The sequence below is a fragment of the Jaculus jaculus genome, chromosome 9 (assembly GCF_020740685.1).
Source record: "Jaculus jaculus isolate mJacJac1 chromosome 9, mJacJac1.mat.Y.cur, whole genome shotgun sequence".
NCBI lineage: Eukaryota > Metazoa > Chordata > Mammalia > Rodentia > Dipodidae > Jaculus > Jaculus jaculus.
Genome location: NC_059110.1, coordinates 31,130,071 through 31,418,428, shown reverse-complemented (window position 1 = coordinate 31,418,428; position 288,358 = coordinate 31,130,071). Strand labels below are relative to the sequence as shown.

General features: G+C 43.9%; 2 protein-coding genes, 1 long non-coding RNA gene and 1 pseudogene across 6 annotated transcripts; 3 read left to right on the top strand and 1 right to left on the bottom strand.

Moving 5' to 3' along the window:
* The first annotated feature begins 20,147 nt into the window (after nt 1–20,147).
* On the top strand, nt 20,148–38,904 carry LOC123463504 (39S ribosomal protein L32, mitochondrial-like). Its single transcript, XM_045159493.1, has 2 exons — nt 20,148–20,234; nt 38,305–38,904. The coding sequence occupies exons 1-2, from the start codon at nt 20,148–20,150 to the stop codon at nt 38,827–38,829; spliced, it is 612 nt and encodes a 203-aa protein (XP_045015428.1). The 3' UTR covers nt 38,830–38,904.
* Nucleotides 38,905–77,826: 38,922 nt separating this feature from the next.
* Sgk1 (serum/glucocorticoid regulated kinase 1) lies at nt 77,827–261,612 on the bottom strand. 4 transcript variants are annotated; one of them, XM_004651185.3, is made up of 14 exons: nt 261,237–261,612; nt 185,251–185,466; nt 123,132–123,207; nt 82,973–83,048; nt 82,425–82,500; nt 81,987–82,091; nt 81,796–81,879; nt 81,566–81,697; nt 81,200–81,312; nt 80,736–80,859; nt 80,202–80,297; nt 79,565–79,720; nt 79,380–79,469; nt 77,827–78,992 (listed from the first exon to the last, which is right to left on the bottom strand). In XM_004651185.3, the coding sequence occupies exons 1-14, from the start codon at nt 261,303–261,305 to the stop codon at nt 78,825–78,827; spliced, it is 1,581 nt and encodes a 526-aa protein (XP_004651242.1). In that variant the 5' UTR covers nt 261,306–261,612; the 3' UTR covers nt 77,827–78,824. The 4 variants fall into 4 exon arrangements, with proteins under 4 accessions (XP_004651242.1, XP_004651245.1, XP_004651243.1 ...); XM_004651188.3 differs by lacking the exons at nt 123,132–123,207; nt 185,251–185,466; nt 261,237–261,612 and adding an exon at nt 85,863–86,001; XM_004651186.3 differs by lacking the exons at nt 123,132–123,207; nt 185,251–185,466; nt 261,237–261,612 and adding an exon at nt 84,063–84,207.
* On the top strand, nt 158,835–158,933 carry LOC123463772 (annotated as a pseudogene).
* Nucleotides 261,613–261,691: 79 nt separating the features above from the next.
* Nucleotides 261,692–281,309, top strand: LOC123463410. The gene is made up of 3 exons (XR_006638916.1): nt 261,692–261,763; nt 262,094–262,262; nt 280,784–281,309. It is a non-coding gene; the product is annotated as an uncharacterized LOC123463410 (long non-coding RNA).
* Nucleotides 281,310–288,358: the final 7,049 nt, after the last annotated feature.

Below are 288,358 nucleotides of genomic sequence, written 5' to 3'. Positions count from 1 at the left end.
GCAGTTGAGCTGGCGCCGCGCCCTAGTAGGGTGGGCTCTTAACTCAACGGGCCGGGTGTCTCTGCACATCGAGGAAATCAGCACGCTGACACAGAACGCGGAGGAAGATGGGGGCCGCATGACCACAGCCACACAGCCCCCAAAGCTGCAAGAGAGGCCTGGGATGGACTCTTCCCCAGCATCTTCAGAGAAACCTAACTCTGCCCACACCCCAGTCACAATCCCCCAGCCTCTAGAACTGTGACACAATAGATTTCTGCTGTTTCAGCCAGGTTGTTCTACTGGACATTGGGTACTTACTAAAATACCAAGGATCAAATCCAGAGGAAAAGCACAGTTATTTCACTCTCCCTAAAATCACTGTATCAGATAATTTCTCATTGCTGTGAATAAATGCCTGACCAGAAGCAACTCCGAAGGAGGTGGTTTTTATTGCTGTTATTGTTTGTTTGTTGGTTTTCTTTTTGTCCCTGGGGTATGTTCTCACTCTATCCCAGGTTGACATGGAACTCACTATGTAGTCTCAGGGTGGCCTCGAACTCACAGAGATCCTCCTACCTGTGCCCCTCAAGTGCTGGGGTTGAAGGCGCATGCCACCAGCTAGGAAAACTTTTTTAGCTTGGCTGCTAGTGAGCCCGTCTTGGCAGAGCTGGAACAGAGCTGTCACACAGCCTCAGGAATCAGGAATCAGGAAGGTCCTCAAGAAATCTCACCCCCAGAAATCTACTTCCTCCAGCCAATCTCCACCTCCCAAAGGTTCCACAACCTTCCCGGACAGCATCTGATTTCCAGAGAGGAAGCAGTCCAACACAGGAGCCTGTGGAGGACATTTTATATTCAAGCCACAAACCCACATTGCTTTTTAAAACTCTCTCAAACCTTCTTTCTAACCTGGCCCACAGTTCTGCTGGGTGCTTGTTTTTCTTTGCAGCAACAAGTCAATAAAACCGATATGCTTTACACTATGTGCGCCACAGGTAACCTTTGGTACGAGTGTATGGGAATAATTTGAAACAATATCTTCCCCAATAATGTCTGTAGATATATTGGTGTCAACTGCCTGAGTTTTCCATAGGGAATCCTTGGACTCATATGTTGGATGTCTGTCTTGACGAAAGGGCTTCTGTCTCTTATTGACTGGATTAAATAAACCAGGTGTAGTGGCGCATGCCTTTAATCCCAGTACTTGGGAGGCAGAGGTAGGAGGATCGCTGTGAGTTTGAGGCCACTCTGAGGCTACATAGTGAATTCCAGTTCATTCTGGACTAGAGTGAGATTTTACCTCAAAAAACAAAAACAAACACACAAACAAAAAAACCCACATTTATTTACTTAGAGAGAGAGAATGGGCACGACAGGACCTCCAGCCACTGCAAACGAACTCTACATGCATGGACCACCTTGTGCATCTGGTTTATTTGAGTACTGGGCAGTCAAACCTGGTTCCTTGGCCTTCACAGGCAAACACCTTAATGGCTAAGCCAGCTCTCCAGCCCCTGACTGGATTTTTACCAATCCTAAGTAAGACTCCATTGCTCATGTGCGTGTTTTGTTTTGCTTTTTAACATGTATGAGACCAAGTGTCCCTGGCTGCTACATAGTCAAGAAGCAGTATTGTTTTGAGCAGGGGGAACGACAATATAGCTGACCTCAAACTCATGGCGACCGTCTTACCTTTGCCATCCAAGTACTGAGCTTAAAGGCATCCACCACCATGCCCAGTGGATATTTTTTCATCTTCCTTTTGTTTTTGTTTTTCTGTTGTTGTTGTTGAGGTAGGGCCTCTCTCTGGTCCAGGCTGACATGGAATTCACTATGAAGTTTCAGGGAGGCTTCGAACTCATGTTGATCCTTCCTCTGCCTTCATAGTGCTGGGATTAAAGGCACGGGTCACCATGCCTGATGTGTGGGTTTTAAATTCCATTTCTGCATTCTTTATATCATTTAAAATATTTATCTTCCCACTTTCATTGTCCTATTCTAATTTGAGGAGTAAGCTTCAGTCTTTGCTCTTATAACTTTCTAGTCTTATTTCACATAGGCAATAAATGCAATTTTGCTTCTTTAAAATATTTCAAGGGGGGTTCTCTATTTTCCTTTTTTTTTAAATAAGAATTTTTATTGGGCCAATTTTTCTTCTGAGGTCAGTAAGAACCCATTTTTAGAAGTTCCCTTTTTTTGCTTATTGGTCCAAGTTTTCATTATCATGAACCCTGGTTCTTGGCTCTGGTTCTTTTCAACGTTTTTATGACTTTTGCTGGTGTTTATAGTAGACCAACATTATTATTTGAAATACTTGTCTAATGTGTAATATCCTCAATTAAAGACCAGCTTGGATAAGCCAATCCCTAACTGAGCTTCAGGTGCTTGAGAGTAAATGTCACTGGGGTTTTGTGGCTGGTCATTGCGCATAACTGCTAATGAGCACACCACGTTTTCTAATTTGCTTAATCATATAATATGATATGATGGTCAACAATGACTTTTGGGCTGAAGAGATGGCTTAGCAGTTAAGGCAGTTGCCTGTGAAGCCTAAGGACCCAGGTGCAATTCTCCAGTACCTATGTAAACCAGATTCACAAGGTGGCGCATGCATTTGAAGTTCGTTTGCAATAGCTAGAGGCCCTGGCATGCCTATTCTCTCTGTACTCTATCTGCCTCTTTCTCTGTCTCTCTCAAATAAATAAATAAAAAGGTTTTAAAAGAGCTGGGCGTGGTGGCACACGCCTTTAGTCCCAGCACTCAGGAAGCAGAGGTAGGAGGATTGCCATGTGTTCGAGGCCACCCTAAGACTCCATAGTGAATTCCAGGTCAGCCTGGGGTAGAATGAGACCCTACTTCAAAAAAAAAAAAAAAAAAAAAAAACAGCAACAGAAAAAAAGCTTATAAAATGAAAGATTGTCAACTTGACAGGATCTAGAACCACCCAGGGGACAAATCTCTGGGCATGCATATGTCTCTGAGGGAGTTTCTAGATGAGGTTAACTGAGACGGAAAAACCCGCCCTAACTGTGGGAGACATGATTCCATGGGCAGGGGTCCTGGACTGGATAAAACAGGAGAAAGAGGGCTGTGCTGAACAGGAACATTCGTTTCTCTCTGCTTCCTGACTGCAGATTGAATGTGACCAGCTGCTATGCCTCCTTGCCAGGATAGACTGCGTCCTGTGACACTCTAAGCCACAATTAACCAATTAACCTTTCTCCCCTTAAGTTGTCTCTTGTCAGATATTTGGTCACTGTAAGGAGAACCAAAGAGAAAAGTAACTACAACAGGGTACTAACTACCCTGACCCCAATTTGCCTAAGAAGATGGGTAGACCTCCCTGACTCCTTGTCTGATCACTGAGGGCTGGTTAACTCTTCTTTTAGCTCTGTAGCTCTTTAGTAGCTTGGTATCTTTAGCTACCACACATTTTCATCCACCTCTGTTTTATGATATTGACGGGTGCTCATGCCATGCCTCCTGCTAGTTCTCTGATGTGAACACAAAGAGAAGACGAAAAAATGACTCCCTCCAGAGTTGCTAGTCTGTCAAGAACACTTACAGAAATTATATGGTTTCAGATTCAATGCATTCCTTTCTTGCTCAATTGTCTTCTGGGACCTACAGTTCCTAAATAGAAGGAACTAAGTGCCAAAAGCACATGGAAAAGGCTTTTTGAGCTGCAAATAGCAATTTGGCAATCTGGAAGATGAGCGCCACAGCAGAGAGGAATAGATACCTGGCTTTTTCTTATGGGTTTGTTGCTGTTGTGTTTCTGTCCAGGCCAGGAACAGAAGGTTCAGGCAGCTTACGAGCTGTCCCATTTCCTGTGTCAGGACGGGCTGGACTTTACTCCCCAGGCGACCCTCTGGGCTCAGGGAATTAGCACCTGGAATATTGCTAGTCTTCATTCGCAACTACAAGAGCTCATGCATTTCTATTTTTCTTGAAAATTTTGACATAAAGCGGGAAAAATGGGTCAGAGGCCCCTCACTACATGCTATTTTAGGGGAGGATGTGAAAATGAATAAATACAGTGGTATAGCTAGAGTGCTTTTATTATTTCTTAACTGATTGATAGTGTAGTACTAGGCACATCGTAATTGTTCAATAAATTTTTCTCTGATGGGTAAACCTATTGTAATCTAAAGTGTTGGTAACCCTTAATTATCCAAATGGTATTTCCTGGCAACCAAGAAAGAAATTGCATATTATTTTCAAGGTCACAATATCCTGCTGCTAAGATACTAAGCCAATTCACTAATCACTTGATTAAATTAGCACCAACCTCATAAGCTCATTGTGAAGATTGAATAAGTGTGGCCTGAAGCAGTCAGTAAGATGCCACGGGGCAGCATGCATTTCTTAACATTAACTTAAATATGTGCTTTTAATATAAGCTACTTGGAATGCGAGTTCCTTCATAGTCAGATTTAACAGTTTTCTTTCTTTTTTATTATTTTTTTATTTTTAATTTTTATTAGCATTTTCCATGATTATAAAAAAATATCTCATGGTAATTCCCCCCCCCCCCACTTTCCCCTTTGAAATTCCATTCTCCATCATATCCCCTCCCCATCACAGTTTTCTTTACTCCTGTCCCCTACTATCCAGGGGTTTAGCATATATTTATTAAATGAATACATGAATTAATGAATCAATGAAGTCACACTCAGAGCTAAATCCTCTTTGAAAGACCACTCACTGATTCTTATAACCTGTATTTAGAAATTAATAAATTCAAATTTGTCATTTGGTGGCACCAACACAGGTAATAAAAACTTTAAGAGTGATTAGTCTGAAATGAGGTATAATCAACTAAAATCATATGACTAAGTGAAAGGAGATATTCCCTGTCTAAACTTATACACTATTTAAAAGTTCATAGCAGGCATTGACAGCCAGGAATGCCACATAAATTAGAATTTAAGCCCCAAAATAAAATTGTATTGACAAGTTTCTTTTACTTTTTTAAAAAAATCATTTTTTAAATATTTACTTAATTTCTTTATTGGAGAGAAGGTGAGAGAAAGATAGATAAAGAGAGAGAGAGAGAATGGGCATGTCAGGGTCTCTAACCACAGCAAACAAACTCCAGATACATACACCACCTTGTGCATCTGGCTTTACATGGGTATTGGGGAATTGAACCTGGGTCCTTTGGCTTTGCCAGGAAGTACCTTAACTGCTAAGCCATCTCTCCAGCCCAAATTTCTTTTACTTTTTTGGTTTATTTTTATTTATTTGAGAGCAACAGACAGAGTGAGAAAGAGGCAGAGAGAGAGAGAGAATGGGCACACCAGGGCCTCCAGCCACTGCAAACAAACTCCAGATGCATGTGCCCCTTTGTGCATCTGTCTAACGTGGATCCTGGGGAATTGAACCTGGGTCCTTTGGCTTTGCAGGCAAATGCCTTAACCACTAAGCCATTCCTCCAGCCCCCAAGTTTCTTTTACTTTTGTTGCAGTGGTTCTCTGAAATAGTATTTAAGGCGACATTGACGTCTGTTTATTGGTAAAGTGATTCTAGCTACTGTGAGTGGAAAACCTAGGTTGAAGCACTAAATCAGATTTCTGTCTCACCCACCAAGGCTCAAGAAGCATGGAGGAAGAGGGGGCAGAAAGAGTGTAGGAACCTCAGGGTGGGTGGGAATACCCTGAGACATAGTATTTTCCCCACCCCCGCAAAGACTGACTGAGGCTTCTTGATTTCCCACAATAAATATCAGTAACTCATCAAAGACCCTTAGCAGATTGGGGCAGGGGAGAGGAGGGCTAGGGATGTGTGTAGAAAAACTAAGTTGAACAAGAAAATTAAGCACTTTAGGAAACAAGGCAAATAAATATCTTTAAACAATATTGGCATTACATAAAGCTGATTACTTTAGGGGGTTTTTTATTAAATGATCTTATTTATCTGATTTTATGATGTTTCTATACCCTCAGTGACTGAAAAATAATACAGAGATTTAAAAAATTTTAAATTGCCTTCAGTTCCTTATACAAACCCTCATTAGTATACTTGTATGTTATGGTTTTTTTAAATCGTTTTTTAGTCTGGAAAAATGTGCTTTTTTTCAAGTAAATAAGATTAAAGATGAATATTATTTTAAGTTTGGAAAATGATATATAAAGTTTCTGTTCGCATGTATACATTATCTCTGATAAAAGGAATTCAAGAAAAGTAATTTTCAGAACTCATATGAAATTCAGGTTTGTTTTACTTCAGTTTTAATTTTAATGTGTGAAGGCTGAAGAGAAACTATAAGACAATAAACCAATAATGAAATTAAAAGGGAACAATGTCTTTTAAAAGTTGCTGGTCTGGCACGGTGGTGCACGCCTTTAATCCCAGAATTTGGGGGGCAGAGGTAGGATTGCTATGAGTTTGAGGCCACCCTGAGACTACATAGTAAGTTCCAGGTCAGCCTCAGCTAGAGGGAGACCCTACCTTGGAAAAACAAAACAAAACAAAACAAAACAAAACAAAACAAAACAAAACAGTTGCTGGCTACTTAGCTGCAGGACGAGAATTCAGAATTCTTAGGATCCGGAGCATTGTTGTGGTCAGACTTTTTTGAGCCAACACTGCCACCCATGGGTGAGATCAGTACAGTGTCTTGGAAAACGAATTTAAGACTAGTGAATGAGTATCCCTTTGTCTCAGTCTTGTCTTGGTTTGTTTTGTGAAAGCTTTGCTTTTGAGCACCATTTCAGGTTACAACTTATTTTTTGACGCAATATATTTATTTTGAATTTTAACATTTTGCAGTAGACCTAAGTTATTATAGTGATAAGATATGAGAAGTCTCCCTGTAAGTAAATAAAAATAAATCACGCTTTTGAAAGCACCACATATACTTGCTAAGAGCAGTTTCTAGAATATGGACATTATGCAAGAAGAGCCCAGCTGAGCATGGGTGTGATCTCAGGACTGAAATTCAGTGTGACATCCCCATTCCTCTCCCTCCACCAGCTTGTCTCCTTCCGTACTTCACAGCTTTGTCTGTACGTCCATGCCCCTTCCAGTGAACTTTTTTCTGTCTTTTCTAAGCTTCTGCCATATCTCTTCTTGACTGATTACCTCAGTCAGTATCGAAAGGTCTCAAGAGTCTAATGAGGAACCATGGCTCATGTTAGAAATCCCAGCACCAGGACATGGTGGGGCATGTTAGAAATCCCAGCTCTAGACAGGCTATGGCAGGAAGATGGCTGCAAGTTAGACATCAGCCTGGAGGCCACAATAAGACCCCTCAAAAAAAAAATAAAAAAAGCAAGAAAGAAAGAAAAGAAAAAGGGCTGGAGAGACGGCTTAGCGGTTAAGGCACTTGCCTGCAAAGCCAAAGGGCCTTGATTGGATTCCCCAGGACCCATGTAAGCCAGATGCACAAGGTGGTGCACGCATCTGGAGTTTGTTTGCAGTGGCTGGAGGCCCTGGTGTGCCCATTCTCTCTCTCTCTCTCTCTCTCTCTCTCTCTCTCTCTCTCTCTCTCTCTCTCTCTGTATCTCTCTTACTTTCTCTCTGCCTCTTTTCCTTTCTCAAATAAATAAATAAAAATAATTTTTTTTAAAAAAAAGACCAAGAGTGAAGCAGTGCCCTGTGCAGTCCTCAGAATGTCACTGGGGTGGTTGTGTTTTCTGTGTCCTGGTTGCATACATGCTGTAGAAATCACATAGCAAAGAACAGGTCAGATATGCCCTATACCTTCACCCCAGAGACGGTGAAACCATGGCCACTGCTTCTACATTAGCCCATGTAGGATCCAGGTCTCCAGTCATTTTGCTTTGGCATTATCTTCTCTGAATGCCCCTCTCATCATCTGGCAGCAGATCTGAAGCTGGCATTTAGACCCTCGCACACCCTCGTGCCCTCCCCCAGCCTGCCCTTCCTTGGCCCCTTCCTGTTAAGGACAAGCCGACTTCCCATCTCCTCACGATGGTCCTTGATCGATGATGTAGCCTTTCATGTCACCGCTCCGGGTCAAACCTAAGAGACAGCCTTCATTTCTGTTTCTGTCTCACATCTCAAATTCAGTCCACAGTCGACTAATCAGCTCTCCCTTTAAAGTACAACCCTCATGGGACCTTTGTAACCAGCCTCCTAACTCTCTTCCTGCCGTCTTCTCTTCCGGAACCACTGAAATGTCTTCTGATTGATCCTTTAAAAATGGAGGCCAGATCATGACCCTTCTCCATCATCAAACCCCCACCCTGCCCCCAGCTCTCCCAGAGCCTGGCCATAAGGAACCCATTTTTCTCCTGGACCCCTTCTCCCATGCTGTGCATGGCCTCTGTAGCCTCCTGACCCTTCCTGAACGTGGTCACCTTCAGTCCTTCTCACCTGCTATTATATACACCCGGATTATTGTACCCAGCCGAAGCAAGGAGCTGAGTCTGTCATCCTTCAGACTGCTGCTCACATGTGGCTGCCACAGAGAGGCCTCCTCTTACCCCTGACATAGTCCTCTCCTCTGAACTGGCCTCAAGCTGCGTAGCATGGTTGCTCTGCAGTACTGCGTATGTATTCGTTGGTGCCATGACTTCACTCTAAGCTGTTCACTTCATCCAGGCAGGGGCGTCTTTGTTTCTTCAACTCTACTCTACTCTCAATACTGGAGAAAATATTGTCTTTTGCTGTATGATCTCACTCTAGCTCAGGCTGGTCTGGAACTCACAGCGATCCTCCTATCTTTGCCTCCCCAGTGCTGAGATTGTAGCCGGGCATGGTGGATTAAAGGCATGTGCCGCCACACCCAACAGAGAAATTTATCTGTAAACAACAAAATTTGTACAATAGTTAATGACTAAATGGAACATTGGGGTCTCTACTGAGATTGTATTAGACTTTACACTGAATCATTAAAAGTAATAAGGGCTGGGCGTGGGGATATACGCCTTGAATCCCAGCTCTCTGGAAGTAAAGGTAGGAGGATCACCATGAATTTGAGGCCATCCTGAGACTACAGAGTGAATTCCAGGTCAGCCTGAACTAGAGTGAAACCTTACCTTGAAAAGCCAATAAATAAATAAGTAAAAATAAAAAGTACTAAGGGCTAAGGATCTATCTTGATCTGCAAAGTGTAAGCATGAGGATTGGAGAGGTTCAATCCCCAGAACCCTCTTAAAAGAAAAAAGAGGCTGGGTGTGGTGGCACACGCACTCAGGAGACAGAAGTAGGAGGATCACCATGAGTTCAAGGCCACCCTGAGACTACATAGTGAATTCCAGGTCAGCCTGGGCTAGAGTTAGAGCCTACCTCGAAAAAAAAAAAAAGAAAGTTGGCAGGGTGGTACAGGTTTATAATCCCAGAGCTGGAGAGGTGAATCCACATGGATCCCATCCCTGGGGCTAGCCTACTTGGTGAGTTCCAGGCCTGTGAGAGGCTCTGCTTCACAAAGAACAGGTGAAAGGAGCCCAAGGAAAAACACTGGAGGGTCCCCCCCCCCACACACACACACGGTAATAATTGGCATTGAAAGGCGTACTGACAAGTATGGGAAGATGGCTCAGTAGCTAAAGGCATTTGCTTCCCTAGCCACAAACTGGACACAAAAGTGGTGCATGCATCTGGCATTTATTTGCAGTTGCAAAAGACCCTGGTGCACTTGTGTGTGCTTACACACACACACACACACACACACACACGTGCACACAAATAAATATCCTTTACCAAATGACAAATCCTTCACAGAATACTTTGATTACTCATCTTTCTATTACTGTGACAAATGCTTGACCCAGATTCCTGCTTTCAAAGGAAACCCAAAAGCCCCTGGTCTTCTGGCCCTGTGCTTTGCACCATGGGTGCACAGAGGGAGGAGTCTTGACCTCATGGCAGCGAGAAAGCAGCGAAAGAAGAAGGCGGGTCCTCCCATTCCGGTCCAGGGCGCTCCGCCAGCAGCCAGCCTTCCGCCCACCAGCTTACAGCTTCTACCGTTTCCGCATAGCGGTCCCCTCTGGGGACTAGTCCTTTACCTCATGGCTCTTGAAAACTGTTTTTTTTTTTTTTTTTTCTTGTTATTTTCTTTCAAGGAAGGGTCTTCCTGTAGCCCAGGCTGACCTGGAATTCACTATGTTGTCTCAGGCTGGCCTTGAACTCTTATGGCAAGTCTCCTATCTCTGCCTCCCGCGTGCTGGAATTAAAGGTGTGCGCCATGCCCAGCTTGAAAACTTTTAATATCCAAACACAGCATACTTGATACTCACAGTAACACTAAAAAAAAAAAATCCTGTGCATGGTTTTCAACAATCTGGTGACTGAGGTTCTCTATTAATTTTCAGAAATTAACAAATTGAGCTGGAGGGATGGTGCAGCGATTAAAGGCATTTGCTCCCAAATATTACTTTGAAGAGCTCTTCTGGTGAGGAGCAATCCTTATACCATAGGTGGAAATGACTGAAGGTGTGGTCATGCTCTCTGAAGTAAGGATGCTTGGTTAGATTGTTTTTAATGCAGCTAACAACTTCTGGGGTGGTATTCTCGGCTAGGGACAACGCCCTTCGAATGTCAAGTAGCCTATTCAGGGTATTCATACTTTACACATATATTATGGTGTCTGAGATGAAATATTAGAGCATAATTGTGAACCATGGAAATGACTCTTTATTTATTTATTTATTTATTTGAGAGCGACAGACACAGAGAGAAAGACAGATAGAGGGAGAGAGAGAGAAGGGGCGCGCCAGGGCTTCCAGCCTCTGCAAACGAACTCCAGACACGTGCGCCCCCTTGTGCATCTGGCTAATGTGGGACCTGAGCCTCGAACCGGGATCCTTAGGCTTCACAGGCAAGCACTTAACCGCTATGCCATCTCTCCAGCCCGGAAATGACTCTTAAGATGGCCAACCTAAGGGCGAGGAGGCAGGCAGGCAGCCAGAAGCATGCCTGTGAGACTTGCACGGGTACTAAGCGGCTGCGCAGAGCCCTAAGTTGCAGTCTACTGAGCCCTGTGGTTACGTGACAAGCTTCCTGCTGTGCTTTTACCTGCATTCATTGGCCTCCATGCGGCTCAATAGAGGAGACATCTGTGCAGCTTGCAGATCAGCTCTTCAGTTCTTAAAGGAAAATCACTTGTGGTGGTGTGAATGTAAAATGTTCCCATGGAGGAGAACAGCAAAGGGTATTTATTCAGAGCTTGCTGTAGCAGAGGAGTGTGCCACCCACAGACTAAGACTCAAAGGCAGGCAGAGAAGTGGGGAGCTTTATACTAGGGAAGCGGGAAGGATTCCTGTGAGCCTTGATGAGGCTGGTGACCTGGGGAGACGGAAGCAGGCCAAAGGCAAGTGTGGGTCCTCTCGAACATGTTGCTGCCCCTTGGGTGGTCAGCGGTCTACCTTTACCACCGCTGGTCCACTGTGGGTGGATAAAGTCTGCGTGGTGGGGTGCTGCAGAGCAGCCCTGGAGCCCCTGTGCGCAGCTTCCCTTGTCGGCGAGTGACTGGCTCACCTGAGGCTCCTTCGGAGGCTAAAGCGGGGCCTCCAGGCACTGCCAGCGAAGCAGCCCAGGCTCTGTGCCTGCGCTCTCTCTAAGCCATGTCCAGTTCGGTTTCTGACTTTTCTTCGTGGCACATTTGATCAATATATGCTCATCTCATGTTCATTTTTTTTTCCCCAAGAATTCCTTGAAATTTGAGCCGGATGTGGTGGCGCACGCATTTAATCCCAGCATTTGGGAGGCAGAGGTGGTTGGATTGCCATGAGTTCGAGGCCATCCTGAGAATACAGAGTGAATTATATAGGTCAGCCTGGGCTAGAGTGAGACCCCACCTCAAAACAACAACAACAACAAAAATTCCTTGAAATTTCTGTTAAATGGAAGATGCTTTTCTTTGCCTACCATATATATATTTTTTGAAGTCTCACTCTAGCTCAGACTGACCTGGAATTCCCTCGGTAGTCTCAGGGTGGCCTCGAACTCATGGCAATCCTCCTACCTCTGCCTCCCGAGTGCTGGGATTAAAAGCGTGCGCCACCACACCTGGCTTAGAACTAAATAATTTTGGTACCAAGATTGACCTTGGCAACACTTCTTTCTTTTTTAAATTTTTTTTTTTTGTTCATTTTTATTTACTTATTTGAGAATGACAGAGAGAGAGAGAGGCAGATAGAGAGAGAGAGAGAAAATGGGCATGCCAGGGCCTCTAGCCACTGCAAACGAACTCCAGAGGCATGCGCCCCCTTGTGAATCTTGCTAACGTGGGTCCTGGGGAATCGAGCCTCGAACCGGGGTCCTTAGGCTTCACAGGCAAGCACTTAACCGCTAAGCCATCTCTCCAGCCCAACACTTCTTTTTTCATTGCTGAAACAAAACACCCAGAGGCAGCCCAGGGAAGGAAAGGGTTTATTTCTGGCATACAGGGTCAAGAGGAAGTTTCCTCATAACAAAGAAAGCATGGCAGGAAGAGACAGCCTGGTGTCACATCTTCACATCCTTAGGAAGGAAGTAGAAAAGCCCGCTGAGGGCAGCAAGTGGGGCTGGCCTCCAAAACCTCAAGGCCCTTGGTCAGTGGCTCACTTTATTCAGCAAGGCTCCACTGCCCAAAGGCTCCACACCATTTCCAAACAGTGCCATTAACTGGAAATTCAGTAATCAAACACATAGAGTTATGGGGAACATACTTTATCCTATTTTATTAATGACCGACATAAACATTTTATTTTTTAATATTTTATTTATTTTTATTTATTTATTTGACAGAGAAAGAGGGAGAGAGAGAGAAAGAGAGAATATGGGTGTGTCAGGGCCTCTAGCCACTGTAAACGAACTCCACATGCATGTGCCCCCTTGTGCATCTGGCTAATGTGGGTCCTGGGGAATTGCACCTGGGTTCTTTGGTTTTGCAGGCAAATGCCTTAATTGCTAAGCTATCCCTCCTGCCCAACATTTCATTTTTAAACTCCTGCAACCCTGAACTCCTGATCCTCCAACCTCTACCTCCCATGTGCTAGGATTACAGACACATGCTTCCACACTCTATTTCATTCTGGATAATTTTGTACAGATCAAGTGAATTCATATAAACTTCTAAATTCTGTTTGCCATGATTAGGCACTCAAAGTCACTAGACCATAACAATTTGTTATAAAATATTATGCATGTCTCTCTCAGAGAAGGGAAATTCATTTTGATAGCTTTGTTTACTTGTTCCACTATCTTTTCTCTGACAGAAAGGATTTATTAGATTAGACATTCCTCTGACATTGTAGACATGATGTCATTTTTGATAAATTTTAATTTTGAGTAGCCACATTCTCCACTAGTGACCAATTTTGGCATAGTTTCACATATTTTCCAATATTAACAGGAAATTTCCAGAGATGATCCAGGAAACAATCCTTCAGGATTTGACTGCAGTGCAGTGGACTTAGATTTTGGGAGAAGATTACACATTGCTCTCCATACAGTTTAAATCCCTCACTTTGGCCAGTGCTCTGTATAAATGGTACGGTTTAGAGCTACTACGGCTTTAAGGATCACAGTGGTCATTTTGCTCATAAAAGACCATGATGATTCTTTGACATGGTAATTATTTAAAAAATCATTGTCACATCAGGCGTGGTGTCCCACGCCTTTAATCCTAGCCCTCAGGAAGCAGAGGTAGGAGGATCACTGTGAATTCAAGACCAGCTTTAGACTACATGGTGAATTCCAAGTCAGCCTGAGCTAGAGACAGAGAGAGATAGAGACACTACCTCCAAAAGCAAAACACAAAACAAACAAAAAATATGGGTTCTGGAAAATCAAACTTGGCTAGTCTTAGGCTCCCTCAGGCCCTCATACATGCCCAAGGAACGCATTTGACAGCTGAGCCATCTCTCCAGTCCTTTAAAATGAACTTCACATTTATTTTTTCAAAATTATACTTGTGATTATATTATAAATATTTCAACTCAAACTGGTGTATCATTTTATTTTATTTTTTTTACTTAGTCATGTGTGTTATGAGCCATCTCCCCAACCCACTTCATCTGTCTATTAAGATAGCTATTTGAGTTTGTATGTTGACTTTCCAATGGTGTTCCTCCATAAGCTCTATCATTTCATTGTAGTCTAAAATAAATATTTCTTTGGATTTCTAATGAAATCCATTCACATTTCTGGCCTTGTAATATGTTTGTAGTATATCTCATATGTAAAGTATGTTTCACACACTTATAAAACACACACATATATGGGCTGGAGAGATGGCTTAGCGGTTAAGCGCTCGCCTGTGAAGCCTAAGGACCCCGGTTGGAGGCTCGGTTCCCCAGGTCCCACATTAGCCAGATGCACAAGGGGGCGCACGCGTCTAGAGTTCGTTTGCAGAGGCTGGAAGCCCTGGCGCGCCCATTCTCTCTCTCTCTCCCTCTATCTAGCTTTCTCTCTGTCTCTGTCGCTCTCAAATAAATAAATAAAATATTAAAAAAAAAAACACACACACACATATAATTAAAACAGGAACACCGGTCTGGCGGCTTACTTTTTGCATGATTTCATGGATACCTGGAACTGAGACCGGCCTGTGGCCAATCCTCAGAATGTTCTGCATGTAAGCATCTGACAATCTGGGGGCTAACACCCTGGAGCAGTAGACGACATGTTTAACTTGACAGGCTGCTTTGTACACACAGTGGGAAGAGTGATAGAGTGAGCCTCTTTTCATGGTTGGGATTCTGAGTTTTGGTAATGACCATGACTGGTTAAATAGCAAAACATGTACACATGGTCACCACCCCAGTAATGCCTCTGAGCCAGGCTTTTTTGGGTAAAGACACTCAAGACATGCCACTATAGTTCCCTGTGACATGGAATGCACATCCTGTGGGCTCAGGTGAGGATGGAGTTCTGATGGAGCCCATTTTCCTGCTCTTCTTGCTGGGCGTTCACTGTAGTGAAGCTTGCCGTGAAGATTACTTGCTGTTGAGTCTTGTGAGTACTTCCAGAGAACCTCACACTTAAAGCGTTCTTGAAGGCTGAAGCCCTACTAGTGTCTGGACGAAATTCCCAAAATGTTCAAGGGTAGAAACCTTTGCCACTTGGAAATCTGCAAATCTAGGTATGTAGACATATGGCTTACTTACATTGGGGTTTTGACTTAAAATAATTAAGAAATTTTAGTTATTTATTACTTGTTCAAATTTATCTTACTGATCGCATCTACTACAATTTAATCAGATGAATACTTTATCATCTAAATGATGTGTAGCAATATCTGTTTATTTAATGCATAATATTCTGCTATTGTGTTGTTGATTTTGTTATGCTTTTTGAAGAATGAATAAAATTTCCATGATCATGCCCAAAGTTCGTTGGGTTATTTTCTTGTGCTAGACATCATTTAGCCAAAATATGCATCATTAGCCAGGCGTGGTGGCATACACCTTTAGTCCCAGTACTCAGGAGGCTAAAGTGGAAGGACTGCTCTGAGTTCAAGGCCAGCCTGGGGCTACAGAGTGAGTCCCAAGTGAGCCTGGGGAGAGTAAATGAGTAAAGTATATGGCATTAGCAATAACCAATAGCTTTTCTCATAATATCTCTGTATCATCCATATTTTCATAAATCATATTTTAATTTTAAATACACACCAATGTTATTGAAGTCTTATAAAACCTATTATAGATTGAACCAGGCATGATGGCACATACCTTTAATCTCAGCACTTGGGAGGCAGAGGTAGAAGGATTGCCGTGAGTTCAAGGCCATCCTAAAACTACAGAGTGAATTCCAGGTCGCCTTAGGCTTTGAAGTCTGGAGAGATGGTTTAGCAGTTAAGGCAGTTGCCTGCAATGCCTAATAACCCAGGTTCGATTCTTCAGAATCCATATAGGCCAGATGCACAAGGTGGTACATGCTTCTAGAGTTTGTTTAAACTGGCTACAGGCTCTGGTGCACCCGTATCCCGCCCCCCCATCTCTAATAAATAAAAATAAAATATAAAAATCTTATTTTTATTTTTTTAAATAAACCTAACCAAGGAAGTAAAGAATCTATACAATGAGAACTTTAAAACACTCAAGCGAGAAATTGCAGAAGACACTAGAAAGTGGAGAAACATCCCTTGTTCCTGGATTGGAAGAATCAATATCGTGAAAATGGCAATCTTACCTAAAGCAATCTACACATTTAATGCAATCCCTATCAAAATTCCAAAGGCTTTCTTCATGGAAATAGAAAAAACAATCCAAAAATTCATTTGGAATCACAAAAAACCTCGAATATCTAAAATAATACTGAGCAACAAAAAAGAGGCTGGTGGTATCACCATACCTGATTTTACCCTATACTACAGAGCCATAGTAACAAAAACAGCATGGTACTGGCACAAAAACAGACATGTAGATCAGTGGAACAGAATAGAGGACCCAGATGTAAGCCCAAGTAGCTATAGCCACCTGATATTCGATAAAAATGCCAAAAATACTCATTGGAGAAGAGACAGCTTCTTCAGCAAATGGTGTTTTGAAAACTGGATATGTATCTGCAGAAGGATGAAAATAGATTCTTCTTTCTCGCCATGCACAAGAATTAAGTCCAAATGGATTAAAGACCTTAACATCAGACCGGAAACTTTGAAACTGCTAGAGGAAAAAGTAGGGGAAACCCTTCAACATATTGGTCTTGGCAAAGACTTTCTGAATACAACCCCAATTGCTCAGGCAATAAAACCACAGATTAACCACTGGGACCTAATGAAATTACAAAGGTTTTGCACCACAAAGGACACAGTGAAAAAAGCAAAGAGGCAACCTACAGAATGGGAAAAAAATCTTCGCCAGCTATATATCTGATAGAGGATTAATATCTAAGATATACAAAGAACTCAAAAAGTTAAATAATAAGGAATCAAACAAGCCAATCGAAAAATGGGCTATGGAGCTAAATAGAGAGTTCTCAAAGGAAGAAATACGAAGGGCATATAAGCATCTAAAAAAATGTTCTACGTCACTAGTCATCAGGGAAATGCACATTAAAACTACATTGAGATTCCATCTCACTCCTGTCAGATTGGCCACCATCATGAAAACAAATGATCATAAATGTTGGCGGGGATGTGGAAAAAAAGGAACCCTTCTGCACTGCTGGTGGGAATGCAATCTGGTCCAGCCATTGTGGAAAACAGTGTGGAGGTTCCTAAAACAGCTAGAGATTGATCTACCATATGACCCAGCTATAGCACTCCTAGGCATATATCCAAAGGACTCATCTCATTTCCTTAGAAGTACGTGCTCAACCATGTTTATTGCTGCTCAATTTATAATAGCTGGGAAATGGAACCAGCCTAGATGTCCCTCAACAGACGAGTGGATAATGAAGATGTGGCACATTTATATAATGGAGTTCTACTCAGCAGTAAAGAAAAATGAAGTTATGAAATTTGCAGAAAAATGAATGGACCTGGAAAGTATTATACTAAGTGAGGTAACCCAGGCCCAGAAAGCCAAGCACCACATGTTCTCTCTCATATGTGGATCCTAGCTACAGATGACTGGGCTTCTGCGTGAGAATGAAAATACTTAGTAGCAGAGGCCAGTAAGTTGAAAAGGAGACATAAAGGGTGGAGAAAGGAAGGGAGGAGGATACTTAATAGGTTGATATTGTATATATGTAATTACAATGATTGTAATGGGGAGGTAATATGATGGAGAATGGAATTTCAAATGGGAAAGTGTGGGGGTGGGCAGGGAGGGAATTACCATGGGATATATTTTATAATCATGGAAAATGTTAATAAAAATTAAAAAAATAAATAAATATTTTATATATTTACTTGAGAGACCATGAGAGAGAAAGAGCCAGACACCAGAGTGAAAGTGAGAATGAAAGAGAGAATGGGCACACCAAGGCCCCTGGCCACTGTAAACGAACTCCAGAAGCGTGTACCCCTTTATGCATCTGGCTTACGTGGGTCCTGGGGAATCAAACCGAGGTCCTTTAGTTTTGCAGGCAAATGCCTTCAACACTAAGCCATCTCTCCAACCCTAAAAAATCTTATTATTTAAATTCATTTTCTATTGCTGTAAAACAAATTACAGCAAGCTTGTTAGCATATAGCTCACATTCTGTAGGTCACATGGCCAAGCATAATATAGTTGATCCTTCATATCTGGAGATTCTACAGTCACAGATCCAACCCATTAGATTAAAAATAAAAGGATACGGGCTGGAGAGATGGCTTAGCGGTTAAGCGCTTGCCTGTGAAGCCCAAGGACCCCGGTTCGAGGCTCGGTTCCTCAGGTCCCACGTTAGCCAGATGCACAAGGGGCGTACGCGTCTGGAGTTCGTTTGCAGAGGCTGGAAGCCCTGGCGCGCCCATTCTCTCTCTCTCCCTCTATCTGTCTTTCTCTCTGTGTCTGTCGCTCTCAAATAAATAAATAAATAAAATTAAAAAAAAAAGTTTTAAAAAAAATAAAAGGATAGGGCTGGGTGTGGTGGTGCATGCCTTTAATCCCAGCACTTGGGAGGCAGAGGTAGGAGGATTGCCATGAGTTCGAGGCCACCCTGAGACTACATAGTAAATTCCAGGTCAGCCTGGGCTAGAGTGAGACCCTAACTCAAAAAAACAAAACTAAATAAATAAATAAAAGGATAGGGCTGGAGTAGCTTAGTGGTTAAGGTGTCTGCCTGCAAAGCCCAGGTTCGATTCCCTAGGACCCACATTAGCACAAGGGGGCACATGCATCTGGAGTTCATTTACAGTGGCTAGAAGCCCTGGCATGCCCATTCTCTCTCTCTCTTTCTCTATCAAATATATAAATAAAAGTAAAATATTAAAAAATAAAAGAATATGTAAGTACAATGATTGTGATGGAGAGGTAATATGATAGAGAAAGGAATTTCAAAGGGGAAAGTGTTGGAGGGGAAGGAGGGAATTAACATGGAATTTTTTTTATAATCATGGAAAATGCTAATAAAAAATATTAAAAAAAATAAAAATAAAAGAATAACAAAATTGTGAGTGTACTAGCCACATACAGATTTTTGTTGTTAATATTCCATACATAATCCAGCATGACAGACCTTAATGTTGTATTACATTACATTATACAAGCACCCCAGAGATAATTTAAAGTATGTGGGGAACCATCATAGAATTGTGCTTTCAGTCATTTTATTTTCTCTATGATTACTGATGTTATCTTCTTTTTATATACCCTCATTCCTTGTGTGTGTGTGTATTGAGTGTGTATACACTATGCATGTACGCATGCAGAGACTATGTCGGCATTTTATGCCTTCCTGTATTGCTCTTCACCTTATTGTTTGAGAATTGGGGCCACTAACTAAACCCAGAGCTCACCAATTTGTGACTTTCCTAGCCAGCAAGTGCTGGGGAGCTTCCTGTCTCTGCTTCTTGAGCACTGGGATTACAAGTGTGTGCCACCAAGCCTGGCTTTTTAAAAAAAAATATTTTATTTATTTATTTATTTGAGAAAGAGAAAGAGGGTATGCCAGGGCATCCAGCCACTGCAAACAAACTCCAGACACATGCGCCCCCTTGTGCATCTGTCTTACATGGGTCCTAGAGATTCAAACCAGTATTCTTTGGCTTTGTAGGCAAATGCCTTAACCACTAAGCCATCTCTTTAGCACACACCTGGCGTTTTTATGGGGGTGGTGTGTATCCAAACAAAGTTCCTTATGCTTGTGCTGCAAGCGCTTTACCCACTAAGCCATCTCTCCAGCCCTCTATTTTTTTAGTTATTTTTTTCTATCTTCTGAGAATTTGAAATTTGGAAAAATATGAAATCTTTTGAGGAAGAATAAATAGATCAAGATCTAAATATGAAGAATTTATATGTAATAAGCTTCTCAAATATTAGATCTGTATTGTAGAAAGGTAAAATTCCTTAGTTGACAGGGCTAGTTTTCAACAGTCTTATCTTTTTCTCATGACTTAAATCAAGGTCATGTACCTGACTCAGGGCAAAGCTCATTCAGTTTAGAAGACCATTCAGAGTTGGTCTCTGAGATTTGTGTCATTCATATCTTGTATACAAGAATGTAAAGGTAGATTTCTATGCTCAGTCACATAAAAGTATGTCCTGTTTTGCTGAAACTAGCAGTTTAAACCTTTTCAATTTTGTTGGTCTCAAAAAATGCCACCCATGAATTTCATCACCTGGGCTCCATCTTTGTGTTGATTCCACGGTGAATCTGAGGGAGTTTAAAGTCAACTTCAATCGATGCACTGTACCAGGACTTACGGGAGCATTGTTCTGGAACCGAGCTTCAAGAAGGCATGGCAACCTCAACTCTACTTCTGCCAACAGGTAAGCATATAAACTGACAAGATTGCAGGACAGGGCAGAAGCCATATGCAAAAGCCCTGAGGACAGGGTGTCACCTGGAGACAGGTGCATGGTAGAACAGCTCCAAGTACACATGACTCCAGAGGACATCTTGGATGTCGCAGCCCAGCTGAGTCTCCAGAGGACTGAAGCCCCTGCCACCACCTGACGTGTGGGATCCCAGGTGAGACTGACACCTGGTTTTTGGGGCGTTTAGCAAAGGCTAGAAAAGCGTAGGGGTCAAGGAAAGGGAGACATGAGTTAAGCGCAGGTAGAATTATTGGCAAAACTACCTGGTCTTAGCTGGGGGGGGGGGTGGTGCACACCTTTAATCCCAGCACTTGGGTGGCAGAGGTAGGAGGATCACCGTGAGCTCGAGACCACACTGAGACTACATAGTGAATTCCAGGTCAGCCTGAGCTAGAGTGGGACCCTACCTCAAAATAAATAAATAAATAAATAAAAGCTACCTGGTCTTGTGGATGTACCTCAAAAGAATGCTGGATGTGCCAACAGGCATATTTTGTCTGTCTATAATATAGCACAGAGGATGGGCTGAGCTAATAAAGAATATATTCCATTTTCAAAAAGGACTAGAACAAGCTTGGTATGGTAGCACATGCCTTTAATCCCAGCACTCAGGAGGCAGAGTTGGGAGGATCGCCTTGAGTCTGAGGCCATCCTGACACCATAGTGAACTCCAGGTCAGGCTGGACTAGAGTGAGACCCCCTTGAAACTCTCCCCCCCAAAAGAATTGGAACTATCTTTTTTTATATCTGAGGATCTGTTTAGTTATAAATGAAACTGTGCTCATTGTTAGGCTACCTAGATTGCAAATGACTCTTGAAGCAAGAAATTGCTGCAAGGGAAAATTCCAATTCATAAATCACTCTGTAAATCACATTGTTAAAATAAAAATTATAGTCATATCAAGAGTGGATCATCTCAGTACTTGAGAAACCCCATTCAATAATAGTGCTTGCAAGAACCTTAAGGATAAGCTGACATGGTGGTGCACACCTTTAATCTCAGCACTTGGGAGGCAGAGGTAGCAGGATTTCTGTGAGTTCGAGGCCACCCTGAGAATACATAGTGAATTCCAGGTCAGCCTAAGATAGAGTGAGACCCTACCTTGAAACCCCCCCTCAAAAAAAAAGAACCTTAGGGATGGATATGTTAAATACAGCTTCACTCTGACCCAAAGAAGAGAGGAGCTATAGGAAGGAGACCTGTGCACATGGCTTTTTTTTTTTTTTAATTTTTATTTATTTATTTGAGAGCAACAGACACAGAGAGAAAGACAGATAGAGGGAGAGAGAGAGAATGGGCGCACCAGGGCTTCCAGCCTTTGCAAACGAACTCCAGACGCGTGCGTCCCCTTGTGCATCTGGCTAACGTGGGACCTGGGGAACTGAGCCTCGACCCAGAGTCCTTAGGCTTCACAGGCAAGCGCTTAACCGCTAAGCCATCTCTCCAGCCCGCACATGGCTTTTGTCTTTCTCCTTTGTACTCAGGAAATGCATGGAGATGCCAAACTACACTGGAAACGTACAGAATCTGTCTTCCTTTCTTCCTCCCTTCCTTCCCTTCTTCCTCAGCCCTTTCTTTCTCTCTCTCATCTGCATATGGTGTGTGCATGTGTGTATACACATGTGCATGCTCCATGTGCACACATGTGGACACCTCAGGACCGTCAGGTCACCTCCTCTATTGTTCTTTCGACATAGCTTCTTAAGGTGGAATCTCTCATGGAACCTAGAGCTGCTGTTTGATGGGTCAGGTTGCTCCAGAGCTTCTCCTGCCACATCAGACATTCCCGGCCAGACTGCTGCCCAGTGCCTCTGAGAGTCTCCACCCGCCTTATCATTGCTGTTACAGGCATGCGTGGCCACACACACGTGTGATGGCACACACAACGCACACATGGGTGCCGTGTGTTCAGAATCAAGGCTTCAGTGAAGTTTGTTGATGCAACACAATGCACATTGCCAGAAATGCCTTAGATTTACTTGACTTTTTAATTACTTTTCACTGTTTGTGCATTTTCTGTTTTGTTTTGTTTTGTTTTTCAAGGTAGTGTCTCACTCTAGCTCAGGCTGACCTGAAATTCACTATGGAGTCTCAGGGTGGCCTCAAACTCACGACAATCCTCCTACCTCTGCCTCCTGAGTGCTGGGATTAAAGACATGCATCACCACGCCCGGCTTGTTTGTGCATTTTCTTCAGTGGTATAGCCACTGGTAAATTGCTTGTGCTCTGATAAATGACCCTTCTACCATGCTCAATCAAGTAATTCTAATTAAGCTGAATGGGTCTCTCTCTTCCCTCCCTCTCATATAAACACACATAAACATAAGAATAATGTAAAAAAAAGAAAAGTAGAAAAGAGTCTAATTGGGAAGAAGAAGAAATGGGAGGGATATATGGAAGGGGGCAAGAGAAGGGAATGGGAGGGGATTATGATCAAAATACATTTTTACATGTAAAAAAAATGTCAATAAGAGAAAAAATGGTCTGTGTGTAATCAGAAACCTTTCACTGTTATCAATTCTTTCAGGACTCCTGCATTCAATTATGAGCCCCCTTAGGGGGTCATGATCCACAGTTTGAGAAGCTGTGGCAGAGGCTGTCCCCTTCTCTGTGGGGAAAAGATAAGGCCCTGCAGAGCTCCCAGCCAAAGGCAGCACCAATAGCCAATGTGTGAAAACTTAAGCACTCTAGTCCGAAGCTTTCCTGAGGGCAATTTTATAAGCTTCCCTAGGCATGACCAGTAAACGCTCCATCCACTAAAGCCATGCCATCATGAGAAATAATCATTCCCTCTTCTAAGGTGCTAAATTTGGGAATAGCACACAAATTATTTCAATAGCCTATTTCTGTGTAACTGCTCATATCCAAATTTAATGGCTTAACATAAAGACTAAGTTAATTCTCGCTATTCTGTGAGAGCTGGATGGTCCTTTTTCACATTGTAGCAGGTGAAATGCTGAGATTATAAAGTCCAAAGCCATCTAATTCACTGCTGGTTCTTGGTGCTAGCTCTGGTGGAGGCTTTGCTGGGTCATCAACTGGGGTCTCTGTTCTCCAACTGCTCTTTGAGCTTCCTTGTAGCATAAACAGGAGGCTCCTGGAAGAAGTAGTCCAAAGAGAAAATGCAGAAGAAGCCAGGCGTGGTGGCGCACGCCTTTAATCCCAGCACTCAGGAGGCAGAGGTAGGAGGATCACTGTGAGTCTGAGGCCACCCTATGACTACAGAGTGAATTCTACTCTAGCCTGGGCTAGAGTGAGACCCTACCTTGAACTACCCCTCCCTGAAAATACACACACACACACACGAAGAAAACACAGAAGCAATAGGCCATTTAATGTCCAGATTTAGAATTTTTACAGCATCACATGCTATTGGTCAAAGCAAGTTCTGGGCGGTCCAGATTGAATACACAAGAGAAGCTGGACTAGAGTGTGGACTTCAGGAGGTGCTCACTTTTGCAGGTCATCTTCAGAGATTGACGCCATTGCAATTCTATATTTTTTTTTCAAAAACTTATTCAATAATAAAATGTTTCCTTGGATTTGAGACCTGATCCATAGTAGGGAAATTAAGCCTGGTACTTAAAACCTAGTCAAAAGCCTATGACTGGAGAGATCATGGTAGGGGAAGCTACTACTGTCGTTTGGTTAAATGGACATATTATGTTCACCCAATTGCCCCCTAGATATTTGTGTCTATGTCCATATGGTAATGCTACTCTTACTTTAGGTTAGAGAACTTTCTCTTTTCTAATGGCTGTGACTATTGAGGGACTCAAAACTCAAGACTCCGTAGTAAATTTCAGGCCATCCTGGGCTAGAGTGAAACCCAAAGTGCTGAGAAGAAGTGGCAGTGGAGTGTTCAGTACCTCCAAGGCGCAGAGACCATTGCAGAAGATGTGTTAGAAAGAATGTAATAACTAAAAGACAGGGAAGAGTGCTATGGAATGTTGTCTTCCAGACACATCATGACCATTACATTCACAGCCTCACAGTGGCTGGTAATACCTACTTAAGATCTGCTTAATATGAGGACAAAAAAAGGATGACATCAAAATAAGGTCCAGTGGAAGGGAGAATATACAGTGAATTCCAGGTCAGCCTGGCTAGAATGAGAGCCTACATCAAAAACAAAACATATATATATATAAATTAATTTTTTAAAAAGGCCATGCACATGAGGCTAGGCGTGGTGGTGCATGCCTTTAATCCCAGCACTCGGGAGGTAGAGGTAGGAGGAATGCAGTGAGTTTGAGGCCACCCTGAGACTCCGTAGTAAATTTCAGGCCATCCTGGGCTAGAGTGAAACCCTACCTTGAAAAACAAAAGCAAAAACAAACAAACAAACAAAGGCCATGAGGAGGGCTGGAGAGATGGATTACAGGTTAAATCATTTGCCTGAGAAGCCTAAGGACCCATGTTTGACCCATTAGATCCCATGTAAGCCAGATGCACAATGTGAGGCACGTGTCTGGAGTTTGATTGCAGTGGCTGGAGGCCTTGGTGCCCCAGTTCTCTCTCTCTTTCATGTGCACACCCTCTCTCTCTCATAAAAAATAATAATAATAAAGGACCATGGGTTGAGAAATACTAGTCATAAACAAAAAGATTTAATGGAGGAGGGGATTTGGAGAGGGAGAAGTTGCATTGTAGGAGGGGATTATGATCAGGTTATATTGTCTATATTTGTGGAAGTTGTCAATAAATGTTTTCAAAAAGAAAGCCAGGCATGGTGGTGCACGCCTTCAATCCTACCACTAAGGAGGCAGAGGTAAGAGGATCATCATGAGTTTGGGGCCACCCTGAGAATACAGAGTGAATTCCAGGTCAGCCTGGGCTGACCCTACCTTGAGTTCATTTGAAGCAGCTGAAGTCCCTGGAATGCCCATTTTCTCCCCCCCCCCTCTCTCACACACACACACAAATCAATAGTTTAATGAGGCTGAAGTGAGGCTCAGAGATTAAAGGCACTTGCTTGCAAAGCCTATTGCCAGTGTTCAATTCCCCAGTAGCCACATAAAGCCAGAGGCAGAAGGTGGTGGCCCATTCTCTCCCTCTCCCTCCTTACAACTAAGTAAAATATTTAAAATAGTATTTAATGAATAAAGATATGTAATTTTCTAACTAGTGATTTGAGGTCACATAATCTTTTATCACCACCTCCCCTCTTCTCTGCTGTGAAAGAAGTCATCCATCTTTCATACACTAGGTGGCGCTGGTCACTCGTCAGTACCATCCATTCTCTTGCTGCCCCTGAGGTCACAGCTCCTGACAGCATCAGACCTTTATGACTGGTGATGCTGACTAAGTGTCTCTCAAAGGTCGCAGTTGTCCCCTAACCTTGGTTTTGCTAGAGAAGCCTTAGCAAAGTACAACAGACAGTGTGGCTTGGAAAACAGAATTTTATTCTCCAAGCTCTAAAGAGGTCAGACTTCTGAAGTCAAGGCCATACTCCCTCTAAATGCTGTGATAGCGGAGCTTCTGTCCACATGGCAGACTTCCTGGGTGTATCTGCATTTCCACATGTCCCCCTTTATCAGGACGGATCAGGCTCTACTCCAGCATGATCTCAACTCATTACAACAGCAACTGCCGTATTTCTAAGGCCACATTTTGTGGGTACTTAGTGTTGGACTTTCATTCATGTCTGAGTGGTTTGAATAAAAAATTGGCTGGGGCTTGCAGGATGGCTTAGTGGTTAAGGCGTTTGCCTGCAAAGCCAAAGAGAAAATGCAGAAGAAGCCAGGCGTGGTGGACCATGCCTTTAATCCCAGCACTCAGGAGGCAGAGTAGGAGGATCACTGTGAGTCTGAGGCCACCCTATAACTACAGAGTGAATTCTACTCTAGCCTGGGCTAGAGTGAGACCCTACCTTGAACTACCCCTCCCTGAAAATACACACACACACACAAAGAAAACACAGAAGAAGCAATAGGCCATTTAATGTCCAGATTTAGAATTTTTACAGCATCACATTCTACTGGTCAAAGCAAGTTCTGGGCGGTCCAGATTGAATACACAAGAGAAACTGGACTAGAGTGTGGACTTCAGGAGGTGCTCACTTTTGCAGGTCATCTTCAGAGATTGACGCCAGATTCAATTCCCCAGAACCCATGTTAGCCAGATGCACAAGGGGGCACACACGTTTGAAATTCATTTGCAGTGGCTGAAGGCCCTGATGCACCCATTCTCTCTCTCTCTCTCTCTCCCCCCCTTTCTCTATCAAATAAATAAATAAAAATATTAAAAATCATTTAAAAAAGAAAGTTTTCTAAAATAGCCCCATAGCCTCATATGAATGTGATTAAGTGTCCTACTTAATCCCCATCTTGTGGAACCTTTGAGACTCAGAGTCCTGCTGGAGGAGGTGCGTTGCTGGGGGTGGTGGGGGTGCTTGGGGCATTATAGTCCGACTCGGCTTGCACTAGCTAGTGAGCCCACTCTCTCTCCTTCTTCCCTGCTGATGAAAAAGATGTGAGGCCAGCTGTCTGCTTCTGTCATGCTCCTTCTGCCTCTCCCCCAATAATGAGACTTCCCCCTTGATACCACAAGCTGGAAATAAACCCTTTTCCTTCCATGAGCTGCTTCTGGGTGGGTGTTTTGTTCTAGCAAAGAGATGGTAACTGCTACAATACAACTCTGGAGAGCTACAGTTCCACCCACTGCAGGCTGACATCTATCTAAACCATAACTCCACCATTCAACCTCTGACCCCTCTGAAGACCCAAGATGTTGCCAAAGCTTAGCCACAGCTCTCCAGGTCCCACAGTTGAGCCCTGGTCAAATTTTTCTCCAAAGATTTGCTCCCATCTTAGACCCTTGGTATCTCTTCTATGCACGTGCAATGCGTCCACTCGAGAGATAACTTTAATTTCCAAAGAGAGGAGCTGCAGTATTCCTTTCATCCTCTTGTAGAGTCCTTGGGTTCCTGTTGCTTCTCTTGAACAAGCCACAAATCAAGTACCTGCGTCAGCTCAATATGACATCATGACCTTGGAACTGCAGACATTTCCTCACTGACCAGCAAAGAATGCAAACCAATCAGAGCCTGACTTTTGTTTGAATTGGGAGGAATTGGTTTCCCCTTTCTCTGAACCCAGGGCTCAGGGCATTCAAGCCTGCCTCTCCACCATATGTGGAAATACTCTGCTTAAGATCAATGCCCACCAAGCTGGAAGCAGAGCTCAGGGTTAGAGAGAAACTGGGACTTAAAACATTCTTTAATAAAATCTCTCTAAACCAAAATACAAACACTCTTCTAATCTCTAGTTCAAAGTCATCTGATTTTTCTGAGTTACATAAGCTAATAACTCTGGTTTTTATTAAACAATTTTATTTATTTATTTGAGACAAAGAGAGGGAAAGATATATATGTGTATACACACACACACACACACACACACACACACACACACACACACACATATGTAGAGAGAGAAAGAGAGCACACTAGGGCCTCTAGCCACTGCAAACAAACTCCACATGCATGTACCACCTTGTGCATCTGGCTTATGTGGGACCTGGAGAATCAAACCTGGATCCTTAGACTTTGCAGGCAAATCCCTTAACCATTAAGTCATCTCTCCAGCCCAATTGCTCTGGTTTTTAATCCTCATACCCACTTAAACTAACTTAAGTGAGATTTCTGAAGATATTTGAAAGACTGACAACCACTGACCAGGGACACCTCCTCTTACCTTCCACTCTCCCTTATTCACTTCTCCTGCAAGGAGATATATTTAGTATTGGGTTGACCTATTTGGAGAAATGGACTCTACCATCTCTGGTAGTGTAGGCATCATAAACAAGATATCTACAACTTGGGTAATATGCAAAACTTCTTTTTTTTTTTTTTTTTTTTTTGGTTTTTCGAGGTAGGGTCTCACTCTAGCCAAGGCTGACTTGGAATTCACTATGGAGTCTCAGGGTGGCCTCGAACTCATGGCAATCTTCCTACCTCTGCCTCCAAAACTTCTGAAGATTTAGAATCGTGTGGGCACTGAGAGTGGAAGGAAAGACTGAGCAGCATTTGGAGCTGACAGTGATTGCTTACAAACCACACTTTTTCCTGGAAACATTCATTTCTCTCTAAGGGTTAAAGGATTGAGACAGAGAAGGAGATAAAATCAATAATGAATTGATACTTTGGCACTATTGTTGGGGGGGGTGTGTTTCATATAGTCCAGGTTGGCCTTGAACTCTTGATCCTCTTGCCTATACCTCCAAACTGCTGGGATTACAAGCATTTGCCACCATACTCAGCAAAAATCTTGAGAACTAAAAATGGCACACTACAAACACATGTATCAAGCCATTCTTAAATAGGCAAGATCTCAGAAACTCTTTCCAGAATTATGGCATTGCGTATATTTTGACACAGTGATACAAAAAAATCCATTCATATCTCAGAAGAAACTAGACAAAAATGGAAAGATAAACAAGAGAGGCTTCCAATATAAAACTTCAAAGTTGCTGTAATCAAGAAATTGTATGAGCTTTGGTATTAAAATGAGTTGGAATCCTAGTTTTATAACCAGCCATTTAACCTGCCTGAGATTTGCTTTCTCCCTTGGCAAAATGAGGTTAATCATAGCACACCATTAGTTGGTGACTGAGAAAGATGAATATGTGTGCTGTGTCCATCAAGTTGTCCTCTAAATATTTATCTTTATGCCCGTAGATTAGTTCTGCTCTCCCCTTTGGTCAGAGGAGCTCCTTTTTGAAGGTGATAGTGATGGCTGGGGAGACTCAAAGGGCTGAGGAGAGACTGTTGGGCACTCAACACTAAATGAGACATCTCTGTCATGTGCTCCAAAGCTTGGGAACACTGTGGTAGAGAGGGAAGAAGGAATGGAAGAGCCAGAGGCTGTGAATAACCGTGCTGTGGACATGGAGTAGCCGCTGCTATCCTGATCTCACAGCAACTACTATTGCCTGCCCGATGCTGAGCCCATCAACATATCATCATGGACGTGACTGAGGGCCAAAGGCATCAAAACAGAAGAACCAGTTGGAAAGAAGGAGTTCAGTGGGAGGAGAAAGGGGGGGATAAGGGAGGGGCAAATGCAGATAAATGGGAGGCAATTATCATCAAAATATAGTGTGTACATGTGTGAAAATTGTCATTTAAAAGTTTTAAAAGGTTGGGCTGGAGAGATGGCTTAGCGGTTAAGCGCTTGCCTGTGAAGCCTAAGTACCCTGGTTCAAGGCTCGGTTCCCCAGGTCCCACGTTAGCCAGATGCACAAGGGGGCGCACGCGTCTGGAGTTCGTTTGCAGAGGCTGGAAGCTCTGGCGTGCCCATTCTCTCTCTCTCCCTCTATCTGTCTTTCTCTCTGTCTGTCACTCTCAAATAAATAAATAAATAATTAAAAAAAAAGTTTTAAAAGGTGAACACATGTTAACTGTGTGGTGGAGCAGGAACTCATTTAAAATCATCAATATGCCAGCTGTGGTGGCGCATGCCTTTAATCCCAGCACTTGGGAGGCAGAGGTAGAGGATGGTCATGAGTTCAAGGTCACTCCCAGACTACATAGTGAATTCTAGGTCAGCCTGGGCTAGAGTGAGACTCCTGTCTTGAAAAACCAAATATATATATATATATATATATATATATATATATATATACATATATATATATATATATATATCATCAATATTATTGTTCTATAAAGAAAGGATGCTCATATACAGTGATGACACATTTTAGATGCTAAGACTTAGGCCGAGATTATGAGATTACTAAGACCTTAAAGACTTAAAAGCCTTACATGTATAGAATAAATTAGATAAAATAATACAGCACAAAATGATACAGTACATAGTTCCATTGTATATAACTATTGCTACCCTTAAAGCAGCTAAAAATTCCTAACACACAAGTCATTTCTTTGTAAGATTCCCAATGCCTGGATTCAGCATCTGACATAAAGCAACTACTTTCTCTCTGGCCAATGCTCTCTAAAGTTGCCCAGTAGCAGAGCCCTGAAGTGGCAGGAGGACCCTACAATAGATGGTGAGGTATTTAGCCAGTCAGAACCTTCCTTTGGGATACCCGAAGGGAGACACTCAGAAGTATACACTGTAATGGCACAGAAGTTACAAAGCACAGAGGACGGCGGTCAGCAAAAACCAAGAGACCCAGAGGCCGTGAGTGAAAAGGCTTTGCAGGCAGGTCATTAACTAAGAGAGCAGGAGACGCTGAAGCCAAACGCTGGGCTGTTAACGATGCCAGGCGTGGTGGCGCAAGCCTTTAATCCCAGCATACGGGAGGCAGAGGCAGGAGGATCGCAGTGAGTTTGAGGCCTCCCTGAGACTCCATAGTGAGTTCCAGGTCAGCCTGGGCCAGAGTGAAACCCTATCTCAAACAACAACAACAACAAAAAAAAGTTAACGAGTGTCACACTCATGCCTATAATCCAAGCCTGCTGAAGGCAGAGACAGAAGGATTGCTACAAGGTCAAAGCTGGCCTGATCTACGTCGTGAGCTCCAGGTCAAGCCAGAATTGTGTAATGAGGCCTTGTCACAACAAAGGGAAAATAAACAAGCAAACAAAAAATTGGGGGAGCAAAGCAACAAGCAGGTTCCACCTCCAAATTATGGTGTATTTGAGGCCAAGTTTATGACTTCTAAATATAAGAAATTGTACATCATAGCAACCCTTAAAGATGGAGGAAAATGGAAATACTCGGCAAGAGAAATTGGAGGACAGACCAGTCAACTGAAGATGGTTGCACCTATGGTCTTTCTGATAAATGTAATCAGAGGAAGGCCAGGGGAACGCCAGTCGTTACCATGATGAGCACACATCCACTGTCCTCAGTCAGAAGACACTTGCTGTCCATCCATCCTAATATCGAGCCTGCCTTCTTTCACTCTCGAAGTTGTTCTAATTTCTTGTTTTCCACTCTGAAATAGTGTTATCTAATAAATCAAGAAAGCATGTGGTCTTTGAAGCCAGTACACAAAAGCATATGTAGGAAAAAAAACAATCTCTTTGGGAAGATTGTCTATAAATTTAGAATTGGCACGCCAGGGCCTCAGCCACTGCAATCAAACTCCAGGTGCTTGCACCGCCTGGTGGATATGTCCAGCCTTGAGCTTGCCCCTCCTTTGTGCATCTGACTTAGGTAGGACCTGAAAAGTTGAACATGGGTTCTTAGGCTTTGCAGGCAAGTGCCTTAACCACTAAGCCATCTCGCCAGCCTTGGAAGCTGGAGTTCTCTAGACTTGTGCATCCTCATAAAGGGGAAGAAAGTGAGCCAGCTCCTTTCCTATAAAGGCACTGATCCCATTCATGAGTGCTCTCTCTCCAGGTCCCAATTACCTCCCAAAGGCCCCACCACCACCAAATGTCATCACACTAAGTGAAGAAAACAAAGAGGTAATGGTATTTAGTGACACTCTCACGGCTACCAGTGAAAGAACCAGAATTCAAACCCTGGACATTTTGACAATCGTATCATTAACCATTTTTTTGCATCGTCATATCATTTTGTGAACATCAACTCACCACATTTAACTTTTTTAAACATTTTATTGACAACTTCCATAAATATAAAAATATCCCGTGGTCATAATCCCCTCCCACCATCCTATCTTTTCCCCCTCCAAAATTCCACTTCCACTGAATCCCTTTTTCTTCCCAACTAGTCTCTCTTCTATTTGGATGCCATCATTTTCCCCCTCAGTGCCTTTAACCACTGATCCACCTCCCGCTCCCAGTGCACGAGACTTACAGGTCTGATGAAACAGAGAAGTGTTCCCATCTTCTGAGGAAAAAGATGCAAAATGAAATTAAACAAATTGTTTAAACCAGACTTATTTTTTTTTAAATTTATTTATTTATTTATTTATTTGAGAGTGACAGAGGGAGAAAGAGGCACACCAGGGCCTCCAGCCACTGCAAAGGACCTCCAGACGCATACACGCCCTTGTGCATCTGGCTAACGTGGGTCCTGGGGAATCAAGCCTTGAACCGGGGTCCTTAGGCTTGACAGGCAAGCACTTAACCGCCAAGCCATCTCTCCAGCCCTAAACCAGACTTATTTTAATCCAGTTGGAAAACACATAGATTCCTATTGTAGTCACCTTCTCATTGCTGGGACAAACACCCAACCAGCAGCAGCTTGTAGGAGGAAAGAGCTTACTTCAGGCTTACAGTTTCCAGGGCAAGCTTCATCACAGGGTGGGCGGGGGAGAAGCTGCCTCACTTCATGATACGTCCACAGCAGCAAGACAACAGCCTGGAGCCGGGCGTGGTGGCGCACGCCTTTAATCCCAGCACTCGGGAGGCAGAGGTAGGAGGATCGCCGAGAGTTCGAGGCCACCCTGAGACTCCATAGTGAATTACAGGTCAGCCTGAGCCAGAGTGAGACCCTACCTCGAAAAACCAAAAAAGAAAAAAAAAAAAAAAAGATAACAGCCTGCACCAGCAAGTGCAAGCTGCCCCCAACCGCACAGGACTGGACGGCACCCAAGGTTCACCCCTGGTGACACGCTTCCTCCAGTGGTGCTCTGCCTCAGCTGGGAACTAAGTAGCAAAGCTCAGCACAGGCACTTAAGGCTATATCACAAAAGCAGTCACAAAATCCCCAAATGAATCAAAGCTTAACAAAATACAAGTGTCCAAAGAAAAGGTGATAATAGTCAATGAAATGCCTTGTTAAACATACGATAGGAAGTCTATAAATGCCTAACAGTACCCACACAAGACCCTCATAATAGGAGAAAAAGATGATGGCATCAAAATAAAAGAGAGACTAATGGAGAGAGGGAGGGGATATGATGGAGAGCAGAGTTGTGAAGGGGAAAGTGGGGGAAGGGAGGGAAATACCATGGTTTGTTGTCTATAAGTATAGAAGTTGTCACTAAAAACACACACACATATACATATTTAAAAATGATAGATAGGGCTGGAGAGATGGCTTAGCGGTTAAGCGCTCGCCTGTGAAGCCTATGGACCCCGGTTCGAGGCTCGGTTCCCCAGGTCCCACATTAGCCAGATGCACAAGGGGGCACACGCATCTGGAGTTCGTTTGCAGTGGCTGGAAGCCCTGGCGTTCCCATTCTCTCTCTCTCTCTCTCTCTCTCTATCTGTCTTTCTCTGTGTCTGTCGCTCTCAAATAATAAATAAATTTAAAAAAAAATGATAGATAAATTCAAAAATTTCAACTTCTTGGAGCTGAAGAGATGGCTCAGTGGATAAAGTGCTGCCTGTGTACAGAGGACAGCCTGAGTTTGGTTCCCCAGTACCCACATAAAAAGCCAGATGTCATAGTGTGAGCATCTGTTATTCTGGAAGGCGGGTGGACAGAGGAGAATTGCCCAGAAGTTTACAGACCAGCAAACCAGTGAAGGCGGCAGTCAGCAATGGCAGACTCGGCCTCCGACAGCTGGGTGATGAGGAGGGACTCCATGCTGTTCTCTGGTCTCCACACGCATGCCATAATATGTGCACGCACGCATACCTGACCTGCAAACACACGATTTAAATTTCTATTTGAACAGGCATCGTTCAGGAAGCAATATCTGCAACATACATAGCAGTGAATGGATCAACGGCCATGTTCACAGAGACTTCGTAGTATATGTGCAAGAGGAAAGCAGCAATTATGATCGGTTCATGCAGCCAGTACAAACGATCAGTAAATTCATCCAAAGATGTTCATTATTGTCTCTTACCTTTTCCCATCCATCATGTTGAAAAAATACTATGACTTGCTATCATTAGGTGAGCACTCATGTGCTGTCGGTCGTAGTGACACACAGCTCTAAATGTTAGTGCTCAGACCTTAAGAGTCATCAGTTTCAATTATTGGTTTTTATTATAGAGAAGTATTTGTGTATATATACATATATACATACACAAATACTTCTCTATAACATATATATATATATTCTCTATAATATATATATAAATGTATGTACCATAGGCCTGCTCAGTGCTGTTGATTGCAGCATTGTTTGTAATAAGGCAAAAGTGGAAGGGGGTGCTGGAGAGATGGCTCAGTGATTAAGGGTGCTTGCTTGCAAAGCCTGACAACCTGGGTGTGATTCCCCAGTACCCGTTGTAAAGCCAATGCATAAAGCAGCACATTTGTCTGGAGTTTGTTTGCAGTGGCAGCAGGCCTCATCACATGCTCATATTCTCTCTCTCTCTCTCTCTCTCTCTCTCTCTCTCTCTCTCTCTCTCACACACACACACACACACACACACACACACACAATAAATAAATGGATGAGCTGGGCATGGTGGCGCATGCCTTTAATCCCAGCACTTGGGACACCATGCTGACTTCATAGTGAATTCCAGGTCAGCCTGAGCTGGACCCTACCTCCCTACCTCAAAATACACACACACACACACACACAAACAAAAAAAAAAAAAAAAAAAAAAAGGGAATGATTTTTTTTTAAGTGGAAGTGGTAGAAATATAGCTCTGTGCCAGAGCGCTTGCTCAGCTCTCATGCAGAGGCCCTGGGTTTGAATTCCAGCACCAAAACAAAGCAAACAAGACAGGAATAGTTACACAAACCTGTAATCCCAGCACTAGGGAGGCAGAAGCAGAAGTTCAAGGCCAGCCTGGGCTATGTAGCACGAGCCAAACTAGCCTGGGTCACAGCGTGAACTCTTGTCTCAAAAGCCTCTACACACAGACAAAGGAAAACTTTAAATCAAAAGTCTTTAAAAATGAAAGCAGGGTTGGAGGGATGGCTTAGTGGTTAAGGCATTTGCCTGCAAAGCCAAAGGACCCAGGTTCAATTCCCCAGGACCCATGTTAGCCAGATGCACAAGGGGGCACACGCATTTGGAGTTCGTTTGCAGTGGCTGGAGACCCTGGCATGCCCATTCTCTCTCTCCCTCTATCTCTAGTAAATAAATAAATAAATAATAAAATAAATAAAATTGAAAAAAAAAATTAAACGAAAGCAGTCTACCTGGCCGTGGTGGCACATGCCTTTAATCCCAGAACTCGGGAGGCAGAGGTCGGAGGATCACCGTGAGTTCAAGGCCACCCTGAGAGTACATAGTGAATCCAGGTCAGCCTGAACTGGAGTGAGACCCAACCTCAAAAAAAATCAAAAAACCAAAAAAAAAAAAAAAAGTCAAAAAAACAAAAGAAAGAAAGAAAAGAAAATGAAAGTAGTCTAATTGCCAAATACCAAAGCTTAAAACTATATGAAAGACCATCTCCACACACCATGGCTATGAAACAGTTCTAAAAGGGATAAGTCTATGAAAGTATCTGAGGGCTCACTGGGAGACATTGGTCATTGAATAAACTAAAACCCCACATCTCCACACATGCATATAACTATTGATGAAACAAATATAAACATAACCTAATGTACTTGAAGTGATCAATAACAAATCAATAGCCATAATTACCTCTGGGAAGGGATGAGAATGGTAGACAATGATGGAGAATGATCTCCGATTCATCTGAACTGTTTGAATTTTCACAGTAAGAATAGATCCATCAAGTGCTGGTTTCCACACCTCTCCCGACCCCACTTAGACCAGCCCAGATAGCCTTTAAATGTTTATTTATTTATTATTTGAGGGAGAGAGATACAGAAGGAAACGGGCAGACAGAAAGAGAGTATGGGAATGCCAAGGGCCTCCTGCCACCGCAAATGAACTCCAGATATATGTGCTACCATTTGGCTTTACGTGGGTACTGGGGGATTGAACCTGGACCGCTAAGCTTTGCAAGCAAGTGCCTTTAACGCTGAGTCATCTCTCCAGCCCCTGATATTCTTGAAAACTAAATACAAAGCTGAACATGATGGTGCATGCTTGTAATCTCAATACTCAGAAGACTAAAATGAGAGGATCGTTGTGGGCACAAGGCCAGCCAGGTCTGCACTATGAGACTTTATTTATTTATTTTTTTACAAAACCAAAACAAACAAACAATGTTTTAGGAGACAGATATACTTACCCATAATGTAGATGTGTGCTTAAATATCACAAAGTACCCCATAATATGTTCACTTTTTATGCGAAAGTTTTAAAAAAGGAAAATAAATAAAAGCAACGAGGAGCTGGCCATTGTCACACATGCCTGTAATCCTGTCACTCAAGATGCCTAAGCAGGGATGTTGCCAAGTGTTTGAGGACAACCTCGGCTCCACCATGATTTCTAGGTCAGCCTGGGCTACAGTGTGAGACCCTGCTTCAAAAAAAAGGAAAGAAAGAAAGAAAAGCAGTGAAGGATGGAAAGAAAAAGAAAAAGGAGAATGGAAGAATAGGAAAGAAAAGAAAACCAAAATGAAAATAAAGAACAGACTTAATTAATTCCATTTCCAGCGAGAATGAGTTTATTCATGAGACCAGCTCCATTCCCATGGGAGTTCCACAAGCCTCCTCCATTCGCTTCCTCGTTACACTCCATCCCTTCCTGCATTGCCTCGGGCCTTCCTGGTAATGTCTGGTTTTCCCAGGCTCTTCGCTGTGAACTCTCCATTTCTAAGCTTCATCAAAGTTTACTCATCCTCTGACCCATTTCTCCAAGCTATCATCTAGGTAATATGATAGATTAGTTCCCAGAATCTATGATAACAGCTTTGCGTATTATCTTTCACTGATGAATTGTGTATTTTAACAGAGGTCTTTTTGTACATTATCTTAAAGGAAAGATTAATGGCTGTCATTTTAGGAAGGTCACTGTGAAAGATAACGGGGAAAGGAGGTCTTAGAAACCCATCTATCAACTTCTAGACGATGAATTTTCTATCCTTTTATTGGCCATCATTTAATTGACTATGGAGGGTGTTTAAAACTGATTTGTATGTAATTTCCAGAGCTATTCTTGCATTATTTATGACCACCATAAACAGTAAATAAAATTTACTTTCCATGTTATATTACTTCCTCCATTCTTCCAGTTTAAGATTGGGAGAGTTTGAATAAAGTACGTAATTTATATTTATTCATGCAGTGTGCATAAGCATGCCCTAGAGATACTTTGAAGAGATTTAAAGCAGTGCCAGTTCATAACAAATAGGACAGATACCGATTTTTTTTTCCCCCAAATGCCTTCTAAGTGCCTTTTTACATTCTAACACAGTGGCATATCCTGAAGGTTGAGTTGAAAAGCTTTGGTATAAGGGTCACAGTTTGAAGAAATGGATTCTGGCACTATTTAATTCAGCTGTGTCTAATATAACTATACTAGTACCATTTAATTAATTTTCCAAAAATAAGTACTTTTGCAGATAGGGTCTCATGTAGCTCTGGCTATCCTTGAACTTCCAGAATCTAATAATTCAGAACCTATTGTTTTTTCTTCTAAAATATTTTATTTATTTATTTGAAAGAGAGAGATGTAGATGATTGACAGATAGATAGATAGATAGATAGATAGATAGATAGATAGATAGATAGAATGAGAAGGCATGCTAGGGCTTCCAGCCACTGCAAGTGAACTCCAGACGCATGTGCCACCATGTGCATCTGGCTTTATGTGGGTCCTGGGGAACTGAACCTGGGTCCTGTGGCTTTGCTAGCAAGTGCTTTAACCACTGAGAAATCTCTCCATGCCTGTAGCTTTTTAAAAAATATTTTTTTTTAATTTTTTGAAAGTAAGATAGAGAATAAGGCAGAGAGATTGAGAGAGAGAGAGAGAGAGACTGAAAAAATGGGCATGCCAGGGCCCCTGACAGCTGCAAATAAATTTCAGATGTAGGCACCATTTGTATGTCTGTCTTTACGTGGATCCTGGGGAATCGAACCTGGGTCCTTTGGCTTTGCAGGCAAGTGCATTAAAAGCTAAGACATCAGAGGTTAAGGCACATGCCTGCAAAGGCTAAGGACCCGGGTTTGATTCTCCAGGTCCACGTAAGCCAGATGCATATGGTGGCATATGCTTCTGGAGATCGTTTGCAGTGGCTGGAGGCCCTGGCATGCCCATTCTCACTCTCTATCTTTCTCTCTCTCTCTCTCTCCCTCTCTCTGTCTCAAATAAATAAGATAGATAAACAAAAGTTTGTTTTAAAAAAGCTGCCTGGGGGCAGCCTGCGGGCCCGGGCCTGCTCTGGGGCTGTTGGGAGCTGCTGCGGCGGAAACTGCAGCAGAGCTGGGCAGGCTTCTCCAGTCCTCCATGCGGACCAGCATTAGCAATCCAGGGCACACCCATATTCACAGAGCTAGCAAATGACACCACTGGAGATGACAGTTCCAGCCTTTTGGATAATGTCTTTTGGATGGCAGCTCCCAAAAACAGACGCACCATTGAAGTCAACCGGTGTAGGAGAAGAAACTCCCAGAAGCTTGTTAAAGTTAAGAACAATATAGATGTTTGCCCCCAGTGTGGTCACCTGAAGCAGAAGCATGTCCTTTGTGGCTATTGCTATGAGAAAGTGCAGCAGGAGACCAAAGAAGTCAGAAAACAAATATGGAAGCAAGAAGGGGGACCTTTTAAGGCTCCTCTCTTAGAGACTGTGGTGCTGTATACCGGAGAGACGCCCTCCGAACAAGATCAGGGCAAGAGGATTGTTGAACGAGACAGGAAAAGGCCGTCCTGGTTCACCCAGAATTGACACCAAAGAGGCTGGAAAGATAACTCCATAGCAAGACATCTGTCTAGGAATTGGAAGTCTTTGTGGTTATATGGTGTGCCCGTTTAAAATATAAAAATATTTTATAAGTAGTTTTAATTGAGGTACTTGTAAGAATGTATCATGAATAAACAAAATGTTTTGTGGTTTAAAAAAAAAAAAAAGCTGCCTGGTGTGGTGGCACACGCCTTTAATCCCAGCACTTGGGAGGCAGAGGTAGAAGGATCATCATGAGTTCAAGGCCACCCTGAGACGACTCCATAGTGAATTCCAGGCCAGCCTGAGCTAGAGTAAGACCCTGACTCAAAAAAAAAAAAAAAAAAAAAAAAAAAAAAAAAGCTAAGCCATCTCTATAGCCCTAGAACATGTTGTATCTTAAAAGAAAAGGAATTATTTATTTTTTTATTCTGATCAGTAACAAGTAAATCTCTTATTGTAGTATTAATTTCAAATTAATTACATGCAATTAGATATTAACTCTCTCTCTCTCTCCATATATATATATCAGAAATTTTGAGCTAATTTAAAAAAAAATAACTGTGATACTGAGTACCTCTGGAAGCCAGGACTTAGAACTTCAAGGCTAAGAAAAGGATGGGATTCTTTTTTTTTTTTTTTTTTTTTGGTTTTTCGAGGTAGGGTCTCACTCTGGTCCAGGCTGACCTGGAATTAACTCTGTAGTCTCAGGGTGGCCTTGAACTCATGGCGATCCTCCTACCTCTGCCTCCCGAGTGCTGGGATTAAAGGCATGCGCCACCACGCCCAGCCAGGATGGGATTCTTTATCAGGACAATTGGTCATTAGAGATGCAAGATGAAACTATGATTCTCTACTTCATACCTACTATGGTGACTGAAGTAAAAGGATAGACAATTACTGAAATTGTGGAAAACTCGGAAACATTGTTGATGGAAATGTAAGCGATGTAGGGGCTGGGGGATGGTTCAGAGGTTAAAGGCACTTGCTTGCAAAGCCTGGCAGCCTGGGTTCAATTAGCCAGTACCTACATAAAGCCAGATGCACAAAATCTCAACCAAGGCACTATGCATTATCAGGTAACTCATGAGTCTGAGAGCGCAGCTCCGAGGTCTGGTGACTCACCCAAGGTGCCAATCCTGAGCTCCCCAGCCCACTGCGAAAGAGCACCAGACACCAGATACGCCGAAAGGGCCCCGCGCGCTCTGTTTAGAGCCGGTTCTTGTCACAAGACGCAGGAACCATATCAGAAGAGCTGCGTCTCGTTGACACAAGGGAAAGGTCAGAAATCGTGCACGATTTGAACTACACTGGAATGTATAACACTTCTCTTCTTTTTTTTTTAAATTTTTTTAAAATATTTTTTATTATTATTTATTTATTTGAGAGCGACACAGAGAGAAAGACAGAGGGAGAGAGAGAGAATGGGCGCGCCAGGGCTTCCAGCCTCTGCAAACGAACTCCAGACGCGTGCGCCCCCTTGTGCATCTGGCTAACGTGGGACCTGGGGAACCGAGCCTCGAACCGGGGTCCTTAGGCTTCACAGGCAAGCGCTTAACCGCTAAGCCATCTCTCCAGCCCAACACTTCTCTTCTAAATTTATATTTTATTATAAGGTTTGCTGGAAGCAGTGAAGTCAATTAGTGCTGAAGCAGTGAAGGATGGAAGAATGAAGTAACGAGGGGCTGTGAGATGCAGCTGTGGCTCACGTGGACTGAAGCGGAGACACAGTGGCTCTGTGTCGGACAGTACAAGGGCCGTAGGTAGAGGAAGCACAGGGTCTGAGCTGACTCACTAGCTCGGGTTTCTAGTGCAGTGGGACATTTTGCCCAGGGGGTTTTGCAAGCAGAGTCATGAGCCACTCGAAATCCTTATCAGAGAATTTCCCAGCTATCGCCAGGTTTCTCTACTGTTCACGCTGCAGAAGTCAACGCTGCAGTCTGAGTGACAGCGGGAAACTCACTTTCCGAGTGTCCCTCTACAAGTCACCTCACTGGGCGCCACAGATACGTCAGTATTGGCCCATCTGCCCCCAGCTGTGGCTGTCACTCTCCAGCATGTGCACACCTTGCTTTTTCACAATGTGTGTGTGTGATGTGGGTGGTGCGGGTGGGTTATGTGAGTATGTATGTGGTGTCCATGTGTGTGTTGTGTATGGGTGTGTTTCATATATGTGTGTGTAGTATGTGTGTATGGGTGTTTTGAGTGGTGTGTGTGTGTGTGTGCTGTGTATGTGTGTGCATATGGTGTGCATGGTATAAGTGTGTATGGTTTGTGTGTGTGGTGAGTATGTGTGTGTGTGGTGTGTATGTGATGTTGTGGTGTGTGTATGTATGGGTATGCACTGGTTATTTCGTGTATTTGGAGGTCAGAGGGTTAACCTTGAAGTGTCTCTCCTCTCCTTTCATTTTTATTTTTTACTTTATTTTTATTTTTATTTTATTTTTTTTTGAGGTAGGTTCTTACTCCAGCCCAGGCTGACCTGGAATTCACTATGTAGTCTCAGGGTGGCCTTGAACTCATGGTGATCCTCCTACCTCTGCCTCCTGAGTGCTGGGATTAAAGGTGTGCACCACCACACCTGGCTGTCTCTCCTCTCCTTTACATTCTTTGAGACATGTTCTCTCTTATTTTTGCCACAAATACCTCCCATTGCTATAGGCACACTGGAATCTCAGGAGCATGAACCATTCTGCATCTGGCTCTGTACAGATGCTCAGGAATCAAACTCAAGTTAGCAGGCTTTGCAAGCAAGTTCCTTTAACCACTGAGCCATCTCTGCAGCCCCACTCCACAGTTTAACAAGTATGGATACAAGCCCAGCCTTGATTCCCAAGGGTACAGTTAAAACAAAACCACTCCAATATTTCACAGAACAGTTCCTGGGGCCTGGAAATAACTGGAGAGATTTACAGTTGAGAAAACACACACACACACACACACACACAAATGAAGGATAGCTGAGTCTACTCCCTGCATCAGCCCACCATGGAAGGGTCTTCCACCCTCTGGCTTCCTTTACTTTCTACCCAGCCTGTCTATTGTAGCTACTTTCCCACCTCCTTGAGACATACTGAATGAGTCTTTCCACCAAAAAACAAACGAACAAAAAAACCCAAAGCACACAGTCACCCAAGCTGGGGATGTGGGGATGTTGGTAGAGAGTTTACCTATAAGCATGAGGCCCTGGGTTCAACCCCCCGTACCATATAAATCTGCATGTGGTTGTGCCTGCCTATAACCACAGCATTCAGGAGGTGGACAGAGGCAGGAGTAGGAGTTCAAAGTCATCCTCAGCTGAATTTTCTTTTTATTTTATTTATTTATTGGTTTTCTAATATATATATTTTTATTGACAACTTCTATACTTACAGACAACAAACCATAGTATTTCCTTCCCTCCCCCTGCTTCGTTTTCCCCTTCATATCTCTGCTCTCCATCATATCCCCCCTCTCTCTCTCCTTTAGTCTCTCTTTTAATTGGATGTCATCATCTTTTTCTCCTATTATGAGGGTCTTGTGTAGGTATTGCTAGGTACTGCGAGGTCTTGGATAAATATTGTCTAAACAGTTGTAGGTAAGAAGTGGTACCCTTCCTTTGGCTTTTACATTCTTCCCGCCACCTCTTCCACAATGGAACCCTGAGCCTTGGAGGGTGTGAGATGTTTCAGTTCTGGACACTTCTCCGTCCCTTCTTCTCAGCACTATGTTGCCTTTTGGGTCATCTCAGTGGTCATCACCATCTGAAAAGAGAAGTTTCTCCAACCAGAAGTGAGAGTAGCATTAATATATAAGAATAAACATTAACTGTAGTGCTTTCAGGGCAATGTGGTGAGAGTAATTTATGCATTTATCCAGACAAGAGTAGGCTTTATACCCTTAAGGTTCTTCACCTCCCCTGCCATAGGCTTTTGATTAGATTTTCAGTACCAGGCATGTATTCCCTCCCATACAGCAGGCCTTCAGTCTAATGAGAGAGCAGTTGGTTTCCCCCAGAGCAGACATGCCACTATTGCACTCACTCAGGCATTTGGCCTGTCTGGCCAAACTTGAGGCTTCCAGTGCCCACTGTTTTCACTGCTGATGACTCTGTCTCCCATAAGGCTGCATACAGTGCAACTTTTTCCAGCTTTCAGTTGGCTGGGCTACAGGAAAAAGGTTTTCTGCTCAGCACCAGCTTGATTTCTCAGTGACTTTGCCATTCAGGCATGTGAAGTCTTCAGCAATAGGGTCTTACCATCTCTTTCTCATGGGAAGCAAAGGGCTGCATTTTCTTACCATTAACATTTTCATATCTAGGTACTAATGCTACTCTCACTTTTGGTTAGAGAAGTAGTGACCTCTGGGATGATTAAGAAGACACCATAGTGCTGAGAAGAAGTGAGAGAGGAGTGCTCAGCACTGAAACATCTCTATCACACCTTCCAAGGCTCAGAATCCATTGTGGAAGAGGTGGCAGAAAGAATATAAGAGCCAAAGGAAGGGCAGGACTGCTTACAATGCAATCATCCAGGGAGAAATTGGCCTTGATATCCATGACCTCACTGTACCTGGCACTACCTACACAAGACCCTCATGATGGGAGGAAAAGATGATGACATCAAACGAAAAAATAGACTAATGGAGAGGAGGAGGGGATATGATGGAGAGAAGATTTGTGAAGAGGAATGTGGGGTGAGGAGGGAATTATCAGTTTTTTTTCTATAATTATGAAAGTGGTCAATGAAAAGTTAAAAAAAAAAAAGTGACTTGGTTGATTTGTGTTCCCAACTTATCTTTTTTTCAAAGTGCCTTTCCTGTCAAATATTTTACCTCTGTCTGATTTTTTTTTTAATCTCATGTTGCTATAGCATCTAAAACTTTATCAAAGGACAACAGATTTGAAGCCAGTGGGCTCAATTAAAAAGCTATCATAGACTAGGTGTGGTGGCGCACGCCTTTAATTCCAGCACTCGGGAGGCAGAGGGAGGAGGATTGCCATGAGTTCAAGGCCACCCTGAGACTCCATAGTGAATTCCAGGTCAGCTTGGGCTAGAGTGAAACCCTACCTTGAAAAAACAAAATAAATAAATAAATTTCTAACATGAGGAACTAGCTATCATTACCTCATCATTGTGGAGTAAAGGTTTCCTCAACTTGACCTTGAGTGCAATGTAAAGATAGGATCCTGAGCTGGGTGTGGTGGCCCACGCCTTTAATCCCAGCACTGGGGAGGCAGAGGTAGGAGGGTCACCGTGAGTTCGAGGCCACTCTGAAACTCCATAGTGAATTTCAAGTCAGCCTGGGCTCGAATGAAACCCTACCTTGAAAAAAAAGAAAGATAGGATTCCCTGTCTAAGCGAACTAAATAAAAATCACGACTGAGGCCTGGCTCTGCACCCAGCAATATTCCACTAAAGGAGGCCAGTATCATTTGAGGAGCCCACTCTTACACAAGTTTTGACTTCAGACTCTTGCTATTCACCCCCCCCCCCTTGCAAAGAAAGGTCACATTCTTTCTGGCTGGTAGAACAGCCTCAGAAGCCTAAAAGGGAAATCTAAGAGGATTTAGACTAATCATGTGGACTTCTCAGAGTGCAAGAGCTAAATCCTCTTACAACAGTGGAATCATCTCATGGGAAAGTTATTGCCTCCTTTGTTACTGTAGGGATCCAAGAAACCCTGTCCCCTGGGAAGAGCAGTCCTCAGGCCCTGCAAGTGGAGGCAGGAGCTCCTGAACGCTGCGTGTTTCAGACTTTCTCCTGGGAATGCTACAGGGTCCACTAAGCCATCCAGCAGGGGACAGGTCACTGGGAGGATTGAATTCAATGGATCTTTCATGGAGGTGAATTCCAGATCAGCTGGGCTAGATCGGAGACCTTACCTCAAAACAAACAAACAAAACACAAAAGTGATAGTTTTAGGACAAGGCCTCATGGCTGTTGCTGCGAGGTAGCACCAAGCTCCCCGCCACCTCCCCTGAGGTCAGCCATCTTCCTCACCTGGGAGGCCCCTTTCCTCCATCCTGCCTGGGCCTCAGCCTCCCCTCTTTCCAGTCTTCCTTCGGTGGCCCTCTTCAATACAAAAGTGCTCACCCCGCTCCCACCTCTTCACAGAAAAAGTAATTGCTGAGATACACAGGTCCTTCTAAAGTACAGTACTTTGGAGAGATGGCTTAGCGGTTAAGCACTTGCCTGTGAAGCCTAAGGACCCCGGTTCGAGGCTCCGTTCCCCAGGTCCCACGTTAGCCAGATGCACAACGGGGCGCACGCATCTGGAGTTCGTTTGCAGAGGCTGGAAGCCCTGGCGTGCCCATTCTCTTTCTCTCTTCCTCTATCTGTCTTTCTCTCTGTATCTGTCGAACTCAAATAAATAAATTAAAAATTTAAAAATATATTTTAAAAAAATGTTTTTTTTTTTTTTTTTAATTTATTTATAGCTGGGCGTGATGGCACATGCCTTTAATCCCAGCACTTGGGAGGCAGAGGTAGGAGGATCACCATGAGTTCAAGGCTGCCCGGAGGCTACATAGTGAGTTCCAGGTCAGCCTGGGCTAGGGTGAGACCCTACCTCAAAAACAACAACAACAACAAATTTATTTATGTAGTTGCAAGTAGAGAGAGAGGTGGAGGAGAATGAGTATGGGCACTCCAGGGCCTACTATCACTGCAAATAAACTCCAGGCACATGTGCCATTTGTGCATCTGGCTTTACATGGATACTGGGGACTTGAACCCAGGCCTTCCTGCTTTGCAAGCAAGTGCCTTTCACCTCTGAGCTATCTCTCTAGTCCTGAATTATTCTTCTTCTAAGCACTTGGCATTTGATGAAAACTTTGTAGAAGTGACTTTAAGAGAACTGCGGGGAGCCAGGCGCGGTGGCGCCTGCCTTTAATCCCAGCACTCGGGAGGCAGAGGTAGGAGGATGGCTGAGAGTTCGAGGCCACCCTGAGACTCCATAGTGAATTCCACGTCAGCCTGAGCTAGAGTGAGACCTTACCTCAAAACAAAACAAAAAAACAAACAACAACAACAAAAAAAATTGTGGGGAGAAAAGAAAATTACATGGAGCTGGGGAGATGGCTCAGCAGGCAAGAACGCTGGCTGTACAAGCCTGAGGACCTGAGTTGATTGCTAGCACCCACTGAAAAGAGCCAAGCATGAATGTGCTGGGTGGCCCAGGTGTGGGAGAGGGGCGGGAGGCAGGAGGATGACTGGGGCTCCTTGGTTAGCTCCACACACGCGAAGACGCCATGCGTGCACGCACAAACCAATGGAAAACTACTGGGATTCTGTCCTGTTCAGTGTTCTTCTGCAGAGAAAAATGTGTCTACTGCGGAAGAAAGGCCTGTTGTTAATGCTCCTTTTATATCAGAAACTGACCCTCAGAGACATAAATCTTCACAAGTTCACAATGAGCACCGTGACCTGATATCTTTCTGAACTAAACATTGTGTTATGGTAGCAACCACTCCATTCTAACTTCCTTTCTTTCTTCCTTATTTCCTTCCTTCCACTCTCCTTCCCTCCCTCCCTCCCTTTCTCTTTCTTTTCTTACCTCCTTTCCTCTCCTCCTTTCTGTTGGGGAGCATTGGACCACTGTAGGACATTATGTAAGGAATGATTGTGCAGGAGTACTGAGTGAGTTTATCTGGAGAGGTCACAAGTTTTTGCCTGGTGCATCCTGGGAGATACTGATCTGAGCTGATTAAATGATTTCTCCATAAGGGGGAAAAGCACTTTCTCCAGCTTATAATCAGTGCATTAAAGGTCTCTCTCCCTGTGAATCATGTTCCTTTGACTCCATAAACCAATGCAACTGTACTTTGTGAAATCTGTGGCTTCACAGGAATGTCTGCACAATGGGAAAATCAGTCAGGGAGTCGTACAAGCGCTTGGGCAGAAGTGTGGCCCAAGAAATGCTAGAAGCCAAATGCAAGGGAGAAATTAAGGTTCCTTTATGGGAAAACTAAACTGTTAGGGAAGCAAGATTTTGAGAAGCCCACAGTGGGACAAACAGACTGAATGCAGGATGGTGTGGGTGCCTGCCCTGTGAACTTAAAATCATATGGTCATTTTGAGTAATGATCATTTGCACTTATGGCAAATTGAAATGCAGCCTTCATACAACCAAAACAACAAGGAAACAAAAGAAAGAGTAAGATGGAATAAGTCAAAATAGGTAAAACAAATTTTTTTTCTTAAAACTATACACCCACCTGAGTGTAACCCTAGCATTTGTGGGGCTGAGGTGGGAGATCAAGAGTTCAAGGCCAGCGTAGGGCTATGTAATGAGTTCAAGGCTAACTTTGCCTATACAACGAGACCATTTGAAACAAAAGTAAAAAGCAGTGCGCTCACTCTCCCTGTACTCTATCTGACAGTCAGGTCCCAAACTCCATAATGAGATTAAAAAGCTAGGTCAATACAGGTCACGGAGACTCTCACTGTAATCCTAGCACTGGGGGAGGGTCACGGTGAGCTTCAGGTCAGCCTGTGTTACATAGTGAGTTCTAGGCCAGCTTGGGATACAGAATAAGAATCTGTCTAAGAAAGCAGGAGGGAGAGCTGGGTGTGGTGGCTCACACCTTTAATCCTGGCACTTGGAAGGCAGAGGTAGGAGGATTGCTGAGAGTTCGAGGCCACCTTGAGACTATATAGTGAATTCCTGGACTACAGCGAGATTCTACCTTGAAAACAAACAAACAAACAAAACAAAAAGCAGGAGGGCTGGAACGATGGCTCCATAGTTAAAGGCATGCACTTGCGAAGCCTGAGGGCCTGGGTTTAATTCTACTGTGCCCACATAAAGCCAGATGTGCAAAGTGGCACATACATCTGGAGTTCATTTGTAGTAGCTGGAGACCCTGCTATGCTCTCTCTCTCTCTCTCTCTCTCCTTGAAAGTAAATAATGAAATAAAATTAAAAACATTGAATTGATTGAAGGGGCTTATATAAGCCAAACTTGGGCATATTAATAGGTAATAATAACAACAGAATATAGCCTGTCAAATAAAACAGAACCATGACTAAATTCTTTCTTTTAGTTTTTCAAGCATTCTGCCTGGTGATAAGCCTGAAGTTTGATGAAAGTTGATCTGTACAGATATTATTACTAAGCCTCCCAGGGGGAAAGGAGCTTGCTTAGGGTCTGGCTTATCTTGAGTTCCCTTCTCTGAAAAGTTTTTCAAGTTTTCATCTCTTCACTCATTGGTGGACCATGCAATGACATCTCTTGCTTTTATTTTGCTATGCTATGAGGCCTGCTTTGCAAAGGCCAGGCTATGCTCAACAATTAGTATGAAAATAATATAAATAATATGAAAGTGAATGACTGAATGAACATGGGAAAGTTGGAGGGGGACCTGGGACATGCATGTAGTTTCATTCTTCCCTCCCAAACCAGTAGGATTTATAATTATAAGGAATAAAGGAGAATGATTTTATAGTGCAGAACTCAAGGGAGCAAAGTCAGGGTAGCTCAGTGGCAGAACACTTGCCTAGAATGCACAAGGCCGCTACTCCCCAGCATCAACAAAACAAGACAAAGTGAAAAGATTACTAGTTATAGGATAGCCTGAAATTGTGTGTTGTCTAATGGAATGTAGCAAGACATAGCACTGTTTCTGTGATATGTCTGCCAAAGTGGTGTAATCTAAATTGATTCAAGAAGATACACCGAAGGACATTTGACATAATACATGGCTTGAAACCTAACATATCAAAGTCATGAAAGGCAATAAAGGGTCCAAGAAACCATTCCAGACTAAAATGCACTAAGAAGACATGACAAATAAACTCAGGGTTCACTTCTAACTCTTGCTACGAGACTTTAAGGCAAATGTCAAAGCTTGATTGAGATCTGAGGACTGGGTGACAGTGATGTGTCCATGTTAAATTCTTAGGTCTTTTAAAAAGATTTTATTTGGCTGGAGAGATGGCTTAGTAGTTAAGGCACATGCCTGCGAAGTTTAAGGACCCAGGTTCCATTCTCCAGGTCCCACGTAAGCCAGATGCACATGGTGGCACATGTGTCTGGAGTTCATTTGCAGTGGCTAGAGGCCCTGGTGGGCTGATTCTCTCTCTCTCTAAAAATAAATCAATAAGGGCTGGAGAGATGGCTTAGCAGTTAAGCGCTTGCCTGTGAAGCCTAAGGACCCCGGTTCGAGGCTCGGTTCCCCAGGTCCCACGTTAGCCAGATGCACAAGGGGGCGCATGAGTCTGGAGTTCGTTTACAGAGGCTAGAGGCCCTGGCTCGCCCATTCTCTCTCTCTCCCTCTATCTGTCTTTCTCTCTGTGTCTGTCGCTCTCAAATAAAAAAAAAAATTAAAAAAATAAATCAATAAAAGATGTGCGCTAAAAAATATTTTATTTATTTATACAGGGAGAAAAAGAGAGAAAGAAACAGAGAGAATGGGTGTTCCAGGGCCTCCTGCCACTGCAAATGAACTCCACATGCATGTGCCATTTGGTGTCTCTGGCTTTTTGTGGGAACTGAGGAATCAAACCTGAGTCATTCATCATTGCAGGCAAGTGCTTTAACTGTTGAGCCGCTGCTCCAGCCCCGCTTCCTGGTTTTCAAGGTTGATTGCCATTATGTAGGAGAATGGCTTTGCTCCTACTAAGTACACATGAATGCATTGAGGCGTGATGGAATCACATGACAGTTACTCTCCAGTAATTTAGGAAAATGATTTTTATTGTTGTTGTTTGTTGTTTTGTTTTTCGAGGTAGGGTCTCACTCTATTCCAGGCTGACCTGGAATTCGCTATGTAGTCTCAGGGTAGCCTCGAACTCATGGCAATCCTCTTACCTCTGCCTCCTGAGTGCTGGAATTAAAGGCGTGTGCCACCAACTCCCGGCAGGAAAATGATCTTTATAACTTCTTTTTGAGGTTGACTAACAAATATCAAATAAAATAAAGCAGAGTGCTTTATGCAATGACTCTACAAACGCAGTTCTTTCTTTTAGTTTTTCAAGCATTCTGCCCAGGGATAAGCCTGAAGTTTGATTAAAGTGGATCTATACAGATATTATCACTAAACCTTCCAGGGGGAAAGGAGCTTGCTTAGGGTCTGGCTTATCTTGAGTTCCCTTCTCTGCAAAGTTTTTCAAGTTTTCATCTTTTCACTCATTGGTGGACAATGCAATGACATCTCTTGCTTTTATTTTGCTATTCTATTTTTATTAGGTTTTTTTAGCCTCCTTAAAAGTAGATTTCAAGCCAGGCATGGTAGTGTATCCCTTTAATTCCAGCACTTGGGAGGCAGAGGTAGGAGGATCGCCATGAGGTCGAGGCCACCCTGAGACTACATAGTGAATTCCAGGTCAGCCTGGGCTAGAGCAAGACCCTACCTTGAAATCCCCAAAAAAAAAAAGAAAAAAAAAAGGAAGTAGATTTCCTTTTGTAGGTAACAAATACAGACGAATGCAAAGAAGTAAGTCTACAAGACAGGCACTGGGTTGTCAAGGTTAAGAAAGAGCCCTGTGGTGGCCACTGGGATGACTCATGTAACTCAGCAAGGCGATGAGAAGTGACAGAGGAGTGTTTAGCATTAAGTGAGACATCTCGATCACATCTTCCAAGGCTCAGGGACCTTCTGGAAGAGGGGGAAGAATTCAAGAGACAAAGAAAGAGAGCCACTGCTTACTGCTGTCTTCCAGACCCAAAATGACCTTGATATTCATGACCTCACAGTGGCTGACAAGAACTGCATAATAAGAGGGGAAAATGACATCAAAACAGAAGAGTGATTAGTTGAAAAGAAGAAGGGATTTATTCAGTGGAGGGGGGCATTTAGGAGGAAAAAAATGGGGTGGTGGGTGGGGATTATGATCATAGTATATTGTCTATATTTATGGAAGTTTTCAATTAAAAAAAGAAAAGAAAATAAACCATATGTGGTGGCGCACACCTTTAAACCCAGTATTAGGAGGCAGAGGTAGGTGGATTACTGTGAATTTGAGGCCATCGCCCTGAGACTCCATAGTGAATTCCAGGTCAGCCTGGGCTACGGCAAGAGCGAGAGCCTACCTCAAAAAAAAAAAAAAAGAAAAAGATAGAAAGAAAAAAGAAAGAAAGAAAGAAAGAAAGAAAGAAAGAAAGAAAGAAAGAAAAAGAGATGTAACGTGGACTATAGAGATTGCTCAGTGGTTAAAGGCATTTACATGTAAAACCTGATGGCCTGGGTTTGATCCCCCAGTACCCACATAAAGCCAGATGCACAGTATCCCCTGTGTCTGGGGTTTTCTGTAGTGGCAACTCTCTCTGTCTGCTTCTTTACCTCTATTTCTCTCTCTCTCTCTCTCTCTCTCTCTCTCAAATAAATAAATAAAAAACAAAACAAAATAAAATAAAAAACCAGGCTTGGGGGCTGGAGAGATGGCTTAGTGATTAACGCATTTGCCTGCAAAGCCAAAGGACCCACCCAGGTTCGACTTCCCAGGACCCACATCAGCCAGATGCACACGGGGGCACACGCATCTGGAGTTTGTTTGCCATGGCATTCCCATTCTCACCCTCCCTCTCTCCCTCTTTCTCTCTGTCTCTGTCTTAAACTCATAAATAAATAAAGTATTTTGAAAAAAAAAAAAAACACAGTCTGGGCCTAATAGTTTAGGCAAATATCTCTGGATACTTGTGAGACTGAGGCAAGAAGATCACAAGTTGAAGGCCAGTCTAAGCAACTTAGCGAGACAGTGTCTCAAAATAAAAAGTGAAAGAAGGGCTGAGGTCTTAGGTCATAGCACCTACTTCACAGGCACAAGGCCCTGGGTTCAATTCCTAATACCATAAAGATAAAACAGACTAAAACAAAATCAGTGAGTGATTTGACAGAGGCTAAGAGAAAAATATCTTCCTGATACAGTTTGTAAATATCAAGGAATTTGAATAACTGGAGGAGTGTTATTCATCAACAAATACTAACTACTATTATCACATATTAGAGATTTCGTCACCATTCAGAGTTCAGCTATTCCCTTTCTCCTCTTCACCTCGGAAACATAGAGGAACAGCTTTGTGTGGGGATGTTTGTGATGGAGGAAAGTATAATGACTTAAATGTCCTTAAAAATGTTATGATGGGGGCTGGAGAGATGGCTTAGCAGTTAAGCGCTTGCCTGTGAAGCCTAAGGACCCCGGTTCGAGGCTCGGTTCCCCAGGTCCCACGTTAGCCAGATGCACAAGGGGGCGCACGCGTCTGGAGTTCGTTTGCAGAGGCTGGAAGCCCTGGCGCGCCCATTCTCTCTCTCTCCCTCTATCTGTCTTTCTCTCTGTGTCTGTCGCTCTCAAATAAATAAAATAAAATAAAATAATTTAAAAAAAAATGTTATGATGGGGGCTGGAGAGATGGCTTAGCGGGTTAAGCATTTGCCTGTGAAGTCTAAGGACCCCAGTTCGAGGCTCGATTCTCCAGGACCCACGTTAGCCAGATGCACAAGGGGGCGCACGCGTCTGGAGTTCCTTTGCAGTGGCTGGAAGCCCTGGCGCGCCCATCCTGTCTCTTTCTCTCTCTCTCTCTCTCTCTCTGCCTCTTTCTCTCTCAAGTAAATAAATAAAAATGAACAAATTTTTTTTAAAAAAATGTTATGATGGGCCTGGTGTGGTGCGGCATGCCTTTAATCCTATCATTTAGGAGGCAGGGGTAGGAGGATTGCCTTGAGTTTGAGGCCACCCTGAGGCTACATAGTGAATTCCAGGTCTGCCTGAACTAGAGTGAGACCCTACCTCTAAACAAAAAGTTACGATGGGCTGGGCATGATGGCACATGCCTGGTCCCAGCACTTGGGAGGCACAGGTAAGAGGATCACCATAAATTCAAGGCCAGCCTGAGACTACATAGTGAATTCCAGGTCGGCCTGGACTAGAGTTAAGCCCTACATCAAAAAACTAAAAACTAAATAAATAAATAAAAATAAGTTATGCAATTGCTTGCAAAGTCTAATGACCCTGGTGTGGTTTCCCAGTACCCATGTAAGGCTAGGTACATAAGGGTGCACACATGTTTGGAGTTCATTTGCAGTGGTTAGAAGCCCTGAATGCCCAATCTCTCTCCCCCCTCCATCTTTCTTAGCTTGCAAATAAATAAATAAAATATTTAAAAATAATAATGGTTTTTTTTTTTTTTTTTTGAGGTAGTGTCTCATTCTAATCCAGGCTGACCTAGAATTTACTATGTAGTCTCAGGGTGGCCTTGAACTCAAGGTGATCCTCCTACTTCTGCCTTCTGTGTGCTGGGATTAAAGGCGTGCGCCACCATGCCTGGCGTGGTTTTATTTATTTATTTTGAAGCATGCCCGCAGACTGGCCCCTTATTTTTCACGCGAGAGAGTGAGAGTGAGAGAGACAGCATGAAAGAGAGCGAATAGGCGCGTCAGGGCCTCCTGCCACTGCTGATCTCTGTGTGCCACCCTGTGCGCCTGCTTGGGTCACCTTGTGTGTCTGGCTTACATGGGATCTGGAGAGTCGGACATGAGTCCTTAGGCTTTGCAGGCAAGCACCTAGACCACTAAGCCATCTCTCCAGTGCCTGGCCTTTTTTTTTTTTTTTTTTTTTTTTTTTGGTTTTTCGAAGTAGAGTCTCACTCTAGCCCAGGCTAACCTAGAATTCACTATGGAGTCTCAGGGTAGCCTTGAACTCATGGTGATCCTCCTACCTCTGCCTCCCGAGTGCTGGGATTAAAGGTATGTGATGGACCCTACCTCAAGAAAACAAACGAACAAAAAAGTTGTGATGATTTTCTACCATGTTTTTCATACTGGAATAAAAAAAGAATAATCCTTTTGTTTTAATTTTGAAGTGGGGAAAAAGTTGGTATACATACTAAATAACACTGCATATATTTTTATGGCTTTATACAAACACATGTAATGTTTACAAAAATATCTGGTAGCATAAGGAAAAGAACTGGTAACCATTGGTTACCTTTGGGAGAAAAGAGCTGGATTTAAGGTAGGATCAAAAATTTAGCTTTGCTGGGCATGGTGGCACATGCCTTTAATCCCAGCACTATAGAGGCAGAGGCAGGAGGATCACTGTGAGTTTGAGGTCACATAGTGAATTCTGACTCAGCCTGGACTAGAGTGAGATCCAACCTCAAAAAAAAATCATTGTTTATTTTCAACAACTATTGAAATTCTCAATAAAAGAGTTATTTTTTAAAAAGAGTAAACTTTAACAAGCTGGGTGTTTACGTGCTGGGTGCCTTTAATCCCAGCACTTGGGAGGCAGAGGTAAGAGGATTACTGTGAGTTCAAGCCCACCCTGAAGCCACAGAGTGAATTTCAGGTAAGCCTGGGCTAGAGTGAGACCCTACCTGGAAAAAGGTAGAGAGAGAGAGAGAGGGAATTTAGCTGTACCTGCTCTCACTCTTGATTGGAGAATCCGTTTTATTTTACAGATGACAGAGAAAACAGAGGAGAATCAAGATTCATTGATAAGAAGATAGCTGACTATCCACCATGAAATGTACCACATCTGCCAGGCCCCAGGAGAAATTGCAGAGGAAGTGGCAACATGAAAACTACTCTTATTCTAAACCTGACAACCAGCTCCAGGGAAAGGGTGACAGATCCTGTGATCAATCAAAACCTATCAAAGCAGAAATCCAGAGGCTACAAAGAACTCAACACTAAATCAACAGGCCTGCCATGGCTCAGAGAACATTGCAGAAGAGGGGGCAGAAAGATTCTGAGAGTCACAGTGTGAGTAAGAATATTTTGAGGCATGGTACCCCTCCCCTACCCCACAGGGACTGAATGAGGTCTTCATGACCTTCATAACTCCACTGAGGAGGGTCTCCAGGGTACATTACCCTGGAGCAGGAACAAAGGAATGAGAGTATAACTTATCACATATATATATATATTTATATATATATATATGTATGTATATATATATACATATATATGTATATATATGCATATATAAATACATATGTATATATATTTAAAATTAGCTTTATCATCCTAACTTTGTAAAAGAAGAATATGTTTGTGTATTATCTATGTAGTTAAAGATTTGTAGTGAAAATCTGTTAAAGCATTTGTATACTATAAATAAAAAAAAAAAATTAAGGGCTAGAGGAATGGCTTAGTGGCTAAAGCACTTGCCTGCAAAGCCAAAGGACTTAGGTTCGATTCTCCATGTAAGCCAGATGCACAAGATGGCACATGTGTCTGGAGTTTGTTTGCAGTGGCTGGAGGCCCTGGCATGCCCATTCTCTCCCTCCCTCTCTCTCTCTCTCTCTCCTTCCTCTCTCTCTGCCTCTGTCTCTTTCAAATAAATAAATACTACTAGTAATGATAATACAAAAAATTAAGTAGTAAATTCTTTTTTAAACTTTCTACTGACATTTTTCATACATGTACAGAATTATTCTGATCATAATCCCCTCCTATTTCCTTCTTTGTCCCCTTCCCTATCCTCCTTCCCCTGGACCTCATCTTCTTTTCAACTTAGTCCCTCTCCTGGCTTTTTTATTTGGTCCTTGTTCATCATACAAGACGACACAGAGTCAGTTATTGATGTGTGTCGTAAGGGGCAGAGAAGAAAACACTTCAAATTACTTACCTGACGAAAAAACTCAACATATTTTCCTATGGGAGATAGTAAATATTATTTTGGGGCTAGGGAGATGGCTCAACAGTTAAGGCACTGTCTGCAAAATCAAAGGACCCAGGTTCAATTCCCTAGGACCCACGTAAGCCAGATGCATAGGGTGGCGCATGCATCTGCAATTTGATTACAGAAGCTGAAAGCCCTGGTGCGCCCATTCTCTCTCTCTCTCTCTCTCTTTCCTTTCTCTTTCTCTCAAATGAAATCATTTTTTTAAAAAAAGAGAAAAATAATGTTGTTTTTCTTCTGTTTGTGACCTACTCTTTGTTTATAGAGACTAAGGATGAATCCATGACCTGAACTTGTCTGGTCTTGGAACCTGAGCAGGACAGGGCCTGGGCAGTACTTGGCTGGGAGACCAACGATGCAATTTTTTTTTTTTTTCTCTTTTTCCAGCTGCAAGCCAACAGATTACTTATAGCCCAGCTGGGAACTGATACCAACCTGGGAGACGTAAGCTTTCAATCATTCCTAAAGTGTAGCTGAAAGGTGACAAATTAGTCTTTGGTGGTGGTGTTGGTGTCAGGACCCAAACCACTGGAATCAGAAACATTTCCTTGCTGATCTTAGAAGTTAATAGTGGGGCCTTCCCACCCCTTTGTTCCTTGTCACTGTGAGTATGTGTTTTTAAAAATATTTATTTATTACTTGAGGAGAGAATGAGAATATGGGTGGACCGTGGCCTCCTGCCACTGCAAACAAGCTCCACACACATGCACCTGCCTTTATGTGGGTGCTAAGGAATCAAAAGCAGGCAGGCAGGCTAAGCAATAACCACCTTTAACCACTAAGCTATCTCCCAAGCCCATCAGTACATATTTTAGAGTTGGAGCAGGCTTGTGACCATGAGGATGAAAGCTCAGGCTCTGTTTTGTCTATAGAGCTGCTCCCCCAGCCCCCTCCCCTGCTTTCAAATGCGCCAAAGAACCTAGGGTAGCTAGGGAAAGGAGAAGGCACCCTAGATGTAAAACAGAGCAGAGTGGCCAACAGGAAGGGCCTCAGATCCTGGCTCAGAAGAGCCAGGTATGGTGGTGCATGCCTATAATCCCAGCATTCAGAAGGCTGAGGCAGGAGGATTACCATGAACTCCAGGCCACCCTCAGGGTGCAGAGAATCCTGCCTTGGGAGAGGTCTTGCTCATTTCTCTAGGACATATAACCTCTGTCTTTCCTCAGTTGTATGACAGGAACAGTAACAGCACAGTGAATGCCACCCTGTGCCACCCCGACACGTCACTGAGGACTCTCAGGTGCAAAGCAATGCAGACACTGCTTCTGCCTTGCTTATCAAGGTAATGGGCCAGGAACAGGATTCCTCGGCAAAACTCAGTAGTGAGTTTAGGGGTTACCTGACCTTAAATTTGTGCCAAATACAATAGCAATAATACATTTCATATGCTGCTTGCATTTTGATTTCTATTTTTGTTTTTCAAAGTAGGGTCTTGCTTCAGCCCAGGCTGACCTGGAATTAGTCTCACGCTGGCTCAAACTCATGGCAACCCTCCTACCTCTGCCTCCCGAGTGCTGGGATTAAAGGCATGTGCCACCACGCCCGGCTTGGTTCTGAATTTTTTTTTTTCAGGGTGGCTAAGTGTTTATTTATTTATTTATTACTTTTTTTTTATTATTTATTGCTTTTGAGAGAGAGTGAGTGAGAGAGAAAAAGGCAGAGAGAGAGAGAATGGATGCACCAGAGCCTCTAGCCACTGTAAACGAACTCCAGACCTCCAAACATGTGCACCACCATGTGCATCTGGCTTACATTGTACAGATTACAGAGTGGCACATGTGTCTGGAGTTGGTTTGCATTGGCAGAAGGAGCTGGTATGTTCATTCTTTCTTTTTTTTTTTAATTTTTATTAGCATTTTCCATGATTATAAAAAAAATATCCCATGGTAATTCCCTCCCTCCCCCCACCACACTTTCCCCTTTGAAATTCCATTCTCTATTGATTCTGAATTTTAAAAAATGAAAAATACAAGCCGGGTGTGGTGGCACAGGCCTTTAATCCCAGCACTCGGGAGGCAGAGGTAGGAGGATCATTGTGAGTTCGAGGCCACTCTGAGGCTACATAGTGAATTTCAGGTCAGCCTGGACTAGAGTGAAACCCTACCTCGAAAAACCAAAAAAGTTCAGAATCAAAAGCCTATTTTGGATTAGCCGGGCGTGGTGGTGCACACTTTAATCCCAGCACTCAGGAGGCAGAGGTAGGAGGATTGTTATGAGTTCAAGGCCAGCCTGAGACTACACAGTGAATTCCAGGTCAGCCTGGGTTTGAGTGAGACCCTACCTCAAAAAACAGAAACAAAAACCTATTTTGGAGATGGAGGGAAACAATAGAAAAGAGTCAGTGATGTTCCAATCTTTAAGGAAGATAGAATGCTCATGCCCATCTACTCAAATGCCCAGAAAGAAAAAAAACAAAAACCTGATTTAAAGGGCACGAAGTCAAGGAGTTGACAAAATTATAGACAAGTAGCTGGGGATCCCAGAATGTCTGATGGGCTCCATGGAGAGAACAGAAGCTGGAAATAGGAAAAAGCCATGACCCAGCCATAGACCAAAACAATGCGCTGGAACCTATAATCTATATTGGAACTGCCGTGTGCCTTTCCCTGAGCAAGAGGCTTTATTCTAGACTCCTGGGAATTTCCTCTGACAATCCAGCTCCAGGTTTAGGGTTGGAAGTGGGCTTTCATCAGCTAAGGGCTCGTTTTCTTTTTCTTATCTAGAGTCGGGGCACACCTTAGTACAACCGGTCTGTAATTTGGACAAGCGCCAGGGCTGGCATGAGCTGCTTCCAGAAAGAATACGATGTACTTGGCACGTAGTCCTCTGTCATGACTTGACCTCCACCCACAGCTAGGAACTACCTCGCCTTGGCGTCAGCACAGGTTTGCATCCATGGTGATTTCTCTTGGCATGACAGTAAGATCCTAGGCTGCGCTAACTTTGACCTCATCTACGCCAATGTGGGGGCTAGCCCTAGGTGGTACATCCTGGGTGCTCTGCACAGCACACAAATGGTCCAGCCCTTAATACCTCCTGGGTTCCAGTCCCACAGAGGAAACCCCAGCCTGCTTGCTAACTCTTCTCTTTTGGATTTTTTGACACAGGGTCTTGTGTAATCCAGGCTGACCTTGAATTCACTGTGTAGCTAAGGATGACCTTTAATTCTTAGTCCTCCTACTCCTGAAGGCTAGGATGTCAGGCATATACCACAACACCCAGCAGTGCACTGTTTTCATTTACTTTTTTTTTGAGGTAGGGTCTCCCTCTAGGCCAGGCTGACCTGGAATTCACTCTGTAGCCTCAGTCTGCCCTCATAATTACACTGACCCTTCTAAGTGCTGGGATTAAAGGCGTGTGCCACCATGCCATGCTCATTTACTGTTTAATTTCTTCTTTCTTTTGTTAATTTTTGCCATGTGCTCATATGTCTGTGCAGACTATGTGTGTGATGTGATGTGTGTAGTGTAGTGTGTGCACATGTGTGTGCCTGGTGCACACACGTGTGGAAACCAAAGAAGAATGTTGTGTGTCTCCCTCATTTTGATCATCCGCCTATTTCCATGAGACAGGGCTTCTCACTCAACTCAGAACTGCCATTTTCACTGATATTTTTTTTCCTTTTTTAGTTGGCAAGCTCCAGTGATTCTCCTGTCTGTGCCCACTGCAGGATGCTCATGTCTCATACAAAATGGCATGACATTTGAATTTAACCTATGCATAGCTCCCATGTATTTTAAAAATATTTATTTATTTATTTATTTATTTATTTGAGAGAGAAAAAGAGGCAGAGAGAGAGAGAGAGTGAATGGGCACACCGGGGTCTCTAGCCACTGTAAACAAACTCAGATGCATGGACCCCCTTGTACATTTGGCTTTACATGGGTACTGGGGAATCAAACCTGGGCTGTTAGGCTTTGTAGGCAATTACCTTAACCACTGAGCCATCTCTCCAGCCCAGCTCCCATGCATTTTAATCATCTCTGCATAATTTATCGTGCAATAGTTGTTATGCAACCAGTAGTCATTCAAATAGTTGTTATGCTATGTGATTTGAAGAACAATAATAGGAAAACTCTATTCAAGTTCAGTAGGGCTGCAAGTCCCCCCCCCCAAATTGCCTTGGTGTTCCCCATGTAACCCCAGGATTTCAGTGCCTACCTGAGCCAATAAAGTGCCCTCAGAACCCAAGACATCTGTACAGTTCAACCAATGCTAGCTCTTCAATCGCCCTTCCTTCCGGGACAACCTGGGTGTGTGGCAGCTCGTGTGTACTCGATGGCAAGCTCGGGCACCTCTGCTCCTCCTACATGGCAAGGACGCGACGTGCGTGGTTGTCGGCGTGGCAGACTTCTGACAACAGGGAGGGCTTGCCCTATCAATACTGTCTAGGTGTTCACACGTCGTAGCTGTTTTTTAATTTAAAAGAAATATTTTTTTTTGTTTGTTTGAGAGAGAGGAAGAAAGGAAGGAAGAAAGGACAAAAAGAAAGAAAGAAAGAAAGAAAGAAAGAAAGAAAGAAAGAAAGAAAGGGAGGGAGGGAGGGAGGGAGGGAGGGAGGGAGGGAGGGAGGGAGGGAGGGAGGAAGGAAGGAAGGAAGGAAGGAAGGAGAAGACAAAGAAAGAAGGAAGGAAGGAAGGGAGGGAGGGAGGGAGGGAGGGAGGGAGGGAGGGAGGGGAGGGAGGGAGGGAGGGAGGGAGGGAGGGAGGGAAGGAAGGAAGGAAGGAAGGAAGGAAGGAAGGAAGGAAGGAAGGAAGGAAGGAAGGAAGGAAGGAAGGAAGGAAGGAAGGGAAGGAAGGAAGGAAGGGAGAGAGAGAGAGAGAGAGAGAGAGAGAAAGAAAGAAAGAAAGAAAGAAAAAAAGAAAGAAAGAAAGAGGTAAAAGGGCCTCTGACTGCTGCAAACAAACTCTAGATACCTGTGCCACTTCGTGAATCTGGCATGGTGGCACAATGTCTTTAATCCCAGCACTTGGGAGGCAGAGGTAGGAGGATCACTGTGAGTTCAAGGCCAGCCTGAGACTGCACAGTGAATTTCAGGTCAGCCTGGGCTAGAGCGAGTCCCTACCTCAAAAAACAAAACAAAATAAAAAGACATAATCTAGACAATTAAGTGTCTTCGGTTGAGAGCCATTTCCCTACTGGTCATGAGACCCAAAGCAGCAATAACCTGTGCCTCTTCCTCTAGCTGGACCATTTGGTTTATGGCATCTGCCTTAGCCCAACTCTTGGGGTTATTAAGTGAGAATTTATATATAGTTATGAACTGTCTTTGAAATGTGAATAGCTTGTGTTTGCATTTAAAGAATATCATACAATTTTATATGCTGTTATATCGAGATTTTATGCTCTATTAATTACTATTTTTAATATATATATATTAAATATATATATATATATATATATATATATATATATATATATATATATACCATGTTTTGCATTTGGCTTACATGGTTACTGAGGTATTGAACTGCAGGCTTTGCAAACAAGTGCCTTTAACTGCTGAGCCATCTTCCTAGCCCTATTTTTTTTTTAATTTTGATCTGACTCTATTTTTTTTTTCAAGATAAGGTTTTACTTTAGTCTCAGGGTGGCCTCGAACTCATAGCAATCCTCCTACCTCTGCCTCCCAAGCGCTGGGATTAAAGGTGTGAGTTACCATGCTAGTGTGCCTTAATGCTTTATCATCATGTTAAACTTCTAACTACATTATGACTGAAAAGCTAAAAACCACAGCATTCTTGAATGGTTTAGACAAACTACTCATCAGTTAATATATATTATGTGCTGTAATAGCTATGGCCCTCTTTAAAATATTATTTACACTTTACAGAAAATAGTGGCAAAGAGATAATATTTCCTGATGGCCATAAGATAGTAAGGGACCAGATAATTCAAGCCCTGGTGCTTCTGAGTCTAAATCTACTATTTTACATGGAAAACTAATGCGGAAAAAAAATTGTGTTTTCATTTTCAGGTTGAAACAACAGAGCTTCAAGTTGTTTTTAGATGGTAAACCATCCTGACACTCAGATGTACTAGTAGAAAGTGAGACTTGATGTGTCGCAATGCAGAATATCTTCTCATTTCCTGAGCTAAGAGAGCCCAGGACATCTGTGTGGGCAGTAACCATCATGCCTCATGCCTCTCTGACTGCTCCATGAAGGGGAGACCACATTCCTTTGTGCTCCAAATCATTTTCAGAGCAGTAAGTAGAGTGCCTAATGTGAAAAAGAATACTCCTTGATTTAAAAAAAAAAATTATTTATTCATTTGAGATTGAGGAAGAGGGAGGGGAGGAAAAAGGAAGGAAGGAAGGAAGAGAGAGAGAGAATGGACTTGCCAGGGCCTCCAGCCACTGCAAACGAACTCCAGACATATGTGCCACCATGTGCATCTGACCTATGTGGATACTAGGGAATCAAGCCTGGGTCCTTTGGCTTTGCAGGCAAGCACCTTAACCAGTAAGCCATCTCTCCAGCCCTCACTCAATTTCTTTGATTGAAGGAATGGTGTGTTTGAATGACTGAACCATGACAAGGAAAGTTTCAAGTGTGGGTATCATAATTTTAAGTGTGGTTTGCAGGAAAATCAAGAAGGAAATAGAATTCTCCAATCATGTCCCCCAAGTCTCTCTGATGTATCACGTATCAAATAAATTACAAGATTAAACAACCAAATTGCAGTTCTGGCAAGGATGACTACCTATGAAGGAGCATTTCAGACAAAATACATATTCTTGCTTGGTATGGTGTTGCATGCCTTGAGTCCCAGCACTGGGGAAGCTGAGGCAGGAGGATCACTGTGAGCTCAGTTCTAGGCTATCTTGACATGTAGAGAATGATTGGGACAGCCTGAGCTAGAGTGAGATCCTGCCTCAAAAAAGAAAGAAAGAAAGAAAGAAAGAAAGAAAGAAAGAAAGAAAGAAAGAAAGAAAGAAAGAGAGAGAGAGAGAGAGAGAGAGAGAGAGAGAGAAAGAAAGAAAGAAAGAAAGAAAAGAGATTCTTATTCTGAAATTGCCTTTTTTCTTTATCATTACTTATAAAAATAAGAATTAGCAATATTTTGTACAAATGATTTTGTAAGCAAAAACGATAAGGGAAATATATTGAATGTGCTTAGCAAAAATAATGATATTGGTAATACACCTGCAAGCCAGAAAACTTAAGGTCAGTTTGGAGAGATGGCTCAGTAGTTAAGGCACTTCCCTGCAGAGCCTAACGACCTGAGTTCTATTCCCCGGTAGCCATGTGAAGCCAGGGAACATGCATCTGGGGTTCTTCACAGCGGTTGGAGGCCCTGGTGCACTCATTCTCTCTGCCTCTGTCTCTCTCTGTCCTTGCAAATAAATAAAAATATTTTTAAAAAACTTAATGCCATGTCTTCTTGTTTCCAGTAGGTGGCGATACAGACTAATGCTGATGTTAATTCACACATGACGGGGGTTAGACAAAAAAAATTAAAACTACAATAATTTATATATGTTGAATAAACTTGTATTTCACTTATTTTTGTTTTGCAGGGGTTTGGGGCTTTTTTTTGCTTGTTTTGGTTTTTCAAGGTAGGCTAGCCCAGGCTGACCTGGAATTCACTATGGAGTCTCAGGGTGGCCTTGAACTCATGGTGATCCTCCTTCCTATCTCCGACTCCTGAGTGCTGGGATTAAACGCATGCGCCATGAAGCCCAGCCATTTTGTGTGTGTTTTTTTTAAATTAATTAATTAATTTATTTATCTATTTGAGAGCGACAGACACAGAGAGAAAGACAGATAGAGGGAGAGAGAGAGAATGGGCACGCCAGGGCTTCCAGCCTCTGCAAACGAACTCCAGACGCGTGCGCCCCCTTGTGCATCTGGCTAACGTGGGACCTGGGGAACCGAGCCTCGAACCGGGGTTCTTAGGCTTCACAGGCAAGCGCTTAACCGCTAAGCCATCTCTCCAGCCCTGTTTTTTGTTTTTTTAAGGATGTGGTCTTTCTATGAAACCCTGACTGGCCTGGAACACACTATTTAGGACAGTCTGGCCTGTACTTGGGCGATCCTTCTCTCTTGTCTGCACCAGACTTACAGCCATGCGCCACTTCTGGCTTCACTTGATTCTCCAGCAGCTCTGCGGGAAGTTTAGAGAGTGTATTACTGTCCCTTAAACACTGACCTTAGACATCTTTAAACATAAGAGATTGCGATTAGGGAGATTTGCAACAAATTTTAATGGAGCTATTCCCTTTTAAATAGTCCATTTATATCTGAGCTACATGTTCTAAAGCTATTGACTGGTGACCTTTGGTCCGTCTCAAGATTCTGCCTCATAAAAAGGCAATTTCTATGCAGGAGGATTAAGACAGCTGGTCTGTCACTTTCCCACAGCGGCTCTGACGCTCACTGCTCACCAGATGCTGAAAGGAGGCCTGGCCGAGAGGCAAAGCTATGGAACAGTGGCTCCAAATCTGGCCGCTGTGTCTTGTCACCTGTGCTTTTCAGAACCTCCACGTTATCATATTGTAAAAAGAGAAAAGAAGCCACGAGTGGCGGCCCACACCTTTCATCCCAGCAATTGGGAGGCAGAGGTAGGAGAATTACCGTGAGTTCAAGGCCAGCCTGGAACTACATAGTGAATTCTAGGTCAGCCTCAAAAAACCATAACAAAACAAACAAAAAAAAAAAAAGAGAGAGAGAGAGAGAGAGAGAGAGAAAAGAAAAAATTCGGGCTGGAGAGATGGCTTAGCGGTTAAGCGCTTGCCTGTGAAGCCTAAGGACCCTGGTTCGAGGCTCCGTTCCCCAGGTCCCACGTTAGCCAGATGCACAAAGGGGCGCACGCGTCTGGAGTTCGTTTGCAGAGGCTGGAAGCCCTGGCACGCCCATTCTCTCTCTCCCTCTATCTGTCTTTCTCTCTGTGTCTGTCGCTCTCAAATAAATAAAAATTAAAAAAAAAATTAAAAAAAAAAAAAAGAAAAAATTCACCTAATGTTGCAGTCAGGTTTGCATTGCTAGCAGAAAGCACACCCAACCAAAAGCAGCTTTTTGGGGAAAAAAAGAGTGTTTATTTTGGCTTACAATGGGAAGCTCCATGTTGTCAGGGGAAAACGATGGCATGAGCAGAGGTGGACATCACCCCCTGGCCAACACCAGATGGACAACGGGAACAGGAGAGTGTGCCAAACACTGGCAAGGGGAGACTGGCTATAATACCCATAAGCCCGCCCCCAACAATACACTCCCTCCAGGTGGCTTTAATTCCCAAATCTCCACCAGCTGGGAACCTAGCATTCAGAATAACCAAATTTATGGGGGACATTTGAATCAAACCACCACATTCTGCCCCTGACCCCCATAAACTGATAACCACCCATGATGTAAGATGTAGTGCATTCAGTCCATCTTTAAAAATCCCCATATTTTTATTGATCCTAATGATGCTCAAACATACCCATAATCCAAGGTCTTTTAACTGAGCCATAATACCAAAAAAAATCCCCCCCACAAATCCATAATGGCACAGAACAAATATTCACACTGCAAAAGATAACATTGGGCCTAACAAAGAAATATTCAACCATGGGCTGGGGAAATGGCTTAGCGGTTAAGGCATTTGCCTGCGGAAGCCTAGGGACCCCGGTTCTATTCCCCAGGACCCACATAAACCAGATGCACAAGGGGGCACATGTATCTGGAGTTTGTTTGCAGCAGCTTGAGGCCCTGTCATGCCCATTCTCTTTCTCTCTATCTGCCTTACTCCCCTCCGCCAAATAAATAAATAAGTAAAATATTTGTTAAAAAGAAGAAATATTCAACCAGGGGCTGGAGAGATGGCTTAGCGGTTAAGTGCTTGCCTGTGAAGCCTAAGGACCCCAGTTCAAGGCTTGATTCCCCAGGACCCACATAAGCCAGACGCACAAGGTGGCACATGCATCTGGAGTTCATTTACAGTAGCTAGAAGCCCTGGCATGCCCATTCTCTTTCTCTCTCTCCTTCTTTCTCTGTCTGTCTGTTGCTCTCAAGTAAATAAATACAAATAAACAAAAAAATAAGAAAAGAAATATTCAACCAATATAAGATTTAAAACAACCAGGGCAAATATCAAACTCTGAAGCTCCAAGTCCAACAACTCTAGTCAGTGACAGGTCTCCAAGTCTGATAATTCTAACCAGCAACAAGTCTCTGGAGTTCCAATTCCACCCCTCCAGCTAGGCTACTCACAGTCCTGGAAAACTTCATCTGGGGCAGCAGCTCGCTTTGTCAGCCGTCTCTGGGTCTCCACTGCAATCCACGGTTCATCTTCATGGCTCCATTGGGTCTCCATGCAAGCATCCAGCAACCTGCTTCACACTGTCCATGGCCATTTCCAAAACACAAGACCATGTTGCAAACTCAATGACCCTCTCTTTCCTGCATTTCTTATAATCCACAATACCAGGTAGAGTGCCAATTTATTAATTCGGGGGGGGGGGGAAATAAAGCAGACTTTGAAGAACAGGACACTCCTTGAGCACTCAGGTCCCTTCAAAAGAGTCTACATTCTTCCAGTTGCCCCAATGCAGGTCAGCTGGCCTAATCTCAAAGGTTTCAATCTCTCAATTGTAGCTGAACAAGCAGCAGTTTGCCCCAAAATTTCATTTTTTTCTGTGTCATATCCCTCTGCTCACACCAGTCCATTTCTATGCCTTGCAACCCTCCACAAGTTCTCAGGACACTGGTATAACAGCAAGCCTTTCACACAAACTGCTTCTAGCCCAATCCAAGCAAAGCTCTTTCTCACCCTCATAAGCCAAACCTCACAGTCCATAGTTCTTACTGCTTTCAGGTCTTTCAACTCTGACAGAATAGTCCACCTAGCTATACTTGTAGCACTGCAAGGCTTTTTTTTTTTTTTTTTTTTTTTTTTTTTCGATTTTTCAAGGTAGGGTCTCACTCTAGCCCAGGCTGACCTGGAATTCACTATGGAGTCTCAGGGTGGCCTCGAACTCAAGGCGACCCTCCTACCTCTGCCTCCCGAGTGCTGGGATTAAAGGCGTGCTCCAGCACGCCCAGCTCAAACTATAAGGCATTTTTTAGGCTAATATTTTAAATCCTTCCACATTCCTCTTGAAAATCAGCTCCAGAAGGCCAAAGCCACACAGTCAGGTGTCTAGCAGCAACCCCACTTCTGGTACCACTTTACTGTTGCAGTCAGATTCACATTGCTGGCATAAATCACCAGACCAAGTGTAGCTTTTGGGAAAAATAAAAAAGAGGAGTTATTCTGGCTTCCAGATTCTAGGGGAGGCTCCATGATGGCAGGGAAAAATGATGGCATGAGCAGAGGATAGACACCAACCCCTGGCAAACATCAGGTGGACAATAGGAAGAGGAGAGTGTGCCAAGCACTGGCAAGGGGAGACTGGCTATAACACCCATAAGCCCACCCCCCAACAATACACTGCCCCCAGGAGGCATTAATTCCCAAATCTCCATCAGCTGGGAACCTAGCAGACAGCGCACCTAAGTTTATGGGGGACACCTGGATCAAACCACCATACCTGTTAACACTCTAGGCCAATAAGATGATGAGTTAACAAGTGATAGTACAAAGCCTTCTGGGAATGCAGCCGACCTTCCTCCTTACAAGCCTACACAGGGCTCCCAAAAGCCTTTCCTATCATTCAATACTCCAATCACAAGATCCTCAGGGGATACTCTTGGCCTCTCATATAGGCAAGTGTGCATGAATGCCTCTCAGCTTGATCTGCCCAGTGTAGAATTAAAAGCTGTGTCTTTGGAGCAGGCATGGTGGCACATGCCTTTAATCCCAGCACTTGGGAGACAGAGTTAGGAGGATCACCGTGAGTTGGAGGCCACCCTGAGAGTACATAGTGAATCCCAGGTCAGCCTGAACTAGAGTGAGACCCTGCCTCTAAAAAGAAAAACCAAAAAATTTTTTTAAAAGGTGTATCTTGGGCTGGAGAGATGACTTAGCAGTTAAGGCACTTGCCTGCAAAGCCAAATGACTCAGGTTTGATTCCCCAGTACCCACATAAGCCAGGTGCACAAGGTGGCACATGTGTCTGGAGTTTGTTTGCAGTGACTAGAGGCCTTGGTAGCCTATTCTCTCATTCTCTCTCTCTCTCTCTGTGTCTCTGTCCCTCCCTCTCTCTCCATCCCTCTCTCAAATTAATAAATAACTTTAAAAAGAGCTGTGTCTTATCCTTCATGATCCGCTTTCTCAAGCACAGGGCTCAAAGAGCACACGCCTTTTCCGAATGCCTGTATGCTGCACACCTGGAAGTGTCCTTTCTTTGGAAGCTATGTTCTAGATTATACTCCACATGGAGGTCTGAGTGGTCCTAGCCCAGCGCCATAGCTAAGGGACAGCAGCAAAATTCTTTACTTACTTGTTAAATGTTACATTTTCCTTCATCCTGACCCAAGTTACCTAAGATCCCCTTATAGTGCAAGAGATGCTTTTCGTTTTGACTGGGGGGAAAAAAAAAAGAGTCCAAAGTCTAGTAGGGTTCAAAAGTTGGAGAGTTTGTCTAAGTAGGCTACCTTCCTCAATTTACTTTGACCTGACTTCCTGGTCATTGTAAACTCAGGACACTTTGTCCAGACTGATTCTTTACTCTTTTCTAAACAGCTTGAGAATTCTTCAGATTATTATAAACACATATCCTTCTGATTTTTATAGCCTCATTCATAGGATGACCCATTTTTTTCTGTGAGTACGTGGATGGTCTGCTATTAAAGGGGCCTTTGATGATACACTAAGAGCCTACTGACTTCCTTTCTAAAACTGGTTATAGAAACCTGATGCAAGCCGGGCGTGGTGGCGCACGCCTTTAATCCCAGCACTCGGGAGGCAGAGGTAGGAGGATCGCCGTGAGTTCAAGGCCACCCTGAGATGACAGAGTTAATTCCAGGTCAGCCTGGACCAGAGTGAGACCCCACCTCGAAAAACCAAAAAAAAAAAAAAAAAAAAAAGAAAGAAACCTGATGCAAGTTGGGGTCACACATATGAGCATGGTTAGAAGCCAGAGAGAGTCTTAACTTGGGGAGATGAACTAGGTGTCATTCAATCTCTTATCAGTTTTCTTCTTAGAAGCACATTCCTTCTCGCTACTGCAAAGTTACAAGATGAGTTGTCAATCTTCAATGTTTGGAAATTTTTAAGGTTTCTAAAAATTTTTATTTGCTAGAGAGTCGGGGAGAGGGAGGGAGGAAGACACACACACACACACACACACACACACACACACACACACACACACACACAGAATAGGAGCACCAGGGCCTCTAACCACTGCAAATGAACTAAAATCAAACCTGGGTCCTTAGGCTTCACAGGCAAGTGCCTTAACAGCTAAGCCATCTCTCCAGCCCTGCAGTTTTTTTAAAAAATATTTTATTTATTTATTTGAGAGAGAGGGGAGGGAAAGAAAGAAGCAGATAGTGAGAATGGGCACACCAGGGCTTCCTGCCACTGCCAACTAATTCCAGATGCATTTGCCACCTTGTCCATTTGGTTTACGTGGGTACAAGGGAGTTGAACCAGCGTCCTTAGGCTTTGAAGGCAAGAGCCTTAACTGCTAAGCCATCTCTCCAACCTATAGAGGTTTATTTTGTCGTTGTTGTTATATTTCGTGTAGATAAGACCTGGACAAGAATAACAAAGAGGAGACAGCCCATTGAATTTTACATAATTGCTATATGAAATTAGACTAAAGAAATTGCAGGTGTTTCTGGCCACAGACTCCTTTTACTTGGCTAAATAGTGATTTATCTCCTTTTGACTTTGATTATTTTAATTCAGTGCCTCTATGAGAAAATACATTGCCCTTGAGTCTGATTGTCTTATTCCAAGGTAATTTACAACTGTGGCTCCTGAAGGTGTTGAGTTTATAATCCCTGGACCTTGTGATCTGTCCTACTCTGACATTTTTATAGTTCTGTGTCACTGACAAGGACAGGACGGTTCATAGAAAGAATGACTCACCAGGATGTAGGAATGGTTGGGAGGGAAACCATTCCTTAATCAGAACACTGTTGGGACAGAATGTGGTTATTTCCCTAATATAGAAGATTTAATGATGGGAAAAATTATGAGTATTCAGATGTCTATGTTGGTTTAGAAAGCTTGTTGCTAGGATAGAGCTGTATTTTGAAGGGTGAGCTGTTACCTACCACAAACTATAAAAAGTAACACCCTAAGGGAGCTGAAGAGATGGCTGAGCAGTTAATGTGCTTGCCTGCAAAGCCTAATGAGTAAGGTTTGATTCCCCAGTACCCACATACAGCCAGATGCACAAAGTGGTGCATGCATCTGGAGTCCATTTGCAGTGGCTGGTACACACATTCCCTCTCTTTCTCTCTCCTTGCAAATAAATAAATATTGAGAAAGTATTTTGTGGTTTTTTTTTGTTTTTTTTTTTGTGGTAGGGTCTCACTCTAGCCTAGATTGGCCTGAAATTCAGTATGTAATTTCAGGGTGTCCTTAAACTCACGGCGCTTCTCCTATCTCTACCTTGTGAGTGCCAGAATTAAAGGTGTGTGCCACCACTCCCGGCTGAAAACAAGTCAGCCCCATGGCCAAGGACAACCTTGGAAGCCAACACTCATGTCTCGGGACACCTACCACTTCTCCTTACAGTCTTTCCTGTACCAGATGGCCAGATCAGCGTGTCCATACCCAGCAGTGGGTGACAAAGTCAGTGTGCACTCAGAATCGCTCTGCACAGGAATCAGAGAAGTGTGAACTTCCACAAATAAAACAATTTGGATAACTTCTTTGCAAACGCTCTGGTGTCTGGTGACTCTTCCACTCACTGCTTGAAAATTCTAGACTCCACTGTAGCCAAAAGACTTGGAATCATTTCCTTTGGCATGTCACTTAGGAGCACGGGTTACTGGAAGCATTTATGCTTGTGCATGCTTACCAAACTTCTGAAAGGATCCACCAGGAAAGCTAACACTGGCATCTCCAGCCGGGAGGCATTGGCATGAAGATGGCTAAGAAAGAGAGATTTATGAAACCAATACACATTTTGCACCCACTATATTCTTTGTTTCTTTAACCATGGACATGTTGTTGATTATATAGAAATTTAAATATTAAGGAAATATTTAATTCCCATTCTTTGCTCCCTGTTTCAACTTTTGTTTACTCTATTTAAAAAAAATCTTCATGTTTTTAACTTGAAGGAAAACATTTTCTTTAAATTTCCCCAAAGTGTTTATTATGAGGTAGTTTATGATTTCATTCAAGCATGAGATCATTTCTGTATGTCTCTTTTTTTGTGACCTTTTGGAAGAAAATATAATCATTGTTTCCAATTTGGATCCCAAAGGACTTGAACATAATTTTAGTTGATCCAATTAAATAAACCTTAACTTGATTATTGCCAAAATGATAGATCAGTGCTGAGGTTTGCAAGCAACACTGTAACACACTTGGAACTCAATAGTTCTGTTCAGGTTAAGGAGGGCAATGATTTTGGCCTCCAAAATACTATAGTCAGAATCAAAGATGATTTCAAAAAGAGAGGGGTCTAGAGAGATGGCTTAGTGGTTAAGGTGCTTGCCTGCAAAGCCTAAAGGTTCAGTTCTCCAGTGGCCACATAAAGCCAGATGCACAAAGTGGCTTATGCATTTGGAGTTCATTTGCAGTGGCTAGAGGCCCTGACATGCCCATTCTCTCTCTCTCTCTCTCTCTGTTTGAAAATAAATAAATAAAACACTTTTAAAAAATCAAATGAATGACCCAGTTTTAAAAAAGAGACCAAGAAAGCATTCTTTTTTGTTGTTATTTCTTTTGTTTTTGTTATTTTGTTGCTATTTCTTTTTTTAAAATATTTTAAAGAAAATTTTTTTATTTTATTTTTTAAATATTTTTGTTTATATTTTACTTGAGAGTGACAGAGAGCAAAAGAGATAGAGAGAGAATGCACATGCTAGGACCTTCAGCCACTGTAAACGAACTCCAGACACATGTGTCACTTTGTGCATCTGGCTTACGTGGGTCCTCGGGAGTTGAACCTGGCTCCTTAGGCTTCATATGCAAAAACCTTAGCAAGTAAGCCATCTCTCCAGCCCAAGAAAACATCCTTGAGCAGAAAGCAGAATTCATGTGAACATCCAGATATGATGGGTAAGTTGACTCATCTGTTCTATGTGTGTGTATAGAGGTGGCCTGCCTTTATGCTGGTGACCCTTGCCCTATTACTCACAGAATGTGCCTGTCTGCATTTATTCCTTCTTGTGAACAGTCTGTACCTTGTATATTAGCATTACACCAGCCTCATCATGCCTGCTAGAACACACCAGGTGGAGCTCAGGCAGAAAAGGCAGAGAAAAAGGAAACCAAGAACCCTGCCCAGCCAGGTCTGAGGTTTCCAGGGTATCCAAGCACACAGAGATCTATCTGAACGCAATGGAACAGGTAAGCCCAAAGTCAGCACCAACAGCACTCAGGTCTTACTGTTCTACTCCTTCCCAGAAAACGAAGTGGAAAGGAAAGAAAACATTTAAGTCACACACGTTGCCATCTAAGGAGTGGGTCATAACCAAATTAGCCAAGGATAGCTCACACTTGAGCCACAGGGCAATCTGAACAATTATCATTCAGTATTTGGTTTAGGTAATTAGCTTACAATTTTCTTGCAGTGAGAAAAACATTAAAGTAATTTCTCAAGTTGGGCTTAAAAAATTAGGATAAGCATGTTTCTCTGACTAGAATTTTCCTCGGGCTGGAGAAATGGCTTAGCAGTTAAGGCTCTTGCCTCAGATGCCTAAGGACCCAGGTTCGATTCCCCAGGACACATGTTAAAGCCAGATGCAGAAGGTGGTACATGTGTCTGGAGTTCGTTTGCAGTGGCTAGAAGCTCTGCTGTGTCCATTCTCACTCACTCTCTCTCTCTCTCTCTCTCTCTCTCTCTCTGTGTGTGTGTGTGTGTGTGTGTGTGATAAATAAATAAAAATAAAGGGGCTGGAGAAACGGCTTAGCAGTTAAGGCACTTGCCTATAAAGCCTGAGGACCCAGGTTTGATTCCCCAGAACCCATGTAAGCCAGATGCACAACATGGCACATGCATCTGGAGCTCGTTTACAGTGGCGAAAGGCCCTGGCACACCTATTCTCTCTATATATCTGCCTCTCTATTTCTCTCTCTAATAAATAAATAAAAATAAATTACTTTTTAACAAAATGTTGTTCTGAAGCAGGGCTTCCGTGGTGACACATGCCTTAAATCCAAGCACTTGGGAGGTGGAGGTAGGAGGATCACCGTGAGTTCGAGGCCACCCTGAGACTAGTGAATTCCAGTCAGCCTGAGCTACAGTGATACCCTACCTTGAAAAACCAAAAACTAACTAACTAAATAAATAAAAATGTTGTTCTGGAAATGTGTTTCTAGCACGGAGTAGCCAGCAAAAGGCTCAAGGCACATGGAACAGGATTTCAGGAACCTTGGATGGATGAGGAGAGAAATTCCTTAACTGGGTGAGGCAGAGATAGATTATAGTCCAACATTTTGCCTTGCCAATTAACCTGATTGGCTATTGATTGGCTGGTGGAATAGCCTGTGTTCTAGAAGCTAATGCAGCCATGGCAAACACTTTAATTAGTGAAGTCAGTTTCATTAAGAAGTAAATGACTGGGCTGGAGAGATGGCTTAGCGGTTAAGCACTTGCCTGGGAAGCCTAAGAACCCTGGTTTGAGGCTCGGTTCCCCAGGTCCCACGTTAGCCAGATGCACAAGGGGGCGCATGCGTCTGGAGTTCGTTTGCAGAGGCTGGAAGCCCTGGAGCGCCCAATCTCTCTCTGTCCCTCTATCTGTCCTTCTCTCTGTGTCTGTCGCTCTCAAATAAATAAATAAATAAATTTAAAAAAAAAAAGAAGTAAATGACTGATGGAGAATGGAATTTCAAAGGAGAAAGTGGGGGGGGAATTAACATGGGATTTTTTTATAATCATGGAAAATGCTAATAAAAATTAAAAAAAAAAAAAGGAAATGACATGACATGTGCCTTGCTTTGGAGTCATCCTTTTTCCAGTCCCAGTAACTCACTGAGTCTCCTTGATTCAGGGTCCTTCAAGGTATCTATCTGTCCTTTACTCGCCACCATCCCTGGCCTGGCTGTCACAAGTCTCCCAAGGGCTCCTTTTGAAACATTATTATTTCAATGCTCTCTTTACTCTCTCACCTCTAAGGAAGAACCACTTGGCTCTTCCTTGTGATCACTCCTCTTTCCTCACGAAAAAAAATCTTCACTTTCCGTTACCTCTCATGCATCTAAAATTCTCCAAGTGATTTCCAAACACATGCAGACTATGGTCCATATCCCAATTCAAAATTATCTCCCGTAGCTTATAGCTCTTCGTCTTCTCAGATGTAGTAAAGAGGAGGCAAAATTTTAAAAGGCCATTCTTGGGCTGGAGAGATGGCTTAGTGGTTAAGTGCTTGCCTGTAAAGCCTAAGGACCAGGGTTCCAGGCTCGATTCCCCAGGACCCACATAAGACAGATGCACAAGGGGGCACAAACGTGTGGAGTTTGTTTACAGTGGCTGGAAGCCCTGGCGCGCCCATTCTCTCTTCTCTATCTGCCTCTTTCTCTCTCAAATAAATAAATAAAAATAAACAAAAAGACCATTCTTTGAATTCGGAATCCTTTTGGCCTGGCCTCCCTGAGACTAACCCTGTACTGTAAAGAGCACTGGCTGCTTTTCTCCTCCCATGTTTCATGTTAGGAGAAGTTTGTCCTCTCTCTGTCTCTCTCTTCAGAGTACATATAATGTAGCCTAGACCGAAATGAACACATTGTAATCCTTTCTCAGTACTGGGATTACAAGGCCTGGCTCCTGCTTGTCCCAAGCTAGAAAGCTGGTTGGTAGAACTGGATTCTGATCCAGGTCTCTTGAGTTCTTTCCTGCGGCACCCAACACCATCACAGCGCCTTGTAACTTAAACACCTTTCTTTCTGCCTTACTTTCTGAAGCCGCTGTTTCCTAGGCAACCTACCTGAACCTCCAAATCTCCCTAAACCTGTCACAGGGTTGTTTTGAATGAATCAAGCAGGAAATACTCGCAACAATATCCAAAAGTACTAAGAACTGAGTGAACCAGCTATAACTGGTCATCTAGTCCTCAGGGCTGTATCCCAAGTCCAGAAAATGTTCCTAGAACTAGACATGGTTCCTGAGAACCATTACCTGCCCCTGAGCCTCCAGGCCGTCTTTGGACTTCTAGTCTTCTTTATCCCATATTCATTAGGGGCTCTATATCATGAATAGGTGCTACACCTCCCCAAGGAGGTGGCATATTCTTTAAGGACAATGACTGACTCGATTCTTGGCAGCAGTGGTTAGAACTCACATTTTAACTTGTAGGAACCTTTCTTTTTTTTCTTTTGGTCTTTTGAGGTAGGGTTTCACTCTAGCCCAGGCTTACCTGGAGTTCACTCTGTAGTCTCAGGGTGGCCTTGAACTCACAGCGATCCTCCTACTTCTGACTCCCGAGTACTGGGATTAAAGGCGTGCGCCACCACCACCCAGCTAGGTACTTAAATAATTGTACCAAACTCATATCTGACCAGACCCATAACTAGGGAGATATGGAGATATGGAGAAGTGAGTCAGTCCCTCTCTCCTCTTTCTCCAGAGTATCTGTATGTAGCCTAGACTGAAGTGAGCACATTGTAATCCTTCTGGCTCAGTGCTGGGATTACAGTACCTGGCTGTAGGTGTCTAGGTGTCCTTTTTTTACCCATCAGCTGGCTGGGCCCCTGGGAACATGCTGGAGAGGACATGCTCCACTCCCTGCGATAAGAGATACCTCTGCACACATGTTGTTTGACATCACAGTACTCGGTAAATATTTGTCATTGGCCCTATTGCTCTTTTGTTCTTTCTTGACTTCCCTGTTCTTGCCTTGTTCCCATCCTACACAGCTGTGCTTGATCTAATCTCCGGTTTGTTTGATCACGCTTGGGACTCCTCTGACCCCTGTCAGTTTTGGAGAAATTCATACCAGATCTATAACCTTATAAGCCAGATTTCTACCTTAAGGTGGAGGTGGGGATTTCGAGCCAGGCAGGGTGGTACAGGCCTGTAGTTCCAACACATGGGAAGTGGAGGCAGGAGGACCAGGAGTTCAAAGTCATCCTCAGCTACACAGCAAATCTGAGCTCATCCTCGGTGACGTGGAACCCTATCTCACAACTCAAAACAGAGCTCAGTGTGGTGGCGCACGCCTTTAATCCCAGCACTCTGGAGGCAGAGGTAGGATTGCCATGAGTTCAAGGTCAGCCTGAGACTACATAGTTAACTCCAAGTCAGGGTGGGCTACAGCAAGATGCGACCTTGAAACCCCCCCCAAAAAAGTGTTCAGAAATGAATATGATTTAATCATATTTGTTCAAGGAGCAATTTGTAACTGCTACTGCCAAAGAGAATGAAGGGAAGATAGGAAAATCATCTGCACATCAAGGCCGGCATCCTTCACTCTGGAAAGTAATGGTTTGGAGTTCTTTTCGTTGTTTGAGTTTGGTGGGGAAGTGAACACACAGCTGAGGCCAGACAGCAGACCCTCAGGTGCAGAGCCTGACCTGCGGTCACTTTGAGCAGGAAGCCGCCACTCACGCCACTGGATTGATGATGAAAAGCATCACATGATGCCAAACGCTATTCAGGCCTTAGAAACCTTGGGGAAAGTAGTTGAGGGGGCTAAGTGGAGATATGGCTCCCTTTGGGGAATCCCTCTGCACACTGAAGGTCAGGGTCCAGGTGTGGAGGGGTGGGCAGTCGGTCTATATACTGTTGGAGTTAAGGTGTCAGGCATGGTGATACATCCCAGCACTCGGGAGGCAAAGGTAGGAGGATGGCCATGAGTTCAAGGCCTCCCTGAGAATACAGAGTGAATTCCAAGTCAGCCTGGGCTAGAGTGAAACCCTACCTGGAATAAATGAAAAAGATCTACTGTTTAGGGACTCAGCAGGATTTGTGTGAAGGTAAGCAGGTAAGCACAGACCACCGATTTGGGCTTGAGATGGACCCTCAATACTGTGTGCCCCCTTCCTTTCTCCCACAGTATGAATCCCAGTGGGACCAGCTCTCAGGGAGGGCTCTGCAGGCCAGACCCAGAACCTGGCAGGCCCTTGCAGTGCTGGTTGACTCTGGTTCAAGCAGCTGTGGGTCAAGCCAGGAATGTGCTCCCTCGGGGTGCCTTTCCAGGGCCTGCTCTGGCAAACTCTGGAGAAAGCACAGGTCTGGCCAGTGCAGCTTGCTGGAACACGGGCTGCTTATATGAGACGCATCCTAACCTCTTTGGTGGCCTTCCCCTGCTGCAGACGACTATCATCTTGGTTTCCCTTTCCAAATACAGCTTCCAAAGCCTGACTCTCTCATCAGGCTGTCTTTCAGGATAGTGATCTGTCTGCCTTGTGTATTGCCATGTCCCCAGCACTCAGAATAGAGCCTGGCCCTGAGGAGACTCACGAATACTTGTTGAAGGAATCACTTGTTACTTAAGACAAGCCAAGTGTTGGGACAAGCAGTCCAACTTCACAAGGCAGTCGGTACATGCAGGAACCGTTACAGGACAGCTGTCCTTGCAAGATGGGTAAATTGGAAAGGATTTGTATGATTAATGACTGACACCATAAAAATACTTTTCAAAAAGACCTAGAGTGATACCGATTTGCAGTGCTGCAGAGCAAACCCAGGGTTTTCACAGCGCTCTGCCGCCCAACTCCAGTCCCAACCTAGGTGGGCCTTAAACCTACTACTCCTTGAGACAAGGCTGATGCTCTTGGAAGCAAGCCACTCATTTGGAGATTACATAACAGGCTTTTTTTTTTTTTTTTGGTTATCGAGGGAGGGTCTCACTCTAGCCCAGGCTGACCTGGAATTCACTATGTAATCTCAAGGTGGCCTCAAACTCACGATGATCCTCCTACCTCTGCCTCCCGAGTGCTGGGATTAAAGGCGTGTGCCACCATGCCCGACATAACAGGGGATTTGTTGTTGTTTCTCGGTTCACTGTTCTAGAGTTCACTCTGTAGTCCAGACCAGCTTCAAACTCACAGTGATCTTCCTGCTTCAGCCTCCCAAGTGTTGGAATTACAGGTGGGAATTACCATGTGCAGACTTAAAAATAAAAGACTATCTAAAACTTTGCATATTTATTTATTTGAGAGTAAGAGAATGGCTGCACCAGGGCCTCCTGCCACTGCAAAGAAACTCCAGACGCATGTGCCACTTTGTGCACCTGGCTTTACGTGGGCACTGGGGAAATCAAACTCAGGCCATTAGGATTTTCCAAGAAAGCTTCTTTAACCACTGAGCAAGTTTTACATTTTAAATGGATACGTTATTCCCATTCTCATCTCAACCCAGCCATTGAAATACACAGGGCAACACAGGACAATTTATGCAAATATTTTTCAAGGTTTTATTGCAAACCAAAATTGGTTTATCACACAAAAGTTGTGTGGTGGGCGAAGGGATGTACATATTATAACCATGTTAATATTACAGTACATTACATGGTAGTATACATTACAGATAAGCCTGTAAGTTTAAATATACTAGTGTTATAACCCAATGTACAGACTTCTCTTTACAATACATACAATTATCAGGAATGCAAAAAAAAAAAAACAACATAAATAATGCCCATTTTACAGGTGACATTTTAAACAATGAAAACACCAACCAACGGCTTTGACCGACAACTGGGGCATTGGTCCATAAAAACCCTTTCTGAAAATAGAAATATATGTAGCAGCAATGCTTTCTGTGAGCATCTAGATGCAAGTCATCGCAAGACCGTTTCAATAAACTTTAGTTATTAACTATATCTTACAAAAGAAAACAATCTACACATTAATTTATCTTCCAAATATGGAAGAAACAAACAATGTCCCACATTGTAGTGTCCTGCAAGTGTCACATTGATGCTTATGACAGCCGTCTGTGATCAGGCATACTGCACTCACACGACTGTTCACACAGTAAACCTACAAGGGAAAGAGAACTGAAACACTGCGATAGGAAAAGCTTTGGAGCTAACACGATCTCATGGGAAAAGGCACATTTCAGAATATTCGTGATCACGGCCCAGACAGACCTTCGGAAGTTCCCTCGTAGACCTGCGTCTTCCTTCTTAGGCCATGGCGTCTGCCTGGGGCGGCATGCTGAGGCTCATTTCAGAGCTAGCACCAAGTTGGAAGGAAGGAGAAAAATGAAAACCTCAGAGCTCCCCGACAGGAGGATGTGCTCTTTTGAAAAGCTTCCAGCCATCAGTGTGCGACAGGACTGCCAAGCTTCCAGAGATGTGCAAATTCTCTCAGATGTCCTGTCAGCTGGCCGCTCCACCGAAAGGCTAACTACAACATGAGAAAACAGAGAATCCTTCGAAGCCACCCAAGACTGTTCAGAGAAAAGAGTCCATGGGAGGCGCGTAGGAGAAGCCAAGGAAGGCCTCGGCTGCTTCCTTCACGCTGGCTGTGATGAGGATGCTGTCCGGGGACCGGCCGATGGAGTTGGGGACTGGCTCTTCGGTAAACTCAGGGTCGAAGTGCCGCAGGTCACTGGGTCCACTCTGTCACGGGGAGAGAAAAATGCTCAGGGTCAAGATGTGCCCAGGGTACAGGAAGTAGTCCTTTGGGCTTTAAGGACTACAGCTAAACTCTAGATGCAGCCTCCCAGTGCAAAATCCCAAAGGCTCCTCAAGGTTCAAGTAACAAGGATAATGGTCACTGTCTCTTGGTGCTTTTTTTTCAGTACAGGGTCCCACTTTGGAGCCTAGGCTGGCCTCAAATTCGTGAGGTTTGTTAGGATAAAAATTTTCCCCCTCTGGGAAAATAATGGGCCTATGGATAAAACACCTGCTATTTACTTCTTAAAATCCCCCCAATTCAACAACTTTAACCTAAAAGAAACCTTTGAGTCTCACTGTGCTTAGCTTCAGAATCAGACAGATACTCACCACATTTGGGTTAAAAGGGGGAGTAATCTTCTTATTAATGAGATCATCCCAGTTAATTACAGAGAAGAAGACATGATTCTTAATGTCCATCTGTTGAGAAGAAACAGAGATTCATTTAGATGGGCACAACTCAATAAAGGTCTGGGTACGGCCCCCAGGGCCCGGGAGCACAGGAGACTACTTACAAAATCATCCTTGGCGCCCAGTCTCTTTGTCCTGTCCTTCTGCAGGAGCCCTTCCAGGAGGTGTCTTGCAGAGTTTGTGATGTTTGGCTTCAACTGCAGGGGTTTGTTCAGAATGTTGTCATACATCTCAGCTGTGTTTCGGCTATAAAAAGGAGGCTGAAAAGGGAAGTTTTGTGTAAGCAGATATTACCAACAGAGAAAGAGCTAAGCTTGATAAGTTAAACTGGACTTGAGCTAGTCCCTTCTCTGGATGTTTCCATGTTGATTTTGCAATTGTTATGGGGATGGGAGGAGGCCCAAGCTACTCAGTCATGGGTCATTGTTTTCAGTACCACACAGGGTAAAAGTGGGTCTTCTGTAGTAACATGTGAAATGTAGAGAAGAAAAAAATATCCACTAAAGGACAGGAGATGTATACCTCAGTGGTAGAGGGCTTGCCTTGCCTGCACAAGGCCTTGGGCTCAGTCCTTACTACCAAAAACTACACTTGCAAAAGACCCAAACTACACTTGTAAAAGACCCAGTGTCTCCCTGGACCTGCACCCAGGTAAGCACACATGATATGAAGACAATGCTCTCGAGTGCCTGTCAATGGAACAGGAGCGGCACCCCGCCCATCTCCCCGGGCGCTACTCACCAGGCCATAGAGCATCTCGTACAAGACGGCTCCCAGACACCACCAGTCGACGGTCCTGTCATACGGCTGCTTGTGAAGTACCTCGGGCGCGAGATACTGAAAAGACACACCAGGCAAAGCCATCAGAACCAGCGAGAACAGGCAGGCAGTCCCGCAGCAGGCAAACGCTCTGAAAAGGCTGGGAGACCCTGAGTCAACTTGCTCTCTTGACACATTACTTCCTCATAAAACCTCTGCCTTTTCAAAGCAAACTGCTCCCTGTGTATGCTGATATAGTTAGGAAGCAATGGCTTACCCAGGGGAACCTTTATTCAGAGCTTTCTAAAGACATGGACTTTGCAAACAGCTACTTTCAATGAACGCGGTCAAGGCCTTGGAATTCCTCATGTTGCATCAAATTGTGTGGACTTCACTTGCACTGAACTGCACATACTAAGACATCTCTTACGGGTTGACCGTCTTTGGACTTAAGAGCATTACCGCTTACACTTGCCCTAGGGTAGACCAGGTGCCCAGGCAACAGCTCCTTCCTACCTCAGGGGTGCCGCAGAAGGTGGACGTTGTGCCGTTGTGTTCAATGTTCTCCTTGCAGAGTCCGAAGTCAGTAAGGACAATGTGCCCCTGTGAATCCAGCAAAATGTTCTCTGGTTTTAAGTCTCTGTTTAAAAAAAAAAAACAAACAAAAAACTGCATAGGTTAATTTTCATGTCATAAGAAATCCTGTCAAGATAATGGCTATTAGAAGCATTTTCTATTCATCCTGGTTTTATAGGCAGCATGAAGGGAGCCCTTGTTCTACCAATCTCTTCTGGATTAGTCACCACTCTAGTTGGCTGGTTCCTTCAGTGACATGGAATCAATACAGCTCTCAGGCTGGAAGCAGCCTTTAGGTGACCAAGGTGCATATAAACACAAACTATCTTAAGGCACCAGGAAGGCTCAAAGCCAGACCTCCCTCCTCCACGCTTCCCCGGCGGGCAGTGGTGACTCTCACTCACCTATACACGATGTTCAGAGAGTGAAGGTAACCCAAGGCACTGGCGATTTCGGCCGCATAGAAGCGGGCCCGCGGTTCCAGGAAGCAGCGCTCCCTCTGCAGGTGGTAGAACAGCTGCAAGAGACAGAACAAAGCCAGTCAGCTCATCCCCACATACAGCTCCCCAGAACAGTGGCAGGAAGTGGCCCTAAGTAAATAATCGGTAGCTACCCCAAGCCAGCAAGTTAAAGGAAATGCTAATTCTGGCAATATTCCCCCCTCGCAGTATCTTTGGAAGTGTTCTTTTCAAACTAAAAACCAGGCAAACTTTGCAGACCCCCTCCACGTAAACTTCCCTCCTCTCCTTCCAACCCGCTCCTCCGCTCACCTCTCCACCGTTAATGTAGTCTAAGACGAAGTACAGCTTGTCGGCGGTCTGGAAAGAGAAGTGAAGACCCACCAGGAAAGGGTGCTTCACGTTCTTCAGCAGAACGTTCCGCTCTGACATAATGTGCTTCTCCTAGGCAAAAGACAAGTAAGAGTTAAGTGGCAAATCTTTCCTACCAAAACCCAAAGCTGAAGACTTTTCTCACTCTACCTCTGGCCCATCCCACATACCTCCTTCTTCTTCAGGATCGCTTTCTTCTGTAAAACTTTGACTGCATAGAACACTTCTTCTGCCTTGTGTCTTGCCAGAAGAACCTGAAATTTCAACCCAACAATCAACTTTCTGTCCTTATCCTGCAAGAATATGAAATGCTTCCATAATAGAGTATATTTAAAAAACAGGGATTTGCACTGAAAGTTACCTTTCCAAAACTGCCTTTCCCAATCACTTTTAAGAAGTGGAAGTCGGATGGTTTAGCGTGAGGATTGGATGAAGGACCAAGGTTGATTTGTTGAGAGGGACTTGGCTGGAAAGCAAGACATCACTCTTTAATATCAGGTCAAAGGAAAACAAGTAGGTAAACACATTTAACCTGACTTTTTTTCCCCAACATCCCATTATTTCAAATGAGCAGAAATGGCAAACAGCACTGCTAACAGATAAAGCTTTTATGAAATGCGCCTTTAAAAATACTGAGTCAATACTTAAAGACTTCTGTCTATCATATATCATGTTGTGAACAGAAGCATTCCTGCCTTGATGTTAATCTCTAGAAGTGCGCTTTTAATTGACCACTGTAGAAATACTGACTCATCTACACTGTTCCCATACATATGCATTACAAGTAGAGAATACTTACCGGAGGAGAAGGGTTGGCATTCATAAACTCAGGCTCCTGAGGTTGCGAGATTTTCAAAATCGACTGGACTTCAGGGCTGCAAAAAATTAGAAGCAATTTAAGAAACTCCTAGTCCGCCACTAGAGGGCACACTGACACAAACGCAATTTCTGGCTGAGCCTTCACTGGAGAATTCAGTATGTAAAACGAAAACATCCAAATGACTTAAAAGAAAACAACAGGTAAAGAAGACGATGCATTTAAAAAGTCACTTAAATAGAGAAATTAGGGTAGTCCTCAGAGGGAGAGCCTAAATTAAGTAATTCAAGTATCTATAAAAATTTATTCATTCCACATCTCCAGGGTAAGCTAAACTCAAATTAATTTTAATGTTTAAAATATTTCAAGTAAATTAAAATTTAAGGAGGAAAAATACTGGTATCCTCTGGGGAAGGACTTCGGCTTTCCCCGATGCATAGAGCGAAGAGAATGAGCCTCTGCTGGAGGCGAGTTCAAAACAATAACATCCTATTTACTTATATTTTCTCCGATTTTCCCCACAAACTTACTGTTTGCACGCATAGGAGTTGTTGGCAATCTTCTGAATAAAGTCGTTCAGACCCATCCTTCTCTGTTTCATGAAAGCTGTGAGTTAAAGAAAGAGAGAAGAAAAGAAAAGAAAAAAGAAAGCAACGTTTAGCCGGCTTCTTTACGTTAATGAGCGCACTAATCCGATGATCTGATCGGCGACCTTGCCCGGCGCACATCCTGGAGAAGACGTCCAGTGTCCTCCCCGCGACCGCGCACTCACCGATGAGGATCGCTACCATTCCCCTCATTTTGGAGTAAGTGAGGGTGCCTCGAGCAGCCTCGGTTTTCACCGTCATCGCCCCCAAGAGAAAACTGAGAGAGATACAGCGGAAGGGAGAGCGGCTCAGCCAACTGAGCTCCGGCAGCGCGGCGGGCCTTATAAACCCTGCGCGCGCGGGGGGCGGGGCCGCGCCACAGTGAGACCACGCCCCCGGCCCGCGAGGCCACGCCCCCTAATCCCGCCGAGGCCACGCCCCCAGCCGCGCTCTCTGCGGGCCGAGGCGCCCGCGGAGGGCAGTGGTGTCGCGCGTGAGCTAGCCAGCCCCGGGGTAGGGACGTGGGCGAGGTGGGTGTGTGTGGGGGGGGTCCCGGGTGCTCGCGTGGAGTCTAGGGCTCAGGATGACTTTCCGCCCGCGAGCGAGAGAGGGAAAGAAAGCACCGGCGGAGGGGGAGTGAGGAGGGATGGAAAAGTCCAGGGTAATTTTCCATTTTTTTTTTTCTCTCTTCCCATTTACTATGCGGGGCCACAAGTTGGGAGCGAGCGGCGGCCGGGATGGCTTGGATCTGGTCCCGGGGAGGGGGTGGCCACCGCCCCGGGCCGGTCGCCGATCTCTCCACGCTCCCCCTTCCCTGGTCTCCCGAGCCCCCGGGCGCCGCCTGGAGTCGGTTATCTCCGGCATAGGCGGCGCGCAGCTAGCCGGGGCTGGAGACCCGGTGACCTGGCGCCATTCTCCCCGCACCCGGACATCCATCGGTCCATCCATCCATCCACCCATCCCCGCCACTAAGCCCCGGAGCCGGAGCCCCACGGGACGGACAGACGGCCGGCCGGCCGGCGGCGGCGCTTACCCAGTCCGCTCAGCAGCACGGACTCGCTCCTTTTCTGGGCCTCGGCCCGCTTTTTGTGGCGCGGCCGGAGCAGCGACTCGAGCCGGGCCCTGGCCAGCGCGCCCTGCATCTCCCCCATGGGCAGTGGACAGCGGGCGACGGCGACCGGCGAGCACTGACGTTTCCTTGAAGGAGCCGCCGTGACTCAAGCCGGCAAGATTTCCTGCCCCGAGTCCCAAAACAAACAAATGGCCCTTGTGCACGGCCGAGTCGCTTCCGAAAACGCCTTTTTTGTGCTTTTGGCCAAAACCAAGCAAGGCTGAAAAAAAAAAAAAAAAATCCCAGAACTTTGGAAGAAGAGGAAGGAAGGAAAGAGAGAGGGAAAAGGGGGGTGGTGGTGGAGTGTAGAGGTCAGGAATGTGTAGGGGAGGGGGCGGAAATAAGTCTCTGCACCAAAAGAAAAAAAAAAGTACAATCTGCATTTCACTTTTTTTCTCCTCAAGTAATCGCCGAGAACATTCTGTTCGTTCCGCCTGCAATTTTTGTGCCTTGCAAATTTTAATTCCTGCCATGCCAAGAACACGTGAGGAGATGGCCAGTCTGAGAGAGCAGTGGCTTCGCGACCTAAGCTTGACTTTTTTTTCATGGCCGATTTTCCTGCCTTTTCTGGGGGCTTGATCATCTCCCGCTCTCGCGCCCGAAAATTCTTGCAAAGTCACATTGCGCGGCCTTAAAAACCCCTTTGTTTTTCCGCATCTTCCCTGCCCTTTGGGTTATCCCACAACCAACCCCAGTCGTCTTAGTTTTGCCACCTCGCTTTTTTTTTTTTTTTCTTGCAAGTTCACATAAAACTGACACCCGTTAACTCCTCAAAGATCAGCCAGGGGACTTGGCTCTGGAAAGCGAGAGAAGCTGCAGAGCTGCCGGGGCCGGGTGGAGGAGCGAGGCCCGTGCCTTGCAGTAACCCCGCCGCTGGCAGCTGCCAGGCGCGGCGGCCTGACCGCGGGCGCGAGGATGCGCGCCAGCGCGGGCTGGGGAGCCTCCATCCATCCAGCACCGCGTCCTGGCCAGGGGCGGGGAGACCGCTACAAGTTAGCAATATTCGCCCGGGGCCGGTACCTGGCGCTGGCTGGTGCTGTCTGCCCTGCCATGACCCTGTGCTGCCAAGGGGCCAACCTTTTCGAACTGACACACTCCCAAATACCAGTTGTCAAGCCAGGAATAGCGTGCGAGCCGCTTTCCCCTGTCCTGGGCTGGGGTTTGTTTTGCACCGCCACCTCGCACGCCCTAGTACACGGTCTCTAGTCTCAGCTGCTTCTTGATTTCCTCAATTCTGACAGCCACAAACCCAGAGAGGGGGACGCGCAGCCTGTCTCCTGGAGACTGGGGAATTTTGTTTAGTAGCAGCTCTTTAAAGAAGCGCCCAACCGGGCGTGGTGGCTGCACGCCTTTAATCCCAGCACTTGGGAGGCAAAGGTAGGAGGATCGCTGTGAGTTCGAGGCCACCTGTGGCGACCAAAGCCCCCACATTCCATGCCCCAGCAATTCAAGAAGTCTACTCTAGCCCTACCCTGCCCCCCACCCACCTGGGTCTTTCCCCCCTAGAGAGAGCAGCGTGCTCAGACTGTTCAAAAACAAGAACCTCCACAGAGTTCCTTGCTTGTCAACAACAGTAAATCAAGATACCTTCTCAGAGACCGCCCCCCTACGAACAACCGCCTGTGGCTTCTCCCATGGCCAATCCGCCCCCCCCCAAATATTCTTTGGCTTTTTGTTTTGTTTTATCCACCTCCTCCAAATCAATGCACTCAAAACACAAACCTTTCCAAGGGGATTTTAAAACCTCCTCTTTCATTCTCCACAATGCTCAGGATGTCTGGAGTGAGAGCCAGTCACCTGGCGAAGCCTCCGATAAGACTGGAAGCTCCAGATGACGAAAAAGCACCAGCTAGCAGCTGACCGCTGTGTTCCGTGCTGAACACTACTTTATATATAAGGGAAATTTACATACAGGAAGGGAGCAAGCTGCAAAGTTCAACACCGGGCCATTTATTCCCTCGTTGCAACATCATCCAGAAAATTACAGTCATCAGCGTCCTAGGTTTATTTCACCCCCAGCAAGACACACGTGAAATGTAACTGTAACTGATTGATCATCACAAATCAGTCCAGAAAAAAAAAAATTCAAAACGCATGCAACAGGGTTCATTTTCTCAAAGAAGCTCTGTGGCATGCATTCTAGAAGGAATGTGGAATTCAACTTGGAGGGCTCCAAGTGCAACAGAGATGAGGCACAACCATGTATTTGTGGTTGGAACAGCAACAACAAAAAAGGACCGGTCTGACGGGCTCCTTCCTCCCCTTACCCGAATGTTCGTCCCTTGGAGACGGATGGTCTGCTAAACTTATCATTTGACAGAGAGAATCAAGTTGTTGAGACTGGCTTTGCTTCCAACCGGATTCCTGATGGGTGGAGCAGGCGCCCCCTGTTCTGTCCCAGCAACCTACTAAGACTTCCGAACAGGAAGGTGACACACGGCACTGGGGGAGGAGGGAGGCCGGGGGACCGTGTGTGATGCGACGGTAAACAGTGAACACAGGCGGCTGCCTGGTGGCCGCTATTCAAACTCCTGATCTATTCTTCCCCTTCCTCCCTTGGTCCAGAGAGTCCTCCTGCCGGACGCATCCGACCCCTTCCCTCAGCCTCCCCAGTGGCGCAATGGCCAGATTTGCATAGCGAAGTGCAGCCTAGAGGGCGACCGAGCTCTCTGAGAGAGCTGCTCCCGAATGTCTGCCTCCCCCACTTCTTCGCTTTGCAACCACTTCTCACAGAAAATAAAGCCACTGCTCACGTGTGTGCCTTGGTAGGAGTACAACGGTAATCCAAATACAAGTGTTTATTTATTTGACGGAGAAAGAGAGAGAGAGAGAGACAGAGAGGATGGGCTCACCATGGCCTCCAGCCACTGCAAACGAACTCCAGATGTGTGCGTCCCCTTGTGCATCTGGCTAATGTGGGTCCTGGGGAATCGAACCTGTGTCCTTCGGCTTTGCAGGCAAATGCCTTACTGGCTAAGCCATCCCTCTGGCCCGAAATAAAACATATTTTAATTTTTTTATTTATTTGAGAGAGCGAGAGAGAGAGCATAGGTATGCCAGGGCCTCTAGCCACTGCAAATGAACTCCAGATGTATGTGCCACCATGTGCATCTGGCTTATGTGGGTACTGGGGAATGGAACCGGGGTCTGTCAGCTTCCCAGGTAAGCGCCTTAACTGCTAAGCCATCTCTCCAGCCCAAATACAACATCATCTAATGCATACATACTTTAGTACTTCAGATAATTGGGCTTTAACCCTTTCCTTTATTTCTTTCAAGGATGGACTATATACCAACTGAAATGTGAAAGCTTTGCTAAAATTATGTTTGTTTGTTTGTTTGTTTGTTTGTTTTAAACCAGGCTTGGTGGTACACGCCTTTAATCCCAGCACTCAGGAGGAGGCAGAGATAGGATGATCTCGGTAAATTCGAGGCCACCCTGAGACTACATAGTTAATTACAGATTAGCCTGAGCCAGAGTGAGACCCTACCTCGAAAAAAAAATCACTTTTTTTCTATCTAACTTTTGAATCAAATTGTGAGACTTTGGTCCCACAAATGACTATTTCTCAACACACTCGAGGAAACACCTTGAGAAACATTGTGTAAGCACTTGGCGACACACACTTTTGTACTACTACGTACATGGGATAGCTGTGTGTGAGTCTTGATGACCAAGACATATCTTCCTTTGGTGACAAGGCAATGTCATTTTGTATTGCTCAAAATGATACATTCTAAAACAATCCTGTGCATGGTTAAAGTACATATGTCATATAGATATATATGTGTATAAAGTACATATACATGGTATGTGTATCTTTGTGTGGCATCATCACATGTATAGATGGGTATTCATATATGTGTGGCATGTGGAAGTCAGAGGTCAACATAGGTGTCTTCCTCAATCATTCTCAATCTTTTTTTTTTTTTTTTTTGGTTTTTCAAGGTAGGGTCTTACTCTAGCCCAGGCTGACCTGAAATTCGCTATATAGTCTCAGGGTGGCCTTGAACTCATAGCGATCCTTCTACCTCTGCCTCCTGAGTGCTGGGATTAAAGGGATACACCACCATGATGCCTGGCTTCAACTTTATATTTCTTAAAATATTTTATTTATTTGACAGAGAGTGAGAGACAGAAAGAGGCAGGCATATAGAGAGAGAATGGGCACACCAGGGCCTCCATCCACTGCAAACAAACTCCAGATGCCACTTTGCACCTGGCTCTGTGAGGGTACTGGGGAATCAAACCCTGGGTCTGTGAGGTGTCATCAGGAGCGCCTGAACCACTGAACCATCTCTATAGCCCCCAACCTTGTATTGTGAGACAGGGTCGTGCATTGAGCTCACTGATAAGGCTAAACTAGCTAGCTAGCAAGCTCTGGAGACTCCTGTCTCCACCTCGGAGTTGGAATTACAGTGCGTTATCACCACAGCCAGCTTGAGTGTGGGGGTGTAGGATCTGAACTCAGGCCCTCACTCTTGTGTGGTAAACACTTTACCCCCTGAGCCATCTCCCTTTTCCCTGGTCCCACATTGTATATGTGTGTGTGATTGTGTGTATTTGTGTGTGCATGCACGCATGCGTGCATAGTGTCACATGTTCCCATCTCTGTGATTCTTTGCTGATGCACATAGAAACCTTTCCTGGGGGCATCATCAAAGTACACAAATACCACAAAACATAATTGTTACTCTAGAGGGCAACTAAGTGGATCAGTTTTTGTCAGAGGCTGTCACTAGGAGCGTGTATTCGCCTAGCAGCAAATGATGATGACAAATAAGTTGATTCATGATGGCCGTTAAGCACCAGAAACTAGCAGTGGTAATGAGGGAAATGTCCACCTGTAGGACACAAGTTCTATCCTAATTACCGATGACCATATTTGGAACTGTCCAAACTGACATTCAGAGAGAAGAGAGCAGTGCAGTACAGAGCTTAGAGAGCACGTGTTCCCTAACAGCACGAGAATGACTAAAACCCATATCCACGTGGGGCTTATTTCCTTCAGCCCAAGCAATGATGTTAACACCAATGTTGCACACCCATGCTTTCTAGAAAGGAAGGCTGTGGGAAAGTTGTGAGGAGGGTAAGGACATAGTTTTGTGGTAGGTCTTGTTTTTGTGTCAGTCATGGGGGACAGCTGAGGAAGCTTCCAGAGCCCCGAACTTGAAGCAATGAGAGTCTAGCCTGCAACACATAAGCTGCTTTAGGACAGGCTGAGAATCGCTTTCCCTCATCTTTTCAGTGCTACCACGGTCTGACCTAGCAGGGTACAACGGACAGCAAATAAACAGGTTTTTAAACACCTACAAAAGGAAATATAATATGAGATGCGAGACACATGATATTTTTGAAAACGTCATCTTTGGCTTTCAGGATTTTATCTGGAACAAAGAAGTACAGGGATGTTTCTATAAGATCTGAAAAATGATATAATTGTCTGGCTAGAAACAGAAATTGGGAAACTAAGTTAAAATTCAACACTAGCCGGGGCACACCTTTAATCCCAGCCCTCCAGAGGCAGAGGTAGGAGGATCACCATGAATTAGAGGCCACCCTGAGGCTATAAATAGTGAATTCCAGGTGAGCCTGAGCTAGAATGAGACCCTACCTCAAAAACAAACAAACAAACAAACAAAAAAAAAACCCTTCAATACCATCAGGTTAGAAAATGGCTCAATGGCTAAGTTGCTTGCCTGTAAAGCCTAAAGGAGCTGGGTTTGATTCCCCAGTACCCATGTAAAGCCAGATGCAGAAATGACACATGTATCTGGACTTTGTTTAAAGTGGCTAGAGACCCTGGTGTGCCCATTCTCTCTGCCCCTCTCTCTCATTGCAAAAAAAGAAAAATAAATAAATTTAAAACTATGACCTTGTGACCTCAAGCAGACTATGGTCTTACTTGAAAGCCCTACATTTTATTGATATAGTTTTATGGCTGGCATTTGCATTTTAAAAAGCCATTTGTCAACTCACAGAAATGAAGTTATAGTGATGAAATGTCAAGCACTGCGACAAGGCACAGGTCAAAGAGTGCTGGGATGAGGCACCTCGTCACCTTTCACCTTACTCTGGGGTGAGCCTGCCTGTGAGTCCCCTTCCTCTCCAAGTCCCAAAGCCCGGCCCCAGGGACCAAGCTACAAAGAACCTGGAATTTCTTAGCAGGCTGATTCCTTCACCCAGGGAAGTTGGAGACAATATAAAGGGCTCTGTTCATTCCCCACTTTATCTACAAAAAAAAAAAAATGCCAATAGTAAATAACAGCCCTGGATTTCTAGCAGACATCCTTTGTCAAACTGAAGTGAACCCCGAAGGCTTTAATTGGCTCACTGTTAAGCCTCACCCCAACTCTCCCGCCAGAATCCAGGAAGAAGCCATTGACTTAGATGCCCCCTCTAAGAACAGCTTCCTGCTAACCCTGCATACAACTTGTAGCAAGAGGGCTGGATGGCTTAGAGGCAAAGCCAAAGGATCCAGGTTCAATTCCCCAGGACCTACGTTAGGCATATGCACAAGGGGGCACATGTGTCTGGAGTTCATTTTCATTTCTGGAGGCCCTGGTGTGCCCATTCTCTCTCTCTCTCTCTCTCTCCCTCTTTCTCTCTGTCAAATAAAATAAATAAATAAAGAATTAGGCCGGGCATGGTGGAGCCCACCTTCAATCCCAGCACTCCCTGGGAGGCAGAGGTAGGAGGATCACGTGAGTTTGGGGCCACCCTGAGACTACATAGTGTATTCCAGGTCAGCTTGTGCTAGAGTGAGACCCTATCTTGAAAAACCAAAACTAAATAAATAAAAATAAAAATTGTAGCAAGAAGCTAAGCATACTAAACCAGCAGCGAGAAAACCAGGCATGGCTAGCAATATGATTTGCCTGAATTCCTTTTTTTTTTTTTTTTTTCTTCCCAGGTAGTGTCAAGCTCTAGGGCTGACCTGGCTGGCCTCTAACCAAATTGTTAGCGATCCTCCTACTTCTGCCTCTGGAGTGCTGGGATTAAAGATGCGCTCCACCATGCCCGGCTCTGAACTTTGTGGTTTTTTTTTTTTTGGTTTTTCGAGATAGGGTCTCACTCTAGCCCAGGCTGACCTGGAGTTCACTATGGAGTCTCAGGGTGGCCTTGAACTCACAGCGATCCTCCTACCTCTGCCTCCCGAGTGCTGGGATTAAAGGCATGTGCCACCATGCCCAGCTGAACTTTCTTTTGACTTCACCAGAATATTAGTGATTGCTGCATCATTCTACCTGTCAGGACACTGCGAGCTCAGGAGTGACAGTGGCCTGCTGAGGGAAGAGCTTTTGTCATACACTTTACTTGGGCTCTACTCAAGACCTGCTGGCTGCAGGAATTTAGGGAGGTATTCTCTGTACCTTAATCTTGTCATTTGTATAGTGAGGGTACTGATACTGCACTAAATTATGAAAACTGGTGGAAATTAATAATTTAGTGTACGCAGAAGAAAATGAAAACCGAAAATGTAAAAAAAAAAAAAAAAGTTTCGTGTAGGGGATGGAGAGATTGCTCAGTGGTTAAAGGCACTTGCTTGCAAAGCCTGATGGTTTGATTCCCAGTATCCACATAAAGCCAGATGCACAAAGTGGCACGTGTGTCTGGAGTTCATTTGCAGTGACAAGAGGCCCTGGCATGACCCACCCCCCTCAAATAAAAAACGAAGTAACAATTTATAAAAGTAATTTAGTGTTGGTCAATCCCCTCCTATGCACATCACCGACACAGAGGCTCCTGCCAATACAAGTAACACCTAAGTGTTCTGTCGGAAAAGCAACTGCACACTCCATTTAATCTGGGCCACAGAGACCTGGGTGACAGGAATTCTATGAAAAAGGCCTGAAAGATGGTCCACTAGGTTCTCCAGCTCCCCCTTCTCCTGGTCTCGCCCCCACACACTGTCCCCAAAGGTGCCATATCAAAGAACAGAATCCCATGGCAACTGAATAAACACTGATTACCAAGTGTTTGAAGTAAAGGCTGCTAGAGAGTGTGGAAAGAGCAGGGAGTCAGTGTAAAGCTAAGAAGTTTGGAATTGCTCAAGGTGGATGGGATCCTATGACATGCAAACGTGGGCCTCTTGAATGGGTGGAGCGCGAAAGGTCAGAGAAGGTCAGCCAGTGCCTAAGAAGCTTTTCCAGGTCCCTCAGCTAAGCCTCCAGCAGAGGAGGGGAGCTAGCTCCAACTGCTCCTGCTTTCTGATACTTTTTTCCCCCCTTTTTATGGTTTTTCGAGGTAGGGTCTCCCTCTAGCTCAGGCTGACCTGGAATTCACTATGTAGTCTCAGGATGACCTCGAACTCACGGCAATCCTCCTACCTCTGCCTCCCGAGTGCTGGGATTAAAAGCGTGCGCCACCACGCCTGGTTCTACTTATTTTTATTATATATTTTTAAAGTATTTTATTTATTTGGAAGCAGAGAGAGAAAGAGAGAGACAGAATGGGTGTGCCAGGGCCTCTAGCTGCTGCAAACAAACTCCAGCTGCATGCACCACTTTGTGCATCTGGCTTTATGTGGGTACTGGAGAATCGAACCAGAGTCGTCAGGCTTTGCAGGCAAGTGCCTTAACCGCTGAGCCGTCTCTCCAGCCCTCTCTGATATTTTTCAGATCTCACTGGAGCACGTGTTTGAAGGAACCAGAAACTGAATGACGCCATGACAGGCTTCAGTAGAGCGTGTCCCTGGTGAGGCCTAAGCTACAAGTTTCAGCTTCGACAAAGGAACAAAGGGGCAGCTGCCCTGCCCCTGCCCAGGACACCTGAGACTTGCCAAAGATTTGTCCCTCCTACCTCCCTGCTCCAGCCAATTAAGAGATTTTGTCTCGGCCAATCGAAATACATACAAATTATTATTGCTGCTTGTTGCTTAATTATCTAGCTCCTGCCCACCAACCTTGCCGCCAATGTCCTAAGAAATCAACCAGTCATGTACCCATTCCCTACTTCTTTGTTCAAATCCCTATAAAAAACCTGCACCCCCCCCAATGCTCTGGGCTCTTGTATGGACCCCCTGCATTGGTGAAGTCAAGAGACCCAGCTTCAGCCCGAAATAAAGCTCCCTGCCCTTGCATACGTATTTGGTTCTCCTTGGCGGTCACTGGGGGCACCGAGAACTGGTCATAACAGTGTTCTTTGGCAGATACTAAACCCTGGGTTTATTCCAAAGATGTCCACGATGTGCAACATGGCTGTATACCAAGGAGAGCACATTCTGTGTTTTGTTAAACTGAACAACACTTTTCCCAAAGCAAAGGAAAAGTTACGGATGCGGCAGTTTTTGAGGCCTAGGTAGGCCCTAGTGTCATTGAAAAATTACCTTGAGTATGTCTGATACTTTTTTTTTTTGTGACAGATTCTCACTATCCCAGGCTAGTCTCCAGCTCACTATATAGCTGAGGATGACTTTGAACCTGATTCATCTGCCTCCATCTCCCATGGGCTAATTACAGGCACGTGCCATCATACCCAGTTTATGCAATGCTGGGGATTGAACCCAGCGCTTTGAGGTGCATAGTAGGCAAGCACATCCCCCGTTCAGGAAGTCGTATTTTTTTTTCCACTGAAGAATGGTCTAGAAATTCTGTAGCTCAGATAAAGCACAGCTCCCTGATAAATGTGTATGAGGGGAAGCATTTGTAAGGACAGGTAGCTAACACCTTTATTCTCAGCACTCAGTTGGTTGAGATAGGAGTTCAAGGCCAGTCTGAACTAGAGTGAGTTCCAGGTCATCCTGGGCTAGGGTGAGCCCCTGCCTTGAAAAACAAACAAACAAACTCAGGGGTAATTTAGATTTAGTTTGGATGAGAGCTTGCCCAGTAAGTGTAAGGCCCTAGGTTCCATCTTCAGCAAGGGGGAGGGGAGGAAAACAAAAACAAAAAAGACCAAACAAACAAACAAAAGCTATGTAAGAGGAACTTCTGGAGGCCTAGAACCTCCTCCCAAGACCGTCTATAGTTATGCTGTTTCTCACCAGCCTCCCCTAACAATGGGCCCCAGCTGCCTCTCCAGCCATCTCCTTTTATGGCCCCCACCACAGTCCTTTGGGCTTCTCCACCAGGCCCTTTGGTTTCTTTTACAAACCTAGCTGGATGCTGCCTGAGAGACTGGTCTTAGCTACGCTCTCCACCTAGAAAGCCCTTCTTCTCTCCCTCTTTGCTATTGAGATCTAAGTGTACACGTCACTTACACAGCTGGCCCTCCTTTGTTGCTTACCATTGCCAACGGCCTGCATACTAATATATCAAATGTTTTCCTTGGGTTTATTCTTAGTCTCTTCCCACTAGAAAGCAAAGCCTGTAAGGCAGGGCTTGTATCTGGCTTAATTTTCTACATTATCACTGGTGCCTTGAAAACAGCCTGGCACATTGGAAAGGCTTGACAAATAAAATGGTTTAATAATATGCCCCTTAGAGATTGCAGGCACATAGTTGGTTTTTCATCAAATAACCTCGAGTTCTGGTACCCAAAGATAGGAAAGGAGGGCTGGGGAGGAATGGCTTAGTGGTTAAGGCACATGCCTGCAAAACCAATGGACCCAGGTCCAATTCCGCAGGACCCATGTAAGCCAACTGCATCTGTAGTTCATTTGCAGCAGTTGAAGGCCCTGGAGCACCCATTCTTTCTCTGCTCTCTCTCTCTCTCTCTCTCTATCTACTTCTCTCTCTCTCAAATAAACAAATAAAATTTAAAGAAAAGGTAGGAAAGGAATTGAATGTATGTTCCAGCACCCCCCCCCCCGGGGGAAGGGGTGTGGAGAGAAAGTATGCAAACTGGGTAGTGATTGTCCACATTGAGGTGATAATCCCAGATCAACCCACCTACCCTTTCCTCTGAAAACTGTCACAGATACACCCACAAGTCATGCTTTACCAGGTCTTTAGTTTTTTCCTTAATGCTATCAAGATTATACCCCAAATTAACCATCAGAACACTATCTGTTATTAACCTGACACCTATACTCAGCTTTTCAAATCATGCTTAGTCTGTCAAGAAAAATAAAAGCTGGGTGTGGTGGCACATGCCTTTAATCCCAGCACTCGGGAGGCAGAGATAGGAGGATCTCCGTGAGTTCAAGGCCACCCTGAGGGTAAACTCCAGGTCAGCCTGGGCTAGAGCAAGACCCAACCTTGAAAATCCAAAACAAATAAATAAATAAGATAAAAGCAAAGGAATAACTCCAGCTAACATGATATATCCATCCTGCATACAACTGAAAATGCAGCGATCCGCCCCTTCCCTAGAAGAGGCAGCGAAGTGCTTGGGTAATGTGTTCTCTGTGCGTGATATCCTGTAATATATATGCAATCATGTAAAATGAACACTACTTAAATACCAAGCACCACATCTTAGGCTACATGATAAGGGAGGAATGAAGATAAAGATGATTGCTTAATGTATGTACATATTCACACAGATATATTTTTTCTTTTGGTTTGTTGAGGTAGGGTCTCACTCTAGCCCAGGCTGACCTGGAATTCACTATGTAGACACAGAGATTTTTTTTTTTTTAATGAATATGTGCATATGTGTGAGCCAGTGTGGGTATTTGTGTTCATGTGGGGGTACACATGCATATTTGTGTGTGCTTGTGGAAGTCAAAGGACATCTATTTTTTTTTTTTTTTTTGGCATTTCAAGGTAAGTTCTCACTCTGGTCCAGGCTGATCTGGAATTCACTATGTAGTCTCAGGGTGGCCTCGAACCCACAGCAATCTTCCTACCTCTGCTTCTGGAGTGCTGGGATTAAAGGCATGAGCCACCACACCTGGCTAAAGGACATCTTAAAAGAAAAATTATTGGGCTGGAGAGATGGCTTAGTGGTTAAGCGCTTGCCTGTGAAGTCTAAGGACCCCTGTTCGAGGCTCAATTCCCCAAGACCCACTTCAGCCAGATGTACAGGGGGCACACATGTCTGGAGTTTGTTTGCAGTGGCTGGAGGCCCTGGCATGCCCATTCTCTCTCTCTCTCTCTCTCTCTCTCTCTCTCTCTCTCTCTCTATATATATATATATATATATATATATATATATATGTCACTGAGGCCGAGGCTGACCTGGGATTCACTATGTAGTCTCAGGGTGGCCTCGAACTCATGGAGCTCCACCTACCTCTGCCTCCTGAGTGCTGGGATTAAAAGCGTGTGCCACCATACCATGACCAGCTGTCTTCTTTGTTTGTTTGTTTGTATTTTGTTTTGTTTTTACCTGGAAAGATAACACAACCTTCATCCTGAAGGGTCTGGGCCTTTCAGATTCCTTCTTGGCTTGGGTTGTTGTCATTTCCCAGTGACTTTAATAACAAGGCACGGTGAGATGCAGGGGCTCCCTAGGGGATCACCTGCGCTCCTCACATAGTCCCCGCTACTTCCATCGCGGAGTGCTTGTCCCATGGCTCCTTCGAGGTGCCGATCCGTCACCCCACCACGACTGCCACTCCGACACGTGAGCAGTCCAGGTGGCGGGCGGCCCTCTTGACTCCCAGCTCACTGCCATGATTGTTGCGTCTCGTGGTGGAAACATTCTTCCCTGCGGAACACCCGGGCCTGCAGAGCGTCAAGGTGACGAAACAGAACATACATCTTCACTGGTGAGTCACTCAGGGTGGAATAACTGATGCTGGTTCCATTTCCACACCTTGAGCCGTTAGGTTGATTACCATGAAGCCCATGACTCAGGCTACAGGGCAAGTAGTACCGTGAATTGGCTGTGTATACACACAATACGTAGTCTTCTGAAGAGCTTTGTGCCAAATAATGTCACTGTAACCAAGATTTCAGAAGGATACCCCACTATTCCACTATCAGGCCCGCGGCTTCAGGACAATGGGAAGCACGGTGCTAAGCCCAAAGGGTTCCATCAGCACCAGCTCGCTGCTCCTTCAGTTGTGATGTGACGTGTCCTTGGGCAGGAGCAATTTTATATGGAAAAGCACAAGAAGACATAAGGCACTCTGTGAGACCAAGAGAGCTTTCCAGAAACACTGTGTGTGGGCAAGGCAAATCTACGTCCAGAGTGCCCCTGCCCGTTAGAACCTACCAGTACCTCTTCCATGATGGGAGCCACCCAACGTACATGACTTGTTCAGAGGTAACTGGGTTAGTTCCCCGGGGAAAGGTGCCATGCCAGGGACTCAGAGTTGGTCTCTTCTGATGACAGATTGGTCCAAAGCCAGAATGGCCTTGGTGAGTGGAAAGCCACGGTGGTTAGCCCGTGAATGACCTCTAGATCCTGCTACTGTAGCGTACCACTCACAACTGCACCGGGATGGAGCAAGGGAAGCTAGGGAAAGCGGCTGATTGGTGTGCACCACGCGATGGGCCTGCTTGGCTTCTTGTTAATTATATTCTGTTTTGACTTTTTTTTTTTTTTTTTTTTTTTGTTTTTTTGAGACAGTCCAGGCTTATCCTGAACTTCTTATCCCCCCGTCTGAACCACCTACGTGCTGGGGTCATACGAGTACACTACTATACTTGGCCCCACTCAATGTGTGTGTGTGTGTGTGTGTGTGTGTGTGTACCGGCATGTGTGCAGAGTGGGAGAACAAGCTTCAGGGGATGGTCCTTGCCTTCCACCTTGTGTGAGACAGGTCTCTCTTGTGATTTGCTGCTGTAAACAGAATTCTCTTGGCTCCATCTCTCATTGCCATGGGTGCATCAGCATTCCAGATGCACACACTACTTGCATCAATCCTTATGTGCAGTCTAGGGATCCAGACTCCAGTCTTCAGCTTGCACAAACATTTAAAAACGTGTGTGTGTGTGTGTACACCAGGGGCTAGATTTACATGGTGGCTAGGCTGTCAGACTTTGCACATAAGCACCTATAAGCCCCAGCCATCTCTCCAGAGCCTACCCCCATCACTTCTTAATTTTTTCATTTTTTTTTAAGTGACATGCAAGCATTTTAAACCACTGAGCCATCTCTGTAGTATCTACACACAATCTTTAAAAGTCTCCTTTGCTAAGATCCCCTGGGGTGAGCACACATGTGGGACATGTCTAAATCTTCCCATCCTCTATCTGTTCAGAAAGGCTTATCTACGTACATCTTCCCCAGATGTCTTCCTCACCAACTTTCTGGTGATGTTTATACCAAGTCTATCATGTACCAAGACAGTGGTCACAAGCCTTTCATTTGCAAGCAGAGCATCCAGCTATACTGACTAAAATTCTGCTCACTGAGATTTCTCTTCACTTGTCCTATAGGGATTAGAGAGAGAAAGTAGTGCTTTAGAGATCTATCCACTTCTGTGACCATATGTGTGTGTGTATGTATATATATATACCTGCCTCTTTCTATCTCTCTCAAATAAATAAATAAAAAGTTAAAAAATATTTAAAAAATTTTTTTGGTTTATTTTTATATATGTTATATATATTTTTATATATTTTATATATGTATATATATATATACATATATATATACATACACACACACACACACACACACAATAGGGTTAGCAGCGTCAGGATTTTATTGCATGAGAATTCTACATTTTAGGTTTCAGAGTATATTTCACTCTTTTTAGGACTTTCCTGGCTAGCTTTTGGCATGTGGGCTTGGCAGTTTGTGAAATCCACCCACTCTTTGTCGCTAATAATTTGCAGCATTCTTCGTGACTCCGTGAAAGCTGGGTCCTACCTCAGTTTCCCCAGCACGCATTCAAAGAAAGAGCATTGCTCTCGTGCTGCAGCCTGTGCTTTCCCTGGGCACATTTGCACGTTAACTGAGGGAGGTACGAAAGCGCCGCCTTAGCACCAGGGCTCTGCGCCTCCCGCAGCACCACTGCGGTGTGGAAACGAAGTGACGTTGGCGTCCCACGATGCCAGGATGTGGCACCTTAGTCCCTGTGATGACAGGGAGCCCTGAAAAGCAGTGGCCTCTTGATTCTTGTCCTTCCAGCGAGTGTCCACGGGCTTCCATAACTGGCTAGTCCTAGAGCCACAGGGGACACATGAAGCACCCTAGTTCCCACGCAGCTTATTTGATGCTTTGAAAGTTATCCCCATCTCTGAAGAGCACCGCCAACCTCTCCTGTTCTCTCTGCCTCTAGCAACTTGCACCCCAAGAATCAGGGATTTTAGAGTATGTGTTGGCATTTTCCCAGTAACTTGAGACATCAAAAATTAATAGGAATATTGGACTGCAGAGATGGCTCAGCAGTTAAGGCATTTGCCTGTGAAGTCAAAGGACCCAGGTTTGATTCCCCAGGACCCACGTTAGCCAGATGCACGGGGGCGCATGTGTCTGGAGTTCGTTTGCCAAAGCTGGAGGCCCTGGCGCGCCCATTCTCTCACTATGTTTCTCTCCCTACCTATTTCTGTCTCACTCAAATAAAGAAAAATAAAAGTAATATATATATATTTTTTAAAAGTAATAGGACTATTTTGTCAATTGTCTTTTCCACTTCCTAACCCATGCCCGGCACATAGCGGATGTTCAGTCAGTCCCGGAAGTATTTGATGAAAAACAAGTTTTCTAAATCCACGGTAATGTTCCCTAAGCTGTCTTTAGTTCTCAGCCTTAAAAATAAAAAGAAAAAGAAGAAAGGTGCACTGCAGTGGATGCCATTTATCTCGCAAGTATTGTCCAAGCTTTTATATACGTCAGGACTTCCATGATTAACCTTTGTAGCCTAATTTTCTGAAAGAACATCAACATAAAATCAGACAATTTGGGGCTGGAGAGATGGCTTAGTGGTTAAGACATTTGCCTGCAAAGCCTACAGACCCAGCTTCAGTTTCCATGTAAGCCAAATGCACAGGGGATGCGTGTGTCTGGGGTTTATTTGTAGTAGCTGGAGGCCTGGGCGTGCCCATTTTTTTCCTGTCTCTCTCTCTCTCAAATAAGTAAATTTTAAAAACTCAGACAATTGGGCTGGAGAGATGGCTTAGCGGTTCAGCGCTTGCCTATGAAGCCTAAGGACCCCGGTTCGAGGCTTGGCTCCCCAGGTCCCACGTTAGCCAGATGCACAAGGGGGCGTACGCGTCTGGAGTTCGTTTGCAGAGGCTGGAAGCCCTGGCGCGCCCATTCTCTCTCTCTCCCTCTATCTGTCTTTCTCTCTGTGTCTGTCGCTCTCAAAAAAAAAAAAAACTCAGACAATTTATTTTATTATTTATTTATTTGAAAGCAGAAAGAGGCAGAGAGAGAGAGGGCCTCCAGCCATTTCAAACAAACTCCAGATGCATGCACCACCTTGCACATCTGGCTAATGTGGGTCCTGGGGAATTGAACCAAGGACCTTTTCTTGGCTTTGCAGACAAGTGCCTTAACTGCTAATCTGTCTCTCCAGCCCTAAAACACAGACAATTTTTAAATATCTGTGACTTCTTTTTGATACAACCTGCTGGCCTTGAACTCTTGATTATTCTGCCTCTACTGCCCAAGTGCTGGGATCCAAGGAAGGTATCACCACATCCAGTTGTTTTTGTGCATCTTTATATGGTTGCTGGGAAATTGAACCTGGGCCAACAGACTTTACAAAAGGGCACCTTTAACTGCTCCCCAGCCCCAAGCAGCAACTGTTATTGCACTGTGATTATTTAATTCTTTTGTAAAACAAAATGGTATCTTAAAAGAACTGTTTGGCAGGCTTACATCAAGGACTTTGGATATATTAACCACTCTTGTTACAACAAAAATCCAAGTGACAAGTTCTGTTAAATAATCCTTTCAAAAGCAAACATATGTTCTTTTCTCTTGACTAAATGTAGTCATGTAGTAAGTATGGTATTTTTACAACTATGGGTGGTTACATATATATCAGTACACCAACTTTATTTTAGTTGCTGCAAAAGATACAAGTGAAATCTAAAATAATGAAAATAAGTGTTTGCATAAGAGCACAAGAGAATTGCAGAAAAGAAATTAGAACAGGGCATGGTGGTACACAACTGTAATCCCCGCACTTGGGAAATGGAAATCTTTGCTGTGAACAAAGTGAGTTCACAATGGCTGGACCGTTCTCACCTGTACAAGACCTGCACAGTATTGGGCCCATCAGCATTCTATAATGTGTTATGGAGAGGGAAAAAAGACTTCAAAATAGAAGAGGGAGCCGGGCGTGGTGGCGCACGCCTTTAATCCCAGCCCTTGGGAGGCAGAGGTAGGAGGATCACCGTGAGTTCGAGGCCACCCTGAGACACCATAGTGAATTCCAGGTCAGCCTGGGCTAGAGTGAGACCCTACCTCGAAAAACCAAAAGCAAACAAACAAACAAACAAAACAGAAGGGGACTGGAAGGAGTGTGGGGGAAGGGCCAAAAGAAGGGAGGGAGATTATGATCAAATTACGTACATGTAGGAAAATTGTCAAAAATATTTTAGGGCTGGAGGGATGCTTAGCGGTTAAAATGCTTGCCTGTAAAGCCTAAGGACTCAGGTTCAGTTCCCCAGGACCCACATAAGCCAGATGCACAAGGTGGCGCATGCTTCTAGAGTTCATTTGCAGTGGCTGGAGGCCTTGATGTGCCCATTCTCTCTCTACCTGCCTCTTTCTATCTCTCTCAAATAAATAAATAAAAAGTTAAAAAATATTTAAAAAATTTTTTTGGTTTATTTTTATTTATTTGAGAGCGATAGACAGAAAGAGGCAGAGAGGGAGAGAGAGAATGGACGCACCAGGACTTCCAGCCACTGCAGACAAATTCCAGATGCATGCGCCCCCTTGTGCATCTGGCTAACGTGGGTCCTGGGGAATCGAGCCTTGAACTGGGGTCCTTAGGCTTCAACAAGCTCAAGGTCAGCTTCAGTTACAGTGAGTTGAAGTCAGCCTAGGCTACAAATGGGACCCTGGCTTTATAAAATAAAAAGAAGGAAGGAAGGAAGGAAGGAAGGAAGGAAGGAAGGAAGGAAGGAAGGAAGGAAGGAAAGAAAGAAAGAAAGAGAAACATAGAGAGAAGAGAAGAGAAAGAGAAAGAAATTCAACAGATGTAATCCAGAGACAGAAACCATGAGTAACAACATTTAACCTTCTAAATTAAACAAATATAACCACCTAAAGAGGTTGGATGTGGCGGTACAGGCCTGTGAGGCTAGTACTTTTTAGGAGATGGAGGCAGAAGTGGAAGTTCAAGGCTCTTCTCATCTTCAAAGTGAGTTTGAAACCAGCCTGGGCTACAGAAAACCTGTTTCAAGTGCTATAATGTTATCTGTTCAAACTTTTGTTAAGATGATAGAACTCATTTAGAGCACGTGGCTAGTCCAGAGAGGCAGGACTCTTTTGACCCATTATTATTTTCAGTATCCTACTTCACGAATCATACTTAAAAATCCAAAGCCTATGTAAGTATACACTATGCTCACCAAACTGCCTGTTTATACCCATATATTAATGCTACTCTCACTTTTGGTTAGAGAAGTTTCTCTTTTCAGCTGGCAGTGACCTTGGGATGACTCAGAAGGCACCATGGTGCTGAGAAGTGACAGAGGAGTGCTCAGCACTGAAACATCTCAATCACACCTTCTTCCATGGCTCAGGGTCCATTCCGGAAGAGGTGGCGGAAAGGATGTAAGAGCCAAAGGAAGGGTAGGACTCCTTACAACGTGCTCCCTCCAGACACAAAATGGCCTGGATATCCATGGCCTCACAGCATCTGACACTACCTACACAAGACCATCATAATAAGAGGAAAAGATGATGACATCAAAATAAAAGAGAGACTGATTGAGAAGGGGAAAGTGAAGCTGGGCATGGTGGTGCACGCCTTTAATCCCAGCACTCGGGAGGCAGACGTAGTGGATTGCCGTGAGTTCGAGGACATCCTGAGACTACATAGTGAATTTCAGGTCAGCCTGGGCTAAAGTGAGACCCTACCTCAAAAAAAAAAGGAGGGGGAAGTGGGGTGAGGGAGAGCATTACCATGGGATATTGTTTACAATTATGGAAGTTGTCAATAAAAGAGAATATAGTTTTTTTTAACTTTTTTAATTTATTTATTTGAGAGCGACAGACACAGAGAGAAAGACAGATAGAGGGGGAGAGAGAGAATGGGCGCGCCAGGGCTTCCAGCCTCTGCAAACGAACTCCAGACGCGTGCGCCCCCTTGTGCATCTGGCTAACGTGGGACCTGGGGAACCGAGCCTCGAACCGGGGTCCTTAGGCTTCACAGGCAAGCGCTTAACCACTAAGCCATCTCTCCAGCCCGAGAATATATTTTTTTAAAAAATCTAAAGCCTAGAGCTGGGCACGGTGGCACACGCAACAACAAAAGAACTCCAAAGCCTTAAAACACAAAGTAGATCATTGAAATAGATCTCCAAGTTATCTCCTAAATCACCTTGTTGCTACCTTAAGCTATACCAACATGAATAAAAGTGGTAAGTGCTATTTAATAAGCCTTGATTTTACCTTTTTAAAGCATACATATTTTCTTTCTTTCTTGGCCAGGTTACAAACCCAGTACTGTACGTTTGTGAGCCATCGCTGCTGCCCACTGACGGCCAGCTGCCTGCTCGTGGTTATTTCTTGTTCCTCTTTTTGTTTTCGGTGAGTCAAGATCTCATGCAGCCAAGGCTGGCCTTGAACTCCTGATCCTCCTACTCCACCTCCCACGGGCTGGGATTACAGGCTGTGGCAAGACACCACACCCAGTACTGTTTTTATCACGAGACTAAATGGCCAAAGGGCAGAAATGGCCCCACAGACACTGCTTCAGAGTCCCTCCCACTACCTTGGCTTGTTGCTCCTTGCTTGCCCAACTCCCATTTTCTTTTCTGAGAACTTTTATTTTCTTGAAGATTGCAGGTTTTAGAAAGTTCAAGAGGGGCCTTGTAAATTTCTCTAGAAGGCAATTCCTTTATCATCTCTTTTTTAAAACAGTCTCAGAGCAGCTGGGGAGGTGGCTCAGCAATTGAAGGTGCTTGCTTGCAAAGCCTGATGGCCTAAGTTTGTTTCCCCAGTACCCGTGTAAAGCCAGTTACACAAACTGGCACATTCATGTGGAGTTCGTTTGCAGAGACAGGAGGCACTGGCATGCCAATACTTTCTCTCTTTCAAATAAATAAATATTTTTTAAAAAAACAGTAATAGCAAGCACAATAGACATAGCTAGATTATTTCTAGAATAATACTGGCTTTGTACAAAGGGCATGGTAGCATTCGTTCCTTTTGTAGTTTATGGAATGGTTTGAGAAACACTGATATTAGTTCTCCTTTTTTTGTTTATCTTTTTTTTTTTAGTTTTTTTGTTTATTTTTATTTATTTATTTGAGAGTGACGAGAGAGAGAGGCAAATAGAGAGAGTGAGAGAAAGGGCACGCCAGGGCCTCCAGCCACTGCAAACGAACTCCAGATGCGTGCATCTGGCTAACGTGGGTCCTGGGGAATTGAGCCTCGAACCGGGGTCCTTAGGCTTCACAGGCAAGCGCTTAACCGCTAAGCCATCTCTCCAGCCCTATCTTTATTTATTTGAAAGTGACAGAGAAAGAGGCAGAGAGAGAGAGAGAGAGAGAGAGAATTAGTGGGCCAGGGCCTCCAGCCACTGCAAACGAACTCCAGATGCATGTAACACCTTGTGCATCTGGCTTACATGGGTCCTGGGGAATACAAGCCATCTCTAGCCCTTAGTTCTCCTTTTAAAGTCCTATATAGGTAAATCCATCTGAGCCTCAACTTTTTTCTTTTCTTTTTCTTTTTGGTGGGGGTTGTTCAAGATAGGCTCACACTCTAGGTCAGGCTGACCTGGAATTCACTATGTAGTCTAAAGGTGGCCTTGAACTCACTCCTCCTACCTCTACCTCCCAAGTGCAGGGATTAAAGGCGTGCGCCACCACACCTGGCTTCCTTTTTTTTTTTTTTTTTTAAGCAGTGGACAAGAGAATTGGGGGGATTTCCAAGAATTTGTGTAAAAAAAAAAAAAAAAAGTCAGAGACAAAGTGTCAATGTACCCGTCTCTGACCTAAGGGACAGTCCCTCAGCTATCTGTGTACAGCTGCCACCATTTTAACTTGCATGAGGACTCTCCTTCACGTTCTCCCAAGTTGTCCATTGTGCCTACCTAGCTCTCCAGGGTGGAATCCGGTGCCTGTGTAAAGGGTGATGGTAGGTTTCGCGTCTGTCCTTGCCTCCACGTTCACCCTCCCAGCGGTCTGGGTGCGCGGGTGAGATCACATCCATCTCAGGTGGAGTTGCCTTTTCCCTAAACACTAGTGGCCACATCCAGGCTATTATCGTGGCATTGGGTCCCTCTTAACTTCTTTTTTTTTTTTTTAATTTTTTTTTATTTGAGAGCGACAGACACAGAGAGAAAGACAGATAGAGGGAGAGAGAGAGAATGGGCACGCCAGGGCTTCCAGCCTCTGCAAACGAACTCCAGATGCGTGCGCCCCCTTGTGCATCTGGCTAACGTGAGACCTGGGGAACCGAGCCTCGAACCGGGGTCCTTAGGCTTCACAGGCAAGCGCTTAACCGCTAAGCCATTTCTCCAGGCCCCTCTTAACTTCTTGAAGGAGTGGAGTGGAAGAGAACCGGGGGCATGTCTAGGGAGCGGGGCATTTCAGTTCTGTTTCAGTGTGTGGGGTTGTTCATCATTTAGTTTTGGGCAAAGCACTTCACTTCAAGTATCCTCAAGGGTTAACAATCCCTTTTGCTAATCCCACGGCATTGGAAAGATTAAATGAGATTAGGTGTGGGTAACAATTTGAAAACTCAAGTAGGTTATGTAATTGGATACCCACAAGAACGGGGACAAACTAACTGTTAGTATAAAATTTTCCCCTCAGAAGCAAAATTGCAATCAGTGGAAAGCGCTGATTGCTGTGCATTTCTGAAAAGGGAGGGTCAAGGTGGCGAGAGAAGCATTTTATAGCGCAAGGATGTCTAGTCCTTTGACCTGGTCCAGTCTGACAAAAATGCTTCCTAAATCCTTCTACATTCTCTATTTATTGTCAATGTACTCCTTAACTAACAAAAATGAGTGTCATAAAAAACGTGGGGTTTTTTTGATGGGGGGCGGTGTTCAGGTTGCACTGTGTTTCAGCAGTAATTGTTGGAGGGATTACCACCATTGAGATTAGGCCAGCTGTGTGGTTCCTTGGAACAGTGGGACAAATTCTGAAGAGTGTTCTGCTGGTCAGAATCAGCTTTATTCCCACATGCCCCTCCCCCCATTAACAATTTAATGGTGAAATCTACCTGGGAACCATTTTGGAAATATAATAAATACAAGAAAGAAAGGATGAGTGGATTTATAACTTGGATTTTTTTTCAAATTTTTATTAACAACTTCCATGATTATAAAAAAAATCCCATGGTAATACCCTCCCTGCCACAACTTGGATTTTTTTTTTTTAAAGTATATTTTGATTTATTTATTTGAGAGAGAGAGAGGGAGAGAGAGAATGGGCACACCAGGGCCTCCAACCACTGTAAAGGAATGTCAGACACATGCGCCCTCTTGTGCATCTGGCTTTCGTGGGTCCTAGAGAGTCGAACCGAGATCCTTTGGCTTTACAGGCAAATTCCTTAACCGTTAAGCCATCTCTCCAGCCCAACTTGGATTTTTAATAATGTTTTCTTTATTTATTTGTGTGAGAGAGATACAGACAGAGAAAGAAAAAGACAGAGAAAGGGCATCCTACCATTGCAAATGGACTTCAAACACATGTACCCCTTTATGTATCTGGCTTTACGTGAGTACTGGGGAGTCGAACCCAGGCCATCAGGCTTTGCAAGCAAGTGCCTTTAACTGCTGAGCCATTTCTCCTACCCATAACTTGTTTTTTTGAGATGGCACCTAGGAGATGGAGAGGAGGGTCACAGTCCCTGAATAGAGGTCACAGCATTGAGTTGGGATTGCTTGATTGTAGTGGAGAGTTTAGGATTTTTTTTTTTTTTTGGTTTTTCGAGATAGAGTCTCACACTAGCCTGGGCTGACCTAGAATTCACTCTGTATTCTCAGGGTGGCTTCAAACTCAAAATAATCCTTCTACCTCTGTCTCCCAAAGTTGGGATTAAAGGTGTACACCACCACACCCAGATGAGTTTAGGATTTTGGCAATGCTGGAAGTATAGAGTAGCTACCAAGGAGACATGCTGTCTCAGGATGGATTTTTCCCCCAGGCTATAAGCAACCCAGCTGAAAGAGTGGAACTACCCAAGCCTTTTACTTCCTTCCTCCCTTCCTCCCTCCCTCCCTGACTCCCTCCCTCCCTCCCTTCTCTCTCTCTTTCTTTCTCCTTGTTTTGGTTTTACAATGTAGGCTCTTGCTCTAGCCCAGGCATGAGTGAAATTCACTATGTAGTCTCAGGCTGGCCTCGAACTCACAGAGCACTGGGATTAAAGGCATGCACCACCATGCCTGCCTACTTTTGTAGCATTTTCATTACAAGTCCCAGATGGTGGACATGGAGCTACAGGATTTGATGATTTGCCCTGCTGAGTTTTGATCTCACATTGGTCAATCTCTCCTTGCTATGCCTTCTTTTGCAGTAGAAATGTTGACTTTGCCATTATGTGTGACTTGTGTTTTGATTTTACAGGCTCAGAGCTAAGACATTGTTTCACGTGAGACTTTGGACCTTGGGCTTTTGAAGAGTGTTGGAATTGATGCAAGACCATGGGGACCTGAACGCATTTTACATTGGGAGATGGTCATGAGTCTATAGGGGCCAGAGGTAAAATGTGGTGTTTAGATCAGATGTCCCCCACAAATTCATATGTTTTGAGTGCTTGGTCCCTAGCTGGTAGCAATTTGGGAGATGAAGCCTTGCTGGAGAAGGTGTGTTGCTGGGGGGCAGGCTTTGGGGTGTGATAACCCAGTTTCAGCTGCTTTCTGCCAGCTGTTGAGGCAACATGTGATATTCAGCTTCTACTCTGCCATCCTTTCCTTGTCACTGTGAGGGGTCCTCTCAAGACTGTAAACTGAAGTAAACGTTTTCCTCCCATCATCTGCTTTTGGTCAGGTGTTTTATCCCAGCAACGAGAAAGGATGTACAACATATCCCAAACTATTTTACTTGACCACATATAATAATATTCCTGTTATTAAAGGCAAATTTAAAAAAAAAATTGTAGTTCCTATTATATATACAAACATACATTTTTATTGAAATAAAAATTTTATTAAGTATTTAGAATGGAATTTGTCAATAAAAAGTTAAAAAACAAAAAATTTACATAATCCCCTTACACCACCTTCCTTTGTCCCCTCTCCCCACACCCTTCCACTGAACACCCACTTCTTTTCTGCTACTTCCTCTTCTGTGAATCATGTGTATTTTTAAACAATTAAACTAAATTTGGTCTAAGGTTAATTTAGTTAATTAAACTAAATTGGGTTTTAGGTGGCCTTTATATCTTGAATCTTAACCCGATGAACTGTAACTCAACTTAGTATGTAAACAAACTGAAAGTCTAACTTAGGGGTACTGTATACATTTATTGTAGCATGTAGTATTTATTATAGTTGAGACTCAGCCAATCATAGCAGCTACACTGTAGTCAATTACAGGTGGTTAAACCATACCAAAATAAGGAAGACCTGGAGAATTAACCAATCAAGCTATTTTAGATATGTCTATTCCAGTTTCTTTTCTTTCTTTCTTTCTTTTTTTTTTTTTTTGCTGAGGTAGGGTCTCACTCTAGCCCAGGCTGACCTGGAATTCACTATAGAGTCTCAGGGTGGCCTCAAACTCACAGCAATCCTCCTACCTCTGCCTCCTAAGTTGGGATTAAAGGCATGTACCACCACGCCTGGCCTGATTTATTTGTTAGAGACAGAGAGAGAGAGAGAGAGAGAGAGAGAGAGAGAGAGAGAGAGAGAGAGAGAGAATGGGTGCACCAAGTCCTCCAGCCACTGCAAATGAATTCCAGATGCATGCACCACCATGTGCATCTGGCTTATGTGGGACCTGGAGAATCAAACCTGGATCCTTAGGCTTCTCAGGCAAGTGCCTTAACCGCTAAGCTATCTGTCCAGCCCTCTTTTCCAGTTTTTGTCCATTAATACTCCTTGCCCATCTGCTAACTATTGCCCAATGGAACTTTTGCCTGGCTAGCCTTGAACTCTTTTTTTTTTTTTTAATTATTTATTTATTTATTGGAGAGCAACAGACACAGAGAGAAAGACAGATAGAGGGAGAGAGAGAATGGGTGCGCCAGGGCTTCCAGCCTCTGCAAACGAACTCCAGACGCGTGCGCCCCCTTGTGCATCTGGCTAACGTGGGACCTGGGGAATCGAGCCTCAAACTGGGGTCCTTAGGCTTCACAGGCAAGCGCTTAACCGCTAAGCCATCTCTCCAGCCCTAGCCTTGAACTCTTGATGCTACCTCAGCCTCTCCCATGCTGGCATTACAAGTGTTCCCACCACTACGCCTGGCCCTGGACCTCTGCCTGGAGCCTGCCAGATTAGAGAACTTTTTTTTTTTTTTTTTTGTTATGTAACTCCAAATTTAATTTGTTGGGAGTTTCTCTTTCAACACCATTTTGTATCACATACTAAAAGATATCTCCTCTTGGGCAAAAAGCAAGCTATGAAAGGCTGGATATTTCATCCTATTTAAAATACATTAGAACTCCTGTTTTTATGGAAACAGGGTCACATATCCCAGGATGACTTCAAACTCATTGTGTAGCCAAGGAGGATGACCTTGAATCCTTGATCCTTGATCCTCCTGCCTCCACTTCTTGAATGCCAGTTTATGTAGTGCCAGTGATGGAACTCAGGTCTTCATGCATGGTAGGCAAGTACTGTATCAACTGAGTGGCATCCCAGCACATAAGAACATTTTAACTTTAGCTACAGTTAGCATCCATTGAATCTTTTTTTTTTTTTTTTTTTCGAGGTAGGGTCTCACTCTAGCTCAGGCTGACTTGGAATTCACTCTGTAGTCTTAGGGTGGCCTCGAATTCACAGTGCTCCTCCAACCTCTGCCTCCTGAGTGCTGGGATTAAAGGAACGCACCACCACGCCCAGCCCCATTGCATCTTTTTGATCCCAAGTTCTAAACCTATAAGGCAAAATAGTTTTTTTTTTAATTTTTAATTTTTAATTTTTAATTTTTTTTTTTTTTAAGCAGGGTTTACCTGGTACTTACTCTATAGCCTAGGTTGTCCTTGAACTCACAGCAATACTCTGACCTCAGCTTCCCAAACATTGGAATTAAAAAGGTGTGCGCCACCATCCCTGGCCAAAATAGTTTTAGATGTTTAAAATGATTCTGTGTAAGAGTCAAATGAAGGGGAGGACTGCTTGCAGTGAAATCTTCTAGACACAACTAGCTTCAACATCCATGACCTCACAGTGCCTAGTACTACCTACACAAGACCCTCATAACAGGGGGAAAAGAAGATGACATCAAAATAAAAGAGAGACTAATTGAGAGGGGAAGAGGATATGATGGAGAGTGGATTTGTGAAGGCGAAAATGGGGGTGAAGAGGGAATTATCATGGTTTATTGTCTGTAATTATGGAAGTTGTCAATAAAAAAGTTTAAAAAGGGCTGGAGAGATGGCTTAGTGGTTAAGGTGTTTGCCTGTGAAGCCTAAGGACCCAGGTTTGATTCCCCAGTACCCATATAAGCCAGCTGCACAAGGTAGCACATGCATCTGCAGCTTGTTTACAGTGGCTGGAAGCCCTAGCACACCCATTTTGTCTCTCTCTCTTACAAATAAATAAATGAAATATTAGAAAAAAGTTTTTAAAAATAAAATAAAATTGATTCTATAACTTTAAAATTATACACAGTTTTTTTAAAAAGCCGGGCTGGAGAGATGGCTTAGTGGTTAAGATGCTTGCCTGCTAAGCCTAAGGGCCCAGGTTTGATTCCCCAGGACCTACATAAGCCAGATGCACAAGGTGGCACATGCATCTGGAGTTTGTTTGTAGTGGCTAGAGGCCCTGGAGCACCCATTCTCTCTATCTGCCTCTTTGTCTTGCTCTCTTAAATAAATAAATAAATTAAAAAAAAAATTTTAAGTCAATAGCAATGAAAACAGATTGTCCCAAGAACTGTTTTTTGTTCTTATTGTTTTTTGTTTTTTCAAGGTAGGGTTTTGCTGGAGCCCAGGCTGACCTGGAATTCACTATGTAGTGTCAGGCTGGCCTTACACTCATGGCAATCCTCTTACCTCTGCCTCCTGAGTGCTGGGATTAAAGGCACACACCACCACACTGGGCCTTATCTTGCATTTTTTTTTTTTTCAGTGAAGAAATTTGCTGTTATCTTATTAGCAGTGAGAAAGCCACTTTTTTTTTTTAAATTTTTTATTTATTTATTTGAAAGCGATAGACACAGAGAGACAGATAGCAGGAGAGAGACAGAATGGGCGCGCCAGGGCTTCCAGCCTCTGCAAACGAACTCCAGATGCGTGCGCCCCCTTGTGCATCTGGCTAACGTGGGACCTGGGGAACCGAGCCTCGAACCGGGGTCCTTAGGCTTCACAGGCAAATGCTTAACCGCTAAGCCATCTCTCCAGCCTGAGAAAGCCACTTTTAAGACCATGGAAATGAAGTGGCTGGTCACGGTGACATACACCTGTGATCCTAGCACTCAGGAAGCAGGAGCAGGAAGATCAGACAAGTTCAGGGACAGTTTTCACAGAGAGTATCAGGCCAGCCATAGCTACCCTGTCTAGAGAGACAAGACAGGTGGGCCCACAGGCAAGCCGACAAAGACTATGAAAATCAAAGCTCCACGGGCATGGAATGCATGGTTTGAATAAAATAAGCACAAGAACATAGACAGTCAGTGACTGACAGTGGTTGTGACTATGCAAAAGTGACATGCATTTGGTTGAAACCACACTCTCACTATGTAGTCTCAGGGTGGCTTCGAACTCATGGTGATCCTCCTACCTCTCCCTCCTGAGTGCTGGGATTAAAGGTGTGCGCCACCACGCCTGGCTTAAAACCCCACTTTTATTAGATAGATAGATAGATAGATAGATAGATAGATAGATAGATAGATATTTTTTTTTTTTTTGGTTTTTCGAGGTAGGGTCTCACTGTAGCCCAGGCTGACCTGGAATTCACTATACAGTCTCAGGGTGGCCTCGAACTCACGGCGATCCTCCCACCTTTGCCTCCTGAGTGCTGGGATTAAAGGCGTGTGCCACCACGCCCGGCAAAACCCCACTTTTAAAGATGTTCACACAGGCTGGAGAAATGACTCAGTGGCTAAGGTGCTTGCCCGAAAAGCCTAATGACCCGGGTTCAACTCCCCAGTACCCACATAAAGCCAGATGTATAAAGTGACACGTGCATCTGGAGTTTGTTTGCAGTGGCCAGACACCCTGGCGTGCCCATTTTCTCTGTGTATCTCTTGTCTGTCTCTCTCTGCTTGCAAGTAAATAAATAAATAAAATCTTAAAATTTAAAGATGCTAACTCTCCCTGGACTAGTTATACATGGAAGGCTACTTTCTCATGATATCCTGCTGAAGGCTAATACTGTGTTCTGAGCACAGGCAGGGTAGAGCAGGCTGACCGGTGATGTTATTTGTAGTATATGTTGATGGCATGTTTTCAATTTCAGATAGTTTTATTGGGATGTAACTTCATTGTGAGTGGAAGCGCATCTGTATTATGTGAAAACATCTTCAGAGAATCAGAAAAGTGGGCCGCTGTGAGGCATGAGTAGTTTACCCTTTAGGAAGGCAGCAGCCATAGCAATAGCACGAATATTTGGTCAAAGCAGAAGAGACATTCCCCAGCTCCACAAAGACGCGAACAGATTTCGCTCCATTTGCAGAGCCGCAGGAGGCTGAACCCTCAGATTCTTCAATCTGAGGGAGCGTGAGGGGCTTCTCTGCACCGAGCTGAGCTGGGTCTATAGTCGCGTATGTACGCCCTTGGCAGTGGGCCTGTCACGAGGATCAGCTTTGACAAACCTCACTGCCAAACGTCAGTGGAGTGCTAGATGAGCTCGACTGTCCTCGTGCTCCAGCAGGGGACTCTGGAAGTGACATCCGCTGTTCACCGGAGCAGACGACCCTCCTTCAACGTGGTGCCTCAGCTAGTGCAGAGAGTTCGATCATAAAACTAGCGTTCCTCGCTTCACGGAGCCTGCCCTAAATAATTTACACATATTCTTCATTCTTCTCTTCTTATCTGTTTTGTTTTCTTTTGGTTTCTTAGCTTTTGAGCAAGGGTCTCATGTATTCCTGCCCCAAACTCACTACGTATAGCCAAGGACAACCTTGAACCCAAGATTCTCCTATCTCTCTCTACCTCTTGAGTATTGAGATTACAACTTGTGCTACCACGCCTGACTTAAAATTCCATATTTTCTGGGACTGGAGATAACGGTTAAGTTCAGCTCAGGTTCAATTCCCCAGTAGCCATGTAAAACCAGATGAGAAAAGTGACATAAGCATCTGGAGTTTGTTTCCAGTGGCAGAAGGCCTTAGTGTGCTCTGTCACTCTTTCTTCCTCTCCCTAGTTCTCTATCTCAATTAATTACAAATTCCATATTTTCTGCTAATGTTTCTACTACAGATGCAAGAAAGAAGTGTTCTCGTGCTTCTGTCTGTCAAGACTGTATAAAGGAGTAGAGGGTGAAACGTGAGAGAAAGGGCTAGAGGAATGGCTTAGCAGTTAAAACCCTTGCCTGCAAAGCCAAAGGACCTAGGTTCAATTCCCCAGGACCCACAGTAAGCCAGATGCACGAGATGGCTCATGTGTCTGGAGTTTGGTTGCAGTGGCTGGAGGACCTGGTGTACCCATTCTCTGTCTATCTGCCTCTCTCTCTCAAATAAGTAAATAATATATTTGAAAAAAATGGAGAGAAAATTGTTGCAACACAGGGATTACACTGTAAATGGATAACTATTTTACTCCAAAGTAGAACCTAAAATTTGATTTACATCCTTGCCATATTGACATCATTAAACATTTAAAGGTTAAAGGTAGTTAAAAGAAAAAAGTGAGACATTTTATCTAAATGACTAGGCAATGTCTAGCATTATTGGCAGCTGAGGATTTTAGGGCAAGTAAATGTCTATTTGCAGATTTCCAGGAAGCTTATCAATCTTGTGTCTGGGCCTCTGATAAGAGGACACACTAAATGATGAGCTTCAAGCTTCAGGGAGGGGAAGCAAAACAGAACAAAAAACTAAAGGTCCAGTAAGAGACAAAGTTGTAACAGAAATGATGCAGTGTGGCAACTGTAAGGGTGTAAATGTAATCTTGGACAAGGGGCACAATTCTCTCTCCAATAAGAAGTAACACACAACTGACCCCTAACGTTACATATCACACACACGCCATCAATTCCAAACAACTATCCTACACTCTGTCCTTCAATCATCTCAAAGATTCCATGGTCTATCACTGTTCTTTTTTTTTTTTTCCCCCCCTTGGCAGGTGAAAGAATTGAAAGTACTGAGGGGTTAAATCACTTGCCGAAAGAAATCACAGAGGTAAAAGTCATGAAAGTTTGTGGCCGACTCAGGAGCCCTTACTCACAGGTGAGCCCCAGTAACCACAGCAGACGCAGTAGGCGACAGCTTCCCGCTGCCCCGCCCATGCCCGCGGGTCCACTCACGCCCAGCGTCAGCGGACTGAAAGAGATGAGTTTTTCAAGAAAACTGACAATGAGGGCTGGAGAGATGGCTTAGTGGTTAAGCGCTTGCCTGTGAAGTCTAAGGACCCCGGTTCGAGGCTCGGTTCCCCAGGTCCCACGTTAGCCAGATGCACAAGGGGGCGCATGCGTCTGGAGTTCGTTTGCAGTGGCTGGAGGCCTTGGCGCACCCATTCTCTCTCTCTCTCTGCCTCTCTCTCCCTCCCTCCCTCCCCCCCCTCTCTGTGTCTGTCTCTCTCAAATAAATAAGTAAAAATTAAAAAAAAAAAGAAATAAAAAGACACTGAAAATGATTGTGGCTGCTGGTTCTAAAATGGAGGTCATATCCCGTATGGTGGCTCATTCCTGTAATCCCAGCACTGGGGAGGCTGAGGCAGGAGGATTGCCATTGATCAAGGTAAGGCTGGACTATATAATTAAATCCTGTCTCTAAATAAGCAAATAAACAAACAAATAAGCAAGGTATGGTGGTGCATGCCTTTAATCCCAGCACTCAGTAGGCAGAGGTAGGAGGATTGCCATGAGTTCGAGGCCACCCTGAGACTACAGAGTGAATTCCAGCTCAGCATGAGCTAGAGTGAGACCCTGCCTTGACAAACCAAAAAATATATATAAATAAATAAATAAAACAAAACATCACACCACCACCACCAACAACAAAAAATGGAAGAAAAAAAAAAACTGGAGGCAGATAATGCCAAGTTCTATTTTGAAAACCTTGAGCTAGAGAAATTCATAACATAGGAAATAAATAAGTGGCAGAATGGAACCTCTGTCTTCGTAATGGATGTTCCTTAATCTTTCAAGATAGAACCACCTTCTACCTTTTCCTCCTTTTTTTCAAGATAGGCTCTTACTAAAGCCCAGGCTGACTTGGAATCCTGTAGTCCCAGGATGATCAGGCATACTAGCTCTACCCAGCTATGGCCTCAGCCCTCCTTTTACTTTTTTTTTTTTTTTTTTTAAGTTTTTTGAGGTAGAGTCTTGCTCTGGCCCAAGCTGACCTGGAGTTCACTATGTAGTCTCAGGGTGGCCCTGAACTCATAGTGATCCTCCTACCTCTGCCTCCCTAGTGCTGGGATTAAAGGCATGCGCCACCACACCTGGCTTCCTCTTTTTATTTATTTATTTATTTATTTTTATGTTGAGGCATGTCCTCAATAAGTTGCCTAAACTTGCCTTGAACTCACTCTGTGCCTGACTTTACCTACACAGGACCATCATAATAATAGGAGGAAGAGAGGATGACATCAACACAAAAGAGAGACTGATTAAGAAGGGGGGGGCTGGAGAGATGGCTTAGCAATTAAGCACTTGCCTATGAAGCCTAAGGACCCCGGTTTGAAGCTCGATTCCCCAGGACCCATGTTAGCCAGATGCACAGGGGGCGCACGCATCTGGAGTTTGTTTTATGGAGAGTGGAGTTACAAAGGCAAAGCTGGGGGAGGAATTACCATGGTTTATTGTCTTTAATTATGTAAGCTGTGAATAAAAATAAAAAGAAAACCAATAGTGGGGGAAACTCACCCTACCTTAAAGCACAGCCTACTGTAGGAGCTGGACCGACAACTGCAAAACAAAGGTATACAAGGCCAAAGAACTCAGGTTTCAAAGTCTGAAAACAAAGTGGGCAGAAAAGAGCCTAAACTCGTGTAGCCTGTTTGTTTAATGTGGGAACAAATGCTGGGAGCAGTTCAGAGGCTGTCAGCCCAGTGAACGAATGGGAGGATGGCAAAAACAAGCTCATGAATCTCCCCCGCCCGTCCCGCTCCCTCCCCAACACTCGCCCATTTCCAGAGCCTCACTGTGCACCTCAGACTGGCTCAGACTCCTGCCCATCCTCCACTCTCAGCCTCCCGAGTGTGACTCTGGAATTACAGGGGTGAGCTACCGCATCTGGCACCCTCTCTTCCTCCCTCCTTGTCTTCATTCCTTTTTTCCATTTTGCCTCTCTCCCTCTCTCTCTTTTGTGTGCGAGTGAAGTAACCTTCGGGCTGGAGCTGCTGTTGTTTACAATTATATTCTTTCCTTGTGCACTTTATTTTACTTGTTTATGGTACTGGGGAATGAACTCAAGGCCGTTCACATGCTCTACCACTGAGCTGCATTCCCAGACCAACACTATTAAATTGTAAAAGTGAAAAAGAATGACTTTGAAAAATAATACTTTTGGGCCAGGTGTGGTGGCACATGCCTTTAATCTCAGCATGCAGGAGGCAGAGGTAGGAGGATTATCACGTGAGTTCCAAGGCCACCCTGAGAATGCATAGTGAATTTCATTCAGGTCAGCCTGTACTAGACAGAGGCCCTACCTCAAAAAAACCCCCCAAATTTCCCTATCTGTTCGTATCTGTCTTTATACAAAAGAACACTGAATATGAAAATCTGTGTGATACTACCAGATTACAGGGTGAGCTAGTCCCCAGAATTTGTGTGTTTGTATGTATATGTGTGAGAAGAGAGAGAAAGAGAAAGGGAGAGAGAGAGAGAATGGGCATACCAGGGCCACATGCCACTAAAAACAACGTCCAGAGACATACCCCCCCTTGTGCATTTGGCTTTGATTATAAATATTCCAGTCCTTAAAAATACCTTCCATAGGAAATGATAGAACCATTTCATTGAAATTACTTCAGGAATTTGTAAAAGTTACAATAAAATTCATTTTATGACAATGACTAGAACATTGTTCCCATGAAGAATCCACCCACAAGCTGGGCGTGGTTGCCTGCGCCTTTAATCCCAGCACGCGGGAGGCAGAGGTTAGGAGGATCATAGTGAGTTTGAGGAGGCCACCCTGAGACTACAGAGTGAATTCCAGGTCAGCTTTGGCTAGAATAACATACCCGACCTCGAAAAACCAAAAAAAAAAAAGAAAAAGAAAAAAAAAAAGAATCCATTCACAAGCTCATGGTGGCCATGGAGAGGCTCCAGCTTGTACTTGTGCCCAGCAGAAGTGAAGACAGGAAAAATTCAGTTAAAAATGCAGTTAAGAAAAGCTGGGGCTGGGGAGATGACTTAGCGAGTGAGGCATTTGCCTGCAAAGCCAAAGGACCCAGGTTCGATTCTCCAGGACCCACGTGAGACAGATGCACAAGCGGCACACGCGTCTGAAGCTTGTTTGCAGTGGCTGGAAAGCCCTGGCATGCCCATTCTCTCTGTGTCTGGCTCTCTTCTCTCTGCTTGCAAATAAATTTAAAAAAGAAAAGAAAAAGAGTGCTGGAAGGCTGAGGAGATGGCTTAGCAGTTAAAGGTACTCGCTTGCAAAGTTTGTATGCCCAGGTTTGATTCCCCAGTACCCATGTAAAGTCAGACACGTGCATCTAGAGTTTGTGCTTGCAATCGCAAGAGGCCGTAGCACACTTATACTCTTTCTCTCTTTGTCATAAACAAATAAATTAAAATCTTTTAAAAAGCAGAAAGAGTGCTAGAATGCTGAAGAAAGTAAGTGTGGGAATCACATCCTTCAGACTTAACTTGTAAGGAAACAGCTAACAAACTTGAAGAATATTTAACTCCAGTATTTAAACAGCAACACCAACAGCAAGAAAAAATTCGAGCCCCCAGGAAATGGCATGTAGGCCATGTAGGGAGATCATTTCATCAGCACAACAGGCCAAGAGGCAGCGCTGACATCTTTAAAGCAGAGAGAAAAACATCATCCACTCAGAACTGCATATTGACAAAAACGTACGCCCAGATGTTTAGGTTCTTTTGCGCTCGGGCCTATAACCCCAACACCTGCAAGAGACAGGAGCTCACCGCAAGTTGGAGGCCAGCCTGGGATATGTCGTGAGCTCAAGGCCCACTTAGACCATAGAATGCGACCTTGCATCAAAACAGAAAATAGAAATTCCCACAGTCCTATAGATGTACATAATAACAAACCTTCAAAATATTTGTAAAAAATTGACAAAAGAGCCGGGCGTGGTGGCGCACGCCTTTAATCCCAGCACTCGGGAGGCAGAGGTAGGAGGATTGCTGTGAGTTTGAGGCCACCCTGAGATTTTATAGTGAATTCCAGGTCAGCCTAGGCTAGAGTGAGACCCTGCCTGCCTCGAAAAAAAAAAAAAAAAGTTCACAAAAGGCAGCCAGGTGTGGTGGCACACACCTTTAATCCCAGCACTTGGAGAGGCAGAGGTAGGAGGATCATTGTGAGTTCAAGGCCACCTTTGAGACTACATAGTGAATTCCAGGTCAACCTGGGCTAGAGTGAAACCCTACCTAAAAAAAAAAAAAAAATGACAAAAAGCGGAGGTAGGAGAGTTTGAGGCCACACTGAGACTGCATAGTGAATTCCAGGTCAGCCTGGGCTACAGCAAGATCCTTCCTCGAAAATAAAAAAGTGATGGGCTGGAGAGATGGCTCAGCGGTTAAGTGCTTGCCTGTGAAGCCTAAGGACCCCGGTTCGAGGCTTGATTCCCCAGGACCCACGTTAGCCTGATGCACAAGGGGGCGCATGTGTCTGGAGTTCCTTTGCAGTGGCTGGAAGCCCTGGCGCGCCCATTCTCTCTCTCTGTCTCTCTGTCTCTCTCTCTCTCTCTGCCTCTTTCTCCCTCTGTCTGTTGCTCCCAAATAAATAAATAAATAAGTTTAAAAAAAAGAAAATAAAAAAGTGAAAAAATAAAAAGTTGACAAGCATGCATAGAGCAATTCAACCACCATAGGCAATTTAAAAAAAAAATTTGTTGATGACCTCCATATATACCATATATATATAAAGTACCTCAGTCATAATCCTCTCCCACTGCTCTCCTTTGTCCCCTTCCCCTATGCCCTCTGCAGAGCCCTTCTTCCCTACTAGTTTCTCTTCTATTTTGCTGTCATTATATATATATATATATATATCTCCTTCATAATGTGCAGGGTGTTGGGTTTTGTGTAGGTATTGACAGACTTTGTGCCTCAAAAACAGTGTTCCACAGCACTTCTTCCCATACTTTGATTCTTACTTTTTTTTTTTTCCACCAGTAGATGAGATTTTAACACCCTTATCTCAAAAGCTGAGTGAACAAATAGGCAAAAAGATTTAAAAAAAAAAAGCCCTCTAGAGGGTTGGAGAGAAGGCTCAGGGGTGGTTAAAGGCACTGCTTGCAAAGTGTGACTATCCTGGTTCAATTCCCCACACGAGGCCAGACACACAAAGTGACACATACATCTGGAATTGGTTTGCCGAGAGAAGTGGTCTGGTCATTCCCATTCTCTTTCTCTCTGCTTGAAGATAAATAAATAAATAAACATAAAATAAGTTGGGCGTGGTGGCACATGCCTTTAATTCCAGTACTTGAGAGGCAGAGGTAGGAGGATCGCCATGAGTTCAAGGCCACCCTGAGACTACATAGTGAATTCCAGGTCAGCCTGGGCTAGACTGAGACCCTACCTCGAGAACACCCCCCAAATAATAATAATAATAAACATAAATAAAAAAATAAAATAAAAATAAAAACACCTCTAGACATGGATCCTATTGTGATCAGGGAGGAGGAAGTCCTGTAGGAAAGACAGCATATCTTTGTAACTCCATTAGTAATTAACTCCCAAATCACATAACGTGTTCATATGCTTATCTCTACATTCTTGCAATTTAATGTCAATAGCTCCTATACGTATCCACGATCCGTTCTGAACGAGTCTCCACCCAGTTCTATTTCCTTTACATACTATCAGGAATCATTTAGGTTTTCACTGCAATACTTTGCTTGCTCCCCACACATGCAGTAGACTGAATGTTACAGCCACAGGCAGCAGATGGCTTGTTGATTGTAACATTTTTCTGCTAATGGACTAAAAGGACGGCATAAATAGGCCAAGACGCTTTCACGTTGTTTCATCTTTCTTCAAGAGACATACATAATACAAAACAGGAAAAAAAAAAAAAACTGACAGATAAAATTAATAATAAGTTTTAGACCTTAAAACTGGTCTTTGAAAGACAGTCTTTCCTTTCCCTCCGCGAGACCTCCTGCATCTGTTAATAGACATAGTCTTTGACTCTCTTTTATGAAGGAAAGATTAAAGCGCACTTTTAGCCCCAGCTGCTCCTCGCAGGAAGCCCCCCCTGCCCCCCACGCACACCCAGGATGTGGGGTGTGGACAGGAACACAGCGCTGCGCAGCTCCCCGCAGCCTTGATGCTCGGGAGGTCGGCTTTTGTGTCGGACAGGCACCCTAGCTTGGGAGCGCGCCTTCCTCATAGTGCTCTGAGGTAGATGGCCCTCCTATTGCACAGGCTTGCCCGAAACTCAAAATCAGATCTTCGAGCATTCACTTCATAAGACTGTGTGTGAGGCGTCATACAAATATCAGGGACCGGCACATTTTCTGTTTCATTATTCTTCATTGAACGAGGCGAAGCTCTATGGTCAGCTGCATTTGTTTTAGCTCCTTTCTGTTTCATCTCCAGAGCCTACTTAATGCAGTTAGGCAGCATGGCTCAAATGTGTTCCAGACTTTCCTAGAACAGATCTCTCTCTAATTTTTTTAAAATTGTTTTTGGTTTTTCAAGGTAGGGTCTCACTGTAGCCCAGGCTGACCTGAAATTCACTATGTAGTCTTAGGGTGGCCTTGAACTCACAGTGATCCTTCTACCTTTGCCTCCCCACCAGGGATTAAAGGCATGTGCCATCACGTCAGGCTTGTTGTTTTTTTTTTTTACAATATTTTTAGTTTATTTATTTATTTGGCAGAAAGAGGGAGAGAGAGTGAGAGAGAATTGGTGCATCAGGGCCTCCAGCCACTGCAAACGAACTCCAGACGCACACACCACCTTGTTTATCTGGCTAACATGGGCCCTGGGGGAATTGAACCTGGGTCCTTTAGCTTTGTAGGCAAACGCCTTAACCACTAAGCCATCCCTCCAGCCCTGGGTTTTGTTTTTTGACACACAATCTCACTCTGCAGCCCATGTTTGTCTGAAACTCCTCTTGCCTCAACCTCCAAAGGGTGGAGGGAGGAGCATTTTTTGGCTGGGGTTCAGACTTAGGGCCTCAAGCACACTAGGCCAATGCTCTACCTCTGAGTGACATTCTCAGTGCTGAACCAAACTCACTGATCTCATAAAGTGGCATTCTTCCTGTTCTGATTAAATTTACACTGCTTCCCATAAGGATTTTGATGTGTGATTCACTTTAGGTTCCTTAAATCCCTTCTTAAGGCTTCGTTGGATGGTTCTAGCTGGGGAGCAAAGCTACTCATCTGCCCTTGACTGAACATCAGTTCTCCTCTTTTTGGACAAGGTCATCTTCTTTGACCCAGCCTGTGGCTGTGGGAGGGACACACGTGTGCTGAGAGGGAGGAAGGGGACACTGGCCTAGCCAGCCAGATCAACCCTGGTGATCAGTGGGGAGACAGATGTCACAGCAGCCAGATCTCACTTCAGTCTAGTCCAGGCTGATCTGGAATTCACTATGTAGTCTCAGCGTGGCCTCCAACACACGGTGATTTTCCTACCTAAGCCTCTCAGTGCTGGGATTAAAGGTGTGTGCCACCACACCCGGCCTGTGAAGAGAAACTTTTTTGCATGTGTGTGAGTGTGTGTATGCGCATGTTTGAATGGATGCACATGTGTGTGCACATGAATGCCAGAGATTAAGGCTGGGTGTCCTCCTCAGGTGTTCTCCGATTTTTGTTTGTTTGAGTTCAAGCCACATGAGACTACATAGTGAATTCCAGGTCAGCCTGGGCTACAGTGAGACACTTCCTTAAAAAGAAAAAGAAAAAAACAAAACAAAAAACATTGGGTCTGGAGAGATGGCTTAGTGGTTAAGCGCTTGCCTGTGAAGCCTAAGGACCCCATTCTAGGCTCGATCCCCCAGGACCCACCTTAGCCAGATGCACAAGGGGACGCATGCATCTGGAGTCCGTTTGCAGTGGCTGGAGGCCCTGGCGCGCCCATTCTCTCTCTCTCTCTGCCTCTTTCTCTGTCGCTCTCAAATAAATAAATAAAAATAAACAATTTTTTTGTGGGAAAAAGAGGTTTATTTTGGCTTATAGGCTCGAGGGGAAGCTCCACGATGGCAGGGGAGAATGATGGCATGAGCAGACGGTGGACATCACCCCCTGGACAACATAAGGTGGACAATAGCAACAGAAGAGTGTGCCAAACACTGGCAAGGGGAAACTGGCTATAACACCCATAAATCTGCCAACACTACACTCCCTCCAGGAGGCATTAATTCTCAAATCTCTATCAGCTGGGAACCTAGCATTCAGAACACCTAAGTTTATGGGGGAGGGGCACCTGAATCAAACCACCACCTGTGGGTACTGGGGAACCAAACCCAGGCTGTCAGCCTTTATGCAAACAAATACCTTTAACTGCTGAGCCATATCTAAACAAAAAATTTTAAAAAAGAAAAAACAATTAATGAATCTGCTGATGAAGCAGATTTAAGCGTTGGGCTAGGGACAAGTGAGCAAACCTTTCCTAGTGCCCCCCGGGGCCACAGTCGGCTTTTCTAACAATACCTGCATCGTCAGTAGTCCAGAAGGTTCTTGGGTCAGCCTTGGTCAGGATGTTGGTGTGATTTCCTGGCTCTTTCACCTTGAAAGCAAAAGGAGAGAAGAAATGATGTGAACATGGCGTCTGGCTTGAGGGGTTTCAGGCCAGTGAGAACACTGGCACGTGCTGCACCCGCGTCCTGAGGATGCCTCGTTGGAACTGCGTGGACAGTAACACGGAAACGCTTTGATCCTAAGCACATCAGGGTGACTCGTCACCCCACGACTTGTGTACTTTCAGCTGATGGCTCAACAGAGACTTGGTGGGGGGCGGGGTTAGAGCTTAGACCCTGTTCACGTCCTCTCTGAGAGTTGTGTGCAGTGCACACTCTACACACCTGTACACGGAGGGCCTCAGTGATGAGCAAACTGTGTGAAGACACTCACTACATACAAAGGACTTTGGATCATGCCGGGTGTGGTGGCGCACGCCTTTAATCCCAGCACTCGGGAGGCAGAGGTAGGAGGACCGCCATGAGTTCAAGGCCACCCTGAGACTCCATAGTGAATTCCAGGTCAGCCTGGGCTGGAGTGAAACCCTACCTCAATAAATAAATAAATAAATAAAATAAAATAAAATAAAAGGATTTTGGATCTCTAATGAATAGAAATGGTAGTTTTAATGAAACTGTGAAAATGCATGTTAATGAAGAGCATTTAAAAATTATTTCTTATTTTGTTTTACTATAGAATATTTTCTTTGTGCATACATATATATATATTTGAGAGGGAGAGAAAGAAAAAGGCAGGCAGAGAAAGAGAAAAAGAGAGAGAGAATGGGAGCACCAGGGCCTCCAGCCACTGCAAATGAACTCCTGATGCATGCACCACCTTGTGCATTTGGTTTACATGGATCTTGGGGAATTGAACCTAGGTCCTTTGGCTTTGCAGGCAAACACCTTAACCACTAAGCCATCTTTCCACCCCTAGAATCTTTATTTTCTTAAGTAATACATATACTTATGCAGTGTGTGCAATTTGTTTAATTTAGAGACAGCCTAACGCAGGTGGAATGATAGACCACTGTTTCTTTTCCTTCCCTTCCTTCTTTCTTTCCTTCCCTTCCTTCTTTCTTTCCTTCCTTTCATCATTCTTCCTTTTTCTTCCTCTCTTTTTTATCTATACAGTTTGGGTGATTTCTTCCAGCAATGCGAACTGGACTGCAACAACTATGTAAACAAGGAAGTTCTGGAATTTACTATGATGTAGACCAAGTTTTTTTAGTATTTGAAATGATCCTTCTGCCTCTGCCTTAGATTTCTCAAAATACGTTCCAGGAGTAACAGCAATGCAATTTGGAGGAGCAAGTTTCTACCTTTTTTTTTTTGTTTTGTTTTTTGGTTTTTCGAGGTAGGGTCTCACTCTAGCCCAGGCTGACCTGGAATTCACTATGGATTCTCAGGGTGGCCTAGAACTCACGGCAATCCTCCTACCTCTGCCTCCCGAGTGCTGGGATTAAAGGCGTGCGCCACCAAAGCCCAGCTTCCACCATTTTTTTTTTTTTTTTTTTTTGAGAGAGTGGGAGAAAGAATAAGAGAGAGAGGGAAGGAGAGAATGGCCACACCTGGGGCCTTCAGTCACTGTAAACAAACGCTGGACACATGTGCCACCTTGTACATCTGGCTTACGTGGGTCCTGGGGAATTGAACCTGGGTCCTTTGGCTTCATAGACAAACACCTTAATGGCTAAGCCATTGCCCCAGCCCAAGTTTATACCATTTTAATTGTAGCTTTCAAATATATCCTCAGCCAGTGAAATAGACATCTTCATGTTAACAAGCACTTTCCACTTCTGTATAGTTTGCAGTGTGATCATGTGATTGAGGTGAAAGGTCTCTGGTTTCATTAACCACCAGTGAATAAACTGCTTCCAGAGCAGTAGCAGAGTTCTCAACAGTATCACTGAGGACTTTGTTTAGTTTTACTGACTTTTTTTTTTTTTTTCTATAACACGACTTTATTGACAAAGGAAGCATTTCTTCAGGTTGCAGTCTGGTAGAAGTTCTTTCTCTTGGGGATTGGCATTGAAGAGCACATGGAAATCAGAATCCAGAGGCGTCTATGCCCGCCTGCTCACTGCAGCATTATTCCAGCAGCCAAGCAAACTAGATGTCTCATGAATGGGTAACGAACATACAGAGCATACATACAATGGAATATTATTTGGCTTTTGAAAAGAAGGAAATCCTGTCACACGGGATGACCCAAGTGACCCTTGAGGACATTATGCTAAGTGAAACAAGAAACAGAAGGACAAACACTGTTTGTAATCTCATTTGTACATGATGATACAGCAAACAGTAACACACACACACACACACACACACACACAGACGTCAATCAGCCAGGCATGGTGGCGTGTGCCTTTAGTCCCAGCGCTCAGTAGTAGGCAGAGGTTGGGGGAGCACCTTGAGTTGGAGGCCAGCCTGGGCTACACAGTGAGTTTCAGGTCAGCCTGGAGTACATGGAGACCCTGCTTCAAAAAAAAAAAGTCAATCGTGCAAGGTGATTGGGTTGTAGAGACCCTCTGTACAATACTATGCCTATTTTTAACATTGCTATCATATATACTTAGATATTTGTAAAGAAAATGGATCTCATAGTAAGTGTACGTATCACAATTTAAAATGACCTCGGAGAGATTATTGCCCTGTGTCTGTTAGTGTATCAATTAAGCATGTATACACTTGATTTTATAAATGTGTAAGTATTCTAAATGCAGGAATGGAATTTTCTATTAACTGTAATTGTGCTTTCATTTTTAGGAAAGGTGATCTGAGAAGTGAAAATGTCATTAAAATTTAAACCTCAGAATCTAGGGTGTACCTTAGCAATAAAATGCTTGACTAGAGTTCATGAGACCCTGGGATCAATCTCTGGCCCTGAAAAACAAAACTTCAATCTCAAGGAGAATCTTTAAAAAGTTTTTTTTAAAACAATTTATTACATTAAGAGAGAGGGAGAGAGAGAGGCTGAAAGAGAGAATGGGCACACCAGGGCCTCTAGCCACTGCAAACGAACTCCAGAAACATGTGCTACCTTGTGCATCTGTCTTATAAGGGTACTGAGGAATTGAACCTGGGTCCTTAGGCATCACAGGCAAATGCCTTAACTGCTGAGCCATCTCTCCAGCCCTCAAGGAGAATCTTAAAAAGGGAATGCATGGTACTAGAGCCATTCCATAGCTGCATTTGAGCCGCCCTGTAAAATACCCCTTATGTATCTGAATACTTTTGCTGTGAATGCCTAGCAAGGACTTTCTGATTGCACAGAGTTTTTGCTAAAATCATGAGAAAGCTCTTTACAGGGTGCATTGAAGTCTAGATCTTTGAACTTTGGTCACTGGTTTGAATTCACTCTGCTTGGCTGGTTGGTTTGTTATGGGCTCTTGCTATGTAGTTTAGACTGGCCCTGAGAACCTCTGCCTCTCTCAGGTGGCAAGATTACTAGGGCATGCTACCATGCCTGATGGTTTTGCCCTTCAACTGCACAGAACCCTTCTTACAGTCTTTCTTATAGGTAATAAATTGCCTTAAATATCTGAAAGCAGCTATTATGTCTTGCTTTAGTCTTCTATTTCCAGGTTAACTGGCCCTCTTCCCTTCAATGGTTCCTGGTAAATGGTTTGAAGTCTCTTTACTGAACTCACTGCCTTAGAAGACACTCTCTTGGGGCTGGAGAAGATGGCTTAGTCGTTAAGGCACTTGCCTGTGAAGCCTAAGGACCCAGGTACAATTCCCCAGGACCCAAATAAGCCAGATACCCAAGGTGCCACATGCAGTGGCTAAAGGCCCTGGTGGGTTCATATTCTCTCTCTCTCAAATAAATAACATATTTTTTAAAAATAACATTAAAAAAAGACAAAAATAGAAAATTTCAAAAAATAAAAGACTTTCTCTCTGCCATGTGAGCTTAGCCAGCACAAGATAATGGTCACTGAAATTAGGTGATGGTTTTGAGGGACTTCTTCCCAGGGAGAGCCACTAGCATTCTATTTGGTTATAGTTAAAATATTCCCGAGTACCTACATGTAACAAACCGTATGATAAAGAATGTTCTCTGGCCGGGTTCAGTGACTCACGCCTTAAATCCTACTCAGCAGGCTGAGGAAGAAGGATTGCTGTGAGTTCTAGGCCAGTTTGAGACTAATTTCAGGTCAGCCTGGGCTATAGCAAGACTTTTCCTTGAAAAACAAAACAAAGCCCAGCATGGTAGTGCACGCCTTTAGTCCCAGCACTTGGGAGGCAGAGGTAGGAGGATCACCATGAGTTTGGGGCTACCCTGAGACTGCATAGTGAATTCCAGGTCAGCCTGAGCTAGAGCAAGACCCTACCTCAAAAAAACAAAAAAAACAACAACAACAACAAAAAAGATTTTGTCATTTTTAATTGCAAAAAGTTCTAATTGATTTAAAAACTATGTCCACATTTTGGAAAGTTGTCATTTATGAGCTTCATTAAGCTCTGGGGATTGCTTTGTCTCCTTTGTGCAAAACAAATGTTACCTTTCTGGGTCTCCTTAACCCCTGAAAAGCTTTTCCTGTGAAAAAATATATATATATATATTCCTGTGGGGGAAAAAATATATATATAATTCCTGTGGAAAAAAATATATATATTCCTGTGGGGAGAGAAAAAAAAAATATATATATATATTCCTTCGTGTACTTTGGGTGATTCACATGTGAGTATCACAGGCCACTTTTCATCATTCCCAAGAACCAAAATACCCGTAGCAAACTATCTGCTAGGTGCGGAACCACCAATAACTGCCTAACCTGCTAGGCCATGCTCGGTAATTAAATCCTGTGAGAAAGTTCAACATTGACAGTGACCCTGTTGAGTCTTCAGGGGAGGCCTAGGATGTCTTGGCAGAAAGGTGAGGGTTGAAGAAATGGCCAGCTCCCGGGGCTTGGCTCCCAAAATGGGCTCTTGAGTTTCTGATTTGGGGTAAGGATTCAAGAGGATTGCCACCTTAATGGGGTGATAGGGAGAGATGAAAAGCTGAATTATGGCAAGAATAGAATGATGGTTGAGAACTCATGTTTTATTATGAAAAGTTTCAAACACGTCCCCAAGTCCATTTTCTTTCGTTTTTTTCTTTTTCTTTTTCTTTTTTGTTTTTTTGAGGTAGGGTCTCACTCTGGTCTAGGATGACCTGGAATTAACTATGTAGTCTCAGGGTACCCTTGAATTCATGGCGATCCTCCTACCTTTGCCTCCCGAGTGCTGGGATTAAAGTTGTGGCTTATTGTCTTTTCTTTCTTCTCTCTCTCTTTTTTTATTTTTGGTTTTTCAAGGTAGGGTCTGACTCTAGCCCAGGCTGACCTGGAATTCACTATGGAGTCTCAGGCTGGCCTTGAATTTATAGTGATCCTCCTACCTCTGCCTCCCCAGTGCTGGTATTAAAGGTGTGCACCACCATGCCCAGCTTTCATTTTCTTTTCTTTTCTTTTAAATAGTTTTATTTATTTATTTGCAAGGAGAGAGAAAGAGGAAGAAAGAAAGAAAGAAAGAGAGAGAGAGAGAGAGAGAGAGAGAGAGAGAGGAAGGAAGGAAGGAAGGAAGGAAGGGAGGGAGGGAGGGAGAGAGAGTATGAGCACACCATGACCTCTTGCTGCTGCAAATGAACTACAGATGCATGTGTCACTTTATGCATCAGGCTTTATGTGGGTACTAGGTAATAAAACCCAGGGTGGCAGTATTTGCAAGCAAATGCCATTACTGTTGAGTCATCTTCCCAGAGCCCCCAAATCCATTTTCTAAGCTTGTATTTACCTATAATATAATTTAAACAGTTATTAATATCTAGTCAATCTTTTTTACAATAAACATTTATTAAGCTGTAATTTTCATAAGGTTTTAATTCAGTTCTGAGAATCGATCTACAAATATTTCTAACACCAAAGCCAGTGGTTAGTAAATAAGAAAAATATAGTTGTTACTGCCAGAAAAATTAAGCCCTAAGCAGTTTTTTTTTTTACATTAGATATTTGTAGAATGAACCTCCCCAGACTCATGGAACTAATATGCACATGTGTGTACACCCTCCCCACCCCATGTTCACACCAAATGGCTCTATAGTCAAACTCAATGCTAGATAACATTTATAATCAGGCCGGGCATGGTGACACATGCTTTTAATCCCAGCACTTGGGGGGCAGAGGTAAGAGGATTGCCATGAGTCCAAGGCTACCCTGAGACTACAGAGTGAATTCCAGAAAGAGATCCTACCTCAGAAAAAAAAAAAAAGTTATAATTAGATACACAAAATTTGCATGCCATGAAAAGTACACCATTGATAATAGATGCTGTAGCTCACAAATATGATTTCCAGTTAAGAACAGGACAGTAACTGGGCTCAAAGGGTTTTGTGTACTAATTACCATCACAAGGATTCACTGTATTCACACGATATCCAGAGATTTACCACACATGCAGACATGAATCTGGCACAACAGAGAAAACTTTGAATTTGCAAAGAGACGCTGGGCGGAGGATCAATCACATCACACTGTTAGCTGCCCCAGGTTTCCAGGAGACGATGGGAATGACTTCTTGTGCCACCAGGAGAGAAAAACTGGTTCTTACGACCGGACCGCCCTACCTAACAAGGATCATCAGAGAGCAAAGAAACACAAAGAAAGCACCAGGCTGAAGCTGGGGACGACAGATCACACTGACAGCTGGCCAACTCTAAAGATCCAACACACAAAAAAATTATATATGCTGGGCATGGTGGGGCACACCTTTAATCCCAGCACTCAGGAGGTGGAGGTGGGAGGATTGAAGTACATAGTAAATTCTAGGACAGCCTGAGCTAGACTGAAACCCTACCTTGAAAATATATATATATATATATATATATATATATATATTTCTATGACTCACAAGAAGTTAACTATTCAAATGGTCATACACAAAAAGAGATGGAGAATTATGGCAGTGTTTTAGACAGCAGACTGTGTGCTTAGGGGCAGCCCCGGGTTCCAAGCCTGGGAAGGGTGGCTGACCCCTCAAGAGCATGGAAATTCCTGCAGTTACACATGGCTTGGCAAGAGAAGGCTTTGCAGTTACGTGAACCAGTTCAAAACCCCATGGCAGCCAGGCGTGGTGGTGCACGCCTTTAATTCCAGCACTCGGGAGGCAGAGGTAGGAGGATCACCATGATTTCGAGGCCACCGTGAGACTACCTTGAAATAAACAAACAAACAAAAAACCATGGCAAAGCAAACAGGTGTCATCCCATCAGGTGTCTTAAGAAATTGCAAGGATCCAGACATGGTGGCACATGTCTGTAATCCCAGATCTCAGGAAGCTGAGGGAGAAGGACTAAGAGTTGGAGGCCAAGGGAGGTCCCTGGTGCCCCCCAAACACAATAGGTCACTGCTGAGGTTCTTGGTTTCCTACCAGGAATAGATCCTATTGCTGAAGAATCCACATACTTGGGCTGCAAGGTCACTGAGAAATCCTGCTAGAGTTGAGCTGAAAATCTCCTCGAGGTAGACCAGCTGACAGAAAGCTGGAAAAGCTATGCTGCATGCAGTTCTATGGGAGAGAGAAAGTCACCAGTGGAGATAAACAACAGTGGATATTGCAAGCCTTAAATTTGGCCAGCCAGGCCAAATGAGCCAACAGGTAAGATAGTGGCATGTTTGTTATGGGGGAAACCAACAGCTCTCTAGTTGGATTGAGGGAAGTCATTAGTCCTAGGGGTGTGACACCTGCTGCTGTCTGGTTAAGTGTATATACTATGCTCACCAAATTGCCCAGTAAGTACTTCTCTTAATGTTCATACCCATATACTAATGCTACTCTCACTTTTGGTTAGAGAAGCTTCTCTTTTCAGATGGTGGTGACGTCTAGGATAACTCAGAAGGCATCACAGTGCTGAGAAGAAGTGACAGAGGAGTGCTCAGCATTGAAACATCTCTATCACACCTTCCAAGGCTCGGGGTCCATTGTGGAAGCAGGGGCAGAAAGGATTAAGAGCCAAAGGAAGGGTAGAACTCCTTATAATGCACTCCTCCAGACACACAATGTCCTGGATATCCATGACCTCACAGTGCTTGGCTCTACCTACACAAGACCAGCATAACGGGAGGAAAATGATGACATCAAAATAAGAGACTGATTGAGAGGGGGAGGGGATATGATAGAGTGGAGTCGTGAAGTGGAAAGTAGGGGGGGACTTATCAGGGTTTATTGTCTATAATTATGGAAGGTGTCAATAAAAAATTTTTTTGGTCTTTTGAGGTAGGGTCTTACTGTAGCCCAGGCTGAGATGAAATTCACTATGTAGTCTCAGAGTGGCCTCAAACTGACAGCAACCCCTCCCCACCTCTGTCTCCCAAGTGCTGGGATCAAAAGCCACCATGCCTGGCCAGCCTGGGCTACAGAGCAAGACCTAGTCTCAAGATCAAAGTAACAAGGACATAGGCATGAACCAATTCAGGCTGCCCATCAGCCACAAGATCTAGTACCTGTCTTTAGATCATATACTGACTCGACAGTTTGTGTTTATTGGTATGTATGCATGTGTGGCCCAGGCTGGACTTGAAGGCTGGACCCTCCTTTCTTAGTCTCTCTAGTTTTGGTACTGCAGGCATCTGCCACCGTGCCTGGCTTCTTGGACATTATTCTCAACCCCGCTGTGTATGCTGAGTCAAAGGAGTGGGGGAGCGAGTAGAGCTCTTCACAACAACCCTGAAGCCAAGCCCTCCTGAGAGCTTTCTTTTTTTTTTTTTAATACTTTTTTTTTAAAAATTATTTATTTATTTATTTGAGAGCGACAGACACAGAGAGAAAGACAGATAGAGGGAGAGAGAGAATGGGCGCGCCAGGGCTTCCAGCCACTGCAAACGAACTCCAGACGCGTGCGCCCCCTTGTGCATCTGGCTAACGTGGGACCTGGGGAACCGAACCTCTAACCGGGGTCTTTAGGCTTCACAGGCAAGCGCTTAACCGCTAAGCCATCTCTCCAGCCCCTCCTGAGAGCTTTCTTGCAACTGTCCTAACCACGGGCCTCACCTTCATGTTCGCATTCAGTACGCAGCAAGGATGTCCCCTCCCGATCGCTTCCCTGCCAGTCACAAAGGCCCACCCTAAGAGCCCAGCTCTGCTCGTACCCCATGTGCCCTGCTGTGCCTCTTGTCTCTGGAGACACGTATTTATGTTCCAATGCCATTCACTTCCCAGGGTTGTTTTTTGGTCACTTTTATGAATGGGGGACTGGAGTACAGTTCACAAGGCCGGCTTTGAAGGCACTCTGTTCCACAAAGAGCAGAGGGCCAAAGCCTGACAAGGAAGCATACAAAGGGCAACACGCTGGCCCATGCTAGAAGGTCTTTAGGAAAGGGTTGCGCTCCCCAAGAGCAGCCTTACCAGCACTGCAAGGATTTCACTGTATAAACACCATAACAGAAAGCCAGCCACTCCCAGACAGCTGCTCTCAATCTTCTTTTTAACCTATCCTACCTTTGTTGTAGTTGGGATTTGTGTGTGTGTGTGTGTGTGTGTGTGTGTGTGTGTGTTTGAGGGTAGGTGCCCATGTGTACAGCTAAGTGTGGAGACCAGAGTATAACCTCTGGGATCATTCCTCAGGGATGCTGTTTGTGTGTGTGTATGTGTGTACATGAGAGATCAACATCAGGGGTTATTCTCAATTACTCTCTGCCTTATTTTTTTTCAGCTTGACATGTAATCTTTATGATAAAAATGCTGTTCTATAAGTTTCATCTGAAACTGCTTTTAGAACGAACCTTTTAAAGGCAAAACCAGTGTGCACTTTCCTTACTATATGTAGTCAGGAATATATAGTCATGTTACTGGTTACTGAGTTTCTCATACAGATATAATATCTGTCTTATTTTTTGAGACGGGATCTCTCACTGAGTCTGGAGTTCCACCAGTGTGGCTAGACTAGCTGCTCAGCAGGCCCCAGGGGTCCTCTGCCTTCTCCCCAGTGCTAGGATGACAGATGCACCTTGTTGTACCTGGCTCTTAAAAACTATTTCTAGGGCTGGAGAGATGGCTTAGCGGTTAAGCGCTTGCCTGTGAAACCTAAGGACCCCGGTTCGAGGCTCGATTCCCCAGGACCCACGTTAGCCAGATGCACAAGGGGGTGCACGCGTCTGGAGTTCGTTTGCAGTGGCTGGAGGCCCTGGCATGCCCATTCTCTCTCTCTCTCTCTGTCTGTTGCTCTCAAATAAATAAACCAAAAAAAAAAATTAATAAAAAAAACTATTTCTATTTATGGGCTAGAGCAATGGCTTTGTGGTTAAGGTGCTTGCCTACAAAGCCAAAGGACCCAGGTTCAATTTCCCAGGACCCATATAAGCCAGCTGCATAAGGAGGTGCATGCATCTGGAATTCGTTTGCAGTGACTGGAGGCCCTACCTCTCTATATCTTAAACAAATAAAGATAAATAAATAAAATACCTTTAAAAATTCTATTCACTTATTGGCAAGGAAAGAAAGAGAGAGGAGGCCAGAGAATGGGCATATCAGGACTTCATGCCACTGCAAATGAACTCCAGATGCATGCACCTCTTTGTAAAGTAAATGCCAAGCATAGCAACTCATCTCTCTCTCCTTTTTCTTTCTTTTTTTTGAGATACCGGGGATTGAATCTAGGGCTTCACACATGTTAAAGAAGTGCTCTGCCACTAAGCTCTATTCCCCACTTTTTAAATATTTTGCTTTGAGGCAGGACCTTTCTAAGTTAGCCAGACTAGCCTTGAACTGGCTTGGTAGCTCAGACAGGCGAAATCACTAAAGTTTTGAAACTTTAGTGTCATTTTGGTTACGACTTAAACATTAGAAGATGAAGCCCACCTGAATGTCACATTGAGGTAGATGCCAGGTACCCAGAATTTTTCAGCAGACTACAGAGTGGAGCATTAACAGATCTACAGTTGCAAGAAATGAAGCAAAGTCTTCAATCTGCCAAGTGCCTCTAGTTAATGGAAAGTTGAATAGTGGAGGGAACGCTGGAAAGAGAGCAATTACCGTCTTTCTCCATTTCACCTCATCTTAAGTGAGGAACATTGCTATAACAAGACACATCAACGTAAATAGGCTACAAATCACTTGTGAGGTAAGATTATATGGATTTCCCCTAATGTACCTTTGACTTATTTATAATTATTTGCACATAACTTCCCATAATCACTATTTCCTAAGATACACCAGAAATTCTCATTAGCTAGAGAGGCTGTTTTTTCTTCCATCCTAGATTGCATGATCAGGAGGTACAGACTAGGGGGCTAGAAAGATGCTCAGCAGTTAAAGGTGCTTGCTTACAAGGTATGATGTCCTGGATTTGAATGGCCAGGACCCACATAAAACCAGATGCACAAACTGGCACATGTATCTGAAGTTTGTAGTAGCAAGAAGCCCTGAATTTCTCTCTCTCTCTCTCCTTGTGAATAAATAAATAAGTTAAAAAAACAGATGTACAAAGTAGGGAAAAGAAATCTTTTTAAAACTATATTTTTACTTATTTATTTGAGAGAGAAAGAGAGAAGAAAATGGGCATGCCAGGGCCTCCAGCCGCTGCAAACGAACTGTGTGCCACCTCATGCAGCTGGCTTACGTGGATCCTGGGGAATCGCACCTGAGTCCTTTGGTTTTGCAGGTAAGTGACTTAACCACTAAGCCATCTCTCCAGACCAGATAAAGAAATCTTGCATCTTAAATGCTATGACAAGACTGTCAGAACTATCCCCTAGCTGGTATGTAATGCTGCCTGAAAAGACTTTGAATCCAGTTGCTTGTGTCAAGGAGGAAAAGTCACCTCTTCCATCAACTCCTTTTCGTGTGCTTAGAGCATCGAGAAAGTCTCTAAGTCCAAGATGCCACTACTCTGCTTTTTAAAAAGGCACAAAGAAAACTCAGTGACTGCCAGGCATGGGGACACATGCCTTTAATCCCAGCACTAGATAGGAGGATTGCTGTGAGTTCGAGGCCATCCTGAGACTACATAGTAAGTTCCAGGTCAGCCTGGGTTAGAGTGAAACCCTACCTGGAAAAAACCCAAATAGAAAACTCACTGACCTAGGACTTTATGACCTGACTGTGGAGCAGGATTCGTCATCCTCCGTTCCTCTGCATGGGGAGTATGTGGCAGAGTTCTTGAGTGTTATTAGAATTTGAAGGTGGAAGTGACAATGTGGACTAAGTTGTTGAGCAAGCCTTCAAGGGGCACTTGAACGGGCTTTCCAAATACTGGCAACACTTGGAATGGAGAGGAGGTGGCAGTCAGGTGCCCGAGTGCCCGGGTGGGGCTTAGCTCAAAAGGTGTGCGAGCAGAAGCCACGAGGCATGTTCGGGCAGCAGCTGGGCGAACAACTTCATGGGAACAGAAAACTCATGGGAAAACCGGCTGGAAACTAGGTTGCAGGTTTTAAATGTCAGTGTGTTCTTGGCGCCGTGGGAATCCCGGATACTTGGCAGTCTGTGTTGACGAGTAATAGGGAGCCTCTTGTAGCCTCAGAGGACAGCTCATGGGATCGTGAGCGGCGGGGGCTCTGACATGGGAGGGACAGGAGGAGAGCAAAGCACAGCTGGAAAACGGGTTTGTCAAGATCTAAGGAATGACAGAAAACAAGGGAAGATGGGGGTCGCGAGGTTGCATATATTCCAGGATGAGCATGATGACACAGTATGAAAGCAGTCCCCAGTCTCCTGCTGCTGGAGGAAGCCAGCCATTCTGAGCTCAGTTCCTGCAGTATACATGGTGTGGGGGTCTGACTCAGGTGTCCCCCATAAACATAGGTGTTCTGAATGCTAGGTTACCAGTTGATGGAGATTTGGGAATTAACGCCTCCTGGAGGGAGTGTATCAGTGGGGGCGGGCTTATGGGTGTTATAGCCAGTTTCCCCTTGCCAGTGTTTGGCACACTCTCCTGTTGCTGTTGTCCACCTTATGTTGGCCAGAGGGTGATGTCCACCCTCTACTCATGCCATTGTTTTCCCCTGTCATCGTGGAGCTTCCCCTTGAGCCTATAAGCCAAAATGAACCTCTTTTTCCCAGAAGCTGCTCTTGAGTGGGTGATTTCTACAAGAAATGTGAACCTGACTGCAACAGTAAAGTGGTACCAAGAGTGGGGTTGCTGCTAGATGCCTGACTGTGTGGGTTTGGCCTTCTGGAGCTGATTTTCAAAAAAAATGTGGGAGGATTTCAAACCTTGGCCTAAGAGATGCCTTGCAGTGCTGTAAGTACAGCTTGATGGACTGTTCTGGTCGGAGTTGAAAGACCTGAAAAGAACTATGGACTGTGAGGTTTGGCTTATGAGGGTGGAGAAAGAGCTTTGTTTGGACTGAGCTAGCAGTTTGTGTAAAAAGCTTGCTGTTATGCCCGTGTCCTGAGAAGTTGTTCAGGGTTGCTCTGCGTAGAAATGGACTGGTGTGAGCAGATGGATATGGCACAGAAAGAAATCTTTAGGTCGAAACTGCTGCAATTGAGAGATTACAACCTTTGAGATTGGGCCAGCTGACCTGCACTGGGGCAACAGGAAGAACATAGACTCTTTTGAAGGGTCCTGAGGGCTCAAGGAGTGTCCTGATCTTCAAAATCTACTTTATTCCCCCCTGGATTAACAAATTGACACTCTACCTGGTATTGTGGAGTATAAGAAATACAGGAAAGAGAGGGTCATCAAGTTTGCAATATGGTCTTGACTTTTGGAAATGGTCATGGGCAGTGTGATGCAGGTTTGCTGCATGCCTGCATGGAGACCCCATGGGACCATGAGGATGAACCGTGGATTGCAGTGGAGACCCAGTGGAGATGCTGGGACCATGAGATGGCTGCTAAGGAGCTGCTGGCCCAGGATGAAGTTTAACCCAGACTGTGAGTAGCCTAGCTGGAGGGGCGCAATTGGAAGCCCAGAGACTTGTTGCTGGTTAGAGTTATTGACTTGGAGATTTGTTACTGGCTAGAGTTGTTGGACTTGAAGCTACAGAGTTTGATGTTTGCTCTGGTTGTTTAAAATCTTGTATTTACTGAATATTCTTTGCTATGTCCGATGCCATCTTTTGCAGTGTGAATGTTTATTTTGTGTCATTATGAGGTTTTTTTTGAGGTTATGTTTTGGTATTATGGCTCAGTTAAAAGATCTTGGACTATGGAGATGTTTGAATATCATTAGGATTGATTAAAAACTACAGGGACTTTTAAAGTCATACTGAATGCACTGTATTTTATATCATGTATGGATATCAGTTTATGGGGGCCAGGGATGGAATGTGGTGGTTCAATTCAGGTGTCCCCCATAAACTTAGATGTTCTGAATGATAGGTTCCCAGATGATAGAGGTCTGGGAATTAATGCCTCCTTGATGGAGTGTATTGTTGGGGGCAGGCTTATGGGTGTCATAGCCAGTTTCCCCTTGCCAGTGTGTGGCACACTCTCTGGTTGCTATTGTCCACCTGATGTTGGCCAGGGGGTGATGTCCACCCTCTGCTCATGGCATTGTTTTCCCTGCCATTGTGGAGCTTTCCCTCGAGCCTGTAAGCCAAAATAAACCTCTTTTTCTAGAAGCTGCTCTTGGTTGGGTGATTTCTACCAGCAATGCGAACCGGACTGCAACAGCTGGGGAACACATACGGGCCTTAGTCTTATGCCTGGCTGTGGTCCTCTTGGGAGCATTTGCTCCATTTCTGATATGGGTTCACATCACTTTTGGGTGCTTATTGCTAGGTAGTCACTCACACAGCTGAGTGAGTCTCACCTCTACCCTGGGCACCGCGTCTTCATCTTACACAAAGCAGGGGCTGAGTGCCTGTTCTGGCTTACCACAGCAAACATAACCTTAGTGGGTCCACCTGTCGCCACCAACCTCTAGCCTCACAAAGGTGGCACTTGGACAGAGACAGCAGGAGTCTGGTCAAGGGACTAGTGTAGGGCCACCAATCAGTAGTCTTGTTTTGATCTCTCTGAGCTAACGGATCGATCCTCATCCAGTTGCTTAACATTAATTAATAGCCATATAACACCGAGTGGCCTATTCGTGACCCCAAAGAGATTGCTATGCCAAGCAACTAGGCAAATGTTCCCCTTTATGTGGTTTTATTTCATTTGCCTTCTTGTTGGTTTCCATATTTTTTCAATCTGGCCATTGTGATTGTGAATAGTTTGAGGCAATTCACTACCTGGTCCACTTCTCTAATTCATATTTCCTGCTTGGCCCAGCAAACATTTCTTTCCATTCTGGTCTACATACAGTCAAAACACCCAGGTCAAACTTCCACTGGATTAGCGTTAGTATTTTTTGGCAGTGCTAAGAATTCAGTCCAGGGCTTCACACATGCTCTGCCTCTGAAACTCTTAACTCCTCTCCCCCCTAGCCCAAAGCAACTCTTTTCTATATTGAACATCAGAGTAATGTTCTAAAGAACAGAGTTCTGGGGAGCCAGAAGGTCATCTCCTTGCTACCCATTTACTTTATGATTAAAGAAACTAAGAGCCAGAGAAGAGCATAGCTTATGCTATCAACCAATTGAGGGCAAGAGTTCTAGTCAACGTCATCATTATTATTATCTGTTAAGCCTCAAAATACATTATTTGTTTCTTGCCAAACCCATGGCCTCCGACATGTTAGGCAATTAACTGTACTGACACTGAGCTATATCTCCAGCCCCTAGAGTCCAAGTCTTCAAGATGTCAACTGAGATCAGAAATTAGTGTCTTAAAACTCAGATTTATGCTCAGTTATATATATATATATATATATATATATATATATATATATATATATATGTATGTATATAAAATATATATAATATATAAAATATATATATAATATATAAATAATATATAATATATATTATATATAATATAATAATATATAAATAATATATAATATATTATATATATATTATTTATATAATATATAATATGATAATAATATACATAAATATATATATATTTACTTATTTGAGAGAGAAAGAGAGTATGAGCATTCCAGCCCTGCAAATAAACTCCAGACACATGTGCCAATTTGTACATCTGGCTTTACATGGGTACTGGGGAATTGAGCCCAGGCCATCAGGCTTTTATTTATTTATATTTATTTATATTTATTTGTTTATTTATTTAGATTTTTGAGGGAGAGTCACTGTCTAGCCCAGGCTGACCTGGACTTCACTATGGAGTCTCAGGCTGGCCTCAAACTCACAGCAATCCTTCTACCTCCACCTCCCAAATGCTGGGATTAAAGGCATGTGCCACCATGCCTGGCACCATCAGCCATCAGTCTTTGTTAAAAAAAAAAAAAAAAGTCTCTAACCACTGAGCGATCTCTCCAGATCCTATGCTCAATTTTGAAATTAATTCAGTTATTTAGTCCATCCATCTTTGTGGAGAACACATGGTCCTGTGCATAGTGCTAGGAACCACAGCATCGGTGTGAGTAGATGGGTGTGAACAGATGAACGGTGTCAAACGACGGTCATCAACTTAATCCCTGATGACACTGATTGACACGGTGCTGAGCAAGCGTCACGGGGTGACAGTTAGGGAGTAGGTGATGCCTGCTCATTTTTGATTTGTTAAGAGAGTTCATTTTCTTACATATTGTTATTCAAATCAATAACTGCATGTCTGGATTTGTAAGTTAAAATGCATAGTGAGGTAGACACAGAGAATCTGACCAAACCATGGCTTTTTAAGAGATCTAAAAGGGCAGCCTGGCACCGAGCCAAATCCATACATCCATTCTGTTTCACCTACTTAAATTTCCTGCCCAGACCAGCAGGCATTTGATTTTCCACCTGGGAGTCGACACAAGGCCAAGTTACCCAGACCAAACCTTTATGTATTCTACTCCAAAGCAGGAGATTCAATTCTTAAGTAAGATTTACTTACGGCATGGTGTTTATAGATTGTGCCTGATTCAGAGAGGAGGCAATCAATACATGTTTATTGATTGCATCATTGATTTGGGAGGACTCAAAGTATATTAAAGTAGCTAAAGTTAATGTTATCACAGAATGCAGCATTTGTGTCTAAAAAGTATTTGACTTAATGGCTAAGGAAACAGATTCTGAAAGAAGCAATTTGTAGAGGACAACGTGGGGGCTGGGGAGATGGCTCGGTAGTTAAAGGCACTTGCTGGGCGTGGAGGCATAACCCTTTAATCCCAGTACTCGTGAGGCAGAGGTAGGAGGATCTCTATGAGTTCGAGGCCACCCTGAGATTACATAGTGAATTCTAGGTCAACCTGGGCTAGAGCGAGAACCTTCCCCAACCCCTCCCCCAAGTAAAAATAAATAAATAAATATAAATAAATAAATAAATAAAAATTAAAAATTAAAAAAAAGTTAAAGGTGTTTGCTTGCGAAGCCTGATGGCCATACTTGACTATGAAGGTGTCCAGGGGAGGGTGTTAAATCTTTTTCAGCGTTAGTCTCCTTCTTGGAAACAGTTCAGAATCAGGGTTAAGAGGCAGAGAGAGAAAGAGAGAGGGAGAGCGAATGAGAATGGACACACCAGGGCCTCCAGCCACTGCAAATGAACTCCAGATGCATGCGCTACCTTGTGCATCTGGCTTATATGGGACCTGTAGAATCGAACTTGGGTCCTTAGGCTTCTCAGGCATGTGACCTAACCACTAAGCCATCTCTCCAGCCCTAGAATATATTTTTAAACAGATGTCTCCTTCTTCTTTTTCTTCGTGTGTGTGTGTGTGTGTGTGTGTGTGTGTGTGTGTGTGTGTGTAGACCAAAGGACAACCTTGGGTATCACCCTTTGGTTGGTCATCGGCCTCTTTGGAGACAGGGTCTCTAGGTTAGACCAGTTGGCCAGTGGTCTCCAAGATTCTCCTGTCTCCACCCCCGCAGCACGGGGGTTACAAATAAGACCCATGGGCTCAGCATTTTTCTGTGGCTACTGGGGAATGAAACTCAGGTCCTTATGATTGCATAGCTGGCGCTTTACTGGCCGAGCTGTCATCCAAGCCCGAGGTAAAGTATTTTGATAGAAGAACTTTGCTACTAAAAGCCAGGTGTGATGGCTCATAGATATAATCTCAGTGCTTGCGAGGCTGAGGCAAGAGGATTGCCGTGAACTTTAAGTCAGCCTAGGCTACACAGGGAATCCCAGGCCAGCCTAGACTATGAGACCCTATTTCAAAAAAACTAAAATCAAAATATAATAAAAATCATAAATCCTACTCAAGTTGAACAACTAGAATTATGGACATAGTCTTATGCAAAAATATGGATTAGCATGTGTTTTCATCTCTTCTGGTAGTCTAATCCTCTGGAATTTCTTGAAATAAAATGTTACAGAGTAGGATAAACTGGGAATGGTTAATGCCTCCATAAGTGACTGGAAGTAACAGCCAATCCCCAGCCTCACTACCACGCTGTGACGTGATCTGCCTGACACTGCAATCTGGGACCATTGATTTTTGTTAGTTTGTATGTTTAATTTCTTTGAAGAAAGATGGTAGGTGTTAGTCTACTACCAAATATACTCTAGTACCAAATATAAGAAAAATGTACTAGCCAGACATGGTGGCTCACGCCTTTCATCCCAGCACTTAGAAGGCAGAGGTAGGAGGATCGCCATGAGTTCAAGGCCACCCTGAGACTACCGAGTGAATTCCAGGTCAGCTTGGGCTAGGGCGAGACTCTGCCTCAAAAAACTAAAAAGAAATAAATAAAAGGAATGATTAACTATTTCACCTTTCAGATTCTTTTCTGTGACCACAATATATAGTGTGTGGCCAGGGGAAAAGAAAACAAAGGAACAGCTTCAGAACCCTGGCCATAGATTTAAGTGCAATTGAATATGTTACTTGGATTTACCCCAAAACAGGATTTCCTTTGCCCCAGGCACAGTGCTGTCCAATGAATTCGTTTCTGCCTTTGTATTCTAGCCAGGAGCTTAAAATATCAGTGCTAGGTTCCATCCAGGGGAAGTTGTAGGTTTGGGGTATCTTCCAGGCTCCCCACCTGGCTTTAGTTAACTTCTGCAAAAAAAGAATTAACACGGACCAAGTGGTGTTTATCCACTGGTACAGGCAAGAAGTTAACTATGGTGATTTGGGGGTCACTGTATTGTGTAAAAGAACAATATTAGGAATGACTTTCAGTCTTAGGTTAAACAGTGAGCAAACATCCACCTCTCAGATTTATGGGATAAAGAGAAATGTTTTAAACATCTCTCACTGCAAATGACACTATATTTCTTATTCTTTTTATCCTTAGCTTATATCTAAAAAGATTCTGGAGGCCTGGGGAGATGGCTCTTGCTTGCAAAGTCTGCTGGCCTAGGTTTGATTCCCCAATACCCAAGTAAAGCTAGATGCACAAAGTGGCACATGCAACTGGAATTTATTCACAGCAGCAAGAAGTCCTGGCTTGCCCACTCTCTTATTCTCTCGCTCTCTCTCTCCCTCTTTTTCTTTGCTTACAAATAAGTAAATGCATACACATATATATACATAAAGTGGAAAGATGCTTGATAAGAGTGGGGTAAGTAGAAATAGGATCTGGGTTGGATGTGAAGTTGTGGGAGAAATATTACTACTGCTTTCCTACACTGAAGCAATGCCTGGTTCAAAGTCAATGTAATATCATCATTTGCTTTATGCATACTCATAATGTTTAGTTTTATTTTAGGAGAGAAAAATCTGATAGTCAATCTTCCATTGACATTTTAGCCACAGAGTCTAGCCTCAATGCAATTATCACTAAATACATGGTTTCTTTTTCCCAGTGTGAATGGAACTAGACATCCCATTAAAATGTTTGCTGTTTTACTCATGCAGTGGACTGACTATAATTTGATGGTCTGCAGATCTAAAATATTTCTTATATGCCTTGGCTTGCACAAGGAATGCTTCTGCAAAACCAGTTAATAGTTGGGCCATCCTGAGAGTTGGGAATGTTGAGTTAATTTTTCACAGAGGTTCTCAAATATTCAGGGAAAGTCACTCTTAGAGGATCCTGCCAACATATATATTTTTAAAGATTTCATTTGACCTGTCTTGTATTTGATATGAAACACATGATAAAAACAATACCTGGCAACTGTGAAGTGAACTTTCCTGCATAAGCAAAAAATACCTCAAATATATCTTTTACAGAGTTTTGAATGACAGCAATAAGTTTTCATGCAAAACTGGGTTAGCATTTAGCCAACTTGGTCCTGTATCTCCACAGTGATTCTTTATCCAACATCTCCCTGATATTCTGTGGGTAGGTGATTAGGTTTATGAAGAAATGAGTGGAGAATGTCCAGGAATGGAAAACATCTACATAATGTGGAGAAGTGGGATAGTTTAATAAGTACTCAATTTCACTTTAAGAGGTGTCTGAACTAATCCCAGCCAGATCATTTGAGCTCCTTACTTCTGGGAAGTTAAGAGTAACAATGCGAATCTATGAGCCACCGAAAAGAATTCTGTCTAGCTTCCTTGCAGATATTTTCCAGGACATTTCTGTGTGTTCGCTGGGTCTTCTGGCAAGACATCACCTGTAGCTTTATTTTCACTTTTTGCCTATATTAGATTTTCTTTTTTGTTTACTTTTAGAGGGCTCTGGAGAATAGTACAATATGCCATATGTGTCCTTTGTCCTTTTGTGAATGTAGCTCATATTTGATCATCCCTATTGCCCAGATTTAGGGTTTTAAAATATTTTATCTATTTATTTGAAAGATAGAGAGAACAAGAGGCAGATAGATAGATAGAGAGAGAGAGAGAGAGAGAGAGAGAGAGAGAGAGAGAATGGGCACTCTAGGGCCCACAACTATTGCAAATGAGCTCGAAATGCATGTGCCAACTTGTACATTTGGCTTAAGTTGGTACTGGGGAATCAAAACCAGGGCCCTTAGGCTTCGCAGGCAAGTGCCTTAATTGCTAAGCCATCTCTCCAGACACCCCCCTTTAAAATATTTTATTTATTAATTTATTGAGAGAGAGAAAGAGAATGGACAGATTAGTTTTTAAATTTCCACCCTGTGAAGTGTAACCGTGGATCTAGATGCCGGTCAAGGGTGAGGTCAGCACTCCAGATACCTGAGGTCAGGAGGCCGCCACGGAGGAATGAATCAATCTATTTTTCACCATCTCAAAACGGAAAGTTAGACCCTCACTGCAGCATACAAGAGGAGGTTTTCTGGAACTGAATGGAAACTCTCAGCATTTCAAGTCATGCTGCACTTCAGAATAATTAACTACAATTATTTATTTCTGACATATTTACAATGAATCTGGCAGACATATTGATTATTTCATTTCTTATACCTATCCTCAGAACAAATGGGCATGTTCAGGGTTTTTTGTTTTTTGGGTTTTTTTTTTTTTTTTTTTTTTTTGGTCTTTTTGAGACAAGGTCTAACTCTAGCCCAGGCTGACCTGGAATTCACTATGCAGTCTCAGGGAGGCTTTGAACTCGTGGCGATCCTCCTACCTCTGCCTCCTGAATGCTGGGATTAAAGGTGTGTTTTCGAGGTAGGGTCTTACTCTAGCTCAGGCTGACCTGGAATTCACTCTGTAGTCCCAGGGTGGCCTTGAACTCATGGCGATCCTCCTACCTCTGCTTCCCAAGTGCTGGGATTAAAGGCGTGCGCCACCACGCCCGGCTTTTTTTTTTTTTTTTTAAGCAAAGTCTATTCGAATTCTTCAAAATAGTCAAAGCTTAATTGCAACCGAGTGAATGCTGATACACTCCCAACCCCAAATCAGATTTCCTAGACGCGAGAGGAATGCTTTTATGGTGCTTTGACTTGTTTTATTTTGAGCTGCGCCACCCAGTTTCATGGCACTCTTGGGAATTAGTTCTCATTCGTGTTCCTCTGTCCTGCAGGTTTGTCTTTCCTAACCTGTCTGGAAATTACTTGACACGTAGGTACAAGGCACTTGTCACACAGACTAGGAAAGTGGAAGGCTTGCTGGAAAACCTTGGAAAGCAACCTGTAGTGGCAAAAGGGTTGTGCCTCAAGCCGCGAAGGGAGGCACATTGTCCTGTGTGAGCTCACTTCGCGCTCTTAAGACCTCGCACACAAGGTCAGGGTGACCTTGCTTCACAGATCTGGGAGAAATAACCGCAAACCCACTTTCTGTTTTCTTTTCTTTCTCTCTCTCGTTTTCACTCTCTCTGTGTGTGTCCGAGTCTCACATAGCCCACACTGGCCTCAAACTTGCTCTGTAGCTGAGGCTGGCTGCGAACTCCTGATTCTCCTGCCTTCACTTCACGAGGGATAAGGGTGCAGGCATGAGCCACAGCTCCTGGCAAGCCTGGGTTTTCAATCACTTTACCATTCTTTCTGACTCCAAATCTGTAAGACTTGAAGTCCAGTGACTTAAGTTGTCACGATTACTTATTTAAATTCATTTCCTTTAACTTTAGGGCTTGTTTCTGCCTTGTTAACTTGCTTGAGAAACAAGAATATTTTTAATTCTTTTCATCTTCTTTCCTTCCAACCCCCCCCCCACCCCCATCCTTTTTAAAAATTTGTGAGGCAGGATCTCATATAGTCCAGTCTGGCCTAGAGCTTGGTAGTTAGGTCATTATGGTGAGCATCTGGCCCTCCTGCCTCCGCCCATGGAGGGCTTACCATGCCAGAATAGAGTTCATGCTATAGTTTTGGAGTTTTTGTTAGTTAGCTAGCTTGTTTTTCAAGGTAGGATCTCATTCTGGCTCAGGCTGCCCTGGAATTCACTAAGTAGTCTCAGGGTAGCTTCCAACTCATGACAATCCCACCTGTCTCCTGAGTCCTGGGATCAAAGGTATGCACCATCACATCTAGCTACAATACATTCATTTTGGTTTTTTTGAGGTAGGGTCTCGTGCTAGCCCAGGCTGACCTGGAATTCACTATGGAGTCTCAGGGTGGCCTTGAACTCACGGTGATCCTCCTACCTCTGCCTCCCGAGTGCTGGGATTAAAGGCGTTCTTGATAGAATAAGTATTCAGTTTCTTCCCCAATGGTACAAAATAGATTGCTTTAGTGACAATAATGGGACAATAAACATGATGAAATAGAAGATATTTCCCCAAAGCTGTGGTCAAAATTTAATTAGGGGCCGGGTGTGGTGGCTCACGCCTTTAATCCCAGCACTCAGGAGGCAGAGGTAGGAGGATCACCGTGAGTCTGAGAACACCCGGAGAATGCAGAGTGAATTCCAGGTCAGCCTGGGCTAGAGCGAGACCCTACCTCAAAAAATAAAAAATTAATTAGGGGCAGATCGTCATTTCTAGTTTTTTTTTTCTTTTTCTTTTTGAGGTAGGGTCTTGCTGCCGAGGCCAGTGAGCCAGCAGCAAATGTAGCTGCGCGTCTTCCACTCAAACGTTGGCTGAAGTCATTCCGTCCTCTTCCCTGTACTGTGTGAGCGCACAAAAGTATCCAGTCTGGGCTGGAGAGATGGCTTAGCGGTTAAGCGCTTGCCTGTGAAGCCTAAGGACCCCGGTTCGAGGCTCGGTTCCCCAGGTCCCACGTTAGCCAGATGCACAAGGGGGCGCACGCGTCTGGAGTTCCTTTGCAGAGGCTGGAAGCCCTGGCGCGCCCATTCTCTCTCTCTCCCTCTATCTGTCTTTCTCTCTGTGTCTGTTGCTCTCAAATAAATAAATAAAAAATTAAAAAAAAAAAACAAAAAACCAAAAGTATCCAGTCTGTTCTTACTGCTCACAAATGCTTGGTTTCTTAAAAGAAATGGATGAATCTCTTCTCTGAACATGCATGCTTGTACTAAAAGCATTATCAAGGGGAAAGGCACTGCCTATCAGATGACGTGGACGGGAAAGAGAAGATCTGTTCCTGCGTTCACTGACTATTACCAACAGCTTGTAGAGCGTTCTTTCAGAAAAGGTTCATGTGCTTAAACTGAGACTTCCTCTTGGCTTGTGTGTGTGCATGTGTGCACGTGTGCACATGTGTGCATGTGCTTGTGCAGGCATTCTCCATCTCTGTGGAGAAGAGCAAGAAGGAGGCCTCCCAGGCAGGAATAGAAAATCAGGTAACAAAAAAAAAGGGGCTTTATTTTTTAAAAATGTATTTACTTATATACTTGAAAGAGGGAAAATGGACACACCAGAGCCTCCAGCAACTACAAACTGCAGATGCATGCGCCCATTTGTGCATCTCGCTTACATGGGTCCTGGAGAGTGGAACCGGGAGTCTTTGGCTTTGCAGGCAAACACCTTAACTGCTAAGCCATCTCTCCAGCCCGGGCTTTATGTTTTTAAAAATATTTTGGTTGCTTATTTGAGAAAAAGAGGTAGACAGAGAGAGAGAGAGAGAGAGAGAGAGAGAGCGAGAATGGGTGCACCAGGGCCTCCAGCCACTACAAAGAAACTCCAGATGCATGCACCCCCTTGTGCATCTGGCTTATGTGGGTATTGGGTAATAGAACCTGGGTCCTTAGGCTTTGCAAGCAAGTACCTTAACCACTAAGCCATCTCTTCAGCACTTTTTTTTTTCTAGGTAGGATCTCACTCTAGCTCAGGCTGACCTGGAATCAACTCTGTAATCTCAGGGTGGCCTCAAACTCACAGCAATCCTCCTACTTCTGCCTTCCAAGTGCTGGGATTAAAAGTGTATGCCACCATGCCCGGCTTACCAGCCCTTAAAAATAATTTATATATATATATATATATAATTTATATATTATAAATATATATTATAATATATATTTAAATATATATAAAATATATAAAATGTATATATTATATATATATATGGAAAGGGGGAGAGAGAGAGAGAGAGAGCGAGCACGCAGAAAAGCACTTTATTAAAATCTTTCATGAGCTCACATTTCATTTATCAATGCTTTGTTCTCCATCTAAAAACATTAAAATGTCTATTATGCCAAAGCATTTCAGTTCAGGACATGAGTGTGATGCACATCTGGGTGATAATTAGCAGGATTTGGCTTGGCAATAATTAGATGCTGAGAAAGACGGAGGCCAGCAGCTTGGAGCATGATTTATGTAATTCTCCCTGTTGATGAGTCACACTTAGTTTTGATGTGATGGAAAACCTGCCTCAGAGATGCCTGGTAGAATCAAAACTTAGTGTTATCCCCACACTCCTCAAAGCCAGGCCTTACATAGAAAAGCTAAGTGGAAAATACTTTATCCACATACTTTAAATGATACACATTTCTCTCCCCTCTAGTAAGGAAGTGAGTTAGCAATAATATTACACTATTCATAGTTGAAGAGAAAATGATATATATGATAATATATAGGACTAATTTTTTTTTCACATGGCACAATCCAATACTGGCAAAGGCTTAATAAAACCAGCATTCCCATAGGTGGTTGGACTTTAATTTTTATAAAAAATATTTTTATTCATTTGAGATATGTAGAGACAGAAAGAGAGAGAGAGAGAGAGAGAGAGAGAGAGAGAGAGAGAATGGGTATGCTAGGGCCTCTATCTGTTGCAAACAAACTCCAGATGCATGAGCCACCTTGTACATCTGGCTTGCTTGGGTCCTGGAGAATTGAACTTGGGTCCTTTGGCTTTGCAAGCAGACTCCTTAACTGCTAAGCCATCTCTCCAGCCCTGGACTTTAATTTTAAAAACACTTTTTGGATGGGTGTGGTGGGACATGCATTTAATCCTAGCCCTTGGAAGGCAGAGGTAGGAGAATCTCTGTGAGTTGGAGGTCAGCCTGAGACTATGTAGTGAATTCCAGATCAGCCTTAGCTAGAGTGACCCTACCTCAAAAACAAATAAATAGAAATAAATAAATAGAAACATTTTCTGAAAGTCATTCTATTTTAAGGAATTTAAGGTACTCAATAATTTTATCCCATTTATTTTCACTTACCTAAATTATTCTAGGTAAGTAGTTGATAAACATAGTCAGGCTAGATGGCAGGTACCTATAATTCCACTATAAGGGAGGCTGAAGCAGGATGATCCAAGGGGTCAGGCCAACAAGGGCTATGAAGTGAGATTCTATCTAAGCATAATAGGAAGCAACTTAACCTAATTTATTATTATTTTTGTGGTAGGGTCTCACTGTAGGCCAGACTGACCTAAATTCACGATGTAGTCTCAGGGTGGCCTTGAACTCATGGTGATCCTCCTACCTCTGCCTCCTGAATGCTGGGATTAAAGGCATGTACCACCACACCCAGCTTAACCTAACATTTAATGGTGACATGGTTCAGTAAAGTATGGCACACCCACTGTTCATATTGTATCTATGAAGTATTTTTGCCTGTTTTGAGATAGCATCACTCTATGTGGCCCAGGCTGCCCTTCCAGTCTTTATCCTCCTGTCTCAGCCTCGCAAAGGCTGGGATTACAGCTATGGGCCACCACACCTAGATCTAAAGAGGTTTTTAGTAGTGTGGAGAAGTGTTACCTATAACATGTTATATAAAAGGAACCACAATATAAGGTTATGTTGTTCAATTGTGTTGTTAGTTTGTTTGGTTTGGTTTTTCAAGGAAAGGCCCCACTCTAACTCAGGCTGACCTGGATTCCACTATGCAGTCTCAGGGTGGCCTTGAACTCATGGTGATCCTCCTACCTCTGCCTCCTGAGTGCTGGGATTCAAGGCATGCGAAACCACACACGGCTTGTGTGGATTTTTTTTTTTAAAAAAATATTTCTGTTTATTTGTGAGCAGAGAGAGAGAACGAAAGGAGAGAGAGAATAGGTGTACCAGAGTTTCTTGCCACTCAAATGAACTCCAGGTGCATGTGCTACTTTGTGCATCTGGCTTTATGTGGATGCTGGGGAACCCAGGCCTGCAGGCTTTGCAACCAAGTACCTTTATCCATGGAGCCATGTCCCCAGGCCGAGACAAAGTTTTATGTAGCCCAAGATGGCCTCAGGCTTGCTATGTAGCTGAGGCTGGCTTTAAACGCATGATCCTTCAGTCTCTGCTACCCAAGTGCTACGATTATAGGCATGTACCATCATGCCTGACACCTCAATACTTTTAATTCTTTCTTTCTTTCTCTCTTTCTTTCTTTCTTTCTCTCTTTCTTTCTTTCTTCCTTCCTTCCTTCCTTCCTTCCTTCCTTCCTTCCTTCCTTCCTTCCTTCCTTCCTTCCTTCCTTCCTTTCCTCTCTCTCTCCCTCCCTCCCTCTCTCTCTCTCTCTCTTTCTTTCTTTCTTTCTTTCTCTCATTTTTCAGTCTGAAGATGGCTTCGAACTCACAGTAATCCTCCTACCTCTGTTGGGATTAAAGGTACATGTCACCATGCCTGGCCCACCCAATATTTTTTTAAATGTGTACTGTCTTTATAACTTAAAAATTGGAATGTAAGAGCCAAAGGAAAGGTATGAATCCTTACAACATGCTCCTCCAGACACAAAATGGCCTGGATATCCATGACCTCACAGTGCCTGACACTACCTACACAAGACCCTCATAATAGGAAGAAAAGATCATGACATCAAAATAAAAGAGAGACCGATTGAGAGGGGGAAGGGATATGATGGAGAGTGGAGTTGTGAAGGGGAAAAGTGTTGGTGGAGGCAGAGAATTACCATGGGATATTGTTTACAATAATGGATGTTGTCAATAAAAAAATAAAATTAATAAAAAAAATTATCAGCCAAACATGATGACTCACTCCTACAACCCAGAGCTAGAGCTGCTGAGGTACGATGATCACTGGATCATTATGGATTTGAGGCCAGCCTAAGCTATAGAACGGGTTCCAGGTCAGCCTGGGCTAGAGTGAGACACTGCCTCAAAAACAAGGGGGTGGGGGGAGCTAGAGTGGTGGTTCAGTGGTTAAGGCACTTGCCTACAAAGCCTAATGACCTGGGTTCAATTCCCCAGTGCCCACCTAAAGCCAAATGTACAAAGTGGTGCATGCGTATGGAATCATGCACTTCTGTAGCTCTGTCTCCCTGTGTTCAAAAATAAAAAAACGATGTTTTTAAAAATCTATTATCTATATTTGTAGACCAATCTGAGGGGAGGGACTAGTTAGTAAGTAGAAAGGGTTCAATGGGAATGGAAGGGGGTAAGAGGGTAATGGGGGTATGCATGACCAAATATATAATTTTTAAGATTAATTAACTTATTTATTTGAGACAGAGATTGGGAGAGAGAGAGGATGGGTGTGCCAGGGCCTCTAGCCATTGTAAATGTGCATCTGGCTTACGTAGGGACCTAGAGAATCAAACCTGAGTCCTTAGGCTTCACAGGCAAGTGCCTTAATGGCTGAGCCATCTCTCCAGCCCTATTTTTAAAATGAAAAAAATAGGTGCTGGAGAGATGGCTCAGGTGTTAAAGTATTTGCCTGTAAAGCCTAAGTATCTGGGTTTCACTCCCCATTACCCACATAAAGCCAGATGCACAAGGTAGCACATGTATCAGGAGTTCTCCACCCCATCTCTCTCAAATAAATAAATAAAAAAATTTTTTTTAAATGAAAACAACACCTGTCATGGTGGAAACCAACTGCCCTCTGCTTGGACTGGAGGCCCGCTCCATGGGAGGGACTACATCCCTGATACTGAAAACTTAAAACAGGGGTAGTCATGAACCCTAGGAGTATAATGTCTGCTGCTTTCTGGCTAAATGTATGTACTATGCTCATCAAACTGCCCAGTAAGCACTTCTCTTAATGTTCATACCCATATATTAATGCTACTCTCACTTTTTCATTAGAGACCTTTCTCTTTTCAGATGGCAGTGAGCTTGGGATGACTCAGAAGGCATCATGGTGCTGAGGAGAACTAACATCTCTATCACACCTTCCAAGGCTTAGGGTCTAATGCAGAAGAGGTGGCGGAAAGAATGTAAGAGCCAAAAGAAGGGTAGGACTCCTTACAACGTGCTCCTCCAGACACAAAATGACCTGGATATCCATGACCTCCCATGCCTGACACCATCTACACAAGACCACCATAAGAGGAGGATAAGATCATGACTGAGATGGGGAGGGGATGTGATGGAGAATGGAGTTTCAAAGGGGAAAGTGGGGGGAGGAAGGGTATTACCATGGGATATTTTTTATAATCATGGAAGTTGTTAATAAAAGTTTGAAAAAAAATGAAAACATAGCCAGGTGCGGTGGCACATGCCTTTAATCCTAGCACTTAGGGGAGGCAGAAGTAGGAGGATCACTGTGAGTTCAAGGACACTTTGAGTTTACATAGTGAATTCCAGTTTGGCCTGGATTAGAGGGAAATTTTACCTTGAAAAGCCAAAAAAAAAAAAAAAGAAAGAAAACATAAAAAAGGGAAATCTGTCTCTTTCCCCTTTACTGACCTGTGTTTCACACTTCATTACAGTGTGGTGGTGCACGCCTTTAATCCCAGCATTTGGGAGGCAGAGGAAGGAGGATCGCCTAGAGTTTGAGGCAATGTTGAAACTACACAGTGAATTCCAGGTCAGCCTGGGCTAGAGACCTTATCTTGACAAACAAAAACCAAAACAACAACAAAAAGAGTTACCAGACAAAACAATATCCCAGCACATGGGAGACAGAGCCCGAGGCCCGTCCAGGACTACAAAGTGGATTCCAAGTCAGCCTGGGCTAGAGTGAGACCTACTTTGAAAAAACACCAACAATAAATGATGTATGTTTTTATTTTATTTATTCATTTGAATGGGAGAGGGGGAGAGAAGAGGAGGAAGAGGAAGAGGAGGAGGCAGATAGAGAGAATGGGTGTGCCTAGGCCTCCAGCCACTGCAAATGAACTCCAGATGCAAAGTGCCACCTTGTTTATCTGGCTTATGTGGGTACTGGGGAATTGAACCTGGGTCTTTAGGCTTTGTAGACAAACACCTTAACCACTAAGCCATCTCTCCAGCCCCCATGATGTGTGTTTTGGAAGTGATCAGCTCATTCTTCTTTCACCATCAGTTACAGGTGAATTTGAATGTGTGCGTCCAAGCTGAAGTCTTCAGCTAGAGTGTGGGCTCTCTGTACCTGTGTGACAATAAGGCTGGCAGTCATCTATCAGAAGTTCCTTCTATGTCATGGAGAAAAGGGGGCAGGGAGTGAGAGTTAAATTCCACTGGGAGGATGTCCTTTAAGTCCCAAGGGTTGCAGTCATTACTTGGCCAATTCCCCCAGGCACCTGTTTTTCTCCCAATGTAAATCCTCTTGCCCCAGGAAGCTCTGTGCTGAACTTCCCAAAGGCAAAAAGGTTACCTTTGGCTATCAAGATGAAGACCTTAACCTCAGGGGGAATAATGAACTTCCAATGAACACTTGCCTATGTTGTAATTGTTTTAAGCCAGCTTCCTGGAAATTAAAAGAAGAAGGAAAGAAGACAACAAACATTGGATTTAAAAATAACTCATGCAGAAACAGCCTAAGACATTCCCAAAGACTCTAAATTTGTTATAATCACACTATGCCAAGCTGAATTGGCATAGTTAGTTGACAAGTATTATGCATCTAGTTTCTGATGTTGAAAAAAAAAATTGGCCAGAAATTTGCTGGAAAAAAAATATGCACAGAACTGGAAAATTCATCCAAGAACCAATAAAAGAAAAATTTTAGCAAAAAAAATTTAAAGGAACAAAATTTATGGATTTTTAGATATTGCTAAAATTTCTACAATCAGTACTATATTGACATAATCTTTGTTTTTTTTTTGTTTTTGTTTTTGTTTTCGTTTTTCGAGGTAGGGTCTCACTGTAGCCCAGGCTGACCTGAAATTTGCTATGTAGTCTCAGGGTGGCCTTGAACTCACAATGATCCTCCTTCCTCTGTGTGGGATTAAAGGTATGTGCCACCACGCCAGGCATAATCTTTCGTTTTTTATAAATATTCTTTAAAAAAATTTTTTAATTCATTTTTTATTTATTTATTTGAGAGTGATAGACACAGAGAGAAAAGACAGATAGAGGGAGAGAGAGAATGGGCGCGCCAGGGCTTCCAGCCACTGCAAAGAAACTCCAGACATGTGTGCCCCCTTGTGCATCTGGCTTTCATGGGTCCTGGGGAATTGAGCCATTCGGGCTGGAGAGATGGCTTAGTGGTTAAGCACTTGCCTGTAAAGCCTAAGGACCCCGGTTCAAGGCTCAATTCCCCAGAACCCACAAAAGCCAGATGCACAAGGTGGTACATGCATCTGGAGTTCATTTGCAGTGGCTGGAGGCCCTGTGTGCCTATTCTCTATTCTTTCTCTCTTTCTCAAATAAATAAACATAAATTAAAAAAAAATTAAACACAAACATAAACCAATCTATTCAGTTGATCAGTTGCATTAATGCAAATTCAAATGTAAGCAAAAATCATTTCAACAATAAGGCACTTAAAAAGAACAGCCTAACAATTAATAAATGAAAAACATTAGTAAATGTAGGACTGAGGACAGAACACTTGCCTAGCATATCCAAGACCCGGGTTCAAACCCCAGCACTGCAAAACTGAAATAGGACGAGAAGGAAGTAGTAGGTGACCCTCAATTAGTGGACTTCAGAAATGTGAACTTGTGCAATCCAAGTTTAAAGACAAATTGGCGAACTTGTAAATCACTTGTAAATGACCACAAAGGTGGCAAAATGCTTCAAGTGACTAAAGACATGAGCAGTGAGGACAGGTGAATGGGGCACTTACTCATTTTCTTGGAGAGAAATCCATACGGACAACTGAATGCATTATCTGAGTTTACGAAGGACTTTTTAGCAAGTGATGGTCTTTCTCACAGAGTAGGATGGAACACATTGGATTTGAAGCACTGGGCCTCTGGGTAGACAGAGTAAGGCTAACTACATAGTAAAGAAATACAGCTCGAGGTTCTGGAATGTTCTCCACAGCCCTGAAAAACAAGATAACATCTTCCCTGTGTGGCTTTGCAGAGGTTAAGGGATGCATGAAGTAAATTTATCACATGGCCTTCGGGACAAAGGTTCAGGTCCTTGGAGAACTTCTTGAGGTCAAGGAGTCCCATGACAACTCTGAGGCAAACTAGCTCAGCCTCCTAAAGGAGAGAGGGACGAGCGAGAACAATCAACATGAAAGGGTAGCCCCCAAACACGTTTGAGAAAAATAAAAAGGGCTGGAGAGATGGCTTAGCTGTTAAGGTGCTTGCCTGCAAAGCTAAAGGACCTCAGTTCACTTCTTGAAGACCCACATAAGCCAGATGCACAAGGTGGCGCATGCATCTGGAGTTCCTTTGCACTGGCTGGAGGCCCTGGTGCATCCATTCTCTCTCTTTCCCTCTCTCAAGTAAATAAAAATAAAATATTTTTTTAAAAAAGATTGCTTAAGCCAGGCGTGGTGGCGCATGCCTTTAATCCCAGCACTTGGGAGGCAGAGGTAGGAGGATCGCCATGAGTTCGAGGCCACCCTGAGACTCCATAGTGAATTCCAGGTCAGCCTGGGCTAGAGTGAGACCCTACCTCAAAAAACCAAAAAAAAAAAAAAAAAGATTGCTTAAAAATAATAGAATTCATTATAAAAATTTGCACAATTTTTGACAGGGAGAAAGTAGAACAAAATAGATATTTATACTTAGCATTTCTTCCCCTCCTCCCCAAGGTAGGGTCTCGCTGTAGCCCAGGCTGACCTAGAATTCACCATGTAGTCTCAGGGTGGCCTTGAACTCACAGCTATCCTCCTACCTCTGCCTCTTGAGTGCTGGGATTAAAGGCATGCGCCACCACACCCAGCTATTTAGCATTTCTTGTAAACTCATTTCTCCACCCTGCCACCCCCAAACACAAAAACAAGGCAGGTTTGGGGATCCTTGACCTGAGGCCACATGCCCAAGGCCACATAAGAGAGGTTCCTTCACATTTGCTAAGTATTTTATTAGGCCATCACTTTTCTGTGTAAGTGTTAATATACAGCAGCATTGTAGTACCAACAAGTTTGTCTCAAAACAGACTGCAAATCAGTTGTGAAAGGAGAAATTCCAGGAACTAGAATTCAACACTGAAAAAAAAAAAATACCAGGCTGGAGAGATGGCTTAGTCGTTAAGGTGTTTGCCTGAGAAGACTAAGGACCTGGGTTTGATTCCCAAGAACCCACGTAAACTAGCTGCACAAGGTAGTGCGTGTGTCTGCAGTTCTTTTGCAGTGGCTAGAGATTCTTGCATGTCCATTTTCTCCTGCCATCTCTACTTTCCCCCTCAAAAAAAACAAATAAATAAAAAAGACTTACAGATGGGTGTGGTGGCACATTCCTATAATCCCAGCAGTACTGAGGCAGATTCTGGGCCATCCAGGACTACATAGTGAGTGTCTCAAAAATAAACCAAGAGGGCTGGAGAGATGGCTTAGCGGTTAAGCGCTTGCCTGTGAAGCCTAAGGACCCCGGTTCGAGGCTCGGTTCCCCAGGTCCCACGTTAGCCAGATGCACAAGGGGGCGCACGCGTCTGGAGTTCGTTTGCAGAGGCTGGAAGCCCTGGCGTGCCCATTCTCTCTCTCTCTCTATCTGTCTTTCTCTCTGTGTCTGTCACTCTCAAATAAATAAATAAATAATAATTAAAATAAATAAATAAATAAATAAACCAAGAAAGGTGGGAGATGTCCACCCTCTGCTCATGATCAAGGTATATTGTCTATGCGTAGGAAGGTTGTCTATAAATTAAAAAGACAAATAAACAAAAATTTACATATGACTTAGTTCCAACAGTTTATATAATATTGAATGTTTCCACCTTCCATAAAGATTCCTACCCTTCATATGTCCTTTCAACAATACTCCTAGATAACCAATTTGAAAAATTCATTAAAGGATGACTTGTTGGGGTGTCTTGCCAATAACTGCAAATATCGAAAATAGCTTTATTCTAAGTATTAAATGCTAAAGGGTTTTTGTGAGGTAATTATGCTAATTACGGAACAGAATGGTCTGCTACAAATTGAGCTCCAATTCAGTCCTCAAATGCAGGAGGTGCTAATGGGATTCAGGTGGAAGCCATCAAATGGTATTTTCATTTCTCTCCGCCTCCCACCAACGTTACATTTGGGTAACAGACTCCACAGTCATCATCCCTCAACAACCCTGTGTTGCTTGTAAATTAATTCATTACTGAGTGAATACTCTCCAGTTTGGGAATTCTATTTCATTGGCCTTATCTCCATAAGATAAACTAAACTTTACTGATATCAAGGTTTTTGGGGTGGATTTTCAGGGTAGCTTTGTTTGCTGAGTGCCAACACATAGTCTTACCCCTCTGAAATACCTTTCGACCAGAATAGTTTCTTTTCTCAAGCAGGGGCTATTAGAGGAAGTCAAAGGTTATGTTTTGCAATCTCAGATAATTTAAGTGAGAATAATATACTGTAAATAACTCATATATCTCACAAAAGTTTGCACCAGTAAAAAGTGTGAATAAAAATAAAATAAAAATATTATTTCCCAGGGCTGGAGAGATGGTTTAGCGGTCAAGGTGCATGTTTGTGAAGCCAAAGGACCCAGGTTCAATTCTCCAGGTCCCATATAAGCCAGATGCACATGGTGGTGCATGCATCTGGAGTTCATTTGCAGTGGTTAGAGGCCCTGGTGTGTCCATTCTTTCTCTTTCTCTCTTTCTGTCTCCAAATAAATAAATAAGTAAATAAAAACAAATCTTAAAAAATTATTTCCCAACATAATAAATGACTCCTTTAGTTTTTGTGACTTAACAAATCTTAAAAATTTTTTAGCCGGGCGTGGTGGCGCACGCCTTTAATCCCAGCACTTGGGAGGCAGAGGTAGGAGGATCTCTGTGAGTTCAAGGCCACCCTGAGACTACAGAGTTAATTCCAGGTCAGCCTGGACCAGAGTGAGACCCTACCTCGAAAAACCAAAAAAAAAAAAAAAAAAAAAAAAAAATTTTTTTAAAAATTTGGGCTGGAGAGATGGCTTAGCGGTTAAGCGCTTGCCTGTGAAGCCTAAGGACCCCGGTTCGAGGCTCGGTTCCCCAGGTCCCACGTTAGCCAGATGCACAAGGGGGCGCACGCGTCTGGAGTTCGTTTGCAGAGGCTGGAAGCACTGGCGCGCCCATTCTCTCTCTCCCTCTGTCTTTCTCTCTGTGTCTGTCACTCTCAAATAAAAAATAAATTAAAATATTTAAAAAAAATTTTTTTTAATTTATTTATTTTGGGTTCTGTGTGCTTGTGTGTGCTTGCACAGGCATGCACACACCTGCTCAAGTGAGCACGGGCCATGGCATGTGTGTGGAGGTCAAGGGATAACTTGGTTTGGCCCTCATCTTCCTCCTTATTTGAAGCAGGGCCACTGTTACATAGTGCCAGTGTTTGGGGAGGGGGTGATGTCCACCCTCTGCTCATGCCATCGTTTTCCCCTGCCATCGTGGAGCTTCCCCCTCGAGCCTGTAAGCCAAAATAAACCTCATTTTTCTCACAAGCTGCTCTTGGTTGGGTGATTTCTACCAGCAATGTGAACCTGACTGCAACACTACCACAGTCTCCAGAGTTTTCAAAAAGTGAGGTCTTGGGCTGGGGAGATGGCTCAGAAGTTAAAGATCCTTGTTTACAAAGCCTGATGGCCCAGGTTTGATTCCCCAGTACCCATGTAAAGCCACACGCATCAGGGGGGACATGAGTCTAGAGGTGGTTTGCAGCAGCAGTAGGCTCTGACATGTCTATACTCCCTCTGTTTTTTTCTCTCTCTCTCTCATTGTAAATAAATAAAAATTAGCCTTTAATCCCAGCACTCAGGAGCCTCAGGTAGGAGGATCACTGGGACTTCGAGGTCAGCTACAGACTGAATTCTAGGCCAGCCTGGGCTAAAGTGAGACCCTACTTCAAAAACCTAAACCAGTGCTCATTTCAGCAGCAGCACAAATGCTAAAATTGGAACAATACAGAGAAGATGAGCATGGCCCCTGTGCAAGGATGACATGGAAATTCCATATTTTACTGTCAAAAATAAATAAATGAGCAAAAAAAAAAAAAAAAAGTGTGGTCTGGGGATCCAAACTCAGATGCTCAGTTGTGTGGCAACTGCTTTACCCATTGAGCCATATCTCCCCAGCCTGTAAATCATTTTTACAGTATAATTATTCCAGAGTTCAGAATAAATTCAAGCAATCTTTAACCACTGAGCCATCTCCCCAGCCCAAGGTCAGACATTTTTAACAAAAACTTTAAGCTGCGTCTCTGGGGAAAGATGGCTTTCCATCTGGAAAAATCATTTTATTTTTATTCCCTCACCTTTTGCATCAGGAAACCAAATAGCTCACTTCCTGCCTGAACAACCCTGGATTATTTCTCCTGAAAGCAAGAAATGGGTTGATTTACGACTATTAGGTCATAGAGAAACAGATCTTGAAAAATAGGTTTAACTCTCTTGTAAATGATAAGAATTAAATATGAGGAGCTGGGGAGATTGCTCAGCAGTTAGGGTGCTTGCCTGTAAACCCTAATCACCTGAGTTCCATTCCCCAGTACCCACATAAAGCCATACACACAAAGTGGCACATGCATGTGTCTGGAATTCATTTGCAGTGACTAGAGGCCGTGGTATGCTCATTCTCTCTCCCTTTCTCTCTCTCTCCCTTCTGTCTCTCTGCTTGCAAATAAAATAAAATGAAAAAAAAAATTTAAAAATTAGATATGAAATCTGCCTCAGAAGCCTAGCAACACAGGAAAGTAGGTAGTCCCTTTTCAGCATTAATCCCACTCACTGCTCTGTGCAGAAAGCTGATTCCCATAAGCCCTTCCCACATGGCAGAAATCCAGAACAGACCCAAAACCAGAGAAACAGCAGCAACTCTTTAATGAACTTACGTAAACCTCTCTTTAAAATGGAGACTAAAAGAACATTAATTCTCTCACATGATCCCTCAAGTTAGTTCTTTTTCATTTTAATTCCCTCAAAAACTTTCCTGCATGGAAAGATGGTCCTGAGACACTAGCATGGAAATAATTAGTACTTTTAATTAGTACAACTGGGAAATAAGGCAGACGGGCCTTAATAATAAGGCTCTCCAATCTGGAGCACATTAAAGTAAAAACATCTCCTCCTAACCCCCTAATATCAAAGTGCATTCTACTTACTAACAGACAAAATGAATTATTTGCCAAGTGGAAAGCATATATTTGGTTCAGAACAAGTTTGATGAATTAAGAAAGGAGAAACCATGCACCCTGGGAATTAAATATTTTAAGTTACTATCCAGTGCTTATTTTCCAGATCAAAATTTTAAATAAGCCAGTCTTGGTGGGGCACACCAGCTGTGGTGGCACACGTCTTTAATCCCAGCACTTCGGAGGCAGAGATAGGAGGATTGCTGAGTTTGAGACCAGTTTGAGACTACATAGAGAATTCCAGGTCAGTTTGGGCTAGATTGAAACCCTACCTCAAAACAAACAAACAAACAAAAAATTGTGGTAGCATATGCCTTTAATCCCAGCACTCAGGAGGCTGAGGTAGGAGGATTGCTGTGAGTTCGAGGCCAGCCTGAGACTAATTCCAGATCAGCCAGGGCTAAATAGCAAGACTCTACCTTGAAAAAAAAAAAAGGGGGGTGGGATGAAAATGATCGGATATAGAAGAAGATGCATGCCCAGCCACATCTCAAAGAGAGCCTAACTAACAAGGCTAACTTGGCAGGAAGAGAGCTGCCTTACATCACTGCTGAGCCACGGGAGCAAACACATCTGGAATCCTAATGATCCCTCCCAGGAGCTTTGGGCCGCGGGGGACAGCCATCTGTCGCAACGGAAATCTGGACCAAGTGTCCCACCCAGCAGAGAGAACCTCATTGTGCTGCTGTGAAAAGCGACCGGCCGCACTTCCCTCTGATAATACGCAGCTTCTCCACTGGTGAGAGACTAAGAGAAAGAATACATGTGCCAACCATGTTCACCAGCTGACCTGGCTCCAGCATCCCACCCCCCCAAGCCAGAAGATAGGAAATATTCATGCTATCAATTGTTTTTGGAAAAGGCCTGGGAAAAATTTGGCTACTTTTACAGAATCTGTCTCTGATCTCTGTTGCCTTTCCCTCCTTCAGGACTCAGATATTTGTTGCTTTGTTTCTGAACTAAAAGAAGAAAACAGGCTACTTAAAAAAAAAATCTGCCCATCCTGGTGGCGCACACCTTTAATCCCAGCACTCACGAGGCAGAGGTAGGAGGATCGTTGTGCGTTGAAGGCTGGCCTGAAACTACATAATGAACTCCGGGTCAGGCTTGGCTAGAGTGAGACCCTACCTCAAAGAAATAAATAAATAATTAAAAAAAAAATCCGGGCGGGGTGTGGTGGCGCACGCCTTTAATCCCAGCACTCAGGAGGCAGAGGTAGGGGGATCGCCGTGAGTTCAAGGCCACCCTGAGACTACAGAGTTAATTCCAGGTCAGCCTGGACCAGAGAGAGACCCTACCTCAAAAAACAAAACAAAACAAAACAAAAAAAATCCAGGGCCGGTTTTTGGTCCTAATATCCCATCAATTTGGGATTTGATAGAAAATGTTCTGGACTAGACAGCCAAGGACAGCAGCAGATATAGAAGCCAGGGCCAGGACATCACATTGCTTAACAGCGTCAGACCCCTGTGTGTGATCAGAACTGGGCAGTGGCATCCCACGAGCCAGTCATGAGGGTGCCTTTCCTGCTTCAAGTTACTTGCAGGTGTTGGGTCTGCCCCTTCCCCGCCCCCTCACCCAATTAAACATGCTGCAGGAAACTTGGGCAGATGAACAGAGGCTGTGTAGCATCCTGGGTCACGGAAGCCCAGGATGGACAGCAGGATACGGGGGCCATCGGGAGGACACTGTGAAGGGGGACAGGCAGGGTGGAGACTGCAAGTGGAGTCCAGTTTGCTCTATAGGCTCAATAGGCTCTATTGGACTAGGGGCCAGTCAGGCTATTCCTAGACCTTCCAAATGGTTGTGCAAGTAGGTTTGTGGAGTTACGTTAAACAAATCTGAGGGCTGGAGAGATGCCTTGGCAGTTAAGACATTTGCCTGCGAAGCCTAAGGACCCAGGTTTGAGTCCCCAGGATCCACATGCACAAAGTGGCGCATGCTTCTGGAGTTTGTTTGCAGTGGTAGGAGGTCCTGGTGTACCCATTCCCTTTCTCTTGCTACCTCTTCCTCTGTCTCTCTTTCTCTCAAATAAATAAATACATAAACAAAATATTTTAGGAGAAACCCTTTGAAAAATCTGAGTAACTATAACATAGGGAAAGACATTTGTGTCAGCTCCACACGGCTCTGCTTCCTGATTCTGCCCCTTACTATGCTGTTAGTGCTTGGACTTGCTTAATAAATTTTCCTCATCACCACGTTGAAACTCTCTTCCACAGTGCTTGCAGAGATTATGTGAGATGGTGCATGCGTTGTACTTACCTTTCGTTGCTGGACAAAAGCAGCTATTAACTGAAAGGTTTAATTAATCAAAAGGGTTGATTTTTGGCTTCCAGTCATAAGGGGAAGTTGAGTGATGGCAGGGAAAAGAGGATAGAACAGTGGGTGGACATGACAATCTTCCCACCAGAGGCAGAAAGTTGTAGCAAGAGAGTTGGCTGAGCCCTGGCAAGGGGAAGCTGGCTATAACACCCCAAAGTCCATCCCCAATAACGCACTTTCTCCAGCAAGACTCCGACTCCATCACCCAAATTGTCACCAGCTGGGGGCCAAGCATTCAAAACACATGAGTTTGGGGCTGGAGAGATGGCTTAGCGGTTAAGGCGTTTGCCTACAAAGCTAAAGGACCTCTGTTTGATTCCCCAGAACCCACATAAGCCAGATGCACAAGATAGTGCATGTATCTGGAGTTTGTTTGCAGTGGCTGGAAGCCCTGGTGAGCCCATGCTCTCTCTCACTCTACCTCTTTCTCTCTCTCAAATATATATATATATGTATATATATTTTTTAAACCACACGAGTTTATGGAAGATAGCATATCCAAACCACCACAACATGTCAAGTGTTAAAGATCTTTTCTGATGCACAGTAAATAGTAAAAAAAAAAAAAAAGATTCATCATTATGATTGCTATTATTATTGTTGTCAGCTAAATCATGAACGTGAACATTGAATTTGCTCAGAAAGGGTAAAAGAAGAAAACAACACGAGGTACCGACTTGGTTGAAGCAGATGAAGTATCTTGGAGGTGAGCAGGAAAAGATGTGAAAGGCAACAAAAAGGTACTTATAGGCGGGGCGAGGCAGGAATGCTCTGGAAGGTCAAGTTAGGAAGTGTCTTCCAGGCTCTTGGCCTTGAGGCAGAGGATACTGGAGAAGAAGCATTTCTGCTTGGGGGGGTCAGGGGGAAATGTCACTTTCCGTAGGAAGTCAAGTGTCCATTGAAGCAGCCCTTCCCTGAAGATGCTTCTGTGGAGCCAAGGCTTAGACTCCTTTCCTTGGAACAGTCTTAGCCCAGTGCCCAAATGACGACCTTCAGCTTCAGAAATCCAACCAGGCTTTTCCAAAGCACAGTTGGTCAACAAACCACCTTAATATGCCACTCACCATTGTGCTCAATAGAGGAGAGAGCAGTGGGAGGGTTTTGAGGAAATGTTTGATGATTGAATGGAGTTTACTGCCAAAAGTTCAGAGGAAAGGGAAAATGAGATTAAGGGTGGAGCTGGAGTGAGACCAATGGGATTAAAACAATGGGAAGGGCCAAGGGCAGTGGCGCACGCCTTTGATCCCAGCGCTGAGGAGGCAGAGGTAGGAGGATCTCAGTGAGTTTGAGGCCAGCCTCCAGGTCAGTGTGGACTAGCGTGAGACCCTACCTCAAAATAAATAAATAAATAAATAAATAAATGGCTGGAGAGATGGCTTAGCGCTTAAGGCATTTGCCTGCAAAGCCAAATGGACCCTGGTTCCATTCCCCAGGGCCCACTTCTGGAGTTCATTTGCAGTGGCTGGAGGCATCCTTACCGGTTCTATATTTCTTGCATCAGAAGGTAAATGCTAAGTATTTCTATGTAAGATACATGAGAATCAAGGCAAGAGTGGTGGAACACACTTGTGATCTGGCGCTTGGGAGGCACAGGCGGTCGCATTGAGAATGTGAGACTGGTTTGAGCTATGTAGTGAGACCTTGTCTCAAAAAACCTAAATAAATGTAAATGAAAAATGAAAACAGAGGGCAAAAATTAAAAAAAAAAAAAAAAAAAGAGGGCAGGAGGGATGGCTTGGTAGTTAAGATGCTTGCCTGCAAAGCCAAAGGATCCAGGTTTGGTTCCCCAGGACCCATGTAAGCCAGATGCACAAGGTGGTGGTGCATGCATCTGGAGTTCGTTTGTAGTGGCTAGAGGCCTTGGAGTGCCCATTCTCAAGCCTCAAACCGGGGTCTTTAGGCTTCACAGGCAAGTGCTTAATAGCTAAGCCATCTCTCCAGCCCCATCAAAATAAAATATTTTTCAAAAGAGACCCTACCTCAAAAAAGAGAGAGAGAGAGAATAATAAAGCCAAAAAATCTAGGGGTTGGAGAGATGGCTTAGTGGTTAAGGTGTTTGCCTGTAAAGCCAAAAGATCCCAGTTCAGTTCTCCAGGACCCACATCAGCCAGATGCACAAGGGGGTGCATGTGTCTGGAGTTCATTTGCAGTGGCTAATGGCCCTGGAGTGTCCATTCTCTCCCTCTGTCTTTCTGTCTCTCAAATAAATAAAAAGTATTAAAAAAAAATCTAGGAACTGTTTCTATGTTTTTATTTTTCCTTTTTTGTTTGCTTGTGTTATTTTTTAATTTTTTGGTTTTTTGAGGTAGAGTTTCACTCTAGCCCTGGCTAACCTGGAATTCACTATGTAGTCTCAGGGTGGCCTTGAACTCACAGTGATCCTCCTACCTCTGCTTCTCAAGTGCTGGGTTTAAAGTGTGCACCACCACACCCAACTGTTTTGTTTTATTGAAAGACAAGGTCTCCAGTGCAGCCCCAGCTATGATATATTAGCCTAGGCTGGCCTGGAGCTCATGCCATCCTTTCTGCTTCAGCCTCCTAAGTGCCAGGGTTATAGGTGTAAGGCCCCATGTCTGGTTTAGGAGGAATTACATATAAACACATACCTGCTTGAGATAGATTCTCCTGAAATTGCAAAAATTGCCCCACCAAGGGGGTTTGAACTTTGATGGGGCAGATTACCAGGTGATTAGTCTCCTGTGCGGGCATTTCAAGTTACCATGTGGATTCAACAGTAGATGTTTGGGGGGAAGGGAGAAAGGGAAGGGGCAAGGGAGAGGGAGAATTATTCCCTTCAGGATTGGGGTGGCCATCCGTAACATTTTCCCCAGAGAGAAGAAACTGGGGAAGCCTTTACTGTGGTCCATTTTGAATTATTCTTTTTTTTTTTTTTTTTTTCCCTGAGGCTGGGGAAGCTGGAGATACATGGGGGATGAACATGGGAAAAATTTAAGTAATTATCCAGCTATCCTCTCATTTAAACCTTCATAACAGGGGCTGGAAAGATGGCTCAGTGGTTGAAGGAACTTGCTAGCAAAGCCCTATGGCCTGGGTTTAATTCCCCAATACCCATATAAAGCCAGATGCAAGGTGACCCATCTGTCTGTAGGTTGTTTGCAGTGGCCTCAGGAGGCCCTGGCATGCCCATTCTTCCTCTCTCTCTCTCACAAATAAATAAATAAATAAAAAGTATAAGCTGGGCGGGGGGTGGCTGGAGAGATGACTTAGCGGTTAAGGCGTTTGCCTGCAAACCCAAAAGGATCCTGGTTCCATTCTCCAGGACCCACATAAGCCAGATGCACAAGGGAGTGCATGCATGTGAAGTTTGTTTGCCATGGCTAGAGGCCCTGGTGTGCTCTCTCTCTCTCTCTCTCTCTCTGTCTCTCTCTTTCTCTGTCAAATAAATAATTTAAATTAAATAGTTTTTTAAAGAAAAGTATAAACTGGGCATGGTGGCCACACCTTTAATCCCAGCACTTGGGAGGCAGAGGTAGGAGGATCACTGTGAGTTCATGGCCACCCTGAGACTACATAATGAATTCCAGGTCAGACTGCACTAAAGTAAGACTCTATGTCCAAAAGAAAAAAAAAAAGTATTATATATATAAAAGTCAAGTGTGGTGGTTTCACACCTTTAATCCCGGCACTCAGGAGGCAGAGGTAGGAGATCACTGTGAGTTCAAGGCTAGCCTGGGACTACAGAGTGAGTTTCATGTCAGCCTGTACTAGAGACCCTACCTCAAAAGTAGAAAACAACCAACACCCCAACACCCCCCCCCCACAGAAAACCTTACAGCAATCCTGTTAAGTTTGTACTATTAATTTTCTAAATAGGAAAACTCAGGAATTCAGCTGGTAAGTGTCAAGGGTACGTTTGATATATACAAGGACCAGTAATTGCTTTATTCTTGAGACAGGGTTTCGTGTTCTCCAGGTTGGCTCTGAGCTTGCTTTATAACTGGGGATAACTGTGATCTTCTGACCCTCCCGCCTCCGCCTCCCAAGGGCTCGGATGAGCACGCTCACTATCACACCCAGCCTGTGCTGTGCTGGAGACTGCATCCTGGGCCTCGTGCCTGCCAGGCAAGCATTCTACCAACCGAGATGAGACATATTTAGAAAAAATGTTGAGTAATAGCAAGTAACGTGTCCAAAGACATGGCAGGCTGACCAAGTGTTCTGTCAGTCTTATTCCTATGACCTCTCCCATGGTCCAGGGTTCAAGTCTCCCTACTCCCTACTTAGTACCTCCCAGCCTCACCTCCCCTACCCCACAAGTCACTTGGGATAAGGCAGCTGTTTTGAGAATGCTTTGGTACTGTAAGGTATGAAAAATAAGGAAGCAAAGTCTTCCAAACTGGCTGGGAAGCCCCTGACTTGACCAAACTTCCTGTGTGGCAACTGTGAGGTTTGGATTCCCCCACAAGCTCCTGCTTGTCATATGGCCTCCACTGAAAGTCACACCTTCGGTAAAATTTGTTTCTGGCCCACACAAACAGAAACTCGGGACTCAAAATGGTATTACTTCTGGGTGTGGTGGCGCACGCCTTTAATCCCAGCACTCGGGAGGCAGAGGTGGGAGGATTGCCATGAGTTCAAGGCCACCCTGAGACTCTATAGTGAATTCCAGGTCAGCCTGGGCTAGAGTGAGACACTACCTCAAAAAAAAAAAAAAAATGGTATTACCATTTTTGAGATGTGGATCTGAGGGGAAAAAAAAAGAAAAGCACAGTTTATTTATTTGTTTTTCTAGGGTAGAGTTTTGCTCTAGCCCAGACTGACCTGGAATTTGCTGTGTAAGGAATTCACTGTGTAATCTCAGGGTGGCCTCGAACTCACAGCGGTCCTCCTACCTCTGCCTCCCTAGTGCTGGGATTAAAGGCATGCGCCACTATGCCTGGCTTCCTTATTATGTCTTTGATAAATGACTGAGTTCTCACAGCAGCTATGATTTCAAGTACAAAGAAAATTAGAAGGGACACATTCTTTAGTGGCTAAAAGTTGCTCAGAAGTAAAAAAAAAAAAATAACACTTCTTCAAGCATTGTTGGTAGGCTGGGGAGGTAGATCTGTGGTCAAAGGATTGCAAAACCTTCTGGTCAAAGTTCAGTTCCCTAGCTCCCACATAAAGCCAGACACACAAACACTGCTTGGATTTTTTCCTCCACATGTATCAGTGAGGAGCCTGGGTCTGGTTAGTTGAGCAGAGCACCGTGCTAAAAGACAAAGGCTTATTCAAGCCTAAGGAAGATGAGTCAGTTTAATTCTCCTGGTCTATTGGGAAATTTTCCCAATTCTCTTTAATGAGATTAGCTAAGGGGATATTAAACAGATCCTTCTAAAGCCAGTCTTTTTTTTTTTTTTTTTTAATTTTATTTATTTGAGGGAGAGAGAGAGAGGCCACTGCAAATGAACTCCAGATACATGTGCCATCTTGTTCATCTGCTTACATAGGTCCTGGGTAATCAAACCTGGTTCCTTAGCCTTTGCAGGCAAGTCAACTCTCAAGCCCTAAAGCCAGTCTTTAATGCTAGCAAGTTACTGTTTGGATATTCGAGACAGGTCCTCTCTATACAACCTAGGCTAATCACAGGCATGATACACAAACACAGTCAATGTGGCTAGAGTCAATACCACACTCTGCCCCTGCGATGACGCAAAAGCTGCTTGGGAACATCTGCTTTCTTCTTGTTCACTCACAAGTAACTAACTTGAGTGAAAAACACACCCCCTCTGATCAAGTCGGCTATCTCTTTCTCTCTCTCGCTCGTCCTCAAGCTTTCATGGCAAGTGCTCTTATCCACGGAACCATTTTCCCAGCCCGAGTTCTGCATTTTGAAGGGATTAAGGGGAACTGTAGAGTCACACAAAGTGGATTGAAGCTTATGATCTGACTTCCTCTCTGTCTGTATTCCTCTCTCCCTTCACCCACTACTGTCTTCAGGGTTTTTCGACTCTGCCTTCAGTCACTATGTAGTGACAAGCTTGGGAAATAAAGTTTGCTCCTGTTTCAGACTGGCCCTTTTAATCGCATTTTCCGTTTTAGAACTGAAAACTCTTGAGTTAATAATGACCTCTCACAAAGGTGGGATCTTTGTCTTTCCTTGCAGAACAAGAATTCAGATTATTGTACCAAATCTCAAGTGTATTTATCCTTAGCAGGGTCAGAGCCATAAATTTTAATCCAAAGCCATAAATCTCCGGTGGAAGAATTTCGGGAATTCAATTCTCCTTCATCCATCCTTTATTCCTATGGCCGTGTTATTGCTGTGATGGAAACACTGAATGGATCCTCATTTCCTGAGGGTGGTAGCAGGCTTATTTAAAAGGCCTTTTTGGGCTTGTCTTCCTTGGCCTTCCCTAACTCACTCTTCCTTCACTTTTTAGCCTAGAGTTCTTCTTCTGAGAAGATTTCATGGTGTTGAGATGACACACTCTTCTGTGAGGTCTATACTGCCCCTACGATTTTATCATGTCCTATCTCACTATATGTGTCCACGTGGTGATGTGTCAATATTTTCTTGCTCTCTGGGAAGCAGCAAAACCACAATAGAAACCCTGAAACTGTATTTGAGAGAACAACCAAGGCTCTCTCTAGGGCTGGGAGGGGTCTCAGCACCCCCATATCCCTGGTGTGTGTGTGTGTGTGTGTGTGTACACATGGTTACTACCTATAAGGTTTATCTTCATGCTGGGATCAAATTCCCTTGCTTTAAAAATAACTCCGGGCTATGGATTCATGCAGTTCTAAGCCAAGAAAGGAACTGTGGCTGTCATTAATTTCTTTCTTTTAATTTCCTCCTTGATACTCCCAAAACATTTAGCACTTTCTAATCTGCATGGCCTCTGACCTCTGCCCCTGCATTACTGAAGTAGGGGTACCTGTCTGCTCCTTATCTAGCTCTGCCAGAGGTGCTGAGTTTTTGCATTCTTCTTTACACAGGAATCCAAGTGAACCTCCTCAAATAGTCATTTCAAAATCAACCCCTGAGGAAAACAACCGGAAGGAAACACTCACTGGAAGAAAAGACAAAGTTTTACTGAGATTAGAATTGCCTATTTATAGCTATTAGGGCTGATGGACATTGGAAAAGTAAACGAAAATTACAGATAGCAGGCGGTGGAATTTGGCTGGGCTTCAAAGAGAGGTTTGCTTAGGTTCTTTTCATTCTTTTTTTTTTTTTAACTTTAAAAAAATTTATTTATTAGAGATAGAGAAAGAGGCAGATAGAGAGAATGGGTGCTCCAGGGCCTCTAGCCACTGCAAATGAATTCCAGAGCATGTGCCACCTTGTGCATCTGGCTTATGTGGGTACTAGGGAATCAAACCTGGGTCCTTAGGCTTTGCAGGCAAGTGCCTTAACCACTAAGCCATTTCTCCAGCCCTCAATTTATTCTTACCAGCTCACACAAATGAGGAGATCTAACATCAGCAATAACTGAAAGTGAGACGATTTATTTGGCCTGGACACAATGGGCAAATGTGTGTTTCAGCAAGGTTCTCCATAGAAGTAGAATGAATAGGAAGCAATTTATTGTATGTGAATTAGAAGTGATACCAATAATTTTTACTTCATGTTCCTTTGGGAGAGTCAAAAGAAAATTCCTGTCAGGTTTCTCAAAGGTACATTTTAGAATTACGTTTTATTATTTTAATAAATGTTTGCAGCTAAGTATGGGAGTTCATGCCTAAATTGTAGTGCTCAGGAGACTTTCTGTGAGTCAAAGGCCAGCCAGGGCTGCATAGTGAAAGACTGTCTAAATAAATAAATAAATAAATAATGCTACATCTTTCCCCAAACTCTTCACTTTTGTTGTTGTTTTGTTGTATTTTACAAGGTAGGGTTTTGCTCTAGCTCAGGGTGATCTGGAATTCACTATGTAGTCTCAGGCTGGCTTTGAACTCACGACAATTCTCCTACCTCTGCCTTCCCAGTGCTCAGATTAAAGGCATGCGCCACCATGCCTGGCATGCTTCATATTTTTGTTTAATTTTTTTCCATAGACTTTTCTTTTTTTTTTAATTTTTTTTAAATTAATTAATTATTTATTTATTTTAGAGTGACAGACACAGAGAGAAAGACACAAAGAGGGAGAGAGAGAATGGGCGCGCCAGGGCTTCCAGCATTGCAAACGAACTCCAGACGCATGCGCCCCCTTGTGCATCTGGCTAACGTGGGACCTGGGGAACCGAGCCTCGAACCGGGGTCCTTAGGCTTCACAGGCAAGCGCTTAACCACTAAGCCATCTCTCCAGCCCTCCATAGACTTTTCTATCTCTTCAGTAGATAGCCCAGCAAAAAATATTAACTTTGATTAAAAAGGAGAAATAATTTAAAAAAATCAGGGCCTGGAGAAATGGCTCAGTGGTTAAGACACTTGCCTGAAAAGCCTAAGGACCCAAGCTTGATTCCCCAGTACCCACATAAAGCCAAATGCACAAAATGGCACATGAGTTTGGAGTTCATTTGCAGTGGCTAGAGGCCATGGTATGCCCATTCTCTCTCTCTGTTGCTCAATTAGCTTCTTTTTCTCTCAAATAAATAAATAAAATATTTAAAAAATCAATTGGCATAAAATTACACTTAGATTTAATCCCTTAAATTCTATTCTTGCTTATAGATTTTTCATACTTTATAGAACATCTTTTAAAATTTTAGAAGTCTCACAATTACTAAGAAGGGATATTATTTTAATGGAACGTAGCCATATGGTTTCTGGGAAGGACTATACTAAAATGAATAAATTTAATTAGAAGCAGGAAAGATTGGGTTTCATACAACAAAAGCCAACAAAATCTGGAGGATTCCAAAAGAGGGGAGGGAATGGTTTTCCTAGAATATATTATGTCTTAAGCAGCCTAGACAGAATCCCTTATCCATTTCCAAACTTATTGCTGAGAACTGGCACGTTGGTGGACTGTAACTCGTAGGAAAATTATATAATAAAAAGGAAGAGAACCATGCGACTATTGTAACTTGTTTTACCCCCAAGTCCTAATCCTCACCTTTATTTTTCTGACTAAAGTCATGACTAAATTCAGCACAGTGTTGCTGCTTGATTGGTAAAGCAATTGTTTGTTTTATGCCTAGAGAGACGAGAGGGGTCTGGAGTTCCCACTCTTGGTTCACAATGGGAGAACTCTCTACATTCCCAGTTCTGACCTCCAGAAGAAAAAGGCAACGTGGAATCTACTGGAAGCAACCTTCAGGCTCTGGTAGCTCAAGGACACAGGAGGAAAACAGGAAATATTCCTGAGAGAAGAAGACCCAGTGTCCTGGTTATTGATCTATCTGGCAGGTCACAAAATGTGTCAGCAGGACAGACAGAAAGCCAGTTAGAGTCAACTTCTTTCACGTGCAGTCCGGGTGTTAGAAACAAGAGCTCGCTCAGTTTCTTTCCCAGAGACAGTAGGTTTGATGTGGCTTTCAACCTACATAGATGTTTCTCCTGATAGGAGAAAAGAACTAGAAGGGCTTCATTTTGTGACTTTAGGAACTAAGATTCAGAATAAGACATTTTCAGCCGGGCGTGGTGGCGCACACCTTTAATCCCAGCACTTGGGAGGCAGAGGTAGGAGGATCGCCGAGAGTTCGAGGCCACCCTGAGACTCCATAGTGAATTCCAGGTCAGCCTGGGCTAGAGCGAGACCCTACCTCAAAAAAATTCAAAAAATCAAAAAAAAAAAAAAAAAAAAAGAAAGAAAACAGAATAAGACATTTTCTGCCTTAGAGTTTTTACAGCTATGTAGAAACAATTCATTTTAAATTGCTGAAGACAAGTCTAAAATTCTAACAGATAAAGAGACAAAGACAGAGACAATTGTCATGAGGAATTAATAAAACAAGTTGACAATGAAAATATTCCTTAACATTGGTCTTTTTATTGATTTATTTATCTTTGGTGGGGGACAGGGTATCATCACTCTGTAGCCTTGTGAGGGTGTTCCTGAATCGGCCTCCCCAGTGCTGGAATTAAAGATGTGTACCTCCACACCCACTCTTAACATTTTGGGTAATCAAAAACTGCGAAGTAAGGTGTAGGGGCTCACCCCTCTAATACTAGGATTTGTAAATCTGAGGCAGAAGGATTGCTATGAGTTTGAAGTTAGCCTAGGCTACAAAGTGAGTTCCAAGGTGGTCTGAGGTACAGAACAAAAGCAGAAGATAAAGACAAAACAAAGAAAATGCCTACAAGTCAATGATGCATCATTTAATTAAATTAACAAAAATTGAGGGCTGAAGAGATGCCTTAGTGGTTAAGGTAGATACCTGCGAAGCCTAAGGTTAGGTTTGATTTTTCAGGTCCCACATAAGTCAGATGCATATGGTGGCACATGCATCTGGAGTTCATTTGCAGTGGCTGGAGGCCCTGGCGCACCCATTCTCTCTCTCTGTCTATAGTAAATAAATAAACAAAAATAAAATCTAAAAAAAAAAAAAAGTTTTTTTTTTTTTTTAAAGAAAGAAATTATTTAAAAAGTTGAAATGCAGCCAGGCACAGTGGCACATGACTTTATTCCTAGCACTTGGGAGGCAGAGGTAGAAGATTTGCAGTGAGTTCTAGGCCACTCTGAGACTACATAGTGAATTCCAGATCAGCCTGGGCTAGAGTGGGACCCTACATTGTAAAAACCAGGACTGGGCATGGTGGTGCACACCTTTAATCCCAGCACTTGGGAGGCAGAGGTAGGAGGATCACTGTGAGTTTGAGGCCACCCTAAGAATATAGAGTGAATTCCAGGTCAGCCTGAGCTAGAGTAAGACCCAATCTCAAAAAACAAAGACAAAAAAACCAAAAACAAACAAACAAACAAAGAAATTGAAACATGTCTCGTCCTTCAAGGGGTGAAGCAAATGGAATAGGTTTATTTCTATAATGCTGGTAGTTTCTTTATTTTCTTTTTTCTTTTGAGAAGATTTTTATCGATTCAAGTCTTTCTAAATGGGTCTGGAAGCATTGTGACACCACTATTATTATCTTCAAACCACTAGATTCCTGGGAATTTATACAAAGGTTCAATTTATCCTAAGATTACTCAAAGTAAGAAAACACCCATAATTTGAAGTCTTATCCAGAAAAGAAGTCAGTAAAATGAAAGGACTAATTCTAGGCCTATGATTATAAAACAATTTAGAATGGTACAATACCCATCATAATGATAATTATTATTCATGTGACATCATATAAATGTGTCAAGTGTTAGGTTAAAGAAAGGACAGCTTTACCTTTCATATAAACATAGTGGCAACATCCATGCAAAAAAAAAATGCAAATACACATGAGAAAAATGAAGAGAAAACACATACACATTCAATAAAAACTTACATACAAAGAAAATGAGTATTTTATTTTATTTTTTTAATTTAATTTTTTAATTTTTTATTTTTTTGGTTTTTCGAGGTAGGGCTCACTCTAGCCCAGGCTGACCTGGAATTCACTATAGAGTCTCAGGGTGGCCTTGAACTCACAGCGATCCTCCTACCTCTGCCTCCCAAGTGCTGGGATTAAAGGCATGCGCCACCACGCCCAGCTAGAAAATGAGTATTTTAAAAGCCAGGCATGGTGGTGCATGACTTTAATCCCAGCACTCAGGGGAGGCAGAGGTAGGAAGGTTGCCATGAGTTCGAGGCCACCCTGAGACAGGTCACCCTACCTTGAAAAAACAAAAATGTAAATGAGTATTTTTAGATGTCTCAATAATGCAGTTATAAAAATTCTTACATAATTAAAAATACTTTTATTTATTTATTTGTAAGCTGAGAGAGATAATGAGAATGGAAGTGAGTATGGGCGTGCCGGGGCCTCTTGCCATTGCAAACAAATTCCAAATGCATGTGCCACCTTGTGCATCTGGCTTTACATAGGTACTGAGGAGTCAAACCTGAGCCATCAGGCTTTGCAAACAAGTACCTCTTCCACTTGACCACTGAGCCATCTCTCCAGCCCCTAATTTTTTTCGTTTTTAAGTCATGAAGAAAACCATGAAAGTTTTCATAAATGAATCAGGTGGGTTTATATTGAAAGACATATGAGAGGCTGGAGAGATGGCTTAGCAGTTAAACGGGCTTGCTTGCAAAGTCTGATAGGCTGAGTACAACTCCACAGTACCCATTTAAGCCAGGTACGCAGGTACGCAAAGTGGTGCATGCATCTGCGATTTGTTTGCAGTGACGAGAGGGCCTGGCGCACCAAGTGGCTCTCTCTTTTCTTTATCTCTCTCTCTCTGCTTACAAATAAGCATGTATATATTTGGTTTTTCAAGGCTAAGGTCTCGCTCTAGCCTTGGAATGACCTGGAATTCACTATGTAGTTTCAGGGTGGCCTTGAACTCATGGCGATGCTCCTACCTCTGCCTCCCAAGTGCTGGGATTAAAGGGATACACCACCATGCCCTGCTCAAAAATATTTTCTAAAATAGACGTATGAAACCCAAAAATAGAAATTCCATCTTGACACAGCTCTCAGCAGGAGCTGTAGGGTAACAAGGTAATCTTTTGCTGGTTCTTATCCAAAAAGAATTGCCTGACTTAAAGATTATTTGAAAAAAAAAAAAAAAAGATTATTTGTGACATTAAAATAACTGTAGACCAAAGGAAAAAATATCAAAAGTCTCAAAGGGAAAACAGTAGAATTTCTTGTATTTTACATACCCCTGGTTGGAAATTTTTTTTTTTTAATAATGATATCTCCTTTTTAATTTTTGTTTTTTTGAGGTACGGTCTCACTGTAGCTCAAGCTCACATGGAATTCACTCTGTATCCCCAGGGTGGCCTTGAACACATGGCACTCCTCCTACCTTTGCCTCCTGAATGCCAGGATAATAAACATGTTTTGAATGCTATCTTCCTACAGCAAAGAATTCCAAGTCTTTGAGGGTAATTTTTTCCCTCAATTCTGTTTACAATGTCCTGATAAATAATGAAAAGAGTAGTTATAGTGATTTTCGTGACCTCAGAAGGAAAGTTACTGAACCATTTTTGATATTTCTCATGAGATTACTTTTTGTATCAAATTATATTGCTGTTTTTATTTATTTATTTATTTATTTATTTTGGTTTTAAAAAATATTTTTATTATTTATAGCCGGGCATGGTGGCGCAAGCCTTTAATCCCAATACTTGAAAGACAGAGAGGATGAGGCAGATAGGGAGAAAGAGAGAATGGGCACACCAGGGCCTCTAACCACTGCGAAGGAACTCCAGGTGCATTGCCCCCTTTTGCATCTGGCTTATGTGGGTCCTGGGGAATCAAACCAGGGTCCTTAGGCTTCGCAGTCAAACACCTTAACAACTAAGCCATTTCCTCAGCCCTTATTTTGGTTTCTGAATTAGAGTCTTACTCTTCCCCAGGTTGACATGGAATTCACTCTGTCTCAAGGTGGCCTTAAACTCTTGGAGAGACTCTTACCTCTGCCTACCAAGGGCTGGGATTAAGGACAAGTGCCACCACACTTATTTGTTCTTTTTATTTTGATTAAGAAAGCTTGTGCTAGGTGTAGGAAGAATCAATATTGTGAAAATGTCAATCTTACCAAAACAATCTACACATCTAATGCAATCCCCATTAAAATACCAATGGCATTCTTCACAGAAATAGAAATAACAATCCCAAAATTCATTTGGAAACAGAAAAACCTAGAATAGCCTAAACAATTTTGAGCAACAAAAATAAGATTGGCAGTATCACCAAACCCAATTTTAAGCTATATTAGAAAATCATAGTAACAAAAACAGCATGGTACTCGCACAAAAATAGACAGGTAGATGAATGGAAAAGAATAGAGGACCCAGATGTTAATCCAGGAAGCTACAACCATCTGATTTTTGACAAAAATGCCAAAAAAAAAAAAAAATCATTGGATAAAAGATAGTCTCTTCGGGCTGGAGAGATGGCTTAGCGGTTGAACGCTTGCCTGTGAAGCCTAAGGACCCTGGTTCGAGGCTCGGTTCCCCAGGTCCCACGTTAGCCAGATGCACAAGGGGGCGCACGCATCTGGAGTTCGTTTGCAGAGGCCGGAAGCCCTGGCGCGCCCATTCTCTCTCTCTCCCTCTATCTGTCTTTCTCTCTGTGTCTGTCGCTCTCAAATAAATTTAAAAAAAAATTAAAAAAAAAAATAAAAAGATAGTCTCTTCAACAAGTGGTGCTGGGAAAACTGGATATCTATATGTTGGAGGATTAAAATAGATCTCTTTCTCCGTCCATGTGCAAGAATCAAATCCAAATGGATCAGGGACCTTAATATCAGACCTGAAACTCTGAAACTGCTAGAGGAAAAAGTAGGGGAAACCCTTCAGCATATTGGCATAGGCGATGGCTTTCTGAATATAATGCCAGTTGCTCAGGTAATGAAACCACTAATCAACCACTGGGACTTCATGAAATTACAAAGCTTTTGTACAACAAAGGACACTGTGAACAGAGCAAAGAGACAACCTACAGAAAGGGAGAAAATCTTTGCCAGCTACACATCTGACAGAGGACTAATATCCAGAATATACAGAGAACTCAAAAACCTGAACAATAAGAAATCAAACAACCCAATTAAAAAATGGGCCATGGAAATGGATAGAGAGTTCTCAAAAGAAGAAATACAGATGGCATATAAACATTTAAAAAAGTGTTCTACATCCTTAACCATCAGGGAAATGCAAATTAAAACTACTTTGAGATCCTTTCAGAATGGCTATCATCAAGAAAACAAATGACAGTAAGTGTTGGCGAGGATGCAGAAAAAGGGGAACCCCTCTACCCTGTTGTTGGAAATGTAATCTGGTACAGCTATTGAGGAAATCAATGTGGAGGTTCTTGAGACAGCTAGAAATAGATTTACCAGATGACCCAGCTATAGCACTCCTAGGCATAACATCCTAATGACTATTCTCACTACCTTAGAGATTCTTGCACAACTTCATTTATTGCCACTATAATCACAATAGCTAGGAAATGGAACCAGCCTAGATATCTCTCAACTGATGAGTGGATAATGAAGATGTGGCACATTTACACAATGGAGTTCTACTCAGCAGTAAAGAAAAATGAAACCATGAAATTTGCAGGAAATGGATGGATCTGGAAAGGATTATATTACGTGAGGTAACCCAGGCCCAGAAAGCCAAATGTCGCATGTTCTCTCTCATATAGGGATCCTAGATAGAAATTATTGGACTTCTGTGTGAATAGGAAGAAAACTCAGTAGCAGAGGCCAGTAAGCTAGGAAAGAGACATAAAGGGACTAGAAAGGAAGGGTGCGGGGGGGGGGGACTTAATAGGATGGTATTATATATATGTAAGTAGAAGGACAGATTAATGGGGGTGAAAAGGCCTAAGTGAGGTCAGGGGAAGGGATTGAATAAAGGAAAGGAGGAGGGAAGGCTAATCAAAATATAAGAGGATATAAATAATTCATATGGAAACCTACTTTTCTTGGACAATGGAACACTCAGGAGCCATAGATTGTTACTAGAAAATTTTCGGTTCCAGGGATGGGATACCTTCCAGTGAGTTGTTGGCCAGGGAGGTCCTTGATGCCCCCAAAATATTACAGGCCATTGTCGAGGCCCTTGGTTTCCCACCAGGAATAGATGGTAAGACCCTATTGCTGAAGACTCCACATACTTGGGTTGCAGGTCACTGAGAAATCCTGCTGGAGCTGAACTGAAAACCCCTTCCATGTAAACCAGCTGACAGAAAGCTGGAAAAAGCCATACTGTATGCAGCTCAATGGGAGAGAGAGAAATCACCAGTGACAATACTCTACAGTGGACACTGCAAGCCTTATATTTGGCCAACCAGGTGCAATAGTGGCATATCTGTTATGGTGGAAGCCAACTTCTCTCTACTTGGACTGGAGGCCTGCTCCATGGGACGGAATACATCCCTGATACTGAAAACTTAAAACAGGGGTAGTCATGAGCCCTAGGAGTATAACATCTGTTGCTGTCTGACTAAATGTATATACTATGTTCATCAAACTGCCCAGTACGCGCTTCTCTTAATGTCCATATCCATATATTAATGCTACTCTCACTTTTTCACTAGAGACCTTTCTCTTTTCAGATGGCAGTGAGCTTGGGATGACTCAGAAAGCATCATGGTGCTGAGAAGTGACAGGAGTGCTCAGCACTGCAATATCTCCATCACACCTTCCAAGGCTCAGGGTCCATTGCAGAAGAGGTGGTGGAAAGAATGTAAGAACCAAAGGAAAGGTAGGACTCCTTACAATATGCTCCTCCAGACACAAAATGGCCTGGATATCCATGACCTCACAGTGCCTGACACTACCTACACAAGACCATCATAAGAGGAGGAAAAGATCATGACATTAAAATAAAAGAGAGACTGATTGAGAGGGGGAGGGGATATGATGGAGAGTGGAGTTTCAAAGGGAAAAGTAGGGAGAGGGAGGGAATTACCCTGAGATATTGTTTACAATCACGGAAGTTGTTAATTATAAAAAAAAAATCAAGGGCTGGAGAAATGGCTTAGCGGTTAAGCGCTTGCCTGTGAAGCCTAAGGACCCCGGTTCGAGGCTCGGTTCCCCAGGTCCCACGTTAGCCAGATGCACAAGGGGGCGCACGCGTCTGGAGTTCGTTTGCAGAGGCTGGAAGCCCTGGCGCGCCCATTCTCTCTCTCTCCCTCTATGTGTCTTTCTCTCTGTGTCTGTAGCTCTCAAATAAATAAATAAAAAATGAACAAAAAATATTTTTAAAAAAATCAAAATAAAATTATTTCTGGGGCAGTGGAGGTCTATATGTGCCATGGTGCCTCAGAAGAGAAACTTGGTGTGTTAACTTGAGACAGGGTCTCTTTGCTTGTTTGCCTCGGGAAAGGCCAGACTAGCTGGCACAGGGGATTTTCCCAGCTCCATCTCCCATGTTGATGTGCTTTTTCAGATTACAGATGTGTGTATCAGTTTGCATCTGGCTTGATGTACTCTGCTGGCTTGTGGAGCAAGGTCTTTAATGGCGTAGCCATTTCCCCAGCCATTTCCTGTTCGTTTGTTTTTAACTTTCAGATGAATGCTTTCTCAAGGATATAACATGGTTGGAAATCGAGTGAAGAAGGGCAATTGTTAGGTGACAAGCTCAGAACCCTCCAGGCAGCCATTCCCGGGAAACCATACTATGTCGTGTTAAAAGTAGAAAACTGGGCAGAGGGCAGTTTGTAGCAGTTTATTTCCATCCCTATAAGCCTTCATTAAAAAAAAATAATAATAAAGTATGATGCAATTAAAGGAAATCAGAAATCTTTACAGTTGTCTGGCTTTTTTTTAAGTCTAGTTTTTCTGGTATCTTTTTAAGAAAGATCAGGAAAACCTCAAGACAACATGAGAGTCAGGATGGAACTTATTCATTCCCCAGGTGATCATTTCCCTTTGAACCTTCTCGCCCTTTCAAAGCTGACAACTTGACCATGAAATCTAAGGATCGCTTGCGCACTGCTTGAGCGCTGCTGGCCTGGCGGCTGGAGATGCAAACCCTGAAGAGAGAGCGCTCAGGCCCTTGCCCAGAGCTGTGCGGGCTGCTTCCTTAAGAAGGTCTTCTATTACTGTCTTTGGTGAACTGCCAAGGATAAAGAGGCTGGCACCTCACACTTCGCCATACCCAAGGCTCGCTAATAATTCTTCGGAGTAGCACGGGCCACAGCTGCTCCAGGTTGCAGGGCTCCTTCCCGATAGTTTTGACCTCACTGGGCCTTAAAAACAGCGCACCACTCACTCACCGCCCTGGCTGCAGTCCCTGCCTGCTGACTCAGCGCCTTCCAAGCTGTCTTCGATTCAAAGACAGGGGAGTCGGAGGAAATCCTCTCTCAGCCAAATCTACCCCATACGAGAGGGCAGACTTAATGAGAATCAGCCGAGAGCCCTTGGCAGGCCGGCAGCCGCTGGAATGCACGTGATTTACAGCCAAGCCGGGCTGCAGATCCTTCTTACTCTTTCTTTTTTTGTGCTATGAAATTTTACATGAAGACAATTTCAAACTTCACTAATGAGGGCAAAAAGGGAAAAAAAGGGGGGCGGGAAGGGAGCACACTAATTTATAGCATGTAGGGACGGTCCTGGGAGGAGATGAGAAAACAAGCCCCTAACATCTCAGGACTGCAGGACTTGCTATATGGATTCCCAAGCAAGCATTCCCCTGTGGCCAGAGCAGGCTCCTTGACAGACTGAAGCTAATGAGGGTGCTGAGGGGAGATCAAGGATTGTGGAGATTTTTGTTTGTTTGTTTGTTTTCCACCAGAGCCTTTCTTTGTAGTGATGGAATGTTCTCTGGATAGAAGACCTTCTTTGTGATGGTGTGTGACTTTGTACCAATAGGCTTGTAAATATTTCCTTTCCGCCAGTGGGTTTTTTTGGTAGGCATGGTGTTGACCTCAAAGCCATAAGTAATATAGGAATATTGTCTTAAAAGTCAAGACAAAACACTAATGTCCTTCTCGACTAATCTCCCTGACCTCATTACCACCAAGTCTAATCTTTGGGAGGTGGTTTTTCACAACGGAAATTTCACGTATATACTTCCAGATCTTTTTATTTATTTTAAACACATGCATAACTGAACACGGTGGCACATGCTTATCATCTCAGCACTTACAGGGCAAAGCAGAAGGACCAGGCGTTAAGAACAGCCTTGGCTGCATGACCAGCTGGAAGCCAGCCTGGGCCATATGAGATGCTGGCTCAAAATACCAAACTAAATGAACAGATAAACAAACATATGCATACAAAAACATATATGTGAGACCTGCAGAAAGAAATTCAAAAAATAAATAAGTGCAGGCTGGAGAGATAGCTCAGTGGCGAGGGCATTTGCCTGCATAGCCTAATGACCTGGGTTCGAATTCCCAGTACCAATGTAAAGCCAGTTGCAGAAAGTGGTGCCTGCGTCTGGAGTTCATTTGCAGTGACTAGAAGGTCTGGCGCACTCATTCTCTCTCTCTCTCTCTACCCTCTCTCTGTCTTTGTCTCTCTTCTGTCTCTCCATGCTTGCACATAAAATAAAATAAATAAGCCAGGCTTGGTAGCCCACGCCTTTAATCCCAGCCCTCAGGAAGCTGAGGTAGGAGGAGCACTGTGAGTTCAAGGCCACCCTGAGACTACACAGTGAATTCCAGGTCAGCCTGAGCTAGAGTGAGATCCTTCCTTCCTTCCTTCCTTCCTTCCTTCCTTCCTTCCTTCCTTCCTTCCTTTCTTTCTTTCTTTCTTTCTCTTCTTTTTCTTTTTTTCCTTCTTTCTTTCCTTTTTCTTTTCTTTCTTTCTTTTTCTTTTTTTTCTTTTTTTTGAGATTTGGTTTCTTATATCCCAGACTGGCCTCCATCTTGCTATATAAATATGAGTGAACTTGATAACCTTGCACTCTTGACCCTCCTGCCTGTAACTCCCAAGTGCAGGGATTACGGGTATGTGCCACTGCACCCTACTTTGCCCAGTCTTTTTAACTGATGTATAGCAGTCTACAGCAGGAACGTATCATAATTAATTTCCTGTGGTTTTACAATCCTGTTATGCAGTGATATTTCCATTTTTATCACAATTTCCAACATTTCTGATATCACTATTAAATAAGCAACTACTTCTTTAGTGTAGATGTGGAGATATGGGCTTGTTCAATCAAAGGGGCGGGGCTCTTGGACTGAGAGATGTCCCGGTTGGTCAATGCTTGGCACACAGCATGAGGACCTGAGTTGGGATTGCAGGCATCCATATAAACGCCGGTCATGGCAGTGCGTACCCATAATCCCAGTTCTGGGGAGAAGGAAACAGGAGAATACCTAGGGTTTCATGGATAGCTAGTCTAGCCTAATCAGTGAACTCTAGGTTCAGAGGGACAGAGAGAGAAAGAGAGAGGCCTTGTCTCAAACAGTAAGGTAGCGAGCGATGGGTGGCATAACTGATGTCCACCTTTGGCCTCCGCACACCCATACGTATATGAGCATGCATACACACACACTCCACACACACATCCACAAACATTTTGAAATCTTAACGTTTTTCAAAGAGGAACACTGAAACACCCCCTTCCACTATGGATGACGATTCCTCCAGTGTTTTCCACCAACCTAATATTATCATTGAATTTTTGACAATATGCCACGTGAAAGAACAAAAGCGGGGGTTTCCTTGTTTCGATTTGTATTTCCTTGATAATGTTACAAGCTCCTAAGTAGTTTTCAAGTTCTTTTACTTCCTATGAGCTCAGAGCTAGAAGAACGCATGACTGTGAACCCCAGGTGGGTGAATTGGCTAGACATGATGTTGGCCTTCAGACTGTGGGCGTTTTTCCTTTTCTTTTTTCTTTTGTCGAGGTAGGGTCTCACTCTAGCCCAGGCTGACCTGGAATTCACTATGTAGTCTCAGGCTGGCCTTGAACTCTTGATGGTCCTCCTACTTCTGCCTCCCGATTAGAAGTAAGGATTAAAAGTATGAGCCCGGCTCAGACTATTTTCAGTTTCTAATTTCAGCAAGCTGTGGTCAGCTAGTGTGCCTTGCATGATCTTTGCCCTTTGGAATTTGATGAGATATGTGTCATGGTTTAATTATTGGTCTGTTTTTATAATGGTTCCATGTATGCTTTATGTGATTTATATCCTTTGTTTATTACATGTAAATATCTACATGAATTAAATTTGTTTGTTTTACTATTACTTTATTTAATTTTGAGACAGGGTCTTATTCATGCTGACCTTGAAGTCATACCCCCCCTACCTCAGTCTCCCAAGCACTGGGGTTATAGGTATATCACACAACTCTCAGCTTGATTGTTCTATTAATATTCTCTATGCCTATTTTCATTGTTTTTATTTAAAGCCTTACACATGCTAGGCAGGTGCTCTATCCCTGAGTTGCACTCTCCATCTTTTTTTTTTTAATATTTTATTATTATTTATTTATTTGAAAGACAGAGACACAGAGAGAGAATGGGTGTGCCAGGACCTCCAGTCACTGTAAGTGAACTCCAGATGCATATGCCACTGTGTGCATCTGGCTTACTTGGGCCCTGGGGAATAGAAACTTGGTCCTTTAGCTTGGCAGACAAGCACCTTAACTGCTAAGCCATGTCTCCAGCACACCCCCCCCCCCAAGCTCCATCTTCTCGATTTAGGAAATTCCAGGAGCAGTGTGATTAAAAAGTCTTTCATGGGCTGGAGAGATGGCTTAGTGGTTAAGCTCTTGCCTGTGAAGCCTAAGGACCCCGGTTTGAGGCTCGGTTCCCCAGGTCCCACGTTAACCAGATGCACAAGGGGGCGCACGCGTCTGGAGTTCGTTTGCAGAGGCTGGAAGCCCTGGCGCGCCCATTCTCTCTCTCTCCCTCTATCTGTCATACTCTCTGTGTCTGTTGCTCTCAAATAAATAAATAATTAATTAAAAAAAAAAAAAGAAAAAAGTCTTTCATAAAACTTGAAATTGGCCAAGTTTGTATTTCTACCAGTTGCTGCCTTAAATATTTCCCATGTTATATTCAGTGCATACCATTTTGCAAATGTTTTATCTTCTTGGTAAATATCTTTCATCAGTGTGAAATATTCCTTTTGTTCCTATCCCTTTTTTGTCTTACATTGTACTTTGTTTGGTATTTAGATCATATCATTAAAACGACTTGCCATGGGTTAGGCTTTGCCAGGAGCCTCTTGGTTTTTTGCCTTCCTGGTTATCCTGCTTATTGGCTGTGAAACTCTTTTGGACTCCGCTTTTCTGCCTGCCTGCTGTTTTTCAGAGATTTCATACCATATTTATCCCTACAATGGCACACCTTATTTCAGAGCACTATCACAGGCTGAAATCTGTGTTTTTTGTCATTTTAGACAGGAGGGGCAGACAACATGATTCCTTCAGGCTGGCTTCTTGATCCAATCCTATACTTTCCTTAATACCAGATTTTTGTTGTTTTTGTTTTTGTTTCTCAAGGTAGGGTCTTGCTCTAGGCCAGGCTGACCTGGAATTCACTATGTAGTCTCAAGGTGGCCACAAACGCATGATAATCCTCCTACCTCTGCTTCTTAGAGTGCTGGAATAAAAGGCATCAAAACCAAGCCAGGCTAAAAACCTTTTTTTTTTTTTCAAAGTAGGGTCTCACTCTAGCCCAGGTTGACCTGGAATTCACTCTGTAGTCTCAGGGTGGCCTCGAACTCATGGTGATCCTCTTACCGCTGCCTCCCGAGTGCTGGGATTAAAGGCGTGAGCCACCACGCCCGGCTAAAACTTTGTTTTTTTAAGGTCCAGTTTCACCCTGGTCCAGACTGACCTGGAATTCACTATGTAGTCTCAGGGTGGCCTTGAACTCACAGCGATTCTCTTACCTCTGCCTCCCAAGTGCTGAGATTAAAGGTGTGCGCCACCACACAGCTTCTCCATGAAGAAATCTGCTCAGAAACATTGTATTGATGTCCTAGTATTAAAAGGAACTCTGATTCCAAGTCTTAAAACGTTTCTTTTAACATCTAAAATGATCCCTTTATCTCTGGAAAATACTCATCTTGAAACAAGTGGTGGTGGAGGTTACTGACATAGACCAGCTTATAACGTACTTATTTGAAATAACATATTAGAAGGTCATCTGCAGTTTATAGTAGGCAACCACTTGCTCTGTCTTCTAGAAACTATATTTTAATGTAAATATAAATAGCCAGGCGAGGAAGACCCCATTTCATATTAACAAAAAAGGAGAAAATACGGTTTAACAAAAACCACCATTGCATATTCTCCTCAGAACCTTTATGAATATGCATTTTAATTTTTTTGTTGTTGGTGCATTCTCTGGCACAAAGGCAAGGGGGTTTTATAAACCTTCCAGACGAATGGGCCCATAGCAAAACGGAACTTACTTCACACCCAGACTGGATTTCCCAGGAACCGGGCTCCTTCTCTGGAGGAGGCATTCCTCGCTGGAAAGGGTGCTCGCTCAGGCAGGACTGGCACAAGGCGGGCTCAAAGTCTGGCTCACCAGGAGGGAGGTGAACCCCCGAGGGACCAGTGTACTTCAGGCCGGAGCTCTGATGCTTATCCATACTGACCATCGGGCTCTTGATCCATCTTCGTACCTACAGAGTATGAAAGAAAAGAAAAGGAACCAATGCCTTTGCTACCCTCAGTGAAGTTCTGCGGGGAAAGTTGGTGAGACGGCCACTCATCAGGGGAAAACTGCGTCTCGCAGCTCCTGTGCCCTTGCTGAGCCGATGCTGGCCATTCACTTCCCGTCACCATTTACTACGTGGCTGTCCATTTCATCGCACCGAGTCTAGCTCATTTGTAAGGCAGGGGCAATAATATTTCCTCTCTGGTTATTGATAACTTTTTACAATGTTTTCATTTTACTTCATTGTTATTATTTTGCAGGGCTGGGAATCGAACACACTCTATCACTGAGCTAGCTCCACAGCCCTACGACAAGTGTTCTTATTTTTATGTTTCTAAGGGCAGAAGGGTTTATTTGCACTCATACTTTTAGGGGATATGGTGAGGCCTGGTGGAAGGGCATGGTGGCAGGCAGCTTCGTGTGTCGGCAGCGTACAGCTGGGATGCTCCACTCTTCATGTCTTGCTGGAACCGTAAGTGGAGCCAGGCTATAAACTCTCAAGGCTTCCTCTCAGACAGCTGAGCATTTTTCTGAGGCAGACTCTGGATTGGTTAATTTCAGTTGTCAGCTTGATTGGATTAATAAACAAAGGATGAATGAAGCATGCTTTTGTATGACTATGAGAGTATTTCTTTTCTGGTTCTGGGAAGATGGGTCAGTAGTTAATGGTGCTTGCTTGCAAAGCCTGCCAGCCAGGGCTCAATTCTCAAGCCATCAGAGTAAGCCAGAAGCAAAAAGTTGCATGAGCATCTGGCATTCATTTGCAGTAGCAAGAAACCCTGGCACACTATGCACATACATGTGCGAATAAATAGGTTTTTTTTTTGTTATTGTTGTTTTTGTTTGTTTGTTTTGTTTTGTTTTGTTTTCGAGGTAGGGTCTCACTCTGGCTCAGGCTGACCTGGAATTCACTATGTAGTCTCAGGGTGGTTTCAAATTCTTGGCAATCCTCCTACCTCTGCCTCCTGAGGGCTGGGATTAAAGGTGTGCGCCACCACGCCTGGCTGCCAATGATAACCTTAAACTACTGATACGCCCACCTCTAAAGCTCTGGGAGTATAGGTAGGTGCCACCATACCTAGTTTGTGAGGCTGTCTCTAGAGACAATTAGATCCTGAGTGCTCTGATCTAAACCTTGATGATAATATGATGTCATTCTTAGTATGTAGTAGAAGGCAGGGGAGGCCCAGTTAGAGAAAAGTGGTCACTGGGGTTGCATCCTTAGAGCTAAACCTTTCCTTGGAGCTCTGTTTCATAGTCACCATTAAGAAAGTCTCAGGCCACAGGTTCCTACCAACATAATGTTTTGCCCATGAGTTCGAATCTGAGATTACAGAGTGAGTGCCAGGTCAGCCTGGGCTAAAGTGAGACCCTACCTGGAAAAAACAACAGCAACAACAAATTTGTTTATAAAAGAAATTGAAGGGGTGGGGAGATGCTTAGTAGTTAAAAATACTTGCTCCACAGGCTGGAGGGATGGCTTAGCAGTTACAGCGTTTGCCCACAAAGCCACAGGTCCCATGCTCGATTCCCCAGGACGCACGTTAGCCAGATGCACAAGGGGGCACACTCATCTGGAGTTCATTTGCAGTGGCTGGAGGCCCTGGCATACCTATTCTCTCTCTCTCTTCCTCCTCTTTCTCTGTCAAATAAATAAACAAATAAATAAACTTTTAAAAATGCTTGCTCGACAAGCCTGCCAACCACATAGTGAATTCCAGGTCAGCCTGAGCCGGAGTGAGAACCTACCTCGAAAAAACAAGCCACAGTACCCATTCCAAAAGCCAGATGCACAATGGTGCATGTATCTGGGATTCTAACACACCTATAGTCATGGGGCTGGAGGCAGGGGCGCAGGGTCAGGAGAATGCTGAAGCTCAGGGCCAGCTGGGGTTCCCAGTGGCAAACAGGAAGAGAGACCCTCTCTCAAACAAGATTGAAGGTGAGTACGGATACCCTGAGCTTGTCCTCTGACCTGCGCACACGTGCTCTTGCAAGTGTGCCTCCCCAACCCCCCAACACACACATGAAATCATGGCCTGGACGGAGGGGCAGCCTAGAATCTCCAACTCCTCCACTCCTTGGAAGGCCAAGGCAGGGGAACCACTCGCATTTAAGGCCAGCCTGACCAGCCTAATGAGAACTCGTCTCAAAATAAACATTTTAGTGAGGATGACAGTGACCTTAGGATGACTCGGAAGGCATCATGGTGCTGAGAAGAAGTGACAGAGGAGTGCCCAGCACTGCAACATCTCCCTAGTTCTCCGTGAGTGTTTTCATTGTCTTCCTTTTACAACATTCTATCCTTGTATTTTTTTTTCTTATAGATGTCACGTTGATTTATAAACACTTTTCTGAGCTATCATTTCATTTCTTAAGGAATAATTTTTTTGCCTTTTTGAAGTTTTACCTTTATACATTTTTTTTGGCATTAAAAAGAAAAGCAGGGGAGCCGGGTGTGGTGGTGCATACCTTTAGTCCCAGCACTTGGGAGGCAGAGGTAGGAGTTCGAGGCCACCCTGAGACTCCATAGTGAATTCCAGGAGAGCCTGAGCTAGAGTGAAACCCTACCTCAAAAAACCAAAAAAAAAAAAAAAAGAAAAAAGAAAAGAAAAGAAAGCTGTGGAGATGCCTTTGCAGTTAAGGTACTTGCCTGCAAAGCCAAAGGACCCAGGTTCGATTCCCCAGGACCCACATAAGCCAGATGCACAAGGTGGCACATGTATCTGGAATTCATTTGCAGTGGCTGGAGGCCCTAGTGTGCCCAGCCCCTCTCTGTCTATCTCTGCTTTTCTCTCTCTCTCAAATAAATAAATAAATATTAAAAGAAGAAGAAGAAGAACCAGGTGTAGTGGCACACGCCTTTAATCCCAGCACTCAGGAGGCAGAAGTAGGAGGATCACTGTGAGTTCAAGGCCACCTGAGACTCCATAGTGAATTCCAGGTCAGCCTGGGCTAGAGTGAGACCCTGCCTCTGAAAAAAAAAAAAAGAAAAAGACTTTTTTTTGTGTGTAACTTTGTGCACCAGGCTTTATGAGTACTGGGGAACTGAACCTAGGCCACCAGGGTTTGTAAGCAAGCAATTTTAACCACTGAACCATCTCCCCAGCCCTAGGAATAATTTTATTTAAGGTTTACAATTAAAATCACATTTCTTACCGGAATGGTAGCGCACACCTTTAATCCCAGCACTTGGGAGACCAATATAAGAGGATGGCTCTGAGTTCAAGGCCAGCCTAAAACTACATAGTGAATTTCAGGTCAGCCTGGCCTACAGCAAAACCCTACCTTGAAAAACCAAAATAAAAAATAAAAATATAAATAAAATGATATTTCTTTCTTTGGTTACAAAAATACTTTTAATTTTATTATTTGTTTTATTCGTGTGTCCTCCCTACCTTCCTTTCTTATTCCTTCCCTTCCCTCCCTTCCTCCCTCCCTTCCTTCCTTCCTTCCCTTCTGTCTTTCATTCTTCCCCCTTTTCTCCCTTCCTTCTCTGTCTTTCCTTTCTTAGCTTTTGTTTATTTATTTGCAAGAAAGGGAGAGATATGGGTGTGTCAGGGCCTCTTGCCACTGCAAATGAACTCCAGATACATGTGCCACTTTGTATATTTGGCTTTGTATGGGCACTGTGGGGAATCAAACTTGGGCCAACCAAGTTTTGTAAGCAAGTGCCTATAACCGCTAGCCATCTCCCCAGCCAGCCTTCCTTTTCCCTTTCCTCTCTCTTTCTCTTTCTCTCTTTCTTTCTCTCTCTCTCTCCCTCTTTCTTTCTTTCTTTCTCTCTTTCTTTCTCTCTCTCTCTCTCTCTCTCTCTCTCTCTCTTTCTTTCTTTCGGAAAGACATCTTGATGAATAACACAGACTGGCCTTAAATTGCTGATGTTCCTATCTCAGCTTCCCAAGTACTGGCGAACACATATTTACGTGCCATCATGTAGTACTGAATGAAAAATCATCTCTTTCTCCTGGGGATGAAAAACAGGATCTTGCTTGTACTAAGCAAGTGCTCTACCACTAAGCTACATTTCCAGCCCTTGTATTCTCTTCAATAGCAGTTTAAAGTATATTTTACAATTTTTATTTATTAATTTTGTTTTTGTTTTTTGAGGTAGGATTTTACTCTAGCCCAGGCTGACCTGGAATTCACTATGTAGTCTCACGGTGGCCTCGAACTCTTGGTTAACCTTATGCCCGGTTAAAATTTATTTTTTATTTTTGTTTTGACACTCTCGTACATGTATCTAGTATTTTGATCTTATTTTCCCTCAATTTATTATTTGCTTCTCTCTGCCACTTAACTTTTCTTCCCAATTTATCCTCATCCTACTTTCATGACTTTTTTTTTGGGGGGGGGGCGTTTCGAGGTGGTGTCTCACTGTAGCTCAGGCTGACCTGGAATTCACTATGTAGTCTCAGGGTGGCCTCGAACTCACAGCAATCCTCCTACCTCTGCTTCCCAAGTGCTTGGATTAAAGGTGTGCGCCACCATGCCTGGCTCAACTTATTTTTTTATTTGCATTATTTATTTGTATTATTTTGTCCAGCTAAATTGTGGATTTGTTTTTATTTATTTATTTATTTATTTGAGAGCGACAGACACAGAGAGAAAGACAGATAGAGGGAGAGAGAGAGAATGGGCGCGCCAGGGCTTCCAGCCTCTGCAAACGAACTCCAGACGCGTGTGCCCCCTTGTGCATCTGGCTAACGTGGGTCCTGGGGAACCGAGCCTCGAACCGGGGTCCTTAGGCTTCACAGGCAAGCGCTTAACCGCTAAGCCAGCTCTCCAGCCCGGATTTGTTGTTTTTTGAGATAGGGTAGGTACCACTCTAGCCCAGGTTGACCTGGAACTCACTCTGTAGTCCCAGGCGAGCCTAGAACCCATAGCAATCCACCCGTCTCTGCCTCCCAAGTGCTGGGATTAAAGTTGAACACCACAATACCCAGATAGCTTGTGATGTTTGCCTCACTAGTTTTTGCACTCTGGCACCACACACATATGAATAGGTTTACTTAATGGGCCTGGATGTAGTTATAAGGTAAGAGTGTTTACCTACCATGTTATGGGATTTTTAGTCCCCACTATTACAAAAGAAAACTGTGTGTCTGGTTCATGAATGAGCGTCTAAAGGAAACTAATAGTGTGAAATTATAATAAAATCTCTCTTCCTGATATTGGTCTCTAAGTTCTTGGAGTATTTGTCAGTGCTAGCGATTGAGGCTGGTGTCTCTTGCATGCAAGGCAGACGCTCTCCCACTGGGTTACAATCCCCAGCCTTCCAAGTGTGCTTCTGATCAGCCTAGAAAGCATTCAATTCCGCCGGGGATGGAAAATATTATTATTCAGAAGGCTTTGAGCTTGAAGTTGGTAATCGTTCCTGCTTTATTTCCAAATGACTTTAAAATTAATGGTTTTTACTCTGGCTTTCTTTCAATCTCTTCTGCCAAGTTGATTTAACTTTGGAGTTACTATGAACAGGATATGAATAGATTAATCTTCAACTGTATTTGCAAGTGATACGGACTCAGATTCTTGGTGTCTTGACATGTAAAATCCCCCAGGCCCCACACAGTAGTCTTATGGAGCTTGAGCTACAAGTAGGAGGTATGCATTTATTTATTAAGAGGAAATATTATTTATCCAATAAATAAGTGAAGTCTAGCATGTAAGACAGAAAATAAAGTAGCAAAAGAAAAAGAAGGAAGGAAGGAAGGAAGGAAGGAAGGAAGGAAGGAAGGAAGGAAGGAAGGAAGGAAGGAAGAAAGAAAAGAGAAAAAAGGAAAGAAAGAAGGGAAGGATGACTGGGGTTGGAGAGGTCTATTTTCATCTGAGAAGATAACAGGGCTTCGGCTTGTCAATGCAGACCTGAGCAATAAAGGCAGAGAGTGGTAAAACAGAGATCCAGGAGGGGGAACCCAGGCAGAAAACGTAACTGAGACTTGAAGCGGTAGCTAGGCAAACAAAACCAAACAGTGAATGTTGTGGATTTACTTGGGAACTATGTGTCCAGGCTTTAGCCCCATATTTCGAGGCATTTCGTTCTTAGAATCCACTGTACACATGTCCCTGAAGGTTAGAGAAACCTGTAAATTATTTTCTAAGGGAAGCTATGTTTTAGCTGGGCGTGGTGGCGCACGCCTTTGGTCCCAGCCCTTGGAATCCTGAAGTTAGGGGTACGTTGGGAGTTCAAAGCCAGCCTGGGGCTACAGCAAGTGCATGAGTTCCAGGTCAACATGAACTAGGGTGAGACCCTGCCTGGAGGGTGGGCGGGGGGTGGGGGATCAAAAACAAAAAGAACTTGTTTGGGGCTAAAGAGCTGGTTCAGTGGTAAAAGCACACTTGCTTGCAAAACTTGGCAACTCATGTAAAGCCAGATACACAAAGTGGCACGTGTGTCTGGAGTTTCTCTGCAATGACAGAAGACCAGAACACGCTCATCTTCTCATAGTCTCTTTCTCAAATAAATCAATAAAAATATTAAAAAAAAAAAACTCGGATGGGAGAGGGTACGTTTGTGCATTAACTCATTCCACTGAGGACACGGGGTAAGTTGGGATATTATTTACTTTACTAGAGAAACATATGACGCTAAAAAAAGAAAAAAAGAAAAAGAAAGGAAAAAGAAAAGAAAAGAAAGAAAGAAAGAAAGAAAAAAAGAAAAACCTTGACAAAGTAACCTACACTGAGGCTTCTGACAAGAGAAAATAATAACTATTTCTCTGCAGGGGAAGTAGCCAGAGAAATGCTACATTTCCTCAGTGTATGGGAGGGAAAGTGTTACAAAAAATGGACAAAGGGATACATTTTCTAGAAGCAGGACCATTGCTGGTGTTTATTGCATGCCTTATCTTGAAATTATTTCATCTCCTTTGGCTAAAGCCCCGTTCTGGCTTCAGTAAGTGGCTTCTCTGTTACTTGCTGACACTTTCCACTGGCTTTGTGGCCTCACAAGTGGCTTTTACAGGCCCCTAATTAAGCACAGGGTTTATGGTGTTTACTTGATCCCCAGAAATTCCCGCTCCCCCTCCCCCAGAGTGGCTGGGGTGTGAGTGGACACAGAGCCCTTCCCCTCCCCCTCTGCCCCTTGCAGCCCTGGGCAAGGTGCCCTGCAAAAGTGCTGAGCAGAGAAACCTCCCTGGAGCCCTGGGGGAATTCAAGCTACAACCCGCCCATTGTGCTCCTCCAGGGCAGCCGGTCGCTGCTCAGGTGCAGGGAAGCCCGGCCACAATGGCTCCGAGCAGAGTCCAGCTGCTGCTGCTGCAAGAGCCCTGAATGCCCGGACGCCGAGGCAGCCCGGGCTGATGGACCACCTGGGCCTGGTTTTATTCAGAGCTCAGCGAGCATTTGTCCATTTGGGGAGAGCGTTGCTGTAAACAAACAGACGCGGACTGGGGAGAGACATCCTCCCCGCGGCCAGCAGGGCAAGAATTCCCTGCCCGCCGCCTGGACTTTGGAAGCAAGGCTCCCCAGAGACGGCTGGTTTGCTTCATGGATGCTCTGAACTGTGCCTGCGTCAACTGCTGAACCAAATTCTTAGCTAAATCTAGTCCACCTTGGTTGTCTTCTTTTTATTTTTATTTTTTAATTTGGAAAAAAAAATAACAATGCTTTGCAGAAGCAATAATCCTCGGACTACAAGATTGCCAGAGGTGATTAAGGAGATTGGCCAGATTCTAGGGATTTTCCACTTGTGGTTTTTTTTTTTGTTCTATTATGCAATAGTAAACAGATATTACTCTTCATTTAAAAAGGTTTAGCTGATAATAATATCAACTGATGCAGAAAACTGAGAGCTCGGCAGGCTGTGTGAACTCGGAGGGCAGAACCTTCTAGTGTCCCGGGTCCCTTCACTTTGGGGTGGGTGGTGCTGGTGTTTCCTTCTCAAAAGCCACGAGAACCTAAAGTTGGGCACAAATGTAGTTTCAGACAGGCATCCTTTTATCAGTGAAACCCACTGTTTATATGCCAGGCTGTTGGCGCCTTGCAATCCCACCAGGGAGACGAAAACAGGAGGGTCATAGGGAGTTTGAGGGCCAGTCTGGGCTCTGTAGTGGGTTCCAGGCCAGTCCGGGCTACATAGAAGACCCTGTCACAAAACAAAACAAAACAAAATGCAGGGGTGGGGGAGGCAATACTGATGAAGTCAAGCCGGTTTCCTAGAGAAATTACTTGGACAGCTCAGTCAATGATGAACAGGGGACAGTCCTCTCTCCCTGTCTTACTCCTTGCCCAGAGGCTGGCTGTTAGCAGGCTTTCTCTAACATCAGTGCCGCCGGGAGCTGCTCCTCCAGCCTGTCTCCTAAATAAAATGATAGTGCTGACTTAGAAGGTCAGTAGGTAACATTGACTTTCTTTAATTTATTTTTATTTATTTGAGAGCGATAGAGAAAGAGGCAGGGAGAGAGACAGAGAAAGAATGGGCGCACCAGGGCCTCCAGCCACTGCAAAGGAACTCCAGATGCATGCGCCCCCCCCCATGCATCTGGCTAACGTGGGTCCTGGGGAACTGAGCCTCGAACCTGGGTCCTTAAGCTTCACAGGCAAGTGCTTAACCGCTAAGCCACCTCTCCAGCTCAACACTGACTTTCCTCATTGCAGTTTTGCTTTCTCTGGGCATCTCCAGGGCTTAACACTTATCCGAAACCATGAATTCTTCTATTTACTCCTATGTCTTGTCCAGGTGGGTTGTTAAGGGTAAGACCAATTTCTCAGGGTTTGTAAGCTACGGGGCACACACCTTTATTCCCAGCACAGGGACAGAGGTAAGAGGAGCACTGTGAGTTTGAGGTCTGTCTGGGACCGTAGAGTGACTTCCCTGTCAGCCTGGGCTAGAGTGAGACCCAACATAGAAAAAAAACAAACTTTTTTTTTTTTTGTTGTTGTTGTTTTTGAAGTACCATCTTGCTCTAGCCCAGGCTGACCTGGAATTCACTGTGTAGTCTTAGGTTAGCTTTGAACTCTCAGTGATCCTCCTACTTCTGCCTCTCAAGTGCTGGAATTAAAGACATTGCCATCACGCCCAGCTGGTAAACAATATTTTTTTTTAAGATCTCAGAGGCAAACATATCATCTTATAAATAAAATAAGCAATAAAATAGTAATGGCTTGACTATTTATAATGACAGCTGTTTATTTATAGACCTCAACATGCTCTGCTAAGACCCTCTGTTCAGGTAAGAACTCTGTTCTATTTACTTACTTCCCTTACACAGCGCTACCTTGTGGCTCTGGAATTCCCCATCTTTCCAAGCCCTTGGGAATTCCGAGTCCCTTCCACAACCAAACATCCCATTCTAGGTTCTCAAGGTCTAACCTTGTACCTCCCCAGGCCTAGTCTGAGGGAAGGGGCTGGGGAAGAACACTGGGCAGAGGATGGAGGAGGGCGGATGCATGGTGGGACATAGCAGAATTCTCACCTCTGACACAGCACATTGCTGTGAAATATAAACACAAAACCCAGACCTAGCCTTGAACTTCCAGCTCAATAATTTAAGGTTTCCTTCTTCCTAATCTATTGCAGTTCCTGCCCCCAAAGTATTAGCATATAGAGTTTAAGAGTTTGATAACGAGTTTTTTTTTGTTTTTTTTTAGAATTGTGGTTCTCTTAACATGGGTAAATTTTACCCTGAATTCAGTCCATATACAGAAGAAGAAAGTACCTATGGGAATATACTGGCTACATTTTTTATTTGTATTGGTTGACAGAGAAATTAAGTGGCAAGACAAAACAAAACAAACAAACAAACAAAAAAAAGCATGATAGGATGCCATAAAACTGAATCTTGTTCCAATATGGATTTTTCTTTTCAACAAGATAATATTAATGCTGTGAACTTCATTCATCTGCCTGTCTCTTTAACAAGCCAGCCAGTCAACCAAGCAATCCACCTAACTTGTATGGTGCAAAGGCTTGGTGTTTTAAGGATAAGCCTGGCCTGAGAAAGGGGCTTTCAGAGTTCCATTCAGTTTATTATACTGTCAAGAGATACACAGCTACTGTACTGATCATTCTGCTTACAGAAGGCCAAATCTAAGAGGGTATTTTTTTTCCCAATACAGATAGGTTTTCAGAATCTTCAATATAAGGTGTTAGAACTACATAGGCAAAGGCATACCTCATGTCTCACCCCATTCCCTTGGCCCTTGCCTGCTGGGCACAGCTTGCTGCAAAGGGGAATTTAGTTTGGATAATGCTTTGTCATGGCAGTCTCGTGGAATTACTTATAGTAAATTTACAGTGAAAACTTACAGGCATTTTGTGCATACTCTCTTATTCACCAGCTTCTAAACTCCAAAACCAAAATACAGCCACATACTAGGGAGATGAACTTTAGGCAAAGACAAAGTAAGTAGGGGCTTCCTCACAGAATCCCACATTTAGGTAATGGCGCCACCACCGACTGCGTAGCTTTTCCGATAACTGAGCAAACAAAAACTAAATAGTGGTCCAGCATATCAAACTCTTCTTCAAGATCGAAGAAAGTCATGGACATCACTGGGAAAGTGCTCTATATTTCCAGTGAAATGTTAGTCCACTGATCTGTCAGGAAGATTGTCTTCAAGGATAACGAGGTTTTTGAAATGTAGGTTCAGTTTGTCCCATTCCTTTATATTGTGAGACTGATCCTTTTGCTTGAATTTGTTTTTCTGGGACAGAAGAGGCAGAGGAGGAGAAGGAAGGAGCAGGAGGGGGAAATTATTTCAGATATTAACTTTAAATGTCATCACATGCGGGCTGGAGAGATGGCTTAGCAGTTAAGGCGCTTGCTTGCAAAGCCAAAGGACCACGGTTCAATTCCCCAGGACCCATGTAAGCCAGATGCACAAGATGGCACATGCATCTGGAGTTGGTTTGCAGTGGCTGGAGGCCCTGATATGCTCATTCGCTCTCTCTCTCTCAAATAAATAAAAATAATTAAATAAAAAGTCATCATGCTGACAGAAAGCTGGAAGAAGCCATTCTACATGCAGTTCAATGGGAGAAAGAGATACCACCAGTGAAGATACTCAACAGTGGACACTGCAAGCCTTATAATTGGCCAACCAGGCCAAATGAGCCAATGGGTGCAATAGCGGCACGTCTATCATGGTGGAAAACAACTGCCCTCCAATTGGACTAGAGGTCTGCTTCATTGGGGGGAATACATCCCTGATACTGAAAACTTAAAACAGGGGTAGTCATGAGCCCTAGGGGTGTAACATCAGCTGATGTCTGGATAAATGTAAATACTATGCTTATCAAACTGCCCGGTAGCACTTATGTTTTTTTTTGTTGTTGTTGTTGTTTGTTTTGTTTTTTTTCGAGGTAGGGTCTCACTCTGGCCCAGGCTGACCTGGAATTAACTATATAGTCTCAGGGTGGCCTTGAACTCATGGCGATCCTCCTACCTCTGCCTCCCAAGTGCTGGGATTAAAGGCGTGCGCCACCACGCCCGGCACGTAGACTTCTCTTAATATTCATACCCTTATATTAATGCTACTCTCACTTTGGGTAGAGAATCTTCTCTTTTCAGATGGCAGTGGCTTTGGGATGACTCAGAAGGCATCACAGTGCTGGAAAGAAGTGACTGGAGTACTGAATAACATCTCAATCACACCTTCCAAGGCTCAGGGTCTAATGAGGAAGAGATGGCAGAAAGAATGTAAGAGCCAAAGGAAGGGTAGGACTCCTTACAACATGCTCCCTTTAGATGTAAAATGGCCTGGATATTCATGACCTCACAGTGCCTGACACTACCTACACAAGACCATCATAAGAGGAGGAAAAGATCGTGACATCAAAATAAAAGAGAGACCGATTGAGATGGGGAGGGGATATGACGGAGAATGGAATTTCAAAGGGGAAAGTGGGGGAAGGGAGGGTATTACCATGGGATATTTTTTATAATCATGGAAAATGTTAATAAAGATTGAGAAAAAAAAATTGAGAAAAAAAAGTCATCATGTGCTATTTGCTTTGGAGACTAGGGGAAAAAAAGGCTTAAGGGAAATACAGTTACTGACAAAACCTGGCCTTTTTCTTCTTCAGTTTTTTTTTTTTTGTTGTTGTTGTTGTTGTTTTGTATTTTGAGGAAGGATCTCACTCTAGCTAGGCTGACCTGGAATTTGCTATGTCATCTCAGGGTGGCCTCGAACTCACAGCTATCCTCCTACCTCTGCCTCCCAATTAATTGCTGAGATTAAAGGAGTACGTCACCACTCGGGCTAGACCTGGCCTTCTTGTCCACCATAATCCACCAATTTTCGAAATTTTCTCTCCTGCTGCCTCCAAGAAATTCATTTTGCAGTATTTTTTACCTTCTCTCTCCCTCTCCCTCTCTCTCTCTCTCTCTCTCTCTCTCTCTCTCTGTCTCTCTGTCTCTCGGCTACTGACTCTTAGCATACTCTTGCAATATTTCTAAAAGCTAGCAAACTAAAAACAGCCCCTTTACACACCCACAATCTATGCCTTGTTCTAGCATCCCCTTCCCCCACCACCTCAACTCTTTCTCTTTATAGCCAAGTTTCATGGAACAATAATCTCCATTTCATCACTTCACATCCGTCGCAACCAAATAACATTGGTGGGTCACTTTCTGTCCACTGGGACTGAAGTAAAGAACAACTTGGAAGGCCTCATGCTATCGCCACAAGTTTTCACCAAGATGTCGATAGTGCTTGTGGCCCAATCATCTGGACGCCTCTCCAGGCTAGCCTCGTTCGCACACATAGCGGTATGTAGGTTTTGTAAAAAAAATATTCTTATTTATTTATTTGCAAGGAGAGAGTGGGGGATGGGCACACCCAGGCCTCTAGCTACTGCAAAGAAACTCCAGATGCATGTGCCACTTTGTGCATTTGGCTTTACGTGGGTACTGGGGAAGCAAACCTCAGCTGTCAGGCTTTGCAAGGAAGTGTCCTTAACTGCTGGTCATCTGTCCAGACCAGTATTCAGTTTTCAGTGGGATTCACTCTCTATAAACTCATTGTAAATTGAACATAATGTAAGTGGAAAATGCATTTAAGCCACTTAATAACCTCTGAGCTTCAGAGCTCAGCAGCTCAGTGTTAGCCATTTTCCATATGACTGTGGGATCACGAGAGGGGACACTATGCCAGGAAAATAAAAAAACAAACACAAGCACAAATGGGCAGTATCTTGCCAGGTGTAGTGACACATTTCTAGAATGCTAGCACTTGGCAGGCAGAGCTTAAGGCCAGCCTGGGCTATATAATCTATTTTCCAAGCAAGCCCCACCCCCCCACACCCCAAAGCAGTTGAAAAATATCTGTGTTTTTACTAAATGAGCAATGATTTTGCACCATGACAAAGTTGAAAAGCCCATAATTCACCATCTTCAATTGGAACCCTTTTCTTCTTGCAGCATTTAAAGCTTTCACCATAACCAAGCATGGTGGCTCACACTGTAATCTCAACACTCAGAAAGCTGAGGTAGGAGGATCAGAAGTTTAACTCAATCTTGGCTACACACAGACTTTGAGATCAACATGGACTACATAAGTCTCTCTTTCTTAAGAAAAAAAATTTTGGGCTAAGGAGATGGCTCAGAAGCTAAAGGTGCTTGCTTATAAAGCCCACGAGCCCTGGTTCAAATCCCCAGTACTCACGTAAAGCCAAATACACAAATTGGCACTTGCATCTGGAGATTGTTTGCAGTGGCAGGAAGCCCTACAATGCCCATTTTCTCCTCTTTTTCTCTCTCTCTCAAATAAATAAATAAGCTAGGGTGTGGTGGCTCATGCCTTTAATCCCAGCACTTGGGAGGCAGAAGTAGGAGGATTGCTGTGAGTTCGAGGTCACCCTGAGACTACATGGTGAATTCCAGGTCAGCCTGGACTAGAATGAGACCCTCAGAAAACAAAACAAAAATCAAGTAAATAAATAAAATATATAAAAAATACAATCTATTTTTGTTTATTTACTTAAGAGAGAGTATGGGCATGCAGGGCATCTTGCCACTACAAACAAACTCTAGACTTATACACCACTTTATACATCTAGCTTTCTGTGGGTACTGGGCAATTAAACCCTAGCCAGTAGGCTTCACAAGCCAGGACCTTTAACTACTGAGTCATCTCCCCAGCACTCTGCAGTTCTCTCTCAAAAAACAAAAACAAAATATAAAACACCAACAAAGTTTCAACAAAAGTCAACAACTATCAGTGGAGTTGACAACAGAAATCAACTGTCACTATTTTTCAAAAACTATATTCCTGGGACTGGAGAGATGGCTTAGCGATTAAGGTGCTTGCCTGCGAAGCCTAAGGACTCAGGTTCGATTCTCCAGGTCCCACATAAGCCAGATGCACTTGGTGGCACATGTGTCTGCAGTTCGTTTGCAGTGGTTAGAGGCCCTGGTGTGCCCATTCTCTCCCTCTTTCTCTCTCTCTCTTTTCTCCCCTCTCCTCTCTGTCAAACAAAACAAAACAAAAAACAAAACTATAGTCCTGGTATTATGACGTGGGGATGTGTGTGTGTGTGTGTGTGTGTGTGTGTTTTTGTGTGCTGACCTTGAAGAGAAGGTGCTAACATTTCAAAGGGGACTGACACATTTGAGCTTATGGTTTCTCATGACATCAGTTTTAATATTTTATTTTTACTTATTTATTTGAGAGTGAAAGAGACAGAGAGAGAGAAAAAAGAAAAGAGAGAGAAAATGGGCACACCAGGACTCCAGCCACGGCAAACGAACTCCAGACATATGCCACCTTGTGCATATGGCTTACATGGGTTCTGGGGAATCGAACCCAGGTCCTTTGGCTTTGCAGGCAAGTACCTTAATTACTAAGCCATCCCTCCAGTAACATCAGTTTGAATGTAGCAAACAGTTAACAGTAAACACTCAAGAACAGTTCTGCCAGGCAGAAAAGCCGGGAGGCACCACTTAGAACTCAGTTCCTGCATTGGTGAGAAGGAGATCATTAGAGGTAGAGGGTCAGCAGAGAGGATAAGGCACAGTACTTACTCATCACACTGATGATGAGTGTGTGTGGTTAACACTCACTACTGTAGTGATGATGTTATTCCATGACAGTTTTATTCAAAGTGTTGCGGGAGAAAGGATGGTGGGTTTTGGCCCAGTTGGGAGAAATCAGGGGAGGTTTCCTAGAGGAAATGATGGTTAGATTAAATATTTAAGGTTAAGTCAAAGGGCACCAGGTGAAAAAATAATGGAAAAGGCATTTCCAATACAGGGAATGACAGAGGCCAAAGTCCAGAGGCGGGAGTCTACAAAGGATGTTTCAGAAACAAGCCCCAGATAGGCTTATAAGATAAAAGATAAATGTTTTTGTTTTTAAAGCAGAGGTGAGAACTGAAGAGACAGAGGAAGCCTGAGTCATGAGGCAGTGAGGTGCCGCTGAAGTGTTTTCAGCAGGAAAAAGGGGGCATCAGATATTTTTCAAAGCAGTAGGAAGGACAGATTTAAAGAAGGACGTAAGTAGCTAGGTGAGTCAGAAATGAGTGAGAAACGAGATAAATGAGGCCCAAACGAGAGCAGTGTGTTGAGAATGTAAGGGAGGTTGAATCATCAAATCTCTCATTCATCTCTCAAGTTTGTGCTCTTCCCCATGGGAGCACTATTTTCTCATCATCTGGGTTCTTAAAGCCACTATCTAAATGACCTTGCACTTGAAACCCATCTTCTTCACTGGACACACACCATCCTTCCAAATGCAAGCCCTGATCTTGTCACTAGCTGGGGCTGGCTGCAGTAGCTTTAAAATCTATTTGATCAGGATTGGTGGTCTTTAAAATCTAAAGCCCTCTGCAGACGGAACTAAAATAATTATTCTCTTACCAAAAGTAACTTTAAAAAAAAATTAAACCTTATTTTTATTTATTTGAGAGAGAGAGAGAAAGAGGCAGAGAGAGGGAGAGAGAGAAAGGGCGCACCAGGGCCTCCAGCCACTGCAAACAAACTCCAGACGCATGCGCCCCCTTGTGCATCTGGCTAACGTGGGTCCTGGGGAATCAAACCAAGGTTCTGTGGCTTTGCAGGCAAATGCATTAACTGCTAAACCATCTCTCCAGCCCCATTTTTTTAAAAAAATACAAATGTATTGACATTGTCTACTCCAGCCAATTTTCCTAAAATGCTGGTTGACTTCATGAGTGAGAAACACCCATGTAGATGGTATATGTGTTGGTGTGGAGTGCCAAGTTCTGTAGGATCTGGTCTCCCTAATGCATCCAGACCCTCCTTCATGCCCCCTCAGATCCACTTGTCCTCCCGAGAACTCTGCCCACACAGCTCCTTTGATGAAATGGACAGCCCGCATTCCACGTTCCTTTACTTGCCTGTTTTCCCCTGTCAGAACGTGAATTCCCTGAAAACTGCAGCCCTACTGTCTGTCACGTGACTTAACGGGACATTTACCAAGTTCCTTCTGTGAGTCTTCTCTGATTTTTTCCCCTACCAATTCCTTAAGAGATTAAGATTAAGAGATCCTGAGCCATCTCTCTAGCCCAAAGAATTCATTTTTATTTATTTGCAAGGAGAGAGAGACAGAGAGAGTGGGCGAGCGTGTGGGCGTGCATGAGAATGGTCATGCCAAAACCTCTTGTCACTGCCAAACAAACTCCAGATGCATGTGCCACTTTGAACGACTGGCTTTATGTCCCACCCCAATTCCTATCTACCTTTATACTGAGTCAGTGCTGACAAGGAGACACTTGCCACCACACCAGAGCTGGCTCAGCTCTCAGCATGGGAAGTAATGGAGGACTCTGTTGACTAGCTCATCCCTAGGTATTATTCAAGGCCCAAGGAGTAAAAAGGTAGGTGATAATTCTGTCTTTATGAAGTCAGTCTCACAGCATAAAGTCTCGTGTTTGGGGACCAGTGCAACAGGGCTGTGGAGAGACAAGGGTTTGGGTGGAAGCGGAGGGTTTACAAGCAGTGGGAGCACCTCAGGGCGACGGAGCTAAGAGGGTAGAGGGTTGAGCTCCTACTCCTGTGTTCTCACCTCTGCTGGCTTGGGAATGAACCCCTCGGGTACACCGTGTGCTGGAGGAACTAGAGCGGACCCAGACCAAGAGCAGCCTGCACCCGGAGAGCAAGCGCTGTGTACCGAGGAGGCACAGAGAAGGCCTTTCTTTGCATCCCCGTCCAAACCTGGGTATGACAGGGAGCTTAAAAAGTTCAGAGTGTTAGGCTGGAGAGATGGCTTAGCGGTTAAGGCGTTTGCCTGCAAAGCCAAAGGATCCTGGTTCAATTCTCCAGGTCCCCACGTAAGCCAGATGCACAAAGGGGCACATGCATCTGGAGTTCCCTGGAGTGCCCATTCTCTCTCTCTAGCTATTTCTCTCCTTCTCTCTCTCAAATAAATAAATTAATTACATTTTTTAAAAAGTTCAGAGTGTTGGGCTAGGGCGATTGCTCAGTGGTTAAGGCTCTTTCCTGCACAGCCTAATGAACCCAGGTTCCATTCCCCAGTACTCATGTAAAGCAGGATGCACAAAGTGGTGCATGGGTCTGGAGTTCGTTTGCAGCTGCTGGAGACCCCATTGCACCCATTCTCTTTGTCTATCTCTCTGCTTTCAAACAAATAAATAATAATAAATAATAATTCAGGGTGTGATGGCATTTGCCCAGAATGTGGGGAGAAGAGTCAGGAGGATTAGAAGTTCAAGGCCAGTGTCAACCACATAGTTGGAGCCTGGGCTACATGAGACTCTATCTTTAAAAAAAAGGGTGGGGGGATTGCTGGGCATGGTGGCACATGTCTTTAATCCCAGCACTTGGGAGGCAGAGATAGGAGGATTGCTGTGAGTTCAAGGTCACCCTGAGACTACATAGTGAATTCCAGGTCATCCTGGGCCAGAATGAGACCCTACCTCAAAAAAACAAACAAAAAAAGGGGGGGGGGTGGAGAGATGGCTTAACAGTTAAGGCACATGCCTGCAAAGCCTAAGGACCTAGGTTTGATTCTCCAGGTCCCATGTAAGCCAGATGCACATGGTGGTACATGCATCTGGAGTTCATTTGCATTGGCTAGAGATCCTGGCGTGCCCATTCCCTCTCTCTCTCTTTCTCTCCCTCTCTCTGTCTCTAATAGATAAGTAAAAATAACTCTTTTCAAAAAGAAGTGGAAGAGGAGGAAAGAGAAAAAAAAATGGATAAATGGATTTTCTTCTGTGACAAATTGGATTAAGAGAATGGATTGTAGTTCTAACTTTTTGATGACCTTGAGCAAGATCTTCATTGACTTCAAGCCTGTAAAACAGGTCATAGAGAGGCAGATAGACCTTACAGGGTCTTCTGTTCACTCGGAGTTCTGCATCCATCCGTCTCCCTGCCTGGTATGCAGGGTACTAGCATGGGTTTGTTGAGTGAAGGTGTGATCAGAGGACATTTGCTACCCCGGTACATTTTCTCCCTGCTTGATATTCTCATCACATTCTTCCCTCACTCTGAATTTCCTTCATTAAATAAATGAAGAAAAAAAAAATCCTCAAGACCTTTGACACCATCGGATGGTCTTAAGAGCAGTTGTTAGAAAAACCACTTCATTTGGAAAGATGAGGACTGAATGAAAGTCTCCTTATCCCATCCATCTACGTTACTAAATTAAATTGAAAGTGGTAAATGAAAGGAAAGATGATTAACACCCAGACAAAGGGGCTATTACCACTCGGACATTTCAGCTCGTTTGTGGGATCCTCTACAAAGCTGTGTAGCATGCTCGGGTTTGCTTTTACACAGAAACAGCTTTCTTCAAATGATGCTTGTGCTGTCTTGGTAATGGTTTCTATTTCTGTATTCTATTTTTTCCTCTCACCTCATGTTTTATAAATGAAGAAAATGCTGAGAAATTTTTTTTTTATGTTAAGATTTAATTGTTCCCTGAAAACAGGAACAGTTAAACTTGAAAACTAAATATTGATTGAATAACTGCCCTGTCCAAGAGCTGGGCTTAACTATGAAAAGTGGAAGAGAGGGGCTGCAGAGCTGGTTCAGTGGCTAAAGGGCTTGCCTGCAAAGCCTAATGACCCAGGTTTGGTTCCCAGTACTCATGTAAAGCCAGATGCGCAGGATGGCACATGCATCTGGATTCATTTGCAGGGGCTGGAGATCCTGGTGCACCCATTCTCTCTCTTCTCTCTATGCTTGCAAATAAATAAATATTGAAAAAAAAAAAAAACAACAAGAAAGGTAGAAAAGAGAATGGGTTCAGAAGATATGCAGATGTTCTAAAATTCTGTTGGAATGGCTGAAATTGGAAAATTCATTGCACTGTGTACATGCTTATAATCCTAACCCTTAGGGGACAGATGCAGGAGGATCAGGAGTTCAAGGTCATCCTCAGCTGCATAGAGAGTCTGCCATCAGCCTGGGCTACTGAGATCCTGCCTCCAAAAACAAACAAAGCAAAAGAAAACCCTTGTGCACACACATTATAAGGGTTGATGACATAGCTTAATTGGCAAAGTGCTTGTCTGTCATGCGTGAGGAACTAGTTCGATCCCCAGAACCTACATAAAAACAAACAAACAACAAACACAGTTGTGGTGACCTGCGATTATAATCCCAGCACTGGGAAGGTGGGTCCTCGGGGCTCACTGGCCAGCCAGTTAGCCTAATTGGTGACTTTCAGGCCAGTGAGAGATCCTGCCTCAGAAAATGTGGATGGAGCCCAAGGACCGATTGTGATACTGTCCTCTGGCCTCTGAGCACCTGCAAGAGCATGTATACAGAGACGTGATACACACATGCCACCACCACCACCATAGCACAAAATTACACATGCAAAAACCAGGGGCTGGAGAGATGGCTTAGCGGTTAAGCGCTTGCCTGTGAAGCCTAAGGACCCTGGTTCGAGGCTCGGTTCCCCAGGTCCCACATAAGCCAGATGCACAAGGGGGTGCACGCGTCTGGAGTTCGTTTGCAGAGGCTGGAAGCCCTGGCGCGCCCATTCTCTCTCTCTCTCCCTCTATCTGTCTTTCTCTCTGTGTCTGTCGCTCTCAAATAAATAAATAAAACATTAAAAAATTAAAAAAAAAAACAGTGCAGTTACATGGTCCTATTAAGCCTCAGAAGGATATATCAAGCTTTTCCATTTTGTCCTGGGAAGTTCCTGGAGGAAATTTGACAGGGAAAAGTGATTTATTTGTGGAAGCTTCTGGTTAGCATCCCTGTTGCCAATCTTTTACTGTAACACCGACATTGAAAAGGAATCAGGCACTGAGGCTACGTGTGAGTGTGAAACCACCAGACGCTCTGTCACCACTGGATTGTAACCTAGTAAGACGCTAAACGCCTGCTTAGCTTTGCTGACAAACCTGGTACTTGCAACATCCGTCATTTGTTTTCATCCTGGCACACTTTCCCACCCACAACCTCTATTTTTCTCTTCCTTCTTTCCTTTCTTCCTTCCTTCCTTTCTTCTTTCTTTTTTAAAATATTTTTTGTTCATTTTTCTTTATTTATTTGAGAGTGACACAGAGAAAAAGGGCACATAGAGGAAGAGAGAGAGAATGAGTGCACCAGGGCCTCCAGCCACTGCAAACGAACTACAGACGCGTGCGCCCCCTTGTGCATCTGGCTAACGTGGGTCCTGGGGAATCGAGCTTCGAACCAGGGTCCTTAGGCTTCCCAGGCAAGCACTTAACAGCTAAGCCATCTCTCCAGCCCTTCTTTCTTTCTTTCTCCTTCTTTCCTTCTTCTTTTTTTTTTTTTTTTTTTTTTTTTTTTTTTTGAGAGAGGGTCTCACTCTAAAGCCTAGACTTGAAGTCACTATGTATCCCAGGCTGACTTTAGACTCTTAGCCACCTTCCTACCCCCGGCCTCCCAAGGGCTCCAATTACAGGTGTACACCACCACGCCCAGCATTTGACTCCTTTTAATGGTCAAAGCAGCCCCATGTCCTTCTCTCCTTTTCTCACCTGGGAACTCTCATGTCAATATTATAACTTAGAGGCATGGTCTGCTGGGTGCCTGACCACAGGGGTGAGTATAGGATTCAAGTAGTTATAAACTATTATGCTTCTGGCTGTGATGGCCCATGTAAGTGTTGGTATGTGACCCAAATGACAGTCAGATGCTTCTCAGTGATTTTTTTGGGGGGAAGGGAGGGGAGGTTGGGTTGGCTCACTCTCTCTCTCAGTTTCATTCTGCTTTACTTTGGTTTGCCTTGCCAGGGTTTTCCTGTGCCTCACTCCAGGATGGCCTGGACCTCACAGGAATTGTCCCCTCTGAGCCTCCAGGGATTATAGGCTTGCGTCACCAGGACAGGCTCTTTCCTTTCGGACTGCAAGCTCTGAGGATGAATCCTGAGAAGCTACCTATCAGCAGCTTATCTCTTGTCAGGCAGAAACACCTGTATTCCTAAAAAAAAAAAAAAAAAAAGCAATGAGAAGTCCAATCACATCGCACCCAGATTCCAAGCATTAAAAAATATGTGTGTGTCCGCAAAGGACACAGTGAAAAAAGCAAAGAGGCAACCTACAGAATGGGAAAAAATCTTCGCCAGCTATATATCTGATAGAGGATTAATATCTAGGATATACAAAGAACTCAAAAAGTTAAATAATAAGGAATCAAACAAGCCAATCAAAAAATGGGCTATGGAGCTAAATAGAGAGTTCTCAAAGGAAGAAATACGAATGGCATATAAGCATCTAAAAAAATGTTCTACGTCACTAGTCATCAGGGAAATGCAGATTAAAACTACATTGAGATTCCATCTCACTCCTGTCAGATTGGCCACCATCATGAAAACAAATGATCATAAATGTTGGCGGGGATGTGGAAAAAGAAGAACCCTTCTACACTGCTGGTGGGAATGCAATCTGGTCCAGCCATTGTGGAAATCAGTGTGGAGGTTCCTAAAACAGCTAGAGATTGATCTACCATATGACCCAGCTATAGCACTCCTAGGCATATATCCAAAGGACTCATCTCATTTCCTTAGAAGTACGTGCTCAACCATGTTTATTGCTGCTCAATTTATAATAGCTGGGAAATGGAACCAGCCTAGATGTCCCTCAACTGATGAGTGGATAATGAAGATGTGGCACATTTATACAATGGAGTTCTACTCAGCGGTAAAGAAAAATGAAGTTATGAAATTTGCAGAAAAATGGATGGACCTGGAAAGTATTATACTAAGTCAGGTAACCCAGGCCCAGAAAGCCAAGCGCCACATGTTCTCTCTCATATGTGGATCCTAGCTACAGATGACTGGGCTTCTGCGTGAGAATGAAAATACTTAGTAGCAGAGGCCAGTAAGGAAAAAAGGAGACATGAAGGGTAGAGAAAGGAAGGGAGGAGGATACTTAATAGGTTGATATTGTAAATATGTAATTACAATGAATGTAATGGGGAGGTAATATGATGGAGAATGGAATTTCAAATGGGAAAGTGTGGGGGTGGGGAGGGAGGGAATTACCATGGGATATATTTTATAATCATGGAAAATGTTAATAAAAATTAAAAAAAAATATATGTGTGTGTGTGTGTATGTGTGTGTGTGCATATGTGTGTATAGATCTGCCAGGGCCTTTTGCCACTGCAAACACCAGACACTTATACCAGTTTTTTGCAGCTGTTTTTTGTGGGTGGCTTGGGAACGCCAGGCCAGCAAGCTTTGCGAGCAAGCACCTTACCACAGAGCCACTTTCCCAGCCCCTTGCACCCAGATTCCAGACTATGTATGTTAACACATGGACTTTGTGTTAGGTGACTAAGAAAAACATGGAGCTGGGCATGGTGGCACAAACCTTTAATCCCAGCACTTGGCAGTCTGAGGTAGGAGGATCACTGTGAGTTCAAAACCACCCTGAGACTACACAGTGAGTTCCAGGTCAGCCTGGGCTAGAGTGGGACCCTAACTTGAAAAACAAAAAACAAGGGCTGGAGAGATGGTTTAGCAGTTAAGGCATTTGCCTGCAAAGCCAAAGGACCCAGGTTTGATTCCCCAGGACCCATTGTAAGCCAGATGCACAGGGGGCACATGCGTCTGGAGTTCATTTGCAGTAGCTACAGGCCTTGGTGCACCCATTCTCTCTCTGTCTCTCTTCTCTCTATCTCTCTCGCTTTCTGCTTGCAAATAAATTAATTAATTTTAAAAAATTAAAAAATGCAAACACAAAAATATGAGAAAGAAAAATATGGCAGTTCTTGTCCGGATGATTGAAAGTGCCATATGAAAAGACAGAGGGATCAGGGCTTTTGTTGAGGGAAAACTAATTTGAGTTTCACCTCTGGCCCTGGGTGGCACATAAGTTTCTAACCCCAAACATAATAGTAGGGTCCCCTCTCTTCAGGAATAATCCAACTCCTGTGAGTAGTAGTGCACACCTTTAATCTCAGACAGTAGGGTCAGCCTATACTATAGCGTAAGTTCCAGGTCAGCCTGGGCTAGAGGGAAACCCTGCTTGAACAAACCACAAAAAGAGGCTGAAGAGATGGCTCCACAGCTCAAGGTGCTTGCTTGCAGTCTGCTGGCCTAGGTTTGATTCCTCTGCACCCACATAAAGCCAGAGGCACAAAGTGGCACATGCACCTGGAATATGTTTGCAGGGGCAAGAGGCCCTAGCACACCCATAATAACTTAAGAAGAAAAATAAGGGCTGGAGAGATGGTTTAGTGGGTAAGCACTTGCCTGTGAAGCCTAAGGACCCTGGTTCAAGGCTCAATTCCCCAGGACCCACGTTAGCCAGATGCACAAGGGGGCACATGTATCTGGAGTTCATTTGCAGTGGCTGGAGGCCTTGCTGTGCCCAGCTTCTTTCTCTCTCTGTCTGTCGCTCTCAAATAAATAAATAAAAATAAACCAAAAAAAAAATTTAAAAAAAAGAAGAAAAATAAAAGAGTTGGGCTGGAGAGATGGCTTACTGGTTAAGGTGCTTGTCTGCAAAGCCTGAGGACTTCCCCAGAACCCACATAAGCCAGTTGCAAAAGGTGGTTCATGCTTCTGGAGTTCATTTGCAGTGGTTAGAGGCCCTGAGGTGCCCTTCTCAATCTCTCCCTCTTTCTCTGTAATAAATACATACATTTTAGGAAAAGGGTTAATTCACCGGGCGTGGTGGTGCATACCTTTAATCCTAGCACTTGGGAGGCAGAGGTAGGAGGATTGCCGTGAGGTCGAGGCCACCCTGAGACTACATAGTGAGTTCCAGGTCAGCCTGGGCTACAGCAAGACCCTTCCTTGAAAAAACCAAAAAAAAAAAAAAAAAAAGAGAGAGAGTTAATTCAACTATTCAGCTGAGCCTGTGATCACGGTGGTCACCTGTCCTCACCTATAGACATGCTAAGGAGCGTTTTTCCCCCTTAATGAAATAATATGCTGTCCCTCCAGGAGACCCTTCCTCAGTGCCTGTGCTCAAACTCTCACTTTTGAGCCTGCCTCATTTTCTGAGTTCTCTCTCAAAAAACAAAACTACAAAACAAACAAACAAAAAACCTTTTTCTTTCTTTTCTTTGGCTGAACTCTGAAGCACCCTTCTCTGACACTTAGGAGCTTTTCCACCTTTTCTTTACTTCTTTTTTTCTTTGGTTTTTATTTTATTTATTTGAGAGCGACAGACAGAGAGAGAAAGAGGCAAATAGATAGCGAGAATGGGCGCGCCAGGGCTTCCAGCCTCTGCAAACGAACTCCAGATGCGTGTTCCCCTGTGCATCTGGCTAACGTGGGTCCTGGGGAATCGAGCTTTGAACCTGCGTCCTTTGGCTTACCAGGCAAGCGCTTAACCGCTAAGCCATCTCTCCAGCCCTTTTTTTTTTTTTTCAAAGTAGGGTCTCACTCTAGCCCAGGCTGACCTGGAATTCACTCTGTATTCTCAGGGTGGCTTTAAACTCACAGCGATCCTCCTATCTCTGCCTCCCAAGTGCTGGGATTAAAGGTGTGCGCCACCACACCTGGCCCAGTCACGTTTTCTTTTCTAGTGAATCTCCTTTGCCTTGTTGTCCATGTGCCTGATGTGTTTTGTTTTGTTTTGTTTTTGTTTTGTTTTGTTTTTGTGTGTGATCAAAAGGCAAAGAACTGAACAGTGTGCAAAGATGCCACACTTGGTGCAGCTGCATACATGGAGTTTTGTTTTGTTTTTGTGTGTGATCAAAAGGCAAAGAACTGAACAGTGTGCAAAGATGCCACACTTGGTGCAGCTGCATACATGGAATGAAGCAATGAAACTCCACGGGCAAGGGAATTGCTTTGTGGTATCTGCAACAGTTCAAAATACTTGCAAGGTGAATAGCAAGGACCAGGGGCAGAGCTCAGATGTGGCCTGTATGATCCAAGTGAGGTTTGGTGAGGGCTCCCGAGGTGCCAAGTTATATCCTTTTCCTTGTTACATTATGGAGAGTTCTTCAAAAGTCCTCTGGGACACGTGGAAACAGCTGGGTCCTTTGGAAATCTGCTGGCCTGGGTTCAATTCCCCAGTACTCACATATATAATGCCAGATGCTCAAAGTAGCACATGCATCTGGAGTTCAATTGCAGTGGCAAGAGGCCCTGGCATGCCCACACTTCCTCTCTCTGTTCACAAATAAATAAATATTTATTTATTTATTTATTTATTTTTGGTTTTTCAGGGTCTCACTCTGGCCCAGGATGACCTGGAATTCACTATGGAGTCTCAGGGTGGCCTCAAACTCATGGTGATCCTCCTACCTCTACCTCCCGAGTGCTGGGATTAACCGTGCACCACCATGCCTGGCTGTAAATTTCTTTTCTAAAAAATTATTTATTTGTAAGCCGGGTGTGGTGGCACATGCCTTTAATCCCAGCACTTGGGAGGCAGAGGTAGGAGGATTGCTGTGAGTTCGAGGCCACCCTGAAAATACAGAGTGAATTCCAGGTCAGTCTGAGCTAGAGCGAGACCCTACCTTAAAAAAAGAAGAGGGGGGGGGAGAGAGAATTTTTTTATTTTTTACTTAAGGAGCTGGGGAGATGGCTTAGTGGTTAAGGCATTTGCCTGCAAAGCCAAAGGATCTAGGTTTGATTTCCCAGGACCCATATAAAGCCAGATGCACAAGGTGGTGCATGCATCTGCAATTCGTTTGCAGTGGCTGGAGACCCTGGCGTACCCATTCTTTATCTGTCTGCCTCTCTCTCTCAAATATATAAAAATAAGATAGTTAAAAGACAAAAATTACTTGGGCTGGAGAGATGACTAAGTTAGCGGTTAAGTACTTGCCTGTAAAGCCTAAGGACCCCTGTTCAAGGCTCGATTCCTCAGGACCCACATTAGCCAGATGCACAAAGGGGCGCATGCGTCTGGAGTTCATTTGCAGTGTCTGGAGGCCCTGGATCACCCACTCTCCTCTCTCTCTCTCTGCCTCTTTCTCTCTCTGTCTGTCGCTCTCAAATAAGTAAATAAAAATAAACAACAAAACAAAAATAAACAATTACTTAAGGCCAGGCATGGTGGTGTATGCCTTTAATCCCAGCACCGGGAATGCAGAGCTTTAGGAGGATCACCATGAATTTGAGGCCAGTGTGAGACTACATAGTGAATTCCAGGTCAGCCTGGGCTACAGTGAGACCCACCTCAAAAGACAACAACAACAAAACTACTTAAAATGAATAAAATATTACGATAACAAAATTTCTTGTGTGGGAGCTGGGGGGATGCTTATCCCAGAACTCTGAGTGCCTGAGTTCAGATCCCCAGATCCCACACCAAAGCTAGAAGCTACGGCAGTCTTCTGCCACACCAGCACACACAGGACAAGCTCACCAGACAGCTACCCCGGTGAACAGAATGGTAAGCAACGAAAGATCCTGCCTCAAATGAGGGGGCAGCTAGGACTGTCCTGAAGGTGGTCCTCTGATCTCCTTCCAGGGGAGTGACAGGCAAACACTGACATCATGCACACATACACCCACCAAATAAATAAATGAGAAGTTGCCGGGTGCACTCCTTTAATCCCAGCACTCGGGAGGCAGAGGTAGGAGGATCGCCATGAGTTCAAGGCCACCCCGAGACTACACAGTGAATTCCAGGTCAGCCTGAACCAGAGTGAGACCCTACCTTGAAAAACAAACAAACAATAAAAGAGAAGTTAAGCATATTTTTCTTATGTGCAGTGAATTTTTACTTGTACACACTAACAAAGAACAAACTAATGCTTAAATATCACTGAATGGAGGAGATGGGTGACAAACGTATGCTTCCCGTGGTGGAGGACTGTGGTAGACAGGCGCCTGACTTACATGTTCATTTCAGTCCCCAAAGATGGGTCTTTGGGAGCTCAAAGGTTGAAGTGAGTGTTAAATGCAATCCATCACAACAATCGTCTTGTTCATTTCCTTTTTGCCCCCCATTTAAAAATATAATTTCGGGCTGGAGAGATGGCTTAGCAGTTAAGCGCTTGCCTGTGAAGCCTAAGGACCCCGGTTCGAGGCTCGGTTCCCCAGGTCCCACGTTAGCCAGATGCACAAGGGGGCGCACGCGTCTGGAATTCGTTTGCAGAGGCTGGAAGCCCTGGCGCGCCCATTCTCTCTCTCTCCCTCTATCTGTCTTTCTCTCTGTGTCTGTCGCTCTCAAATAAATAAATAAATAAATAATTAAAAAAATATATATATAATTTCTTTGTTTTTATTTTGAAAGGGGGGGGGAAAGGGGAGCAACAAGGTCTCTTGCTGCTGCAAACAAACTCCAAGATGCATGCTTCACTTTGAACATCTGGCTTTACATGGATACTGGGGAACTGAATCTGCTCCATCAGGCTTTGCAAGAAAGTGTAACCAAACTGGGCGTGGTGGCGCACGCCTTTAATCCCAGTACTTGGGAGGCAGAGGTAGGAGGATTGCCATGAGTTCAAGGCCACTCCTGAGACTACATAGTGAATTCCAGGTCAGCCTGGACCAGAGTGAGACCCTACCTCGAAAAACCAAAAAAAAAAAAAAAAAGAAAGTGTAACCACTGGGCCACTTCCCCAGCCCTCTTGCCATCCTTTTTGCTCTTCCCTTTTTCATTTTATTTTCCCATATCCATCTTTCCAAGTCAGACTTAATCATATTACTTCCTTGCTTTCTACCTGCAGTGACCTCAGTGTACTGATAAGGTCCCAGTCTCCTTGGTTAGTGTATTATCTGGCCTCTGTGCAAACTCTGATGGCAGCAGAATTTATAGTCCTCTCCCACGTGACCAGCTTGGCACCACATGGCAAACCAACAAACACTTGTTTTGCCTAAGAAAGCTTCTACTTTCTGACCATTTTTAAAAATATTTTATTTATTTTATTTTATTTTTATTGGTTTTTCAAGGTAGGTTCTCAATCTAGTTCAGGCTGACCTGGAATTTACTACATAGTCTCAGGGTGGCCTCAAACTCTTGGTGATCCTCCTACCTCTGCGTCCTGAGTGCTGAGATTGAAGGCCTGCTTTTATTTAGCTAGTTAGTTGAGGGTGGGGGGTGGGGGGAGGAAGAGGGAGAAAATGAGCATGCCAGAGCCTCCAGCCACTCCAAACAAATCCCAAACACATTTGCCACGTTGTGCATCTGCTTATGTGGGTCTTGGGGAGTCAAACGTTGGTTCTCTGGCTTTGCAGGGAAGTGTCTTAACCACTAATTCATCCCTCTGGCCGCCTTGTTTTTTTTTTTTTTTGAGATAGGGTCTCACTTTGGCCCATGCTAATTTGGAATTCACTCTGTAGTTTCCAGGCTGGCCTCAAACTCATGGTGATTGATCCTCCTACCTCTTTCTTCCAAGTGCTGGGATTAAAGGCATGTGGCATCATGACCAGCCTTTCTGACCATTAAAGATACATATATTTTATTTATTTAGGTGCAAGCAGAGAGGGAGGAAATGGGCATGTTAGGGGTTCCTGCCACCACAGATGAACTCCAGATGCATGTAGCACATGGTGTATCTGACTTTACATGGGGACTGGGGAATGAACCCAGGTAATCAAGCTTTCTAAGGAAGTGCCTTTAACCACTGAACTATCTCTTTTGCCTCTGACCATTTTTTTTTTAAATTTTTATTTATTTATTTAATTGAGAGCAACAGACACAGAGAGAAAGACAGAGAGAGGGAGAGAGAGAGAATGGGCGCGCCAGGGCTTCCAGCCTCTGCAAACGAACTCCAGACGCGTGCGCCCCCTTGTGCATCTGGCTAACGTGGGACCTGGGAAACCTAGCCTTGAACCGGGGTCCTTAGGCTTCACAGGCAAGCGCTTAACCGCTAAGCCATCTCTCCAGCCCGACCATTTTTAAATTTGTGTCCCTATGTGTGTGGGGGGCAGCATGTATGTCACTCACAGAGGAAAGTGGAGGTTAGAGGACAACTTTGAGGTGTCTGTCCTCCATTTTCCTTGAGACAGGGTCCCTTGCCATTGAAAACAAATTGCCAGACTGCACACTGGGGTCTACCTCCCACTGTCAAAGGTACTTTGGGTTCACAGATGCACAGGGAACTTTGACTCCAGCTTTCTATGTGTGCTGGGGAATTGGACCCAGGCTGGCAAGCTTTGTGAGCAAGTACCCTTAACTGTTGAACCATTTCCCCAGGCCCCTTTCTGACCTGTGAGTCTCTGGCTGCTTAGGTGTTGTTGTCAATCAAGGTATCTTATTCCCTACCTCGGTCAAAGTTGCTCTGCCAAATCACATTCAAACTTGGAGGGCTGGCTCTAAAACAACTTCACAAATGTTTATTAAAACTGCACATCTTCTTTCTGGCACCCCCATTTCACATTATACTTTTTTTTTTTTTTTTTTTTTTTTTGAGGTCAGGTCTCACTCTGGCCCAGGCTAACCTGCAATCCATTATGTAGTCTCAGGGTAGCCTTGAACTCATGATGGCAGTCCTCCTACCTCTGCCTTCCAAGTGCTGGGATTAAAGGCATGTGCTACCACGCCCGGCCACATTATAACTTCTTGTTGCAAAGCACCATGGTTATTGCAAAGTGGATGACTTCAGCTGGTAATTTTTTCCATGGATAATACCAGGAAGAATGTTCCATTCCAAATATTGTGAAACATACAGAACATTTTCTGTCATAATGTCACATTACGAGGGGTGATGGATGGTTAATCTTGGTTGTCAACTTGCAAGGATTTAGACTCAACCTAGGAAACACATATCTAGGTGTGTCTGTGAAGTGTTTCCAGAGAGGATTAACTGTAGGGAGGAAGACCCACCCTCCATGTGGGGGGATATTATTTTATGGCCTGGGATCCAGGACTATTTAGCCCAGGCCACCTTCCAACTCACTCTATAGCCCAGTTGGCCATCAAACTTAGCATCCTCCTGCATCCACCTCCTTCATGCTGCGATTACAGGCAGGTGCCGCCACATCCTGCTTGGAGGAGATTGTGATGGTTAGTTTGTGCTAACTTCCTAGAATGCTGACAGTGGACTTAATAAAAGTTTACCATTACTAATTAGGGTGGGCCTTATTCATTTGGCTGAAAGACTTTTTTTTTTTTTTGGTTTTTCGAGGTAGGGTCTCACCCTAGGCCAGGCTGACCTGGAATTCACTATGGAGTCTCAGGGTGGCCTCAAACTCACGGCAATCCTCCTACCTCCGCCTCCCGAGTGCTGGGATTAAAGGCATGTGCCACCATGCCTGGCTTTGAAAGACTTTTAATATCGAAATTGAGGTTCCCTTGAAAATGCATTTTGTTTCAAAACTATAGCATAATCACAGTATACAGTCTGTGTGTATAGAGGTTGTCAATAAAAAGTTGAAAAGAAAAGGAGGCTTGAGAGATTGCTCAGTGGTTAAAGTTGCTTGCTTGCAAAACCTGATGATCTGGCTTCCATTCCTCAGTATCCACATAAAGCCAGATGCACAAAGTGGAGCATTTGGAGTTCATTTAAAGTGGCAAACATCCTTGCAGAACCCATTTTTCTCTCTCTCAGTCTGCTTGCAAATAAATAAAGTATAAAAATAAATTAAGGACTGGAGAGATGGCTTAGCAGTTAAGGCACTTGCCTGGGAAGCCTAAAGACCCAGGCTTGATGTTCCAGGTCCCACGTAAGCAAGATGCAAATGGTGGCCCATGTGTCTGGAGTTCGTTTGCAGTTGCTAGAAGGTCCTGGCACGCCCATTCTCTCTCTCTCTCTCTCTCTGTCTTACATAAATAAATACATTAAATAACGATAAAAATAATAATAAAAAGAAAACCCTACAACGTCAGTCTTCTGCCCTACCCTGCAGATTTCCGACGTAACTCACCCACAGTGACATGACCCGATTCTCCATTGAAGCTATCTTCTAATACTTTGTTTCTTTGGAGAGCCTCCGCTGATACAGAGATCAAACAAGGGCAAAGATAAAAGTCAGAAACACCAGAGACAATGCAATGGGGTTGGGGGGAGGCGGTAGTAGAAAGACATATTTAGACTTCCCATCGCCAGAAAGTTAAATGAGGCTTTCCTTTGAAGAAAGCAATGCCCTGCAGAGCCACATCAAAGAGGAGGCTGACCAATCTTTCCTCTCTGAAGTGTCAAAATCCTGCAGCTCTGATGCAGGCAGGCAGAGACCCTTCCTTACAGCTCTTTCATAGCTCTTTGGATTTTTATTTGCTCTCATAATCCTTTTTCTCCAGGACTTTGCTATGGCCCTTATACATATAAAATATAATTCACAAGTATGATCTGCGGCCCACTGTCTGGCTGGAAGCTCAAACACTGCTCACGTGGTTCTCATTCTGTGTGGGGTGACCCTGCGCCCCTCCAGCCATTCTGTGACCCACCAGGACTTTGACACATTAGAAGTTTCTGACGATGTTTTTCTTATCAAACTGAGCAGCATCTCTCAGCTAACTGCCATTAGTCATGTACAACTGCTACAAGTCTTTCTGTGAGACTATCACCAGGAAAACAAATTCTATACTAGCTAAACATAAAATTGATTTTTTTTTTCCGATGTGTGTGCATTTACGTGTGTTCACACTTTTTTTTTTTTTTTTGAAACAGGTCTCTCTCATTGCCCTGAAGCTCACCAATCAGTGCTGGTATTGCAGGCATGCTGATATGTCCAGTTTTTCTTTTTCTCATATGTTTATTGTTTTATTGAACTTTTTTTTTTTTTTTTTTTTGAGAGCGACAGACACAGAGAGAAAGACAGATAGAAGGAGAGAGAGAGAATGGGCGCGCCAGGGCTTCCAGCCTCTGCAAACAAACTCCAGACGCGTGAGCCCCCTTGTGCATCTGGCTAACGTGGGACCTGGGGAACCGAGCCTCGAACCGGGGTCCTTAGGCTTCACAGGCCAGCGCTTAACCGCTAAGCCATCTCTCCAGCCCCCTTATTGAACTTTTTAATGTAACAGAGTTCTTATACTGCCAAACCATGCCCAGTTTTTAAAATATATTTTATTTACTTATTTATTATTGTTGTTGTTTGGAGGTAGGGACTCATTCTAACCCAGGCTGACCTGGAATTCACTATGTCGTCTCAGGCTGGCCTCAAACTCAGAGCGATCCTCCTGCATCAGCCTTCCTGAGTGTTGGGATCAAAGGTGTGTGCTACAACGCCCAGCTTTTTTTTTTTTTTTTTTTTTAATTTAAGAGAAAGAGAGAATGGGCACGCCAGGAACATCAGCCACTGCAAACAAACTCCAGAAGCATTTGCCATTTTATGTATCCCCAGCTTTTTTTTTTTTTTAAAAAAAAAAAAGATTTATTTTTATTTTATTTATTTGAGAGCAACAGACAGAGAAAGAGGGAGAGAGAGAGAAAGAGAAAGAGAGAGAGAGAGAAAGAATGGGGGCAGCATGGTCTCCAGTAACTGCAAACGAATTCCCGATGCATACGCCACCTTGTGCATCTGGCTTACATGGGCCCTGAGGAATTGAGCCTCGAACCAGGGTCCTTAGGCTTCACAGGAAAGCACTTAACTGCTAAGCCATCTCTCCAGCCCTTTTTCTTTTATTAATGCAGATTTTCACATCAAACTCAGGTCCTCATACTTACAAGGCATGCACTTTACTGGCTGAGCTATCTCCCAGCCTTTTTCATTTCTTTTGGACACAGGCGCCCACTGTGTATTCCAGGCTAACTTCAAATGTGTCTTCCTCTTGCCACGGTCTCTTGAGCACTGGGATATGCTGATATTACAGGTGTGAGCCAACACTTCAGTATGAGAAACCAACTTTAAACATCACTGAAATCTACAAATGACATTATTGTTTTGTAATGTCTATAACACTACCCTTTGCAGCCTTCAAAACCATTGAACAAATCTTATGAAAATAAGTTCAAAGCTGAGAGTGACTTAGAAATTAGGCAACTATTTCTGTGGATATATATATATATATATATATATATATATATATATATATATATGTAGAGACAGAGAGAAAGAGAGAGAATTGTTTTTGAGGTAGGGTCTCGCTCTAGCCCGGGCTGACCTGGAATTCACTGTGTATTCTCAGGGTGGCTTCAAACTCACTGTGATCTTCCTACCTCTGTCTCCTGAGTGCTGGGATTAAAGGCATGTGCCACCACGCTGGCATGTGTATTTTTAAGTGAGTCTCTGTGCCCCACCCTGCATGCCAACATGCAGCCACACATGGAGGGCTTCTTTCTCCCTTAAATTGTACGTTTTTCAGTGTACAGTGTACACTTCATGGTACTGCTTGCTAAATTTTTTTTTTTTCTTTACTCTTCAGCAACTCTGGCTAAACCATGGAGCCACTATAAAACACAATTACAATAGAATAATAAGCCCTTGCCACTAGAGATGAAAATAACGAATTTCTTCATTTGAAATGAGACACCTTTTAACTTGAATTATTAGAACTTAGAAGGAAATTATGCATGTTTTAGCTTTCTGTGTCTAATCACCTTGAAGGATATTGTGTGTGTGTGCTCTGGTACTGGTTAACATAATTTTGTACCTTACTTTCTTTTATTTCATTAAATTCTATGCAATTATATTAACTCAGTAAGATGTAGACTTTGAAATATTTTAAAAAATGAATTTCTAAAAACGGAAAGGTATTATTTAGCATCAATTTAAAGAGAGATAATAAGCTTGGATTTCAATATATGTTCAACATATTCTACTTCTTAGTCTCCACAGCACTCTTAGAAACCTGCTGAAAAGTGAAAATTTGGGGGGCTGCGGAAATTGCTCAATGATTAAAGGTGTGTGCTTCTAACACCTGCTGACCAAGGTTCAATTCCCCAATACCCATACACAAAGTGGTACATGTGTCGGGAGTTTGTTTCCAGACACAAAAAAAATATTATTTAAGAAAGCAGTTGTTTGTTTTGTTTTGGTTTTCACGGTAGGGTCTCACTCTAGCTCATGCTGACCTGGAATTCACCATGTAGTCTTAGGGTGGCCTCAAATTCATGTCGATCCTCCTACCTCTGCCTCCCAAGGCATGTGCCACCATGCCCGACTAGAAGTGGACATTTTTAACAAACTTATTTAATTTTTTCCAAAGCTGTGATAAAAAAATTTATTTAGCTCTTGATTATAAATTGGTTTCTTTGGAATTTAAAGTTATTCTAACATTCATTTCCTTGTTAGTCCAGGTGTTAAACCCTCACCCCAGAATCATTCATAGAATAGCCTGATAAATGATATCTTAGACTCTTGATTAAAATCACTAGCTCAGAGGCCAGGCAGGGTGGCACACGCCTTTAATCCCAGCACTCGGGAGGCAGTGGTAGGAGGATCACTGAGAGTTCGAGGCCACCCTGAGACTACATAGTGAATTCCAGGTCAGCCTGAGCCAGAGTGAGACCCTACCTCAAAGGAAAAAAAAAAAAAAAAAAAATCACTAGCTCAGGTTGTAGCAAATAAGTAGGCCAACAGGAAAACATGCACTGTGTCTTGTATAGCAATGTTGTTTTTTATAGAGTTCCTTATATGCCTTACAAGAACTAGATTTCTTCTGTTTGTTTTATTTATGAGACTGAATGCTGCTATGCAGCCCAGACTAGCCTCAAACTCATTCTCATCCCGTATCAACTTCCTAAGAGCTGAGATTATAGGTATGAACCACTAGGCCTAACTCAAGGACTAGGAGGGCTCCCTCCCTCCCTCCCTCCCTCCCTCCCTCCCTCCCTCCGTTCTTCCTTCCTTCTTCCTGTTTTCAAGGTAGGGTCTCACTCTAACCTAGGCTTAGTTTGAGGCCACCCTAAAACTGCATAATGAATTCCAGGTCAGCCTGGGCTCCAGTGAGACCTTATCTCAAAAAACAAACAGGGGGGGGGGGGGAATAAAAACCTAACAAACTAACTAATTAACTAAAAAGGTAGAGAGCTGGGCGTGATGGCACACGCCTTTTAACCCTAGCACTTGGGAGGCAAAGGTAGCAGGATCATAGTGAGTTCGAAGCCACGCTGAGACTACATAGTGAATTCCAGGTCAGCCTGGCCAGAGTGAGACCCTACCACCGCCCCCCCCGCCAAAAAAAAGAGAGAGCATGCCAAGAATGCTAGTTAGAAGCCTCCACGAAGCCATCTGACTTCACCCCACTCCCAGAAGCCCATCTATCACCTCAACCCTGCTCCCCCACAAAAACATCTAGCCTTATTGGGTGGGCCTAGGGAGGTGAGATGGGGCTATGGAAGCAGGGAATCCGGGGGGTCACGCGGGGCATGTTCTTGGAGGGGTGGCCTTGGAGAAGGGATCATGGTCACGAGCTCGGATTTCTTGCTCTGGCAGGAGGGCCCCTTGACTCCTCTCCCCGGGGCTTTCAAGACCAATCAAGGCGGCCTCGTGTCGTGCGCGCGTCGAGGAACGGCTGTGGCCTTGGGCCCCGGGGCCGGGTCCACTTCGCGGAGCCCCCAGTCCTCCCCATTTCCACGAGAGTTGGTCTCCAACGTCGACCTTCCCTGGTGATGGGGCGCTTAGGAGAAAACAAAACTACAAAACCACTAGACTTGCGTCAGCAGTCTTTCCCTGGTTCCTGTTTTGTTTTTTTCTTCCCCTTTCCCCCTTCATATCTGTTGTGGTTTGAACGTGAAATGCACTAAGCTCGTGTATTTCAACCCGTGGTCCCGAGCTGGTGGCGCTGTTTGGGAAAGTCGTCAGACCTTTAGCCGGTGGAGCCTTGGTGGAGGAAATGGGCCTTTGTGGGCCGGCCTTAAGGTTTTATGATTCTATCTTCTCTCTCTCTCTCTCCCTCTCTCTCTCTCTCTCTCTCTCTCTCTCTCTCTCTCTCTCTCTTTCTTTCTTTTTGTTTTCTTGAGGTACAGTCTCATTCTAGCCCCGGCTGACCTGGAATTCACTATGTAGTCTCAGGGTGGCCTTGAACTCACGGTGATCCTCCTACCTCTGCCTCTCTTGAGCGCTGGGATCAAAGGCGTGCACCACGTCGGCTTCCTCTCTCCTCTTTCTGTGGGACTAGCTGCTTCCAGCTCCTGCCATCAGACCTTCCCCGGCGTGATGGACCGCATCCCCTAGTGACATCAGCTGAAGCGAACCCTTTCTTCCCTAAGCTGCTTTTTGTCAGGTATTAGGTCAAGGCCACCATAATGTAACTAACACAGCATCTCTGTCCCGCCCCCTCACCTCAAAGCTGTGTTTTCCCCAGTGCTAATAGCTTCTCTTTTCTCCCAGCTAAAACTCTTCTCTCTCTTTCCCACAGGGCTAAGTTGTCAGTACTTTCTAAGGGGACTGTTTGCTAATCTGATTAACTCCTTTAAATGAGTCCCAGACCTAAGGTGCCTATTGATGAAATGAGGTCAGTTTAATGGTAGCAGCTAAACCCTGCCTCATAGCTTCACTCCCTTCTGACTCTCCCCACGGACAGCTCCCATGTGGGCACTGTGGGCAGTGTGGGCATATGTAACCTCTCTCCGGCCGGTAGCACCCACGCTCCTGTTTTCATGCTGTGCATGGCCACCTGAGCCAGTGACTGCCTGACAGCCTTGTGTGGATGCTCCGGTGAGAAGTGACACGAGAGAGCAGGTGGTTTAGGGGAGCAAAAACATCCCTCCACCCAACTCTCACAGTTGGCCATCCCCAGAGGCGCAAGTGGTGTTGATCATGCTGAGTTTCGAGGGCATTTTGAAGGTCCCACCATGACACCCCCCTTCACTCTGTGCAGCCTATCCCATGGTAGGGGCAGAGAAACAGATGCCCTTCCAATGTCTCCAATCTCTTACCCTCTCCATCCTTTCTCAGGGGCCTGTCTCCACTCACCCCTGGGCTCTGATGCCTGTGCAGTGCATCTTCTCCCTCCAGTCCAAAACCAGGCCTGGGATGTAGCTCTGGTGGGAGAGTGCTTGTGTAGCATGCATGAAGTCCTGGGCTTGATCCCCAACACTGCATAAATGGGGTATCGTGGCACATGCCTATAATTGCAGAACTTGGGAGTGGGGGAGGTAGAGGCAGGAGGATCAGAAGCTCAGTTACATAGCTGGAGGTCAGCCTGGGATACAGAGACCCTGTCTCAATAAGTTATAAAAATAGAAAAATTAAGCAGTGGATTGGGGATGTAGCCCAAGGCCTTGGGTTCAATCTACCTCCCCCCACACACGATAAAGAAAAGAGAAAGTCACCAAACACACATGGCACATGTGCAAGTCATTGTTACACATTTACTGGCAACCCTTCCCAGCCATCTATTCGTGGACTGAGATTTTCGGTTTGGCATTCATCTGGGACATTGTGCTATGCTAATCTGTTCCTTTAGTGTTTAACAATCCTTAAAGGCTGCTATTTGTAAGGTGCTTGAGGAGGCATAGATTATATAACCTCTCTGTCCTTAAAAGATAAGATCCCTAAAGATAGAATTGTCTCTGCAAAAAAAAAGGAACTGAGCTGGGCATGGCGGCTCATGTCTTTAAGCCCAACCCTCAGGAGGCAGAGGTAGGAAGATCACTTTGAGTTCAAAGACAGCCTGAGTCTAGAGAGTGAGTTCTAGGTCAGCCTGGGTTAGAAGTAGACCCTACCTTGAAAAAGAAAGAAAGAAAGAAAGAAAGAAAGAAAGAAAGGAAGGAAGGAAGGAAGGAAGGAAGGGAAGGGAAGGAAGGGAAGGAAGGAAGGAAGGAAGGAAGGAAGGGAGAAAGAAAAATTAGAAGCAGCAATTGACTTGTTTAATTTTTCTTTTTTCAAGGTAGGGTTTCACTCTAGCCCAGGCTGACCTGGAATTCACTATGTAGTCTCAGGCTGGCCTCAAACTCATGGCAGTCTATTTACCTCTGCACCCCCCCCCCCCGCACCCAGTGCTGAGATTAAAGGTGTGACCCACCACACCAAGCTCTGTCTGTTTAATTTTGAGAATATCTCACGTGGCCCAGACTGACCTCCAGCTCTCAGTGTGGAGGAGGATGACCTTGAACTCTGGATCTTCATGTCTCCATGTTCTGAGTGCTGGGATTACAGGTGGACACTGCACTCAACCAAGCAGGGAGTGTTTTTGTTTTTGGCTTTTGGTTTTTGGATTTTCAAGGTAGGGCCTCACTCTAGCTCAGGTTGACCTAGAATTCACCATGTAGTCTCAGGGTGGCCTGGAACTTATGGTGATCCTCCCACCTCTGCCTCCCGAGTGCTGGGACGAAAGGCATGTGCCACCACGCCCGGCTCAAGCTAGTAATTTTATGTATATTTTTATTAATTTCTTTTTACTGAGTCATAATATTTATATTTCTTTGTAGGAGATATATAGATGTATGTATATACATATATCTCAAGTCATGTTGTATATACACTAAAACCAGGAGAGTAAGCTTTTTCATCTCTTCACACTGATCTTAGCCAAAAGGCCGAGAGCTATGTCTCCATCTATTCAAGCATAAATCTTTTTTTTTTTTTCTTTTTGGCTTTTCGGTTTTTCGAGGTAGGGTCTCACTCTGGTCCAGGCTGACCTGGAATTAACTCTGTAGTCTCAGGGTGGCCTTGAACTCATGGCGCTCCTCCTACCTCTGCCTCCCGAGTGCTGGGATTAAAGGCGTGCGCCACCACGCCCGGCTCTTTTTTTCTTTTTCTGTTTGGTGGTGCTGGATATTGAAGCTAGTTATTTTTATTCAGGAATTTTATGGGCTTTTTTTTTGTTCTCGTCATTTTAAATATTTGAAATCTTATATTCTTTTAAAGCCACTTAAAATGTATCACACTTTTCTTTTCTAGTTTAACCTTGGATGATTTCATACATGCGTAGAACATATTCTGATTCATATTCATAACATATTCACCCTCCATTACCTTCTCTCATCCTCCTCCCACTCACACTAAACACCTTTTCCCCCAAATAATCCCTTTCCTGCTTTCATGCCTTTTTATTTTGGGGATCCACTGAGTTACATTAGGGGTACTTGTATGAGCTTCGGTGGGAGGCTTCTTATTGGATATGGGCAATTGACCAGTAAGTGCACCACTGCAGAACAGGACTCTCTGCCCCAGCAGACATTAAGTGGCACCAGCACCCCTGGGAGGAGTCGGGCTCATGACCCCCTCCCCGATCCACGATGGGGTATTCACAGGCTCAGTCTTACGCAGAAGCCACGGCGAGGTCCACGTTATGTCCGCAAGACAATGTTCCCCAGCACTCCTGGCCTGCCTTGCGTTCTCATGCTCCCTGAGCGTTGAGGACGTGCTGCTCTGGGTGGCCCCTCAGCTGAACACACAACAGTCATGTGTGTTTAGCATTTTTGCCAGTTATGTGTCTCTGCATGTACAGAGGCGGAGTTTGCAGTTGCCTGGGCCTGTGGGAGAAGGTGTGGCTAAGAGAAGAAGAAGGTGTGGCTGCCCACTTCAACAGTCATCAATGGCCATGTCAAATCCAGTCTCGGAATGATGTCCCCTATCTAAGGCAACGAGGCCTGAATTCCTCCCTTACTTCAGATTCATAAATTTGCAGGCCTCCCGTACAAGAAGCGTTCTTTCCTCATTAGCTACTTCATTTGTTTAGTTTTTGATCAGGGTCAATCGTCTACTATCAATGACTAGGGGAACAATCTCAGTATGTTAAAATTATTTTGAATGTTATAATTAAGGCCTATTGAGTTTCAGACAGGGTGCGGTATCACCTTTTAGGCAAAAAAAACACCCAACAAAGTAAATTCTTATCTCCACTTACAAAAGACTAGTGGAGGCATTTGACTTGCCGACCTAAAATCATGAAGTGAAATGTGGAATCTAGGTCTGACTGCCTTAGGAGTCCTACCTACTATATCCTGTTGCTTTCCCGCAGAATGTGCTGGGCCTCAACAGCCAACATACATGAACACATACTCAGTGGTAGACCACGTGCATGGAATATGCAAAGTTTGGGGTTCAATCCTTTGTACACACATACTCCAAATGCCTCCCCCCCCCAATCAAAATGAAAAAACTTAAATGTACATTTTAATCATAGTACCCATGGTGTACTTTGGTGTGTTTTGGAGGCAGGGTCACACACTAGCCCACAATGAGCAGAAACTGACTCTGTAGCCCCAGATTGGCCTTGAACTTATGGTGATCCTCCTACCTTAGATCCCCAATGCTAGGACTAAAACTATGCGCCACCACACCCTTCTCTGCCAATCTCTCTCTCTCTCTCTCTCTCTCTCTCTCTCTCTCTGTGTGTGTGTGTGTGTGTGTGTGTGTGTGTGTGTGGTTTTTCGAATAGGGTCTCTCTCTAGCCCAGGCTGACCTGGAATTCACTACGTACTCTCAGGGTGGCCTCAAATTCAAGGAAATCTTTTTTTTTTTTTTTTTCCAAATTTTTATTAACAACTTCCATGATTATAAAAAATACCCCATGGTAATACTCTCCCTCCCCCCTCCCACATTCCCTTTTGAAACTCCATTCTTCAAGGAGATTTTCCTACCTGTGTCTCCTGAGTGCTGGGATCAAAGGTGTGCACCATCATGCTGGTTTGACAATTTTTTAAAGAGTATTTTATTTATTTATTTATTTGCATATGCACATGCTAGGGTCCCTTGCCACTCCCTGGCACCATTCTTTGTATTTGGCTGTGCATGGGTGCCAAGGAATTGAACCTGGGTTGCAGGCTTTGTAAGCAGGTACCTTTTTTTTTTGTTGTTGTTCATTTTTATTTATTTATTTGAGAGTGACAGAGAGAGAGAGAGAGAGAGAGAGAAAGAGAATGGGCACGCCAGGGCTTCCAGCCACTGCAAACAAACTCCAGATGCATGCGCCCCCTTGTACAGCTGGCTTACTTGGGTCCTGGGGAACCGAGCCTCGAACCGGGGTCCTTAGGCTTCACAGGCAAGCGCTTAACCACTAAGCCATCTCTCCAGCCCAGCAAGTACTTTTAACAGCAGTGCCATCTCCCCAGCCCTAACCCTATTTGGAGGAGCTTGGCTATAAGACATTGAGCTGAATGCATGTAGTGTAGAGCTAACATGAACAAGCAGCAGGCATCTCAAGGGACAGCCAGGAGGCAGGGCTGATAGATGCAGAGCATGTGGAGTATAGGAGAAGAATAGAACATAAGGCTGAAAAGTCATCATCGAAACCTCAGGCTGAGGTGATGGCTTAGTGGTTAAAGGCACTTGCTTTCAAAGCCTGACAGCTTGGGTCCAATTCCTCAGTACTTGCGTAAAGCACAAAGTGACGGCATGAATCTGGGGTTCACTAACAGTGGCGGGACCCTGGTATACCTACTCTTCTCTCTCTGCTTGCAAATACATTTTAAAAAATTAATAATAGGGCTGGAGAGATGGCTTAGTGGTTAAGCACTTGCCTGTGAAGCCTAAGGACCTTGGTTCAAGGCTCGGTTCCCCAGGACCCATTTTAGCCAGGTGCATATGGGGGTGCCTGCATCTGGAGTTCGTTTGCAGTGGCTGGAGGCCCTGGTGTGCCCATTCTCTCTTTCTCTCTCTCTCTGTTGCTGTCAAATAAACAAATAAAAACAAACACAAAATTAATAATAAAACTAAATCTCCTACCCAGTTTTACAATTCTTGAAATCAGTTTAAGTGAAAAAGAGATGTCCCCAAGATTTTTTTTTTTTTTTGGTTTTTCGAGATAGGGTCTCACTCTAGCCCAGGCTGACCTGGAATTCACTCTGTAGTCTCAGGGCGGCCTTGAACTCTCAGCGATCCTCCTACCTCTGCCTCCCGAGTGCTGGGATTAAAGGCGTGCGCCACCACGCCCGGCTTGTCCCCAAGATTTTGTGGTTAGAAGTTTGTCTGTTTATCTTCAAAGGGCACTTATTCTGAAAGGAGAATGTATAGGAGAGTCATCCAGAGAGAGGGGCAGTATAGGCCCTGTGGTGGTTTGATTCAGGTGTCCCCCATAGACTTAGGTGTTCTGAATACTAGGTTCCCAGCTGATGGAGATTTGGGAATTAATGCCTCCTGGAGGTGGTGCATTGTTGGGGGCGGGCTTGTGGATGTCATAGCCAGTGTCCCCTTGCACACTCTCCTGTTGCTGTTGTCCACCTGATGTTGGCAAGGACGTGATGTCCACCCTCAGCTCATGCATCATTTTTCCCTGTCATCATGGAGCTTCCCCTTGAGACTGCAAGCCAAAATAAAGCCCTTTTTCCTGTAAGCTGCTCTTGGTCCGGTGTTTTCTGCCAGCAATGCGAACCTGACTGCCACAGACCCTAAGGGGGATTGCTAAATTCAAAACCAGCCAGTACAAAGCAGCCCATGAAACTACTGAGCCGGTGTTGGGAAGTCCTAAATGTTGTTTTCCATACCATAAATGCTTGGCATTCTAACCACTTGATTTGCTACGCTGCGTTTTCTGTACTCTGAATAATTTTCCTTGGTCTTGGTCTCATCCTCATTCAAGCAGACCAGCACTGGGAAACATCTGTAAGCAGGAAAACACCCTCCTCGCAGACCCTCCGTGTAAATAAGCAGTGTCGGCTTAGCTACGGCAACACACACGGGCACACACTCGGCTGCTACAAAGGCTCTTTGAATGTCAGTTTCATTTAAGCCTCAACCTCTGATTTGTTCCACAGACACCACGAGAAGCCACAAGGATCCTCTTGTCCCAAAGCTGCAATAAAAGTTCTTGTTTTGGAAACAGAAACCTGCCCGAGGCAGCAGTCACATTTTTCCTGTTGGTCATAGAGACATCACATGTTCCATACATCCAGCCTTCCTAGGTCTGGGCAGAAAAGTGCCCACCTCTACTTCTTACTCTCACTGTGGGGTTTGGCTGTACCTTTGAGAAGGAAAGTAGGCAGTGTACTAAAATCACAAAGTACTTTGTAAGAAAATCTTCACAAGCCGGGCGTGGTGGCGCACGCCTTTAATCCCAGCACTCGGGAGGCAGAGGTAGGAGGATCGCCGTGAGTTCGAGGCCACCCTAAGACTACAAGTGAATTCCAGGTCAGCCTGGGCTAGAGTGAGACCCTACCTCGGAAAACCAAAAAAAAAAAAAAAAGAAAAGAAAATCTTCACAAACCGTCAATGAATTTAAATAGCACTGTCTCTCAGTGCTATTCAAAAGGGGATAAAAAGATGGACAAATGGATGAACTTTTCACTACACAGAAGTGTACAGTCTAACTCGAAGAGGGCTTCAATAGAATGTGAGCCACACAGGACATTTAAAACATTCAAGTGGCTGCATTGAAAACAGTGAAAAAGCCAGGCGTGGTGGTACACGTCTTTAATCCCAGCACTTGGGAGGCAGAGGTAGGAGTATCGCAGAAACTTCGAGGCCACTCTCAGACTACAAAGTGAATTCCAGGCCAGCCTGAGCTAGAGTGAGACCCTACTTCAAAAAGAAGGTTGGGGGGGGGGAGGAGGGAGGGCAGAGAGATGGCTCAGCAGTTAAGGTGCTTGCCTGCAAAGCCTGATGACCTGGGTTCAATTCCCCAGTACCCACGTAAAGCCAGATATACAAAGTGGCACATGCATCTGGAATTTGTTTGTGGTGGCTAGAGTCCCTGGCACACCCACTTTCTCTCTCTCTTTGTAAATAAATAATTAAAAAGAACTTTAAAAATGAAATTGCTTTCTATAGTATAATAATAATTATTATTTTTATGTGTTTGGTTTTTCAAGGTAGGGTCTTGCTCTAGCCCAGGCTGACCTGGAAGTTACTCTGTAGTCTCAGGGTGGCCTCGAACTCACTGTGATCCTCCTACTCTGCCTCCTAAGTGCTGGGGATTAAAGGTGTGTGTCACCACGCCTGGCAATCAATAAGTATGTTATTCAGCCCTAACTATCCCCAATTTAACACTCCAGATAAAATTATACATGATGTGTTTTGTATTCACCTAATTTGTGCTGAGTCTTTGCACACTGGGTTGTATTTACATATAAAGCACACCTTGGTGAGGACTAGCCACTCTTCAGGTCTTAGTAGCCACTCATAACTAGTGGCTACTACATTACACCTCACTGGTGGAGTATGTAAATGTGATAATGACATAAAAGACTAATGCAAGTTCTGTTTGCTTTAGAGAAAGGAGGATATTTTCCATGGAAGAGATGGAAATTGACGTGGGTGACTCAGGCTGGGAGTGTCGCTCAGTGGGAGAGCTCTTGCATAGCATGCCTAAAGTCTTAAATTTAATCCCCAACATTGCAAACACAGGGCCTTAGCCAAGCATGGTGGTGCACACCTTTAATCCCAGCACTTGGGAGGCTGAGGTAGGAAGATTGCTGTGAGTTCAAGGCTAACCTGGAAGTACATAGTGAATTCCAAGTCAGCCTGGGCAAAAGGGAGACCCTACCTGGGAAAAATTAAAAAGAAAAGCTACGGGCCCTTGCTGGCCAGTGTCCCGATGTTATTACAGTGAAGCCTTCGCTTTATAGCCCAACATGAGGATTAGAAGATCTGTGTTTAGTTATTGGCCAGGCTCCTAACAAAACAAAATGCAATTAGACCATATGTTTGATCTTTTGAAGCCAAACTAGCCTTGATTGGATATACATTTCACTTCAGAACCAGCTATTTTGTTACATGTTTATTGGGCCTTCAAACCTGAAGATTTGATAATGTTTATCTTGGTAAAAATTTCTATTCAAGCCGGATGTGGTGGCGCATGCCTTTAATCCCAGTACTTGGGAGGCAGAAGTAGGAGGATCGCCATGAATTTGAGGCTACTCTGAGACTACATAGTGAATTCCAGGTCAGCCTGAGCTAGAGTGAGACCCTACTTCAAAAAACCAAAAGCAAAAAAGCGGTGCAAGGTGGCGCACGCCTTTAATCCCAACACTCAGGAGGCAGAGGTAGGATAGCAGAGAGTTGGAGGCCATCCTGAGACTACAAAGTGAATTCCAGGTCAGCCTGAGCTAGTGAGACCCTATCTTAAATAACCAAAAAAAAAAAAAAAAAAATTTCCACTCAAGAACAGGAGCCAGGTCACTAATGAAAGATGACAATTATACTTGGAATCCACATAAATGCACTTTTGTAAATGAACAGAAAACAAATAAAGCCAAATTCAAGGAAGCATAGATATTAAAGTGATATATGAAGACACTGTCTGATAACTCATAAAAACTAATCTTTTTACTTTCTCACATAGCCTCATAATTCCATCATTGCACATGACAGAAAAATGCTTAAACCAAAATGTGGACCTATACAGATCAAGCCAAGATTCCTCTTGCAGCGTTCACTGGTATTTGTCCAGGAGGAGCTGGAGAAATAAAAGGCATCCAGAACACCCCAAGAATTTAGCAACATTCCTGACAACAGCTGCCTTGGGACTGGAAGGAGGAGGTGGTTCAATGCCTAAGGCACTTGCCATGAAAACGTGTATACCTGAGTTTGGATTCCCAGAATCCACAGCTGAAGGGAAAGCTGGGTGCCATGGTGTGTGTCTGTAATCCTGGCACTCCTGGAGTATGATGGGAAATGGAAACAAGAATCCCAGAAGTTCATGGTCTAGCTAGCCTAGCACACACAGTGGTGGACCAGAGAGACCTGCCTCAAACAAGCTGGAAGGCAAGGACCGTTATCAGAGGTTGGCCTCTGATATCCACATGCCTGCCGTGGCACACTCCTCCCAGACACGTAGAAACATGCACGCTCATGTGCACACATAGATGCAAATCTGCAAAAGAACTTTTTTTAAAACTTTACTTGGGGCTGAAGAGATGGCTGAGCCGTCAAATGTACTTGCTTGCAAAGCCTGCGTTCAATTTCTAAGCACCAACCTAGAGTTAGATATGTTTGGTTGAAATGGAAAGAGTCCCTCAACACACTCAACACACATACAAGAGAGAGAAGAAGAGAGAGACAGGCAAATAATTTTTTTTTTTTTTCTGGGGAAGGGGTTTCAAGGTAGGGTTTTGCTCTGGCCCACGCTGACTTGGAATTCACTGTTAGTCTCAGGGTGGCCTTGAACTCACAGCAATCCTACCTCTGCCTCCCGTGTGCTGGGATTAAAGTGCTTGTGCCATCATGCCTGGCCAAAATATATTTTTTTTTACGTATACGCTTATTAATTTATTTGAGTGAGAACAAATAGGGGTATGCTAGGGCCTCTTACTGATGCAAATGAATTCCAGATATATATTCCATTTTAAGTATTTGGCTTTCTGTAGGTACTGGGGAGTTGAACCGGGGCTAGCAGGCTTGGCAAGCAAACATCTTTAATGCCAGAGCTATCTCTCCAAACCAAATGAAAACGAAAAAGTTAACGTTGAACTTCTATGCACACTTGCAGGCTGGTGGCAGAGTAGGTCACGCTGAGCCGTTTCACCACCTGCTTGTGTTACTGGCGCTCACGGCCCGAGCAAGGCTGGCAGGCCAGAAACCCCGTGCCTGCGAGGTCTGGGCTAGAGAGCTCATCCCTCCCGACTCCCCTTTCTTAGCATTCTTTTCATTTTTTTTCTTTTTCCTTATTTGAGAGCGACAGACAGAGAGAGAAAGAGGCAGAGAGAGAGAGAGAAAGAGAGAACGGGTGCGCCAGGGCCTCCAGCCACTGCAAACAAACTCCAGATGCGTACATCCCCTTATGCATCTGGCTAACGTGGGTCCTGGGGAATCGAGCCTCATACCGGAGTCCTCAGGCTTCACAGGCAAGTGCTTAACTGCTTAGCCATCTCTCCAGCCCTTCTTTATATATATAGTTTATTTATTTATTTGAGAAGGAGAGAGAAAATAGGTATTTCAGGGCTTCCAGATTCTGCAAATTAACTCCAGATGCATGTACCCCTTGTGCATCTGGCTTACGTGGGTCCTGGGGAATCAAACCGGGTCCTTTGGCTTTGCTGGCAAACAACTTAACCGCAAAGCCATTTCTCCAGCCCAGCATTATTTTTCTTATTCATCTCCCATCAGGTATATCATACTTTTTTGTTGTTTGAGACAGGGTCTAAGCTGCCAAGAATGACCTTGAACTCCTCCTGACTTCACCTTCCAAGTGTGGGGATTTCAGGTACGAGTCAGCATGCCCAGCCAAAACTTAACTATTTCAACGTGTGTGTGTGTGTGTGTGTGTGTGTGTGTGTGTGCGTGTGTGTGTGTGTGGTCACGTGTGAGCGGGTGTGGTATAGTGTATGCATGTGTATGTGGAGGTCAGAGGACAACCTCAGTTGCTGTTCCTCAGGAATATCATCCAACTTAAAAAAAATTCTATGTTTAGCCGGACATGGTGGTGCACACCTTTCATCCTGCACTTGGGAGGCTGAGGTAGGAGGATTGCTGTGAGGTCAAGGCCAACCTGAGACTCCTTAGTGAATTCCAGGTCAGCCTGAGCTAGGGTGAGACCCTACCTCAAAAAACACCAAAGAAAAAAGACAAATACTTACTTATTTGTTTGCATGTATGCCTGTGCGTGTGTACAGTCACACTAGGGCCTCTTGCTGAACACCCGATGACCACACCACCTGTGTATCCAGCTGACGTGGGCATCTTACCAATGGGCACTCAGCTGGCAGTTTGTGAGCAAGGGCCTTTGGCTGCTCAGCCATCCTCCTAGCCGCCTTCTTCCCTGGTCACCTTTTCTGAGAAAGGGTCTCTCACTGGCCTTGAATTTATCAAGTAGGGTAGACTGATTGCCAGCAAGCTGCAGGGATCTGCCTGACTCTACTATTCCCAGTGCTGGTATTACAAGCTTGTACCACTACACCTGACTTTTTTTTTTTTTTTTTAAATTTTGTTTGCTTATTTATTTGAGAGCGACAGACAGAGTGAGAAAGAGGCAGAGAGGGAAAGAGAGAGAGAGAGAATGGGCGTGCCAGGGCCTCCAGCCACTGCAAACGAACTCCAGACACGTGCGCCCCCTTGTGCATCTGGCTAACGTGGGACCTGGGGAACGGAGCCTCGAACCGGGGTCCTTAGGCTTCACAGGCAAGCGCTTAACCGCCAAGCCACCTCTCCAGCCCTACACCTGACTTTTAAAGGTTTTTTTTTGTTTGTTTGTTTGGTTTTTCAAGGTAGGGTATTGCTCTAGCCCATGCTGACCTGGAATTGACTCTGTAGTCTTAGGCTGGCCTTGAACTCACAAATGATGTGATCTTCCTATCCTCAGCTCCTGAATGCTGGGATCCAAGGTATGCACCACGATGTCTGGCCTGACCCCCCCCCCCCCCACCATCCAGGTAGTGTCTCCCTCTAGTTCAGGCTGACCTGGAATTCACTTTGTAATCTCAGAGTTGCCTTGAACTCATGATGATCCTCCTACCTCTGCCTCCCAAGTGCTGGGATTAAAGGCATGCACAACCACGCCCGGCCTGGCTTCTTTTCTTAGACGTGATTTCTGGGCAACAAACTCAGGTCCTTATGCTAACAAGCAAGTGCTTTACCGACTGAGCCATCTCTCCAGCCCCTCACTTTAACTGTTGTTCAGACATACTATTCAGCAGCATTAAATGGAGTCACATCATTGTACAACCATCAATCCATCTCCCTTCCAAACAGATATTTCATACCAGGGTGGCTGTGTCGGTGTATTATTCTCCACCCTGCTCCCAGTGCATAGAACCTACTAGAATCTAATAAAGAATTGTATGCGTGATGGTTCCAGATGAACCACACAGCTCTCCTGGGCTTCTGTATTAACACTGAACACAGGATTCCTGAGCACTCCCTGTGGGTGGGAGGCTGATGGGGGGGGGGGGAAGGTCACAGGGCTGGCTTTAAGGAGCCTGTGTCAATAGAGGGAAGGTAATTGTGCGACCGTGAAATTGGTGCCAGACAAGGGAAAGTTCATTGCTAAGGAGACAGACAGGAAGAGCTCCAGGGTTTGAAGTGTCTGGAAACAGGATTTCCAAGGTTATACCTTCAAACCAAGCCCTGAGGGATACATGGATGGTGGCCAGGTCAAGGGCATAGAGCTCAAGGTCAGAGGAAGTTTCTTAAGGAAAGAGCTCTTTCCTTTTCTGCCCCTTGATGGTTTCTGACAATGTATTGAAGTCTATGGGCCGCTCCTTAGAATAAGCTTCCAATGAATCGTGCTGGGAGAAAGCTCACTCAGTAGAGCGTTTGCCGCAAGCATGAGAATATGTGTTTGAGCCTTAAAACTCACAGAGAAATGCCTGGTATGGTGGCATTTTTGTAATCACAGTGCTGAAGGGAGGCAGGGGCCCTCTGAGTCGCAGTGGCCAGCCAATGTAGTCCAAGTGCTGAGCTCTAGGCAACTGAGAGACCCTGTCTCAAAAAAGGAAAAAAAAGCAAATGGTATTAAAAAAAAAATACGTATTTGTTTTAGATACATAGAGAGAAAGCGACAGTTATATATAGAGAATGGGTGCACCAGGGCCTCCAGCCACTGCAAGTGAACTCCAGACGCATGTGCCACTTTGTGCATCTGGCTTACGTGGGTCCTGGAGAATCAAACTGGAATCCATTGGCTTTGCAGACAAATGCCTTAAAGACTAAGCCATCTCTCCAGCCTTCTATCAAACTATAGTTGGCAGAATTATTTACTCATTTCATTATTTTGGTTGGGTTTTATTATTTTTTGTTTGTTTGTTTGTTTTTGGCTTTGCAAGGTATGGTCTCACTGTAGCCCAAGCTGACCTGGAATCCACTCTGTAGTCTCAGTGACCTCAAATTAATGGGGATCCTCCCACTTGCCTCCCGAATACTGGGATTAAAGGCGTGCACCACCATGCCTGACTTGGTTTGATTTTTTTCTGAAATAAGGTCTCATGTAGCCCAGGTTGACCTCTAGCGTGCTATGTAGCCGAAGCTGACCTTGAACTTCTGATCTTCTTATCTCCACCTCCAAAGTGTTGGAATTACAGGTAGGTACCACCACGCCCAACTAGAAACATTTTGTTTTAAGCTTGTTAGTACCACACGAGATTCCTTGTAGTAGAAAAGGAGGCCTAGAGGAAGCTAATAAGTACTGTGAAGTTCTCAGTCCTGAGAAGCCCAAACTTGGCATCTCAGACAATTGCCATGTGATCTGAAAATACTTAGGATTTCTACAAGTGAAGAAAATGCAGGTCCTGGTCATGCTACTGTGGCTGGCTGGACATCGTCATGATGAGAAGAGGCTCTCACTAGACTTTAGTGAGTGAGGAAGAAAAACAATATTTTTAAAAATATTTTATTTTTATTTAATTGATAGAGAGAGAGAGAGAGAGAGAGAGAATGGGTGTAACAGGGCCTCCCGCTATTGCAAATCAACTCCAGATGCGTGTGTCACCATGTGCATCTGGCTGATGTGGATCCTGGGAATTGCATCTGGGTCCTTTGGCTTTGCAGGCAAACACTTTAACTGCTAAGCCATTTCTTCAGCCCCCAAATACCATATATATATATTTCATGCAAGTGTTGAATTCCACCCATGAGCATCTTCTTGTTCCCAAGGGGGTCTATGGACCCTGGGGTCACAGCCCCTGGATAGGTGGTAGGATGGTGCAGGTAGAAAATAGTGAGCATGATTGCAGAATAGTCTGGTGAATGAGCAAGGGACCAAAGAGATGTAGGGCCTTAGCAAGCAGAGGCCTGCATGGTCAGCTCCCTGAGCACTAAGGAGGTAGGACTTTAAGGTCACAAAGGATGAATCATGGGCTTCTGTTTGCTATTATTCTAGGGGGATTGAACCCAGGGCCTCCAACATGCTCATGGACACAGAGATGTCAAGCTCTAACGTGTGTGGTTTTGGTTTGGTTGGTTGAGGTAGGGTTTTATTCTAGTCCAGGCTGACCTGAAATTCACTATGTAGTATCAGTCTGGCCTTGAACTAAGGGTTATCCTCCTACCTCTGACTTACAAGTACTGCGATCAAAGGTGTGTCCTGACTTGTATTTTAGGAAGCCCTTCTAGATTCTTGCAGTTTGGAGAATTCTGTGAGACATAACTGAAAGCAAGAAGGTATTTAGGAGTGGTATTCATTCTGTGGAGAAAGGTAATATTTATCAGGAAATGAATTGCTGATTAAAAGGCAAGAAGAACTGGGTGTGGTGGAGCACACCTTTAATCCCAGCACTTGGGAGGCCAAGGTAGGAGGATTGCTGTGAGTTCAAGGGTGGGGGGCTGGAGGGATGGCTCAGTGGTTAAGGTGTTTGTCTACAAACCCAAGTTCGATTCCCCAGGACTCATGTAAGCCAGATGCACCAGGGGGAGCATGCGTCTGGAGTTCGTTTGCAGTGGCTGGAGGCCCTGGTGCACCCATTCTCTCTCTAAATAAATAAATAATAAAATATTTTTTAAAAAGCAAGATTGACCAAGCAGATGCCCTTCTACTCCTGAGCTGAAGAATGTGACAGATAGTGCAAGTGGGAGAAAACTGACCTCCCTACAAGTTCCCATGGTAACAGACAGTCAACACAATATGCCCAGTGAAGACAGGTATGACATCACACACCCATGAGTTTGAGGTCAGCCTGAGCTACATGGTGGGTTCCAGGCCAGTAGGCTACAGAGTGAGACCTTGACTCAAAAAGCAAAAATAAGTTTTGTTTAAGTCCAATGAAAAGCCACCCTAGTTATCGGAGAAGTGAGGTGATTCATAGGAAGGGAATCTTCTGTGTCATCGGCTGACTGGAAGGCTCCTTATCTGTGTGACTGTGGGGAAGTCACTTCAGTGTTCTGATGCTTGACATCCTTGCTGATAAAGGCAGGCTAAAGAGCCCTGTGTCACAGGGTTGTGAATGACAAGGGAGAGATAATCACTGGAGATTTTATAAATTAATGGAAGTGCTGTTGGTGTGAATCTATCAATCAACCAATAAAAGGGAGTCATTACTATAAGTCCTTACTAGGAGTGGCAGAGGAATTTAAGAAGAAAAGTGTCTATAATTCACAGAGAGATTGGTAGCAAGGTAAGTGGCCCGCATCACTTGAGCCTCCTACTGGCTCTGGAATTCAGCTCAGTGAGGGGCTGAGGGTGAGAGGTCCAAGCCAAAAGAGCAGCTTTAAGGTAGGAATGAAGAATCCAGGAGGAGGACAAAGAGGTGGAGGCTCTTGTGTATTCCTGTGATTACAGAGGTGGAGAGCTGCGCTGAGGTGTGTAGGAGACAGGTAAGGAATGCTAGAAAGACTGAAAGCTAGGTAGCTGGGTATCCATATAATTCCAGTGCTCGTTAGGCTGAGGCCAGAGGATCCTGAGGCCATCTTGAGCTATACAGTAAGACCCAGCCAAGCAAAAGAGGGGGGAAGACAGGAGCAAGGAAGAAACCAGGGCATGGTGGTATTTGAAGGTTGGGTGAGTTCAAAGTCATCTTTAGCTGCATCCTGGATTCTAGGCCAGCCTGAACTACATGAGCTAGCTATTGCTTAAACAACAGAAAGAAAGAATAGAAAGGAAAGAGAAAAAGAGAAGCAAGGAGAACCAAAATACATTATATACATGTATGAAAATGTCAAAAATAAATAAGAAGTAGTGAATTCCAGATCTGCCTGAGCTAGACTGAGACCCTACCTTGAAAAACCAAAAATTAATAAATAAATAAGAAGAAAGAAAAAAGGAAATAATAATAATAAAAACTATGTAAAGTTGTATAATAAAGTCCACAAAGACCATGGTCTCTTGCAACATGGGGTCATTATTATAGTCTGGTTTTCTAAACTGCTTAAAAGAAAAAAAAAATGTTCAATCTGGAAACACTCAAGAGTTTGGCTATGTTGCCAGTTTCAAAGAAAGAATTAAACCATAGATGGAACAAAACAGCACTTACCAAACATTAAGAGAAAGGACAAGTAAAAAATTAAAAATAACAAAATACTAAAAAGACCACGTTTCTTCTTTGACTGCAAGTTATCAACATAGTAATGCATTGACATGACAATTACCTATTTTTAGCATTTGGAGCTAGTCTTGATGGCTGTTTTTTAAAATCTATCTTAGATGCCTTCTCTTTCCTTTCAAGAACATCGAAGTCAGTTTACAAGGAAAAGCATAGCAGACTTTAAATAAAAATACAAGATTAAGATCAAATTTAGCAACTCAGAAGTTATTTCTAAAGATTTCTTTAATTTGTTCTCTGAAATTTACCTTTAAATTTAGCTTAGGGTTTCCTGGCAACTGGGACAAACTTAAGGGAGTATTTCATGCTAAATGAGATTTCTGTCAGAAAAAGAAAGATCTCTAACACGCTGCTAAATTACACTCACAGAGGCCAGTAAATTATAAAAGAGAAACTGTCTTTTAAAAAAATTATTTAGAGTGCAAATGTGTCCCAAATGATGGGACTTTAATATTAACCAAACAGCATAAAATGCAAATGAGCTTTAGTTTTAATGTGGCTGCGATGGTTTAAATACAAAATGCCTCTTAGGCTCCTATGCTTGAATACTTAATTCCCAGCTGGTGGTACTGTTTAGAAAAGCTGTGGAACTTTTAGTAGTCTCAGCCTTGCTGAAGGAAGTGAGTCCCTATGGGCAGGCCTAGAGGCATTATAGCTAGGCTCCAGGTCCTATTCCCTCTCCATGTCTCTCTCTCCTTCTTAATTCTCCTGAGACGTGATGCTGGCTTCCCACTCTGGCCTACTGTGCTCTCTCCATGATGAAACTTCTCCTTGAAACTATAAGCTGAATTAAAATCATTTCCATTCATAAGCTGCATCTGGCCAGGTATTTTGTCCTAACTTTGAGAAAATAACTTAGACAGAAGACTGGTACCAAGGAGTTGCTACCATAAACCTGACCACATGATTCCTAGTATTTTGGAACTGCTTGGCAGGAGGAATATGGAAGGTTTTGGGACTTTGGACTAGTGGAGCCCCAAAATGCTATAAGCAGAGCTCAGTGAGACATTCTTGTGGGTGTCTAGAAGACCAAATGTAGACTATGGAGTCCAGGCTCTTAAGGATTCAGAGGGAAAGAAGGACTCTGTTGAGAACTGAGCTAGGAGCAGCTCATGAGATATTCCTGCAAAGAATCTGGCTGCATTCTACCCATGTCTGGAGAATTTGAGCAAGGCTAAATTAAAAACTAGATTAAAAGCAATATTAATGCTGGGCATGCTGCTGCATGCCTTTAATCCCAGCACTCGGGAGGCAGAGGTAGGAGGATCACCATGAGTCGAGGCCACCCTGAGACTACATAGTAAATTCCAGGTCAGCCTGGGCTAGAGTGAGACTCTACCTCAAAAACCAAAAATCAAGTAAACAAACAAACAAAAAAAAGCAATAGTAAAAAAATAGACTGATGTGTTTGGTGAGGAAATTTCAAGGCAGAATAGCACTGAGTCTATGGTATGGCTTCACTGATTCAGACTATAAGATACAGAGAAGAAAGAGAGGAACAATACAGTTTGGCACAGAAAGAAATGTGAACAAGTTTAAAGTGTAGGGCAAGGAAACTGCTATAATTATTGAAAAAATTATCAGTTAAAAAGAAACCTGCTGGGCGTGGTGGTGCACGCCTTTAATCCCAGCACTCAGGAGGCAGAAGTAGGAGGATTGCCGTGAGTTTGAGGCCACCCTGAGACTCCATAGTGAATTCCAGGTCAGCCTGGGCTAGAGTGAGACCCTACCTCGAAAAACCAAAAAAAAAAAAAAAAAAGAAAAGAAACCCACTGCTCCATACTAGGAAAACAGGAAAGATGCTATGGGGTAAGACCCAACTCATTGAAGGCTCAAGATAATAAAAATATGGTGGTAAAATGGTCTGAGGGGGCTGGGGAGGATTTGGGGGAGATGAGGGGATGTATGGTGGTCTGATTCAGTATACCCCATAAGGTATGTGTTCTGAGTGCTGGGTACCCAGCTAGTGGCAATTTGGTAATTGAAGTCTCCTGGGGGCAATGTATTGTTGGGGGCAGGCTTATGGGTGTTACAGCCAGCTCCCTCTTGCCAGTGTTTGTCACACTCTCCTGTTGCTGTTGTCCATCTGAAGTTGGCCAGGAGATGATGTCCAGCCTCTGCTCATGCCATCATTTTCCCCTGCCCTCATGGAGATTCCCCTCGAGACTATCAGCCAAACTAAACCTTTATTCACACAAGCCGCTCTTGGTCAGATGTTTTATGCCAGCAATGTGAACCTGACTGCAACACTGTGGGAGGAAGGATGATAAAAATTTAAGACATATGAATAAGCCATACAGAAACTAGCTTCTTTGCTAGCTAATAATATATATGTTAAAGATAGAGTGAGATCGAGAGAGAGGGAGTGGGAGGGAGAGTTTGGGCAGAAATATCTTGTGGTGGTAATGCTGGGTTTATAAGCTATAGATTGTTACTAGAAAATTTTTAGTGTTGGAATAGGATAACTTCCAGTGAGTTATTGGCCAAGGAGGTCCCTGATGCCTCCAAAACATTATAGATTATTGCCATGGCTCTTGGTTGCCCACCAGAACCAGATGGTAAGACCCTATTGCTGAAGTTTCCACAGTGGTCACTGAGAAATTAAACTGGCACTGAGCTGGAGGCTCCCTTCCCTGTTGACCAGTTGCCAGGATGTTAGAAAGACCTATGCAGCCTATCAGGGGAGGAAAGTCACCCACAGTGTCAATCAGCAGTGGACCTTGCAACATTTACAGCTGTCTAGTCAGGCCAAATGTGCCAACTGGTGTAATCGTGGCATGTCTGTTATGGGGGAAACCAACTGCTGTGTGTTTGGATTTAAGGCCCACTCCATGGGAGGAATTCTTGCCTAGTACTGAAAACTTAATGAAAAGACTGTGGCTGGGGAGATTACAAGCCTGGGGTGGGGGTGGGGGGAGAATAGATACATATTTCCCCTAAATAAGGCATCTCTCTCACACCCTCCAAGAATTGGGAAGCATTGCAGAAGAGGTGGCAGAGAGAATGTAAGAGCCAAGGGAAGAGGAGGTGAGCTTGATACTACTCTCTTCCATATACTAGGTGGACATGGTGTTCATGACTTCACAGCGTCTGATGCTGCCTACACAAGACCTGCATAATAGGAGGGAAAAATGATGTCAGGAAGGCAGAAGAGAGACTAGTGGAAAGAAAAAGAGGGTTTTGTTGTTGTTGTTGTTGTTTGTTTTTTGTTTTTCAAGCTAGGGTCTCACTCTGGTCCAGGCTGACCTGGAATTCACTATGGAGTCTCAGGGTGGCCTTGAACTCACGGCGATCCTCCTACCTCTGCCTCCCGAGTGCTAGAAAAAGGGATTTGATGGAGTGCGGACTAGGAAGGGGGAAAAGGAAAGGTGGTAGGAAGGGATTATAATCATGGTATATTTATATTATGGAAGTCATCAATAAAAAAGTTTAAAAAGATAGAGTGTAAATTATTTTTTTTTTAATTTTTTATTTATTTATTTGAGAGCGACAGACACAGAAAGAAAGACAGATAGAGGGAGAGAGAGAGAATGGGCGCGCCAGGGCTTCCAGCCTCTGCAAACGAACTCCGGACGCGTGCACCCCCTTGTGCATCTGGCTAACATGGGACCTGGGGAACCGAGCCTCGAACCGGGGTCCTTAGGCTTCACCGGCAAGCGCTTAACCGCTAAGCCATCTCCCCAGCCAGAGTGTAAATTATTTTGAAATGAAAAAACCTGAAGGAAGAATGCAGGAATTCCCTGTTCTACAAAGTTAGCATACAGTGGCTTCTGTAGTTGGAAAGGTATTTGTTTGCAGTAGCAAGAGACCCTGGTATGCCCATACAACACACACAGTAGTGAGAAGATTTTTTAAAAGCCAGGCATCATGGTACATGCCTTTAATGACACTTGGGAGGCAGAGATAGGAGGGTTGTTGTGAGTTTGAGGCCAGCCTGGAACTATAGAGTGAGTTCCAGAGCAGTCTGGACTAAAGTGAGACCCTATCATGAAAAAAGAATGTTTTAAAAAAAAATAAGTAAAGGGGGCTGGAACATGGCTTAGAGGTTAAGGCCTTTGTCTACAAAGCCAAAGGACCCAGGTTTGATTCCCCGTAAGCCAGATGCACAAGGTGGCACATGCATATGGACTTCGTTTGCAGTGGCTGGAAGCCTTGGCATGCCCATTCTCTCTCTCTTTCTCTCTCTGTCTCTCACTCTGCCTCTTTCAAATAAATAAGTAAAAATAAAATATTTAGTTAGTTAGTTTTTTTTTTTTCGAGGTAGGGTCTCACTGTAGCCCAGGCTGACCTGGAATTCACTATGGAGTCTCAGGGTGGCCTCGAACTCACTGCAATCCTCCCACCTCTGCCTCCCGAGTGCTGGGATTAAGGGCGTGTGCCACCACGCCAGGATAAAAATAAAATATTTAGGAAAAAAATAAGTAAAAGCTGCCCTGCTATGTAATTAAAAACTAATACCATATAAAAATTACACAGAGCTATAACAAGCATATAGAAGCATATAGAAGGGCTGGAGAGATGGCTTAGCAGTTAAGCACTTGCCTGTGAAGGCTGAGGACCCTGGTTCAAGGCTTGATTCCCCAGTACCCACGTTACCCAGATGCACAAGGGGGCGCACGCATCTGGAGTTTGTTTGCAGTGGCTGGAAGCCCTGGTGTGCCCATTCTCTCTCTCTCTCTCTATGCCTCTTTCTCTGTCTGTTGCTCTCAAATAAATAAAAAGAAAAAGAAAATTTTTAAAAAGCATACAGAAGTAGGAGACAACGCACATTTTTAAAGAAATAGGGTGGAAAAAGTGATATTCCTGATATTCTCTTTCCTACCATAATGCCTGATAAATAAATCTTCTAAGTTCATGTTGGCTGCTGCTGTGGAGAACATTTTAAAAGAGAAGAGAAGAAAAATTAAAAAATAAAATAAGGAAGAAAGTCTTGGTCTTATTTCTGGAGTAAATTTTGACTCTGTTATTTGAAAGAGAATGACTTTTCAGACGGGAAACATGTTACAAATTTGCATTCCTGGGTTGTGGACACAATTAGAGGTAAAGCATGTGCCTAGCACAAGCCAGGACCAGGGTTTATCCACAGCACTGAAGGCAAAAGAGACAAAAGAAGGAGACTTTGTGGGCCAGAGAGAGAGTTCAGTGCTTAAAAGCACCTGTTTGAAAAGTCGGTGATCTGTACTCCCCAGTACACACGTAAAGGGAGATGCACAAGGTGACGCATGTATCTACAACTCATTTGCAATGACAACAGGTCCTGGCATGCCCATTCTCTCTCTCACACACAAATAAATATAAATTAAAAAATAAAATAAACAAATAAAATATATAAAATAAATAATAAAAATAAATAAATAAATAAATATTCTTAAACGGGCATGGTGGCACATGCCTTTATTCCCAGCATTTGGGAGGCAGAAGCAGGATCACCATGAGTTTGAGACCACCTGAGACTCGTGAATTCCAGGTCAGGCTGAGCTAGAGTGAGACCCAACCTCGGAAAACTAAAAAAAAAAATTAAATAAATTAATTAATTTGAATTATAGAGACAGACAGAAGCAGAGGCACAGACAGAGGGAGAGAAGAAAGGAAGAAAGAGAGAAAGAAAGAAACAAAGAAAGAAAGAAAGAGAGAGAGAGAGAGAGAGAGAAAGGAAGGAAGGAAGGAAGGAAGGAAGGAAGGAAGGAAGGAAGGAAGGAAGGAAAGAAGGGTGTACTGTAGGAAAAAACCCCCACAGGGGGTCCCCACGCTCTGCCCGGATAAGGCGACACCCCAAATCACTCACTCACGAGAAGCGGTCTTGATGCAAACTGCAAGAGGATTTTATTCCAAGCGCGCTGGGGCCCACAGTCGTACACCGCACAGGGGTAGAGGACTGCAGAGCCCCGAATGCAGGAATGGGGTAGTTTTTATAGGGTTTCTAACAAAGCCTGTGTATTAGACCAATCATTATTTAATATCAGGAGCCCCTGCAGGGTGTTAGCCAGTCAGTTTGTGCCACCCCACAATTTCTAAGCCAATTAGTTTACTTTGCTCAAGCCCCTCATGGACCAATCACTCTCTTATGACTATGACCTTGGTGGTCAGCGTTTGCGCAGGTCCTTGGGTGGGAGTAGCAGAGTGTGGTATCAGTCTCCTGTGACCTTGGAGGTCAGCACTTGTGCAATTCCTTAGGTGGGGGTAACAGAGTATGGTATCAGCCTCCTATGACCTTGGTGGTCTGAGGCAGGCTGCTACAGCCTATGGTGCGAGTTACTAAGGATTACAGTGTAGGCTACTAAGGCTTACAGTGTGGGCTATTAAGGCTTATGGTGCAGGCTATTTACAGAAACTAAATAAGTGGTTTACTTTATTATTTATTTCCCATTCCTGAGGGCTATCTCACGCCCTTTTTACCTAGTTTTATATTAGGAGTGGGCTCTGATACAATGAGAAGAGGGATTCTTTACTTGCTTCTGACAGAGAGTAAAACCTGGAGTTTGAGGTATGCAGGTGGCCCGCTTAAGCTCCCTTTGGAGCGTGATAGTATTTCTGAGCTTCTGAATTCTTGGGCCTTTCAGTACCAGAGGCTTTAGTGGCTGCAAACGAACTCCGTATGCATGTGCCATTTTGTGCATCTGGCTTTACATGGGTACTAGAGAATCAAACTTAAGTCTTTAAACTTTGTAGGCAAGCACCTTAACTGTTGAGCCATCTCTCTAGCCCCATAAATAAAAATATTTTTTAAAAAGAAATTTTGAGGACTGAAGAGATGGCTCAGTGTTTAAAGGCACTTACTTGTAAACAGCCCAGGTTCAATTCCCCAGTACCCATGTAAAGCCAGATGCACAAAATGGCACATGCATCTCGAGTCCATCTGAGGGCCTATACTATGTCTCTCTCTCTCTCTCTCTCTCTCTCTCTCTCTCTCTCTCTCTATCCCTCTATTTCTCTGTGTGTGCCTCTCTTTTAAAATTTTTTTTCTCTTTTTTGTTCATTTTTCTTTTTTATGTGTGTGTCTCTCAAATAAATAAAAATATTTAAATCACCAGTAAAGATACTCAACAGTGGACACTGTAAGCCTTATATTTGGCCAGCCAGGCCAAAGGAGCCAACAGGTGCAATAGTGGCACGTCTGTCATGATGGAAACCAACTGCCCTCTAATTGGACCGGAGGCCCGCTCCATGGGAGGGAATACATCCCTGATACTGAAAACTTAAAACTGGGGTAGTCATGAGCCCTAGGGGAGTAATGTCTGCTGTTTTCTGGCCAAATGTATTTACTATGCTTATCAAACTGCCCAGTAAGCACGTCTCTTAATGTTCATACCCTTATATTAATGCTACTCTCACTTTTGGTAGAGAATCTTCTCTTTTCAGATGGCAGTGACCTTGGGATAACTCAGAAGGCTGGAAAGAAGTGACTGGAATGCTAAGTACTGTAATATCTCTATCACACCTTCCAAGGCTCAGGGTCTAATGCAGAAGAGGTGGCGGAAAGAGACAAAGGAAGGGTAGGACTCCTTACAACGTGCTCCCCCCAGACACAAAATGGCCTAGATATCCATGACCTCATAGTGCCTGACACTACCTACATAAGACCATTATAATAGGAGGAAAAGATCATGACATCAAAATAAAAGAGAGACTGATTGACAGGGGGAGAGGATATGATAGAGAATGGAGTTTCAAAGGGAAAAGTGGGGGGAGGGAAGGTATTACCATGGGATATCTTTCATAATCATGGAAGTTGTTAATAAAAAAAATTGATAAAAATAAAAAAGAGAAAGAAAGTAAAAATGAATCAATTGAAAATAAATGAAATGGACAGATCCAAAAAATGAATAAAAGTATTTAAAAATGAAATTTTGTATTCCTATGATTTTTAGAAAGGAATGAAATATACAATTAGAGATAACTGCTAGTTAGGCATAAAAAATTCATAGCCTGAAATTTCTCCTCATTGAGGTTACTTCTGAAAGTGTAATCTCAAGTGACTGATATAACATGTTCGTTTTGTGCCAAAGGCCTGATTATTCTGCAAGGCTTCCCCATCAGTGGAGAGAAGGTGTGGGTCCTTTTGCGTAAACGCTGACTAAACAAACAAGTAGATTAGATATGACTGCCTTGTCAGAGTCAGTAACTAAAGACCCTTTTATAGCGAGAAGTGCCCAGTCATAGTTGTTACTCTGTACTGTAACATTGAATCCTTGAGGTCAAGTGTTTGAAGGAGAAAGCAATTACATTAATGTTCTCTGGAGAAATTAATTTGCCAGTTGCTATTTTTTAGTTGTAAGTTTTAAAAAAGCTATGTTAACTACCCTAGCAGCCATCTAACTCTGTGTGCTTTATATATAACATTTTCCCTAGTTATTACTCAATCCTCCTTTTTACATTTTTATCATTTATCTGTAACATATTCCTGTTTGAAGTAGGTCCTCTCTGTTCCACATGATGCATTAAAATATTAAAGATTTCTTTGGCAATATTTAATCTACTAATTTAGATGTTTAATTTTGTGTTTATCTACTAATAATTTTAACAAAATAAAAAAAATCTACCTTGTAGTCTATCTTGCTGAAATGTTCCATTTCAGATAGAAAAAGAGTTTCCGTGGTCAGGGAGGAGGAGGAGAAATATCAATGGATTCAATCATCCATTGTTTCGGCTTCTATCCCCCAGCTCCTAGATTGAAGTCCTAATCTCAGAATGTGGTGGGTTAGTCATCTTCCCATCTCTGTGACAATATATTTGAGGTAATTGACTGATTAGTAGGAAAGGTTTCTTTTGGCTCATGGTTTTGGAGGTTTTGGTCCACAGTTACTTGGCCTTATTCAGCAAAGAAAATTGCCAGGAAGCAGAAAGAGAAACAGGAAAGGACTGGGTCCCCATTCCCCTCAAAGGCTGTGCCCCCATTGACCTAACGTCCACCCTTCCCCTGAGCCCCAACATTCCACCTCCTCTGAAGAGGATCATGAACTGTGGGTGGTGGTGCGCACACCCACAGTTAGATGGCTGCTAGGATAGTTAACATAACTTTTTAAAAACTTACAACTAAAAAATAGCACCTTTAATCCCAGCACTCAGGAGGCAGGGATAGGAGGATCTTCATGAGTTCGAGTCCTCCCTGAGACTACAGAATAAATTCCAGGTCAGCCTGGGCTAGAGTGAAACCCTGCCTTGGAAAAGCAAACAAATAAAACAGAAGATCACGAATCACTAAATCAAGCCTCCAACACATGGCCTTTGGTGGACAGTCTAGATCCAAGCTACAAACCAGGCATGGTTGCTCACATTTGTATTCCCTGCACTTGGGAAATGAAGGCAGGAGAATTAGAAATTCAAGGCCAACCACGGATACACAGTGAGTTCAAGTCTACCCTGGGCTGCATAGCCTCCATCTCAAAAACCAACAAACAATCAAATAAAAATAAATAGAAACAAATGTACTTATCTCTTATTTCTAATTCTTAAACTCTTTAAGCTCTTCTATAGTGATTGACCTCAACCTCAGAGATAGAAAGATGTTCTTTATTTCCTATGGGACATACATCTAGGCTAAGGCATCTCTATTCCTTTTCCCTTACTAGTTTATCCTCTATGAGAGAGAAACTAAGAGAGAGAGAGAAAGAGAGAGAGAAAGAGAGAGAGTAGAAGAAGAAGAAGGAGGAGAAGGGGGAAAAAGGAGGAGGAGGAAGAAGAGGAAGAGGAGGAGAAGGAAGAGGGGAGGGAGGGAAAGACAGAAGGAAGGAGAAAGAGACCACTCATTACCCCTAAGCAAATAGGAAAATGACGTGCTTTGGATGAATACCCTGACCTAGGAAGGGTGAAGAGGCCAATGTGATTCCAATGCTTAAAAAGTAGCTAAATAGACTCTTCTCAGAAAAAGAAAAATAAGTCATAGAAAGCAATTAGAAGAGTGTTTGACAATTTTCACTACTAGACAGAAGATTCTCCTCAGCTCTAGTTACATCCCTGAGCCATCTCACGTAAATACTTCGGAAGTCATTTCAAAATGCTGCAGTGAAATAGGCATGCGAATAAACAAGTTGTAACCGGAATCTTTCCCCAAATGATGATCACAGAAGACCCGAGCAGCTACTGAGTGACCCCTGCCTGCCTGTCCCTCATCGGCCTCCTCCTTCCTCTTCCTGCCACACATCATCTTGTATAGACTTGCCGGCATCACTGTGTGGTCTGCCAGAGAAACCTGGCCACGTGCTCGGCAAGTGTGGTGGTTTCAGTCTGATGCCCCCCATCAACTCATGTGCACTGGATGCTTGGTTCTCAGCTGGTGGGAATTTGGGAGGTGGAGCCATGCGGATGAGGTGTGTTTCTGGGGGATGGACCTTGAGGTTTATCAGCCTCCAGCTTTCGGGGGTAAATCAGTTTACTCTTATACTGTTGTTTTCCTCTGGCTGTGGCAGAGGTGATGACCATCCTCTGCTCATGCCATGCTTTCTCCTGTCATTGTGAAGCTTCCCCTGGAGAAAGAATGTAAGGCAAAATCAATTCATTCCTTCTCTCAGCTGAGTTTGGTCGGGTGCTTTGTTTCAGCAATGGGAAGGTAACTACGACAGTAAGCCTGCTCTTATGCCAAGGACCGACGTCAGTCATTGCACCTGCCCTTATGTCTAGGCCAGAAGGAGACATTGAAATTGGGCAGGCTGCTTTTCCCCCTCCTGGGATAAGGATCTCTGAAGCCCATTCCTTCACCTCAAGCACTACAGGGAAGCTGCTTACCTTATGAACTTAACTTTCTTAGGTCCTGTGGAATGGTCTGCATTTTCAACTTGGTGAGAAGCCAAGAATTCCACACTTTGAAATATTGACAAGAAGGGGATTCCGGCTTTCTTTAGCAGACAGGGAGCAGCACCCCATGCAGAGGCCAGTCTCGAGGCTCCTCTGTGAGTGTTAATGTTTACTGTCTAGCTTTTTCTGGTCTAAACTAAAAAAATTAACTTGCATGTATTTTTAAAACACCATACTAAGCTGGGTGGGGTGGTGCACGCCTTTAGTCACTTGAGAGGCTGAGGTTGGAGGGTCACCATAAGTTCGAGGCCAGCCTGAGGCCACAGAGTGAGATCCAGGTCAGCCTAAGTTCGAGTGAGAGACCCTACCTTGAAAACAAAACAAAACAAAAATACCATATTAAAATACACTTCTACAGCATTTCCTCTAACGAACTATCTTTGGCTTGACCTAAATTACTAACTAAACTTCTCTATTGATCTAATTTCCATTCTAGTTCTTCCTTCTGATGCCTTCATAATCAGAAATCTGCCACTGAGAACATTCCTGTTGATGTCTCCTCGCCTCCCACCACACAGCTTTGCTTGGCTTTGTGAAGTAAGCACTTCCAGAAGGTAGAACATGGTGAGCTTGGATCTCTGAGCCCCCCACCCCACCCCACTGGGAAACATGGCACCCACTCCAGCATCCGTTCTTTAAAAACAGAGACAAGTTCCAAGGGACCCTGCTAGGCTTCCACTCACAATACTTAGCAAGCACCGTGGCAGAGTAAAAGCCGATCGCGGGGCTTTCTGGAGAGCTCTTAGGAGAGCAAGACCTATTTCACGTGCATACATAGATAGCTCATTACCCGTGTTCCGAAGTACTTGACATTAATTCTCTGTCCAGGCCAAATCCATCAGCTCCCCAAGCCTTTGTGGTTGGTGTGAAAAGAAAAGATCTGGTGCTCAATCTCTTCTGCACACTCAGTAGCTCCACCTAAGGAAAACTAGACGGAGTGCAGCTCAGTGGGAATGTGAGCTAAGTCAGCGCGCGGAGGCCCTGGGGTCAATCTTTAGCATCAAATAAAATTAGAAAGAACGAGCCGGGGGCGGTGGCCCATGCCTTTAATCCCAGCACTCGGAGGCTGAGGTAGGAGGATCACTGTGAATTTGAGGCCAGCTTGAGAATACTTCCTGGTCAGCCTGGGCTAGATCAAGACTCTACTTTGGAAAACCAAGGAAAAAAGAAATGAAGGAAGAAAGGAAGGAAGAAAAGGAAAAAGGAGGAAAGGGAGGAGAGAGCTAAAAGAAGGAATGAAGGGGACTGGAGAGATGGCTCAGTAGTTAAAGGCGCTTGCGTGAAAGCCAGATGGCCCAAGTTCAATCCCCATTACCCATGTAAAGCCAGACACACAAAGTGGTACATGTGTCTCAAGTTGGTTTACAGTGGCAGGAGGCCCTGGCAGGTCGATCTTCATTCTCTCTGTGTCTGCCTCATTGTCTTTTTTGTTTTGTCTCAAATAAATAAATAAATAAAATTTTATGTATAAAAAGAAGGGAAGGAAGAAAGAAGATATTTGGAAAGACGTTTTAGCATACAGAGTGGGAGAATACATAATGCCTATATTCTATAATATTGAAAGTGATCATATTAATGTAAAATAAGAGATTAGTGACCCATTACCATGCCTGGCTTATTTGATTACTATTATTATTTGTTTTTTTGAGTTCAGGTCTAGCCCAGATTGACCTAGAATTCACTATGTAGTCTCAGGGTGGCCTTAAACTCATGGTGATCCTCCTACCTCTGCCTCCTGAGCTCTGGGATTAAAGGTGTGTGCCACCATGCCCAGCTTTTGATTATTTTATGTAGAAAGAGAGGCAAGGAGGGTCTCACTCTAGCCCAGGCGGGCCTGGAACTAATGGTTGTTCTGCTTCCTCAGCCTGCCCAGTGTTGGGATTAGGCAGCCACTACACCCAGTTTATTCTGGTTTCTCTGTGGTGCTAGAGGTTCAGTTCAGGGCTAGGCAAACACTTTGCCACCGGGCCACATCCTCAACAAGACTTGTTGGGAGTGACAGGGAAAACATTCCAGAATAGAAGCTGCGGCATGAACACTGGGTCAGCAAGCAGACTGATGTCATATTTGCCTATGAACCTGCCAGCTACTAAGGTAGCGGCACCTTGTCTCTGAGTCAGATTTCAGTGAGTTTTCAGACTCTGTGTGTTCACGTGTGTGTGTGCATGTGCATATACAAGTGTGGAGGCCAGAGGACAACTCTGGTTGTACCCAGCTTTCTTGTTTCTTTCTTTCTTTCTTGGTAGGGTCTCACTCTAGTCCAGGCTGACCTGGAATTCACTATGGAGTCTCAGGGTGGCCTCGAACTCACAGTGATCCTCCTACCTCTGCCTCCCAGTGCTGGGATTCAAGGCGTGTGCCACCACGCCCCACTTTTTTTTTTTGTAACTGAAGTTCTGAGGATGGATCTCAGATCTTCCTACTTGTAAAGCCAACACTTTATCTATCCACTAAACTGTCTCCCTAGCTTCTATTTTATTTCAGTCTTATATTTAATCTACTGACAAACATAACACTAAAGCACATTAGATTCCTAAGCCATCTAAAGAAACAAGGAGGCTGGGCATGGTGGCACATGCCCTTCATCCCAGAACTCAGGAGGCAGCGGTAAAAATATTGCTGTGAGTTTGAGGCCAGCCTGGCCTAGAGTGAGACCCTACCTCTAAAACAAACCAACCAACAAAACAACAACAACAACAACAAAAAAAAAAGGAAAGATCAGCCAATGACTTGGGGACAAATTGATACAAGCATTGGTTTTGTTTGAACAAATTCAACAGATGTGGTTTAATGAATGGGGGACAAAGTGAAGCGGACAAAAAGGTTTCCTGTCCTTCCCAGCTGCCAATGAGCAAGCAGGTGATGGGCCATGGGCTGAGGACACAGCCCAGGAGGGACCTGAGGGATGTGAGAACAGCTCAGAGTTTAGCCACCTCTGAAGCTTCAGTAAAAGCTGCTGAGGTCTCCGTGGTTCCCCATGGAAGTATGATCAAGTTCAAATTCGTCTTACTAGCTGGGTCTGGTGGCGCACACGTTTAGTCCCAGCACTCAGGAAGCAGAGGTAGGAGGATCGCTGAGAGCTCAAGGTCGCTGTGAGACTACATAGTGAATTCAAGGTCATCATGGGCGAGCGCAAGATCCTACCTCAAAAACCAAAAAAGGAAAAAAGAAAATATCTTACCAGACATATTTCCTGGAAAAACATCCCTATTGCCCTTAGAAATCACTTAACAAATACCCTTTTCCATAGTCATGGGGAAACATCTCTGGGTCATAGTCAGAACTCCAGTGCTGTGACTGGATAGGATCTTGAGTAATATCAGCTTCACACTAGAACACTCCAGAAGGACTGTGTAAATAAAGGCTGGTGGGTCCAGGCCAGATTGATGGCTCGGTGGATAAAGGTGCTTGCAGTCAAAGCCTGATGGAGAGCTTCCATAAGAAAAGGATCTTTGTGGACTGGAGAGATGGCTTAGCAGTTAAGCGCTTGCCTGTGAAGCCTAAGGACCCTGGTTCAAGGCTTGATTCCCCAGGACCCACGTTAGCCAGATGCACAAGGGGGCACACATGTCTGGAGTTTGTTTGCAGTGGCTGATGGCCCTGGCGTGCCCATTCTCTCTCTGCCTCTTTCTCTCTGTCGCTCTCAAATAAATAAATAAAAATAAACAAAAAAGTTAAAATAAAAAAAAGAAAAGGACCTTTGTGATTTCAATCCACGTGCTTTAATAGCATGTGAAAGGCTGCTATTTGTGTAACAGTTGCAGAGAATTTACCACTTCAGAGGGGCTGGATGTCACTTCTTTACTGTGCTGGAGTTGACTCCATAATCAGGACCTTTGTTCCTTTGTTCCCTTTTCCTCCAGAGTGGTGCAAGAAGAGAGGAAGCCCAAGGGTCACATCTTTGACTTTGCTCTCTCCTCGGGCTACATGACATCACCAGAGTAGGAAGTACAGTAGTTTAGGACACGACTTTGAAAAGTGGAGCCTGGACACAAATTCTTCCTCACGTGGCTGTGTGATTTAGGGCTCAGGAACCACTTCCTCCATTGGGGAAATTGAGATGAGAACAGGGCCGGGCGTGGTGGCACACACCTTTAATGCCAGCACTTGGGAGGCAGAGGTAGGAGTGAGTTCAAGGCCACCCTGAGACTTCATGGTGAATTCTAGGTCAGCCTGAGCTAGAATGAATCTCTACCTCAAAAAATCGGAAAACAACCAAGCAAACGAACAAAAAGAATAGGACCTTCCTTGGGGTTTTTCTAGGTAAGAATTCAAATGTGCACTATAAATTTATAGGCCCGTGAGATTGAGGCAGGAGAGAAAGCGAGAGAGGATTGCTATAAACCCAGTCATTTTCAGCACCCAGGAGTTACAGGCAAGAGGATTGTGTTTGAGGCCAATATGGGTTACATACAGAGTGAGACAGTGAGATCTTGCCTCAAAAGAGGAAAAAGAAAGGAATTAAAATAAAGACAGGGAAACTCATTGGACATGGATGGGAAGAGAATGCAGTAGGTTAAGAACTAGACCTCAGAAACAAGATTATGAACCACACTTAAAGTCAAACACAGGCCTTGACTTCCCTGTGACCCTTGCATAGTGAGAATTCCTTTGACCTTTCTTGACCTATGTTTTTATCTTCTCAGCCTGTAAAACTGTGTGATGCACCTCATAAACCACATAACAATCTCATTTACTAAAGAAAGATTTTTCAGATAAAAATAAGTACCACTTAGCCAGGCGTGGTGGTGCACGCCTTTAATCCCAGCACTCGGGAGGCAGAGGTAGGAGTATCACTGTGAGTTCGAGACCACCCTGAGACTCCGTAGTGAATTCCAGGTCAGCCTGCGCTAGAGTGAGACCCTACCTCTGAGGCAGGGGGGGAGTAACATTTTCACTTAAGCTTTTTAGCCATTTGGACAATATAACTTCAAAAGCCATGGAAATTATGTATATAGCTATTTATAAAGACGCTTAAATGGGACTCTGAGAAACACCCACCCACCCTTGGGTTATGTAGAGCTATCCTGTCCCTAAATCACTCTCTCACACTCCCTGCATTAACACCTATGCTTAAATCTATATCAGAGTCTTTTTTTAGGTTTGTTTTGTCACGGGTGGTGTGATATGTGTGGTACTGTATGGGCAGGTGCGTAGGCCTATGCACACGTGCACAGAGGCCAGGAGAGAACATCGGGCGGGAGTCCTCTATCCCTCTCTGCTGCCTTTCTCTGAGATGAGCCTTCGCTGAACCTAGCCCTGCTGCGCTTGTTATTTTGATCAGACCGGCTGATGGAACAGCCCTGGAGAGTCTCCTGTTTTTGCCTCATCCAGGACTGGGACCATGCTTGTCTTTTATATGGTTTTGCTGGGGATCAAACTCACGCCTTCATTCTTGCATGGCTTTCAAATATATACAAATATATATATTTATGTATTTATATAATATATTTATTTGTTTATTTATTTATGTATTTATTTGAAAGAGAGCGTGTGAATGGGCATGTCAGGGCCTCCAGCCACTAGAAATGAACTCCAGATGCATGTGTCCCCTTGTGCGTGTGGCTTACATGGGTCCTGGGGAAGTGCCTTAACTGCTAAGCCATCTTCTCCAGCCCTTGCATGGCTTTGGTTTATTTTTTTGAGACAGGGTCTCATGTAGTCCAAACTGGCCTTGAACTCCTGATACTACTGTCTCTACCTCCCAAATGCTGAGATTATAGGCATGTACCACTGTACCTGGCAAGATTCAACTAGGGTCTTTTGCCACTGCAATCAAATGCCTGTCTGGCTTTATGTGGGTGACTGGGGAATTGAGAGCAAGGTAGCAGGTTTTGCAAGCAAGCTCCTTTAACCATGGAGCCATTTCCGCAGGCCCCTATCCCCTTTGTTAATAAACTCCAATTTTAACTGGCTATGGTGGCTCACAATTACAGTCCCAGCACTGGGAAGCGGAGGAAGGTGAATTGCCTTGAGTTTGAAGCCAGCTTGGGATGCAGAGTGAAGTCTATGTTAGCCTGCCCTATAGACTTAAACCCTGACTTAAGAAAACAAAAAGTTTTTAAAGTTCTCATTTTGCTTCATACTGACCTGTCCTAAAATTCTTTTTTGCTGTGGTGTCAAGAGTCTGGGCTTTGAGTCTCTAAAAAGACATCACAAAGCTGCTACCTCAGGCTGCTATTTGAGGCATGGCTCAGTTACATCACAAGATCAGTGTAAATGAGAGTTATTTTTAAAGCTATTGTTATTATGAAAACAAGGGATTGCTCGAATTCACCTAATCATAAAAAACTACTGGTCAAAATATCCTATCTAAGTCAGTGGTCATCAGGAAGTTGGCTCCGTGATGACAGAAAAAAAAACAACTGTATTTTCTTCCTAATTCTTGAAAGTATCTTTTATTTATTTGTGAGGAAAGAGAGCAAGAGAGAAGAGAGAGAATGCGAGAGAGAGAGAGAGAGAGAGAGAGAGAGAGAGAGAGAGAATGAAGGAGAGAACATGGGTGCACCAGGGCCTCTTGCCAATGTAAATGAATTCCACATGCATATACCACTTTGTGCATCTGACTTTACATGGATAGTGGGGAATTAAACCCAGGCCAGCAGGCTTTGCAGACAAGGGCCTTTAACTGCTGAGCCATCTCCCCAGCCCTCCCTATTCTTTTTGAAAAATGAATGAACAAGGTTTGAAATGCTGGCCTAATTTGGTGGCATAATACAGAGGAAAGCATCGAGATCTGCAAATAAAGGCCTTGAACACAAACCCTAAATTACCTTGGTTCTAATTAGAGTAGATAGATCATTTTCCAGCACACGATTGTCTGTCTCTTCTTTTTTTTCCAGGGTAGAGGTTCTCTCAGGCCCGGGCTGACCTGGAATTCACTATGTAGTCTGAGGGTGATCCTCCTACCTCTTCCTCCCAAGTACTGGGATTAAAGGTGTGCACCACCACGCCCGGCTTCAACACCTGATTTTCTTATCTTTGAAACAGGGAAGTCTATGAAAAAGTGTCTGAACTTCATTCCAAATCTCAAATTCTCTTTCTCTCCCTCTCTTTTTGTAGTGTATGTGAGACAGTGTCTCACTGTCTTGGAACTCATTATGTAACCCAGGGTGGCCTGTAACTCAAGACAATTCTCCTGCTTCATCCTCCCCGAAATGTTGTGATTAGAGCTGTGAGCCACCATGCCCACTTCTGAATCTCAAATTCTACAGGGCAAGGATTTCTCTGAAAATGGACAAAGATGCTGTGAACATGGCTGTGTCTGCCAGTCTCGTTCCATTGATCTGCTATATTTCCATAAAGGAATATCAAGTTCAAGGCAATGTCATTTGTCTGTGCTTTTTGGATAATTATGTAAAAATCCAAGCCAGAAAGAAATCTTTAAATCCATGAAAACTGGATTACTTTTAGCAGGATTGATACCTTGTAAAGCTCTTGGATATTCATACTAACACTGATAAGGACATTTTCCCATTCATCTTAAATGAAGTTTTGGAGACTCTAAGAATAAAATGGAACCCATACATATTCAATGCCAATTTATCATTAACGGGGAATTGAAAGTAGACCTCTTATCTAGTTTAGTTTAGCAATTCTCAGCTAAATGAAATTAAGCTGATCTAGTCAAGCTCTTAAAATCTGAGGGGGACAAGTGTGGTCCAGTGGCAGGAGCACCAGGCCTGCTTTTCTGTCATTGTTACTGCAGTGTGCAGAGCCACCCTTAGTACTGTGGCTCCGGGGGCTGCGCCGGAGCTATGGGAAGCTCTCTCATTGAGGCTGGGATTTGTACATGTTTCCCTAGGGGTGCAGTCCCCTGTGAAACCAAATATAAAAATAGGGGCTGGAGGCATGGCTTAGCAGTAAAAGCATTTGCCTGCAAAACCTAAGGACCCAGGTTCAGTTCCCCAAGGACCCACATAAGCCAGATGCACAAAGTGGCACACACACCTGGAATTAGTTTGCAGTGGCTGGGAGGCCCTGGCATGCCCACTCTCTCTCTCTCTCTATCTTTAACCCTCTCCTTGCAAATAAATAAATACAATATTTTCAGAATATAGAAATAAAAAAGGGGGCTGGAGAGATGGCTTAGTGGTTAAGCGCTTGCCTGTGAAGCCTAAGGACCCCGGTTCGAGGCTTGGTTCCCCAGGTCCCACGTTAGCCAGATGCACAAGGGGGCACATGCGTCTGGAGTTCGTCTGCAGAGGCTGGAAGCCCTGGTGCACCCATTCTCTCTCTCTCCCTCTATCTGTCTTTCTCTCTGTGTCTGTCGCTCTCAAATAAATAAATAAATAAAAATTTAGAAATAAAAAAGGAACAGGGGTGGGGATAGGGGAGGCTAGGAAGATGGCTTAGCCTTTCAAGTCACTTGCTAGCAAAGCTTGCTGGTCCAGGGTTCAATTTCAAGCTGCTCACATAAACCAGATGCAAAAGTGCCCAAGTATGTGTCTGATGTTCTGGTGTGTGCATACACACACACACACACACACATACAAATAATAAAATAGCCAACTAAAAAAAAAAGTTATACCTGAATAGGAGGGGAATATGATCAAGATATATTATGTTTATGTAAGGAAATTACCAATAAAAAATCATTTTGTTGTTATTTTTATTTATTTGAAAGTGACAGAGAGAGAGAGAAAAAAAGGTAGATAGAGAAAGAATGGGCATGCCAGGGCCTCCAGTTACTGCAAACAAACTCCAGATGCATGCGCCCCCTTGTGCATCTGAGTCACCTGGGTCCTGGTGAATTGAGCCTCGAACCGGGGTCCTTAGGCTTCATAGGCAAGCGCTTAACTGCTAAGCCATCTCTCCAGCCCCCAATAAAAAGTCTTTTTAATAGAAGAATATTATTCCTGGAGAGTGACATGGTGGCTCATGCCTATAGTCCCAGCAATTGGGAGGTAGAGGCAGGAGGATGAGGAGTTTATGGCCAACGCTTGGTACATAGTGAGTTAGAGACCAATTTGTTTCCAATAATAATAATAATAATGTCAGATTTGACTTTGATCCAACAAGATTTAAACTTTACTCTGCTGTGTTTTAGGTGTATAGTCTTGGGCCAAGTATTTAATTTCTCTAAACCACACCTTGTACATTTAATAATTTTTCTTATTTCACAGGGTTGTTACAACATCTGGCCCATGGGGCCTAGGACATAGCCAGTATTAATAGTGACTGGTAGACAACCAGAAATATTTTAGCCTTTTGTAATACAAATTTGGGTCCAGGCCTTAGTCTTTTTAGTGAGTCCTCAGAGGCCAACATCAGTTCCTGGTTGCATGTGGGCACCAGACAAAGGTTTGCCTTGTAAAATTGTCTAGCTGGGATAAAAACTAAAATATGCAGAAACGTATGGAATTTCAACAATAGGATATGGGGAAATAGATTATACTTGGCTGAAAACAAAGACTTTATGGTGTATGGATTTGTAAGGGAAATATGTAGAAAAGGTCTGGAAAGTATCAACGCCACTATGACAAGTTATTTCTGGGGAAGAAGAATTAGGGGAGAAGGTGGTATAAACCTTAGTACTGTCCTTATACATTTACTTTCCCATTATTTTGATATTTAAAAAAAAAAGATAAGGCATGGTGGTACATGACTATAATTCCAGCACTCTAGTGGTAGAGGCAGGAGATCAAGAGTTCAAGGTCACCCTCAGCTACACAACAAGTTCAAGTCCAACCTGAGCTACTTGAGACCTGGTATAAAAATGTAACAAACAAGCATACCCAAGAAAGCCTAAAAACAAGGTCATGATACAAGCTGTAATAAACACTTAAAATACAACTAAACCAGAGAAGGACTTAGAGCAAAGTAGACAAGAATCAAGGAAGTTATCCTTGGGGCTGCCCATGACTTGAAAAAAGTCATATTATTTGGCATATTATTTAGCTGTCCTTGCTGAATGAGGAGAGGGAGGGCCAAGGGGATTTCTGATCCTATCTCCAAAAATTGACAGACTTACATTTGACCAGCTGCCTTCTGGTTATCTTGGTATAAATCTCTTTTCCTTCCAAGTCCTCAGAGAAGACATCTATATCCTGTCTTGTTCTTTGCAAAAGCACTAACTAAAGTGTATTGGTAAATTATGCTTCTAAGCAAAATGCGACCAGATGGCAAACTAGGATTTCTAGTAGTACATTTGATGGCAAAAAAGATGATTATCAATAATCGATGCAACAGCTACTTGGTTAATTAAAAATAGCAGGCTGAAATAGTTCAAAACTGTCCCCAGGACTGGGAGTGTAGCTCAGTGGTGGAGCTCTGACATGCCTCAGACTCAGTACTGTGAAACAAAAACAAACAAAATATTTCCAATATCACCAAATAAATTAAGATAGGCACAATCACATAAACTTCTGTAGTGCCAGTCTGTGAGAGTCTGAGGCAGGAGGATCACAGCAGCTCAGGAGTTTAAGACCAAAGTAACCAGACTACAGCTCAAAATCCAAGCATTTACTTATTTGATTATAAGAGTAGATAATTTAGGTACTGCATAAAAAGGGACAGGCTATTTTATGCTAGCAAGTGTTTGTTTATTCTTAGAAATTAATCTTCATAAAGAGGCATTTCCTTTGGAAAGAAATCTTTTGGCTTTAGGGGGAACCCCCCCCCCCCCACCAGTATCCCTTGGAGCTCTAAGCAGACTCACTGACTTGCTTTCATGGGCTTGTGTACACTGCTAGAAAGACCCCAGCTGCTCCCCCAGCACCAAGACTTGGTCTGGCTTTGCTTTTAAAGTGTATCATTTAAGAGAGACATGGAAGGTACTGCCCTGCTGCTGGAGACTTCAGTCAGGGTGCCTGGAAGTCTCTGCTGACCCTGAGGCTGTCCAGACAAGCTTCCTGCCTCTAGCCCTGGTGGCCACTGGGTGCAGGGAGGTAGTCCAGCTGGTCACTAATTCATTATGCTCCGCTGGGGAGTTAGCTGAAGGGCAGGCTTCTCAGGCAGGGCACAGAAAAGACCTGAATGAGGGGAAGGATGAATGAATGGAGAAACCCATTTTGACAGAACTGCCCTAGGTACTAAATAGAATGGGGCAACTAGGGTCTGGAGGAGGCTTCTGTTGCTTAAGAAACACTCTCCATCAATGTCAGTCATCGGCCTTCTAACCCATTCATTTCTTACCCTCCACCTCATGTATAAATTTGCAGAGTGACAGACCTCCTGTGTGGCCATTGCAGAGGACTGAGTTTATCCGTGAAACATACAAAAAGATGTATTCATTTACAACCCCTGCAACACTATTTATACTATGAATGGAACAACAAGGAGTTTAAATAAACGGGTACAGCAGCATAACCCCGAATTATAACTCAACTAACTACTGTGCCTCCTCCTGTTCTCTTTGGGGTGGGAGGGGAGAAGCAAAATTGAGGCAACTTGAAATACAGGATTTTGAATATTGGATTCCATCATTTCTGTAAAAGGTCACTCCAGTCCTTGGCTATTTATACCAGAGGTAGAGACACATTAAAATTACTGGCTGAATGGATTTGAAGAGCCCAAGGCTGCTGCTTCTGGGGAATGCACTTGATAACGCCAGAGCCCCTAAGACTGCGCGGAGGGAAGGTGTGGAAAAGTTGAACCCTTGGAAGATAGGAGGCCGGGAGCTACTTAACAAGCTGGGACTCAATGACTGGCCACACCAGCGCTCAGGCCAGCTGTCTTTGAAACTGCCTTGTAATGTTGGTCATGGGTTTGATGGACAAATCTGCAGTCCCCAGTTTAAACCGATTTTAAGGCACCTCAGCCCAACCCCCTTCCTTCCCAGGGCAACTCTTGCTAGCCCCCTCCTCTCCGCCGCCGCCCCCAAACACATGGGAATCGAGGCCCAGGCACTTCTCACCTTGACCACTGGCCACAGCAACGCTGCTGTCCTCCCGGAGGGGCTGAGCCCCAAAACCTTAGGCGGCGCGCCCCAGGTAAGCATGCAAAAATGCGTTTAAGAGAAGCACAGAAAACAAAAGAAACAAACCCAACCTGTCCTCCTTACCCGCTTCTTAAAAAATTGGAAGGCTGAGCATTTCTTGACTGGGAATCCATTCATGTCTTTGTTTACCATTTTCCAAAGCGGGGACTTCACAGTTATAGATCCAGGGCGGCACACCCGCGCGGTTAGCGCATCTGCTTCCCGGTCCCCCCTCCCGGAGGCTGAACGGAGGAGACCGAGCGGGATGGAGAAGCTAGCGGGGCTTAGTTCTTCACTCGCTCATCCTGCAGCAACCAGCTACTGCAGCAACTCTCCCGCCGCCTCTCAGTTGCCACAGACAGTGGCTTTTCTCTTTCCATCATCGCTCCGAAACACAGGCATCACCGCAACAGGACCCCGGGGGCCCGGATGGCGGGATACGGCCAAGCTCCCCAGAGATGCTCTGGCTGGGCGGGAGCCGGGTACCGTTCCGCCTCCCTGCTGCCTCGCTGCCTGCCGGGCGGGCTGCAGGGGCGCCCCGAGCGGGCTGCTCTGCTCCAGGTGATGCGCTCCTGGAGGCTGGTCGAGAGAGGAGAGCTGTTTTTGATTGTGTAAGTTCCAATGGGAGCTGTAGTTAAGCAGCTGAGGGAAGGAGTAAGGGAGAGACAGAGGAGGGAGGGAGAGAGAGAGAGAAAGAGAGAGAGAGAGAGAGGGAGAGAGGGAGAGGGAGAGAGGGAGGGAGAGAGAGAGAGGCGTCAGAAAGGCAAAAGGAGAAGAGAGAAAGCCAGGTTCAAAGAAGCAAGGATGCAGGCATGTCTGAGCAAGGGCAAGGGATGGGCTGAAGGCCCTTGAGCGCTAGACACACTGGAGAGCAGTTGACTCCCCTTGGGAGGGCCCCTTGAATAAGCTTTTTTTTTTTTCTTTTTTCTTTTCTCTGTTAGGACCATTTAAAGTGGAGTTGCCTGTGAAATGCAGACTGAGCATAAAATAATGCCCATTGAAGTTCTTTTTGATATCTGTTCCAACACAAGAGCATCTCAGCAGAAATGTGATCAATTGTACTCCTGACCCGCGCAAACCTCAGGGAAAAAGGAAACGAAGCGCACGCAGGTATAACAATGGATGCTGTCTTACTATGTAGGATTTTTTCCCCCTGGCATCCTCTTTACTGCCAGTATAGTACAGAACACAGGGAGGGTACATGTGCCTCTTTCACTAAGAAACCTGGCAATAAAGGAATGTCAGTAAACACAAACAGTAGGCAAAACAAATAAACAAAACCTCCCCAAAAGCATTACCAGAATGTCTTACTGAATCCACTAGATTCAGAGGATGCTCTGGTAAATAAGAGACCTATTTATACATTCCCAAACCACAGTCCCTCGATCCCTACTCATTTTCTTCTCTGTACCGTCAATTAATTTAATAAGACCTTGAATTGTGTGGGGCTCACTTTCTACTTTTACTTTTTAAAGTTGATATCTTCTGGGAATCAAAAAAAAAAAAAATAGCAGTGACAGTTAAATGGAGAGAGCAAAGAAAATAAACTTGGCAGTTGATCTGACATGTCGGTGTGTGGCTTCGCGCAGGTCCATCTGACCTCGCAGTGCCTTTCAAATGTCGCCTCACCCATGAAACGGAGGCCGTCACTTCTTCGCTGGGTCATTGATTTAGTCACTTTGTTTGTGCATCATTCTATCAGTCCTTGAGGTCAAATGCAAATGTAGCGAATGTCCCTGGCATGGGGAGCCTTTTCTCAGTCACCAAGAGGAAATATAATAGAAATACCATAGATAATAAGAGAAAGGCCCAGGACCGACTTGCATGGACTCTTAACACCATGTGAGAAGAACACATGGGGTGGGGGAGGGGAGCCAGGCAGCCTCAGCTCAGTTGATGGAATGCTTGCCAAACACGCACGAAGCCCTGGGTTCAATCCCCAGCATCACATAAAATGTGTATGGTGGTACCTACCTGTAATTCCAACACACGGAAGTGGCAAGGTTATCTACAATAACCCACATCTTACTTTTTTTTTTTTTTTTTTGGCTTTTCAAGGTTAGAATCTCCCTCTAGCCCAGGCTGACCTGGAATTCACTATGTAGTCTCAGGCTGGCCTCAAACTCACAGCGATCCTCCTACCTCTGCCTCCCAAATGCAGGGATTTCTCTCTCTCTCTCTCTAATATAAGAGAGAGAAAGAAGGAGAGAGAGAGAGAGAGAGAGAGGCAGATAGAGAGAGAATGGGCGCGCCAGGGCCTCCAGCCACTGCCAACGAACTCCAGACGTGTGTGCCCCTTTGTGCATCTACCTCATTTACTCCTGGGAAATCCAACCTAGGTCCTCTGGCTTTGCAGGCAAGCTCATGGACTGCTAAGCCATCTCTCCAGCCCTCTTTTTGTTTTTTTAAGGTAAGGTCCTGATCTAGCCCAGGCTGACCCATCATTTACTATGTAGTCTCCTCGGGACCTCTACTTACTTCTGGTCACAAGCTATCTGCCCTGACAGTCCCAATGTTGATACTTTGAAGAGGAGCACAGGACGTTCCTATCCTTATTTCTTTATTTCTTTTTCCATGCCTCTCTGGGGATTCTGCTCAGCAAGCGCTTTACCATTGAGTTCTATCTTCTCTCTTCTCACCTTTTATTCTGAAATGGGGACCCACTAAAATTGTCCAGGCTGGTCTTGAACTCACTCCATTGCACAGGGAGTCTATGAGATCCTCTTGTTGTCTCAGCCTGTAAAGCTAGGATCTCAGGACAGTACTCTAGGCCTGGGCTGGCTCCTAATAACAGGAAAGTAGCACCTGGGTTCATTTCATTAATGAATTGCTGGTCTTCCCTCGATGAGCTTGTATCCTTGCCACAGTGGAAGTGCCTGGCAGTGGTTTCCAAATGAATTCAGTCAAAGGCCAAACAAAGCTGACATGTGTGACCATGGCTGTGGACTCCCTGCAGAAATCATCCCGTACTTCTGAGGCTCTGAAGCCATTGCAGAGACTTCCATTGCAGCCGATGTGCTGAGCTTATGGAAGGGTCAGCAACTTCAATTCTCCCCATGCCTTCTTGAAGCCTCAGTGTCATCATTTTCTTTCGTCTTTAATTGAAAATCCCAGTGGTGGAATGAAGACCTGAGTCTCTGCTTTCTTATATTATATATCCTATCTTCCTTCTGATGTTATTGTTTCAACTACAGCACAAAGAATAGAACACAACTGATGATATCCCAATATGATAGGGCCGATAGGGCTGGAAAGACGGCTCAGTAGTTAAAGGCGCTTGCTTGTAAAGCCTGGCTCAGGTTCAAATGCCCAGTATCCACGTAAAGCCAGATGCCCAAAGTGGTGCGTATGTCTAGAGTTCCTTTTTTTTTTTTTTTTAATTTTTATTTATTTATTTGAGAGCGACAGACACAGAGAGAAAGACAGATAGAGGGAAAGAGAGAGAATGGGCGCGCCAGGGCTTCCAGCCTCTGCAAATGAACTCCAGACGCATGTGCCCCCTTGTGCATATGGCTAACCTGGGACCTGGGGAACCGAGCCTCGAACCGGGGTCCTTAGGCTTCACAGGCAAGCGCTTAACTGCTAAGCCATCTCTCCAGCCCCTATGTCTAGAGTTCCTTTGCAGTGGCAGGAGGCCCTGGCATATCCATACTTTCCCTCTTTCCTCTTTCTCAAGTAAATAAGTATGTTTCAAGAAAAGATAGAGGGCTGAAGGTATTTGTCTGTGAAGCCAAAGGATATAGGTTTGATTCCCCAGGATCCACATAAGCCAGATACACAAGGTGGCACATGTATCTAGAGCTCATTTGCAGTGGCTGGGGTTCCTGGCATGCCCATTCTCTCCCTCCCTCTTTCTCTCCCTCTCTCTCTCTCTTTCTTTCAAATAGAAATAAATTTTTTAAAAAAGATAGAACTCATGACTGCTATATACCAGGACTGGAAAGAATGCTCTGTTGATTTGGAAGATCATGCTGCTGACCCCTTCTCAATTCACCGAGCTTCTTTCCTCATCTGTAAAATAATAATAAAATGCTTCTCCACCTACCTAGTAAGAGAATTATCAGTACCAAATTATACGTGAAAGTGATCCTATTTGCAAGATTCCAAGTAACTTTACATTGTTGGCTTTACTAAAGCAGGAAGCATGTCCTGATGTGTCTCATATATATATATGTTTTTGGAGGTAGAGTTTCACTCTAGCTCAGGCTGACCTGGAATTCAGGGTGGCCTTGAACTCAAGGGAGTCCTCCTACCACTGCCTCCTGAGTGCTGGGATTAAATGTGTGCACCACCATGCCTGGTCTCTGATATAATATTTTAAAAGAATCTCTACTTCCCATAGATTTAGAGTGTTTTCTTATATGCAGCATGGTTTTTGAATGGAATGTGCATTTTTTCTATAACATCCTGAAAAACAGAAAAGATAATAAGCAAGAAAATACCCACTTAGTGACAAATTTCCCAAAGAGGAAAAGGATACAAATAGATCATGTCATGAGAAATGTTTCACATTCCTTTGACCTGGGTGACTTGCTTATATGCTTAAAACTCCAAACACCATGGTGGTGATGTATGTAATCAGGAATGAGGAACTTCCAGTGGGGATTATAGGTCTGCCTTTGTACATGCCAAAGACCCTTCCATATATATATATAAATTTGTATCTTTTTGTTGTACCAATTTGGATTTCTTTTCTTTTTCCTTCCTTTCTTTTTTCTTTTCTTCCTTTTTCTGTTTCTTGAGACCAGGTCTCATTATATATCCCACACTAGCCTCAGACTTGAAGCAATACTCTTTCCTTAGCCTCCCTAATTCTAAGGTCACAGGAGTAAGCCACCACACACAGCTTGCTAAATTGGATTTCTTTCTTTTTTTTACAAAAATTTTTAATTAATTTATTTATTTGAGAGTGACAGACACAGAGAGAAAGACAGATAGAGGGAGAGAGAGAGAATGGGCGCACCAGGGCTTCCAGCCTCTGCAAACGAACTCCAGATGTGTGCGCCCCCTTGTGCATCTGGCTAACGTGGGACCTTGGGAACCGAGCCTCGAACCCGGGTCCCTAAGCTTCACAGGCAAGCGCTTAACTGCTAAGCCATCTCTCCAGCCCTAAATTGGATTTCTTTTCACTTGATTCATACATATATCAGAGAAAAAGTTGCAAAAGAGAAACCAAATTTAAACGTCAGCTCATTTTTTCAATATTTTATTTTATTTTTATATAGGGTCTCTCTAATATAGCCAGAAACTCCCAATGTAGAACAGGCGAGCTTTGAACTTTCCCTGACCCTTCTTCTGCGTTTGGAGTGTTCACTGCCATGCCTGGCAGTTTCAGTATTTTTTTGTTCATTTGTTTTTGTTTTTTTTCGAGGTAGGGTCTTGATCCAGTCCACACTGACCTGGAATTCACTCTATGTTCTCAGGCTGGCCTCTAACTCACAGCAGTTCTCCTACTTCTGCCTCCCAAGTGCTGGGATTAAAGGCATGTGCCACCATGCCTGGTCCTAGTTTTTTTTTTTTTTTTTTCTTTGAAAGAAAAAAACAATCTAACAAAAAAAGTAATTAGGCTTATAGAGGTGGCTCAGTGGTTAACGGTGTTTGCTCTGCAAACTGGCTGACCTGAGTTTGATCCTCAGCATGCACGGGAACCCAGATGCAAAGTAGTTCAGGCATCCATAATCCCAGTGCATGCAGGAGGCACACGCAGGAGACCCAGGAAGCTAGACTGGTCTTCCCAGCAGCAAAACACTAACAACAAGAGACCATGTCTCAAAGAAGGTGAAAAGAGAGGGCCAAAACCCTGAGGTTATTCTCTGACCTCTGTACATGTGATGGGGCATGTGTGTACCCATATACACACACACACGAATAAATACCTATTACCTAAATAACATTTTCAGATGGAATTACAAATTACAAAATGTTCCTGACTTCACAGGCAGCCACAGCAGCTGATTGCAAATGCACCCCCCCCCCCCCACATAGTAGCGCCACTTGCTTTTTACCTGGGCCTGCTCGCTCGCCTACTCAGACACCCACATACGCCTCTCTCTGCTTTTCTTCTTCTTGGTTCTTTCTCTATGATAAAGTGGTGCCAAACATGTTTATAACCTTGCCTCTGCTGTCATAAAGGCCTAAAAAAAAAAAAAAATCCTGTCTTACTTGTGGCAGTATGAAAACACGTAGTCCAAAGGCATGAATCAAAGTGTTAGAAATTGCTCATTTGAATATTAGTGATAATTCATTGGACACTAATAATGGATGTTACAGTGTTCCAAAATTTCACGTTTATGCACTAATTTTACCCCCCTCTTTAAGTCACACAAAGGATTTAGAACCTGTAAGAACTGTTTACTTGAAAGAAAATATGCTCCTTTGAGCTCCCTTTTGATCTGCCCCTCCCTCCTCGGTCTGTGATGTCTTATCTCCCCAGTCCTACGGAGGCTTTATAACTGTGGAAATCTCATTTGCTAGGGAACTGGGGTGCATCACCCACACGCACTGCTGTGCAGAAGCCCACACACTTAGGTACCTTCTCAGTGAGGATGCATGGAGTAGGATGGCCGGATGCTCACTTGTGAATTGGATGACCTGTGACTCCAAGAAATCATGAAACAATGCTGGGTGTGGTGGCGCACGCCTTTAATCCCAGCACTCAGGAGGCAGAGGTAGGAGGATCGCCGTGAGTTCGAGGCCACCCTGACTCCATAGTGAATTCCAGGTCAGCCTGGGTTAGAGTGAGACCCTACCTCGAAAAACCAAAAAGAAAAAAAAAAAAAGAAATCATGAAACAAAATGATAATGGGTTTATTAGCCTCTTAATAAGATGCTTTATTTATTTATTTTTATTTTTTGTTTTTGAGGTAGAGTCTCACTCTAGCCCAGGCTGACCTGGAATTAACTGTGTAGTGTCACAGTGGCATCGAACTCATGGCAATCCTCCTACCTCTGCCTCCCAAGTGCTGGGATCAAAGGCGTGCGCCACCACACCCGGCTAATAAGATGCATTTTTTTGTATCAATAATTATGTTTCCCTTCATTTTTCAACATTCAACTTTTGAGATCAGGTTCAAATGATCTCCTGATTGACAGGCCAAGAAGGTTGTATTTTAAACTTGACTCATCCAATGTATATCAGCTACTTCTCTCTGTCGCTTAGACATTCTTTTTTTTTTTTTTAATTTTTTTTTGTTTATTTTCATTTATTTGAAAGTGACAGAGAGACAAAGAGGCAGATAGAGAGAGAGAGAGAAAATGGGCGAGCCAGGGCTTCCAGCCTCTGCAAACGAACTCCAGATGCGTGCGCCCCCTTGTGCATCTGGCTAACGTGGGACCTGGGGAACCGAGCCTCGAACCGGGGTCCTTAGGCTTCACAGGCAAGCGCTTAACCGCTAAGCCATCTCTCCAGCCCGCTTAGACATTCTTGATTGGTGTCCTGAACCACTTCGTAAGAAGTTTGACTTCCCAGAGGCCACCACGATGTGAGGAAGTCTGCAATGTAAGAAGAGAGACCAGGAGTAAGCATTCTGGTTGAAAGCCTGTTTATTATTATTATTTTTTTTAAGGTAGGGTCTCACTCTAGCCTAGGTTGACCTGGATGGAACCCATTCTACTCACTCTGCAGTCCCAGGCTGGCTTCAAACTTACAACGATCCTCCTACGTCTGCCTCCTTAGTGCTGTACCCAGCTTTTGAGGCATCCTACCCTGGGCCCCAAACATTGAATGGAAAACCTCCCGAGGATTTGTTCCAGCCTTGATTCTAGCTGTTTGAGGTTTTTCAAATGTGGTTCCATACTTTGTGGGGGCAGGAATAGATTCTGTGAGCATAATAACATGGCGTAGATTTTTAAAAAAATTATTACTATTATTTTATTAACAACTTCTATGATTGTAAACAATATCCCATGATAATGTCCTCCCTCCCCCCCAACTTTCCCCTTTGAAACTCCACTCTCCATCATATCCCCTCCCCCTCTCAATCAGTCTCTCTTTTGTTTTGATGTCATGATCTTTTCCTCCTAATGTGATGGTCTTGTGTAGGTAGTGTCAGGCACTGTGAGGTCATGGATATCCAGGCCATTTTGTGTCTGGAGGAGCACGCTGTAAGGAGTCCTACACTTCCTTTGGCTCTTACATTCTTTCTACCACCTCTTCTGCAATAGACCCTGAGCTTTGGAAGGTGTGATAGAGATATTGCAGTGCTGAGCACTCCTGTCACTTCTTCCTAGCACCATGATGCCTCTGAGTCATCCCAAGGTCACTGCCATCTGAAAAGAGAAGGTACTCTAACATGGTATAGTTTTATGTTCTTTGTTATTAAATAATTTACTTATTTGAGAGAGAGATAAAGAGGCAGATAGAGAGAGAAAGCATGGGCATGCTAAGGCCTCTAGCCACTGCAAATGAACTCTAGATGCATGCGCCATCTTTTGCATCTGGCTTGTGTGAGTAGTGGAAAATTGATTCTGGGTCCTTAGGCTCCACAGGCAAGCGCCTTAACCACTAAGACATCTCTCCAGCTCTGGTTTTATGTTCTCATCCCTGAGTTCTTATGCATGTGCAGTAAATGACAGCACAGGATACCTGTGCTTAGGTAGTAATAATAAATTCTCTCCCTCTGCCCCACACACTCTCCCTCATCTCCTCATTTCTTCCTTCCTTTGAGACAAGGTTTCATCACGCAGCTCATGATGACCTGTAACTTGCAATCTTCCTGCCTCTTCCTCATAATGCTACAGGTATGTGCCACCACACCCTATGGTAATAATACATAATCTTTAATAAAACATAATCTTTGAGTGTGTATATTGTTGTCTTAGCCAGCTCAGGCTGCTATAACAAACTGCTACATACTAGATGGCTAAAAGAACAGAAATTTATTTTCTCACAGTTTGGAAGGCTAGAAGTGCAATTTCAGGGCTGGAAAGATGGCTAAGTGGTTAAAGGCGCTTGCCTGCATGCTGGCCTGGCTTCGATTCCCTAGTACCTACACAAAGCCAGATATACAAAGTGATGCATGCTTCTGGGGTTTGCTTGCACTGGCAAGAGGGGTGCACCCATACCCTCTCTGTTTGCACATAAGTAAATAAAATACTTATGGGTTGGAGAGATGGCTCAAGAGTTTTGAACAAGCTCTTGCTTTCAAAATCTGATGGGGAGGTTTCAGTTCTTCAGTATCCACGTAAAGCCAGATGGACAAAGTGGTGCATGCTACTGGAGTTAGTTTGCAGCTGCAGTAGGCCTGGCATGTCCCTGTTCTCTCTCTCTCTCTCTCTTTCAAATAAATAAAAATAAATAAAATTAAAAATGAAAAGAAATGCAGGGTTGCAGAGACGGCTTAGTGGTTAAAGCTCTTGCCTGCTAAGCCGAAGGACCCAAGTTCAATTTCCCAGTACCCATGTAAGCCAGATGCACAAGGTGGCCCATGTTCTGGAGTTCTTTTGCAGTGGCCAGAAGCCCTGACATCTCTCTCTCTCTCTCATAAGTAAGTAAATAAATAAATAAAATATTAAAAGAAAAACAAAACAAAAAGCAATTTCAAGGTGCCAACGTGTCTGGTTTCTAGTGAGGGTTATCTTCCTAGCTTGTAGATGGCTAATTTCTCATTGTACCGTCCCATAACCAAGCAAGAGAGTATCTTGTCTTATTACTGGTGGTCTCTGTCTGGGAGTCTCCAGGTTCTTAGGGTCTTATTCAGTGCTTTAGTAAAGCACACACAGATAGTAAAATAACAAGAATTTCTTTTATTAGTGAGTAAAGAAAAAGTACAAAAGCACTGGAGTTGGTGTGTTCTCCTTACATTGCTAGATCCTTGAGCTAGATTGCCTAAAGGCAGAGAATTACTGTTTGAGGGTTTCTTTTTATGGGGTCTAGGAGAAGGGAGGGGCTGGTGGTTACTAGGGGCTATAATTTGAGTGGTGGTCTGGCTGACAGGTCTGAGTTACATAGTCTTTTCTCTGTTGTGCACGTCCTTTTCTAAAACGTACATGGTTTTAGTCATGCACACACCTAATATGCATAGACACAAGACGGTAGACAGGGGATTTGCCCTGAAAGTTCATTCAGGCCAGTTTGCCTTACGGCATGTGCACCCAAAACCAGCTGAGGCCAGATGGCCTCCTGTCTCCTGCTCCCGATATTTCTTGGAATGTAGTTGAATAGACAGGCACATTTGACCATACAAGGAGTATCCTAAAGAGTACTAGGGAAGAGGAGACTTATTTCATTGTTTGAATAATGGGGGCCAATGTGGAACTCCCATAGAGGTGGGGGTCCCAGGCTGCCAACAGGTTGCTAGCTGAGTAGTTAGGAAAGGAATGTGTACGCTGTCCAGACCAAGCCATGTCAGAGTGGCCAAGCTATTTCCCTATCCTTGCCTGCCTTGTTCTTACCAGGGAACCAATGCCATTATAAAGAACCTAGCGTCATGGACCTCACTGAAACCTAATCGTCCCTCAGGGACCCATCTCCAACAGCATCACATTGTGAGGTAAGGCTTCAGCATATGAATTTTGAGGAGTCACAATTCAATCCACAGTCCTGACTTAATCATATGAAGCTATCTCTGGTACTGATGCACTTTCAATTTCCTTATCAAAAAAACTGAATGTCATTATATTGCTTGCTGAGTAATAGATGGAAAAGGTATTCAAAATTCATGTCAGTTCAGCTAAGGGTTAAAAATTCTATACAAAGAGCTCTTATGAATTTATAAGAAGAAAAATACTCACCATTTTGGTTTTTCTTGTAATTAAATTTTTTTAAAATACATTTTATTTATTTATTTATTTGAGAAAGAGGCAGAGAGACAGAGAGGGAGGATGAGTGTGCCAGGGCTTCCAGCCATTGCAAACAAACTCCAGACAGGTGTGCCCCCTTGTGCATCTGACTTACGTGGGTTCTGGAGAATCGAACCAGGATCCTTTGGCTTTGCAGGCAAATGCCTTAACTACTAAACCATCTTGCCAGCCCCTGTCTTTTTACTTTTTTAATATTGTGTTTTATTTTTTTGAGGCAGGTCTCACTTTAGCCTATGTTAACCTGAAGCTTGTTCTGTAGCCTAGGCTGACCTGGAACTCATAAATAATAGACATGAGCTACTGCACCTGCTTTAAAAAAAAATCATCTTTTGGGGTAAGGGAGAACATTATGTAGTTCAGGCTGCTGTCAAACTTGCTAGGTAGCTAAGGCTGACCTTGAACTCATAATCTTCTTTCTTATCCCCCCACCCCTTTGGTTGGCTGACCTGGAATTCACTAATAGTCTCAGAGTGGCCTTGAAGTCTTGGAGATCTTCCTACCTCTGCCTTCCAAGTGCTAGGATTAAAGGTGGCCTCATGATCTTCTAACTCATCTCCTCAGATTTAGGAATTACACCATGCATAGCTGACAAATAACTTAATAGGGAAAGTACAAAAGATTTAAAAATCAAATCAGAAGAACAAAAGCATACACAAATATAACAAATACACACACACACACATATATGTATATAGATATGTGATAACATCTCTCATTTATCAGAAAAGAGATTATCAAAAATTACACATTCAGCCAAATAAGACTGGGGGAATAGGTGCTCATGTATAGTTTAAAGGAATACTAATTTTTTTTTTTCTTTTTGCTTTTTTGAGGTAAGTTTTCACTCTAGTCCAGGCTGACATGGAATTTACTATGTAGTCTCAGGGTGGCCTTGAACTCATGGTGATTCACATACCTCTGCCTTCCAAGTGTCCCAAGTGCTAGGATTAAAGAAGTTTAAAATGTTTATTATTTATTTATTTATTTGACTGAGAAAGAGGGGAGAGAGAGAGAGAAAGAGAGAATGTGTGTGCCAGGCCCTGCAGCTATTGCAAACGAACTCCAGACGCATGTGCCACCTTGTGCATCTGACTACCGTGGGTCCTGGGGAATTGAACCTGTGTCCTTTGGCTTTGCAGGAAAACGTCTTAACTGCTAAGCCATCCTTCCAGCCCTGGAATACTAATTTTTTAAACATATAGTTATTTTATTTGTGTATTAGAGAGAGAGAGGCAGATAGAGAGGGAAGGGGTATGCCAGGGCATCTAACCACTGCAAAGGAATTCCATATGCATACACCATCTTGTGCATCTGGCTTACGTGAGTACTAGGGAATTGAACTTGGGTCCTTAGGCTTCACAAGCAAGTGCCTTAACCACTAAGAGATCTCTCTAGCCTGGAAGGAATATGAATAATTTTGAAAATAATTGAACAATATGTATATAATATAAAATCTGGAAATCTTACCCTTTTTTTTTTTCTTTAAAGGTAGGGTGTCCCTGTAGCCCACGCTGACCTGGAATTCACTATGCATTCTCAGCCTGGCCTCAAGCTCACAGGGATCCTCCAATGTTGGCTCTTCAAGTGCTAGTACTAAAAGCTTGTGCCACCAAGCCTAGCTAATTTTCCTTTTAAAGGCAGGTATAGTGGCACATGTTAGTAATCTCAGCACTCAGGAGACCAAGGCAAGAGAATTGTTTAGAGTTTGAAGCCAGCCTGGGCCACATAATGAGTTCCATAGCCAGCTCAGGCTAGAGTGTGAGACCCTCTGTCTCAACAACCAAATATTGCTTTTTATTTTTATTTATTTTATTATTATTATTATTTTTTTTTTTGGTTTTTCGAGGTAGGGTCTCACTCTGGTCCAGGCTGACCTGGAATTAACTCTGTAGTCTCAGGGTGGCCTTGAACTCATGGCGATCCTCCTACTTCTGCCTCCTGAGTGCTGGGATTAAAGGCGTGCGCCACCACGCCCGGCTTCAAATATTGCTTTTTAGAATAAACTCTTTGAAAATATAAATTCTGGTATGTATGAGTCTATGTGTAAGGATAATTGTTACAGGACTGATTCTAACAGTAAGCATTTGAGGATATAGGTCATATCCATAGTAAAGAACATTCTTCAGCTATTTAGAACTATGCTCTTTGACCCAGAGAGATGGATTAGTGGTTAAGGTACTTGTCAGAAAGCCAAAGGACCCAGGTTCAATTCCCCAATACCCATGTAAAGCCAGATGCACAAGGTGGCGCATGCGTCAGAGTTTGTTTGCAGTGGCTGGAGGAGCTTGTGCACCCATTCTCTCCCTCCCTCCCTTCCTCTCTCTCTCTCTCTCTCTCTCTCTGTCTCATCTATCTCTATTTCTATCTCTACCTGCCTCTTTTTTCTCCCTCTCTCTTAAATAAATAAATAAATAAATAAATAAATAAATAAATAAACCGGTCGTGGTGGCACACGCTTTTAATCCCAGCACTTAGGAAGCAGAGGTAGGAGGATCGCCATGAGTTCAAGGCCACCCTGAGATGACAGAGTTAATTCCAGGTCAGCCTGGACTAGTGTGAGACCCTACCTCAAAAAAAAAAAAAAAAAAATAAATAAATAAATATTAGAGAGGGAGAGGGGCGGGGAGAGTGAGCACACCAGGGCCTCCTGCCATTACAAACAAACACTAGGTGCATGTGCTACTTTGTGCATCTGGCTTTATGTGAGTACTGGGGAACTGAACCCAGGCAGACAGGCTGTATAAGCAAGTACCTAATTTACCACTGAGCAACCTCTCCATCCCCCGTTACTATGTTTTTAACTAAATATTCTTTTTCTTCCCTACTCAGAATCTACGTGAAGCAAAACGCCTGTAGTCTCGGCATCGGTAAGGCAGAGAGGAGAGAAAAAAGATCACACTTCTTTTTTTTTTTAAAGATATTGTACTATCTTTATTTATGTTCAAGCATAGAGAAATAGAGAAAAGAGAGATAAAAAGAGAGAATGGGAGACTGGGGAAATGGCTTAGTGGTTTCAGCATTGGCCTGCAAAGCCTAAGGATCCAGGTTCGATTCCTCAAGACCCATGTAAGCACAAGGGGGCTCATGTGTCTGAAGTTCTTTTTTTTTTTTTTTTTAATTTTATTTATTTATTTATTAGAGAGAGACAGACAGAAAGAGGCAGAGAGAAAGAGAGAGAGAATGGGCGCGCCAGGGCCTCCAGCCACTGCAAACGAACTCCAGATGCATGCGCCCCTTTGTGCATCTGGCTAACATGGGTCCTGGGGAATCGAGCCTCGAACCGGGGTCCTTAGGCTTCACAGGCAAGCGCTTAACCGCTAAGCCATCTCTCCAGCCCCATCTGAAGTTCTTATGCAGTGGCTGGAGGCCCTGGTGCGCACCAGGGCCTCCAGCCTCTGCAAACAAGCTCCAGATGCATATACCACTTTGTGCATCTGGCTTGACATGGTATTGGAAATTTGAACCTAGGTCATGAGACTTTGCAGGCAAGCTCCCTAACCACTGAGGTATCTCTCTGGGTCAAAAAGCATAGTTCTAAATAGCTGAAGAATGTTCTTTGGTATGGATATGACCTCAAATTGTTACTGTCAGAATCAGTCCTGTTACAATTACCCTTGTACATTGACTCATGCATACTACAGTTTATATTTTCACACTTTATTCCAAAGAGCAATATTTGATGTTTTTATTTTTATTTGTTTATTTGACAGAGAAAGAGGGAGAGAGAGAGAGAATGGGCACGCCAAGGCCTCCAGCCACTGCAAACAAACTCCAGACATGTGCACCCCCTTGTACATCTGGCTAACATGGGTCCTGGGGAATTGAACCTGGGTCCTTTGGCTTTGCAAGCAAACGCCTTAACTGCTAAGCCATCCCTCCAGCCCTAAAATACAATATTTGGTTGTTGAGACAGGGTCTCACACTATAGCCCAGACTGGCCATGGAACTCACTATGTGGCCCAGGCTGGCTTCAAACTCTAGACAATTATTTTGCCTTGGTCTCCTGAGTGCCAAGATTACTAGCATGTACCACTGCCTTTAAAAGGAAGATTAGCCAGGCTTGGTGGCACACACCTTTAATCCTAGCACTTGAAAGGCCAATGTTGGAGGATACCTGTGAGTTTGAGGCCAGCCTGAGAATACACAGTGAATTCCATCCAGGTCATCCTGGGCTATAGGGAGACCCTACCTTTGAAAAAATAATGTAAGGTGCTGGAGAGATTGCTTAGCGGTTAAGAACTTGCCTGTGAAGCCTAAGGACCCTGGTTAGAGGCTTGATTCCCCAGGACCCACGTAAGCCAGATACGCAAGGGGGCGCAAAAATCTGGAGTTTGTTTGCAATGGCTGGAGGCCCTGGGGCGCCCATTTTCTCTTTCTCTCTCTCTCTGCTTCTTACTCTCTCTGTCTGTCTCAAATAAATAAATAGAAAAAAAAGAAAAAAAGGTAAGATTCCAGATTTTATATTGTATAAATATTGTTCAATTATTTTCAAAATATAATATTAAAATTCCTTTCAGGCTAGAGGGATTGCTTAGTGGTTAAGGCATTTGCCTGTGAAGCCTAAGGACCCAAGTTCAATTCCCCAGTACCCACATAAGCCAGATGCACAAGGTGGCGTATGCATACGGAATTACTAGAAAGTTTTGTTTTGTTTTGTTTTGTTTTGTTTTGTTTTGTTTTGTTTTTAAAGAATTCACATCAGGACTGGGATTGCAACTCAGTAGCAGAGTTCTTGCTTTGTATATGCTGGATGCTGACTTCAATCTCAACCACCACAGAAAGCCTTATCAATCAAAGAAACATACATACAGTAACACTCTGAATGAAAGATGACTACTTTGGACAATTTTGTGCTGAACATCTGAATTGTGTAAGGTCTGCTTTGAAAATGGTGAAACATGTATCAGTGGCTGCATATTTCATTTATTTACCAGCCCCTGCTGTGTTCTCATTGAACAGGGAGCAAAGACACCAAGATGCTCTTCTAAACTCCTCCTGCTTATTTATTTATATTTAAACATACATCTTCTCTGGCTGATTGCTTTATAGTTCTATTTTTAATTTTTAATATACGGTTTTACCAGAGAATTCTGCATAAAATTCCTTCTACGATTTAGACAAACAGAGTGTCAAAATGTTTGCCTTTTTGGAAGAACTTATATTTATTTTTACCCAATGCATGCTAATTTTATAATGAAGTGGACCACTGAAAGGCTCTTAAAATTTATTCTTTATTGCCAGGCATTTGACACAGTGCACAAACATGAAATATTCAGGGAAAAAGAAAAGGTCTAAAATAACACTTCCATTTATTTTTAATGGTATATGTACTAAGCTGTATTTATTTAGTCTGCTAGAGGTATACTATCACTGTGTGGGTGAGGAAGGAGAAATAGTTCAAATAAGGGGCAAAAGTTTTATCTTTTTATCTTAACGATTTAATATGCATATTTAAACCAGCTCCATAATTATTATAAAACAGTGGGTTGTGGGAGTAGGGATCATGCAGCCTCATGGCTAAGTATGGCAATGACTGGGCTTCTGATACAAAAGACTTGCATGCTCTGTAGCTTGAGACACATTGTGTAAGCCTTTCTAGCACATTCTCTGAGTTCCTAGACAAGTAACAGAGAGAGGTGTTGAGGATATAGGTCAGTTGGGAGAGCGCTTGCCTTTGAGTTAAATTCCCAGCATTGTATAAAGTAGATATAGTGGCACATGGCCGGAATCTCAGTGCTTGGGAAGGTAGAGGCAGGAAGATCAAAAATTTAAGGCTTCAGGCTGAAGAGATGGCTCAGACATTCAGGCACTTGCCTGCAAAGCCAAAGGACCCAGGTTCAATTCCCCAGGACCCACGTAAGCCAGATATACAAGGGGCGCACACATCTGGAGTTCATTTGCAATGGCTGGAAGCCCTGGTGTGCCCATTCTTTCTCTCAAATAAATAAAAATAAATATAAAAAAAGTAAGGCTTGATTACCTAGTGAATTTGAATTCAGCGTAAGCTACATAACACTCTGTCCCAATTCCCACCCCTAAAGATAAAAAGAAGAAAGAAAAGAAGATGGAATGAATGGGGCCCATGAGCCGCTGTGGGAGATCAATATCACTGTTGTCTGAAAACATATGAAGACGGTCTTCCTGAGCCACAGAGCAGTGCTCAGAGCCTAGAAGGCAGGAAGGTCTGTGAAGGATGCGAGACAGAATGGTTTCAGGGCTGTTGAGTTGGTTTCTGGAGAGGTTTGAAGATATTAGCCTAAAGTAGCCATATGCAAGTAGGAATTCTTTCAAGTCTTCTGTTTTATCATATAAACTCTATGCTAGGCTCCAAACATACACTCACAAGCGTTTATGTAAGAGTAACCACATGTCTCCTTGACCTTGCACTCCAAGTCATTAAGTGCAATTTTTGCTCCCGAAGACCATTTATTCCGTGGCCTCTGGCATGCGCCTGTTTATGCCAGATGGAGTAATGCAGGTTGAAGGCGAGAAACAGGGCTGGAAGTGCCTTTATAAAAACGATGTTGAGGGCTGGAGAGATGGCTTAGCGGTTAAGCGCTTGCCTGTGAAGCCTAAGGACCCCGGATCGAGGCTCGGTTCCCCAGGTCCCACGTTAGCCAGATGCACAAGGGGGCGCACGCGTCTGGAGTTCGTTTGCAGAGGCTGGAAGCCCTGGCGCGCCCATTCTCTCTCTGTCTCTCTCTCTCCCTCTATCTGTCTTTCTCTCTGTGTCTGTCACTCTCAAATAAATAAATAAAAATAAAAAAAATTAAAAACGATGTTGAATAAAACATTCTAGTATCATCCGCCATAGGAGATACTCTACTGTGAATACTTTATAGTGTCAGGCACTTCACAAGAATTTTCTCATTAAATTTCTACATTTTAAAAATCTATTTGAAAATATTTTATTTGTTTATTTATGAGGGAGGGGGCAGAAAGTGGGAGAACCAGGGTCTCTAGCCACTGCACACACGAACTCCAGACGCATGCACCACCTTGTGCAGCTGGCTTTATGTGGGTCCTTTGGCTTTGCCAGCAAGTGCCTTAACCACTCGCCCGTCTTTCCAGCCCTAAATTTTTGCATTTTTGAGAGCAAGATGCTGTTTGCATTTGCAGAGGGAAATGTTGCTACGGAAAGACGGAAGATCCAGAGGGAACAAGACCTTTCAGCAGGCTGTTATTAGGTCCAATTTTGACACGATGACACTTTGACCTGAGGGGGTTGCAACAGAAAAGTCATAAAGCATATATTTGATTTTTTCATTGAGTATTTGCTTACAAAATTATCTGCTAGGCACCGCATGATGATGAATAAGACACTCTCCTTGCTTCAGAGGTGGACCGGAAGTGTCTCTGGCTGGCATATGACTTATCATAGTGGCAGTGAGCACAGGCGTTTTGGGAGCCCACAGTCATTAAAATTGTAAGCTTTGGGGATGCACAGTATTTTCTTAAATATGAAGAGACTGTTTGAAGAACTGAATCTTAATTAAAAACTTAAAAATATATCTTTAGGGTTTTTTTTTTTTTTTTAAACACGCCCAGAGACACACAGAGAGGCAGAAAGAGAATGGGCAGAGCAGAGGCTCGTGCCACTGCAAACAAACTCCATATGCATGCACCACTTCGTGCAGCTGGCTTTATGTATGTGGTTGCTGGGGAATCAAACTAAGGCCAGCAGGCCTTTCAAGCAAAGGCCTTTAATTAAAAAAAAAAAATTTGTGGTGGGGGTGGGAGTGCAGATAGAATTTTCTTAAGCTGCCCAGGCTGATCTCAAATTGCTAAGGAGCTAGAGCTACAAGCATGTGGCACCATGCCCATTGTTTGCTTTTTTGAAGTAGGGTCTCGCTCTAGTGCAGGCTGACCCGGAATCCACAATGTCATCTCAGGCTGGTCTCGAACTCACAGTGATCCTCCTACCTCTGCCTCCTGAGTGCTGGGATTAAAGGCGTGAGCCACCATGGCTGACAAAAACTGAACTATGTTTTTGTTTGTTTATGTTTATTTATTTATTTATTTATTTATTTATTTATTTGAGAGCGGCAGACAGAGATAAAGAGGTAAGGGGGGGGGAGAGAGAGAGAAAGAGAATGGGCACGCCAGGGCCTCCAGCCAGTGCAAACTAACTCCAGACACGTGCGCCCCTGGTTAACGTGGGTCCTGGGGAATCAAGCCTCGAACTGGGGTTCTTAAGCTTCACAGGCAAGGGCTTAACTGCTAAGCCATCTCTCCAGGCCAAGAACTCACTTTTAATGGAGTAGACAAGGGAATGCTGAGGCGAACTAGAAGCCAAGACCCTGGAGTCAGACTCTGTCTTCAATTCCGAACCCTGCTGCCTGTTAGCAAGGCGATCTTGGCAAGTTACTTCAAAATTCTGCCCCTTGGTTTTCTCATCGAAATTCGGAGCTAGAAATAGTTCCTCCCAGTTCTGGTTTGAGGATGCTCTGTTCCGTGTGCACTGACCCTCCCCACTCTCCCGGCCAGTGAAAACTCCTGTGTTGGAGATTTGGCCCTCAGCGGCTCTCATCACTGACAGGTGACTGGACCATCAGGACTCTGACCTGACCATTAGGCTACTCCACCGGTAGGTTCACAATCTGATGGCATTATCATTGGAGGAAGTAGTTTCCTCTCTGGGGGCAGGGAAGGGGGTTAGGGAAGCACCTCCGTCAATGTGGCTCTCCACTTCCTGGCCAACTTGAGACCAACAGCTGTACCATACACTCATGCTTCCGTGTGATTCCACATCATCTCAGGCCCAAACCAAAGGATCGCCCCAACTTCAGACTGAAACCTTCCAACTCAAATAAACCTTTCCTCTTTTCCAGTAGGTATTTGTCACAGCTGTGAAGAACTGAATAACATATGACCTCACAGCACCTCCATGAAGATGGAGATGAATTCACACCTGAATTTGAAACAATGGCCACCCACGATAAGTTCTATGCAATAATTTGCTTATCTCTATGGGAACCAGAGAGAGTGCAAAGATATGAGCGCAAATACACTACACTGAAGGAGCCGATGCTAATGTCAGTCACACGGATAAAGTAATCGGCATTTTTGAGATTTTGTTCACTGTTACGGACCTTCCCTCCACTCTTGTCCCCAATGCTTTGGCTGAATTGACAACGGAGAGGAACTGCAGGAGGGCAACTCCCTCAATAGAAAGGGAGGCTGCTGCTCAGCCAGAACCAACTGTTCAGAATTGTCACATGTGACTCTTAGTCCAGTGATGCCAGATCTGCCGTCCCAAGAGAAGCTAGGAAACCTCATAGGTATGTAAGATTTCTTAAACTTCCCGACACTCTAAGATCAACCCAGGAACTCATTTGTAGACTGAATGCAGCCTTTCTCCCAGCGTCTGTTATTTCTGGAGGTATTTGTAAAATAGCCTTTTGTCACACACCTTGTAACAAAGAGAAAGAACATGTTGCACTCTCTGGAGCCAATTTCATATGGCTTCTGGTCATCACAAGTGTGGGCCCCTGCGGTGGTTGATGAAAACATGGCCAGCTTTCTTACATAGTGGAGCCTGAATGCGACGCCCTTAGGCCTGGAAACTGTGTGTGTGTGTGTGTGTGTGTGTGTGTGTGTGTGTGTGTGTGTGTATGCATGTGCATGTATGTGCATGCATGTTAGGGTGTCGATAATCGAATGTCCCACAGATGGTGACATTTCTCACACTTGAAATGTCATGGAACAATTCAGAGCTGTTACCCATGTAAATGATTGTTTTCTGCATCATTCAGGTGTTTATTGTTTCGTCCTCATCCACATCCTACACTATGAGAGAACCAGGCTTAGCTTAGAAGGGATGACAGTTATCACAAAGGGCTGCCAAACTGGGGCTGTGATCTCAATGACCGTTCATTCACTAACAACTTACTGAGCATCATACACATTGCTCTGGTTATGCCCTTTTGTTTGGATGCCCTGGCCAAAGGCAGTGGGAATACGTTGGAATATACTGTGATGCAGCCAAGGCAAGGGGGCTCATATGGTCCTAATGACCTCTATGGCTACATCAAATGATCCGAGCAGCAGGGTCTCATTTGGAAAATGAAACACTAATTAACCATAATGTTATCCTCCTTATGAGCTAATTGGTAGAAAATCATTTTTCCTAGTAATCGAGTTAAACTACTACAAAAATGTAAATGCCTTAATAATATGTAATAAGTTGTTTCCCTGGGGAGAGAATTGAGACTTTCAATGAGAAAATGTCAGAAACTCAAAAAGTTAATCTCTTTCCACTGTTTTCATTTGGCTCTTTTCATTCATGCTATATTGAATGTTCTCTACATGAGAGTAGGTCATGTGGGCCAGTTATTGTAAAGATCATACAAGGTCATGCATGTAAGGGATTTAGAACTTAGCTAACAATCAAATCTTTAGCTTCATCATCCATGTAAACTTCCTTCTAGATCTTTGCTTTTTTGAAAGTTGTGTGATTTTTACTTGGCATTTTGCATCAGGATCTTCAATGATAATTCACCCAAGTTTTAAAAATGCTTTTGTGTAAGCTGGGTGGCATGGTGGCACACCTTTACTCCCAGGACTCAGGCGGCAGAGGTAGGAAGATCACCATGAGTTCAAGGCTACCCTGAACTACATAGTGAATTCCAGGTCAGCCTGGACTAGAGTGCAACCCTATCTTGAAAAACCAAAAAAAAAAAAAAAAAAAAAAAAAAAAAACCACAAGCTTTTGTTGGCAATTTTCATACATGTACATAGTGTATTTTGATCACAATCCCCCAATCCCCTCCTATTACCATCCCCCACCTTCTTTCCACAAGATTTCTCCTTCTTTCTAACTAGCCCCTCTTCTATTTTGATGTTTCTCCCTTCTTCCATCATCTACAGTGGATATTGGCCTTGTACAGGTCATGAGAGCTGCTGTGAGCTCATGGATGCAGAGGCTCCTTCATGTCTGGAAGACAGCATTTCAGAACACTTCTCCCATCCTCTGGCTCTGGCATTCTTTCTGCCTCTTTTGCCTTGGAGGGCGTGGTATAAATGTCTCGTTTAGTGCTGAGCACTCCTCAAACACTTTTTCTCTGTGATCTAGTGAGTTCTGAGTCTCTCCAATAATTACCACCACCTGCAAAAGAAACTTTTTTTAAAAAAAATTTTATTTATTTGAGAGCGACAGACACAGAGAGAAAGACAGATAGAGGGAAAGAGAGAGAATGGGCGCGCCAGGGCTTCCAGCCTCTGCAAACAAACTCCAGATGCGTGCACCCCCTTGTGCATCTGGCTAACGTGGGACCTGGGGAACCAAGCCTCGAACCAGGGTCCTTAGGCTTCACAGGCAAGCGCTTAACCGCTAAGCCATCTCTCCAGCCCAGCAAAAGAAACTTTTCTGATCAAAGGTGAGAATGTCAACTTATGGACAAAAATGTAAACTTGATGGACACAGAATATGCACTTAAGTAGCCATAGGCTTTTGATTATGATTTCAGTACCAAGTATGCGTTCCCTCCCATGGCATAGATCTCAAATTCAACCAGATAGCAATTGGTTCCTCCCATAGTGATCATGCCACTGTTGCCCCAGAGGGTACATCTTGTCTGGCTGGTAGATTGTGTAACTCACAGAATACAGCGCTCTTGCTCTTGTGTTTCCGTTCTCTCTCTCTCTCTCTCTCTGAGTTAAGGCTGCAGCCTAGGCTGGCCTGTAACTCACAATGCTTCTGCCTCAACCTTTTGAGTAGTAGCATTTTTTGTTTGTTTGTTTTGAGGTAGAGTTTCATGATAGCTCAGGCTGACCTGGAATTCACTATGTAGTCTCAGGGTGGCCTCGAACTCATGGTGATCCTCCTACCTGTTCCTCCTGAGTGCTGGGATTAAAGGCATACACCACCATGCTCTGTGAGTGGCAGGATTTTAAGCATACACCACCATGCCAGGTGTTGCTGGGATAAAGACCCTAACCAAGGGGCTGGAGGGAGGGCTGAGTGGTTAAGGTGCTTTCCTGCAAAGCCAAAGGACCTAGACTGGATTCTCTAGGACTCAAGTAAGCTAGATGTACTAGGTGGTGCATGTCTGGAGTTTGTTTACAGTGGCCAGAGATCTTGGCATGCCTATTCTCCCTACCTCTTTCTCTCAAATAAATAAAAATTAAAAAAACAAAAAAGTGCTGGGCATGGTGGCGTATGCCTTTAATCCCAGCACTCAGGAGGAACAGGTAGGAGGATTGCCATGAGTTTGAGGCCACTCTGAGACTACATAGTGAATTCCAGGTCACCCTGAGCTAGAGTGAGACCCTACTTCAAAAAACCAAAAAACCAAAAACAAGCAAGCAAACAACAAAGATCCCAACCAAGAGCAGCTGATAGGAGGAAAGGATTTATTATGGCTTAGAGTCTCTAGAAGCTACGATGGCAGGGAAGAGATGGACGAGCAGAGTCTGGACAGCACCTCCTTGCCAATGTCAGGTGGACAATAGCAGCAAGAGAGTGAGTCAACTCACTGCAAAGCTGGGGGCTAATCAACTTCAAGGTCCAGCCCCCAGTAAGCACACCTCCTGTAGTGAGACTCCAGCAAGCATTCAAAGTACATGAGTCTGCGGGGGGCCATCCAATTCAAACCAGCAGGCCAGGCTGTCGAAGGGTTTGAATACTGTTAAGATTCTTCAGCAAAAGAGAACCAAGAGAGGACCAACTGAGTCAGGGCTTTGCCTATGCTAGGGAAGCGCTCCAGGCCTTATTTTACTTTTGATTTTGAGACATTTTCTCTCTAAGTTGTCCAGGCCAGCCTTCAACTCATTCTGTGGGCTGGACTTCACCCGTCAGTCCTCCTGCTACAGCTTCCCTAATAGCTGGGATCACAGGCCTCTGCTGCCAGGCCTGTCCACTTCTTTGTGAGGCTGACAAGCATGGAGCTGACGGTGTTGCTCCATCCTGAATGCTGGAAGCTTCTGTCCCAAGGAGCGCCTGCTTTAGCTTGGGGCAGAAAGCAGGGAGACAAGAGAAAGGCCCTTGCTTGCAAAGCCAGGAGGCGTGGGTTGGATTCCCCGGTGCTCATATAAAGCCAGATGCACAAAGGGGTGCATGTACCTGGAGTACGTTTGAATGGCAAGAGGCTCTGGCAGGCCATTCTCTCTCTCCCAAGAAAAACAAAATAATGATAATAATAACAGTAAATAAAATTAAGTCCAGCTTGGTGAACCAATAGATTTACTGGATTTGCTTCCAGGAGCATTGGCGCCTCAGGACTGAACAGTCCCACGGGTGGGACAGACTTGTGGAAAGCTGCCTCACTGGAGACAACCCTGGGCGCACACAGGCAGTTACACAACTGAAGTCAAGGATTTACCTGACACAGAACCTGGGGAGGGCAGGCCCAGGGCCATGGCTCAGTGGGGAAAGTGCTTGTTGTGCGATCATGAGGACCTGAGTTTGAATCCCCAGGACCCACATAAAAAGCTGGGGACAACAGTGCCTGGCTGTGGTCTCATTATCAGGGATAGGAAGGCAGAAGGATCTGTAGGGCTCGTGGGCTACCTAGTCTAGCCAGCTCCGGGAGCTCCAGGATCAGTGAGAGCTCACCTTTCCAAAATAAGGTGGGGGCTGGAGAGATGGCTTAGTGGTTAAGGTGTTTGCCTGCAAAGCCGAAGGACCCAGGTTCAATTACCCAGGACCAACATAAGCCAGATGCACAAGGTGGCACATGCGTCTAGAGTTCATTCACAGTGTCTGGAGGCCCATTTTTTTTTTTCTCTCTCTCTGTCTCTTTCCCTCTCTCGCTCTCTCAAATAAATAAATGAATTTTTTTTAAAATATGAGGTGGAGCCGGGTGTGGTGGTGCACGCCCTTAATCCCAGCACTCGGGAGGCAGAGGTAGGAGGATCGCCGAGAGTTCGAGGCCACCCTGAGACTCCATAGTGAATTCCAGGTCAGCCTGAGCTAGAGACCTTACCTTAGAAAACCAAAAAAAAAGAGGTGGAGAGTGAGTGATTGAAGGAGACCCCTGATGTTGACTTCTGGCTTCTATATTCACACGTGCATGCACGCACATGCACACACACAAACATGTTCACACACAAAATGGAGGGATAGAGTGCCTTGTGAGGATCTTGTGAACGCTTTGGGCCCTGTGAGCCCGTCCAATACACAGGGAATGGCATAATGGGCCGCATCTCCAGGAGCTCTTCTGCCAGGGATCACAGCTATTCCTGATTCAAGATGGAAAAGCCACGATCAACTCAAGGAACAGCCAAGCAACAGAGCACATCTGGAGAATTACTGCCGACGTATTGCGGTGACTGTGCATGAATAAGGAAAGTCAGCATTACTTATACGCAACCGTGTGGCACAATGTCTGAGAACACGAACTAGCGCCCTGATGGTCCACAGTGTGTCAGGAGCCCAGAACCTTCTGCAGAGCTCCAGGTTTACTGAAGGCCTGGGACAGGCACAGTGGTGTCAGGGTTTCAGATCCCTGGGGGCTGGAACTGGTCATGAAATGGGCTGAGCATCCTGCTGCGGACTCCCAAGACTCCCAAGAGGCTGTCGACTGTGCGGCCTTTTCCTGGCTGGGTGTGGACCTGCTGGCCTTGGGAGCTTTTAGGGCAGGCGCCAGGGTGGAGCTGCAGCTAGAACAGGCCTTCTGGGATGACTCCTCCTTCGGAAATGAATTCCAGTGCCTGACTGCAGATTTCATTCATCTTAACAAAGGGCTCCTCCTAGTCCATCTGATTAAAGTAGAGGAGTAATTCATTCTTCATAGGAATTGATGCTTGCCCCACCCGCTCATGTGCGGACTCTGGGAGTAAGTTACAACTTGTACTCCATACTTCCCCTCTCCCCAGGCGCCCGGGCCGGGTATGTGTTACCAGAATGGCTGTTGGTGATAAGAGCACTGAAAATGAGAGACTTGGGCATTTCTTTTTTTTATCCCCAAACTGTATAAATTAAATCTACTTGAAGAGTCCATGGGAAAAAAAAAAGGTTTAAAAATTATAATTTGGCAGCAAGTTATTCTACAGTTTAGGGTGTCTGCTGGTAGTCAATCAAGTGCTAGATTATACCAACACTGATGGCTCTCTCTAGCATCTTTGAGATGGAAAGCCAGGTGAGCGTGAGCGAACCCTGGGGTCCAAATGTTCCCCAAGTGAGTCAAGGTGGAGTTAGCAGGAAATAGTAAACAAATATATTTTGTCCTCATTTTTTAATTTATCTCTTGCTACTCATAAACTCCTTGATGGGGGGTATGATTCATTTATTTAATTTCTTTACTTATTTATTTTGAGATAGGTTCTCATGGAGCCCAGTCTGGACTTGAACTTGTTATGTAGCCAGGACTTATCCTCCAGCCTCGACTTTGCAATGCCAGGACGTCACGCCTGCTGCATTGTGAGGAGACAGAATCTCCAAGTTTGTGGCTGTCAGACAAGCACTCTACCAACTCTTACAGCTCCGATCCCAAACAGATGTTTTCAAGACATAAATGTGAGCTGGGCATGGTGGTTCATGTTTATAATCCCAGCGTGTGGGAGGCTGAGGCATGAGGAATGCTGCAAGGTCAAGGCCAGCCTAGACACTGTTGCCGTCCGGTTCACATAGCGTTGCTGGTAGAAATCACCCAACCAAGAGCAGCTTGTGGGGAAAAAAGAGGTTGATTTTGGCTTACAGGCTTGAGGGGGAAGCTCCATGACGGCAGGGGAAAACGATGACATGAGCAGACAGTGGACATCATCCCCCCACACCCCCAGGCCCACATAAGGTGGACAATAGCAACAGGAGAGTGTGCCAAACACTGGCTAGGGGAAACTGACTATAACACCCATAAACCCGCTTCCAACAATACACTCCCCGCAGGAGGTGTTAATTCCCAAATCTCCATCAGCTGGGAACCTAGCATTCAGAACACCTAAATTTATGGGGGACACTTGAATCAAGCCACCACAGCCACATCGTGAGTTGCAGAACTAAAGTGATACCCTTTATCAAAACAAACAAACAAGCAAACAAAAAACAAAACAACAGCCCTGGGTTTTGTCCCCAGAACTGCAAAATTAGGTTTGGTGGCATCCACCTGCAATGCTAGTCACCATGGGCTACATAGAGGGTCCTGGAACAATCTGAGCTATAGGAGACTATGTCTCAAATAAATATAACAAGCAGCAACAAAAGTCAAACCACGGCTGGTTATGTTATGTAAACCACAGATACAAGCAGGCAGCGAGAGCCCAGAGGAGCTTCCAGGTTGGGGTTTCAAAAGAGCCTCGGAGGATGATTAAGTTATTATTTATGTGTCTTCAGCATCTAGGGTCAGCTCCTAGGAAGGAAGGCTACGCTGGCCTTCACTGCTATCAGTCAGTCTGTGGCTGCGGCATTCCAACCTGGCTCGTGCTTATTTTTCTTTTTCAAATCTTTCTCTTATTTGTTTATTATTATT

What these genes read in the sequence shown, in the direction of transcription:
- LOC123463504 (XM_045159493.1), top strand. Translation starts at nt 20,148, where the DNA reads ATGCACTGTACCAGGACTTACGGGAGCATTGTTCTGGAACCGAGCTTC. An exon ending in AACTCTACTTCTGCCAACAG is followed by an intron (nt 20,235 to 38,304) that starts GTAAGCATATAA and finishes GCCTGGGGGCAG; the next exon opens with CCTGCGGGCCCGGGCCTGCT.
- Sgk1 (XM_004651185.3), bottom strand. Translation starts at nt 261,305, where the DNA reads ATGGTAAACAAAGACATGAATGGATTCCCAGTCAAGAAATGCTCAGCC. An exon ending in CGATCCTGAAGAAGAAGGAG is followed by an intron (nt 81,698 to 81,795) that starts GTATGTGGGATG and finishes TCTTTTGCCTAG; the next exon opens with GAGAAGCACATTATGTCAGA. An exon ending in ACTACATTAACGGTGGAGAG is followed by an intron (nt 81,313 to 81,565) that starts GTGAGCGGAGGA and finishes TGTCTCTTGCAG; the next exon opens with CTGTTCTACCACCTGCAGAG.